This window comes from Pseudopodoces humilis, chromosome 18, assembly GCF_049639895.1.
Source record: "Pseudopodoces humilis isolate 2021_Gansu_Grassland_sample_001 chromosome 18, ASM4963989v1, whole genome shotgun sequence".
NCBI lineage: Eukaryota > Metazoa > Chordata > Aves > Passeriformes > Paridae > Pseudopodoces > Pseudopodoces humilis.
In genome coordinates, this window is record NC_142217.1 from 7828418 (window position 1) to 8115174 (window position 286757).

A 286757-nucleotide genomic window follows, 5' to 3' on the forward strand; every position below is an offset into this window, starting at 1 on the left:
ACTGAAAGAACTGTAAAGCACCTCAAGATAAAGAATCATGGGCTAAGGCCATGGTCTGCTGTTTGCTGTACAGAAGCAGGCAAGTGAGGTATCAGAGTGGACATAATAAGACACGTATGGGTTTGCAGTGAGCATGCTTAGCATATCTCTGTACCACAGAATGAGTTGCAGGTCTGGAATATTTCACTGTCAGTGCCTAAGACTGAAAAATCAGTATATTTATGCTGTAACTAATGCTGTTCACTGTCATTCTTTCACTTCATTACTGAGACAAGTTGAAAAGCAAAGGTCACAGTTTGCTTCAGCTGCCATTGCTGAGTTCATCAGGCAGGAAGGAAATGCCTTCTGCTAGTAAGTATTTGATGGTAACTATTGCATGACAAGGTTGGAACAGATGATCCTTGAGGTTCCCTTCCAACCTGGTGTTCTATGGTTCTCTACTTCTCTTACTTCTCGATAAAATGATGCCGATTCCTGTATCTCCTCTGAGCATCTTTCCCTGTCCCGGCATTGCCACTGTGCTTTTTCCCCCATCCCATACAACTTGCTCTGAATTACTCTTCCCACTTGGTAAGAATCCGTTTCTTTCCCACCACTTGTCCTTCAAAGGTAGCAGTGCACCCATTTCCTTTTCTCCTAAAAGCCTTCTCAACACTTCCTGTGCTCTGGAAGCAGTCACTGCTGGCTTTGGCAGGTCCATATGCCAGGCTACGGCAAAGTCAATGCATGGCTGCAGGTCAGTGATAGAGAAAAAGTGTTTTTATTGGGTGGTGAAACCGTTTGACCCATGACTCCAAATATATTATCCCACTGTTAAATGAGTAGGTCCCAGTAGTCTGTCCAAGCACCAGACATAAAGGGTGTTTGGAGGAAGATGCTGTGGAAAGCTGTGGATGGGCAGTTCAGAGTTTGAGTCCACTTTAATGCCAGTAAGAAAATTGCAGCTACTGAAACTAGGGGAGGCAGACTTGACCCTCTCTCAGGCTACTCCAGACTCCATGTTGCTCAGTGAAAAACATCCAGGTTTCTGTTCCTCTAAATCAAATAATGTTCCCTGATAAAAAGCAAAGCTGTAATGATAATATGTCCAGCAGTTTCAGGAAAGTTCCAGCATTTACTGGGGTGGGTGCTGGTGCTGTGAGGAAGAGGATAAAAGAAGGGAAGTTTCTTTTAAAGCCCTGCATATTGTACAGCTCAGAAAAGAGTCTGTCACCGTCTCATCAGTTGCTCTCCCTTCCCTTCACCGCACCTTGAATGTTCCCAGTGAGAGAATCCTGCCTCTGCTTTGCTCAAGATATCAAACATCCTTGACAGCAGGCTGGGTGCCTCGTGCCAGAGGACTCTGCACGGCTGCAACAGCTCCAAATACAAAGTGAGGGCCTTAAGCAGGCAAATCTGGCTGCATGAAGTCTCTTGTAAATGTTGTCATACTGAGAATCGTTCTTCTCCTGCTCTTGAAATATGGAAGATAAATGAACATTAACATGCTGAAGCTATCTACAAGTAATAAATCGCAGTGCCTAAATGTTTATGTATGGAACTTGTACTCACCAGTGCACCTCTCTGGTTTATCTACCTGCCCCTGGGGAGAACCAGGTAGCAGTTCTTTTGTCTAAGTATTTCCAGTTGGGGTACAAAAAAATATATCATTTAGGGCTGTCTGCTTAGCAAGGCTGTCAACTTTCCTGTACAAACTGTAGATGAGGAAAAAACTAATGTTTTTCCACCCATATCTGGATGACTTGTTTAGCAGCAAAGCTTTGTACTTCACTTGCAGGTTAACAAACAAGCCAAACCCACTCAGCAGTCTCCCCCAACACAACTTCTCTGCTAGGCCATGTTATTCCCAAGTTTTTCTTTCGTATAAAGTTGTGCCTTTAGTAAAGTGCCATTGTTTGCTTAGTCACTTCTTGTCTGTGTAGTGTTCAGAACACAGGAAACCTCAGCTATGCCAAAAATCTTTAATGAAGTATTCAGAGTACATTTTTAAAAGCCATTCCCCTACCTAGCTGTAAAACTGTAGTCTCTCTGCTCAGACTAACAGCCATGAAGACAGATATACATACTGATAATTTTATTAGGCAAATCAATTCATTTGTGCTTAGTCCAAGGCATAAAACTAATTTTGCAGTAAGTACTTGTACAGATGAACTCTTCCCTTTTTTTCCAAAAGACTCAAGGAATAAGCTCAGCTTTAAGGATTTGGAAAAGGGAGAAATTTGGTAATTTTGGTACAGGGCATCCAGTAGTAGTTACAAACTCCCTTGTTTTGAATGTGTGTTTTGGGTCAATGAATTTCTGCAGCATCCCTAAGCCCATGTAGCTTGGGGTGACACTTTCTAGTTAGAAATTTCATCTGGAAAAGCAAACACTTCTTTGGACTTGCCCTCTTCATAGGAGTAGATCTGTGCAAGCCTTGAGAGACTATGTTGTGCAGACAGCATTTGTGACACTGGCATGGGACAGCTTTGTCCCCAAGTCTGTTTGGTATGTGTTTTCCTACCTGAAACAGACGCATGGCCCTTTCTTTTCCGTCTGGGATGTCAGGAGGGAGGGGCTGGCAAGGGCTGTGCTCAGCCTTAAATGAGAAAGGTGAAGCGGGGGCGCAGAGCCTGAGCAAGCAGAAAGGAGGAACTGCGGGATGGGAAGCGCTCCCAAGGAGAGGCGGCAGGGCACGGTGTATGGAGAGTGGCACGGAGCAGAGCTTGCCAGAGGCGTGTTACAACAAGCAAATGCCATTTCAACAGCCAGTTCAGCAACTGGTGGAGGTAATGCAGCAACCACAGCAGCATCAGCTCCGGCTGTAAAACGTGTACAGAATCCTCGGTTAACACTTATGTGCAGCAGTTATGAGCAGCTCAGTCCAGGGGCTGGAGTCGCAGCAGCATCTGCAGTGCAGGAGCATCTCAGAGAGCCTGGCCAGGGGCTGGGCTCAGCTGGGAGCAGCACAGTCCTTCCCCGAGAGCCTCGTGGCCCAGCGTGTTTGGGTCCCTGCTCCTCTGCAGTGCACGCAAACGAGCCCAGCGGATGCAAATCGCCCTCCCGAGCCCGTTCTCATGTTTACCTTGCTTTCCTGCGTGGCGTGTTTGCAAATGCTTGCGAGTTAAGCAGGGCTAGGAGTGCGTAGGAGCAGAGGGGATCACGTACACAGCCCTGGCAGCGTGTCAGGCTCCGGGAGAGCCAGGGCTGAGACAGTTAGAGGTGGAGCTGTCTGAGATAGCTGCAAGTACAAGTTTCACAGACTCCTCTCAGAACATCGCCTGCAGGGCACAGATGTGATAGGAGGGGATGAATACACTCCTGTCTTTGTTGCATGTTTGTTTTTGAAGCTGAGCTTTTAAAATAATGTCACTCTTCCTCCTACGGAGTTTTAACTACACCGCACAACACCAGCGCCTGGATGTTGAGCCTGAGCCTTGCCACACACAGCTGCTGTTCAATCAGCCCTTTCCTTCTTGCCTACTAACGCAAGGGACCAAAGCAGGATGTCCAGGCCACGGGGAGCAGTGTGCAGGGGTTCTTGCAGGGTGCCTGTGTTCTCGGGGCCGTAGGTGTGGTTCTTGTGTCGGTCTGTGCTGCTCAGGGCCCCCAGCAGCACTGCAGCTCCCTGCTCCTGCTGTCCCAGCTCCTCTGGTTGTGAAAACTGTGATGTCTTAGACCCTGCAGAGTAGAGACCCAGTGACACTCATGGTCCCACCACACTTTGCCTGTTGCCTTCTTTGGAGACTGTTTTCACCACCATCTTTTGTTAGTGTAAAGCCCGGTTTTCTGGAGCTGAGTTATCTTATGAATATTTGTTTCACAACACTAAGAAATTTCTCACAAGAAGACAACCTCTGTCTTGTTTATTTAGATATATTTCCCTTCAATCTTTTCCACTTTTAAAATTCCATTTGATATTGCAGGGTTTGGTGATAGTCCTACAGTAGCAAATGCCTTTAAAAAAATAAAAAGTACCACAAAACAAAAACCCTACAAACAGCTGATGGGAAGTCTCTCTTGTACACTATAGATCTGCCTTATATTAAATACATCAGCATGAGTATTTTGTATAAGTTTGAATTTCTTTGCATTGGAAGCCAATGATGGATTGCCTTAGTGTTTATAAATGCTGAGAGAAAATCCAAACAAAGGTTCAGATCACTGTGTAATCTCCTTTACTTATTTGTCCAATATGGCTGCAGGAATGTTATCTGTGTTTTTAAAAATAAAAACCCCTAAGAGATCAAAGGACATCATAGGAAGACTGGATAAACATTTATGGATTCCAGCTGAAAAAAAACCTAGAACTGTAAAGTCTAAATATTTAGGAGGGTCTTTCCTTCATCAAATGATACTTGGACCAGTTTGACCTTTATCTCAATCTCCTGACTAAGTTTTAATAGAAGGTTTGGTTTACAGCATGGTTTTCAGGAGCCGTGAGGCCAGGGAACAGATCTGAACTGGTAGTGCCAGCAGTTATTTTATGACATGAGCAGGCATGTTCTTACATGATGTGGGGTCATAATGCAGTGATACTGAAATTTCTGCCATTCTTTAATACTTCAAGGCAATTTGCATTAGAAAAAAGATTTTCTGTTTCATATCCTCTATAAATTCAAATTCTTTATTGCACAGTAAAGCATTGCATTAACCATAGAATTATTTGCTATTGGTTAATTGTTTTTCATTGTCAGAGTTGGTTGTGCCTTTACTTTAATCCCTTCATTTGATAAAGAAGCCTGTAATCCACTTGGGATGGATCTCCTTCTTAAAAGAATCTGGGGCTGCAGAACTAAGCTGAAAATGTCATAGTACTTTGTAAACTTCTCCTGTGTTGTCAGAATCCATGTCCAGAGTCATCTGATTTGCTTGTGCTTGTCACTGCTGCATCCACCTTTACTGTGCTGCAGTTCTCCTTAGCCTGTTCTGCACAATGGGTTGCCTGTACACTTTCCCTTGCAATGATGAACAAAAATGTGCCAAAACCCTGGGGTGCAGCGATGAGCAGTTACCAGAGCTGCTCGTGGTTAAAAACTCAATCAGCAGACACACAGGTGTCCTTTCAAGGGTACAGGGATTTGAAATCTCATCTCTGCTGAGTGTAGTATAGATGCACTTTGCCATTGTTTCCAGGAGCTGCCAGGAGTTTTGTTGTGTAAGGATATGCATGATCACGATGCATTAAATTCATGCCTGTGATGTTCTGAGTAGGGGGGAAATCCCAGAAAGTCCTTTTTGGTCAGTGGCTGTGTTGTATTAACCATCCTATCCCTGGGTTCACCCTGCCTGCAGTCATTAACTGCTCCAGGGGCTCACTGATACTTGTCCATTTTTAAGAGGGAGAGTATCATTAGACCATGTTCTGATGAATGATAGTGACATTATGTCCATGTAGAGTGTTGATCTCATTGGGCTTCTTGTGTGTTTCTGCTGCACAGAAATAAGCTTTGCTCGTATTCTGAGACAAAGGTAGTGTCATAGATTGAGGATGTGTAAGAGTTCAGATTGTATCTAGATTCAAATTGAAATTTAAAAAGCCCAAGAACATGGGTTGGAAAGGTTGGACTCAATATAGTATCAGAAATGGGTCTTCTGAGAGATTATTATTTTTCCAAGTAGCTATTACTTGGGTTTTTATACTAGGGAATGAGCAATATATTCTGGTTAAAAACTTCCAAGCTGATACATGGGAGAAGGAAGGTCTTTGAAAAGTCCTGCCATACAAGCACCCTTTATATATTGATACAGGCACACCACCTGTACAAATTCTGCTGCTTTGCTGTTAAATTTTCCAAAAAAGTGCTACTAGCAGAGTGGGTAAAATAAACTACCTTCACTGCAATCAGTAATGTTATTGTACCCAACTGTTGTTATCACTAATGAAGATATTGAGAGCCATTGTTGTCTTACTCTATTTGGAATTTGAGTCCATAAACTTTTATGAGCTATAGTTTAGATAATGTTAGGAAATGGCTTGTCTGGAACTAAAATGATCTCATTGTTTCAAACAGGCAGGGACAGGTTTTGGTCTTTTCTGCATTACTTTATTTGCTATAAAACAGATCTTATCTTTCAAGTATTATGGAATTGCACATTAAATTTCTGGGTTTATACATGAAAATGTAGTAGATCTGGCTTCTTGATGTCTATTGCTCCATATGAGTACAATAATTAATGATCTAGTTCACAAGGAGAGATACCTATGGAAAAAAATGTTATATTCTCTTGGGGGGTTTTATAAGAGATTCTCAGGTTTATCTGTGTGAGTATCTTTATGATTGTTAGAAATGTTAGAATGTTTCCTTTGACATTTTCCCATCACAGCTGGGATTAACTGCATTCTGAAGGCTGAGTGTAAATTTGTTTACTCAGTAAATCAGTGGCAGAACAAGATTTTTCTGCATTATCCATCTATCTCAGCTTCTAAGGAGCAAATAGTGAATTATTTGTAGTCTTTTGAGATTTGTATAGCTTTAAAGACAAAGTCCATGAAAGTCTCCCCCTTTTTGATAGCCTAAAGAAAGCCATTTACTTTTTAAAAGAGGATGTATGCTGTCAACAAACTGAAATGTGCTGCATGTGTGGACTTTAAAAAGTGCATGCAGCATTTAAAAAAGACGAGCACTTTTTCCACTGAAGGTTTGTTTTCACTGGGATAATACACTTCATATCATCTGCTCAGTTATATTTAGGGAAGAAGATGAATTTTGTAGAGTGTTGTTTTTGCAGGGCTCAGTGAAGATTTGTTCTTGCTGCTGGTAGGTGAATCTCAGGGAATTCCTGGGCTCCTAGTGATGCTCCTCAAGAACAGCACAAGCTGTTGTGGCTCCCTGGGTTTAGGGCCAGCCACTCTGAGTAGGAATTCACACTGTGAGCAAACACTTCAGTGCTGTTTGCACTGACAATGTACCAAGTGAAGTCTCCACCCAAAAGCAGAGTCAAGATTTTGGAGAACATTGCTGAACAAAGGCACAGTCAGGAAGGAGCTGGAATTTGTAATGTTCAGAATTACTGTTCAGCCCTATGCTCTCCATCCCAAAGTCCCCAAATTTTCAAATTCAGGCTGGCTCTTCACTTATGTTGATTGTTTTCAGAGAAGGATATTTTTTTCCTTATTTTTCCTTCTGTTAAGAATGGAAAAAAAAAGTGAGGTCCCTTAGAAGTGCCTCCCTTCTGCTATATATTTCTTAATTGAGTTCTTGGCATAAGGAAGGGAGAAAATATGTCCAGCTATTAGAGTAGCTGTGTGAACTGGGAAAGCCTCCAACTTCCAGAAATATATTTAAAGGCTTCAAGAAGATCCAAATTTCCAAATAATTTTTATTCCTTTGCTTGGTCAGCTGTCACTATTTGATAAATAGGGTGGGACTACTGTCAATATTTAACAGCTCAACACAAATATTATTCTTCATACACTGTAAAAATAGTATATGAAATGCAAATAAAGTACTTTATTCCAGTTTGGTAGTAACAGAAGCAAGTGATAAAATCTCCCTTGCCTCCATACAAAGGCATAGAGAGGGAGAAAAATGTTACCAGTGGAAACAATCTTCCCTGCTGGGAAACAAAACAGTGAGATTCCTCACTCCTGCCTAAAGTCACGTCCCAAGGGGAGTTCTGTGATAGAAGTTTGTTGTGAAGTGTTTCTGAGCAAGAAACAGCAAGGTAGGACTGGTGATTCAAACCAAATCACTGTGAAGTCTGCAGAAACAGAGCTCCTCCCGTATCCAGCAACACATCACCAGGACCCCCTGAATTCCTCTGCAGTCAAATATTGCAATACAAAACTCAGTTACTTCTGGAACTTTGCGTATGTTCAGAAAACTTCATCCCAGAAAGCCACCACTTAGCATTAAATTGCTGGATGGAGCAGCCTGCCCTCGCCATAGCCACGTGCAACCTGACTGTGGCATCATCCTGGGAAAAATCAAGATGCAGCCTGGTCTGTGAGAGATGGGTTTAATGAGTACCAGAAGGAAGCCTGGATGTCACTTTCCAATTTTGTGTTCCAGAATGCTTTCCTATTATTTAAAATCTTTAGAAACTTGTTGCTGTGTGGATGGTTTAACCCAACAGCCAGGAGAAAACGCTTTTTTAGCTGAAGGGAGAATGCACATGTCAGCCACATTGTGACAAGCAGGGCTGGCCACAGGGACATGTCCACACCGTGCAAGCAAGCTGCCCCTGCAAGGGCACTTGTGTTGGTAGCCTGATTAGGTCACCACCTACACAAAACAAAGGCTAAGGAACAGAGCCAGTTTATTCAGGAGACTTTCAAATCTATCATTGTTTTGGATTTGGCTTCTGTCCAGTGCAAAATGCATTTCGTGTGTTCCTACAGCTGCCATGTAGAGTGGACCCTGAGGTAGTAGGAAACTGCTCAATTACTAGAATTGTAGTGTGCCACTTATTCTCTAAATGAGTGAGTAAATCCAGGAAGAAATACAAATAGTAAAACTTTATTATTCTATTTTGTCCAAAATAGCCAGGATGCTTTACCAACTAGCTCTTCCTCTAATCCTTTACTATGATTACCACACTGTTAATGTGTTTCAGCTGCCATCCAGAAAAGTCACATCTCAGAGCCCATTCTGTCCCACTCAGAAGGTAGAGCTCCACTGAAAACCAGAAATCTGAGCAGTTTTGACCAACCAACTGAAGGACAATTTCAGGGCACTTTAAGAACATCCATTCCTGTATTTTGTCATGGCCTTATTCTCTTAAAATAATTCTACAAATTCTTTTTGAATTAATAGCATCTACAGCTGAGAATACAGGGCTATTTAAAGGAAAGAAGCTTGATGCTAATTTTCAGTAGTTTATAGGATTTCATTATTTGAGAAAACAGAGTAATGAATTATCTCCATCAGGAAAAACTTGCAACCTTTGCAATTTTATAGCATGTACTGAGGTATCAAAGATTACTGTTCAAGTGTAGCTGAACATGGTGAGCCATGGGGTGCTGGGGAAGAGTTTACACACATTGACACTTCTTGTCCATGAAGAGGGAGTTTGCCCTCCCAGGAATCATCTTCCAGTGTTGATTTGGGGGGGATCAGCAGCTGCAGAGTATCAGACACCTCCTTGCAGACATCTCTTTAAAGCCTGTATGATGTTAATTATAGTCACTGAAATGTCAACTTCAGTGGCCTGAGAAAAGGGGACAGGTTACTCACATAACTTCAGCAGACCCTCACCACATTTCTGTTTTCAAAGCAGACAAGTCACACTTTCAGTCAGGGTTTGTACAGCTGGCTTGGACTGAGTTCCAAACCTCTGCCAAACTTTCAGAGCACCTGTGAGAAGTGAGGGTTTCTCATTTGTGCTGACTTCAAGGGTGGATTAAGCCACTCTGCTTTGACGGATCTCCTTGATGTCTTCACTTGCAGCCTCTCACTTGCGCAGCCTCTGCAGGAGCATCATGGCTGGTTTGAACAGCTGTAGAATACATTTGGTATGGATGGTACCAGCCAGTGTTGGTGTGGTTTGTGATAGTTTAAACTTGTGAGGCAGGATGTGCTGAAGAGTCTAGATTTGGCACAGCAGCATGGTAACCAGAATCACTTGTCAGAAAACTCCCTGCATATGGAACTCTGAAATCAAGAGCAGATATTGGCCACAGGGCTTCCAGCAGTTTATCAGTGGAGATGTGGCAAATCCTCTTTCATAGTCACTGAGCTGGCAAACTCTTCATATGGACAGAACTGTGCTTCTGTTAATTTCTCCACGCACTAGGGACTGTAAGAAAGATTGATTTTTCCAGAAACCACTTTTAACTAACTCTGGGACAGTCACAGTTGTTTAACTACAGAAAAACTGAACTTTACTGATTTGTTTTCTCTCTAATGCCTTCAACTATAAAGCTGGCAGCACACACAGGGAACAAGTGCCAACATCAGCACTTCCTTTAAAATAAACAGCAACTCAGATAACATTTACATGTCACAAAGAAGTGGTTCATTTTTCTTTCTCTGTTGCAGCCGAGCCATAAGGCTGAATGCTTCTTCCTTTAAACCATGAGAGAAATAAATTATTTAAAAGAAAAAAATCCCTAGAAAGTGAACTAACAAATGCTTTTACTTTCTCAGAATTTTATCTCTAAAAAAATACATTTTAAGCTGTGGGCTCAACCACATATTCTGATAGGAAAAAGGTGTCCAAATTTCAAATACCCTATCAGGATTACAATTTCTAATTGGAGATCTGATGAACATAGCATTCAAGGAACTGGATCAGCACAAGCATCCAGCAGAACCTGGTCTGGATTAGGGAGCTGTAGTAGAGTAAAATTCATATGCATTTCAGGAAGGACAGGATATGTTAATTATCTGTCAATATAACTACTTCTAGTAAACACTGTACTTATATAAACTTTTGGGTTAAAATATTAGAAATTGTATTAGACTGAAGGAAATCTTGTATATATGTTAAGCCTAAAATACTTCAGAGTATCTGGGGGACATTCCATGAAACTCTTGCATAACCTTGGAGCTGGCAGGAGTTAGACTGACTCAGAAACCCCTGGTACTTCTAGGTTTTAAGTATGTCATATTAATGTCCTTTCACTCCACCTGGAGAAAAATTCAGAGACATTCTAATGTTCCAGTGACTTCAGTGAAGTTTCCTTTTTGTTTAAGACAGGACCCTTTAGAACATCAACAACATGACTGGCAATTGTGGGAAGAAGAAGGGATATGTAACACTCTGCATTTTTGATCCCAATTAAAACATGATTGGTATTTTAGAAATATGAAATCCTGATGACCAGACTCATATCAATCCTAATGCTGCTAACAGTTTTGTGGAAGAGATCTTCAGGGAGGACATGGAAAACAAATCTCTGAGTGAGTATAAAATTGGAATTGTGTATTAATATTTAAGGCCATCTTGTTCTGTTCCATTTGTTGGAGATTTTTTAATAAAATGATTATACTAGCTAACTTGCCAACCTAATTAATTGTGTGGTGGTACTAGAAGTGACAAATGATCTGCTCCCACAGTAAATGTAGCTGCTGCTAAGTGAATGCTCCAGAAGAAGGGGAAAAATGTTTATATTTCCTTGCCTATTGATTATTATGTTACCCTCACTGATCAGGATACATTACAGCCAGTGTGGTGAACCCATGCAAGCTTTTCCTGTAAGTAGCTTTAGAGTGGAAGAGGTCAAATTGAACTAATGTAATTTCTTAGCCAGTCTACTAAAATCAATACAATTTCAACAACCACTAAAAATGGCATACTGGGATTTAAATTATGCTGCTATTTAGATCTTGTCTACACACTAAGTTGTACTGGATTTGCCAATGATGTGTGTGGTTTGAAAACTGAATTAGTTCCTGCTGCTGAAAGATTATTTATAGACAAAACCCAAAGAGTTAAGAATGCCAGGAGCCTGCATGCCAGTCGAAATCCTTACGGGCTTGTTGACACTGTATGAAGCAGCAGTGGGAAAGATCTCCTGGCTAGCATTGTCCAAACCCACTCAGCCCTTCCAGCAAAGCAGTTTTGCAGTAGATGAATCACCTTGCACCCTGGAGTGGCAGTCTGTGAATGACTGAACATTTGAAGCCACATTTCCACGTTGTACTGAGCCCCTTGTGTCCAGGGTAGGTTCTCACAGAGATACTTGAGAGTGCCTTCACCCAAAAAGAAGCCTTTACTGATTATAGACTGCGGGGAAAGAAATCTGATTTGGTATGGAGAGAACATGGAATGGAAAAAAAGTGAAGATAATGGCAGTAAATTTCTCCTTATAATTTAATTCTGCAATGGTTCCTTCTTAATCAGATAATCACAGTAAGCTAGCTGTGATTTAGAGGAAATGTTTATGTTGGTAATTTACTGCTGTCTGGTAGCTACTTGCTTTGCAGGGGAACTGCTTATGATGAAAGAGCATTGTTGGAAACACTGTTTTATATCTTTTCTACAATTTTACTAGTTACAGAAAGAGACAATGACATTAAATATTGATTATATACCAAGCCTACATATTTCCTTTTCCCTGAGAACACCAAGGATTTGGGTCTTCTGCTGCTCAGAAGCAGAGTTTGAGTAACCTGCGCTGTTGTCAGGACTTGATTATTTTATACTGTGTGTTCACCTGTCCATTGCACAGGTGAGGTCCAGCTCCCAGGCAGCACTGGTGAGTAGATGTGTGTCAGGGAGAGGTTGACAAGCCTGTCAGTCCTACCCATTGCTCCTGCCGTCCCCCTTCATTGCCAACCAAAGCCAGCAGCCTGTGGGGATGTAGCGAGGCTGTGAGGCAAAGAATCTCCAGTGCTTTCAGAGGTCCTCTTTTCCTGTGTTTATGTTACACCCCCTGTCAGCACAGCCGTGTTTCCCATGCTACGCCTTGATGTCTACAAAGGAGCCAAAGCCTGCTCTGGTGTGGATCTGTTGTGGAGATCTGCGAGGATGTTGGCCTCTTACATTCATGCTACTTAAAACTGGGAGCACATTGTAAACACATTCATTTCTTTTCAATAAAAAAGCGTAGTTCAAAGTAAAAACAATAAAATAAAGCAGCACATTTCTCAGCCAAGTAAGAACTGGGCACAGTCATGTCTCAGTTTCAGAAAGTATTGAATGGGTTATCTGTTTTCTACTTCTAGAGGAGCAGAAGACCTTGTGTTTCAGATTCTGGGTAGGACCTTTGTGGCTCAGCCTTTGGTCTGTATTTGTAGGAACACTGTGTCTCTTGGGCAATAGCTGGAAATGGTGATTCATCTTCATGAAGCAAATCTAACAATGAAACAGTGCAATTAAAGCAGTCCAGAGCACTTGGTTAGCAATGAACCAGGACACTGAAACCACCTCCCAGAGTGATGCCGCAGGTCACACATGTGCTTGTGTTATGGTAAGTGTGTAATGCAGTCAAGCATGCTGATACTGTGATCATGAGTCTATGAATTTCATTGATTTGGGGAATGGGGATAGGTTACAGGCTCTCTCACACTGAATTATTTCTAATGAAGTTAAGAGGATGAAATTCATGTTTTCTGCAAGAAAATGTCTGCAAGCACATTATACACAACCAAGGAAACTGGTTAGTGCTACAGAGCAAACTCCTCATTCATTTATTTACTAAAAAAAATATTGTTTAAGCCTGGCTGTGAACTCAAAATTGAAACATGTAAAGATACACCCTTCTTTAAGCCTTGCCTGGTGCATGTAAGTGGATGTGGGTTAGGTCCATTGTGTGTTATTGAATTTCATTTTTATTTTTATTTTTTTTATAAAGCACTGACATTTAAGACATACAAAGAAAAATGGCCTCAGGGGAACCACCTCCAATGCATCACAGAAGCTTTGTTCAAACAGTTTTCGATTACTCACTCTAACCACACATTGGCTGAAGTGGTTTAGATAATCTGCTGTACAGGAATGGATTGGTGGGGAGGATCACCAGACAGCTTTGCACCAGCCCACGTCATTCCTGGATGACCTCCAAGGGCAGGAAGCAAACACAACAACTGCTGAGCAGCGTGTTCCTACGAGAGCATGGGGAGGCACTGGCCCAGCAGCTGCCTCGCTGGAAACTTTCCCTTCCAGGACACGAGGAAAGTTTTGTGCCGCAGCGTTCTTGGGAGCATGGAGAAAACTGCTCCTGCTGCTCTCTCGTTCCACCAGGCTGTGATTTTTGATGGCTGGATCGTTAGGCTGAGAGCAGTCACTCAAGTTCCATCATGTACTCAGGGTAGGCTTATGTACAACATAAGCATTTCTACAGTGCTGCAGCCTGGCTGTGTTTCTTTGTTGGTTCTGAGGTCAGCTCACTGTTTATTATCTGAATGCAAAAACCAGCAGCCAGGTAATGTGCTAGGAGAAGCATACTTGTGCCTTCTCATTTTTAAATTCCTTTAATATTTTGCTTCTCAGTCAGTTTTGCTAAATATTTTCCACCCATGTTTCCATATTTTGCCTAAATTATTTTGTACCATTTAACATTTGTTGATATTATACTTGATGGAATAAATAGTGTATTCATGACTGATCTCACAATTAATTTTAGGATATATGCCACATTATTTCAAAGTACTATGATAACTCCATATTTAGATTTCAAGCATAATTCAGATCTGGAATCTGAAATTAATTTTAACCTGACCAGTTTTACTGCCATGTCATAGACACATTCTGAGGAGTAAGCTACTAAAACAAAATCTTGTATGCTCTTCTGGTAGAGAGTAAAAACATAGGCAAAATGAAAGGGAGAATCAAATTCACTCCTATATTGATATAATAAATTGCCTTTTCACACCCCAGGGATAAAAAATCCCCAACACAATAAAGCTGTTTCTAAAAGCATTCTCAGTGAGCTGAGTAGAAATACTCAGAATCCTGATGACTTGTTTATTGGAGTGGGTTGTTATTTTTTTCATGATTTTATTTAATATGTACATGTTTTTCCAGCATCTTTCTGATTCCTGTGCTCCCAGCCTTGGAATAGCAAGGCCTGCAGGAAGGGTGGTGCTGGGCATGGGAAAACCCCTGAGCACAAGACAGGTGTTGGAGGTGGGAGGGGTAATCCTCTGTTTAGACATGGTACCAATACTGGACTAGGTAAACATGTCACTTGCTGCCTGCTCTGACTGATTCCCAGAGCTCATGTCCATAAACATCATGGCCTATTGGTATTTCCAGGAGACTGAAGCCAAGGTAACTATTTAAGCTAATATTAACTTTGTGGAAAGCAGATTCAAACATATCGATGAGGGCTGGCACCACGATTAAAGGTTTTCCTTCTTTTTCTAAAGATTTGTGTACTTATACACCAAATCTAAAATACATTTACCACATCTTTTGGCATAAACTGAGTGTTTCTTGGGACACATTGATGGCAATGTACCATCACCCTCTTCTACACTGCCTTGTGCACACACTGTTTTCTGTTCACCAGTCTAAGGATGTGCTCCAAGAGCAGCTCTGAGTCTGAGCAGAGTCCCAGGCTGTGATTAAACTCCTCAGAATGTTTGCATCCCCAAATGACCACATGTTCTGAACCCAGTGATGATGAAATGCAGAGGAGCTGTAATTCCTTCTTGGGTTTGTGACTTAACCCTTACCAAATACCTCACTTGGCTTCTGCCTCCAGCACCTCAGTTTCCAGGGCTCCACTATCCAAACTCTGGATGAACCTCACATTGTTATGACCAAGATTAAGCCCAGAATCAAGTAAGATAAATTAATCACAGACTTTTATGTGCAAGGGATATAAACAGAAGAAAATGTGCCATTTCAACATGGCATCATTTTCAGATCAGCACCATATTCACACTGTTTACTCTTTTATGTAGTTTTTGTTTAGTTCCTTTTTCAGGAAATTGAAACTGATTTTAGAAACAAATAACCATTTGTTTCTAAATAAGGCAGGAGGGTGCCTGTATGTTGTTTCAGGATTGGGTTTTGGTTGGATTTTTTTTTCTGGAAAAAAAGATCAAGACATATAATTTCTTACTGTTTCACAAATCAGAAAAGTATTTTTCATTCCAAAATGCGCTCCAGACCTCAAAATAACAGGCTGTTTTGCTTCCCAGATAGCAAATCATTACTATGTTAATTTTCATTAGAAATAAGAATTTCTAATTCTTAGAAATTAAATTTCTAAGTAGGTTTCCATCTTAACTATCTGAAATACTTAGTACTTAATCTGTTCTTTAACATTGCTTTTTCAGACTGTAATTTATCGGTATGGGTCTGTTGAAGCAGCACTTGCTCTCTCCTGAGTGCTACAGGTATGTCTCAGGCTGCAAAATGGTTTCAGAAAAACTCTAATGAAAAATGTCAGTTCTTTGGATAATGGATGGTGAGAAAGGAAAATGTCTGCAAAATTTATCCACATTAATCTGCTTTTTACTAGAGCTGACAAGAATAATTTTATTCATTGCTAATTCTAAAAGTCGGTAGTTGTACTAGAGTCAGCAGAACGCTTGCCAAGTTTCCTTCGGATATGCCCTCGTTTCAGTAGTGAATGAGGTGATCTTTTAATGAAAAACAGAACATAAGTAAACAAATAATACCGATTTTTTTTTTTCTCCTTCCAACAAGACAGAGTCGTTATCATTTGAGATTGTGAAGTACATATTCACCATTGGAGTCCTGCTGTGTTAGTGATAAGGGAGCTGACAAGGCATTAGCACAGAGACACTGCCCTCTATTGCAAACTGCTCTGCTGCTGCTCCTGCTCGTGCATTGACGAGCCCAATGCTAATCATCAGTTTTAAAACTGCATATAGTTGGGGCATTTTAGTTCAGTAATTTTCTGTCTGTTACACTAAGGCCGTGCCAAATGCCCTAAGGTCCCAATAACCCAAGCATTTTACAGACAGTACATGAAGTCTGGTAGACATTGGTGTGCTGCTTGCTGCATTGCCCTTACCTGCACCTCAATTGGATTTTGATTTGATTTGATGTGGGTTTGTAACCTGAAAGGCTCAGAACAGTGTAAATCAAAAGCGAAGGGGAGGAGTCAGCACAGCACAACTGTCTCTGAGAAACCGGCTCAGTGCACAGCCCTGCTCAGGTGCCACTGCTGCCCTCCACCAGCGGCCACAGGGAGCAGGCAGGGAATAGCTGACAGGGGAGGCTCTCACACCAAAGCAAAGCAGGGCCCTGGGACAGAGAAGCCACTTCTTCCTACATCGCTCTCAGATGGAAGGGGAGGGCCAGTGCTCAGGCAGGCTCCTGCCCAGCACGGAGGATGCAAAGGGAAGGCTACAGCAGCCACTCATACTCAGTCTCTCATGTTTTTTCCACTCCATTGATGCTGTCCAATGTGTTCCTCAGATTAAAGCACTTCTCATTAATAAAATGGGCCTGAGTTTTGTCAGAAAGATCCTGCTCTAGGTCATCTGTGCATCTCTTTAGATTGCTGAGAAGGGGAAAGATTTACCTTAATCTAAACCACATTTAATTCTGTCATGCTAAATAATGAATTGTTTTCATTAGCTTCCTATAATGCTTTGTGTTAGAGTTTGCTGGCATTTCCAGTGGTTCAAGAAAGCTCAGTGCTGGAATTCTGGATAGAGGGAGCTTTGTCATCCATCTCCACTGGCCTGTGTGAGTTCACTGAATAGTATTTAACACACAGCTTTCATGCTTGTCATTTTAATGACAGACAACCACAAGGGTGAAAAACACCCGGTAGTTGTGTGGCATGAGGGAAAGCCTCAATGCAAAAAAGAGATGATATGGGGAAACCTTCATGCCAGCACTGCTCTAAGTGAGAAAGAAAAGAGCAGACAAGAGTTTGGTTTCCCATCTCTTCTGTTTTGGGGGATAGATTCACTTAGCATAATTCAAATTGTACATATCTGCAAAATATGTTTAAGCATTTCTGGTCAGCTTGATCACACAGAGGGAAATACCTTGCTCCATCTCTGCTTTCTTACTCTCAAGGAATTTTTGGTGTAACTTCATCTCCTTTGGCTCTTCCAAAAGCAAGGAAGACCTGGCAGGCCTTGGGCTAGAATCAGAGTAATAAGGATAAAGAAAGACAAAGCCTTGCTTTCCAAAGCCTCAGGAAGGCAGCAGACTTCTTGACATTTTTGGTAAATATTGCCATATGGACTTGTCAATTGTTATTACCATCAGTCTGACTAACATGGAGATATAAATGCATCAAAGGTGACCAGAAATGCCACCTGAAGCCTGTTGTTCACCCAGAGAGCCCTGCATGAGGACCCCTCGCTGGCTCCAAGGAAGAGGGGTGCTGAGGAAGGAATTCACTTTTCCTTTTTGGTGCTTTTTGTGGGGAACATTCTATATAACCTTGGGAACCGGGAATGATCTGTTGGACCCAAAAGAAAAATATTTGGACACGTACCTCAGTTTAAAATGTGGAAAGTCTTGCTGACATTAGTGAATCTAATCCATATGTTGGACAGGAAGCACAGACCTACAGTGCTGTCCTGGGCTGTGGTCTCACACCAAGCCACTTTTTTCAAGGGCAAGGTACAGTATAAACTTCTCAGATATGTCTTACTGGCCAGTTGCTCCTACCACAGACATCTGAATTTGCTTAAACATTTGACTCCACTTCCAAACAGCATTTTATTCATTAACTTCCCATGGAAGGTAATTACAGAGCAGTAAGTGCAGGAGCTATACAAATATCCAGTGGTCTTGAGCTTTTACCTGAGGTAAATATGCTTGAAAGCTCCCCAGAGGCCTTCATTAAACATATTTTCAGAATTTTCCTAGTTTGTTTTTGGTTTGGTAGGGTTTTTTTTTTTGCTTTGTTTTGGGATTTTGTTTTGTTTTGTTGTTTTGGTAGGTGGACAGCTACTGGTTTTGTGTTTGCCTTTTTTTTTTTAATTCCTAGAGTCTTCTTTCTAAAAACTTGCAGTTGTTGAAGTGCTGTGTCCCAAAAAAAGATAACTTTGCAGTATAATTCTCTCAAAAAGACAGATTTAACACCAAGATGTGCTGGTACCTTTCCAAATATTAGCAGATACTCTTTCCTATTTCCAAGGTGATAACACCTCAAATAATAACTTACACATTTGTATGTTAAAACAAACAAGTTTTTTAACTAATTGGTCAGAAATGGGAGTATTTGAGACTCCCAGCTGTGCTTGGATCTGCAAAATACCCTTTTTACAGCACCTAGGCTGTAATGTTAGGAGAGGAAGAGAGGACAAGGCTATGCTCAGGCAGGTATGGGAGAGAGAGGGAGGGAGCAGTGACTGGAATGAGGAATGGGGTCCAGATCGCATCACCAGCTGGTGCACACTTCCTCGGTTTAGAAAATTATTGTATTATTTTTTATGTACCAAGCACAGCAACTATCTAATTGCTCAGAAGTTGATTGGCCAAGTTAAGACATATAATCTTCCAAAGAAATGTACCGATTAAATTAATGGAAATTGTCTATCAGCAAGATAGAGAATTAATATACTCAGCATTGCCATGAAATACCGCAACAGCGCGATTTTACTGGAATGATACATAATCCGAGTATGAAACTTGTGAAGCACAATAGTGAAGCGTATTACTGTGTAATGCTTTCCTTGGCAGCGGGACAGCGCCGTGCCGGGAGCTGGCTCAGCGCTGGGGCGCATCTCCTTCCAGCGCCCGAACAGCCGGCCTGCGGTACCGGAACGGTTCCGTGCCCTTCCTCGTCAGTCGCTTCTGCCTAAAGCAGTTCTAGAAATTCCACCCTGGCTTTAAAATCACGCCGCTGGCACAGCTGGATCTGCCGCAGCTCACGGACCGGCCGGGCCCCGGGGCAGGTGACCCCGGGGCAGAGCCCGCCGGGGATCAGCGGAGCTCCCCGCGACAGAACTCCCGGAGGTGTCACGGGGACTCTCGCTGCTGTCACCGGGGCCCCGGGGCCGTCACTGGGTCCCTCGTTGGTGTCACCAGGGTTCTCGTAGTGTCACCGGGCTCCGGGGGTGTCACCGGCTCCTTCCTCCCGGGGCCACCGCGTCACCCGAACCCTCGGCGGCAGCGCCCCCTGGCGGCTGCAGCTGGGCACCGCGGGCTCGAGGCCCCGCCCCCGGCGGCGGCGGCGGAAGTGAGGCAGCGCTATGGCGGAGGCGCCGGGCGCACCGGAGGGTGAGCGGCGGGGCCGGACGGGGCGGGACGGGCCCCCCGCCCGCGGCACTCGCCGCCCAGCTCTCGCTGTCCCTTGCAGAGTGCCCCGGGACCGGCAGCGCCCAGGCGGGTAGGGCGGCCGCTTGCCAGGGATGCCCCAACCAGGGGCTGTGCGCGGCCGGCGCGGCCGGGCCGGACCCGGGTGAGTGCAGCGGCCGTGAGGGGGGCGGCTCGGGGGGCGCGGTGCCGGCTCGGGGGGCGGTGTGGGTGCACTGACTGCGCGGCGCCCGCTCGGGGCGCGCGGTGCCGGCTCGGGGGGCGGTGTGGGTGCACTGTCAGCGCGGTGTCCGCTCGGGGGGCGCGGTGCGGGCGCGGGAGGCGGTGTGGGTGCACTGACAGCGCGGTGTCTCCGCAGCGGAGGCGGCGGAGCTGCGGGCGCGGCTGCGGGCGGTGCGGCACACGGTGCTGGTGCTGTCCGGCAAGGGCGGCGTGGGCAAGAGCACCTTCAGCGCCCTCCTGGCGCACGGGCTGGCGGCGGACGAGACCAAGCAGGTGGGCACAGAGCGGGGACAGGAGGGGCAGGGCCGAGCACTGCGGGCAGGTACCTATCGTGTGCCCCTGCTCGTTAAAGTTTGACTTTCCTGGATGAGCCCTGCTGGAGTGATTTCATTGCGTGACATCACCTTTAGAGACAGCCCTGTGCTACCTTATTTCCAGTGGGGCAGGTTGGCTGGTTTGTTTTCCAGGTTGCCCTGCTGGACATAGATATCTGTGGGCCATCGATTCCTAAAATGATGGGTCTAGAAGGAGAACAGGTAAGTGAATGCTCAAACATCTCGTTTAAGGGAGTTTTTTTTCTCAGCTTTTCATTAGCAAATTCAGACTTTTTGGATGTAGAGCTTCTAAAAGGAGTGCATAATGGGAAATGCGGGGCAGTGTGTAGGGAAATGATGTGAGATGGAGAAGTTCAACACAAGATATTTTGCAAGAGTCATCTGCTTTCAGGATGAGCAGTTCTGCAAACCAGCTTTCATTGCATATCAGCCACGTAAGCTGACAACTTAAAACTTGAGTAGTATTAGTATGATGCACTTTATCAGCCCTTGAATATTTCTTACAAATACATAATGAATAAACTTGCAAAAGGTTTGAAGAGTTATTTTTCACTTATTAATGGAGATCTGGTGCTCCTGCGTTTTTACCTCAGCTGCCCTACTAAAGCAGGATTGTTCCTGCAGGCAGGAGAGCTCTTTGCCCAGGTTTAATTTATGTTCATGTTTTATGTAACATCTGTGTTAATTGTGATTGCAACTTTCACGTATCACTTCAATTTTCAGGTTCATCAGAGTGGATCTGGATGGTCTCCAGTGGTGAGTTGGTGCAGCTGTTTCAGAAAGTTCATTGGGTGTCTTTGGGTTGGATCTTCTGCAGTGAAAAATGAGGGAGGGAGGAGCAGGGGGTACTCTTGTTAACTCTTCTTCTAATGACTTAAATATACAGATTCTATAGAATCTACAGATATAGGACATAGAATCTACAGAGTCTATGTCCAGATTCTATATCTATATAACCTATATCCATGTTCTATAGACTGTCTAGAGAATGCTATAGAATATATAACCAGATTTTATAGAATAGATCTATAAAATCAAGACGCATATCATATAGAATCGGGATATAGACTATGTAGATCAGAATGTTAAATTTTTTAGTAATACTATATTTCTAGAATTGTTTTGTTTTCTTGTGTTTACTGACTTTGCAGTATGAGTAATAAATATAAGTTACTCAGGTTTGTTATTTTGGGGTATCATGCAGCTGTAGTGTCATCTTTTCTGTGACAGCCAAGAAGTATCTTGCACCCAAGAAAAACCTTACTAATCTTTAGAATATGCAGAGAAGGTTTTGCAGTAGTGTTGGTTGTCTAAAGATCCCCTGTAGTGTGCATACTGTTAGAAAGGCAGCTGGTGCTGAGAGGGAAAGCTGCTTTTATCCTTATGTTGTCTCCAGCGATTCCATAAACTGCTGTAACAATTTCATTTTTTCAGTCTTAGTGTTGTTGGTGAGTGTTGCACAAGCTGCAGTTTTTAATGCCCTGTGATAAAAGTTCTTTGCCTTCATTTCATTAATGTCTTCCCCCTCATCTGCTTTTTCTGTAAAATAGGGGTTCAGAGTTGTTTTTTCTACTCTTTCTTCACTGTTATGCTTCTCTGCTTCTCTTTCAGTATGTTGAAGAAAACTTAGGTGTCATGTCAGTGGGGTTCTTGCTTAGTAGTCCTGATGATGCTGTCATCTGGAGAGGACCAAAAAAGAATGGTATGATTTGAGTGTTTCTAACAGTAATTTACATACCTAAAGGTTTCAAGTGCAGAAATATCATGAACTTGTTTAGTAATGTAGATAAGATAGTTAGCTAAGACCTGAAATTTGAAATACAGGAAGATACCTTTTTCTCTTCCACATTCTTACCGTTTCCTCTAGGGCTGATCAAGCAGTTTCTGCGTGATGTGGACTGGGGTGAAGTGGATTACCTGATTGTGGACACGCCCCCAGGAACATCAGATGAGCACTTGTCCATCGTGCAGTACCTCAGTGCCACTCACATCGACGGTGCTGTCATCGTCACCACCCCCCAGGTATGAGCCAAAATTCCACCAGAGAAACATCATGGCAATTAAAGGCAGTCCTTGGGTTACAAGCTGTTGATTTCACAGAAATCTAAGGGTACAGAATCTCAGGGAAATGACTCTGAAGTGTTGCCCCTGCAGCTGGCTGGTCTGTGGGTTAGGTGGATGTCTCAATGGAGCTGGATGGAGATCCACATGGGTCACTAAACCACAGCAGTTCACAATCAAAAGCTGTTGTGACCTGTGTGGTAAAAGGAAATGTGTTTCACTTCTTCCTTCAGAATCAGAGTTCACATCATTGTGGATCTGTAATTTATTCACCAGTTGTGTTCAGAAGGATGCTTATAAGAAGCTTTTTTTTTAAGTAACAAGCTGTGCACTCTTTGACACGTGTGAAGCAGCCTGTCATTTCCAGGTGACAAAGTAGTCATGTGCATTTTTAAAAGAGAAATTGGCCCCTGGAAAGCTAAAACTAAAAGCACACCCAGTTCAAACAAAGGAATTCATGTTTGGTTTGGAACAGAACAGGAGATCAAACTAGCACATGACATGAAGTATTTCTACAACAGCTGAAAGGATAACACAAAAAGGAAGAAAAGTGTTGAGGACAATACCAGAGAGGTGGTGAAGGAGGAAGGGAACAGAAGAATGAATGAAGTCAGTCATATATATGAAAACACTGAGGAGAGAATATTTTAAATTTAATTTGAAAATAGGTATTAGTGTAAGCCTAGTGGTTCTTGTCCTCACTCTGTGGAGAATACCAAGGGTCTTTCTGTAAAATGAAAATGTGAAAAAGTTGCATTTAAAGAAGATATGAGATGAACATAAGAGATAAAACATGAATATGGATAAATCGTGATCAGAGTCAGATTTCAAAACAGAACCACATCCAGTAGGCTTGAAGTGTTGTACCTGCTCTGTTGATAGAGCTCATAACACAGATTTGCATTCCTAAAAATATTAGGACAGCAGTAATAATTCATTATAAAATAGCTCTAAGGAGGTAACTGAATGGATTCAGCATGTAATATTACCGTTGAAATACCAGTGTTTGCTAATATTTATAGGAAGTGTCACTTCAGGATGTTCGGAAGGAGATCAACTTCTGCCGCAAAGTGAAGCTGCCCATCATAGGTGTTGTGGAGAACATGAGTGGCTTTGTGTGTCCTAAGTGTAAGGTAAGGCTGGCTGTGTATTACAGTGTTCTTTCCTTGGCATTGCTTGGACATCAAACATTGCTCCAAAAATGCCTTATTCTCAGAATTGCAGTATTTTAACTCTGATTTTCATGTTGTCCCAGAATGAATCTCAGATCTTTCCCCCAACTACGGGTGGTGCGGAGAAGATGTGCCAAAACTTGAATGTTTCCTTCCTGGGTAAAGTGCCTCTGGATCCACAGATAGGTAAAGTCACTTATTGCACTGCACTTAAAGCAAATTGTTCCTCCTATACTGATGTTAATACTGGAAAACCCTGATGTGAGCACTGATGTCTCTTAGCACTTTTAGATAGAATGGGTTTTTTTAAATCAAAAGTAGTCACTGGAACTGTGACATAACTTGGTGTGGAATGAGGGTAGTGCTGAGGTAATTTCTTCAACTCTTCAATAATCAAGCAAGATTACATGCTGCATCTTTTCAGCTCTGTAATCATATTTGAAATACAGCATGTCTTTCTCTTCAGTGTAGTCACCTGGAAATGCAGACTGAATGAAATAATAACCACTTCAAAGAAGAATATTTTTAAGATGTTCAGCACTAAAACCAGCGTTTTAACCTGTTACTGGCACTGCCAAAATTCTCCTGTGGGTCATGAGGAGGCATGGTTCTTTGCCCGCTAGCTGTTACCAATTAATACCTGAATTAATGACATCAAGGAACAGCTCAGTACTCCCAAATGGAAGTTCCTGCTAGTACTATTCCTCTGTCAAACTGTACACTGTATTTCTAGTCCTGATACTGACTTCAGGGCTTCCTAAAAGGAATAGATGCAGGTGGCTGTTTGAAAAGGTGTAACTGTAACAGGGTAAATGCTAAAGAAAAGAAAAGCTCATCTTTTCCTGTTGCTTTGTTTCTGTGTTTTTCCTCTTCAAGGAAAAAGTTGTGACAGAGGCCAGTCTTTCTTGGCTGAAGCACCTGAGTCTCCAGCTACGTTATCTTACAGGAATATCATTCAAAGTGAGTCTGAGAATCACTGTGCAAATGAGTCCCCTCGGTTCCAAGCACTGCTGCAGTATGCAAAAGTGTTAAACAGGCTTGTGTTACTGTGCCACAAATAATAAAATCAAGAGAGGTGCACAGCAATTCTGAAAGTAACAGGTGCAAAGACCATGTTTGCTTCTGGGCATCACTTCTGACTGGCTGGTAAAGCAGTAACAGAAATGTATTTGATACCTGGTACCAGTGCTTGACTTCAGAGAAGTCAGACCATTTTCAGAGATGGGGTGACCTTGTGCTCAGAGAAACCTTCTGAGGCTCTCCAGCAGGTGTGTGGAGGGGTGGGAGGCAGCTGACTGACCAATGCCTCCACTTCCAACTGTAATTAGACAAAAACGCCTTGCAAAAATTCCCTGAACAGCTTGTGCTGTGCTGTTTGAAAATCATCCTAAAGCCACTTTCAGTGTAAGGAAGGCCCAGCTTCAGATATTTGTATCCTATGGGGACAGATGCAGCAACAGCAAACTCCTGATGTACAACTCAAATAGTACTTATATTACTTTTTCTCCATCTTTGCAGGAATTCAGGAATACTTTGAACAACACCATTTGCAAGAAGAAAAGATAATGTAATCTGTAAATGGAACAAAAATGTAGTTCATGTTTAATTATAGAAAAGTAACTTATGCCTTGATTTATTAAAGGAATGTATTCTTTTTGTATATTGCAAATAAATTCTTAATATAAAGGCTCTTGCCTTGTTTTTTCCAAAAGTTCAAGATTCTTATAGTTCTTCCCTCACTAAAAGGCTGTGAATCTGCTTCTGGATTATCAAGTGCATTCTGCTTCCAGTGTCATGGTACCAATAACCTGACTTTGAAGGCAGCCGTTGAAGAGGTGGGAATAAAACACACATTCTGTTTAGGAGGTTGAATTTAAAATATGCTGTGTTGACACTGGGGCATGTACAGCAGTCTTTGTCCTGCCTGCTGCACAAGGGTGAGCTGTAATGCCTCTTCTCTCTCCTGGAATAATATCAGTTAAATGTGTCCTTTTTTAGTGGAAAAGATCTATGTGTAGAGTGAAAGCCAGGGTAGTGTTACAGTAGAAGTGCACTGCTTTATTTATTTTTTTACAGATATCAAAATAAGATTAATTTCTTAACTATAGATAACTGCCAGCTTCCCACAAGTAGTGGGTGAACATGGTTCATGACTTTTGTTTTCTTCTATTTGACCCTATGCCTGAACATTAAACATTCAGTATTTTTAATACCCAAGAGGCCCTTTGGGACTGTAATTTGAAAGCTCTGAAAAATCAGTATTGTGTACAAGAGGGAAAGGCAATTGGATTTTGTTTATTGTTGTTCCAAAGTTAAACAAATTAGCACTGTCTTTTCATTACATGTAATTTCTGGTTAAGATTATCCAACCGTTTGTGGTTAATTGACAACTTTTCTGAAAGCAGCGTGCTCCTTGTAAACCACAAGCACTGTCTGTGCTCACACAAACAACTTTTTGGTGAAGCTTTTAAATAACAAAGGCTTTAAGCCTTCCAGGATCTAAAGACTCAAACACAAATGACTTTATTTCATGCAGGCATAATTCTAGATGAGCTTTATCTAAATATCTTCCCATGAAGATCAGCTTTCATTAATTACTTTTTTACTGCTCATCCTTTAGCTCTTCCTTGTTTGGTTACCTAGTGCCTGTCTTCCCATGTTCTCCAGTGCCATCTTCTGAAATTCTCCTGCTCTGTCCTGTTAAGGGAACAGAGCAAACACAGCTGTGACCATAACCTGGGCCATAGGGATCTCTTACAAAAGCAGGGAACTGCCAGCTGGAAGCCTGAGGGTTGAAGATGGCTCTTCCAGCTGTGCTTGAGCAGAGGCATTAGAATTATAGTAACTCCAAGGATTTAATTTAAGGACATTCTTCTGGAGCTTGGAAGCAGCTCAGTTGTGGAGCTCAGCAGACTTCCAAACATGGAGTAAAGTGACCTGGGATTATGGCTCTTCCATGTGACACTGCCAGAGAGGCTTGGTGGAGAATGAGGATCACCCTGGACTCACAGGAACTGAGACCTGGGAAGAGCCAGCACCAGCCCTGAGGGGCAGGTTGGCTGTGCTACCCCATGGGCTGAAGCTCAGTACTCACTCTTGACATCTGCCGTGCCAAACAACCTTGAGGTTACTCTGCTGATGGATTTTTGTCCCCCTAACTTGCAGTGGATGTAGCCATATAAATTAGCAGTCTGGAGGGAGATCCCAGCAATCACAAGAGCCTGTGGACAAACAAGAGTTCATCAGGAGCAAATCCATGGCTATGGATTGTAGGATATACACGTGTGTGTGTGTGTGTACACACACTATCTAGATAAACGTGCTGTAAGAGGGGCACATTCCTTCTGATAATAAATGGCCTTCAAAAACATCCAATCATGTCAAACACAAGAGTTTTTCTACAATCTACCTCTTTTTATCAAAACATCAATATCAGTTTTGTCATTCTGTATCCTGAAAGACTTCATTACTTTCCTAAAAGCACTTACTCAAAAAAGGACCCACTCAACAGATTCCAGAAACGTTTCACTTTTTTTAATCCCCATTTGTATCTAGAAGTTTTACATCCACGTACATGGCACACCTGCAGGCCTGTTTAGCTGACAAACACCTTATTATAACCAAATAAGATCAGTAATTCATGGATTTACAAAGAGCATCCATAGATAGATTCCCTATTGATATTGACATTGACAGGCATTGAAAATAATCAGCTCCTTTTGTAGTACTTTAGGTTTAGCAGCAGGTGGAGCCAACCTGACTAACGCAATAACATAAAAATGTTTCTCTTAACCTCCAGAACCAGTTTCCCAGAAGTGATTTTTTTTTGTGTAACTTGCCTTTTACAAGCACCTGGGCAACCTGCCTCCTGCACCAGTTAGAGTTCTGTCTCTAAGCAGCTTTTGGCTCAGCAAACAATCTCTGCTTTTCAGAAATAAAGGTGGAGCCATGAACAAAGAATGCTGGCTTAATTTTAACTATTGCTTGATTAGGGGCACCAGAAAGCAGTTAATGATTTGCAATTGATTCATGCCCATAGCAGAATTTCTTGTTTAATTAAATAATAATATACAATCTTGACTGTTACTTGTTACGTAACTGTACATGGAGGTGCTTTTTGTCTTTTCAAACTGAATTAAGAAATTATTCTGATCATGGCTGGGAACTTGACAGAATGAATAGTGTGGCAATTAGCCAAGCACTTAATTTTTACAGGGGAAAGCGTGAAGATTTCATAGACAAAAATATCTTAATGTAATGCAATCTATGGGACAAATTTCCTCTCATATTTAAAAAAAATGTGTTGGGGTATATTTAAGTAGACGGCTTACAAGTAGAGCAATGATAAAATACTTACTTATAGCTCAATTTATCAAGGTTTTATGAGCTAATGACACTGGTTCTTTCAAAAGGGAATGGTACCAGAGATCTAAAATCCTTACTTTTAAAAGTACATTTAAGTTCCCAGGAGATCTAAAAACCAACATCACTGGTTCATTTTTGTCCTCTCATGTTAGGTTCATTTCACTGAAATTTGTTGGGGCAGAGTAAGTTGCTACAGTTAAACAGAAGCCCATAGTTTTTCCCACCACTTGATGTTCCCTAGAGGAAGGAGTTGACATCTGATAACACAGTAAAAGTGCAGCTAAAAATTACCAATCCATTCCAGAGTGCAAACCTTGACTGCAGAAAACTCTGCAGGATTCTTTGAAGCTGCTGGAGGTGGGAATTTTGTACTGCTGGAAGATTTGGTACAAAACTAACAGATCTGGGTTTTCCCTCTACCAAGATTGTTTTCAGTACCCCCTGACTCACCAGCCATTTCAGCTTCAAGGAGAACAAGGTGCTAAAGAAAAACATTGTCCAAATCACTGGGCAGATGATGAGGCCGAGCCAAAAGATTCGGGCTTCAGCTTCAGTTGAGGCAGCTATTGTAGGCACCTGGCAAAAAAAATTGAGACTATTAGTCGCAAAGTCAAAACCCACAATAAATGACAAATGAACAGAGGAGGAAGATTACACTTATCATATGCATAGATTTCCTACTATATAAACTATTATGTTATCTCTTATATAAATACTTGGGGTTTGCTTCTGAACTCTGCTGACATTCCGTGAATTAAGAACTATGGCTTTGAAAGTGTCTCATGTGTCATGCTGGAGTTGAGCACACTGTAACTGCAGGAGGCAGCCTTATATGCTGTCTGTTCTTCAGGGAGAGCAGAAATGTCAGAGCAGGCTGCAAAGCCCTGCCTTACAGATTCCTTCAGGTCAGCACAACTCACATGTCTCTACATTGGAGGACTCATCACTCATCACACTTCAGAAAGAACAAAAAACCCCAAAAGAGAATTGTTCAGAAGGTTCTGATCTTTCCAAAACTCAAAATCTCACTCCAACTCTCAGACCACTCGATAGCTGCTAATGCAAACTTCTGAAACAGACGCATCACAACTGGAAAAGAAAGCCCTCTGGACTCTTCCACTCTGAAAAGCTTTTTAGTTAATTTTCAGTATATTGAGTTCTCCATGTGTTCTTTCCTGCAGGGTTTCCTCTATTCTGTCTTCAGGCCTTCCTCAGACTCACAGGAAGCACATTAATTTGCGTTCCTTGCTCGGGGCACCCCGGAGCCACAGCCAAGCTGCAGAGGGCACTGCGGCCCCGCACACCGGGACAGCACCGCGACAGCCCGGCCGCTGGGGACACAGCTGGAGGGCTCCAAAGAATGTCCTGGTGAGCACCTGGGTGCTGCTCTGCCAGGCTCAGTGGGCCTGTGGAGAGAATGTCAGCAAGTGAAAGCAAAGTCCTGAGTCTTGACTCTGGCAGTGACGCCAAATCTCTAGTGCTTTTTTAACCCCCCTCAGTGTGTTTGGGGGGCACGGGCAGTATCAAAACGCTCTGTGATCCAGGTTCTCTTTCCCACATTATCCGAGAACATGAATACAATATTAATGTCAAAATACTAAATCTGAGCTATTCAGCATTGCTTTCCACATAGATATTTCCTGAAGAGGATTCTGTGTTGGGATTACCTATGGAAAGATGTGTTTATTATAAGATATTCTCACTAGAAAATAAAATAGAACTACCAGAAACATTTCATACCTATAGCACCATGCTATGGTTATTTATTCTTCTGATCCATATGCTGACAATGTTGTGAGACCTGTTTTGCCCTGAATGCTTCCAGGATGTGACAAACCAGTGCTTGCACCTGAATACTGACATTGTTTTCTATGGAAGCTGGATAAAATGTAACTGTTACAAAGGTGCTCTATTTGTTACTTTGTTTGACTTGGTATGGGCTTTACACATTCCCTATGATTCTGTTTGCACTGTGCCTGTTTCTATTAATATATTTACCCTTTTTGCTTCAAACACCCAGTGACTTTTTCCATCTTCATCAATCTGGTTCCACCAACGCAAACCAACCAAGAGTCTTCCTGTCACATTCTAATGATGAAACCATTATTTGCATTAATCAGTAACACAAGTCACTTGTCAGTAAAACAGTTAAAAATAGAAAAAATTTAAAAGACAAGCATGTTCAAAAATCATCTTCTTTTATCTAATACTAAAATTACTTCTGAAAGCTGTTCTAGTTTGAGTACAACAGCCATTAATGATGGGTGAAGTTACAAATTTAGAGGCCTGTTCTCTTTCAATATGGTAATTAGCACAATAGCATTTATTTAAATTAGAAATTATAGGCTGTATATTTTTCAAGTCAGTTAGTTGGACAAGCATCTAAAAAACAAATTTCCTCAGTAAAAGAGGAATACCGAGAACAAAAACGCACTGAAAAATGGGACATTAATGGCAAGCAAGTTGTGTAGGATCAGGGAAACAAACCAAAAGAGTATTTCTGCACCTGGGTGAACACCAAAAGCTTTCAGAATGCTGGAGGTGCATCAATGCTTCACTTCTACAAAACAAAAGCCTTACTCCACATGTGGAGCCCCTGGATCCTGGGCTGGCCTGACCCACCTGCCTGCAGGGGATTAGGGCAGCAGAGCTATAGCTGGGCTTTCGGGAGTTCTGCAGCCCCTGCTGTGGGGTCTGGGCACAGGGCTGCAGATCTGGACATCCCTGGGCATCCATTACTGAAAGTCAGTATTACTTTAATCTTTTAATTTATTTTTTTAAGGAGAAAGCATACAAACAAATCTACCTATGGCAAAGCAATTTTTTCACCATATTAGTATTCAGTAGTAGTCAGCCATAGAAAACATGGTGCTAAATAACTAACACATGTTACATGTTACTAACAGCTACATTAAAATGTGCTAGACATTTAATAAATTAACAAAAAGCAATATTTTTGTCACTTCTGTCATTATACATATTTATTTTTTTTTAAATTAATGACAAACAAGATATGTTCCAAGGTAATTACTACTGGTGGTCATCTTACCTTGACAGACCAAAAGTCAAAGGATAGAAGGAGGAGAATAGTGACAAAACAGGCAACAAAGCTGTTGCTGAACCAGTCACAGAACAAGTAGGTAACAATAGCACTCACTCGGAAAAACAGATGGAAAAAGGTGGCCAGTGGGTGCCTAGAAAAGAGAAAACACAGAGCATATATGAGGTTATGGAACAGGAGGGAATGTTACAGCAGTTGCTAACAATGTAGCACAAGGTAGCTGTTTCAAGTTTAAAATGGTATTTTGGTTTGCAGCTGCTATTATTTCAATGTTGGCATATATCTTCATTATCAGAGCAATCTGATAATGGTACTTTCAGTAGCCAAGCTTCAGTCTAAAGCTAAAAGATGAATGTGGTGTTCCTGTCAAAACTTTCTCAAAGACAGAACAAAATATGGAGCTTTTCACCAGATTCTTTGGTACTATGTGAAGGAATTTAGAGGTTGTGTGCAATCCAGTACCATAAAATCCTCATAGTTTCATGAAATTAATCAGCATTGCAAAGCACAAAAGAATTGAGAGAGCTCTTATGCCTTTCAGAACAGTTTTGAAAACAAAATATGAGCTCTAAAACTAAAAAAAATAAATTGTAGCTGCTTGCTCTAAGACAAAATGAACTTTCATATTTAATGTCTAAATCCAAACACTTCCTTTTAGACAGGCCGAATGATTTGGGAATCTAACAGTTCTTCTGAATTATTGCTTATTAATTTCACTAGTATTTCTGCTTTGCTCATTGAACAAAATTTTGTCTGTAACAAAATAAAGAGAAAATTCAGTGAAAGAAGTAACTATGGGACATAGAATATTGGCCTGCACAGTAGGGTGGGGGTGAAGGCTGGAGAATGCCGTAATGAGCACAGTACAATGTTCAGGGTAATATACCAAGTAAAAATCTTACTCTGCAATTGTTTGTGTTAATTAATTGAAAGTAAGAATTAACTACAGGCTCTGCAGTTAAGTAACTTCTTCCTTGAAGCCTAGAGAATAAAATATCTGAATAAGATATTTAAGTCAACAATTGTCCCATTAAGCCCCTACATCTCTGTTAACAATTAACAGTAGTATGGCCAATTAACAAAAGTATGGCCTAGGGTGTAATCAACTATTTACTAAATGTTATTCTATTACTGTGTTTAATAAATGTGACATATGATACATACACAATTGCTTACTATAAATTTAAATTATAGCTATATAATAACTATTATAACTTAAATATCCTTGCTATATTATTACTCTATAGCTGTTTAACTGTTCTAGTGTTTATCTTTCTCTAATGGCAAAGCTGTGCTTGTAGTACACATGTGGCTGGAGAGGGAAGAATGATGCACAGGTGTAGTTTATATTTACTCCTGGTCATGCCCTTCTGAACTTCAAACTTTCCAAAAATTTCTGACTTAGAACTGAACATGTGACATTTTGAGCAAAGGGGCTTTTTCTGCCATAAGCAGCCAGGTGGGTGGAAGGGATATTGTGAACTGGCTAAAACTGGCAGTGCCTGGCTGCTTCAAGCCTTGATCTTGGTCAAAAGATGTAACAATCAGTTATGGAAGTGGTACCCTTGTGTCCAGAGCAGCTTTCATAGATCACAATCACAAAGCACACCAGGGCTGCCTGAGCTTTTCTAATGGATCAGCTTCAAATGTGGCAGCAGCTTTGGAGAAGCCATGTTTCCTTTTGGAAGGCAGATTCAGCAGTATTACTGGATTACAACAGGATTACTGTTTGGATGTTGAATTTGTTCCAGTATCAAACATTGAAGGGTATTTACTAAAAAAACCAAACATATGAGCAAGAAGTTCTCATTTATTACAATGCTGAGCACTTCCTGAGACTCTGGAAAGGATAAAGCACAGCAACCCACTTGTTTGGCTTTCTAGTTTTCCTATCGCATCTAAACATCCATGCGATGTAGCATTGGAGACTCAAGGCTCAGTGACTGTTATTTGCCTTGTTACAATGACCTCTCTTCTGTTTGTGAGCCTAATGCCTGTTAGGACAGGAATGACCTGTAATCAATTTAATTGCATCCTGTGTTAAAGACTCAAATTTGGATCAGGCCTGAGCTATGCCAGTGAACTACAGGAGAATCATTCCAGGTACCTGCTCAGAAGTGCCACAGCAGTAGTCTTACATGCTGCTTTTTTTGTTTTGGTTTTTTTTTTTCTGTCTGATACTTCAAAATGTATTGAGGCAAATTTTTAATAAATGGGCTCTCTCTTCTCCTTGATCATCATGTTTCCTGGCTGATTTGTAAAAGAAGCAATCATATGCTCCCAGCTTCCAGATCCATAGTTCTGCTACTGCAATGAACCTACTTCTTCAGAAAGTAGCCACTAACCTTTTGCTTTTAAGGAGCCCTTTTGTACATACCTCAGAGAATCACAAAAGCACAATTTGTCATAGCCAATGCAAATGCTAACCAAGTTCAAGATATATGAAACTGGGATAAAGACAAATGATTGAAACATCTTGTTATGCCCTTTAATAAGATAACACAATTTTGCAGCACCTAGGTGAGTTCCAGGCTCATTTGCACAAGATTCTTCAGAAATATAAAAACAAACATGTGACCAGTGTAAGCAGTTTCATTTCTGCATTCTATAGCAGATGAATTTTCAATATGACATCATCTTTTAATATTGTCTTGAAGGCCAGAAAGAAGAGCTGTTTCTAATGAAACCAGTGTCTACACAAAGTGATCACAGAATAGTACTGTTTGCTGATACTTTACCTGTGCTGTATTACTGAGTAGCACAAATCAGGAGGAACAAACATTCCAGGGTGTTTCACTTCATGCTACATCTACTCTGATCCCTCAGACAGAATCTGGGGCTCACGTGATCAAGGTACTTCTAAGCTGTATTTCCCAGTTTAGGCGAATCCTTTAGGCTATGTTCTCCAAGACTGCACCAAAATATAAACCTTTATTTCAAATGTGTGCTGCTGCTAAGGTGCAAAACTAAGGCAATTCTGAGAAGGTTAATCTTATGTCAGGGCTGACTCAAGTAGTGACAAAGTCCAAAGCAAAGCAAGGACAGAAATGCTTCACTAGACACTAGTAAAACAGAGTAATTGTATTGTAAAGCTACATGATTGCATTTTATCTCAGCTAATGTTGTGTCAAGTTTAACACCTATTATATTTCTTTGTTTACACCTTCAAGAAATATCATTGTAACAGACCAGACCAAATTGTGCAAGGCAGAAGAAAGCAATCTACATCAAAGCTGATTATATACATTATTGATCAGTGCATGCCAAATTCCTTTTACTTAAAACTCTTCCTTTCACAATCTTGACTGGAGATTCTTCAAAAGCCACTGATTGATCAGCTCTGTCACCTGGGACCTCAGTGTGACCAGAGCTGCAGAGTGCCACCTCTGGTGAGGAACCCAAGGGTAGACTGCTTAGTCTAACACATGAGATGGCTTAACGGGATGGGTTTTCTCAGGTAACGTCTAGAAGCATAAGATATTTTACATTCCACACAGCATCACATCCCGTGGTATGAAATCATGAGAGTTTTATTGCAGCTATCTGGCTGTTCAGCCAGGTGTACTCTGCAGTGCCTGCACAGCGGGCTTTACTGGAGCTTATGTCTCCAATGCCCCAGCTCTAACTAAAGCACTGTTTGCTTGGGATTTGGGATGTTGGGCGTGTCAGGTTTTCATTTCCAGCGACACGGTGATGCAGGGCACCGAGGCCCGGCCTCGCCTGCTCCAGCGCGAACATCTCCCGGACAGAGGCCCCCAGATTTCCCGGGCAGCCTGTTCTAGCGCTTGACCACCCTCCCTGTAAAAAATGGGAATGAAGTGTTCAAATGGAGTTTTCTGTACACCGGAATAGCCAGGGCCGCCCGGGCGCCGCGATGCTGCGGCCTCCGCGTCGTTACCTGATCCGCGCTTTCCGCAGCGCCAGCTCCTCCTCGCTCCCGAAATCCAGGGACACATCCTCAGTGTCGTCCACCAGCGCCTGCGGCGGGAGCCCGTCAGCGCGCAGGGCTCGGGGGAGCCGCGCCCCGCCCGCAGCGCCCGCCGCCCCTACCTGCTTCATCCCGGCCCGCGGCCCCAGGGCCCGCAGCCGGGCCGGGAAAAGGGGCCGGGCTCCGGCCCGTCCTGCGCGGCTGGAGCGGGGCTGCCTTTCGCCGCAGCCCGCGGCGGCTGCGCCTCACCGGGCACCGCCCGGGAGCCCCCGGGGACAGCCGCTCCTCCCTGCGGCCCTGCCGCGGGGGTGCTGTGGCCGCCTCCCGCCGCGGGCCGGGGCCAGAGCCGGAGCGGCCGGGCGGGCTTCGGCAGCGTGAGGGGCCCCGGGAGCCGGCAGCCCCGGCCCTCAGCGCGGTCAGCTGTCCGCCCGCTCGCCACACGCACCGGCCGGCCAGGGCCGCCGGGGTCTAATGCTGAACACAGACCCTGAAAGAAGGAGTGGAGGGCAAGGTGAACGTAGGTGTACAAATATGAGCACACAGCCACAGCCCGAGCAGTGCTGTCCGTGCTGGCAGCGGCCCTGTGCCTGTGCGGGGGGACAGCTCTGAGGGCAGCTGTACAGCCCTGTGCGAGTGCGGGGCACGTAACACGGCTCCGTGTTCAGCCTGGAGAAGCGGAGACTGAAGAAACACTTTAGTGTGGTCTTCAGTATCCTCACAAGGGGAAGTAGACGGGCAGACACCCATCTCTTCTCTGTGGTGATCAGTGACAGGACCTGAGAAAATGGCCTGAAGTTGAGTCAGGGGAGATTTAGGTTGGATATTAGAAAAAGGTTCTTTCTCCACAGGGTGGTTGGGCACTGAACAGGCTCCCCAGGGCGGTGGTCACAGCACCAAGCCTGACAGTTCAAGAAGTGTTTGGACAAAACTCTTAGGGTATGACTCTTGGGCTGCCCTGTGCAGGGCCAAGAGTTGGAGTCAAAGGTCCTTGTGGGTCCCTTCTAACTTAGGATATTTTATGATTCCACAATAAAAATTTTTTGGGCCTTAATTTAAAATGCAGTTGGATTATACAGCAGAGTTAAAGAAGTGAAACAAGACCACTAAACTTTAGGATAGGGGTAAGGATTTCACAATAATGGGGGAAAACAGCTTAGTATGAAGTGGAGGGTCAAGAAAGATCTGATTAATCACAGCCACATGTAGATCTGACTAGCTGCTAGCATTAAATAAGCCTGTAAAATAATAACTTCCTAGACTTTCCTAAAACATCTAACTAAACCAGATTGTTGAGTAAGTACAGAAGCTACTGAGGTGAACCTTTCAAAAATATCAACTGGAAAGAAGCTTTGTGTAGGACTTACTGGAACAAAGCAATACCTGATAGATAAGAAAAACTGATAAACTATTCTTAGTAGGATTATAATTGTAAGGGAGGAAAGGTGTACTTAATGATTAATGATGTTAATATTTTGATTGTCATATTTTGGCCTTGGTAATGTTAAAACAATTTGTACAGTGTGCTAGTAAGTACAGTAGACTGCCAGTAAAAAACTGAATAAATACCTGTAATTTGATTGGATGGCTCGTGATTGCCTACAATATTAAAATACTCAAGTGGGCTTCCAGTCTCCAAGAGATAGCTCTCTTTGAGTGCTATCATGAGGTACAATTATTAAATAATTATGTGCATACCTGATGCTGACCTCAACTTCATTTCCTGTATCAACATGCACTTCTGCTTACAAGCCATACATTAACAGTAACTCAAACAGAGCTGGCTGCTGACTTGGGAGCAGCTCCTGGAACTCACTGACAGAAGCCTTCAGCAGTGCATCCTCCTGGCTGCCAGATCACTCACCTCAGCTCCTGCAGCAGCTCCTCTTGCACATCTCAGGGCAGTTCTGCCAGCAAATCTGATTGTTTGAATTTAGTAATTCACCAGAAAATAACTGTTCTGTGTCCCTTATCACATAAAACAGCACCTCTGTGGGAGAGGGGACAATTAGCCTGTCGCAGCATTAGGTATCTGATTTACTACTCTGCAGCTGCTAACTGATTTCAGGAGTGATGAATAACTGGAAAAGAAGCAGAACCTGTGTTTTGTGTTTTGATTTTAAAACAGATAAATGTTTCCTTAGTTTTCCCTCCTTTCAGTGCTTATGCTCCACTGGCTCACTGTAGGGATTATCTATTTTCCTAACAAACTCTATTAGATAATCCCATAGGAGACTGTCACTGTACCATGCAAATGGTTTTGGTAAATTCTCTAAGAAGCTATGTGAAATTATGCTGTGTGATTATTCAAGGTATTGTATGGCTGATCATTTTCTTCTAGAGCAAACTGAGAGCTAGAAAGAATCCTTGGTCTCTAGAGGAATCACTGGTCAAATTCATTTATTTGTTTAGGGTTTGCTAGAAAAGAATTCTTTCTTGTTTTAAAATTAATGCATCCAAGTGAAGCCTCATTAAAAGCTTCCAGTGTTTTTTAGGATTTTACAGAACCAACTGTGTTATTTTCAACACTTTTTCTAAGTTGTAGCTTAACTACAAGTTATTTGAACATTGGAAAGATTAGCAACACCCTAAAGGCGATGTAAGTCCTCAAATACTGCTTCAAAAGCCCCAGATGATCCTTGTACTGAATTTATGAATTGTGGTTTGGTTTTCAGGTTTTTGGACAGGAAAACCTAGACTATGTATGAAATACATTAAGATTTCACTTAATTGCTGACTGAAGTATATAGCATAAAACAGTTGAAAAATACATCACATGCTGCTGTGTCCTTGCCATTACCTTATAGGGAATTCCCTCCCCACAGTAAATAGTGGCATTTCTATTGCAGAGCACTATGAGAGGCTTGATATGAATATCTGAAAAATATCTCCTATTCTCTGTTTCAACAATAAATAGAGCCTTCTCTAAGATTAATATGGTGTTTTATGCACGTGATTACCAAGAAGTCAACTGATTTCTCTTTCTCCTTGGAACACTCCCTAGAATCTTGCAGAGACTTACCAGAGACTTCCTCTGAAAACTGCCTAAGGATATTGTGAATAACTTGACTGGTTTTGTTCTCATTTAGGCATTTATGTGGGGTTTACAGTTGAGTATTCCTCTGAATATTGGAAAATATTGTTAATCTGGTAATAATTCTTACCTCACTTTCATTCATCAGAGGTACACTTAAAAGGTTTGTTGGTGCTTCAATAAAATGTTTATATTTGGGTGTGATAGGGCAAATCAGAGAAGGTACATAGAAGCTACACAGATACATTTCTAATAGCATTGCTTTATAATTCATTTGTCAAAGATGATATTCTGCTTTGGCTCAGAGCCAATTTCTATAGATTTTTTTTGGCCATACATACATGAGTTGTTGTAATTGACAGCTCAGTATTAATAGGGAAGCCACAGGATTTACTTGAGGGATTAGGACAGTTTATTTTAGCTGGATGACATATAACAATACACTTGCAGTAGAGATCAAGTTCTGCCATCAGTAAGAAATTAGTAGCAGAAAGATATGTCAAAGCTGAGGAAGTCTGGGCCCTAAATATAAATGGGGATTTAAAAAAAAGTAATGATCCTTCATTTAGTTATGCCCAAAAAGGTGGAAAATAATTTCTGAGTATGTGAAGAAAGATTCCCATTACAGGAATTACAGCACAGTAACTGGTTTTGATTCTAAGAAGTGCAGTAGCAGCTGTATTCCTTTCAGTTAAAGAAAAACCAAGGAGACACTACATATTTTATGAAACACCTTATTTTATCCTCTGTAATCCCTGTGTGACTTTAAGACCTTATTTAACACATGCTGTAGGAATCTCTAGTGCAGTCACCCAGGAAATGAAAGGCTTTGAAATTATTAATGAGTTTACTTCAGTATCATTTTCCTGCTTAGACTGTGCAGTGGTCACTTATAAATATCCAAAACAAGGGCACACCAAGGCAAAGTCATCGACTCTCTGGGGTGCATTCCCAGCACTTGGATGCAGATTTTTCAGTGTGTTTAGCTTTATATATCTCTTGATATGTTCAAAGCTTCAGTCCCTCTCAGCTGCAGTTCTTGGTATTTGTTAATTTTGCAAATCATCTTTCATTTCTCAGATTGGGAACTCTAAAAATAAGGAACTTGGGCTGCCCAAAGTTTGGTTTAAGCAACTTCATAGATCTACTGCAGTGATCAGAGCTTATCCATGAGCCCTGGGATCCATTTTCCAGAGTGGAAGTGATTTCATCAGAAGAAGTGCTTGTAGTCCTTTCCCTCCTTTTCTGCATGAACTTAAAATGCCTGTACACTCTCACACAAGTATCCAATAGATCTCCTGCCTAAGCCTCTATAATCTCACTGAGAAAAAAAAAAAATAATAATCTTACCATATTAAATAAAAGACCCTAATGGTTATCAAACAGTTGAGAAGCTTAGTACAATAGGAGGTTGATATGAAAAATTGAGCACTGTTTCTTCTACTGGTTTATCTGCAGAAATAAAACTTTAATTTGCTTATGAATTTAATTTAATTTGCTTATGAAAAATGTAACTTGCTTATTCATTAGATTTTTTACATGTTTCATTTTTCTTTTGTTCCCCCTGGCTGCTAGCAGTAGCTACACAACCTCACTCAGCTCCCTGAGAAGCTTGCTGGACAGTTCTTCTACCACTTTCACTGGCAATTTCCACTTCATCTTTTGTTATGGAGGCTGTGGCTAAGCAGCTCTTGCCATACTTGCTTACACTTGGTTTTCTTATTTATTCTAAATTGCTATCAGGGAAGTGGTAAAGGCAATTACTTTATAAGAAAAATTACAAAGAGAATATAGACAAAATACAAAGTAAGGGTTTCTAATCTGGTGATGCAATGAAATGAAAAACCTATACCTACCATTCTTAATTCTGTGAATTTTTCAGTGAACCTGTGAAGTTTTTTGAAGCAGCCTGTGGTCCATACCTCTATAGCATTATTGTTTATTATTTATAGTATCTTTCCTAATTTATTAATACTTCTTTTTCTACTTCACTAAATAGCTTCAGCTTCCTAATATTCCTTGTACTGAGGCATGGAGAACTTGAGTGGATATCTGAGGTATTAAAATTCACAAAATCCATAGTTTTTCTGTAGGTTTGAATGTTACAAAGAGGAGGAGGTGCTCTGGATTGGTCTGTAGGTCCCTCAATCTCCCATATAATCTGTAGGGACATTAAGTGCTTTGGATGGGGTCTAACACATTGATTATTCTTTATAAGATACTCCAGGTGCTGCTGGACATAACTCACTTTCTGTGGAGTGCACAGCTCTGAACCTCTGCTAGAGGCAGGGGCCCAATCTTTTGGCAAATCTGAAAGCAAGGTTCATGTCTGTGGCCTATGATCCCCTTTTACAACCAAGGCCATGATTTAAGAGACCACAATTTCCTCTATGGCCTGAAAGGTGACAAACCTCAACCTTCCAGCCTCAAACAGGAGGAAGTTCCAGGCTGTGCTGGACATCTCCACAGCTATTCCCGTGAAATCTGTTCTGTCTGACTTCCCAACTGGAGGGTGTTTCTCCTGTGACTGGGCCTGAATTCATGAGGCACACACCTTTAAAATATATAAATAATCTCCAATTAAAAATACTGAAATAAAGCTTGGATGAAGGGCAAGAAGCCAAACCTGTTGGTTTCTCACAGAATGCACTGGCTGTCTGATTTTCATCCTTCATGCAGGGCAGAGCAGCTTCAGCAGAAGGGTGTGAGAGCTCCCCTTCTCCAGGGCAGAGCAGTCCAGAGACCCCACTGCTGAACTGTGGCAACATGGACGTGAAGCTCCTGAAAAAGAAGTTGTTGTGACCTTTCTGTGATACCACAACCACTGTGTGCAGTTACAGGAACATCAGCTACTGGAATGGGGGTCATGGTAAGTGCTCCTTCATTCAACAGACTGATGGTGTGGATTCAGAAAGCTTTTGTGTCCGGTGTGTGTTTTAGTTGACAAAGATCAGAAATGGTCTAGGGAAGCCCCTAAAATATGTGGTTTATTTAACTGCCAGTTTATTATTTTTGCCCAGTTTTTTTGATTCAGTCTGAAACTTGATACAGGCTGTGGTTTTTTGCACGCATCCTTTTCCTTGTTAGCTGGAGTTTGCATTTGTGTGCTGTTTCCCATTCTTGCTCTATTTTATTTCACTATAAGGGAAATTACAGGGGGTTTATGTCACATGCTCCAGTGTACCAGTGTATTGGACTAATTATATGAATTCCAGTGGTAGTGAAAGATATTAATTTCTTTTTCCTTCTTTTTTTTTTTTCTTTTTTTCTAATTGCTATTAGCTACGGATAAATTAGAAGTCCTTCTGTTAACAAGATGAATACTGTTGTGCACTGCCTGTCCCAAAACTACTGCTAAGGGATCTGTACATTTGTAATTTTCACAGACTACTTGAAAACCAAGGGAAGATGTAAGAGCTTTTCTCAATGTCTTCTCCTCCATCTACAGGCCAGGTAGCTGCCAGCTGCTGTTGGAAATGCTTGCTCAGAGCTCCAGGATGTGACTGGTTGTGAGGGCATACATTAATGGGAGAAGGGTAGACTTCTTGTGGAGAAAGAGCTTCGCTCCACAGGACAGCTCCCTCCAGAAGTGGACAAGCAAGTGAACAAACAGCTTGTGGTACATCATCATGATTGCCACTTAAACGTGAGAAAAGCAGTTTTTCTGCAAGTGTTTCAACTGTTAAGCAATTTCCACCTGCAAATGTGCCCAGGCACTGTTCATCATGACCAGGAGATTATAGGTTTTCAAACCAAACACTGGATCGTTTGCTCTGTTATATCTAGATTGGAGACAGATCAAAAGCAAGGTGGACTTTGAATGGGTATTAAGATATAAAGATTTCAAGTTTTGTTTCACTCTTCAATGTGTTCTAAGTATTTCTGAAGAGTTTTCCAACAAGATTTGCAATATCATAACTTGGGAGGAAGCCTAGTTTCTATAGAGCTGTCCCTGGCTTTTGTTGGGCTAAAGGCAAACCAAGCAATAATGTGCCAAAACTGCTCTGCCTTCGAACCCAAAGCTGATTATCTTGTAACTGAGGCCAAAATAAGGGAAAGGGGACTAGAGAGGCTTTAGCATTGAAAACTTGGTTCAAGTTCTTCTGCTGCTACAGTCTTAATTTGTAACAATTAAATGTGATTTCTATTTCTGATTTTGTTTTTGCATTTGTAGAAACAAAAAAAAATTCTTACTGTCTTGACACCAGATAAAATCTACCAAGGTTCATGACATACCCAAATGCCATGTACTGAAGGCCTACGTTTGTACACTTTCATCTACTTCACTGCCCCTGAGAAAAACAGTGACATTAATTACTGTCATTTTACTAATATTATTTGGGTTCCAAAATTAGCTGTTGACATTGTGCAGCACCATATTTACTTAGAAGTGATACTTCCCTTCAATGCAGAGAAATCAAAAGCACAAGTTCTCCTTTTCAACTCACTTTCCTCTTTATAATGTGTCACAGCACAAACATTGTGTGTGAAAAGGAGAACTAAGTCAGGCCATGTATTTTTACTGTTTGATGCTCCTTATGTAGCTATTGCTTAGCAGTTTCCATAGCTAAGGCTTGTCTTTTCTTTTGGATCTTGAGAACACTACCATGACAATCCCTAAGAGAGATACAGCTGCTATGAAACATCTGTCTTGTCTACAAAAGCTGCATGTGAGTTAAAGAGAATCCATAGAACAGGAAGGGAAGTCATGCAGTAAAATAAAGTAGTGAACTGCTGATGTCTATATATTGTTCAGCTTGAATCATTATAATCAGAAAATAGGGAAATTTGTTAAATAGACTTTCCAGTCTATGAGAAATCGCTCAACCAGCAGTACCTCAAAGACCTTCACCCTGGATAGAAGGAATCCCAAACAAAAATTCTGCTATGGAAACCAATTTTTGGCCAGAAAGGCCAAAGACAGTAGATGACTGGAAAACCAGAGCTCAGATACAGAGCCAACATGAAATGATTTTTCAAGGAAGCACAGTTTCTTGTTCATAATACAGTATTGAAATCTGCAGGGACTTTGTAGCAATGTTCATGAGCATTAGAGAGCATGGCACTCAGTGAATAAACACCAGCTCCATTCCTGAGCTGTGCAAAGCAGAACTGCAGGAACATGATTTGGGTAAGTCTCAGGATCCTTTGGTTACCAATGTTGTGCCTTCCATCATGCATGCACACTCACACAGGATTTCCTCAGCAGCTCCACCAAGGCTTGCAGCTCTTAATGCAAATCTTTCTATGTCTATTATGAAGCTGACTTCCTGTAGGAAAGTAAAACTGTGATATTTTGGAAGATATTCTGAACATAAAAGCTCAGTTTTTTAGATTTCAGGGATGGGGGTTTCTCTCTAAATCTTGTTTTAAAAGCTGTCTGATCAAACCTTTTCATTACTTGCTCACTTCAGAAACTAGCTGTGCTTCAAAGTCCTCCAGCATCCTTCCACACCTACATTTCTAGTATCACCTACCATATTTCTTCCTAAATGCTATGACAAGCCTCAGTAATGCAGTATGAAACACTGCAGGTGAGACACACCAAAATAACACACTGAAATGCTGCTGGTCACACCTGCAGCTTACTCAGAAGGTCATTTTTTAAGTGAAGGTAGGAATTCAAAAGGTTCAGAATTTCCAATCTAATAGATTCAAAGACAGATTATGGCCTCAAATATTTGTGGTCATTCAGAATCTCACCAGTCTTTGCACAAGCATTCTCAGAGAGCTGATGGACCAAGACTCAAAAGGAGACAAAAACTGAACATACAGACTAATTTGCATGAGAAGTGAAGGAATCTTTTAACTAATAGAAGATAGAATACTAATCAATATGAAAGCTATGTAACTTGTAGCCAATGAACATTCATGCCTTTTTTTGCCAAAATGAATAATGAAAAGTTCTAATAGCTGTGGTGCTGGTTTTCTGAGTTTGCCACCCAGCCTCCCTTTCTGTGCAGAACTGTAAATAAATCAAATACCTTGACTCTGTGGGGATTGGCCTCTCTCAGACTGGATGAAAAAGAAACATTTTGGGACAGCAAAGGCATGGATGAAAATACAGGAGGAAATCCTCAGGATACAAATTAAGGTAGTTCATGTGAGGGCAAAATACTGACCTATATCATCACACACATTCAAATTAAGGCCAAGAATTCATATGTTGAATGTAGAAAACAATAGAAAGTGGCCTGGTATCATTTATTCTGGTGCTTCCAATACACTGAGCATGTTCTGTCTCCTCCTTTGGCAGTAGGATAATGTCCCAGTCAACATCAAAGCCAAGAAGCTGATGGTCACCTGAAAAGCTTAGGCAGTCCTCAGCTGTCTCACAGCCTCTTCTTTTCCAGTCTGCTTTTCCCTCAAAGACCACCTTTATAGACTGCTCCACTAGATAAACTATGATTTGTTCCTTTCTGCTCTTTCCAAGCAGCTATGAGTGTTGTACAAAAAGTGGACAACCAGTCTTTGCTGCAGTCATGAACTAGAATTACAGTAATAAGTTGAACCTTTGTTCCCCAAACTTTTGTTTTTGATGTGTCTAGGGATTGCCTCATGGATTTCAGCCTCAAAAGCTGGTAGAGATCTGCCTGCAGGGCTACTGAGTTGAAGGAGTTTATCCCTTGAGGGGTTGTGCTACACATTGGATTAGAGCTAACAAATAATCATGTAAAATTTTGTACCGATTTATTATGCAGTGATTGTTTTGTTGTCTCCTATCAAAACAGAGAACTAAAATACAGAATCTGTATTTGTGAAGCCTTTCATTATCTTCTGTTCTGAGTGGTTTTATTCTGAGATGTTGCTTTTTTTGAAAGTGCACAGAGGAGTTCCAGCACAGCCTGGTTGTGAGAGAGCCTGAAGAGGCTGATGTCCTGCAGCACAGATCAGGCCCTATGTCTGTGAGTACTGGGAAGAGATCAGCTGCTCCAGGAAGGAAAGATCTTTGTCTCTATTCAGTGAGCATGTTCCCATAAACGTGGTAGAAGTGGATCTCCTCTGCAAAGAGAAAATTCTTACACAGGTCAGCAGCTGCTTTGCTCATAGGAGCTGCTGCCTTGTGCAGAAGCCATTTCTTACTGGCAGCTGATTAAAATCTTGCCTTACTGAAGCAGGGAGTCTGGATGTCATTGTGTTCACCAAATGCTATTTCCTTTCCCCTTCAGACTATGGTGGAACTTTTCCTAGAAGCTATAGCAAATGGAATAATACTACAAAAATTATCTGTTCACTCTGGAGTACAGTCCTTTTATAATTTATTAATTTCTAATTTGTGTAGGTCTATGCATGATTAAAAAGAGAAAACTAAGCAAACAAGCTTGCAGATCACCACAAAAGCAGCTATAGGCATCATGAGAGGAAGCTCATGAATGAACTTGGTTTTCAAAAGGTTGTTTGTCTTAACACCAGGTAGGCATGGCAAGGTAAGTGATGATTAGATGAACAAACATTCTGTCGGATGCTGCTACAAGTAAACTGTGAACATCATGTGCAAGCCAGACAAGCTCCTGTTGCATAGAACATCCTGCTTGTCATTTTGGGCCAATGGCAAGAGACTTTGCATGAGATGCAAAACTAATTTTGTGTTGGTAGAGTCTGTGAACATGTGAAATACATACTTTCACTTCTGTTACACCAAGTGGAGCTGCAAGGTAAGTGCCCACATGCTGCTGGCTTTATTCTTACTGATGGACTGTTTAACAGCATGACTTTGGGACAGATTTGAGAAAAGGAGAGGAAAAATTTGGGGAGCAATGGAAATTTTTCTGTCAGCTCTCATCCAATTCTAGTTTCCAACCAAATAATTTGATCTTTTCCTAATTAATGACAAGATGAAACTCTTCCGAGCAGGGACAAATGACCATTAAAGGTAACACTGCTTGTTATACTGGTGCTGCTAGAAGGGAGGTTCTTCTTAATTTTCCTCTTTGGAATTCCCCCTCTGAGTGTTCTGGTGTTTGTTATTTCCTCCTTTCTGCTGTCACTTTCTGTTAGCCCTTGGCAGGGCTGGCAGTTATCATTTTTTGGTACTGAATCCAGAGTGAAACAGCAGGAACTTAAGGTCAGTTTTTCCTCAACCCTTGAATGCATGTTTTTTTCATGGTAAATTCATCTTTCTTGCTTTTTGTACATATTTGTAATTGCAGTGTTTTAGTATCTGGATTTGTGTTGGTTCAAATATTAGTAGGATGATATCTGAATGTGGGTGAAATTTTAGAGAATGTTTTGTGATTTTGTTTTGTGGCTAGCCCTGCTACTTGCTCAAAGGGTTTCCGTAGTTCGTTTCAGACTTCGTTAAGAATATTCTTTTTTGGTATAAGTGTTGTACCTATGGAAAATGAAACTGAGAATCACTGAAAGAAACTGGCTTATTTCCATTTTTTCACAACTCTGGCAAAACAGCCAGTTTTACCTTTCCATTGAGGTGGGCTGAAGTTCTGTCTTGAAGAAAGCCAAATGTCTGCTGTGATGCTTTATCTCACAACTGGGATGGGAGAGCTGGGCTCAGCTGTGACACAGGTGGTGATACTGGACATGAAAGGCAAATTCTTCTCTAAATCACAATTCTGACATCTGCAGGGCACTTGTTACAGCTCTGCCTGAACTTGTCCAGCACCAGTGACATTGTTGGTTCTACGCTAAGCTCATTGAAAGGCAAAAACTCCTTTTACCTGTTATTTATGTTTTTTAAACTCTTTAAACTCATCTCTAAGGGAGACAAAGAATAACATGGCAGGACATAGATCAGGTTCTTTTTCAGCTCTGTCTTTGTTTTTTTAATTTTAGACTAAAAAGTCTGTGGAAAGTAACACCATTCCATCAGAAAGATAAAGACTCTCAGCAAAACTAGTATCTCTTCTTGAGCTGGGTAATCCAATAGAAAAAGTTAAACTGGCTTTTCAGTGTATAGGTTTTTCACAGATCTGGAATAGAAACTAAACCTTCAAAGCTAAATATAAATTGAGCTCCATTACTTGCATTTTACAAATGATCAGGGAATTTCTGAAAGGAAAAATCTATGTGGTACATGTGGAGCAGAGGAATTGTTAGTCATTTATTTGGGAAGAGGAAAAGGACATAAATGATTGGAACATTGGAACATTGGAGGGAATTTTATCCTTCCCCACTGCTGGCTTGCCCACCTCCCAGAGAAGCTTGTCCCGAAACATTGCCTGCAGCAAAAGCCAGGAAACAGCTCTGCCTTTGGGGGAGTGCCTTGTGCACCTTGACATAACCCTCAGGGAGTACAGAAGATCTGAGAAAACTTTCTAAAGTTGGTGAAAGGAAACAAGGCTATAAAATTGTGGCCAACAATATTGACCTTTTCAATCAAAGTGCTTCTAAATCAAAGTACTGGTGTTTCACTGGACCCTTTATTTATACGATATAACCTGCTTTTTTGTCAGCTTGTATCACTCAGACTCATGTGTAGCACTTAATGGGTTTGGGGTGTTGCAGAAAAATAGCATTTGTTCAGAAATACTTGTACTTAATTTTTCAACTTTCTGTCTTCACAGCAGTACCACTCTTCAATTTTTCTGTATTCTAGGACTTGGAATGTTATGACAGACTTGGATGTTATGTCATCCTGTGGTTAAAAAGTGTGTGATTTGCATGGCACTATTACTCTTTTCTATGAATTATCCTCAGCTTCCTAAACTGGTAAAAACTTAAATTGGAGTGGGGATTTCCTCTGTTCCTAACATGACTTTACAAATTTTCATTTTCATAACCTCTGTACTCATGTGGTAGATTTATTGTCTGTTAGTTCATATGTCAACAGAGGTTTGGGAAGGAAAGCCCCTAACAGCTCCCCCTCAAATCTTCTCTCCTTTACATTATTATTGGTGTAAATGTTGCATTTTGGCCTTCATAATCCTTTGTTCTCTTAGATAATGTTTGATTTCAATTAGTAGCAGACCTCATTGCCTGGAATCTTTAACATGTTGACCCTTTAAAATATAAAACAAGATTAAATCAAATTATTTGGGAAAAAATGATTAATCAAAATTACCTCCATTACCTTTAGAAATCTAAAACGCCCCATCTAATTCTTATGATTAACATGTGATTTAAGTGAACACCTACCCTTTCTTTGTCTTTGTACAGTGATGGTCACTGTTTCTTTCACTTCTTTTCCAGCATTTTTAATTCATATATCACTTGAACTCTAAAAGAGCACTGAAAAAAAAGTGTTGTGAGTCTTGGAGGTGAACCATATTGTCATGCCATGTATGCAGGATGCAGAGCTGAACCAAATGCATCCTGAGGAGAGACCTGGCAGTGTCAGGTGTGCCCAGAGTCACTGCAGAGGTGGCACGAAGGGGACACAGGGTGCCGAGTGTGGCTGTGCAGCTGGAGCGTATTGGCTGCTGGGGAAAGGAGGTGTTATTTAAGGATTTAAAGAACAATATTTGTCTTAACCAGTGTCCAAACCACAAAGGCTTGAGCTCTCTGAATGGCATGGAAACACATGTGGAAGTATGTCCTGTCTCGCCCCTGCCCAGCACATGCCCTTTGTCTGTGGGATCCTCACAGGTGGCCCTGGGGACTCCTGTCCTGAATGTCCCTGCAGGCTCTGTCTTACTCCTGCTGTGAGCTGGCACTGGCTTTCACAGCCCTAACACAGAAATCCTTACAAAATTTGTTATTCTTCTGGCATGAAACTGTGCCAAATACGTGTTTTGGCAGCACTGGGTCCCACAAGACCCCAAAGGGAACGTAATATCAGTAAACAAAGTTAAAATCATGTATGAAACAACAGAGGAAATGCTGAGCATTACCCTTCACATCAGACAGGATGCTGGGATGCTGTGACAAAAAAAGAGGAAGCTCTGGAAAAGGAATTGCTGCTGTAAACAAGCTTGGTAAAGGTCTGGTTTCACTTTGTGTACTTCAGTTACAATATGCAGCAAAACACTTACATGTCTCTGACATGTAATTTTCCTTGCCTCTGCCTCCTCTCCATGTAGAAATTTCCCTCTTTCAAAAACTTGCTTCTTTATTCACAGTTTATTTTCCATGGTGGGACCATGCTTTTAATGCAGCAGAATACATCTGCTATTAAAAATTTTTTGGTTCAGATTAGAAAGAAGTACCAGGATCCTAAATCCAGTGTAGTCAATAGAGAGACAGCCATATAAGGATTTGTGTCAAAACCAAAACAATGAAGAAAAAGTACCAGAGTAAACTGAGGGCCATTCAGACTGGTGAAGCAAAAAAAGCAAGCAACTGAGTTCTTAATTTTTGAAAGAGTGGAAATCTTCATCTTGTTAAGGTAGAAGAGTATGTTTCTCTCACTCCTGTTTCTCTCACACCTGAGCTATACCATCTTTTACATTCTAGTTTTAAGCTCTGTAGCCAGACTTGGCACTGCCAAGACTTTCCCTTGGTTGCGTCCTGACTTCTTGACCATTGTAGCTTAAAACATTTTTGCATTACTTATGTAGTTATCCACAGAGAAATGCTATTGAAAGAAAAACTTTAAGATAGAAAAGCTCTTATGACTATAAATTTAATTAAAGCTTAGTATTTCCATGAAGATTAAGTCCTACTCAGTCTCTTTCCCTAGAAAGTGCCTTTTTCTTTGTGCTGTAATCAAGCAGTTTGCCAAACAATGAACTTGGGAGTGATAGATTTTTCTGTCTTGCATTCCCCTTGAGCCTTCTGCCCAATTTCTTCTCTGACTCTAACCCCAAAATTATATTGACTCAGAGTTGATTTTTCAAGAGCTTTATTCACACAGTCTGGCAAGTTTGCCTTCTGAAAGGCCCTATTTAGATTTTCTGTTAATTCAACAAACAGAAGGGGCAAAACAAAGTGTTGCAACAAACTGAAAATTTAATCTGGTATGTTTATAATCTCATTCTTGGTTCTCAGGCAGGTTTCTCAACTTCTGCTTTCCATTTATAGCTGCCAGGCAATAATACCAAATTTTTGTAATCTTGGTAATGTAGTGAAACCATAAAACATCCAAAAGGAGAACTATCTTAGTGCAGGCTATTCCTACTCATGGAACCACACCATGTTCACCTACTTTTCAAACTTCTGATTCTGGATTTTGGCATATTCTGCAGCAAATGCAGAAATATCCATTTCCAAGCTGTTCAGAGGGACAACCCCATGGAGGGGTAAGAGGAATGAAGATGAGTTTATAACAAGGCACATGGTAGTGTGAGACAAGGTCTGCTCTGCCTTCTTTCATCACAGCTGCAGTGTTAGCTATATTTCTCTTTTTCCATGTTGCAGGTCGGTTACATGGGACAGGAGTTGCTGCATGTTTGCACACCTCAGGAACAGAGATAGATGCAAACAGGGACATCGGTGGCCTTCTGCTAAGGGCAGAGTATTTGAGAGCCATTTAACAAATACTCTTCATTGCAAAATATGGTGCTTGAGGCCAAGCTGAAACTTTCCATGGTTGTGGGGTGTGGACACCTATTTTAACAGGATAGAGTCTGAAAATTTTGCTGGTTGTTCTTTTCATCTTGGTATCTCAGTATTATGCTGGTGTAAATCATTTTGGATCATCAGCTCAGGTGGCATTTACACAGTGATCGATAAACACTGAAGAGCCAATATTTGGGTTTGAAATAATTTGATAAAGATGATGAATAAGTAACACATAGTATTATTCTATACTTGTGGAATATGCGGGACGAATGTTTGAACTGATTCTAGTGTTTGCTGCAGTAACTGGGAGGAAGGGAATTTACAATGATGTGGAGGAATAGATTAACTTTATGAAGAAATGTAGCTTCTGATTTTTCCCATCATATTCACTTCAGTCTTCTATTTTCCTTGAAAGCTGCTGGATTTGTGCATCACTTATATCCTGATAAGATACCAGGATTGCCACTGATTCAATACTTGGCACTTTTGGTCCAGGTGGTCAGACTGCAGTACCACACTCCTCTCACTGGAGTAAAAAGATAGATGAGTGTCGCTGCAGATGTCTTTGGATCTCTAAGTAACTCAGGGTTAAAACTCAGTGCAAGTCTTGGTAAGAAATGCCAGCTCTGCAGCCTCAAAATCTGTACCTTGCCAACAGAAAGCCACAGTGCAGGACTTATGGATTTGACTGACAAAAGTTGTGGCTGTGTCATAGCTAACTGCTGTGCAATTTGATTTCAGACAAAGAGACAAACCATGGATTCAGTATTTGTGCCTGAAAATGGCTACCTTGATTTACTGCACAGTGATATTGATCCATTGCATCTGTGTACTTTCTTTGATCCTAAGTTACCTGGAGATGAAGAAGGTGACTTCTCTACAGGTTAGTAAAACACTAAAAAAAGTACTCAACTGGTTTATTCCTTATGGTATAAGTTATTGCCGTCTCCTCTCAGCTACAAAGCCACCTCATGGCAGTTTAGCATGGTGACTGAATTAAAGTTTACAAGCACTTGGTGTTAGGATGTAAGTTTTTCCAGAAACAGTCATGTTTTTAAATTGTACATACTTATAGCATCCTGGTCGGTGAGTCGTAATAAAACACACTGTACTGTCACTCAACAGGGCATGACAGTGTTTTTCATTTGGATATCATTCCTGTAAGTAGTTTATTTGCAAATGTTCCTGTCATAATCTGGCCAAGTGTAATTGTCAACAGCTCTGCGGATTGAAGCCAAAAGTTTTGTAAAATAGAGACTTTTAGATGAGTTTGTGATGAAGACAGCCCACAAGCAAACAGCGTTACGTTGCCTTCTGAGATCCTAAAGCACCAAAACAATGGAGTTGCATTACCAGATGCTGTTTTTCATCTTTTTGGGACACAGTGATTTTATAATTCCATTATTATAATTCCATTATTATAATTCCATTACAAATGAGAAAGCGGAAGGGCAATAGTATAAAGTTGATAATTTATTGCACTTCAGTTCCTACAGGTAATCAGATCAGGAGGTTTCCCCTAATCTCAAACTTTGTGCTCCTGACATTGTGTGGAAGTTGTGGACTGATCTGCCCTCCCTCCCCAGAGTGTTCTGTTATAAAAGTATTAAAGTGTGTCTGTGATATGGAGAGTTAGCTGAGCTTATTTTAAACAAATGAGCTGGACCATGGATTGAGAATGGCAATGAGAGGAGAAGAGCTGATGTATGCCAGATATAAAGTCTCACAGTTCTGTGCCAAATAGGTGGAAAATATTACCAAATTGGAGCATTGTGGCTTTCATGAGTGCCCATGCCAGTAGGCAAATCAGTGGAGAACTGAGCACCAGAATCTGGAATCATCTTTGTGATTGATCATTTCCCAGGTTGGGCTTTTCCCTCTCAGCTTCTGTCTGTTAAAAACAGCTGCAGGAGTGTTTCTTACCCCATGGCCTCATTTGCTCAGTGACGAAAAGTAGAATGAATTAGGGGTCAAGCACTGACTCATGCTATCGCAGATGTTTCACCGATTGGAATACTTTTGAGCCTTAGCAATGCCTGAGATGATGTAGGTAAATCAAACATCATCAGGACATGGTATCAGTTTCTGGAAGCTGGGCATCTCTGCTGTGAAGGTGTTAGCAAGGTTCCTGGCCAGCTGACAATTTGTAGTGCAGTTCAGGGATTAGCATGGACACAGCATTGTTCTGAACAGGGCACCTGGGTGATACCACCATATCCTGAAGGACAAGAAGGTTTAATAGGCTGTATGAGTCTGGGCTTGATTGTCATAGAATGGATTCAGGAAGTATTTTATTTACTAGGAGAGATGAGGTCTCAGAGTTTAGCAAAAGAAAAGTGCTGATTTCCAGGTGACTGTAAATTACTGAAAGTTCAGTTCTGTTCCTTCTCAGCCAACACACAATGAAAAACCAAAGCCTTCTGTTGAAGTAGCAAATCCGCCTGTTCTGCATGTCCTGCTGTCTGGCATTTTTACTGCTTGGTTATGCCATTCATTGAGCCAGTACATATTCCTTACTAACTCTAGATCTTGAAGTTGATGCCAGCAACTATGAACAGTTAAATAATGTGGATTTCCCATATGAAAATGGAGATGGCTTCTACCCCTGTTCCAACACCATGGATGCTTATGCTAAAATCGGTATGAAAGCAGTTTTTGTTTTTTAAATCATTATTTTACAATCATTTGCTATAGCTATTTCTTATAAATTTTATTCTCAATCTGAAGACATGGCATTTACTCAAGTAGCCTTTCCCTCATGTGTGGTAGATCTGATGTAGAGTACCTGAACCTGTGCACTGTGGGGAAACCAATTAACAGTAACTTGTGGTTGTTGGGAGAAAATCTCTCTATTAATGTCTCCTTCTGCTTAAAACTTCCTTTCACAACTTCTCTTTTTGTATGATCTTTATTTCCTGAACAACAAGTTACAAGAAAAACTTAATTTAACTCTTTTACTTACACTGAAGAGTTCTGTTAATGAGGATAAGTTTACAAGAGTTTTGCTGTGGCATTTACTGTGTCATTATTGTGTTCTTCTTTTTTTTTTTCCCTTTGTTGCTAGCTGAATTAGTAGAATATGTGCTCAAGGATCAGCAGGAGAAGCAGGTCGAAGACATTTTTGGTAAGATTGATATGGCAAAGACTAATTTTCTCCATGACAGTGTTCTGTCATGGAGACAGAAGACATGACAGATGTCATGTCTAAGATGACATCTAAGATGTCATCTAAGATGTGCTTCATTCTCCCAGTTTGAACACTAGTAAAGTTTTTATACCTCTGGTATCTACTTCTTTCCCTTGGTTACAGTGTTGCAGGATTTTCTTGGAAAACTTGAGGAATTTGTGCATTTTTGCAGGCCTTTCTCAAAGATCTCAGTTTTGTCTCTGACCAAGCTGCTAAACATGTCACCATGGCCATAGAATATGCACAGCTTCACTGTCCAGTGCATTAATAGCCTCAAGTAGCATCACATTTACTATGAGCACAGCAGGGATGATGCACATAAGTCCCCAGAGCACTCTGCATGTGTATAAATACAGTTCACACACACTGATTTCTGTCCAGGATGCACAGAGCTTCCTGAGGAAGCATGTCAAGTTTTACTTCTCACCCTGATTAATGCAGCAATGCACATATATATTATATATACAGTAAATCATTCCTTCATCCATCCTTGACTGGAGATTTTCTTGGCTTGTGGTACCAAATCACTGTTTTGGTAACAGCATAAATACTGCTATTTACTATTCCAGAACAGATATATCAATAGGTGACTGTTGAGAAATCCATAGAGCCAGAAGGTTCAGAGAATATCTGTATATCCTATTTTTTGTTTGAGCAAAATAATTTGGACTAATTTACCAAAGGTCAGTCTTTCCCTAGAATAATTCTGACTGTGGGAAGCTCACATGGCTTTTCAAATGATTTATGCTGATCCTTGGTGTGTTTAGCATTTGGGGGGTTTTGCATCTAATGGCAATATTTTTATTGGTTTTAGAAAAAAACTGGATACAATATTAGTACTTAAGTATTTTCCAGTAAAAGTATGATGTGGATAACTTCACAGTTCTTATAATGCAGAATATGAAATCTTTTTAGAACCCTTTATTCTGTCTTTTAAAGGATCTAAACACCTTAGAACATAAATTGAGAAGTACTGAGATCACACTGTGACACAGCTGTGATGTTTTATCCTTTGCTCATCATTAGAGCATTGAGAAGTACTTATGTTTTATTAGCCACCACCAATAGATTAATAGTTTGCAGTTCAGAAATTAACACAGGGTGACAAAGTCTGCGTTCAGAGCTTTGTGGGCTTTCTAAATCATATGGATCTGGATACATCTTGTATCGCATGATTTGGTTTTTATCTTTTATTTCGAGCATATTTCATCTTTGCTCTCTGTTGGTGTGTTTTTCTTGCTTTTACTCCTCTCTGTAATTTTTTTAGAAGAAAAAAGTTTGACATTAGACCATATTTCATGTTTTTAGCAGGGAACCTTATTTTGGATGACATTGCTGCTGAAAACACTGAGAAATTTCCTGACATAAAGATGCAGACATGTCTTAAACGAAGTAAGTGTAAAACAGTGAGAATATGGAAGGCTTTGTGCCTGAGTTCTAAACTTGCATTACAACCCCTTGGCTTTAGCACTGCCCCAATGCTCTTGTCATGCAGTTCTTCAGTGAAACCAGACGTGCTTCCTCTGCCTTTGTTCATGCTTGTGGGCCGGAACTGAAAGAAGCTCTTCCAAGCATAGAATTTACAGTTCGCAAAATTTGTTGTCTTATAACACAACATTCAACATGCTGCATTTCTTTGCATTTTTGTCATCCTCATGGCATTGTTGACTTTGTTTTCAATGTATCTGTAGCTTAGTAATGCTGGCTGAACAATTGCCTCTTTAATAGTGAGAACAACAGCAAAAATCTTTGGCACAGAAATCTGCAGACTAATTATAACTTCACAGTCAGAGCAAAATAACATGAGGCTTTTCATATTCATTTTTATACATTGGACTTGCACTGTTCTGAACTAGCTGAATTGAAACTGGTAACACCCCCTTCTACTTTAAAAAGTTAAAATAAGTTTCATGGGGTAAATTTAAAATAACCAAAATTTTGCCACTTATTATGACCTTGCTTTCTTTCAGCTTTCTTAGGCTCTGCAGCAGAGGGTTACTGTGATGTTTCAGAACCCAAATATAAGAAAATTGGTAAGTCATTGGCTGAATAAGAAAAGGTTATTGAATAATATTGAGTCATATTATCTGTCAGGTCATAGCTCTGCATGTCCTGGGTTTTATCCTCTTTGTTCCAAGTGTGACAACTTCCAAAAGTCCAGTGAAACATCCTAGTGAAAATAATAATTGTGACAAGATGATTTCTTGGCTCAGTCCATGCTATAAAGTCCTTTAAACCAAAGAAAGAAGAGGAGAAAGGGAAATTTCCAGGTTTTGCACATTGTTCGACCATCTACAAGACAACACCTGGGGCCAGCAGGCAGGCTGGAACTCATACCCTAGGTGGAAACTGGTGCTAATGTTCCTACCCAACTGTAGCCTAAAGAGGTATCTCAGGCAGAGCTAAATCAGCAAAATATTCTTCCAAAATTCAGGTGAGAGCAACCAGTTTTGACTATTTTATATTGCGTTTTAAATGGACATCTGACTCATTGTGTCAGCACACCTCAGAAGCCTCCTAAGGGGACTCTGACTGCACCAACCCCTAGGGACCATGTACATGTCAGGGGGCAGCCAAACCAGTGTGTGACCTAGAGATCCAGCCAGAGTGCTGGGATCTGGGACTGCACCTCAGCACAGTCCAGGCAAGGAGCTGGCACAGACTGCATGAAAGTCAGAGACAACACATGTGTGTACCATGACTGTCATCCAAGCTGGTTTTCCAGTGTTCTTGTGGAATTCTGAGGGAGTGGGGAGGGAGAACTGAGCAGAACTATCTGTTAAAAAACATTTGCTAGCTCTGGGAAGGTTATCAGAGTTTCTACTGAACTGGTACCTGCTGGTTATAGTTATTTCGACACAGGTGAAGCAGTTAATACCCATTAAAGGTGAATTACTTTCTTTTTGCTTAAGTTCCTTTATAGATTTGGCACTTTTAAAAGTCTGTGTTTATGCCACACTAACAGTAATAGTTTTCCATAGGAAATGGCACATCAGTTCCAAATGTCTCACCCTACAGAAACTGCATTCCAGATGAAAGGATCATCACAGAGCTAAGAGGTGCTTTGTGAAGCTGCACCTATCCTTTTACTGGAAGTCCTCAGAGTATTATCAGTTTCTCTACTGTTCTTGACGCAATGAAGGTTCTGAGAAAGGAACACATACATAAGGCAGTATAAGTATTGTGTAAAAAAATCTAATTGACGAAAAGATGAGCTATTTGACAAAATCAAGAGTTTATTTAACCTGTCACAGGTGTCACAGTATGATCCTGCAAAGGCAACTGCATCAGTTCTTCAGAAATGCAAGACTACCTACAGCAAAGAGAATAATGTGTGCTAAAGTTCAAAGCAGTAAGCCAAGAATGAGATTCTTTCAAAGGAATTGAATGAAATAGTGGCACAAACACCAGACAGTTTTGTAGCTCCTGATAAAAACATCAGACCACAGAAAGTGATGAAATACAGACTTACTTGTTGCAGCTACACAGAATAGGGAAGGAAAAAGCAAAACCAGCTCTGAGAATAGGGGTGTTGTAAAACCAGTGAAACTAACAGACTAATTCAAATAAGCAAGTGTGTCTTGATTTGTAGGAATCTTTTGATAAGCAGATGAAACTGTACAATGCACAAGCCCCTCTCCCCATCTGTTCTATTCTTGGAGGAAGAAAATGTGCTGCAGAGGAGATGCATTTTTAAAAGTTCTTGTGTTCGTGACTGTTCTGTGGGAGACACTTAACACACACTGTTTGTCCTTACAAGCACTATAGGGTCTGAGTAGGGAGTCAAGGTCCCCAGGTTATTGCTTGTGGGCCCCTCTGCTCTTCTGCAATATTGAGACAACAAACTATGCTTGGAAAATCGGTACAGCCGGTGTAAGACATTGTTATGTCTTATCTGCCAGTCATCTATGTGTAGGGTTATGTACATCTACATACATCTGGAAATAAGATAGGCCAGGAAAGATGAAGAAAAAGAAAATTTAAAGAGTGAACTGCTGAGAAGAAAAAGTGATCTACTACAGAATTTAATAAATACATTTAAGATTTTGAAAGCTAAATAGTTTTTAGAAAGCTATTGTGAATTGTTCTTGCTTATGGAAAATCCAAACACAGCTGATCAGAATCAAGTGGTTTATCGTATCCACTGAGACCTCTTCTTTGGTTCCTGTAACTTCTGCCAATGAGGTAACTTTCTCCTTTTGTTTTCCTATTTTATTTTAAAGCAGAAGCCCCTGCAGTGTCTGCAGGGAATGGCAGTTTCTTTGCTATGCCTCTCAACAGCCACCCAGTGAGCTGCACCTCCCTAACTAACCAGCACATGTCCTTTTCTGCTCCTGCTGCCCATGGGCTGGAAAGAAACCTCATAATTCCTGGTATGTAGCACAGCTGTAGGTGTGCACCTGTACACAGACTGATTTACACATGGGGAAAACTCTTATAAATCTTGTCATTGACTATGAGAAATGGCAATAAAATGGCAGGTATGGCAGCTGTCTCAGTCAAGCCTTTAAAAGTGTGTCACTCACTAAAAGAATGAAAAATATTAAATGGAAATTAAAAGGGCATTACTCCTAATTGAGTAGAATGAATCTTTTATTTAATTGGTGCAGGTTATAAGAGAACAGTTATTTACTATATACTAATCTAAGTAATTAATTACTTGTCTTAAGAATAGGAAGTCACAAAATTTTCATAATTAAACTTTAATTTAGTTCCAATTTCTTTTTCACCCAGAGGTTTGTAAAAGACCAAGGGATAATTACATTTGCAACACTAGAGCAAAATCTAGGCTGTGATTTGATCATGAAAACTGAGCAGTAATCCCACTGATGGGCTGTGTAGGCACCTAGCCTGGGCCATGCTGGGTAGCAGAGGTGCTCATGGTACACTGAGAAGACCTAATGACAGAGGCCCAGTTCAACACCTTTTGCTTTTAAGTCTGTGCTGGAAAGAAACCAAAACCAGTGTGTAAGCTGGAAGTCTTGAAGTACCTGATGCAAACTGAAGCATCATGCAATAGCAGAAGAAATTCTGTCCCACCTACAGAAACTCAGAGCTATGGCTGATTAAATTGCAAGCACTGAACCAACAAAAAACTTTCCCAGCGTGGGTTGAGAGGGAGGATGCTTATACAACCTGCATGATATGCAGTTATGTGGGAAGGATGTAATGCAAGGAAGGTAAATTTAATGTGGATACATACTATTTACAAATTTTCTCTTCTCTGGATCTCTGGCTGTACATTTACAGTTTTGCCTCAAGCGCTTTTCCTTATAATAATAGAATTTCTCTTTAAACTGTTGAAAACAGTGGCTGGTAGAAGCTGGGTAATCCCATGTATTTCATGCTCATCATATTTTGTAAGAGTTCTTTTTTTAATGGGTTCAATGGGCCTTGTGTGATCCTGTGAATTCTCCACAGAGAGGATTTGCCTAGAAGCTGCCAGAAAAGATGAGCTGATAGAAAGTTTCTTCTCTCTCATGAAGCTTTAGAAAGCAGAACTTTTTAAAAACACGAGTAATTATTCTGCACTCATTTCAGGATTGTCAGAACCTTTGACCTCAGAGTGTCTACCAGCCAGTGTGAAGGAGTACCAAGAGAATCAAAACTTGGCAAGTGCTCCTCAGCAGATATTTAACTTTGTTCTTGAAAATAGCACATCTGATGTTATAGTATATCCAGGTAAGAGCAATAACTTTTTATCCACATAAAGAGGCATAAAGTGCTAAAAAAAAAATGCTGCCAACAGCAGCATTGATTAAATTCAGTTACTGATAGTTAAGATATGCTAAAAACTATGCTTTGTTTCTTGCTAGTGCTGGCATCTTCTATGGAAACATTCATGTCTCCAAATTTTCCAGTTAATTTATGTGGTAAGTAGAAAAATGGGGTTTATGTATTTACAGCACTTTGAACTGGGAGAGAAACCATAGTGCTTCTACTCAAAGCCAATTCTCTCCTCCAGGCTTTACTCCCACTGACCTTAAAAAAACAAAAATGGATGTTATCTCCTTCTTTGTATTGATCACTGGCTGCTTAGTCTGAGCCAGAATGTAGAGATAAGAGTGGTAGAGCTTCAGGTTCATCAGCCAATCCCCTGTCTTTACTATGGCATCCAGTTTCTGGAATAAGGAAACAATGCAAAGCCAAGGGTGCTGGAGCACCTTCAGAAAGTGGGAGATGATCTGATGCTGACTTGGCCTGAGCATCTTAAATGTTCAGTGCTGGCACCCAGACTGCCGCCATCTCCAGTGGAAGCCCCAAAACCAACATGATGATGACTTAGTTGACTAAGCAATACTGAAACCTAATGCCACAGAAAGGCTTATAAAGAAATCAGAGCCTTGGTCAGGATTTAACAGACCCAATTCAGGTAACAAACTTTCCTGGGACACTTTTCTTCCAGCCGTCAGCTGCTGGAACCCAGAGTTTGGTATCTGTTGATGCTGGTCCCTGTGCCCAGTGCCGGAGTTTGTTGCCCTCTGGTGGCTTCCACTGCCCCGAAGCAAAAGTGTAACACGGAGATTAAAAGGCAAATATCCCTAGGTGTGGGGAGGTCTTTGTAAATTGTATTTACTGTTTGTGTGAATAAACAGTGCTAATAATTCCAACTGATTTAATTCAGCACAACAAACGTATGCCACAAGCCCCGGAATTCCAGATGCAGCAGCAGACGAATTAGCATGTAAGATGCCAAGCCAGTTTATTTTTCTTTTTTAAAAGTTCTTCACTCCTGCCTGCTTTGACCAGTTTCCCATCTAAATGTCTCATTACATATTTTTTTTTCTGTACTTCCATTCTGTTTTCTTAATTAATAAAACAAAAAGTAAATCAAAACCAGACACTTGCTTGCCCAACCCTTCTTTATTTAATACCTTTCTTACTGGAAACCTGTGGTGCTTCCCTTTTAGAAGCAAATCTGAACTCAAACCATTCTGAAGGTTGCTGGCATGTAGGGTAGGAATTAATTTCCAGATCTCTGAAACTCTTTTAGACCACATTCTACATCAAGATCATCAAGATGATATTATGGTATGAAACACATTTGAACATATTTAGGGAGATGAATCTGTTTTGGTTTGGGTAATTTTTTGTACATCTCTGCTGCATGTGGTTATGAGACTCTGAGGCTGAGTTTGCTACAGTCTCTGTCAATTTAAATTCAGTGTTGCATCTGCAAACCTCTTCCTATCAAAAATTTTGTCAAAACTGATACTCTGCAATTGCCAATCTGTAGAAAACATGTTCTGTCTGAAAAATTCACAATTTCTTTTTGTAAAGGAGACACTGTTCACCTGACCCAACTGCAGAAGTCTGCAGTAGTTTGAAAGCAAACAGGCGAAAAGAAAAAAATTTGGACAGCAGCAGGACTTTGTCAGGGAGAGTAATGGGTAAATACTGTTACCAAGAGTCACTTCTCTGTGACTTTCATCCTTAGTGCTTGGTTACAAGGTATAGAATAACAAAAGGAAGCTATTGCTTTTGAAGACATAAAGAAGCACTATGTGTGAACATGAATTTATGCAAAACACTGACATTTGAAAAGAACAGTGGATGTCACCTGGTAATGGTAGATCTGCTTCCTGCAGCTGTCAGAACAGCTGTGGTCTTGTTTGATGCCATTCTGCCTCCAGCAGTGCACATCAGCAGAATTCTACTTGTGGCAGAATTTCATTCACTTTCCTTGTAAAATTAGCAAAATATCTCTTACTCTGTATATATGCTACAATGAACATGGAAATTTGCATTAATCTTATTGTTAAAATTAGAAAAGCTGAATCAGTGATTATCTAGGTGTGCTTGTCAAGTATATTGTTTTGCTTCTCCAGATTTAGAGACATTTCAAGAAGATTCCATAATTCCTTCTGAAGAACCTTTCAAAAGACCAGGTGAGTTTAGAACTCTTGAACTTAAACCTTCTAGTATTTTTTGGAAAAAGATTTTGTGTTTCTTTCCATACAGAAAAGCTCCTTGTAGGAATCATTCAATAATTTGTGAAGCTGTTCTGAGGGTCTGAGCACAATTCCTTGTTTCAAGATATTAGACTTGGCTTCCTGTAGAAATGTAGCTGTAGTACCTACTTAGCAGCTCAGTGTGCTTCAGTGGTTTTATCATCTGTACAGACAGCTCCAAAATGATTCTGTTCATAGATCTGAAAGTGTCTGTTGTGCCTGCACTTCTCAGCTGCAGCTGCAGGGGGTAAATCCAGCCCTATCGGCTCTATGGGAATGCCTGTACTTTTACCATACTGCAGTTAGGCACTTAAGTCATCATGAAATGATTGTGTAGTTTGTGGACTGGTTCCTTCAGTCTGTGTATGCTCTTCATTTCTTTAGAGCAAGTGGAAACCTTCTGTTCGTCACTTAAAGATTATTTCCGAGACACGTGCAAATCTGTGACCATGGAGCGGGAAGTAAATCTGGATCACCTGTTCATTGATGGGACACTTGTTCAAACTCAAACTGAAACAAAGACTGGAAAGAATAGTGCAAAAGCAATGGAAAAGGAGCTGGTAACCTTCAGCCTGCAAGAGAAGGAAAAGACAGCCATTGATAGAAGCCAGATATTTCAAATCCCACAACGTAAAGACTTAGAGACTAAAGTGATTGTGGTTCTGGGTAAAGCAGGAATGGGCAAAAGCATTCTGGTTCAGAAGATCTGCCAGGACTGGTCCAGTGGAGAGTTTTCTCAGTTTGAATTTGTATTTTGGTTTGACTGCAAACAAATAAGCTTGCCTGAGAAACGATACAGCCTGAAGGAACTGCTGCTTGAATTTTTTGTAAAACCTCAAGAGGGAAGCAAAGAGATCTTTGAGTATATATTGCAAAATCCTGCTAAAGTCCTTCTGATTTTTGATGGGTTTAAAGGATTGCATGATCATGAGAATTTTCCTCGCTGCTCAGCCAGCCAGCCTGAAAAGGATTTGTGCAGTACAAAGGAGCTGCTTTCAGGACTCATCCAAAAGAAGTTACTCAATGGTTGTACTTTATTATTTACAGCAAGACCAAAAGACAAACTGTACCAGTATGCATCCAAAGTGGATAAGACTATTGAAATAGTAGGATTTTCCTCTCAGCAGAGAGAATTGTACATAACCAAATATTTTGAAGAATCACCCTACTGTGATAGTGCACTGAAATTAATCAAAGAGCATGAGTACTTGTTCAGCCATTGTTACAGCCCTGTTATGTGTAGATTTGTTTGTTTTCTCTGTGAGGCAGTGCTTGAAATGGGGGAGAAAAGTCTTCCTTCAACTCTTACTGAAGTCTTCCTAAAATTTTTTAAGCAGAAGATAATGCTTATGCAAACAGATGTTACAACCACACAAAATCAAGAGAGTCTTGCTACCCTAGCCCGTATAGCCTGGTGTCTTGGAGAAAAGCACCAAAGTGCCATGAAAAGTGATCTTCTTCCTTCTAAGGAAGTTAAAGAGTTTGCTCTGAAGTATGGGTTTGTCCTGCCATTTGCATTTCCCAGACATTCAGATAGTGAAGAAGAGGAATTTGGGAGCACATTCTCTGATTTTGTCATTCAGAATTTCTTGTGTGCACTCCACCTTTTGTTAGCAGAAGAACTCAAGGATAAAAATCTAACAAAGTACCTGTCTTTTCTATCCAAGAAGAAAAAACCTTATAACTGGTTAGATTTGATGCCTCGATTTTTGGTTGGTTTGATGTTTCTCCAGGATGACCTCTATTTGGGCTCTCTTTCAAATGTGGATGCAAAACAGTCAACCAAGAAACAGAAGACACTCTTGAAATACATTAGAAGGCTGCAGATTAATACTCTCTGTCCAGAGAGGCTGCTGGAGCTTTTTCATTGTGTTTATGAAACACAGAACAATTACCTTCTGCAGCATGTGGCCTTAAGACTCGAACCAGACTTGTCTTTTCTGGGCATAGTTCTTATACCACCTGATGTCCATGTACTGCTCTCTATTTTGAAAAGGTCAAGAAAAGAGTTTTCCTTGGATTTGCGAAACAGCAGCATTGACATGCAAGGGCTGCAAGCCTTGGTCAGCCTAAGGAACGTGACATCATTCAGGTTGGTCACTCTGTACCCCACAGCATCATCCATAGCACTGTGTGTAGGTGACGCTTTCATGCAACAACAGCAGTCACATCTGTTGGTTTTGTTTGTTCTGTCACTTCACAGGGCTTCCCTCAGTGACACAGTCAGGCTCTGGAAATCTTTAGAACAGACAAAAGAATATGAACTGCTGAAAGCATCCACAGAAAAATTTGTTCTTGATCCCTTTAAGGCAAAGACAATGAAGGACATCAGCGACCTCTCTGACCTTGTAGAGATGCAGAAGATGATGAATTGGTAGGATGATTTATGGTCAAAACTCTTCTTACACCAGCAATTAATGAAAACAGGGCTCCACCACCAGTGCTGGACAATGGGGTTGTCTGCTTGTCCGGAGGAGAAATAACTAAGACAGGGCAAGCTCCTGGGTCATCTCAGAGGGTTCTCCTGCCCCCCTGTGAGGTGGCTGTCACGGCAGGGAGGACCAATGACAGCACTATGCAGAGCAGTCATCAAAACTGCCAATGACAGAGCCAGCTGGCATGTCTCTTTAATCTCCGAGTATGCCATCTTCCAGTAATTTTGTTACATAACTTGGGCTGATTCTTTCCCCCTGTAGCACCTGGGCATAAATGAAAACCTGTTTTGCACTGGTCCCAAATGGCCTGAGTCAGTCCTTTAGCCCAGGAAGTAAAAGCTTGTGTTACATGCTCTAGAAGTCCTGTGCTCCATCCCTGCTGATGATGTAGCTAAGGGATTGGTTGCAATTAAAAACATGCAGAAATAAAGTGTTGTTGTTGTTGTGGTGGTGGTGGTGGTTTTAAAAAAAACCAATTTAACATGGGTGTAGTATTTTGATTAAAATATAGACAAAATGGTTTAATGTTTGACAGAAAATAGTTGATTCAGAAAAACATATTTTTAAGTTTTATTGGAAAAAGAGCAAACAACTGCACTATGAAAGGCAATTATTGGATTGAAATTACTCAATTGAAGAAAGGTTAGAGCAGAAGTTACTCTGAATTTTCCTGGTTCCTCAGTTAGTACACCAGTTTATTTTCTGTAAGAGTTTGCTAACAAATTATTTTTAAAGCACTGCTTTGGCTGCTAAAATATTTATCATATTCTGGTTCTACTGTGATTTATTTAGTGCTCAAGAAGCATCTGGTTGCACCAGCTATGAAATTCCTGCCATTAGAAACCTCAGAAAACTCGAATTTGCGTAAGTGCTAAAGTTCTACTGATTGAGATGGTCGTGTTTAAGGAGGAGTAGTTGTGGGTGTTGGCTACAGCCATTGCACTGATCTATAGTCAGCTTCAAGCATTAAGTAAACCCCATTTATTGCTTTTTCTTTGAACTAGATTTATTAATTTATGGCCAAGACTCAAAAAACCATCATTTCTGGCTCCTGTAGCAATACAGATCAACAGGGCTCTACCAATTTTGTTTGGTTTTAGTGCAAGTTATCTCCTGACCACCAGGTAGTGATCTTGTGCCACAGGGCATAAAATATTTTGACTGTGATCCAGCTACCTGGAAAATATTTTTTTCTCCAGAAATGCTGGACTTTTCTATCTGAGTCTTTTGATGTAATTTTCTACCCTGTCAGACCTAAAGCCATGAGAGGATTACATCAGAGAATGCCTCCCAAATAAATTACTTAGCATCCTTTTTTTCTGGAAAAAGGGAGGTTGACTTGGTATCACCACTTTAAAAGTGAGATTTTAGTAACACTTCATTTCTTTCCCCCAAACTGTAAGCAACCTCCAAGGCTATTTTATTGCTCAAAATATCCTGCCATAGAATGTGAATTAGTTTGGGCAGAAACTGCAGCAGTACCATGGAGAATTCTCATCAGGTCTTCACCTGTTTCCTGATCTGTAGATCTAACCCAACCTGGGACAGCTATGCTTGGCCTCCCTTCTGGTTTTATGCTGCTTTCTCTTCTAATTTCCTCTTACAATTTCCCTTTATTTAAATTTTTGTTTAAAATTCTTATTCTTTTAAATAACTGAACTTGTTCCAATACCAAAGATATTCCAAATAAGATATGAGAGACAATTGCTTGGAGCATGAATATCAAAGTGCCATTTATGCTTTAAGCTGCAGTAAAATGTTGTGATTTTAAGTTAGACTGAATTGTTATTAGTTGAGGGGAACAATAATGTTGTTTTAATTTCATTTGTACTGAGATAGATATATATTTCATCTCAAGGTTATACTTAAAGTGAAAAACCTGAAAAAGAGAACAGAAATACAAGAAACTAAAGCAAGTGAGATAAGTCTAAAAGTGGCAAATGTCCCACTGTTCTGTGCATGCTCTGTCCTGCCTGACCTCTGTCTTGTTTGTCCTCATTTGGAGGCTTCACAGCAGAATTCTGTGGCACAGGTGGTAGGGAATAGCTGCTTCTGAGGAGGGTAAACTAGCTTGCATTGGCAGCTGCAGGGAAAGAACTCAAAAATTCATTAATTTTGCTGCTTGTGAGCATGTGAAAAACCTGCTGCATGTCTGTTTTCTTCCAGGCTGGGTCCAGCATTTGGCCTCCAAGGATTGCTAAAACTCGTGAAAATTCTCGCAGCATTTCCATCACTTCAGCATTTAGAGTGAGTTCTGTTAAAGAGTAACTTTGCTAACATTTCTCCTCAGCACCCCTTAATGATAGGGGAGTTCTTGGACCCAAGAAACATTTCATTTGTCAACAAGACTCCTTATTTGATGACCACAGTGAACAGCAGAAATATTCCCAAACTATACCAGCAGCCTAAAAGCTCCCCATTCTCCCTTGAGACACCTGGTGGTGGTTTGTTCAGAGCCCCTCAGTCCATTCCTAGGGTGTCCCAGGGTGGGAAAAGGTTCAGTACAGAGCCCCTGAGTGTCCCCTCTTCTGCCCCAGCATTGACCAACTGCTTACAGTCACTTCTGTCTTCACTGGATCTCCAGAACAGCCATGACAAACCAACTCTCTCTTAGTTTTAAGCTTCTTTACACTAGAAACAAGTGTAGGAGCAGTAGTCAGTGTTGTTCCATGGCAGCTGTGGGAAGGTTACTGTGTTTTGAGAGGGCCTTTGGCCTTATGCAGCCCACTGACCATTTGCCTGTGTTGTAGCTGGCCTTTTCATGGTATTTCAGGAAAACAATAAAGATTTCAAATTGAAATTTGTCCAATATATTCCAGAATTATCTGTCAGATTAGAAGGGTATCCAGTATCTGAAATTGTGACTAGGTATGAGGAAAACTTCATCTTTAATTCTCCCTCTCTGGAGAAGAAGCTCTTTAGGCAAGGATTTACAGACTGTGCTGGATTTTGTCAGTTCTGTATTTTTGTGTGCACAGGAAATGTCATTTCAGCTTAGCTGGAACACAACTATTTCATAACCATTTTAATAAGCTTGCATATCAAAGGAAATGGGTCAAGACATTCAACTAGTAAAAAAAACCTCGTAGGCTGTAAATTTGGGCAGCAGAATGCTGCTTATTAGAGAGCTGTAATTTGTGTGATGCTTCATGCTGATTGAGGCTACTGCACAGAAGAAGCTTTTCAAGATAGATAGAGTGGTCTCTGAGGTGAATAAACCGCAAAAATATAGATTAAAAGGGAAGCTAATTCTCTCTTTGTTGTCACACAGCCTTGATGCTCTGAGTGAAAATGGCATAGGAGATGAAGGAGCAAAGAGTCTATCTGAAGTCTTTCCAACCCTGACATCACTGGAAACATTAAAGTAAGTGCAAGGTTAACAATTCAGGGAAATTTTGAGAAGAAATAGATTAAACCTAGAGGCATAAGGGACAGTATGTTAAAAAACATGAGCAGATTCCCATGGGCATGAAAGACCAATGAGCCTATGGAGATACTTAATCAGTACATTCATTATAGATTAATCCTTCCTTATTTCCCTTCAAGGGCTCTGTTTTGACTTTTTCTCTGCATTTGGTCTAAACAGACTGTCCAGATTACATTTTTTAAAAATTGAAAATTAATTTCCCCCACGTTGTAATATATTAGAATAAATGTGCTCAACTAACAAAGTGATCTCACTTACTGTAGTTTATCACAGAATAAAATAACAGATCTGGGTGCAGAGAACCTCGCTACCGCTCTCCCTTCCTTGTCTTCCTTAAAAACACTAAGGTGAGTAGTTGTATCTTGTTGAGTTGTTTTGAAAACATACCTTGCTGTCTCTGTTAGAAGCTACTGAACAGGGAACAAAGAGGCAAGACTGTGCAGTTTTTGACTTCATTCTTGCATAAAGTCTTCAGAAAGAAGAGGAGAAAAGGTATGACAGACATACAAAAGGATATCTTGGGAATATATCAAGGACTGGACTGATGTTTAAAGCCAGTCCATAATACCCACTTAGGAATCACACCCTGCACAGATGAGCACCCAGGACCACCATCAGCTGCAAACTCAAAGCACGTGTTTGCTGACATAGGGACAATGGTCCATCCCACTGCACTGGGATATCTGGCACAGGCCTGAGTAAAGCAGGGAATGCAAGAAACCCTGGTGTGAAATTCTGCAGTAGTTTGGTGATGTGGAATTCTTTCGAATGCTACACCCCAAATCTTTGAGCTTCATTTTTTAGCAGATTTTTAATTTGATCTAATGTAGACAGAAATGTTCTTGTTATCCATAGAATAACAGAATCTAGATTTATTTTTGCAGTACCTGTGCTAGGTGAAGAAGGATGTGCATTTGCCTTACTTGATACAGGAAATATGAATGTGTATTTTAAACTTTAACTGCAAATAAGGATAGATTGAAAGTTAATGTATATGTATAATGTATAATCTATATGTATAATGTATACTAACCATATTTGAAAACCCTTGATCTAATACCTGTTTACATTATCCATTATTCAATTGTGACTATTCTGGTTTGGTTTTCTGCAGCTTGTACAATAATAACATTTGTGATTTTGGAGCAGAAAATCTGGCAAAGGCTCTTCCTGCAATGACATCTTTAAGAGTGCTAGAGTGAGTATGCAACCTTTTGAGATGGCCCAGGAAAGTTTACTTTCTTGAAGACTGAAAATACAAATGTTCTATGATTGATTTTAGAGGAGACAGAAACTTAGGAAGAATATTTCGGGAAAATTTCACAGGGAAAATGTGCTTCTGCAGAGTGCAGATAGTCAGTGACTAGAAAGGATTAAGGAATAGTTCACCATAAACCCAAAAACATTGGTCTTAAAGAGGGAGAATAGGCTCAAGGGGATCTGGAGAATGACTTCAGGAACATAGAAAAAGGAATCCCTCAGATGAATTAATATAATGAAGTTCCCATTCAACCTTTTGAGTATGTTATTACAGGTTTTTTGAATCAACAATCTCTTTGGGGGTTTTTCCTTTTTAATTTTTTACCCCATCTATAGATTAACATATACATTAAACAGTATTTTTGATTTTGAATGAAAAGTTTGATTACACCATTTGATTTGGATTAACAAAGTTGTTTTTATTCCTCAGTGTTCAGTATAACAAAATAACTGGTGTTGGAGCCCAGCAGCTGACGGACAGCCTACGAAAATGTCCCCATATAAAGAACTTGGTGTGAGTCTCTTGACAGTCTGTTTGCTGTATCTTCATCCTGTAAAACTGGGTTAGAGATCATGCTGATGCTGCCTTCTGTATTTGTCAGATTTATAAGAGGCATAAAAGAAGGTAACACCAAAATACAAAAGCAGAGATGTTAAAAAATGTTGTCTCTGGTTTCAGCTGCATTAGTTCCCAGTGGTCCCAGGCAATCAAGTTTGTCTTGCCTTAAACAGTTTCCACTGAGCCTCCCTTTGTTAATTTTCTACCCTCCCAGAGAACCAGACCCACTCTGTGCTGCACCACTTGTGTTTGAGGGATAAACAATGAGCAGCCATCATTAGAGGTTAAATATCCTGAAGCTACCAGTACACATTCAGAGGAAGGGAGTTTGATGGAAACTTAGAGAACAGTTACAGAGACAGGAGTGCAGTTGTGTCCTGTAACCAGAGTTGACAAGGCTATGGAGTACTGAACTGCTTTTTCTAAATCAAAATGCATTTTCCTTTGCTCCATAGCTTATATATTTTCATAGCATGATAGTCAAAGGGAAGGACAACTTAAAAAACAAACAGGAACAACCAAAAAAAAGCCAAAAACAGATCAAACATGCTAAAAGAAAGTGAAGCAAATCACACTTCTTAAAATCTCTTTCCTTTCTGAATTTGCCCTTACAGGATGTGGAATCCCACCATTCCCTATGGAGTTCTTGAACACCTTCACCAGCTGGACTCCAGGATCAGTGTGTAGATTCAGAGGATTCCAAAGAGGTAACATAAACCTTGGCTCTTTCAGACAACTAGGTTTGTTTCTGTGGGAGCTGTTGATTCCAGGCTCACTGGCAGCAAGCACAGTAACAGCATGCACATGTTCATGGGCAAGTTTAGAGACGGTGCCCTAGAGTGGCACACATCAATGTCACATCAGGCCCCCTTTCCCTGCACTCACCTTGCATCCACCACCTCCCTGGCACCTGCACTAACAGACTGCAAGTGCTTTAATAAGAAAAATGGACTTCTAGAACTCCCAGTCCAGCCCAGTTCAGTGACTGGTAGCTGCCCTGCTTACCTTCTGTTTTCTGTTGTGGAAAATCTAAAGGTCTCTGTACTTCTCATGTTTAATAGATGAGTTCTGTACTCCCCAGAGGTCATTTTGTGTTGATTTTTACTAAGTCCTTTCACTTTTCCTTTGTTTAATACAAATCCTCAACAGCTGCTTGTCTCACTATGCAGCTGTACCTGTGCTGTACTCAGAGCAGAACACTCCCTCCTATATTCCTTGTTCTCAGTCTCATTGTGTGGTTTAGCCAGTGGATGCCCCTTTTACTTCATTGATCCTGCCTGAAGAGTTTCAAGAATCCTTTAAGTAATTGCATTGTGAAGAATTTAATAAGTTTGTCAATGATTATGAGGATCTGACTGCCTGGACTGAAGGAGCTGCATCCAGCATGGGAAGTTGAGGGGTTTATGTAGGATTTCTGTTCCCACTTTTCTGCCATGTGCTTCCTCTTGCTCTTAAAAGAAAAAAATATGCATGTTGCATCAGCTAAATGATTACAGTGAATGCCAGAGTCAAGCCAGATATCAGATGTGCTCCAGCTTTCTTTAGATGGCCAGAAAACAAATTGCAGTGTGATCACCAGCTGCATGAGCCATGCTTTGAATGGGCCTGGCCATGGGATGGCTGCAGCTGCCAGTGGCTCCCTGGACCACGCAGTGAGCCAAGCCTTTGCATGACTCCTGTTCTCAGAGCAGTAATCACCAGATGTAGACTGGGCTGTTTGTATGGCACTGACCTGGCTACAGGTTGTGGAAGGTTCAGATGTCATGGCAGCTTCACAGACCAGCTTTATACAACAGCAGTGAAAAATTGTGGTGCTCCTTGCTAGCCTACAGTCCATAAAATCTTTGTCCTGTTTAACAAACCTACCTTCTTGAGAAAGGAGACACTAGAGATACACTATCAGGAAACCTGCATTAGCCCTGAGGATAAATAGCAGCAGGAACTCTGGATCCTGTCTCCCAACCTTGAAACATTCAACATCCACCAGCCACTGTTGTCTGTTTACAGAGCTCATCAAATCTATGATTTTGGTAATCTTAATGGTGGTTAATCTGATGTACATCTAATGTTCTGTTTTCATCATTTTACAGGTGTCATAAAGAAGAGGGGAAGGTCTCCTCTGTGCTTTCCTGTCTTCTTGCTGCTTTATGAATCAGTGTTTTCATGTTTGTTGCAAAAATATCACATTTAAGTTTCTAAGCTATGCTAAAATGGGGTGAATGATAGAGTTTTAAAATGCTATTCAAAGACCCAACTGTATTTCTACTTAAGTGGTAGAAGAGTTAAGCAACATCAAGCTTCAAAGATGAAAAGAGCATCTGGATACTGTGACCACCAATAAAAAAGACCAGGAACCACCAGGATATTGTGAGTATAAAATTCCATCATCAAGTCATGGAAGTGTAAACTGAAAGCTGCTTAAATTGCAACATCTGAAGCACTGACAGATCAAATCTGTTTGTTTCATGGTGCCAGAGGTAACTGCCATCAGATTTGGTCTGATGATTTTGGACTTTCAAAGATCAAAGTTACAGATTTCACCTATCTGTATGGACTGATTGGAAGCACTAGGGTGAGGAGCATAAAAAAGAATCATCGAGCCCTAGAAAACGTTCTGATATTATAAGATTATCTACAAGAATCTAAAAGTTGCTCTTTTCTTCATAATAATCAGTGAATCTAGAAATTGCTCTTTTCTTCATAATAATCAGTGAATCTAGAAATTGCTCTTTTCTTCACTAGTAACCAGTGCTGCCTGAAGGGACAGAAACATATCTTCTATGACTTGTTACAGAATCTGTCAAAAAGATTGGTGGGTGGGAACAAAGAAGACAAGAATTGAAAGTGAAAACTATGAAAGATTTTTCTAACATTATTGTAGAAATCCAAATGGATAAAAATAGCCAGTTTATTGCACACAAATCCTCAAACAATCTTTGAAGGTTTTTACTTTGTCTCAAATGAGAACTTTAAATTCATATACCTGGATTGGTAATTTCTTAAATGCAGCTGGCAGCATAAATGTTTACAAGCACCAATTTTATACTTGACAGTGATATCACTACTATGTGTGGTTTATGTGACCTTCTGGTACAGAGTTATGAGTAACCAGGCAATCAGACAAAAGCACATCTCAAAGCACTATCATGTCTATGCTGCTGGTCTCAGTCATATGTGGGCCAAATATGCATCCTGCTGAGTGCAACAGCAAATCAATTGTCTCTTTTATTCTTTTATTTCTGCTCTGTGAACATGAAGAGAACTTAAAATTGTGCAAAGGCAATTGTCAGGTCAGGAGCACCATTCTGGTTTCCTGTCCAGATACAGTCTGAGACAGAACCACAAAAAGGGATGGAAAAACCTAGGAATGCTCAAAATGCTACAAATTGGGAAGTTTATACTTCACAGTTAGCTCAGGGTTAGTTCAACCACCTCTTTGAAATCTATTCTGCTAGGAAGCACTGATAATACTGACCCAAGGATCTGTGCAAACTAGAATGTCTCAACTAACCTCTCAAATACTCTGTTTCTTGGTCTTTAAAAACTCCCATATTTAAACAGTTCAGACCCACAACATTCATTTTCTTTCCAACAAATTTTACTCCTCTGCTTAAGTTTCAATGCCTGCAGATTCTTGACATCAGGTATGTGGACAAATTAAAGACAGTGGACAAATTAAAGAAAGAAGGGAGGAAGGAATACTTGTTCATTGTTTCTGACAGCAGGGAATCACAGAACATGTGAAGGAACAGAGAGCAAGGTGGGAAAACACTGTGGAGAATATAATTGTAATTAGAATGTGGCATTTCTGTTAACTATCTGCATGGTTCTGGTCTCTAACCAAACTCTAGCCAGAGCCATGGACAAAAAAATTTTATTTATTCTCTCCTCTTTGAGCTGCTTGAATGAGAGGGAGTTTGAGCCAAATCTGGTGTGATATTCCCATCAGCCTGCAGCACTCCAGCCATGCACATCCATGGTAAGCCCTTCTCTTGGCTTCTCTTAACAAAGCTTTGGATGACAAATGCCCCTTTAGGGATATATTCTGCAGCTGCACTTTACCGTGACTGAGTCTGAGAATGTGCTAAATATTCCAAAGGCAGCTGAATGTTACAGGATGCTGTCTAGACTGCTAAAATCATGTTTGGTGTACTGCAGTTCTCTGAGTTAGTGGGAGATGTACATTTGCCGATTGTAAATCTTGATATTTTGGTGTTGGTTTGTGTTTTGGTTGTCTTTACACATCTTTTTTAAAGTATTAATAAAAGTGTTTAACAGTACCTTTTAGTACCCGTTGAAAATGTTTCTCTTGGAAATACTATGAAACCACACAGCAACTGCTGGCTTCTGCCACAGTAACAGGCTTGGGGCTTTGTATTGCAGGTTCATGGGAAGCACTGTGTGTGAGGGAGACAGGATGGTCCTGCTGGCACTGAACAGTTCAATGGGCTGGAAATGGAGAAATAATTCTTTCTTAACAGGAACAAGTTCTTGCAATGCCAAATGACAGACTAAGTTCAGGATCAGGAGATACAAATGTGCTGACTGAGGCCACCCGCTAATAAAAGCAAAATGGGGTTTTCATCCTTTCTAAATCTTTGCAGTTAGAAGTTCTAAAATTAATCCACATTCAAAGTCTGGTGTTCTTATGCCATCAAGCTCCTCAAAATGCTTTTGTCAAATGAGTGCCTTGTGTATAGAAACTGAATTCACTAGCTACCCTCTAAGAAGCTGTTGTGATCAAATCTCTGTTATAAAACACCTTTTAGGATGAGAAAAATGCCACTCTCTTTATGTCCATCTTTTTGTTGTCAAAGAAGCCTTGCTAAAATGCCAAGGATTGTGTTATCATGTTAGTCAGAGCCTGTAACACTCTCCCCAACCTTTAAATGTATGATGCCGAGCTGTTCTGAGAAATCAGAAATCTTGATCTAAGATTCAGAACCTCCAAAGTGACTGACTCAAGGAAATTTGTATTGTTTTATTGACTGTGTGGCACAAACCCACTGCAGAGAATTTATTACAAACTCCTAGGTACTGCACCAAGTACCAATAGTGACAAACTGAACCAGGTTCTTAAAAAGGCATAAATGGGACCCTGCAAAACTAGTGAAGCCATCTCTGTGAACACTACAAATTAGTAATTATAAAGGCAGCAGGAATGCCCCCTGCAGTAGCAAAATTCAGCCTTAACTCTGTTAGTAGCAAATGGGCACATGAACACAAGCTTGACACATTTCTAAACTTGAGTATTCTCTCTATAGGTACCTAAATGGGGACTTGCCTTCCCTAAATGTATCTTTACATGTTAGAATAATGTGCCCTAAATGACTTCATTCCTGAATTGCTGTCCTGGGATTGTGTTGAACAAAACACTTGTCAGTGTTTAAAGGTCCTGAACTGCACCTGATGAAACCTATCTTGGAGAAATGCTAGTTGGTTTGTGTCAGTGCTTCCCCTCTTGCAAAAGCAGCTGAAAATTGTATTTGGACCACAGAATTTTGGGAACTGGGAGCTCATTTCTACTGCCTAGGACCTAAAATGTGCTATTTGAATGGAACATACTGGGAATATCAGGATACACGAGTTTGTCATTGTTTCATGGGGGATCTAAACCATCACCCTCCTGTTCCCTCATACTGGCTGAAAAGAGACTTCTGACACCATCTGTCTGCAGTGGGGAGCCCACGCTGGGAGCAGATGGCAGACACAGACTGCAGAGGACAGACATCATGCAGAAAGTGTCAGCAGAATTGTTTTCAATTATTTATCCAAAATGTTCTTGATACATCAATTCTGTTTAAAAATTGAACAGTTACAAAAGTCAGATTTTTCTAAAAAGCGTGACCATAAAACAAAACCAGTCCAATGCCTGCCCTAATAACATCCCCCCCTCCTCCCCTCAGTGCCTGATGGTTCAGTTCAGGTCTGATTTTTTAAGTAGCTGTTCATGAGGATTTCCTACCTGCTGGCCATCTCAGCAATCTGGAATTACTTGCAGGTACCTACAGGAAAACTGGAATTTCTTTGAAAGCATATTTCAGTTATTTTCTTTACTGAAGAACAACTCCAACACAAATGCTTGATTTTTCATGGAAAAGGTCAGTCTTTATTGTATTGCTTTCACATCTGTACATAGGAACGTGAGCTTAAACAATCTGCAAAGTATCCTATGTTAAATAATGAATCCACCTGACTTATATAAAATTCTCTCTCTGATCTATTTCAAAACTCTCATTTTAAATAAAATATGTTACTAGCACAGTTCTTGCCATAATACTCCCTGAAGAGAACCTCCTTCAGTCACTCCTGCATATTTTCCCCTGAGAAAGCACTGCCTTTGAACTACTGGCTGGTAGAATTTTCAACGTGTGATTGTAAAACTGGCTTAAGCTATATGTGGAGTGTGTCCATTTTGGTGACATGGTATTCATTCAAAAGTTTATCAAATCTGGGTAACATCCTGATTTTCTGTTATAATGGAACATAGTTTATCTTATTTTTTCATATAGTCCATCCCAGAATTACCTATGGAAGCCCAGTATGGTGCATGAACACTGCAGTAAGTGCACACACAAGAGGCAAAGACCATGAAGAGAAGTCACAACTGACAAGGTCTGATGACAATTCTTCTTGTTCTCTTCTCCTTATTTTCATCTCTACATTTCAGAGTATAGTTTCTTTCCAGGACTTGATCCATTAGCCTGGTCATAATCCATTTCAGGTGTTTAATGAATCTGTTTAAAAGAAAACACATAAATACAGAGTAACCCTTCATACCTAAAATGAACAGGAAAGTCACTGACTATGCAACATACAGCACCATGTTGTTGACTTACTAGAAAAAAAAAATTAAAATCAGATCCTTTTGTGACTCTGAGTAATAATTCTTCGAGAAGTAAAGAGCTGCACAACCATTCAGAGAAATCAATGTCACAGTTTCAGTTAATGCCAGAGCACATCAGTCCTCGGGAATTTTAACAGAGCCATAAAGATACCAGTGTGAGGGGTATGAGAGTTACATCAATTACCAGGGGGATGCTCTTAAGAGTAAAAACAGCTGTGACATACAGTGGGATAACCTATTTTATCCAGATTTGATATCGTTAGACCTACTAATTAAAACTGATGTTTGAACTGGCTACATTATCTTGACTAGATAGCATTCATTAGAGCATTTTTATTTTTTTGATCATTGTGTTAATTAAGCATTGACTACATTTGATGTAGTCCCTGCTTTTGGTCACTTTCTCTTCTACTTTAGAGTCACATTGTTCCAACTATTTTGGATCCACTGGTAAGTAGTTACAGAGCTAAATAACACTTTGGGGTAACTTCTTGGTCTTACTGCCAAGAATAAATTACTGTTATATTGCTTTATCCCAGTTTATCTAAAGTCAAAGTATCCCATGCTATTAGGAGGTGATTTTTTACAATCATCAAGGGCACATACAAGGCTGAGAAGATTTCTTTAAGTAGATCCAGAGCTATGGATTATGAAGGTGCTGGGCACTAGTTACAGTATTCATCTGGTCTTGTGATTTTACAGATGACTAATTAGCATAGTGTAGAATGGCGCAGCTCTGAGAGGGTGTGACTGGAGATGAGTCTGTGTTGAGGAGGAGTTGAGGTAGAGCAGACCACGAGCAGGTCCCCTGGCTGCCTGCAGCTCAGGACATTTCTGTGTTGTGTGCAGCAAGTCTCTGCATGGACAGCTCCTCCCTCCTTCCCCTTTACGGATCTGAATGAAGAATGAAGTCTGATGGTCACACGTTCTGCATGAACTTGGACAGACAGAGCAATAGTGTCATTAACAAAGGCATTACAGGAAGCCAAAAGCAAACAGGTTGACACAGGTCTGGGGGAAAGGCTCTTTCATGGATTGAAAGCAGATTAAAAGATTGGAAGCAAAGAATAAAGCTTGGTAGGAAAGAACTCAGTAGCAGAGTATACCAGGGAACAATTTTTATTCATCACCATTACTGACTCAAAGAAGAGGATGAATAGAGAAATTTTCAAGACTGCACAAAATAAGCTCTTTCAAGTATTCAGATCCTGTACTGACAGGAAGGAAATCCAGAGGGATTTCATAACACAGAGTGGGCAAAGGGTGGCGGGTTTGGAAAACATTTGCTAAAGGGCTGGGCAAAAATGTGCCTTCTAACATCCTGCAATTCTGCCTTGAGGATTTGGGAAAGCAGCGAGCAGCCTGCAGATTTTGGTCAGGGCCATGAGCTCTCCCAGAGGTGGAACACAGGGCTTTAAGATCGTGGTCTGACTCATCACAACACTTCCATGTTCCTGTGTGCCACTTACTGCAGATACTGGATCAGAAATAAGAAGCACTTTTGTGTCCAGTGAGGCATTTCTGTCAAATGTCTGTCAGCTACAGTACCTGCTAACAGAACACATCTGCTCAAAATCCTTCTCTTAAAATGAGGACATGAAAAGGGTGAACAGCAGCTCCACCAGGTTACTCACTTCATGTTTATCTGCTTGCTTTCCAAGTGGAACTGAAAACTGGTCTACAGCAGACAGTTCAGTGAGGTTAGTATTCTGCACTGCAGATCAAATTCTAGGCTGACTTAAAAATAGCACAGCAAAATGTATGGGGCCTCCAAAGCAAAGTGTAAAGCTGCCTAATGGCAGTTCCAAACTGTGCTGTAGGGCAAGACTGTAATTTGTTGTGGCAGATATTAAATGGGGTGTAAATTACACATTTGGCCAGGATATTCAATCCTGCCTTTCTAATTTTCAGATTAGAAATCTGTCCCTCAAATTTCATGAGAACCTATTTTTTAACAGAAAAATTCAAAAATTTCAGAAAACGAGAAAATAAAGAGGTAGAAAATATTTTTAAGTATTTTTTAAGTCTCAGAACTAGGACTTTCAATAGCTTAGAACATACCTGCAAGCACTGATCAGTATGGCTGTAGTATGACTCTGGATTAACAACTCAGTCACATCTTTGCTATTTCTGCCTTTGAAGTTACTGTTCCTCATAATGCATGCTGGAGTGAAGGATGCATGGTGTGACTCTGTTTCACATCCTGACACTGTCTGTTTTCCAATTCCTCACTTTCTGCAGCAATGTTTCAGTTCTTGTGGCCTATTTGGGCTCTACTGCCTGAGCAACCCTTGGGTCTTTCTTTCTGGCCCTGAAAAGAGTATTTAGCCTTAAGTCTGTGAACTGACCTGGGGTTTCCCCAGCAATCCATCACTCAGTGCACATCATCATTTTCCATTATAACATTATTTCCCCTATATGGCTCCTATTTTTCTTTTCCCTTTTTATCACATATATTAGACACACACTTGTGTCTTCAGAGAGCATCATTCAAACTATTCAGCTATTTTTTCTTTCCAAATCTGTAGCCAAAGTAATAAAATTCAACTGCAAAAAGAAAGACAGTCTGACAGTTTCCCTGAATGACTGGAAAGATTTAATCATATTTAATCCTTAGGGATAGTTGTACTCCTCATAAGCTAGGATCGTTATGAGGGGACAAATGCAAAGAGTTAGAGACTAAATGTCTCTAAACAAATTATTCTTTTCTTCTATTTTAGGATGGATAGTTATTAGCTGAACTATAGTGTCACTTTGTCCCTCCTTGAAGAAACAAACATGAAGAATTAAATCAGATTAATTTCTTAATTCCTTTGACAGCTTAAAAGTGGTAATTGGCTATTGCCTCCTATTGAAGCAAGTTTATTACAGAAAGCTTGATTTTTATAGAAAAGAACCACAGACTTTTAACACATGCACATACTTTTAAATGATTCTTTAAAGTTACTTGTGACTGAGACTTTTAACACATGCAATACTCAGGCCTAAACTATATCTATCAAAAATTGAACATCTCTCTAATTTCTGTGCCTCATTTTAATTCACATTATTAATATCACCACTTGGAAAAGTTTTTGATCTGCTTACTCTCTTGACATTATATAAATAAATGCATTTGGTAGAAAATTACTTAGAACTGTCCATGGCTGTGGTTAATGAGTCTGTATGGACAGCTGAATAGTTAACCATGATTTTGTCTTCCTTCCATCTAGAATGGAATTCCTGTTAAGTACATGTTTCTTTAAAGCAGAGCTGTCACGTGAGTTTGAACACTGGATTTCTATTAATTTTAGTAACAAAAATATCTAAATATTCAAAACACGGTTCTAAAATCCACAGCAATTGCACTTAATCCTGTTGCTACTGTAACTCATAAAACAGCCAACTGACCTATATCAAGGAGTCAACAAATCACCTTGGTGATCTCTACAAAAGGGGGAAAAATAGTAGAAAATGGCAAGGTAAATTAAGTAACAAACTACTCTGCTCATTATTTTTAGTATTTAAAGTCTGAAAAGAAAAAAGTCAGGAAGTGGATTCAGATACATTTAAATGTATCCTGACAGTGCTAGTGACATCATTCTTCTGTCCTTTGCAGGACATCTCTGCTTCAGAACACAGGCACAGGGGGTGGCTGCCCCATAGACACTGAGCCTGCAGTTCTAACTGGCACTATATTGATGAGCTGGGGAGTTAAGCTATTTTTTTTTTTTATTCAAAATTTAGATGCTGGCATTCATCTGAAGTGCTGAGTCACAGGTTTTTGAGTGCTGGATTTTGCTCACTGAAGATATTCATAATTCATCTTATTAAATACAGGTAAAGCATGGTACTGCAAGATTACATAAATTCAATCTTGCTTATTCAGTTTTCATTATTGATTACTTTTGCCCATTTTCTTTCTGATAGGACTACTTTCTGATGAGTGACATCTGATTTTATTAAAGTATGAGAACAGTCATATGACCTTGTTCCAAGGGGCTTCAAATATAGTAAAAATAACCTGGCACACTCACATGAAAACAGTAGATGACATGAACGAGTTCAATTCTGTTCAGTTTACACAGATGAATTTCTTCATTTGAATAGGCCAGGAAACATTTTCCAGCTGCTAACTTATCTGTCTGACTTCAATCTCTGCCACCAATTAATTATGCTCAGACACTTGGACATCATTTTGCTTCTATTGAGTTTATTCAAGTGAGGGGTTTGCTGCCAGAGAGCACAGAGCTGTTCTGATCCACATGTTCTTTTACTTTTACATCTAAATTAGCCTTTCCACATACTCCAGAAAGGCCTCCTGGGATTTGCCCCCTCTGTTTTCCTGTCACACGTCACTCACCCAGGGTGCGAGGCACCGCTCTCCCAGGCACGGAGGACACTGAAGGTTTTGGCTCAGGCTAATCATAGCTCTTTGGGTGTTCTCAGAAATCACTGGTGAGTCACACGAAAAATGTGCTGCTCTTTAATGCAAAGAGTAGGCCTATGTATTTTTCATCACTGCTGGCAAAACAGACCCATTCTTCCTGCAGTGTCTTGTGAATCTTCAGCACTTCTGGATGCAAGGGAACAGGGCAGGTGGGAAACCTTCCCAGGCCAGGAGAGCAGGGGTTAACACTCACACAAACTCGGGTCACTGCAGGCAAGGCACCACAAGAATTTAAATCCTCCCTTTCAGGGCCTTACTGCTGCTCCCAAAGCAGAAAACACAGCTCCAAATTAGGACCCTCTTCTCCCTGCTTTGCTACTACGGAACTGGTGAGGAACGGCACAGAACACTGAAGAAACCTGGAACCAGGATATTAACTCAAATTCCTTGTCATGGGGATAACACTGTGTCTTTGCCTGGTAGCTAAATAATTATGCAATTTGTGGCCTGGTTGCTAAGTCTGTAAGTATAATTAAATACAGAAATAGATGAAACACAGTAGATTTTTTGCTCCCTAAGAATTGATCTAACTTTTGGGATTTGTGATTTGATTCTCAGTGGAAAACACCATCTATCATGACAGCTTCCAAATGAAAGATCGAGACTGGAGCTGGTACCTGTGAAGAACTCCATTAGCTCTGGGTAGATATAGACTGAGCCTTACTTCTGAGCTTTGAGAAAACCTCTGCATTTTGATTTCTGCGTATCAAAGATATGGAGGGTTTTATAGTTAGAATATCAAGAAGTTTCCAGAGCTGCTTGTCTCATTAATATGAAGGTAAATTTTAAGAAGCCCATTAATCTACACTGAACAGTGCTCATATCAAATTATATATTCATATAGTAGGAAAAACCCACAGAGGAAAATTGTGTCTGGTACTCTCCTTAAGTCTTCCTGAAAACTAGACACAACTCATCAAGACAAATTCTAGACAGAAAAAAGCGATTTAAAAAACGTATTTTTAATCCCTCTACTCAATGGCATTGGAGCCATAAGATTGGGAATTTGAGGAAAGGTACTTTAGGGAAGAAAATGGATATGGTTTTTAGCACCAAAGATTTTGTTTAAATTACCATTAATTTTTAGGAATTTCTTTCCTGGAATACAGACCATGTGTATTATTTCTCCATCTGAAAAAGGAGACAACCACAAAAGCAGTCAATGGTGTTTTGTGGGGAGGATCGCTCCACACTTTCTATTCTAGAAGTGATTCTAATCCAGTTGCTTGGGATGGACCACCAAATGCTGGCATAGACACTTCCATCTGCAGTGACTATATGCATAGAGATTTCTTCAGTAGCAACAAAATCTGTTCACTCCCTCGTTAGGCTCCCATGTGCCTTTGGGCAAGCCTTGTTCAGCAGTTTGTGCAATCAGTGTTACTCCAATACCCAAAAATGTCCAATTTTTCATTCTAAACTATTGACCAAAATCAGCTAATACTACTTTACACAGAATCTGACTAGAAATATTCAGGAGATAATTTTAACCTATATGAAGGACAGAACTACAGGAAATGTTTGTTTGGGTTTGTTAAATTAGAAGACTGCTCAAAATAGTTTGATATTAACTGGTGTTTGTATAGCGTGGTCACCGAGTTTATACCTGTAACACTGTAAGTGAATTTCCTATGTCCATCATTTCAAACAGAAAAATAAAGATATCCTGAACTGGTCTTCAGATTTACAGGCAATATTTTGCTAAAAAATCTGCTGGCAGATTTGCTAACACATTTTAATTCAAACTGTGAATGTTTTCATTAACATACTTTTGGCACAGAAAGTCCTAGCTAAAAATAGTGATTTTTCTTCTCGAATGCATTTCAGTGTTTTAAAATGCTAAGTCCTTACATTTCCAGAGTTTTAGAGTCACTCAAAACTATAAAAAAAACAAACAAACAAACAAAAAAAACCACAAAAAATTATTAACCAAACCTTCGTCCTACAATTAAAATGGGAAGATGGTGAGCTGGTTAATTTGTCATTATCCAAGAGAGTGGTTTTAAAGGGCAGCAAACTAAGATGTATTTCTGACTCGAGGAAGGTCTCTGAATTGTAATAAATATTAACCTCGTTTCTCGTTTCGATTCAGGGCTGCTTTCAGGACCGGATCAGCAAAGTTGCTGCCCGGCTGTACAGGCAGCCCCCAGCAACATAGCTGCAGTGGCTCGGAGGATGAGTCCCGAGGGAGAGGGACGCTGTCCCCGCCGCGTAGGTGACACGGAGCGGGGCCCCGCCGCTCCCCGGGCGCTGCCGGGCGGGGTAAGCGCCGGAGGTGGCCCCGGCCCTCTGCCCGCAGCGCTCGCCCGTGCCGGGAGCTGCGGCGGAGCGTGTCCCCGGCGCTGTGCCCGCTGCCCCGGGAGCGCCGTGCCCGGCCGGACACTCAGAAATCACTTACTTCCCTTGCGAGCCCTCTGCGTCTCTGCGGGCCTGCCCGGTGGCAGCGGGTCCCGGCTGCCCCTGTGGCCCCTGCACCAGCGGGGAGTGTGTCATTTGGAAGGGAAGATGCGCAGGAGCCGCGACGCAGCGAGGGCACCCCGGGGCCGCGGCGCTCCCGGAGCTGCGGCCATGCGGGCACGGCGGGCCCCTGCCCCGGGCCAGGCGGCGGCAGAGCTCAGTCGTTTCGGAGCGCCCTGGGCCGTCACTCCAAGTACCCGTCAAAGACATCCAGCTCGCTGTCCGTCTCGTAGAGCACGGAGCCAGGGTCAGAGAGCATCCCCAGATCCACCAGAGCCTGGTCCATATCCTCGGGCAGGAAAACGATGCCCACATTGAGGACGATGTACTCCATCAGGAAAGCATAGTACAGGATCAGCACGTTGACAAAGAACAAGCCCACGTAAAACATATAGGGCAGCACCAGCAGCGCATGGAAGGCCCGGGACTCCACCGAATCCAGACGTGCGGAGACCGCGGCGGTCATGCAGCCGTGGGGGCTGCGGGGGCAGCGGGCACCGACCCGCCCGGCCGGCGCGGGGGGCGGACGGCAGCGGCGGAGCTGGGAGCGGGGCAGGACTACACGCCGCAGCCCCGGTGGCAGCAAAGGACAGAGTCCCTAAGGAGCCGAATCCGGACCCCGGGAAGAGGCGAGCCCCGCAGTAGAGCGGAGCGGCCTGCTCGGTCCCTTCAGTCCCCGGAGGAAGAGGCGCCCCGGCGGGCGGGCGGCCAGCGCGGGTTCAGCGGCGCTGCTGCAGCCCCGCCGCTGGCAGGAGGCTGATCAGCGGCATCTCCAGCCCAGCTACTGCAGTCCCACCGCGGCTCCCTCCTCCTCCTCCCGCCCGCAAACTTTGCGGAAGGAGCCCGCAGGCGCGTTGGGAGGTCGGCGCGGAGCACCTGCCAGCGAGCCCGGCCTGCGCGGCAGGACCGTGCTGCCCGCCCGCCCCTCGCTCCCCGCCCAGCGCTTGACCCGCCGCACGCCGCCGTTGTTTACCAGCGCCGCGCTGCTGCTGGCGCGGGGCGGCCGCGGTGCCGGCATTCGGGTCCCGCTGCGGCTGCTCGGGGGCTGCAGGGAACAGGGGGCGGCTTGCGCTACGCTACCCTCGCCTGCGCGCTCCTGCCTGCCCGAGCTCTGCCGCAGCCCGGAACCCGCGGAGCGGGGCAGCGCGGGAGGTTTGGGCTGTGCCTTCGCCCCTGGAAGTTGTTTCACGACCTCCGCTGTGACCGAAGCCCTCCTGTAGCAACACTGCGGGCCCTCTCGGGTGCGGTGCAGGTGTTTCTTTGCTGACCAAGGCTTTACCTAGACCAAAGTATAACCGAAGGCGGGATTTAAAACTCGGTGCATTTTTTATACTGGCTGACAAAACTTCAGCTTTTACACAGATAAACTCTATTTCTCTGGCTAAAGCAAAAATTAAAAATCCCAAACTAGGTCAAGACAGTCATGGGTCCCTTTCTCTCTGTTCTTAATTTTTAAGCCTATTCAAAATCCTTACTGGATAAACCTCAGCAAGGGGAATGTCAGCAGCTGAATTTCTGACACTGCGTCTTGCCGCACAGCTGACCCCATAGAACAGCTTCGTTTGGGTCATGGAAGCCGAACAAGCAATGTCAGGGACCAAATTTTACCTCAAATTACAACGTATTTAGGAGGTACACTCACATTTCATGGGTTTTTTTTTTTTTCTGATTCGGGCTACGTTTACTACCCTATGTTGTTCTAAGCGAGCCGCTCCTACAGCGTGCCCGGCACAGGCCCCGCCCCTCCCGTGTGAGGGCTTGGCCCCGTCCCCCGCGGTGTTTCCTGGGACTCGCAGGCCGGGGGCTGGGCCAGGGGCGGGGTCGGGCCGGCGCTTTCCGGCGTGCCCTGGCCGCGCATGCGCCTTGTGTCTCCGTGCCGCCACCGAGGCTCCGCGCCGGTCCCCGCCCGCCCCGCGGGGCTATGAGGCCGTAGGGCCCGCGGGCCGGAGCAGCCTTCTGCCGCCAGCATGTTCGGCCGCTCCCGCAGCTGGGTGGGCGGCGGGCACGGGAAGGCTGCCCGCAGCATCCACTCCTTGGACCACCTCAAGTGAGAGGGGGGCGGTGAGGGCGGAGGGTGGCGGGGCTGTGAGGGGGCTCGGAGGGGGCGGTTGCAGTCGGGTCCGTCCGCGGCGCTGCTTGGGGCAGGTTTCTCTCAGACGGCTGCGAGGTCGGGAGAGGAGGGGGCGGCTCGGCGGGCGACGCTTCCCAGGCGCTCGCTGCCCTCGCCGGGGCGTTTTGCCGCAGTTCTCCGGAGAGGAAAGCGCCCGGAGCAATCACTGGTGGCGGAGGCTCTGTGGTCTGCTGTCTACCTCACGGAAACCGGCCTCTCCGTCCCAGAAGGTCTTCAGGGCAGACGCAGTTCGTCACGTAATGTTACACTCCGGGCTACCATACGTGTTTGTTTTGTTTTTAGTAATGCCACAGAGTCTTAGGTGGAGTAGAGTACGAGGCGTGATACTTACAAGAAATACCACATTCCTCGTGAGGGAGAACTTTGTTTCCTGGTGGTGGCTGAGGCGAGGGGCTGGTGCCTGTGTGTGAGCAGTGCAGCTCCAGGGTGTGTGGGGATGTCGGTAGCCAGCGGTGAGTCACGGCGCTCGGGATGTGCCCTGGGCTGCAGGACGCAGCAGCTGCTGCAGAAGGGAAGCTTTGAGCTTGGGAACTATAACCAGTGCCTCCGGAGCCTCGCAGCCGTGTGTTACTGCTGGCTGCAGAGGGTGGAATAGTTTTTTCTTAGCTCTGCCACTGGAGAGTTGGAAGGGTGGCAAGGGATAAAAAAAATATTTTTTTTGTTCCATTTTAAGTGTTCTGCTTTTGCAGGAAAAGTGAGAGCCACCTTGATAGCTTCTCTTTGTACTGAACGAGGAAAGGAGGTCATTAAGAGACAAAGTACTTTCTAAATGAGATCAGTATGAATATGTAGCTCATTGAGAAAAAGTACCTGGTAGTTTTCAGTCATCTTACAAGGAGTACATGAATGGGTTCTGACAGTAACAGAATGCCCTATACAAGTTTTGCATCTTGCAGTTGTTGTATTAAGATCGTTTGTGGATTCTGGTCCTTGTCTCTAAACTGGAAAAATGTTCAAAATTAGCAAGGCTAACTGAAATGCAATGCTTTTTACCAAAGACACAGAAATCAAGTCCATGACTACAAAACTAACGAGACAGTAGCATTGCGGAAGTAGTTTTGAAAGTGTTGTAGGTCAGACTAGTAAGTCAGTGTAGTCTGGCTTTACAGGAAAAAGTCACTCTCAGATGTAAACATAGGAATGTTCTATTGAACATACAAGGAGTAGTTAGTGTGCACTACTCAGCATTTTCTGGAGCTAAACTAAGCGTTAGTGGAGCTTTGGCTCTGTCTGGCTTTGATATTTGACTTCAAGATAGAGCAAGAATGCTGATGCATAATGAAATTTGATGAAACTGAATTTAAGTTTAGGAGAAAAAAAAAGGGTGGTGAGAGGGAGACTTGAGACTTACTTTCAGGCAAGAAAAATGTGTCCATATGTTCTGTTGAGGCCACAGAGAATAGAAAAATTACACCCTGCCTCATTTGTAGCAGAAGGGAATTGGGCTGTAAATCTTGTGGCTTGAGCTAGAATTGTTATCTGAGAGTTGAAGTATATAATTATCTACTAAAGTATATGCTTTGGTCTGTTTGCTTTATTTACATGTCATTTCTGATTAATCTGAAGTGGTCGTATGTAAAGGACAGATGAGACCTTTGGTCTGTTTAGACTATATATGTTTTAAGTGTTTGTTTATCCAGACTGCGTGAATTTCAGCTTCTAGCTAGATGCCAACAGGAAAGGTGAAATTTAGGTATTTTCCAAGTGTTGAAGTGGGTAAAGTAACAGAAGGAAAAAGGGCAGATACCCTTTGTTTTGGGGTCATGAAAGAAAGTCTCAGTAAGCTCACTTGATAAGCTGTTTACTGTCTCATCCTCTCAACTCAAAGCCCCATTTTGTGTTCCATATGAAGGACCTGAGTACAACACACCTGCCTTGGTATTACAGGTTAGCTCAGCCTGTGAAAGGTATATTATACTATGTTACAAGGGTGAAATCAGTCTGGGCTAACCTTGTGGGAACATTTTTATTTTTAAACTTGAATAAGGCAGAGTTTAGTCTAAATTGTAAATGATACACATGCTTAGTGATAGCAGCAGTGTTATTGCTTTTTCTCAGTAAATGTTGGTCCTTTCCCATCAGCTTTACTGCACTTTATTTGAGGCTTGCTTTTGAAATTTTATTATTCAGTCTTTCTGCAAACACACCGGAGAATGGACTGGCTGAAGGAAAATTGTGAGGCTGTTTTTATGAAGTGTTTTTGTACAGTCTCTTGATCTAGTGAAAACAGTTAAATTTTAATCCAACTTCTGAAATGCAATCTAGAGAAGGATGAAACAGTGCTACTCGCTGCTCTCAGAGAACTTGGTATTTTTGTGTGTCTTTGTTTCTAAGCCTTTTAAAGTCTTTCTAAGACTTTTCCTCCTACTTTTCTATGGTATTTACATAGCCCTGTTACTGTCAAGCACATTTCCTATTGTTGCTTCTGCACTTGGTATTTTAATTGCATTGTGATTGCACAGAAGGTGCCAGTGCTATTAAAGCTGGGTGCTGAACATTTCCCATGCCTTGGTCAGATGCAGTGTCCATAAAGGTTGAAGGTTCTTGAAGTCTTTTTCATGCGTGACTCATTTCCTGAGGCACTGTCCTTGCTATGCATTGGGTTTCTTCTGTGAGAACAATATGCAATTACCTGATTACAGGCAGAGTGAAGGAGCAAGCCTGTTATGGTCAAGTCTGGACTTCCAAAATTTGAGTGCTTGACTTCTAAACTCTTACCTGTTTTAGCGTATTTTTGTAAGTAATAAATAGGAAAGTCATTAATATGCACTTCAAATACTATGTTACTCCTTTGAGCATGGGTTCTAACCAGAAAAATGTTCAGAATTTTGTTTGGTTTGTTAAATTGCTGGCAACATCTCCCACTGATTTTGATGGGATTGGGTGCTTTGACTCTTCCTGCATGATGTGTTTTTGTTTGAACCCAGTCTTCAGATACAGAGATGACAAAAGTCTCCTCTTTGATAGTTTTGTGTTTAGAGACACAAACCTGACCCCTCTGCATTTAGAGACACCCTTTAAGGATTTATCTAAGTACAAAAAATACTAAGTTTGTGAGATACTTCATGTTCTCATAATATGGTATTTCATGTGTCTGTAAAGAGAAAAAAGTATGTGTATGCTTTTTTGTTACTTTTCAAGCAAATAGGATAAATAAATAAAAAGGAATAGCTTGAAGGTGAACTCCAGGTTTCCTCTAACTGCATCAGCGCCTTAGCAAATTAAGGAATTTTGCAGTAATGCTGCTACTAAGTAAATAAATTTGGAGATCATGTATTCCTGACTGTTACGTGCTTTTTGTGTTTGTAATGCTCTATATTCCACAGGCACCCAAATGAGGTAAGAGCTCGTTATTCTTCCCACTGCATCCCATACCCAAAATTCTACTGTTGGAGTAAACTTTAATCCTGAGTTTGTATAATGTAACTTATTAATGAGAAATACATGTTCACAGATGCAATAATTTCTATGTGACTTCAAATAAATAGGCTAAAATATGTGAAGTAGTATAGTATTAATTACTAACTGTCTCAGGAAGTTGTTCAAATTATTGTGAAATGAAGTGATCTAATTGCCATCGCTTCAAATTATCTCTGCTCCGTTAATTCTCAGAGCAGGGACTGAGTTTGTGCTGTCTTTAGATTCACTGTCCTGATAATGCACATAGTGCCCTAATGACAAGTTTTTCCAGGGCTTGTGTGCCATGTGCTGTTTTAGAACTGCTGGGAATTCTCACAGGTGGTCAGCCTTAAGGTCTCACATCTTCCCTGTGAGCCGTCCCATTGTCAGTGTCCACAGAAGGAATCTTGAACTGTGATCCTCAGATTAGTGGAAGAGGATTTCCAGGTGCTCTCTGACTTGCTGTTTAATGATTGTTATGGTACAGCACATGACCAGGCAGTTGTGACTGTAGGACACAGCTGAGGATCAACTTTTTCTAGTGTGGTTTCAATGTGACCAGTGACTGTTTTGGATTTGAAAACAAGTGTTGATTTATGAAGGGGAAAAAACCACCATGAAGGGGGAGAGAATTTTTTTTTACTGAAGAGAAAGATTAAGAAAAGACTGTACCTCCTCTTCCTCCCCCCTGCCACCTATTCCCTTTTTCCTCCTTTTTGCTGTCTGGTGATACATATAATATTAAAATGGCTTTGGTAATGTGGTGCAGGCTTTGTCTCATTGCTGATTAGGGGGTGAGGGAAGGAAGCATTTATTTGGTATATCAAGTTTGTTAAAGCTGTGAACTTCTGAGGGCTGTTTATCTCTTGTGTCCTTGTGCAGTACTCAACATATGAAAATTGTTGTTTGATGGTTAAGTAATATCAAGACCAGCAAGCACACAGTGTTTTACCATGACAGCACAAAGCATTTTATCAGCTTCCCTGAAATAGCACCTGTTCTCTCATGGCTGGTGAGGGCAGACTGTGTCTTGCAGCAAGTCTTTTGGAACTCTGCCCAGCTCAGTGGTTTAAGAAGACTCCCAAAGCCAAATTTGACAGATTTTAAGTATACTGTAAATATGATCAAGGTTCTTGTTTGTTTGGGGGAGGTTTTTTCAGTTCAAGCAAAAGGTTCTGAAACTAGGTAGTGTCTTGTCTTTGCAAGTCTGATAAATAGTTGGAACAGCCTCACATGAGTGTTCCATTAAATGGCATTTTAGTCTCTGGCTGCATGCTTGCCCAGTGCAGTGATTCAATTTTTTAGTGTTGATAAAATTGATGGGAATCTTGATTTTTGATATGCAATTTCAAGTCTGTTTTTTGATGTAAACATCTTACTTTAAGCCATAAACCAGACACCCCAAAATTTTGTTTTAAAAATGCACTGTGTTTTTTGGAACCTTGCCAGAAGCTTGGCAAAATTCTAATAATGAGATTCCTAAAATTTCAATTTGAATCACTGAGCAAACTTTCACAGAATCCAAAACAATAGTGAAGGCTGCCCCAGGGTCAGGACACAAGCTATTTCACAGAATTAGATCCTGGAAGTTTGATTAGCTCCACTATTCATGGCGAGATTGATAATATGGAAAATCTGTCATCCTTTCCAAACACTTGTGCATGTAATCTAAAATTACATGAAATTTCCCTCATGTTTTTTATTTATTTTCAAAATTGGGCACCTTTCTTATATTTATCCTTTCTTTTTATTACTACATAAAAAAAAACCCCAAAAACAGAGGGAGAAAAGCAGTGGTGATTTTTGTGATTTTAATAGAATCTTCCCCTACCCCATCTCTTTCTTTTTTTGTGGGACATAAGAAAGTAATGAGACAGAAATATTTTTGTACTTTATGTGACAACTTATTTGGAAAAAAAAAGTGCTTCCCTGAAGAGTAAAATTCTGAGACTTAAAATCTGAAAGGCTTGTATTCTCTATAGCTTCCTGTCACCTGTGATACAGACTTTCTTAAGCTTCAGTAGGCAGTCTTAAACTCATGCCCTTTGAAATTATAAAGCTGGACTTTACCCCCTTTCCAGTCAGTATTTCTGTGCTCAAGGGACCAGAGACCTGAGATGAAGCTTTGCCAAGGTGAATGAATAGTCTTTGAGAATCCTGTGTTTGATATTAAACACCACAATTGATGTGAGTCTGTAAGGGGTCTCTGCAGTCAAGAGAAGGGATTGAACTTCCCTGGTTATACCTCATATGCCACTTCCCCGTATCAGCTACTGCATGCTTATCTGCTTCTTCTGTTTCTGTTTTCCTTGCTCATCGCTCCTTTGACTTCCATGAATTTCTCTGGAACATGTTGAAGAAGCACCTTGGGACCAGTACCACAGTTTCTAGTTCTACGCTAACATAGGCATAAGCCCTCGTAACTCACCTGGCTGGGGGGGATTTGTTTCCTTTGTCGCTCTGTTTAACAATTACTTTTCTCTCTGCATCAATATTAGAAGGAATTTTTAGTGTTTTAGAGTTGTACAGTGATTAGACTTAGTGTGCAAATAGGTGTGTGCATTGGTACAGTGATGAAAGGCAAACATGGTGTGTGTGGAAGTGGCAGGATAGCTCTTTACTTGTAATACTTTTTTCTTTTAGGTACATGTATCATATTTTGACTAAAAATACAACAGTAACAGATCACAACCGCAACCTGCTGGTGGAGACCATTCGTTCCATAACAGAGATCCTGATCTGGGGGGATCAGAATGACAGCTCAGTGTTTGAGTGAGTACTCCTGACCCAGTGCTCTCTGAGACTCTGCTTTTGTGTTTGAAGAATGCTTGGAGTTGTACAGAGGTCTGAACACTGATACTGTTAACTCCTCCAAGACTGTATTTCATGGCTATATGTAAAAAGCTATGCCCTGTAGTAGATGTGTGAGCAGGTTCATATTCATGTCATACAGGAATTTGCTGCTTCTAAAAAGTGTTTGGACTCCAGAGCCCCTTTCAAGTACTGCTTTTGTTTGACTCTCCATTTGTTTGATAAAAATACAAATGATAACTTAATTTATGGTCCAGATTTACTCAGTACGTCTCTTAATATCACATTGCTTCAATTTACCTAAGATACCACAAATAAATATCTTACTCCAGCTGTGGTATTTAGAGCTGCCTGAGAAACTGAATATGCTAAAAATACAGTAAGAAAGGCCCTAATTTCTTGATACCTTTTTTCTGCATAATTTGTATTTTTAAGCCCTCTTGTTTAGTTTTTAAGGTTTTTGAAATATATTCTTTTGTTCCACAGATACAGCTTTGCAAAGTAATTCTTCATAAAAGCAAAGCATGCTATTTGTGAGACTTGCCTTGAATCATCCCTGCTCCTAGCCAAATTATTTTCCTGTTACTTACAGCATATGACTTAATTTTTATTTTATTTCAGCTTTTTCTTGGAGAAGAATATGTTTGTGTTCTTCCTGAACATCCTGCGTCAGAAGTCTGGTCGTTATGTGTGTGTGCAGCTGCTGCAGACTCTGAACATCCTTTTTGAGAACATCAGCCATGAAACATCCCTGTGTAAGGACAGACTTCCAAACTGCTTAGGATGAAGTGATCAAGATTTGATTGGATTCCCTTTCATTCAATGAAATCTAGTCCTAGTATCCCTGCACAGAGCTATATTAATTACTAACAATCTTTTAAATTGAGCACTACCAAAAATATGGTATAAACTGACTCCACAACACGTTTCAATATAAATTTTCAGTGGTGCAAAAGTAGTTTTTTGGTACAACAAGCATTTAGCACATTTCAAGGGGTTCTTTAAGTCATATTAGTTGTGATCTGAAATACTCATTTGCTGACACAGGTCATGTGGTGGAACTCTGGTGTTTAGTTTGTACTGCCTTCATTGGTGCTAGCAGTCAGCCACGGGAGGTTCCTTCAAGGTTTTTGGCAAAATAAATAGAAGATGGAGAATTAATAATTTGAAGTATTCCACAGCTGTTACAAAAGCCATCATCAAGCCTTGACTAGTTGGGACTTTTGGAGGAGAGGAGTTAAGCGTTATTAGCTGCAGAGCTTACCTGAATTGAGGAAGATGAAGTATATTCTCAGTTGTCCTGTTCTTGGGAGCAAAGACCTTTGTAGGGAGCAGATCCTTTATATTAATGCTCAAAAGCATCACTTGAGCTGTTCTGACTCAAGGCTGTGATCTTCAGGCATCAGATTGTTGCTTTCTAGCCGGTACTTTAAATACAGCCTGTTGCCACAGTGATTTTTTTTTTTCGGTTAACCTGTGTAAATGCTTCTTTTTTTTTTTGCTTTCAGACTACCTGCTCTCTAATAACTATGTGAATTCTATTATTGTCCACAAATTCGACTTTTCTGATGAGGAGATCATGGCATATTACATATCATTTTTGAAAACTCTTTCCCTGAAACTCAATAATCATACTGTACATTTCTTTTATAATGAGGTAAGTAAAGAAAGTTGCAGTATAATAATAACAGGACTTGAATTAGAAGTTGATAGCAGTGTGGCACATACTCTGTTTAGTCTGTTGTCTCATAATGTCTTGCTTTTATTTTTATAATGGCCATACCAGTGGTTGTGAATTTGTTCGTGAGGATCTCTGCACAAGCATGGCTTTGTCCTCTTACATAAACTAAAAATCTGGAAATTAGTGTTATATTGGATCATTTCAGTAGTTCTTAAGTCTGCTTCCTTGAGAATTCAACTTGTTTATGCCATGTTTTCTTGTGCTTTCATAAACAGGATCTTTTCTGTTACATCACTTGGCTCTAAGGGGTTTAGTCAAAGTCCAAAAAGCTGAGTCAAAGGGCAAAGTTGTTATGGGGTTTTCCTCTCTGCACTCCACTTTCTGCCAGAAGAGGGCATGAAAGCACTGAGTATGAGCAAACTTATTCTGGGAAGCTCTGATGCTTAAAGCAGTTTATTTTAATGCAGAGCTACAAATGCAGCTGAATGTGCATTGTAAAATCAGTTTGATTACTTAAGTAGAAGGTAAAGATACCAAGTTACACAGAAAACATAATTCATACAGAATCCCAACCCATATTCTGTACTTGTTTAATGAATAAATATTTTCTTTCCTCTTGTTACAGCACACTAATGACTTTGCTTTGTACACTGAAGCTATTAAATTTTTTAACCACCCCGAAAGCATGGTCAGGATTGCTGTTAGGACTATAACTTTAAATGTCTACAAAGGTATGCTTTTTATATATTAAAAAAGGCATGTGTGCAAATTTGTTTCATTGTAGTTTAATTTTCAGTTATTTACTTGTGAGGGTTTTCTGTCCATTTTATGAAAAGCTGAGCATGTTGACAATACAGATACACATTTTGACTTTGTGACCACTATCCCAGACCTGCACTATATATTTGTAAATACTATTATTTTCTCACCAATGAAACTGGTTTTAAAAAAAAAAACCCAAAAGTGTCAGGCATACGCAAGGAACTTTAGCTTTCCTTCAAAGAGAGGTCAGAATGTGACTGTATTTAAAAAGTAAACAAGTAAAAACCCCAAAACCAGAGCATATTAAGAATATCAATTATCTTTTAAACTGATGAAATTGAGCTTTCTAGTGTATGGAGTTGTAACCAACATCACTCCCTTCTGGACTGGAAGTGCATTAAAATGACTGTAGAACTCTTAGGTGCTGCAGTCACTCCAGTCTCAAGAGGAGCTGGACCATTCCCAGAGGTGCTCAGTGAAGGCTGGGAGGCTGCAGTCTCAAACTCCCGTGCTGGGCATTCCAGTAGGACATACGTAAAAGAATTTAAAGCTTCACCATGAGAGTAGTTGAGCACTGCAATGTGTTTTCCAGAGAAACTGAAGCATCTGTATTCTTTAAGGCCTTCAAAACTCAGCAGGGACTTCAGCAACCTGGTTAATCTCTGAACTTAGCACTACTTCAGGAATGTGGGCTCCAAAGTCAGTGTCCAAAAGTCACTTCCCCCTAAAGTTTTCTTGGGGTATATAACATTTTTAGTAAACAGAAAATATCACAGTGTTCTCTGTTAAAAAAAAAAAAAAAAAAAAAAGTTGTTTATTCTGAACTTCTGCCTCTGAAATCAGCATGGCGTAAGGGAATACGTATTATGCAATATGTTCATGAAGGGCTTCTTGTTCTTTAGTCTATTTTAAGTTAAATTACATGTTGAATTTACACAACTTTCTGTCAAATAAGAGAAGTGGTTTTCACAGTCTATAGAGGAATATGAGGTCTTTTTAAAACAATGAGGAGTTTGCTTTGCAAATGACTGGATACCCTGCATAGCAAATAGGGTCTACAGTGTTGGCTGCAACACTTTTCTTCTTGTATGTTGAGAAATTGGCACTTGGTACTTGCCTTCTACTTCAAGGAACTGTAAATGCAAATATGAGCTCACAAAAGAGAGCAGACTGTAGGCTTCATATCCTATTTGTGATATATTTATGCAACTAAGTATTTTTATGAAAAAAATTTGCTCCTCTAGAATTTTCATTGAATGTTGTAGTGATTTAATGATTAGAGCTGAAAAGGCAGAGCTCAGATGTTCAGGTTTGATAATTTTCTGACCACCTGTCTGCATATATTCTGCTCTAACACCTACCCTGTATGTTTTAGTTTAGATGCTTTGTGCTTTAGCATTTTAAACCCTTTTAGAGGATGTCACTATCCCAGTTCCTAATCCTGTTAACTGTTGTCTGTTTCTTTTGCCCTTCCTTCACTGGTGATTCCTGTGTTCCTTAATGCAGTGTCATGTAAGTCTAACTAGCTTGACTCTCAGCATTACTGCTTTATTCTTGCACTTCTCTCTTCTTTTTAATAATGTGCTAAAATAACTTTTCTGAATTCCACTAGATTTGTTTATTTTCAGACATCTGTAAATATATCAACATTAGGCTCATTCAAGCCAGCTAAGAACTGATGTGACATTTTTATAGATTTCCATTTCATGCCTAAGATTGTGTCAGGTGTATATTTGTATGGAAAACTAGCATGAATTCATTCAGAAGATATTTTGTTGTATTTCTTAAAAAAACAATAAAAAATATTGGCAACTAATTTTTCTTTTTAATGATTTCTCTTCAGTGGACAACCAGCCTATGCTGCATTACATTCGAGATAAAACTGCAGTTCCTTATTTCTCCAACCTTGTCTGGTTTATTGGAAGCCACGTGATAGAACTGGATAACTGCGTGCAGACTGATGAAGAGTAAGCTTTTACAAGTGCTGCCTATTGAATGGAAATGCTTTTCCCAGATGTCAATGGTGTCCTTATTTTGTCGTTAGTAGTTCAGTTAAGTTAGTTTCTAGATATGTTATAGACAGTTCATAGACTGTCAGACTTACAGACGGGTCAGACTTTTCACTCTTTAAAGCTTTTTTTTGATTCTTCAAGGTAACAATGCTGTGTGCCTGATCTGTGCTGATCCTCTACAAGTAAATCAGTTTTTGCAGCAAGCCTTTTCTTTATCTTTGTTTTGTTCTGCTAAAAATAGCTGATATCCAGAAGGCACAACAAGAAATTGTGCTTCTCAGTCGTATAAACTTTGTCTTTCTAACATTCTTTTTCTGTGTCATCTCATTAGAAGAGCTTTCTAGAAAGATTCTAGGAAAAAGAGTTAAACTAGAAAGATGAACTTGAATTATGAACTGTCAGACCTGACATGGCAGTGTAATATTCCACTATCAAATACAGAAATACTTTGTTGATTCAGGTTGTTCTTGGTTTGTCTTGCCACCCCCACCTTAGAGTGGGCATATGTTTCTTGCTTTCCTAAAGTGAAGGGGTAGGTGTTAAATACAACACTGAATTCTTCTTTCAAATTTGGAAAAAAAATCTTCTCATTTTTGTAGTTGGCTTGTGAAAAGACTGGCAATTGAAAGCAAAGCTTTGTAAAAACAGGTCTTGTGAAAACTTTGAGGAAAATCTTGATATGTGCATCCTATAGAAAATACAGGCAACTGTTTAATAGTTGCATTAGTTGTCTTCACTGAAACATCTGCTTTGGGCAGTCTACTTGAGCTAGGTAATCTGTGGCAGGGATGCCCATAAATTTTTTCCCTAAGTTTTTAAGACTTCCCACAATTAATCGCGTATGTTTTTTTGTTTCTGCTCTCTTTTCAGGCACAGAAATAGGGGCAAACTGAGTGACCTGGTAGCAGAACATCTTGATCATTTGCATTACCTTAATGATATCCTTATCATTAATTGTGAATTTTTAAATGATGTGCTGACAGACCACCTACTTAATAGGCTCTTTCTTCCCCTCTACGTGTACTCATTAGTAAATCAAGACAAGGTAAGCTAATGCCTGCAAACAGTTAATTCTCAAAGGTGCTGCTTTGCTTTCAGTGTGCCAAGTAATTTGGGCAGTAGGTATATGATATTCACAATATCTATGTGTGGTTTACATAAAACAGCTTAAATAAGGTGGCTGTAGAGGAAGTACCCTGAGATGGAATTCAAGAGCACAGCAGATTAAGTTTTATTTTAAGAAATGCTGTTTTGGGTGGCATGGTGGTTAAAAGCTCACAATAGTGGATACCAAGAAGAACTGCAAATTTGGTACAGGGTTTAAATTTCTGTGACACTGGGAGATGTGTGATTTCCTTTTCTGTTAAGGTAGCTTGTCTTCTGGCAAAAGCAGAAAAAGCGAATTTGCCATGATCTAAAAATCTGTCCAGGTAGAAAATACAGATTTTTGGGTTTGATACTCATTTCTTGTATTTGTAGAGAAGCTGCGTTTTAATGTGATATAGCTGGATTTATTGTTAAAGTATAGCCTTTAAATTAAGTGTAAAACTGGTTTTGAGTGAAGTAGAAACTATTTTTTTAAACCTGCACAGGTTCTTGCTTTTGTAGGTAATAGTTCATGCTATCTGAATAGCTAATTTTAAGAGCAGTCTTTAATGAGTGTTAACTGAGAAGAATTTTTTTAACGAATAGCAGCATATTGAAAAGCAGTGTACTTCTCAGATGCTTACCTGTTTAAGTTACCAAAGGGATTAATTTCAGTTTTTTAGCCAAGGAAGAGTGAGGGGTATGCTTATTCAGAGAGTCTCCATTTCAAATCGTTTACAAGTAATGAATGTTAAAAAGCATGATGCTTTCTGAATATTTTGTAGCAGAATGTGAAACAACGCAACTTTTGTTTTAAATGAAACATTAAGCCATATAAATTCTTGGTATAAATAAATAAGCATTTTTCATAACTTTTTTTGTAGGGTGGAGAGCGTCCAAAAATAAGTCTCCAGGTTTCTCTCTATCTTCTTTCTCAAGTAAGTATGTTAAGTATTTGTCCTGTTTCAGAACAAATTTTGCAGTACTGTTGTGATTATAAAATAGTATTTTCATCATTTTGGCAAAGCCATAAAAGAAAATTTGTCAAAACACATTTTTAACCTTTCAGTTTCCATTAAGAAAAAGAAAGTGAAACATTTTTGGCAGACAAAGTATCTTCTGTTTCGAATTGTCATTTTTCTGAGGATCCCACTGCACAGGGTAACATTTAAAGCATTGCATGTTCATAAACGGCTTGCACACCCTGACAAATAAAGTATAATAGTCATGCAACATGCTGGGACACAACTTGGTACCATAGCAGATGAAATCTACCTAAATGCTGTATTGCATTTTGAATCTACTTAAGCTATGGAAAATTTCAGGTTTGAATTTTTCTCTTTGAAAACCCAAACCCCAAAAACCACCACTACCAAAATATCACTTTCTCACAATATGAATTTCCTTATGCCTATAGCTTGAATCTGTAATTAAGTACTTATTTCTTACTTGTATCAGTTCCACCTCCTTTTCTTTCTGGAACTTATTTTCAAATTAGGAGTTTTACAGTAGACTTTTTCTGTTTTGTAGAGAAAATGCATCTGTTCTCCTGATAATCTTCCCGACATTGCTATGAGACTGGTTTTCTTAAATTACATTGTCTGAAAATAGTTTTGACTTGTGTTCATAGAATTTATACTTCTTTTTCTTTGAACTTAGAGTTTTTCAACATTCATTTTATTATGATCTGGCCCATAATTTCATCTTTTTGCTGGAAATATGGGGTTGGAGTTTTTTTCCTAGGGAAATATAATTCGATGCTTTTTAATTTAAACCTAACAAATTGTTGTGGTGTGAGGATTATTTACCACAGATAAAACTGTGGGAGCAGCAGCTTCTTGTAACCAGAGGGATCTGCATCATACAGTTGTATAAGGTGACCTCTTTTAAAGTCTTTGCTTTCAGTGGAATTATCAACTAGGTATCACTTCAGGATTTGTATATATGTTCTTCATTCTCTTTAAAGAAGGAAATGGAAGTAGTCATAAAGAGCTGAGAACAAATTTTGTATCAGAATGGGATGTGATATAGAAAATGAAGGGACTGATTCTGTGACTGGCAGAGAAACATTTTTTCCCACCTCTTTTAACCTGGAGTTTGTCTGTGGCAGGGTGGGGTCTGCCAAACCTTGCTGACTGTTTCTGTTCCTGACAACAGACATATGCTCTAGGCACTACTCTTATATTAGAGACAAGTGCTTGAGAGACTTATGCTGGCACCTGAAAATGCACTGCTGGGATTTCTCAGCCACTGTTACAAAGGGAAGATGTGCTGTTCTTAGACAGGCCTGTGGACAGTCAAGCAACGCTTGCTGAACTGGCAGAAGCTCGAGTGATTTGGAGATTGTTCAAAGCACTTTTGAAGTGTTTTGTGACTTCAAAGTTTTATACAGATCACCACTACATGCTAATAATCACTTCCCTTTTGGAGGTCTGGAATGCTTCTGACTTTAATCTGAAAACCTGTGGAGAACATTTAGCTAAATATTGTCAAAGCAGTGATTAGATTTAATGACTCAGAAATTATTTGGTAATTTTACAGCTAGAGCCACTGATAAGGCACCCAGCCTTGATATTCCTGAGAAGAGAATGGATATAAGCTGACAGAAGGCTGTTGCAGCTGGGCCTGGGCTGGTTCTGTCCGGGAGCCACGTGTTTGCTGGCCCAGACTTGTAAGCCTTGGCTTAAAATGGAGTAGTAGTATAAGCAGAGAACTAATAAAGTACCATAGCACTTGTGCTCAAATGCTTCAGTGCTCCAGGCATTGTGGTACTTACTCCTGTGTTCTGTAGCCACTGTGTAGCTGACACTGATTTGCTGCAATTTCAGAGCCAGAAAAGCTGCTTCTGATCCAGCTCAGCTCAGCATGGCCTTTAGTCATGAATCACTGCACAGTGATTGTGTGCACAATACTTGCTAGAGTGTGGCCAGTTGCTGGCACACAGGACTGGGGATACTGTGCACTGTAATCAGTTGGTTGTTTCTAAAAAAATTAATTTTTGGAATGGTTTTAATGAGTTCCTTGCTATAATATCACACAACTTTCCTTTCAAAGGTATTGAAGAGAGAGAATATACACTTCTCAGAAGGAGGAAGGAACATGAAGAATTAGTAAAACTAGGTAGCTTCAAAGGTAGGGAAAGTCAGATACCAGTGTCTCCTGTGTTTTAAAGAAGATTTAATGAGTTCTCAGTGTTACCAGCTGTACTTACATGTAAACTAAAGATAGCACTTAACAAGGTCAAAAGTATGTTCAGCTAGTGAAATTGTGAAACTATGTATTCTGTAAATATGTCTGATCTTTTTTTCTGCTCTTCTTTTAATAGGTTTTTCTGATTATACATTATGCTCCATTGGTGAACTCCTTGGCTGAGGTTATTCTCAATGGGGACCTCTCAGTGTTTTCTTCTAAGGTTGAGCAAGATATACAGAAAAACTCAGTAAGTGGCCAACTGTCTCTAATTTCTTTTTAAGGCAAAGAAAATATTTGAAAAATAAAATGAGGTATCTAGAAACTGCTAAGCCAAGGTGTTTGTTTAGGAGAGGAGAGCAGCAGCAGACTTCAGCTTTTGTTGTTGGATCATCATTTTGATGGGACACTTCTATAATCCAGTCTTCTGTGTTCAGTTTTTATCTGCCCTTTGGTAGTGAAATGAAAGTGATTCAGCAAAACTTTCCTGTGAAATTTCCTTGTGCAACTTGTAGTTGAAATGAGAGACTTAAAAAAATACTTGGCTTAAGATTTTCATTTGAATATTCACAGTGTTTTAACAGTAGAACTGATCATCTCTGGTCACACTGACTTGTGCGTCAGTGAGCATGTGAGGAGGTACCACAGAGAGAGGGGAGCATGTCACTCTGTCATTGCCCTTTTACCTTCACGTTTAACCTTGGGTAGATGTTGCTAGATGCTGATGCTGTTGTTACTGGTTTCCTAGGTGTCATGTTTATAATATTTTCCCTTTTGTTGTGGCTTTCACAGTTTGTGTAATGCTTACTTGTTACCTTTTAAAAGCCTACTTTGGGGATGGTAGCAAGTAGAGGGGCATAACTTTATTGTAACAGGCCTCTGGCTGTAGTTCTGTGTAAAAATTGACCATATCCCCTCTTGACTGACTGGCTAGCAGTTGGTGACTGAATGTTAAATTTATAGCAAGCAATAGATTGGTTCTCATGTACTTTCTTTCCTAGTAGTGGCTATAGCTCTGGGAGTTTCAAGGGGGGAAATACATTTCAACTCCTCTGAGACACATCAACTTTTCCAGATTTATTTCCGCTGGGCATTGGAAGCTGTGTGGACTGATCTTAGCCAGTAGCTTTCGGGTTCTGGTGTTTTGTTCTGTTGACCTTGGTATTTAGAATCTAACCTTTTTTAGAAAAAACTATGGTAGAATAGTAAAGTTGACTAAATTCTTTAGCATAAAGCAATATTTTACCTATGTTAGGAAATGTTTGGTGTTCTGCTAGCTGCATACTGAATGTTGTGTGTTACCTGTGCAAAAGAAGCTTTGTTACTAGGAAATTTGTGGCAAGAGGGTGGAGTACCATTTGTTACAGAAGTGAGATTTTTCTTTTCCTGTCATGGTTACTATACAGAATTACAAAATACCTATAGCATGTGTTTGTGTGCTTGCACATGTTAGGAATATTATGGGTTTCCTATAAACTCTTAAGTTTGTAATACTTAATACTTGTAAACAAGTAATACTTGTTTAGGTTACAGCTCCTTACTGGCCTTAAATATGTGTTCTCTTAACATGTAAGCTTGGGGGTTCTGTTGTACCTGGACAGGTACTAAATAGGAGGGGTATTGGCCTTCTGCAGCAGACCCTTAGAGAAGCTGTCAGAGGTGGAGCTGTGTTCCAGGAGTGCAGAGCAGTGGGTCAAGGGAAAAACTTCCATGGGAGAAGCTTTAATTTTTAGTAGCTTCATCAATATTGTTGAATGAAACCATGGAGAGGAAAGCCTACACTGTCAGAAGCCCAGTGGTGGAGATTGCACTCCCCTCCTTCTGCCCATAACCAATGTTCAGAAGAGCTCTGTGCCCAGCTGCCTGAGAGGGGAGCCATGGAGGGAGCTGCTCTGCAGGGTTTGGTGGCAACAACTGCAGGCTTTACTTGGGCTTCCCTGCTAATACACAACTCGGTGCAGGCAGGCTCAAGTCAGCTGTACAAATGAAGGCACAGTCATGTAAAGTGAGGCAATTTCTTGTTGCTCTGTGGTGGGAATTCATAGAGTGGCAAGTTGATTTTTTTGAGCATTGTTAGCCATTCCCAGGGGCTGTTCCCTGGACTGTGAGGGGAATGAGGATCATTTCTGAGTTGTTGCTGTGGTGTTTTCTGTTGCAAAGAAATTGCAAACTTCTATTGAATACTAAAACCTACTTCAGAAGTTAGTTTAGAATTTTTAAAGAGAAACGGTGAGCAAATTTTTTAATTTACTTTCAGTCTGAACATAGAATTGGTTTTTTTTCTTACATCAGACCCAAATTTATCATTTACTACTTCCTTTCTGTTCTAATTTGTTATGATAACCATTCTGATACTGTACTAAGCTTGTTTTAGGGATATCTGTCTATTGTGGTTAACTGCAGCTATTTCTAAACCCTTGCTCTGTACATAACACTGCTCATCTGTTGTAACTGAGATGTCTTGTTATGTTTAAGTTGAAATGTAACTGCCAGTTTCTAATTAGCAGATAATTTCTAAACCCAGACGTAAGTAAGTAGAACCTCTTATCTATATTCATCTTTCTAATAAGATAGATTAAGATGAAATAAGGTATAGAGTAAGGACTGAGATTACTAGATGCGGTCTTGTGTCCTCTTGCTGGGACACTGAGTAAAGAACACTTAACAAAAACAAAAGCTGGGAAGGGTCTTAGTTGCTGTGTATAAATGCAAAATACCCCGAGTTATTTCGGGCAAAGAGCAGTGGTAGTTGTCACAACAGGAACAGGTGATACTGTTTACTGGAAATAAATTTTTGGAAAAAATGACCAGCAGTTGTAACTGCCAATATCTTATGAAATGGCAGTAACCTACCCATGGAGATCTGCTGAACATCACTGGGCAGTAGTAACTGCCTAAGCTCCATTGAACAAGTTCTCAACATCATTCTTTATTTTTTCCCTGTCTTTCTGGTTTTATGCATCATCAGAAGAAATACAAACCCTTATCTCACAATGAGAGTTGAATATGTGTAGGCAACAGAATGTATTTAAACTTGTCAGATATCACACTAAGGTTTACCTTACTTCCTGTGATATCTGTTTTCCCGCATCTTTCAGATGTGGGCCAGTTATGCCTAGTGCATGTTTTTTCTTTAACCTACTTTCTCCTTCCCGTAAAGGGTGTTACTGGTATTGCCTTATTTTACCATCACACATTGCACAAGATTAAACCATTATTGAAAATGTGGTTGAAAGGCATTTTAAAGGTATAAACTAGCAGTACCTCAAGCTGTATAATCATTTTGTAGAATAAACCAAATGCTATGTAAATGAATTTTAAGTCTGATTTTAGAATGTTTTAATTATGTAGCCTTGTTGCCTTTAGCAGAAGAGAATATTTGTGTAGGGTTTTTTCTACAGCATTCCTTCTTGGAGCAGACCATGGCTCAGTGTTTACAAGCACATCAGTGTTTACTGCTCTCTTTGCATATGAGATATAAAAGGATGTTAAGTACATGCCTTCTCCATAAAGAAGTAGCTACAAGGTTCTAGGAAGCAATGCAGAAGTAAGAAGTGAATGCAGAAAGGGGAAAATGCATTATGAAACTTGCATGCTACTTTTCTGTTTTCCCCCTAAATAATAAGACTTAAGGTGCTCTTCCCTTTTCTTATGACTTTTCTGACCAAAAGCCATCAATAAAGGTAAGCTGGTCATTTTCTAACCTTCCTGTGTTGCAGTTAGATCACACAAAAAAAATGCATCAGAGAGGTTAATGGGAGATATAAGTGTAGTAAATTTCACATTGTGGGGTTTTTTTGGTATTGTAAAATACTCTTCCCACTATGTGGCTTGTTTCAGTCCCAAGCAAAAAGTCACTTACACAATATTTCTATAAAATGTTTGAAAAATGTCAGAAGATTCAGAGAATCATTTTGGCCTTCTAACTTTGTAGACAGCTTCTTCCCTGATCTTTTCCTAATCTTGTTTTTATGTATAGATGTTGCTAACTCGGTGAAGGGAAGGATTTTTTCAGACTTTTGCCCTGAAGGTTCTTTGGTGCAGTCACCTTGAGTGCTTATTGTACTGAGTCACCTAAGGCAAAGAATGTAATCAATTTGGTATTTAATCTAGTCTTAGTTCTTTTCTCTTGCTTGCCCTTAAATTTTTAAACCTTTAGGCAGTGTCAGCCAAATGTGGTTGAAGTACTGAGCTCTGGAAGGTAATGGGGTTTCTGTATACGTCTTGTTTAGTGTAAACCTGGCAGAAAGCACCAAACCATGTGCTCAGTAACAGAGAGGTTTGGTTCATCAGTGTTTATGTTGTACTCCGGTGATCAGCTGCCAGGCCTAGCCAGGGAGAGAGGAGCTTAAACAACACAGCTCAGAAACAAGCTGCAACATTGTGAAAAACCAAGCTTGTTACTCCTTTTATTTGCAGAGCTTCTTGTTGTGTCTTGGTCACTTTCTATAAGAATCCATTGTTCTGTGTTGTTAGGATGACACATTCTTGAAAATACTTCATTTCTTCTGGGAGAAATTTGTCATCTAAATTTTTCTTGCTCAATAAATTAATATTCAGGAAAATGAGGTGTTGGTTTGCCATCTTATCCTGTGATAACTTTGGGTAAAACAGAAGTAAATTAAGTCTAACAAATGAAGTTGTGTTTTTCAGACATGCTAAGTCAATGTCTGGAGGCCCAAAATGACAATGGATTTGTTCCTAGTTGATGCACAAATTAGTTTGATGTTGAGGGAAGCATAAGACTCCAAAAAAAAAAGCAAATCAACCCAAAATCTCACAGCACAGAGCTTTGGATTTTGTCCTCGCTGCTTTAAAAAGGTCCTTGCACTTTTCAAAAGGGTGTGTTTCATATTAATACACTGCTGTCAACACACATGAAGGATTTTGCTGCCTTCCTCCTTTTTACAAAAGGTGTCTGAATTTTGTGTACTATCTCTCACCCCTTCAAAGAAAGGGAAGACAGTTGAAAACTTGTAGTGATGAAATAGAGTCTGCATCCTCTTGTGTCAACGAGGCCTAGTTTTTAATGATAGATCTTTGGGGTACATTGCTTTGGAGAAAATTGTACTGCTGATGATTTGGTACTAATTTTTTGTATTTTAAAATGGATTTGAGATTCATGAATAGTGTGCTAATTTACATTTTATGTGAACTGAAGTTTCTTTATCAATTACAGTTAAAAATGCCTTGCTGTAACTCAGCGTAAATTCTTCAAATTTGCAGGCAAAGTCAAGTATCAGATGTTTCATAAAACCCACAGAAACACTTGAGAGGTCTCTTGAAATTAACAAACAGAAAGGGAAGAAAAGGATGCAGAAAAGACCCAACTATAAAAATGTTGGTGAAGAAGAGGAAGAGGAGAGAGGATCTGAAGATAACCAAGATGACCTTGATAAAAGTAAAAGTACAGAAGCAAGTTCAAAGGGTGTAAGAACAAGCACTGAAAATGAAGGTGAGTATTCCAGCAAGAAATGGTCCTTGCAATTTAGGTCCTTTTGTTTACTAATGGTTCTAGTTGTGATTTGTTACCTGACTTGTTCTGTTGCTGCACTAAGTAAACATGGGACTATGACTTTTGTCTTATATTTTTAATACCAAACAGAAAATACAGAAACACTTGTGTTAACTTTATTTAAAATATCAAGTTTTGATGGTATGTTTTGGTTTTTTTAGAAATAGAGATGGTAATCATGGAGAGATGTAAGCTGTCAGAGCTGTCTATCTCTGCTGTGACAGAACAGAATACAACCGATGAAGAAAAGAGTGCAGCTGCTTCTGGAAGTGATATAACAAACTGGAACAGGTATAAAGGAACTGTAAAAGATTTTGCTGAATTGCTTCCTTACCTACCCTCCCCTTAAATCTTTTGCTTTTCTTAAAGGGATGCTTCAAATCTGCTTCAAGTTAAAATTACAGGTTTTTTTCTCTATCACAAGTGAGTGAATCAATACAAAAGTGATGTGTAGCCTCTCTGCTGCTCAGTTTTGGAAATGATCCTATTCCTTTGTAGTTTGTGCTTTTCTTTATAGCAGTTGTGATGCATCAACTTGGTAACATTAAATTACAGAATATTAACACAACAGAAATAGAATATAAATATTTCTGTCCTGAAATTTCTTAAACCCTTAAATTAAGATAGAAGTTTTATTAATTATATTTATGGTTGCATTTATCCATTTTGTATGCACCTATAAGGAAAAAAAAAAGGAAAATTTGTCAGTCCAGGGCTGAGTTTGGCAGAATTGAAGTAGCAATAGTTACAGGTAAACCCTTGTAACCTTTATACCATTTTCAGGGGCCATTAATATGTTTTAGGGTTATTGGAAACTTCTACTGGAAATACAGTTTATAAGTGTTTCTGGGAGCAGAAACTGCCCTGACTTCAAAGTTTAAGCTTGGATATATTTGCTATCCCTAAGACACCTTCTCACTAGGGATTTTGCATTACTGTTAATAGAATGTTAAGAAACCAAATGTGCCCGACACAAAAGTAATTGCAAATGTGTCTATTGGGAAAATGCACATGTTTGATAGGATTTAAAATTTATTTTTAAATTTGGGAAGTGCTGCCTGGTATTCCCAGAATCTCATTCTGTCTCCGTTATAGCTTTGTAGTTTAGAGTACATTCATTAATAAAGATAACATTTAATTTCATTGTAAAAGTGAAATTAAACCTTGACTTGAACTGGCTTTAAAACACATTGTTCTAGATTATTGATAATTTGACTAAAATATGTGCCAAATGGCTTTTAGAAAGAAATTGGCAGTGAGTGCATGGAATACTAAAGTGACTGGGATGCTTGGGTCTTGAACAGTGCAGAATGCTTAGAAGTGAGCTGCCAGTGCAGTTGGAAAATGTCTGCAGTTCAAGCCTCTCTTGATCTGCAGATGTGGTTTCACAGCATTCTGCATCTTTTCTAAAAAGCGACATCAAAGAATGTGCAGAGCTAAAAACAGTTTTAAAATAAGGATATGCCTTGGATAGGACAATTCTGGCCTTTGTTTTATATGGGATTTTTTTTTTTTTTAAGTATCAGTAGATTAGTTGCTGTAGCTTAAGATACTATGTTATATTATATGCCAGGTATAGTGTTTGAAACAGCAGCTAAATTTCTCAAGAGACTTCCTCCAGTATGTATAGTTTCTGTCCTGCACTGGTTGGAATCACTGAGCCTTGTGGATAAGGCACCTGAAAGTGGAAAATGCAGTGCTCTCTGCCATGCTGGAACTGAAGCTTCCACACTCAGAATAATCATTAATGCTTGTGGTGACAGTGGCTCCAAGTGTGTTGCAGTCTTCAGTTGTGGACAAGAATAAATGATTTGAGGAACACCTGTATCTCATTTGATCTGCTGCTTTTATCAAGCCCTTAGTAAAAGACTAATAGAGGAAGAAAATGCCTCCAGAGTTAAGAAATAGATTTGAAAATACTTACCGTATAGCCTTTACTATGAGAAGTGGGGATTTTTTTTTTAAAACAGTCCAGTAGTAGCTGAAAAATAAATGGTAAACAACACAGATGGCAGTTAAAAATCTGCAGCTGTAGTAGCTAAGTCAAGCTTTTAATTTCCCTTAGCCCTTTTCCTACTGTGAAAAACAAAATAAAAAGCTTAAGTATTTTAGGTGTAATTTTATTTTGATAGGCCTTGATACTGGAAAGTTTAAGCTTAAAGACATGTTTTAAATTAGCTTCATTTTATGAAATGCTGTGCAGCAAAGCTTTTTTCCAAAGTGTGGCAAATCTTCATGCTGTGTTGTGGCTTCTGTTGCTATTTTCTTAGGCTGAAGATTTCCTGGGTCTGTTGTGTATTTAGTCTAAATGAGGGACATTGGTGAGGGGGATTCTTGGAAGTTGTTTCAGCCTCAGGTTATTGTGGCCGAGACAGATAATGCCGATAGATGCTCTGAAGAAGCATCTGGAATGAAAATGGTACATCTTGCTGCTGTAATGATTTTTTTCAAGTTTTGTAATTTCATGAATCTAATTAGTATGTGGGGGAAAACGATGAAAAATGCATTAGACATCACAGAAGTCATTTAATACTACGTAATATTGGTGTTAATGGAACAACTACTGTGATACCTCAGCAGCTTTGACCTGGTAAAACATTGGCTTTAATGAGATTATATTAAATAGTGCTTTTATATTACAGGCTAAGGTTTAGGTTGTTTGCTGTCTGCTTTTGGTCTGAAAACCAAGATATTAAATATTTTAATATCTTGGTCCTCTTTGTTCTTTAGACCTTGGAGCTGAGCTCATTTTATGGAGTGAAAAGCCCCCATCTGAGGGTGACACTTGTAGGGCTTGTTTAATGCTTAGGAAACCTGAAGGCCTTCTTAACTTGTTTTCAACATTGCTAATTCTTTAGGTTGTTTTTCCTTGAGTAGTTACATTATTTTGTGTTCTACAATATGTAAATAATTGGACTTAAGCACTTGGAGCAGTGTTGGACTTAAGCAAAGAGGGATCGCTGTCAGTGGCATTTCTGGTAGAGGAGCCATGTAATCCAGGCTCAGAAATGCACAGACGTGCACTGTGGCATGAGCTGAGCCGGGAACAGCGTGGGCTGGGATTCTGGTCACTGCCCACTTTCAGTAAGAGCGAACACTCTGCTCAAATGTGCCTGGAGCTGCCAGGAAGTTCCAGTGCATTGTTATGCCTTGGGCACTGTGGCTTTCCTGGGACACGCTCGGTGTGACCATGAGGGCGCCACTGGTCTGGAGCGGGGATTGAAGTGTGGTGTGTTCTGAGCTCTGACAGCCCTTCTGACCCCCAGGAACCCCAGCAGTGAGTTTGTAGAGCCTGCTTCTCTACTGCTAGACCTGAATACAGTAAAAGGTGTTTGCTTCTGTGACTTTGATGTTACTTTTATGTATTTTCTTTTAATGTAATTTAGATGATAAAGAATATTTTTCCTTTCACTGTTAAAGCATAGTTTAAAATATGGGAATAAACCCTTTACACTGTTGTCCTCTGATGGCTGTGACACTTCCCCACCATACAATTTATCAGGGGCAGTTGTGAAAATATATTTGGTTTTTGCTTGTGCTCTGAACTTGAACAACTGACTGAATGCAAGCCAGCTTAAGACCAGAAGTTGAAGCTGCCTTGCCATCAGGTCTGTTCTAATACCAGCTGAATCTCAGCTATATCTGATCTGTCCAAATGCCTTCTGGATTACACTGACTTTTGTTGTCTTTCCAAGGTACAGGTAAAGAAAAGGTGAACTTAACACTGTTTGTAACCTCCTGTATGTGTCATAGGTCACACTGTTTAAACTCAGGAAAACAAAGCTTATCTGCAATCCATAGTTTTTTTTTTCTCTTCAGATATTCCCTCCTAATTAATTTTTCTTTTCTATAGCTGTTGGACAATAGAATTGGTGTTCTAGAACCTAACTTCCTCTAAAATTCTGGTAAAAATGCTTACTTGTAATAGTAAGAACTTTTCAACTCTACTTAGCGCATGAGTTTTAAAGGAGTCTGTTTTATACAACAGTGATAACAGCTCCTTAAATTTGCTTACATATGCACTTAAAACAAGCTCTGAAATGCTTCTGTATACTTATTAAACAGGCTACAAACAACCCAGTACAAACAATCAATTATTGTGAAAGTATTACATAATAAGTCCTGTTAAAACTCAGAATTATTGTCAGTATATGAATACAAAGCATGGCTGTAATTGAGTACTCTGCAAGAAACTCTATAAGAAACTCTCGTTATAGTGCCTGAAAATGTGCATTACTGTAAATAAAACTGCCTCTTCCATTAGCTATATGTACAATGAGATAGTTACCCATTTTTCTATAGATTTTTTTAAACACTTTCTAAATTACTCCTTTCTACAGGCCTTTTCTTGATATGGTCTATAATGCACTGGACTGTCCTGAAGATGATTACTATGCCCTCTTTGTGCTTTGTCTTTTATATGCCATGTCACACAACAAAGGTAAGAGCTGTTATGTAGAGTTAACTGCAAGGCCAGGGTTGGAGGAAACTGTAAACTCAGTAGTCATCTTCTGGTTTATGGGGTTTGTTTATTGCTGTCCTTTAGAATGGGAAGCAGATCCCCACAGTCCATAATTATGTATTGTTCGAAGAGGTCTCCCAGCAAACCAGTCTTTTCTGAGAAATAACTTTGATATTTTAGAGGACTATTATGAAGAAAGATGGGATTAGTTTCCTTATATAACAAGTCAGTGAACATTTTATTTGTGTTGGGGAGGATACTAAATGGGGCTACTACAAAATAAAATTCCCATTTCTTTTAATCATATATGAACAGATTAGTTAACCACCAAAGTAGAATTTAAAATCAGACTTTGATCTTCTCCCCTTTAGTCATTATGCTCTCCAGATGTACGGCTTGACTTTGATTTGATTTAGATGCAAACAGATAATCTGAGAATTTCAGAAGCTTCAAAATAATTTGCATTTCACCAACCACTTCGGGATGTGTCTTCACCCAGTAGGCCCCATTTAGGGCTGAGAATTTCCAGGGATTCATCAATATTGTTTGGTCTTTGTTGTTCCTTCTTTTCCTTGTAATACAAAGTCAAAGCTATCTTGCCTAGTTTCCTATTGCTAATTGTTCTCTTCTGAGAAAGCTGCTGTGGTCTATTAAATGTTTGCCTTGGAGCACACTCCTGTTTTCTAATTTGCCTTTTTTGTCCTTCACCCCCATGAAAGGACTTGACTCAGTCAAGCTGGAGAGAATTCAGCTTCCAGCTCAACATGCTGAAGAGAGAAATTCATATAATCATGTCCTTGCAGAAAGGCTCATCAGGATAATGAATTATGCTGCACAACCAGGTATTATTGCTTTTCCAGGGTTTAGTTTTCCTTCCAAGGTGAAATTTTTGAAGATGGAAAAAAGCTACATAACCCCTTGTCTCTGAGGGGAAGGTGACTGTTCATCTTGCTCTTTGATGAGCAGTCTGTAGATATGGTTTGTGAAAGACTGCGATTGGCTTTTTCTTGGTTGGTGAGGAACCAGAAACTTTGGATTTGTGCTGAGTAGTTGTTTTTATGCTCAGAACTATACAAAGATCTATTGTCTTAATTTCTACCTTCTGCACTTTGGAATAAACAAAAATTGAGATTTTGAGTGGTTTCACCTTAATGGATTTCATCCTGAAAATATGATCTGTGGCACCTTTGCTTGTAGAAATAATTCCAGTGGAGAAATAGTCTTGAAAACTATGGTGTCCTTTGCTCATAGCAGTCCTTTGTCTGTCACCTCTAGGTGGTAGCAAATTTTCTTATACTTTTGTTTAACTCAAATTGTATTTTTGGTTCTGAAGTGTTTTATAGAAAATGTGGGGTTTTCTCTTCCTTTTTTTTGTGTGTGTGTGTTAAATGAGGGTTACAATGTTCCATGACCTATTCCATGAAAATACTATTTTTGTTCAAGCCACACCTCTCTTCCTTGTACTGCTTGCCTTAGAATTTTAAATGGGTGGAACTGGCTTTCCCCAGAAACTGACACACTATCAAATTTTTGAATGTTTCTAGAATAAAAATCGAATGTTTGTTTGACTTGCAAAACTGATCTACAGCATATTAACTTGTGCTGATGTCGGTGAAAAACATGTTTATGTATGAAGAGTTTGTACCTACAGCAGGAGGAAGGAGTGCAAATGAGCATGTGCTTATTTTTAAGTAAAGGCATGTCTGGGGGGAGAAGTGCTGAGCAAGGGTGGAAACGGGGGTTTCTATTCAACTTCTGTATGCTGTGTAGAGCATCTCCTTTTCTGTTCTAAGAAAAGCTATGCCTTATTAATGTGCTATGTACAAAGCTTCCTTTCACCTTGTAACTTCATCCATCCCAAATGTCCGAGATCCTTTTGTCATTTCAGTGTAATTCCACCTGTGCTGCAGATTGGTAAAGGCAGCAAAACCCAATGTTTGTGCTTACTGTTCTATAGTATTAATCTTTGCCTTCTTATAGTATTAATCTTTACCTTCTTATGGAATGGTTCTGCTTTAAATTTTCTTCTACTTTAAATTACTCTTTCAATTCTTTTTCCTTATAGCCATCAACATTGTAAGGCAGCATCAACACTCATCCCTGTCCAGGTGGGGGATGTGACAGAGGAGCAAAGTTTGAGAGTTGCAGGAAGAGTAAAAACATTAAGAGCATGGGATCATGAGAAGAGCTATAACTAAACTGCTGCTATTTTGTATGTTGAAATTTTATTTTCACAGAGGGAAAAATTCGTTTAGCAACTTTAGAACTTGGCTGCCTGTTGCTGAAGCAGCTTGTGTTTTCTAAAAATGGCAGGATCATAAAAAGTGTTCACCTTGATTGTCTTGAGGTGAGTATTTTCTTTCAAACTGCCAATCACTGCATTACTGGTGTTTGAGTCTTGTAGTATAGTTGAATAAATTTTTTCCTTTCTGATTGCAATAAGCCTTAATGTGAAATTTGAGCTTCTAGAACATCTTTGCATTGGTAGCTCTGAGCTGTGATCATAACCTATGTTCTGTTCTCAGCTCTGCTATTTTAAATTGTAATTTCTCAAGCAGTTTCTTTGTTTCATTGTCTCTCTGAAACTTGGGTGTTAGCTGTCTTAATAATGTAAAGAAAAGTGCTTTTGAAATAGCAAATAATAAACTCACATAAGCTGCATTTTCTTGGATGTAAGAACTGTATTTTATCAAATTCTGGGATTAAGGCCATAGATCAGGATATTATTAGACAGTCTATTCTGCATGAGTTTTTGGGTGGGTTTTTAATGTGACCAATAAGTGGTGTATATATTCCCTGAAATGCATTACCTCTTTCCTAGGGTGCAAGGGAGGAAAGTGTTCATCTCCTTCGTCGTTTCTATAAGGTAAATATGCAAAATGCTGTAAGAAAAAGATTCTTTACAGATGGAGAATGTCTGCTGCCCAGTCTTTACATAGTGACCAAAGAAGCACCTTTTTTAAGATGGGAGCTCCAAGTCTGTGAGAGAGAAGGAAATGTTCTCTTGCAGAATTCCTCTCCTTTCCACCCTTCCCATATCACCCTGACATATGTCACAAAGGGCTGTTGGAAGGCTCACAGAGTTTGTACTGGACGTCAAGTTTATCATTGACACTAATATGTAATATGTTTGGTTTGACATTACTTTTTGTTTGTATCATATCAGAAATGATGATCTGAAGTTTTACGTATTTTTTTTTCCCTTATTGAACACCTTTGCAGCTTTTTACCTTTGTGTGCATGTTGTAAACAATGAAAGAAATTAAATTTTTTAGCCTTAGGCATTAACTTCTATATAAGGAGCAGTAAATCCATGACAAATTTCAAGTGTCTGAAATGTCTTCCTGTTTTTCTTAAAATTCTCTTGAAGGATGTTTGCTTAATGTGACTTACAGAAAATAAGCAACTTGTGGTGGATTGACCTTGGCTGGCTGCTAGAGGTCCACTCCGCTGTTCTCTCACTGCCCTTCCTCAACAGGATGGAGGGAGAATAGAATATCTTGTCAAGATAAAGAACAGGGAGGTCACTTGCCAGTTACAGTCATGGGCAAAACAGACTCAACTTCACAGAAATTATTTTATTGCCAAAAAAAGTAAATTTAGATAGTGAGAAACAAAGACAAATTAAAACACTGCTGTCCCTCACCTCTCTCTTTTCCCAGGCTCAGCTTCATTCCTTGTTCTTCAACCTTTTCCCCCTGTGGGTGATGCAGGGGCAATGGGAAGTAGGGATTCGGTGTCAGTCCACAACAGCTTCTCTCTGTTGCTCCCTCTTCACACTTTCCCCTGCCCCATGTGGGTCCCCTCCTCCATGGGCTGCAGTCCTTCAGGACAACAGTTGCTTCAGTGTGGGTCCTGCAGAGTGCAGCTCCTTTAGAGTACACCTGCCTGCTGTAGTGTTGGTACCTGCTTCACCATGGTCCTCCAGGGGCTGCAGGGGAACCTCTCCCTTTCTAAAATATGTTTTTCTAGAGGTGCCAGCAGTGCTGCTGAGGGGCTCAGCAGTGGCCTGCAGCCCCAGCCTCCCTTCACAGACACACTGTACAGAGCCAAACCTCACAGAGTCCTAAACAGCAAGGCTTCATGGGATGTCCATATTCTTTCCTTTGGAAGGGAGAAGAAATATTTCTGGATATGTTTGAAGATGAATACCGGAGTATGACAGTAAGTGAGACCCCTTTTGCCCTGGTAAATCCTCAAACCCAGATACAGCACAAGAACAAGTTCTGATAGCTGCTGATGACACTGGGGTCTTTATTGCTGGGAGTAGGATAACAAAATGTGGGTGGTGCTTTTGTCTCTGAGAAGTCATGTCTATACTTACATAAATTATTTATGTGAAACTTCACAGCTCTTTATTAAATAAACTTTCATTACTTTCCAAAATTGAGTATACAAAAATTGCATCAGCCTAATAAATGGGATACTGGACTTTTTTTTTTTTCCTTAAAGTCAAAATTTAAAATCAAACCTGGAAGAATTTGGGTTTTAGTATTTCATGGGAATTCCAAGCACAGAAAATCCTCAAAATCCTGTGCATGCAGACTTAGACATGAACAAAGGGTTTGACCTGAGACCTTGGAGAAGGCTTCTGCCTTTAAATCCAGAAGAATTTAGAAACCATGAGTAAAGAGTGTGGGGTTTGTAGTTTAGATAGAAAAGACATTAAGATAGGTAGTGGAAAGTTGTAAGGTTTTAAAAGTTAAGATATAGAAGTAGTTATAAAGTAATAATTTTGAGGTGTAGCAAATAGTTTCTTATGCCATTGTATGATTGGTTAAGAATGTCTGCACTACAGCAAAGACTGATGAGTTAGCTATTGGTGTAAAAGTAGAAACATTGTTTTGTGGGAGAAGCTTATTGGCTAATTAACCTTTAAAAGACCTTGTAACCTGTGGTCTTGTGTCCACTGACCACAAACATCTGGTGAATACAGTGAAGATGCTCTCACACTTTCATGAGATCATGCTTTAATATGTCTCCCAGTGGTCCCATCTCACTCCATATCCTGGTAGTATTTGGGAAATATCTTTTCTGTAATCTTGAATTTTTCCTGTGTTTTATTTGTATGAAAAGTTTGGCAGTGTGTCTGGGAGCAATGAGAGATTGCATGTACGGACCTTTAAATAAGACACGGTGTTAAAAATTCTCAAAATTTTAGAATACACAGCAATGAGTTGTATTTGAAACTAAAGAGGCAAATGCTTATTGTTCTGTATGGTAACCAGTGCTAAAATACTTTTGTAGATGAAACCTATGAATGTAGAATACTTGATGATGGATGCCTCAATCTTGCTACCCCCAACGGGGACACCACTGACTGGGATTGATTTTGTGAAAAGATTGCCTTGTGGAGATGTGGAAAGAACACGAAGAGTGAGTAAGACTTTTTCTTACATTTGTTCATGACAATGATGCCAAAATCATCGAGCAATTCTAGGAATACAAATACTTTTCTTTGTAAATTGCTTGATTGGAAGCTTCATCCATAGAATCCTAAAAGCTTGATGAAGACAGGTCTGTATAGAGCATATAATAATTACCTGCCCTAGGGGAGAAACTTCTGATTTCTTGTGTCTAGTCAATGCAACATATTCTTGCATTGGGGTTTAAATTTTTCAGACCATTCAGAAAGCTACATACAAAGGCATTTTGATGACAATGACTATATTGTCAGCTTCTTTTGTGATCTGCTATCTCAGTCCTATCTCTTAATTATATTCCTGTTGTAAGAATTTCCATGAAGACTGACTGGCTTTGTATTACTCATATTTCTAGACATAGCAAAAATTTAATTTGACTTGAGAGTTCATCTTGCCAAGGTAATTTGTGATAATTTGAGAATGAGGAGAGAACCAGTAAAGTATCTATTTTTGTGACTGACACAATATGTGGAGGTGATACCGACCTGAATGGCAACATCCTTATTTCCGTTCTTGGTCCTTATCTGGCTGTGTCCTGGAAGCCTTGCAGTGTCAGTAAGTCTAAGAGATATGTTACTGCACAAAATCATTATTTGGAAAGTGCTGTTCTCTGTGTTTCTTTGCATTTATATAAGTGTATTATGCAAGTATAGTCAAGTACTCTTGAAGAAAAAAAAACATATTTCCAGGAATCTTCTGAAAAGGTTTGTTTTCATTGCTTATAAGCCACACAGCTTTCATTATCACAGCAAGTTGTTTGATAGAATACAGTGAATTATTTTAAAAGGTATTATTCTTAGACAGCAGAAATGCTTCCTGGAATTCTCTCTTAGGCATTTAACAGAAGGATACTTAGAAATACACATTAGCGGAAAATGCCTGTTCCAGGATTTTCATGTTCTAATATAAGGAATAGCTTAACTTCTGTTGGTGGAAATAAAAAAAATCAATACAAATATTCCTGTAGATCCTTTGGGATGAAAAAGTCTCTATCATCAACAAGAATTCCCAGAATGATTCCTTATTGGTTCTCCTACCCCAGTCACATTGCACTCAGGTTTCAATATCTTCTCAGTTCCTGTGCTGCTTCCTTCCAGCCAGGCTGCCTCACTCGGCTGAATTGTCACAGCAAAATGCTGGACTCAGGTGTACCTTGTGACACTGCTGCTGCCACTCAACCTGCTAAGGTTCTAATGATGGTTTCAAATGCAAAAATATTTGATTCTGAGTATGCTCTGACATGATTTTAAGAAGTTCTCAAGTTTTATTTCACTAGCAAGGGAACTGATTATATTACGAGTTCTTAGCTGTTAGGACCTTACTTCCTTGCTATAGAAAGTCCGTCTGAGTGGCAGCTTTTCTGCTCTTTAAAAACTTTAGAAGCTCTCAAAAATCTCACTTTATGAGAAGTTCTCGAAGTACTAAGAACATTTTTTTGTGGGAATGTAATAAGATAGTAGTAGGTTTCTTTGCAAATTGCTGTTTCTTTGTGCATGGAACGTGTACATAAATGAAGAAATCAACATCAAAATGCCTAATTCTTTAATGTAAGTAGAAATCCATATTTGTTCCATGTTAACAAAAATAACCCAAAAAGTCAGTCAATAAAATTCTAGGCCACAGAACTTTTCTTATTCTTTTGTTGAGATCTGATAAAATGTGTTATAAACAATACATTGATATTGGTAACAAACTGAGGGCTGTCAGTGTTGTAGGAAGCACAGCATGATTCCCATTTCATCTGATGTTGTTAATTTTATTTTTTTTTTTTTTGCAAAGGCTAAAGTTCTAATTTTATTTTCTACTCCTGTACTTTGTTCCACACTAAATGCGATTACATGGAGATGAGTTCCATTAGTTTGATAGGAAATGAATGTGATAAAAATTAATGCAATCTAGAAGGAAGAGGTTTGAGGGGGGAGATAAGTGAAAGCTGAATAATGGTTGCCCTCCAAATTTAAAAAAAGACAAACAAAAAAAAATCTTGTTGGGTTTAACTTTTGGGTTACCAAAAATGCCAAGATTTTCCTGGTCTTGACTGAATTTGGCAAATTTTAAACCAAGTACTGTGAATTCTTCTTGAAGCACCTGGTAGGAAAATTGCTTTATAGTAAACCTGTATAATTTCAGTAAATACACAAAATATTAAAATGCAGTCTGCATAAGTGGGAGAGATCATGTCTCGTTCCAAAGTGACTCTATTCTCATTAATTAAACACTATTATTATCATATTTTGGTTCCATACCCTTGATGTCCTTTGCTCCACATAATCATATTGCCCTGCTAAATTTCAATGGTGTACCAAAGCCATTGCTTTGGGGTCATTTCATGGAAGAACATGATACATGGCTTCCCTCTCTTCATCCCTGTTCTGCCAGAAATTTCTGGAAGCACTGGCAGTAGAGAGCTGGCCAGGCACTCACAGTTCTGCTTCACAGGAGCCACCGTTCTGTTGATTTTAAAAAGGAGGAGTCAAGGGTTTTCCCTTCAAGCACTTCAGATTTGTTTTTCCTAATACTTCCTGCAGTCTGGGAGTTTGTGGGCACTGCAGCTGTTCATGAATTCAATGCTCTTACTGTAAGGCAGCAGTTAATTTACAGTATGCCACAGAATTACTGTGTAGGAAACTCGCAAAAAGCAGAACACCGGAAGTAATAAAAAATGATTTTTCATTTGCTATACTAAAAATGCTGTTCTTGTAGGGAAAGAGGATTATAAATGGTGCCTTTCAAAATGTGGCTAATAAAATGATTGTTCTTTGACACTTTGGGTCTTTGCATACCATATGTCATGAATTTGTAAACCAAAGATAGCATATTCATTTCACACAGGAGCTGTTGAAAGTTTCTTGGGACTGTTGCAGCTTTCAGAACGCTTTACCCTGATGAAGACTTTCTGAGAATATAAATTAAGTGCTCCAAGAATGTTACATTATATGTGGCCAGTTTTGGTGAGCACAGCAAATTAAAATGCAGAAATCCCCACTCTTTCTCTCTTAAATTGTAAACATCTTAGCTGGACTTGGCCAGAAAGGTTATTACTGTTTCAGTTCAAAGTTCAAAATGTGAGTTCTTGAAGGTTGGTTGTGTAGGTGTCTGTAGCATAGAAGTGATGCAAATACAATCAGTCTTAAAATAATGATTAAAGAAAAATATTCCAAGATCATTTTTTCTTAAACAGCTCCTTTAATTGCTTCCCTGTCAGTCACAATCTGTATAAGTGTGCCAGTGAGAAAAAAGCTCTGCTGCTTCTATTTTACTGAAAATAAGTAGCATGTTTCAGCTTTTCATGTCTTTTTTTAAACTAAGTTGTAAATAACGTTCTACTTTTCAATTTAAAATGTATTAAAATTTTAATTCTAAATGTAATAAAAAGTTACTGTAGGACAGCAAACTTGGGGGTTGTAAAAGCCAGTATATGTTTGTAAGATTCTGTTAAAATATGTAGTATTGGGTGTAAAAATATTCTAATATTCTTTTCTTTAATTTCTTCAGGCAATCAGAGTTTTCTTTATGCTCCGTTCACTGTCACTGCACTTGAAAGGTGAGCTGGAAACACAGTTACCGCTCACCAGGGAGGGAGATCTGATAAAGGCAGATGATGTTCTGGATTTGAGTAAGTAGCCCCTCAGTTTTCTAAATAGTCTAACATGGAAATATTACTGACATTTTTTTTCTCCTAAACTGCTTGTTACTTCTCTTCTTACTTAAACTACCTGAAGTAGTTGTGTTGAAGTTCTACTGTGTATTGTAGCATAAAAATGTATTTTTCAGTTTCAGTCTTCGCCCATTCAAGAGACTCAGGAGAGTATCAGTATTTTGTCATAAAGCACATAGGAGTCAAGTAATTCCACAGAAGGTTCATTCCATACTGCTGGATATGCTGTCACCAGAATCACAACTACTGTTACTTTGCAGTGGTTTTCTACTGTAAATAGTTTTGAAGCAATTACATATTATGTGATAATGGCCTTAGACTGTCTGTGAGGCTGGAGGCATTTTCAGGCTTATATAGCAGCTCACAGAGTGAAGTCACTGGCAGCTCAGATTAACAGCCTCAGTGATTGGTTTCATGTGGTAACAGGATTCTGTTAGTGGCAATGTTTTAAATGCCATGGCCAAGCGATAAATGAGGATACATTTAAAGCTGTTATTTCTTTGCTGAAACAGAAAAAAGTAATACTATAATTAAATTTCTTTGATCACTCTGCCAAATATACAGGCTTTAAAAGGCCATCACAGTCAACAGTTTTTAAAAAAGATTTGATAAAAGTTTATGATGGAGTACTTGAGGTTGGAAGGAACTTCAGTAGATCATTTAGTCTAACCCCCCTGCTCAAACTGGAGTCAGCTAGGAAGAGGTGCCCAGGACATCTTGTTACATTTGTGACAAAGAGAGTAACCCAAAGTGTGGTGCAGGTGTATGACCAGGGACAATCTTCTAACTTCAACTAAATGTACTTCATGGGAACAAGGTGGATTCATGACTGGTTGCTTTCTTAGTAAAGCAGAGTGTAGTCCCAGATGGGCTGCCTGCTGTTGGGAAGAGCTCTTCCTGTGAAGAGGGAGGTGCTGCATTCGCTATCTCCAGCCTAATGCTTATCTTGGGCTGCCAGCTGTGCATACAAAGGGCTGAAAGTTTTCTGTAAGAGCTTTTAAAGTCTGCAGATGATTTCTGGAATTGGGATGACTGTAAATTATAAAATCATTAGAGATCAAGCCCTAAAGCAGATCAGGTACATTTAGACCATCTCAAGTAGCTGTTATATTCATAAATATTTCTTACAATACAATCTTTTCAGGCAAATATTTTCATAAAGACAGGCAACTGTTTTCACTTAATTTACATCTTCAGCACTGCAAGCAGCTGAGGTCTATGAACTCTTCTTCCTTAGCTGTATTTCCTAAAACTTGGATTTTTCTTGGACAAAGTCCACAGACATCTTGGATCCATGCAATGGGTGTGTAGTGTCTGGTTACAAGCTTCATTTTGCATGAGGAGAAATTAGCCGTTGCTGTTAATCTTAGAAGGGACGCTCTAGTTCTTTGCAGCAGTGTCACACCAGGAAGCCATTCAGCCTGTGGTTCACTGTAATCCCAGGCCAAATTTGAATAGTACTGAAGTTTACTGGACCTGATATTTTCTTCTGAGTGTGGTTAGGTATCGCTAGCTGTTTCATACCATAGCTGTAAGTATTCTTTGATCAGTTCACTGAAAATGTGTTTAACCACACTTTCTCTTCTGTTTTTGTCATCAAGGATGACAGTTTATGACTCTCCAGCAGCTGTGAACTAGAAACAGTCATGTAAATGGAGTACATTCAGTTGTATAAGCTCAAAGGATTCCTGTAACAATTGCCTAGTAAATGAGTAACTTTCTGTTCTTTGAAAGACTTACAGTAATGATTTACTTCAAGGTGTTGTCAGATCTAAAATAAAAACTTTCTCTTCTGGAAAGCTTTCTGCCCTCTGAGTTCTTGAAGTAGCATTTTTGTAGCTGGACAGTTGAATTTTTACAGCAAGTATTTTAACCTGCTTGCTGTTGCAATGAAAACTTTGTAAATACTGATCCAAAACTATTATGTGAGAGCTCCACAACTCCATTTGATGTTGTGGCCTGTTTTTTGAGAATCTCCCAATAGACTCAGAATTTTTCAGCCTGACATACTGTGTTTGGAAGAGTCCTTAATCCAAGCACTTCATGTCTTGAGAAGAATAGGACTGCTCCAGGAATTCTAGTCAACTGAAATAAATATATTGATGGACTAATTTGGTTAAAGAATAAAAGAGGTAAGAAGTAAAACATAGTAAAATAAGAAATATCCAGTTCTGCCTGGTGTCTCCTTCTCTAAACAGAAATAAATCCTCCACAGGTTCTTACAGTAATATTTGCCTATCCTGTATGGATTTCTTGAGCCTTTGAGGGCTAGCAGAAGGCAATAGCAATCAATCCTCACGTTAACTGAATCATGTCCTGTATGTATTGTGTTTATTGATTAAACTTGTTTTCTCAGATTTCAAAAGCTCACAGTAGATTCACACTGGTTAGCAATAATTATCCTCTTAGTTGTATTAAGGCTTCTATATTTCATGCCTTTCTTTCCTGCCACCCAATCAATTTTGAATGGATCTTGCTGGTAGAAGGTAATTGTTAGATTCAGAGAAATGTTAGTTGGAAAGGACCTCTCACTTGTGTTTCTGGGGTTTTTTTTGGGAAGAGGAAGTTGGTTTGGTTTTTGAAGCTTGAAAACCCTTGTGATTGAAATTCCACAACATCTCTGGGTAACCTGCTGCACAAAAGAATTTCTTCCACCTGCTGACCATAATTTTTGGCTGTTGTCTACAGCTGTATGACCTGTCACCATGAAGAGCTGTACGCTTACACTTGTAGCTTAGCCTGCAAATGTTTCTAGTATGAAAATGGTGTTAAATGTTTGTTGAGATGATTGGATGAGTAAATAAGTGCTACTGTTTTGTATAGCTTTCAGAATATTTTACTTGCTGTAAATTGTACTAAATGAGAGGGAGGAAAAGACCTGTGTGCACCAAGTATACGAATGAAAGTATCAATATGAAGCAAAGGAAAAAGCAGCTCTTAGTAGAGTCAGCAGAGCTCTGCTAGGGATTGGCACTGCCAGTTTAAGGGCTGCTTGGTAGATTTCAGCTGGTGTAGAGAGGGTGATTTAGTCCCTTTTCTTGAATAATGGGATTGAACTGGAATGGGACAGTGAGGAAATGCTGGAGAATGTATTTTGAGGTTTGTTGGAGGGGTTTCTGGAGTAAGAGAGGGTATGTATGTTCAATATAAGTGAATTAAATATATGGATAAAGGAAAAAATGTCACCTCATTAGCTCATTTAACAAACACTGTCAAAACACTGCTACTGTTTACCTGGAGGGTCCAAATAATCTTGAAATTGAAGTGGGTCCAAGAGCCCAACATAGGTTTCAGACCTGTACAAAAGTAGCCTGTGTCAGGAGCTAAAGTTTATAACAAGTTAGAAGTGATGGCCTGCAGTGGTGTTGGGCCTGGCTGTGGTTGTTAACAAGACTTCTTGAGACTTCCACTTAGTGAGAGAAGTTGGGACTGTTGCAGTTTCACCCCTGAGATGAATGGAGATTTTTTCTGAAATGTAATGAAGATGGTAAGAGAAAGCAAGGTACATATAGTACCCATCTTATATTTAACTTGTAAGATGTCAAAACCATTGTTAAAATCTCCTTTGCCCTTTCTATGTATCTATGATAGGGAAGTTAAAATACCTGTGAAAAATATGAACAGAAGCTTTAACCATGTGTTGTCAAGGTTATTACATTTTTATATGTCAACATTTTATGTTATGTAAAATATTCACACAATCCAGAAAATATCCACATTCAACTTCAGTGTTACATAACCTTCTTTCCTTTATTCTTTCAGATAACAGTGATCTGATTGCTTGTACAGTCATAACAAAGGATGGGGGTCAAGTTCAAAGATTCCTGGCTGTGGATATTTACCAGATGAGTTTGGTTGAACCAGATATTGCCAGACTTGGATGGGGAGTAGTTAAATTTGCAGGCCTTCTGCAGGTAAGGGAAGTTGTAGTTTGGGTGGCCAGCTTTTCTGAGCCTAAAATCTTCATTTTATGTTGGATAAACAGTAATGCCAATATTAGCTTATATATTTAAGCTCTGTACCATGCTTGTTTGTTTCTTTAGTCACTAGTCTTTTTTTTGCTTCCTGCCTTTTAAAATATTTATGATTTTCTGAAGTTTAGGTAGGTAACCAGATACACAATTGCAGATGGGGTAACTTCTTAACATACGTTTGGCTGTGCTCATTTGAACACTGAAGTCACATCTGTTTAGGATTGTGTCCCAAGCACTTCACTCAAGTAGAACATTAATGAACTCAGAGTTCTGGTTTTCCTACACAGGTAGAGAAGGTGACAGGTTGTTATTTTGAAGTTATCTGTGCTTATCTAAGAAAGTTTTTCTCATTTGTCTCTTTCTTGCCTTAGCTATCACTGTTTGTATTTCCTGAAAATTTGCTATACTCAAATAATTTAAATCAATCTCTATGAATACTGATTTCTGAAGAAAATCCAACTTTTACAACTTGCAGAGTCTGGTTTGGTTCTCTTTTGTTGGGTTTTTTAACAACAGAAACTCTCTTTGTAAGAGCTTTAATGGAACATTCATAGGATTTTTTTTAAATGTTAGCATTTAACCTGTGGTTTAGAAAAGCTTACTTTTTCTTAAACTACTTGCCTTCTGCTTCTCTTTAGGATATGCAGGTGACCGGAGTAGAGGATGATAGCAGAGCCCTGAACATAATAATTCACAAGCCTGCCTCAAGCCCTCATTCAAAGCCCTTCCCGATCCTCCAGGCCACGTTTATTTTTGCGGATCACATTCGCTGCATCATCGCCAAGCAGCGCCTGGCCAAAGGCCGGATCCAGGCTCGGCGCACCAAAATGCAGAGAATAGCAGGTGAATGGCTGTCCTGAAATGATTCTGGGAGGCAGGACTTGGCTGTCATTGCATACATGTAAAGCTGAGGCACAATGAGGGGTGGTGGGCCACAGAAACCTATAAACCAGGGCTAAGTTTCTAAGGAACAGATTTGGTTTCACATTTAACTTTGAGTTTATGAAGTGGATATGTCATACTTTTATGGCTTGCTTCATATAAAAAAACGTAAAGCAAAGTTGAGGATATTACAGCTGATTTGATACTAAAAATTTTAGGTTAAATATAATGCAAAGGCATTTATTTTCCATTTTAAAGCAGATTGTCTCTTTAAAAGGCTTTCTCTAGTGCTCAGTAACTAATGAATTACTTCATTTGTGCAGGGAAAAGCAAAAGGGTTTTTTTATTGTTAATAACTCCTATGGCTTTTTAGTGCAAGGGACTTCTGTATCCTGAGGTTTAGCTCTTTTCCACTGTATTTTGAGGTTTCCCTAGTGTGAATGTGGTGTGGACAGCAATGTAGGAAAGGTTGCCAGAAAGATTGGCTCTTTAGTTTGTCAGTGCATTTGTAACCATAATTAAGAGGGAAATGAAGGCAAGTTCTATTAAAATCTGGTTTAGTCTTGAGATTCTGAGCAATCTATCAATTTTCTTGTCAACTCTTCTTCCTTTTATGTATTTGAGTAACAAAAACTATCAATTGTGATTAAACATAGCTCTCCTGGATCTTCCTGTTCAGCCTTCAACTGAAGTTATGGGTTTTGGACACAGCTCTGGAGCTGCAGCCCAGCACCTTCCATTTAGATTCTATGACCAGTCCCGGCGTGGGAGCAGTGACCCAACAGTGCAGCGCTCTGTCTTTGCATCTGTTGACAAAGTCCCAGGTAAGATTAGCATTCATTGACAAGCAGTTTCTGCTTTGTGATTTCTGTATGCAGAAACTGTACTGGAACTTGTACAAACAATGAAAAGCTTATTGTGATCTGTTCCTGAACACACAACTCCAGGATGAGGCTTATGGAGAAATTTACTCTGAGAGAAGCAATACCTGGGTGTGGATATGTGAGCAATACTTCCATGGCAGTTTCCCCAGATGGCTTAATACCTTGACTTCTTTATAAATCAAGTTAGTTTAAATCATGCTTTGCATTCTCAGTATTTATGAAACACATTGTGTCAGTTGTGCATATTTCCTCCTTTAATTTGGTTATGAACGTTTTCATGCTGGATTGTGAAAATAGCCAGGATGCTGTGTACTGCCTCATTTCCCTCAGCGTGGGCAAGACAAGAGAGAGGACCACAGCTAAAACAGGGCCACTCCTAAAACATTAACTTGGAACTGGGATTAAAGGAATGATTCTAAATCAATGAGCTCTTTGCTTCTTTTGTCTCTTTATTGTCTGTTTCACAAATTGACTTCTTTGCAGAAATTCTTTTCCAGATGGTGACATCTTTCCTTTTGAGTTGAGTAATTTTAAAGGGAAGTCTCATACTGCTTGAAAGCACTTAACTGTGCTGTATTGTACAAAAGATCTCATTACCACTTGCTGCCAGTCATTTCACAGAATTCAGCATTTCTCTTTAAATGTGATTCAGAATTCAAATGCACAGAATTCAGATTACTTAGAACACAGATGTTTTACTGCTTTAAGGCTAAATTGGAGCTCGGTTGCCCAAGTCCTTACTGGGGAACAGAAATTATAAAACCATAGATGTTGTCAGTCAGGTGTTGAAAAGTGTATGTTGTGTGAGGGGAGTGTTTTCCTTACTTGAGGTGGCTTCCATGGAAAAGGTGTGGTTAGAAAGGTGCCAGTGTTACTATTACAGTTTTCTCTAGGGAGTGTGGACTTGTGTTCCTAACAAATTACTTAATCTTCTAATTTGAAGGGGGCTATTGGGGATGATGCAGCATAGTAGTTTGTTCGAGCAACCACGTACTTTATTTGAATCCTGGAAATGTAGACTTCCATTTGCAGATCCAGAGGGAAAAAGTATTTTGAAGCTTTTATTTGATACAAAGTATGAGAAATGAGGCACATAACTTGAAGTATTTCAGGTGCAGCATCTTTGAAATGCATTTTATGACAGGTGGTAATATAATGAAAATGGATTAATATCCTGTTTTACTTCTGATTACAAAATAAGTATCAAATGTGAGTTTGTCCTCTTATCTTTGCTGAGGAATGAATAACATTTCCTCGTTCCTAGTGATTTACAGAGGGAGCTGTTTGTGCTTGTCCCTTAATCAGGCTTGCAGTGGTTTTTACTTCAAGAGGAGAATTTTGTGGCTTTGAAAAAATTATTGAACGAGCTGCAGTTAAATTACTGGCTTCATGTATTCATTTCTTACTGCACCAGTTCCAGCTGGTGTTTTAAGTTCTGCAAAGCTCACACAGTCAGTTAATTTGGTTGTACTTCTAATAAATAAATTTTGCTTTCCTTTGGTGATGTCCTTTGTAGATTTAAAAGAGAGCAATGTTTTTCTGGCAACATTTTTAGAAGACTAATTACTACTTTTGGTAGGACCATGTTGGCTGTCAGCACTGTACATCCAGCATTGTTTTTAAGAAACTAAAAATTATATAAGCATTTTCATTCCTCCTGCAAAATTCAGTCTGTGAAGAACTTTAATACAACTATTGACTCGGTTCCCTAATTCCTATTTAGAATTTTCAAGAGCACTCACTGCAGTTGTCTGGTTCAGTGTCTCTCATAGTGCCTACATAATGCTCTGCATATGTCTGCAGAGAGCCTACAGTTACCTTCTGTGTTCCTGTGTTGTTAAACTGGGCTTCATTTTCCTTCATTGTTCGACAGTCCAAAGTTAAAATCTTGGTGTCTGGGGGGAAGAGGGTGAGGATTGTTATAGCTAAAAACTGGATTTTGTGCAAGACAAGTGAAGAGGGATGGGCATGTCACAGACAATGCTTCAGAGCACGCCACTGAACACAGTGGACAGTGCAGGTTATCCAAGTGCAGGGACGTGCTGTAATCATCTCCTGATGGGCTGCACAGTTCTCAGCAGAGAACAACGCAAGCAAAATCCCTCACTGAGTCAATTTTATCATCATGAAGTCATGGCTATGAATATACTCCAAGGGCTATTTTAAGTTATTGGCCTTTGCTAGAATGTTAGAGCATTTTAGGAATAGTGTAGCTGGCTGGACTGTTCACCATCTCATGTATTAGCTATGTATGAATATATTGTACTTCTGAAGCACCTATGTAAATAAAGAAGTATGCTGTTTTCAAAGAAACCAGCAGATTTGGTAGGGGTCCTGTGAACAAAGGTCTTCCGTTGAAAGTAAATAATGACTTCCTCTTCAAGCAAACTCAAGAATTAGTTTCAAGTATCAGCTCTATTCTGAGATTTATATGCCCAGTGTGTCTTAAGGGAAATGTTAACGATTTCCAGCAAAAGGTACATCTAAATATTTTAACAAGTGTGGTTGCTTACCTACTAAGTAAATTTATTTTGAAGAGCAAAAGGAATCAATAGATTTCTCTTACTGTTTTATCCATTGTTAATACCTTAGTACATGATGATAAGGTTTTGAGGGGAAAAAATTAAGAAAAAGACTTCTTGTTAACATTGACATGGCAAGCAAGCTATAACCATCTTCATTTTAAAGTCTGAAGGAAAAAAATCATCCATAGCTTTGGAACACTGTGTAGTATGAGCTAATGTTCCTGTCATCATCAGATGAATCTTCTAACTGTTGTTTTGGTTCCTGTATCTGATTAATTCTGCTCACCTTTTCTTTGCAAGTATTTCCTGAAGGAGTTTCCAGAGTATTTTTTCATGGTCAGTAGTTTCTGAGTTACAGTATTTTGAATTATTTAGGCTTACCTTTCCCTCCTACCTAAATTAGCTTCTTTTGGCACACTTAAAATACTTCCTCTGCAGTTGTTTTGGGAGAGAAAATACATCTCAATGTATTTTTGTCATTTTGAAGCAAATGCTCCCATGTAAGGACATGAATCCACAAGTGCTGTTCTGCAGAAGCTTTGGGCTTGCAATCCTAAATCAGACTAGCTTTCCCTATGGCAGTCATGGGAGACCTTGTTAACTGTTTTCTGCTGTTCTGGTGAGGGTGGAAGATTTCTTCTCCCTTGAGGTGCAAATTGTTTATGGATATAGAATGCTTCGGATGGGTACAGCTTTTACCAGCAGTTTAAGGGAAGCTAAATACCTTGATGTAAGCTCTTCTATACCAGTGTCTTTAGGAATTGTTCTTTATTTCATTCACGTTAAGAGTTGGCTTTGCCTCACTTCTGTGGTCACAAGTCCACTGGTTATTCCTTGTTTCCCAAGCCTAACTGGTATTTCAAACTATGAAGTGTGTATGAAAAATCTAATGTACATTTTCTGTGATTAAAAACTATAGCACTCAGAGCCAGTGATACATGTGGAAGTCTTTCACATTTGAGGTGGTTCAGTTTGTGGTTAACTTTATGCAGACTATCAGGCGTCACTGTGTGTAACCTCAGTTTAACTTATCTAAATGATTGTAGAAGTTCAGTGGGTTTGGTTTCTGAAATAAAATAGATGGATTTATTTACATTTATGAGATAATTAGCTCCTCACAAACTATTTTGTTTTTCACTGAGAGATCTCTTCTGCCTTGGTGGTGATTTAATTCTTTCAAGTGGTGTTCTTGAACATAATGAATTGTAATTTAATTCGATAAAAGTGACATTTAGGTACCTATCTAAAACTATGCTGCAGTGTTACAGAAATTCAGATAGCATTGTGTTTCTGCAAGTAGTTCTTGGGTAAGCATGAGAAGTAGAAGGTAGAAGGACTGCAGATCAAGTCAGATTATTAACAGGACTGATGTTTGTTAGCTTTCTTCACTGTGTCGTTTTCACTTGTACGCAACCTCTCAGTGTGTTGCTGCTAACAGCATTTTCCTGACTTGTCATATCTGAGTTTTGGGTGACTGCTTCCTCTATGACAACAGCACATTCCTGATACAGGAGAGTTTCTGTGTGAATCATCTGTCCAGTGCTGTGGGAGATTCCTCTATAAAAGGATAAAGAACTGTGTGGTGCATTTTTAGCCTTGCCTGACTGGCAGATACTTTCCCTTTTAGTGTTGACTTTGCAGTGAAGGAAGCGAGTATTGTTAGGTGTTTTACAGGCCACATTGTGGCTACTCTCAATAATCCACAGGAGTGCCAGAAAGACTTCTGCATTAGTACTCTCCCATGGGAGAGGGAGGAGAGCTGCAGAAGCAGAAGAGCTGTGTACCTCACCTGACCTACAGCCCATGGTGAAGACACTTCTTTTGCTGTAAGAAGTACATCAACTTCTGAAAAGCTGCTTGCTATCTAAACCTGAAGAGGTGACTATAGGTATGTAGTTATAGAAGGAGAAATGAATGAATGCAAGGTGGTTAAGAAAAGGATGCTACACTGCAAAGAGTTTAAAGAGGTATTACACTAGAAGCCAGAAGATGACTCATCTAAGAAGTACTGTCAGACACTGTATAGACCTTTCCAGTCTTCAGACTGGAAAAAGTTTAGTTTGTGAGAGGCTGGATGAAATTCAATGCTAGATGTGATTGATTAAAATTTTCTGAAGTTATGTCTAGTAAAAAATGTAGGCCTTCTATCCAAGGGTTTTTTTTGTTCACTTTTCGCTTAATTATTTTCCTTATTAGATTAAGGTCTGTGACCTGTGAATATATTGACAATATCAAAAATGGAAGAGTTTGGACACTTTTGACTGTGCGACCTCTAAGTTATAAAATGCTTTGAATCCCTTAACTCTACTTCCTTATTCATTGATCAGCCTGTGTAGCCTGTTTTCAGTAAGGCACATTCAGATTTTCTGATTTTCGAGATGAAGGTGGGAGAGGACACATCCTCTGGGTTGATGAGGTTGGCATCACCGTGATACAGGATTTGCTTTTTACCTTTTCCCAGTTTGTTCAACAGCTTAACTCTTTCAAAATAATATTTAACTTGTAAACTTTACTGTCTTGTTTTGCAGGCTTTGCTGTAGCCCAGTGCATAAATCAGCACAATCCATCCCCACTCTCGTCACCATCCCCTTCCAGTGGCAGTGGCAGTACAGGACGCTGTGATTCAGTGACTGCAAGCTCGACATCCACTCCTTCTGCTGCTCAGAGCCCAGCAGGTATTCACTCACCACCTTCAGCCTAGGCGCTAAGGGATGCAGAGCAGTTCACTGTAAAATCAAGTTACTATGTTCCTGGATTAAAAGAGTAGGGCTTTATGGTTTTATGTCACTTAATCAACTAAGCCAGTTGAAAGTAAATTCTGGTGTAAATTGCAGTGATCTCTTCATCTTTCTGGAACTCTAAGTATTTGGCGTCTTTCAGTAGAGACTTCTAAGTACTGTTGAAATAATGTCCTGCTTATCTGACTTCTCTCCTAGCACAGCTTAGCATGTTGAGGGTTTTTTTGTCAGTGGTTTGTTTTAACTGAAGTATTGCTTTGAATAAATCTGTAATGTAAACTTAGCCTTTCACCATAGTGGATAAGTTGATTTCCACATGAAGCATCTTTTTTTGAACAGGGTGACATTTGCTTTTGTGTGTTTATCTGATCCTCGAGTTAATTTGTAACAATGGGCTAAATACAAAATATTTGAAAATAGTTATTTAGGATGTTAATGTTGTGAAGTTTTTGCAATAACACTCTTGTGGCTGAACACTTAGACGTTTCAGGAGGCTGTTTCATTGGTGCGGAAGAGGCTGCAATAGAAATAGACTGACAGTGTAACTTTCACAAATGTAGGTTGGTTGTGTTCGCATTGGTCAGTATATTTAGGATATTTATATTAAGTGGGTATGCTTAAACTGGAACTTCTTGTTGTATTATTCCTCCTTTTTATGTAGTAGTTATAGAGAATCTTGTAATGGTGTCTGTTCTGAGTACAAATCGTGTGAGGCAAAGCCTCAGGCTGGAGACTAAACCAGGAAATCCCAAAGGCTGCATCCTGAAATGTTTTCATGCTAGAAATGGCCTACTCCACCTCATTTTGGTTATAAAACATTAGAGGTAATTTGATTCTCAAGACTTTTTCAAGCAAGCCCTCATTTTAATGGTCACTTCTAAAGTTGCTCACTCCTTGAGAGTGTTGTTCACTACTCCTTCTAAGACATGGTATTTTGCCTTTATTTGGAAAGCCCATCTATATCTAAATTCATTGCAGTCCTACAGGAAATGATGCAACCTTTGTTAGGTATTGAGTGTTTTTAGGTTTCACTGAACAGTGTCAGCAGATCAATGTGCAGTATATGTTTCAAGTGAGTATCCCTGCCAAAAATACCGCTGAAAAGAGTGACAAAAGGCTGCTGATGAAGTTAAGGAACAATAAAAATGTAAAGCATTCTAGCACCCAGACTCTAGATTCAAAAGCAGCTATTAACTTGAGAGACTAACATATTGTCAAAATAGTCCTGCAATATGTGTAATTTCAGGATAAAATTTGGAATGTTTTTCTATATACTACCTATTCAAAATTTTATTTTCTCTGTTGTCAAGTGATTGCTATTGCAGTCATTTCATGGCCCAAGTAATGTGTAGTCATTGCACAGAGAAGTGCTGTCATTAGTCAAAACTCTCAGGCTGAATTGGCACTAAAAGAAAACATGAATCTGATGACATGTTTCTCCTTAGCGGTGTAAGAAGGCTCATGTACCAGTGTCTTTTGCTGTATTTGAATTCTCTGTGGTCAGCAGAGAAATGCAGCTACAGATCCTTGCCAATGGGGGCTAAGAGAAAACCACAGTAAAGCAAATGAAAATAAAGAATCTGTATTATTTTTGTAGGTATAAGCAATATACTAGTTCACACAAGTATCAGGCAAGACTATGCTTCATTTCAGGGGTCTTTCAAGCACACATAATCTGGTTTATATGAAAAAATGCATAGATGCAGAACACATAATTACTCATCAAGTATAGAAAGATAGTGAATTATTGAAGTATAATCACAGACTCTGGTTAACAAAATTGCAGTCTACTTACACGGCATGTTGGTCTTTGTGTAACATAAAATTCTGTTTGTTTTTCCTGCATTTTAAAGAAGTTTGATGACAGGAGGTGCTCACTGGCTTCCAAACAAAAAAAAGAAAACCAACAATAAATCCCAAACTCTTCCCTACCCTCCTCACCCCCAAAAATGAAAATAATGAAAAAAACAAAACCAGGGGAAAGTATTTTGAAATGCCTGGTTTCAGTATGCACTTTACCAGTTAGCAGCATGAACTGCCCACCTTGACCTTCATTGTGACTTAATCATAAAGTATGTGCAAAATGCCATGTGTTGTGCAGGAAAATTGTCTTTGGGTGTGCTTTAATTCTTATTTCTTTTGTGATGCTTTAGCAAATGTAGGTGTGAGGATCCACTTCTGTGCACAGTCACCTTCAGCCAAGTCAGAGGAAATGAACCTGACAATGGGCATTAGCTGCTTCAGTCCCAAATCAGCAGCCTCCACGAACTTGCTGCTGACTTTTGAGCTCAGCTTCTGGATTTTGTTCTGCTCAGAGGGCAGTTACAAAGAGGAGGACAGTGACTGTAGGTGCATGAGCAGGTGTTTCGTTGCGATAGGATAATGCACAGTTGGTACTGAGGTGCATGCATTAGCTTGGGGATTTTGCTGGACCATATTTGCTCTGACCTTCAGGACCAAGAATCCCTGCCATGTTCAAAGGACGAGTGATCAGTTCAGACTAATATGTTGCTACTGGTATTTGAAGTGTATTTGGTACATAGTTGCAACATATCTTATAGTTTTGTTTATTGAAAAAGACTCTTACTAATGCATGGAAACTATTCCTAAAATCAGACTAAAGCAGTAAGTGTGCTTAATTCTTCAAAGCTGCTACCCTGATCTGTACCAAACTGTTTAGTGCAGTTCCAGGCAGTAATGAGCAAGTAGTGGTTTAAAACCTGTGTCTGAGTGTCTGATGGTGTCTCAAGGTCCTTATTATAGACTAGTGAGAATTCTGAAATCCCTGGAGCTAGGTCTTTCAGGAGGTATGAATGTAGGAAGGGTTTTCCCCAGTCCCTGGAGCTCTGTGGACACTTTTTGCCAATACTCGGTGTCATTTATTCTTGGGATCAGTCTCTGCATTAGCTGATTGACCAGTTTACTGCAAGTTTGAATATTCTCTCTTTGGTAGTACTTACATGTAGTTGTGATCTGTAGTGGAAACTTGCCAGGAATGTGGCATGAAAGTGAGGGTCTGTTTGGCAAGTGCAGGTAGCTGTATTGTGGGCTTGTGCATGAACAGAAGTCTGCTGAAGTAGGTGACAGTGCCATGAGCACAGTCTGTGTTATATCAGGTCATAGTGCTCAGCTGAGACAGGGAAACAATTCACCCACTTCTGTGTAAAGCAGTGGTTTTCTCTTAGCTTAACCACTTGAGGACAGTTGAAACTAAACTGCTGTGAAGCAGAAGAGACTTGCATGATGTGAAGTGGCTCCTTTGAGGAGGAAGTAACCAGTTGCTGATGAGTGGTAGGCAATTACCAAGGTAGTTTTATGTCCCAGGGTAGCATCTGAGTGCTGCTGCAGTCTGTCACAGTGGTCTCATTTCCCATTCCATTTTGAACACACACACAAACTTGTAGGAGCACTCTGCCCCTCCTTCCCTGCTTCCCTGTTGATTCTGGCACCTGCTCAAGTTGTTGAGCATGAAGAGCACCGTTGGTTGCTCAGGAACTTCAGACAAGAAGGCCAGACTAGATAAAGGGGAGATGCCTATCTGGACTTCAAGGAAACTACCTCACCTATCTTCCTTAAGAACAACATCTTAAAACACACAGCTTTTTATATTGTGAACTTGTGATTATAGTGTCCTAAGCTACAGTGTGTTGACAGATTTAAACTGGTCAGAGTTTGATATATTTGAGATGATACTTGTAAATCTTCACAGAGTTGTTTCAGGAAATAAGATTTGGAACATAGACTCCAATTTTTACATAAAACAGTGATATAGAACAAAATAATGATAAATTGAATGCTAGTTAAGAGAAAATGTTACAACATAGAGGGTATATTGATGATTAAACAGCAAAAGAACTTTCAAAAATGTGTCACAGGAAGAAGTTACGTTAATTCAATGTTTGGTATAAATAATTCACTTGTTATCACTTGTACCTGCATCAAACAGTCACACAGTGTTGCATCAACTGCTTTGTCATGAGCAAGATTAACTCCTGTGATTCCCAAGTTTATTGGCTATCCTACCTAGTAGTTGTCACACTGCTTTATGGCACAGATATTTTAAAGGCTGGCAGCTCGCCCACTTGCGGTGTTGGGGGATTAGGTTTAGCTCTTTACAAGATTACTGTTCTTTAAAGTTCAAAAAGCAGAAATCATCCCTTAAGGAAAACAGAATGCTTAGCAAGACAGAAAAATCAGTGTCAGGTTCTGCAAGTGCTGCTATCAGGTTGGTTTTTTCTTTGTATTTATGTTTTTTTATTATTATTATTATGTGCTTTTGAAATGTTGCTATGCATAAGATGGAAATGTTCTCTTGTTAGGCAGCTTTTAGTCATCAAGTTTCAGAGCTTAGAATACAGTCATGTCTTGGCTGCCCTTGCTGGAACTGTGCACTTCTTCAAAGTGCTTATTTTCATACATGCCAAGGATTAGATATAGAAGCTCTCTTACAGTAAGTTAGCAATCTTCCAGAATTATGAATGTGTTCATGTCATCTGTGCTGTATTTTATTACTTTTTAAGCTGTCTTTACTTTTAAAAAGCAATTGGCTTCAGTACTTAAGAAAGTGTTTATATCGGAGCAATAGGTAATGAGGACTTTACAAGGCACTGGTCCATGCCACTTCAGTTGTATTTCATGTTTCTGGCAGGTATTGATGATAAAAGATCTAAAATAAGTACTAAGAGCAGTTGTCCCTTGTTGCAGAGAACATATTGGATTCCAGTCTGTAAAATTAAATTTCCATTCCAAGGAGAGGGTGATCAATCAAGCATGGAAAGTTTATAAGAGCAGTGCCTGCCTTCCTATTGAAACCATCTCTGTCTCTTACCTCTATAATCAGTAATGTAAATGTGGTTTGACCTCCTGTTCTATGATGCTCTAGTAATTTTCTGACTAGGTGAGGAAGTACTTTTGTTCTTAGAAAGTTTCTTTTCTAGGAACTTTCTATGCACCAAGCATCATCATCTGAACTGCTGTTATCTTTTCAGACCCTGTTTGGCTTTATCATAAACCAAATGTAAATGCTACTGTTGGGTATGAGAATAGTAGGGCTGAGCAGTCTGAAGTGTTGTCCACCTGCACAGTACTGTACTGCATATAATTCATGGCCAGGGGAAAGGAGAATAATTCTGTGTCACCAGAAATTGTGGTAAATAACTTCTTTCAAAGTTTCTAAAGCAGGTGAGTAGTTTGTGATGCAAATAAATTCCTGCCAGCCCTCCTTGGTGTAAGTGTTCTTGGTATTGCCAGATGTAGCCCAAACTTACAAACCTTTTCAGATAGGAAGCAAAAAATAAACTTCATATAAAATCATTTATTTCTGAAGAATGAATACTTCCAGCTTCAGAAGTATTTCCCAAATGTAGAAGGCTCTTGGAGTGGTGTCAAATTGTATGCAAGATACCAGCAGTTACGGGTGTGTCCTTGTCACTTATTCTTGTTACTGCTCTAACATTTATCCTTTGTCTCCATTCCAGTTTCCCTTCCCTGTGTCATTGTTCAAGCCTCTGTATGATTTCTGGCTGTGTTTCCCTCTAGTAAGGTCTGGCAGGAAAGGACGCCGGCGGGTGTTTAGTCTGTCGGAGGCTGACAGTCACGGTGGACACTGGGTTTAGGCCTTCCAGCAGCAGCTGCAGCAGAAACTCCCGCAATACCCACTCAGGCAGGTTCCTCCATAAGCCTTCACAAGCCCATAACAATCAATAGAACATATTTGCTTTCCATGCTGACAGCAATGACAGTGAGGTAGGAAACTGAAGAAAGCATCGTAATATGTCTCTACGTTTTGTTTTGGGAGAACTGTAAAGCAGCAATGAGCTGTTTCTGAAAGCCTTGTCTGCAGCTTCTCCCTTGTCTCTGGGCACTCTTGACAAAGGTGGAAATTGTGCTATCAAGCCTCCAGCTTCAAAGCAGCTATGTCTTCATTTGCACAGGGCAGCTCTGGCTGTAGTGAAATTTAGTAAGCACAGGCTCCTGAATGGACAGTAATGCAGGACCTTGGCCAGCAGCAAGGAATCTATTTATAGCACAGGTCAAATGGACAGGCATTCAGCATAAGACTGTCCCTGGACTCTGATGGCACAAGCTTAGTTTTTCTGTGATCATCAGATTCTGGCAGATGACTTCATGGACTGTTTTATTGTCCTCACCTGAGGAGGTGAGGAGGGAGAGCAGATGCAAAAAAAAAATGGAAATACACTCCAAATGATCTTTGTTATATAATGTTTTAACTTGTATCTAATTAATTTCTTTGCTTTTGTTACTGTCATGGCATGAAGATATTTCACTCTGTTAATATTATAAAAACACCCTTTTTCATATTTATAGATTTAATTTGCAACTTTTTGCGTCTTGTAATTTGTATTTTTTGTTATCCTTTCATAGTATGTTGCTGTATATTTTAAGCCACTTCTCTGCGGGTGGTATTCATTCTTTCCTTTTTCTGTTCTTTTGTAACTTCTTTCACAATCACCCTTAATATAAGTTAGCATATCAAGTTGAGTGTTTTAGTTGGGTTTTTTTGCTGTAATGATAATCTTGGTAGCATTAAAGAACTGCTGAAAAAGATGTAATGCTGTTGAAGGCTCTCCATCCAAAGAGAGCTAATAATACCCCCAAAACTTGCAAAATTACACTTTGTGTTGAACAAGTAAATAAGTTTGGAGGTATGGAAGGCTGTTGTTAGAACTTGGTGTTAAGATCAGGACCATTTTAAGAGACTGACTTCACTCTCCCTGGTTTTGTTGTGGATCTGGCATATATTTTGTGCCAAAACACTCTCACTTAAATATATAGAGGCTGGAGAGAGAGAAATAGAAATGCTGCTTTCCAGTATTAGGTGATAACCTTTTGATATTTAAGAGCAGAGCATATCTCGGTGACTGGTAGTTTTATCCAGGGAAAAATTACAATTTTTTTTTTCTTTCTATCCAAAAGTCAATGAAACAAAGTGTTGGGAGTTTGGGTTTTTTGAAAGCCAGTTAGTATTTTTATATGTTGCATAAAGGGAAGTTCCAGATAAAAAATAGAGAAATTAATCTGTAAACATGCTGGGTACATGAAACTTTTTAGAAGTAAGAGCTTGGTACCTATCTTGGCACCTGCTTAAAGACAGACATTCTTATGAGCTCTAGACAAATGTTCAGAGCTCCCCCTTCTCTACCCCTTTGTGTGCTGGGATTTGCTTTCTGGTCATTTTGGCAGTAGTGCCACCTTGGGTTATAGCAGTCAGCCACTGTTCCCAGAAATTCAGTGCCAGAGTGATGGAAGTGAGGCTGGCAGTGACCTAAGGACATCCTGAGAGGAGAGAGAGACTGGCTTCTAGCAATAGTAAATAAAAGCTGGAGGGAAGCAGAGGAGAGCTCTGGTCTTGTATTCTCTACAATTGCTGCCACTGAAATACTGCACAGTATATTCTGCTTACAGTTTTTGATATTTTTATCTTTCTTCTTAATGTTTTTTGAGACTTTCTTGTAGAAAGTTCGGAGTTGCTATCACCAGATACTTTTTTTTATGGTGACATTTTTCAAATACTTCTTGTTTGTGGCATTAAGAAGGGAGTCACTTTAGCATTAGAATCTACCTAGAAGCATCTGGGGACAGTCCAGCCATAACAAAAGAATGTGTCTTTCATTATGTTTTTCATTATTTCAGAAAATGCTACTATTAAGAAAATACATAGATATTCTATTGGGAGAGGGAAGGAATGATTTAAGAAATGATGTGTGGATTCAGAAGTTAAATAGAACTGCAATAGAAATGTGCTGTATACAGCATTCTGAACAGAGTGCATCGATTGGCAATACCGTACTTACCAGAATGCCTCAGGTTTCTGAATCCTGAATTTGGGTGACTATTCATGCTATAGTATAAGCAAGATTTAAAAATTATCTTGGCAAAGAACATTTGATATTCTTTTAAGATTTTATAGATTCAAAAAGCAGAAACTCACTGTCTGTGCATACTGAGATGTTAGTGTTTAGCTTGGAATTCAGAGAAATGAGTCTGTATTTCATTGTTTTAGCAGTTCATTTTCTGTGTGATTCTTGCATCATTTCTTCCATTGTCAGTTGCTACATTCTCTCTAAAGCTTCTTGGCAGATTAAAAGAATCTGTAGGGTGACTTTGAATTTGTCCTTATAGTTCAAAAATAACCACTGATGTCTTCTTTATTTAAAAGTAGACTTTTTTACCATCTGTAAATCTTATTTTTATCAAAGCAAGAAGCTTTAGCCACAAATTCAGCAAAAAGTACATGTGAGTGGTTTCTGAAGTGAGAATACACCATTATTTGGGTTATCTTGCCATAAAGGTAAAAAAAAATCAATAATATTAGTGTTATCCACTGATATCTTACTAATACCCATTTCATTCTCTACTTGTTTTTATTTTTTTTTCTTTTTTGCTATCTTTTTTTTTTTGTCTTATGTTCATGCTTTGTGTTCTTTTCTAGGACTAATTGGAATCATATTGAAACGGAAATATTTTTAAGGTCACTGTGTATTAAAACCATAACTTAATTCTTAACTTCTGTATTCACTACATTGCCTTTTAGGCTTTTCTGCAGATGCCTGTACACTTGAACACATGCTGTTTCTTACAAAAGCTTTAAAACTGGTCTGTCTTGAAGCTGGATACCTGTTACTTTAATGGTGTCTATTATTGTAGTAATAGTAATTGTATTATTATTGTCTGAAAAGAAAAAAAAACTTTTGCCTCTTTTGGCATACTTGATCATCTAAGGCCGTATCACCTCATCCCCTCCATTCGATCTCCATCCTGAGCCAAGTGAACACCTTGCTTGACAGTTCACTAGGATTTTTAGGAGGAAAGGACAGTACAAATAGCTATGAATGTTGGAGGTTTTTTCCATAATGTGGGAAGGTGCAGTAGCATATCTGTTTTCTATAGCATTTATGCTTATTCTCAATTTTATCAGTGTTAGATGCTCCATGCTTAGGAGGACAAAACCCCCGTGTCTCACAAGGCTGTGTAAAACAGGTCTCTTCTGCAGCACCTTTCACTTGCAGTAAGGACATTATCCTCCTTCCCCTTCTGCCATAATTCTGCTTTCTGTGGTTGAGGTGTCACTTATATGTGAATCTAGAGGATGAATTGAGAGAATGGCTTCCAAATTTTTGTAAGAAACAGGCCACCTTTTGGGAAAGCTGGCTGGTGGAGTGGTTCTTTAGTTTTTTCTTTTATTTCTAAAGATCTTCCTGATATGGGGTTGCAGTTCATTTTAGTTCATACTAAATACTGGAGAGGTTTTCTTTCCCTCTACTTCCTCTCTCTAAGAATATATCTAATATTGCTACGTATTCTAATACTAAATGTATGTCATAGTCTGGTTCCTAATTTGAACGGAATCCTGCTGCCATTTTAGGTTATTCCTTTATAATAATATGGATTATTTCTTGTTGCTAAAATGTGGATGTGTGAACGTAGTTCTTCACAGAACTGCATTTTCCACCCAGTTATTCTTGAACACTAATGAATAATGGTACATTGTTAGGCTTAATGTGCATACTGACTTGAATATTGATTGTTCTTGGTGTTTTCTTTTCGCAGATGATGCTTCAGCTCCAGAGCAGCCTCTGATGGCCAGTTCCAGTCAGACAATGTTGACTGATGAAACTCTTTCAGCTGTTTCAAAGTCCAGCAAAAACACTGTAAAAACCAGTGACATAGAAACAGCCAACCTGTCTCCCAGCCTGATTCCTGCACAGCAGCCCACAATATCCTTAATCACAGATGACAACACGGACACGCTGAGCGTGGAGTCGCTCACACTGGTGCCACCAGTTGATCCACACAGCATTCGAACATTCAGCTGCATCCCTCAGGCCTCTTTGCAGTCTGAAGTTGAAGCTGACAAGGTGAAAGAGGTAGAGGAAGAATGTTCTGACTAAAGCCACCATGCAGGCTCCAATAAATAGCAAAGGAAGCGCAACCAAATTGTGATTTGTTTTTTCTCTGGGAGCGCAGGTACTTCTGGGGGTTGAGAGGCCTCAGGTCCACACGAAGGGACCAACTGGTGACCAAGAATGTCAGCAGCTTTTAGACCCAACATCGGATACTCAGCATATCTGAACTGGAGAAGAGAGAAAAAACCCAACCTTTTGAACCTGAAGTGGTTCTTTCCTACCAGTTAATGTCATACAAGAACATGAACGTATTTCAGAGAACCTACTGTCTTTCTAATAGGAACTAATTAATTGAAAGGTCTACAGTATTATGGCAAAGTGAAGAGATTTTTGGATACCCAGCTTCATGGTACTGCATTATTGCATCTCTGAAACAAGAGATGTACCATTGACCAGAAAAAATTATATATTGTAGGACAGAGGTAAAACTTCCATTTGAGTCAGGGTATGTTTTTTCAGTTTGGTGTTTGGTTTGGGGTTTTTTTTTGTGGAGGAGGGGTTTGGGGGTTTTGTTTGGGTTTTTTTGGTTGGTTTTGGTTTTTAATCCTGATCTTGTTCATCTTTTGGAGGTCTGCACAATACCAGCAGGCTTGGCCACATTCAGTATTGACTTGGTAGGACTCCAGACTTAAATATTATGTTTTCCATATGAAATATTTATTTCAAGGTTTGATTCAAAGTTAAAATACAATGCTTGTTCAGATTAACATAAGGGATTTTTTGAGACTGCTTTAGTCTTTGCTTAGTCACCTAGACAAGAATGTAAAATATTTTAAAATATTACTATAGCTTGTTTGTTCACTTCTGACAGTCAAATTGCTACACATCTGAGGAATAGTGATATCCCTGCAACTGAGACAACTTCAAGAAGCAGACAGAAGCAGTTTTACTCTAAAGAGGTTTTTCAGATTTTTCATATTCATGTAGGAAGAAGGTCACCATATCCAACTGCTAATTCCTTTGCAAGTCTGATCTCGAAAGGTATTACATAATTTTTTCTCCCTTTCAGGGATAGTATTCCAGTTAAATGGCATTGCTGCATAAAAGTTCTGAGTTAACATTACTTCCTAGATACTGACACCAAATTGACAGAAAAGGAAAAGATGTTGATTAAAGTTTGGAATGTTCTCTGCTGATTTGATACATAATTAACATGAAAGGAATTTAAGATTTTTCATCAATTTCCAAGTAAGTTAATTTAAATGAATAGCAGAATGAGTAGATTGTTGTTGCTGGTCTGTTCATAACACTGTTGACAATTCCTCAAAGGAGGACTGCTGTTTACTTGGAATTGATTTCAGTCACCACTGCAATCTATTTCCTTATTCAGTCTCTACTGGCATTGAGTTCTTACCAAATAGTTGAATTTGCAAAGTTTTTACCCACTTCCCAGCTGTTTATTGTACCTCTTCCTGGCTGTCATAGGGAATACTTGAAGTGATTTTTCAGTGTTTTATATTTTTTATATATATATATATATATATATATATATATATGAAATTGACTAATTCACAGGTACCACTTTTCTCACTTTTTGTCTTCTTCACATAATAATTGGATCTTTTCCAACTGGGTATATGGGATGTCTGCTACTGAACGCCAGTAATTTTTTTCCCCCTTATTAACTTTCATGCAGCTTTGATTTCTAATTTTCTGTGACTTTTACTTTCTCTCAAATTGAATTAACTGATACTCTGACCATTCCAGACTGGCACAAATTCTAAATGAACTCCAAGTTAGGTGTCCTCAGCACTGCAGTAGATTTTGTGTGAAAATCTGGTATTACTGAAATAAAAGCCTATTTTTTTGGTCTTTTTCTCTCATGCTTAAGATGGATTTGCACTGGTGCAGTCACTGTTGCAGCTGATGTGCATGTACCTGAACAAGCCTAGATATCAGTAGCAATCTGGGCACAAAGACCACATGATTTTTTATTAGCTGAACTGATTGCAGTCTAGACTTTCTCTAAAATTTTGCAGCATTATACTGTAGTTTCAGTAATATTCTGAAGACCATTATAAAAAATACCTCACTTAATTTGAAAGCATTTTATGTTAGTTACTAACCTTAAATTCTTGACCTAGATGACACAAAATACCACTGTGCAGGCTGAGTTCCCTTAAATAAAACCCATTGTAGACTGGAAAACCTTGATCTTTATTTATCTCATTTCAAATTCAGTTCTAGCAAGATTAGACCCATGCACAAGGAGTCTCTTCAATGCATATGCATAATCTCACCCCTGAGCTGCACTGCACAAGAAATGGGGCAAAGGGAAAGAAGGGTGGCTTTGTGCTTTTCATTACTTTTGAGTGGCTTTTAAATTTCATGATCACTTGTCTGGTGAGTGCTTCACAGGAAATGACTGAGATAGGTACTGTTAGGGAAATAAAAGAATAGGTCTGCTGTTCATTTGCCTGAGCCTCCTCTGGGGGAAAAACCTCTTTCTGAGATCCAGTCTAAACCTGCCCTGACTCAGCTCCAGCCTTTTCCTAATTAAGCAGTAAGATGTGAGTGACTGTAATTTCCACACTTACTGCAAGTGTCTTGGGGTGATTGCTTCAAGCAGTCCAGAAATTCAGAAATTGCCCTGGAATTGTGTCATTTCACGTCAGTAAAATAAACTTTATGCTTGAAGACCTAGGTGAGCTATCACACAAACAGGTCAAACTGTGTAAGGATGAAGCCACTTCCTAAGAGTAAACACTTCACTCACGTGGTGCTGTCACTCTGGTGTAATCTGTCCCTTCACTGCAGGAGACAGGGAGCTCCAGAATAGCCTCAGGACCAGTGACACAGACCACCAGGGAGCAGTAGTCAGAAACGCCCCCCCAAGCTAAACATTCTCTTCTTGTCTCCACTTACCACCTAAAGTTAAACTTACTTTTAAAAGAGCATTGCCCAGGCAAGCAGCTGCTGTCTGGGAGAATAAATGGTTTTAGTCCTGTAGTTGAATCAGACGTCTGCAGAGACATTAGCTGGGGGCAGAGAGATCAAGGCCTTTTGCCTCCAAGGTAGTTAGTCTCCTTCTTTCTGACAGCCTAATGTAGCCATCTAAATACATGTTGAAAATTTTCTTCTGAACGGCTACTGTCCTTCTTGAAAGAGTTTCTTGGTGTGTTCCTGCTTCACCACCACTGCCCCTACCCTAGGATGTCACTCACCTGGGCACTGTTCTTCTATTATCTCAGAATCTTCGGAGAAATTCTCCTGTGCTTGCCTACTGTATTTCTCTTGACCTTTCCCAACATTTGCAGCATGAATTAGAAAAATAGAGTAACTCTTCCCATCTCCTATTGGATTCTGAAAAGCAGAGGGTGATCCAAGCAGGGCTTGCTAGGGTGGGATGTTTTTAGGGGTTGGGAGGGGAGTAGTGTTCGGGGGTTTTTCTGCTGCTCAGGACTTGAGCAGCAACAAAGACATAGGAGATGCAGTTCTTGACTGAGTCTCAAAAGAGGGTTCTTTCATATGGAAACATATTTTTATATTACATTTGTACAGAATTTTCCCTATTTTGATCTCCCAACATTTCTAGATTTGCACGTTGCTCAGATTTTATTTCTTTTGCAAGGTGTTAAAAATATATATTTTGTGTTTGTTAATGTATTATAAATGTAAAGCTAAATTTTGGTTGTCTAATAAATGTACACTATGGTGGTAGCTGGTTGTTTTGCTAACTTGAATTCATTGGTTTTTAATATGAAAAGGAAAAACTTGTCATTGTTGGGACTGTCTTGTTAGCATAAATAAATGTGTGGAGTGCATTTATTTTAAAAGTAACTAAAAATGGCTTAAGCAGGTAATGACTAAGAATACTAGTAACAAAAGTTAAGGTCCAGACTAGTTCACAGGATTCTTTCAAGATGATAATCTGAAGATTCATGAGATTATTTTTTTTATATTGTTTCCCATTACTTTTGGTTATGGATATTCATACTAAAGTGAGTTTAAGACACAGAGAAATGGCAATCTGATCACTTCAGTACATATGAGAAGATCTGAGGGTTAGTGTTTGGGTGTATTTAAGGACTAGTTGTGGCAGAAGTATTTACAATGTGCACGAAGATAATTTTTTAAGATTGAGAATAGATTCAAGTGTGCAAATTTATAGACTATTACAATGTCTAGGAGCTTTGTTTTGCCAGGAACAGCACTGAATATACATTGTCACAACTTCAGTAAACCCTCTGGAAGCATTATAAACTTTAGAAGATAACTTTAGGCATCTCCACTTGTGAATAGATGTGTTGGTATTTTTGTTGCAGACTTTTTCCTTCATTTTTAGCTGTTTTGTAAGTTTGATTGTTTTCAGTGCAAAGAGGGAGAAATGTATTTTTCTAGAAGAATGAATGTACCTGGGATTTAAGCACTACAAAAATCATTTAATGAACGTGGACTGTCCTCCTATGAAATATATTTCAGTAAAGGTGTCTGAAATGTAGTTCATTTGAGAAAAAAAAGTCCTGAACATGCACTTACGTTTACATGGAAAAAAGCCCAAACACGGTGTGAATAAAATTCTGAAATGTCTTTCTACAGGCAATAAGTATTAATTATTTAATGTAAGTTATGTTAGACATTTGGAGTAAATGTGATATCTTATGTTAATTTAAAGAACAAAGTAACGAAGGATCTGAGAAGGGAGTGGAATTAGAAAATATTGGTGTATGCTTCTGAAATCCAGGATTTTGAGTCTGTATTTGCTGGCATTGATAATTTGTCGTGGCTATTGAAAACCTGGACAAGAGCAAAGAATAGACCTTTCTTTGTAAATGGAATTTGGCAATAAAAATGGTGTTACTAAGAAAACTTCCTTCCTTTTCATGTTCTGTTGCTGCATTTGATGCAAAAGGATATCCAAAAGCAGTAAAAGGCAGAATTTGCAGAACCTTGCTTATATTTAGAAGAATGTTGTGCATATGCGACTGCTAGGCATTTTCATCTTTAAGCCAGGGTAATTTGCTCTCTGTATGCAGGAAAGACAGCAGGAGAGGAAGCAGAAACAAGCCTGTAAGGGCAATGGAAAGTACATGAGCCCAAGGTTTAAGAGGGGCTGGGCAACATCTAAAATATCTGTGAACCACTCTGAAAGTGCCTGTCATGTGTGATTTCTCTCCCAAATATATGCTTTCACCCTCTGCCTCTTTCTCTGGTGCATGTTGCCAGTTCAGTATATGGATTAAATCCAACCAAGTTATTAGTTAGCTTCTTGTTAATTAGCCTCTACATCTATAGGAATTCATCACAGTCAATATACATTCCTTGGGAAATGTTATTTCTCAAAATAGTCATTGCTCCAGAAGCTTTCTTGGGAAGAAATTCAATTACATTGTACCATCAAATAACCAAGCTAGGTATCAGACACATTTTATGATAAATTTTATGATTTACTTTAAGATGCAAATATTAAATCATGGTGTATTGTGGAAAATGAGCTTAAATCTGCTCCTGGCAGCAGAACTTTCTAAATTTTGCCAGTAATACTGCTTTAAGGATGCAAATTTGTGGCCAGGAAGGTCCCTTCCTTCACATTTGAAAATGCTTTATGGTTCTGTATCTTGATGCTTCAGAACTCTTGCAGCCTTTTGTCTTGTCATTTTTCCTGTGTCTCTGTACTAAATCTTTCTAGACTCAGACCCTGAGTCAGGTTAAGCCTCTTGCCCTGAGTTACTAGTGACCAGAGAGGGAATGAAAGCAAAGCCTTCAAACCTCTTCTCATGCTGACTGGGTTGGAAATGAACTGGACAAAAATGCAGTGCTGCATTAGTCCACTCTTAGTCCCCAGAAACATCTAAGTGCAGCAACTTGAACAGTCCTATAGTGGGTATCCACATCTTTATCAGCAAGATAATTCCAGCACAGTTATAAAAATAAGAAAGTGAAGCTCTGCCAATACATACATCTTTGTCAAAGTAACTCTTGTCTAAGTAAAGATACAGCATTTGCAGATTATCTTTGTTCTTTGACACTTAACCTTTGTTTCCACGTGAAGGAAGGAGTTCCTTGGGACTCTGTGGATGCAGCTGTTGGGGCAGAAGAAACTGCATTTCTATTCTGCCATGTTAGAGTTTGTGTGAAGGCAAAAGCTGTCTTGGTGCTTTCTGGGGATCTTGAATATATGCTGGATACAACTGGGAATGAGAGATGGCTGTTTATGAGTGTATTCCCTGAAAATTGTATTGCATTTTGAACTCATACTTTTCATCTCTCAAATAAAGAGAAGTAGAGGGAGCTGCAGCACCTGGAGTTGCAAGTGTCCAGTAGCAAAATTGGAAGAAAGGCTTCAGGCAAATGTTCACACACAGTTAAGGCAGTTGAGCTGATGGGGAGTAAGTCTGGTTGAATGGTGCTCAGTTGTGTTTCTGCTTTTAGCTAAAGGATTTTACCATCAGCTTATCTGCAACTATATCTAGGTCTTTAAATTATTACTGATTTTAGATGCCAGTTCTCTAAAATGGATTTTATGGGGTGAAGTTTTTGATTATAAAATGCCTTATTATTCAGATTTGAGATCTTTTGAAGTAAGTTGAAAGCTCTTGCCTGTCCTCAGACACTCAACTCTACAAAGCTGGGAAATGTTCTTGTTGAATGGAAAATACTGATCTCAGCATGCCATTCTCACTGTCTTCTCCCCAAATAAAGGTTTATATTTCACGTAGGCCACAGCTAAATTTTATTTTTTTTTTTGCCTGTTGGATGACTGGTAAGGACAGATGAATTCTTGGGCTCTGTTTCTTAGTTCCACAGCATTTTTCTCAGCTTTAGTATGGAATAAACATCACGACACCGGATGGGAAAACAAGCTGTTATTTTACTACAGAAACAAATTTTGTCTTTTGGTTAATTGAATGAAGACATCTTTGTGTAAATTTGTCCTCATTTAGGGGTCATTTATTTGAAGCAGATTTAAGCAGCTGCTTGAAACTGCACTGTTGATGGACCAGTGCATTGAGAAGGAAGATAGCCAGACTGGGTCACCACTACAGAGGGGCCCAGAGCTGGCTCAGCATCAGCAGCCATAGCTACCAGAGACAGAAAAAGGAGTTTCTGAAGGAGGAAAGAGACAGATAACCATAATGTCTTAGGAAAAAGCATTTCCAGTTGGCAGAGAGAGGTGGGGTCTGCAAAGGAGGAAAGTAGTTCCACTCTTCCTAATAGCTAATTTGAGGGACAAGAGAAAAAAAACATCGTTTTATAGTACCTTATATGAAATCATTACCTCAGTTCAGGAGGTACAAAAAGTACATCACCTGTAAGAATATCAGATACAACTGTCCACAGCCACATCTGTGTTTAAGTCTTTCTCCTTCACTGCCACCATTTTATCCTATGCAAGCCCAGTTCCTGATGTGAGAAAGGCGTAGCTTAATTCCAGAGTTCTTGGGAACAAGATGTGAGCAGCTTTGCTTTGCTGCTTCTCCACTGTGCAGTTCACTTTAATTTGCTTATCACAGTTATCAGCTTCAAGGCTTTCCTGCGAAAGTGGTGTTGGTAACCACTGTCTGTTAGATAACTTGTAATTCTTACATAGCTGCCAAAGTGCTTTGGAGGGAGATAGAGTCTCTCAGCTCACTAAATTTGGTTAAAACAAGTCATGCAAGCCTCTTTGAGAGTTTCTGAACAGATGAGACCTTTTGTGAGGGAGGGATACTTGTCAAATTTTGTCAAACCACAGATCTCTTTGAGCAACAGTCTTGTAGCTAAACTTCCTCTGTTTTGTCTGAATCTGCAAAGAAAACCAGACGTGTTATGGGAAATCGGAGGTGCCTTTTAACTTGCTGTGTTTAGATCAGCTCCCACTGCACGGTTTGTGTTATGCTGGTATCAGCAGGCTTCACCTGTGCTTTGGCTTAACAGGACGTTGGACAGGTCCTTCCTGTTCCTGAATTCACCCTTTTTAAACAGATAAGTGATGCAGGTAGGAAGCCTAGTTCATGTTTGTAAAGTGCTTTCATGTTGATGTTAAGCATTAATATTTTTACCACCTTGTCATAAAGAAATGTCATTAGAAGCGTCATTCCAGTCTTACAGCTTGCACCAGTTAACGTAGTTTCTGCTGAATGTGTAATGTTCAAAGCAAATACTTTTTGGATTTTTTGTTTGCACCATATCTGAGTCATCTGAACAACTTCAAAATTATAAGGAAACAAGTCTTTCTCCTAGCTTCTAGTAATGTTTAAGATTTGGTCGTAATTTGCAATTGTTTGCTATTGTCCGGAATGATTAGTTCACAGGAATGGATTTGTTTGAAAAGAAGCCTGGTTTCTTTTAAATTTAAGAAAATTTTAAAAAAAGAGGGAAAAATGAGTTTATTGAAAACCTTTCTAATCATTCCTGCTTCATAGTAATGATAATAAGGAAATGATTAATCCTCTTAGAAATCAAATTGAATGTGTGAGTCAGTCTTAGAATGCTGAAACAGTTTTAAGTGGCTGTTCATACATAGGCTAAAAGAAATGTGAGACTTAAGAAAGAGAAAGAAGTTGCTAAGAAAAGCAAGAAACTCTGAAAAGTTTGCCTTCAATGTAACTATAGCAGTATGATGTACAGACCACCTCTGTAAAAGTCTGTTGCACAATTATTTAAGAAAAAAAAAATTTGTAAGAATGGCATAATTTAAAACATGGCAGTAAAATGCTGAGTCACTAAAAAGGAACATGGGAACGTTTTTCATCTGCTTCAGTAACAGCCAGGTGTCTTATCTGAAACTGATAGGATGTGTAATCTGAAATAATGTGGAAGGGTTTGTGTAGGTGAGTAGACATTCCCTTTTGCCATCTCTGAGTTGGCACATGACAAACTTTCCTCCTTTGCTCTGTTAGAGGGAAGTGTTACATGTTGGTAGTCATGAAGAAATCCTTAACTGCTTGAGAGTTACCAGTTACAGCACTGAAAACAAGGTATCTGTGAGCCTAAAAGCCCCCAACAAAGCTTAAATACAATGTAGAACTGTTCATCAGAACAACTGAACAACTATACTTGGTCAGTCTCTTGCACAGAGTATATGTCAAAGACCATAGGAAGTTTGGTTTTGGTACAATTTTTCATGTGGATCCTGTTTGTTAGAAAAAGATTGATCAGGAACTAGCTGAGAAAAACTGGAGTGGGAATAGAAAGTCTGCATGCAGAAAGAAATAGAGAATTCCTTCTAAACCTTTTGTTTAGATATCCCAGAATGAAGAAGTGGCCAGCAGTGTGGGTCCTATAAGGTGCTTACAACAATGAGACCCAACCAAGACTCATTCATTCATTAAGTATTAAACACTACCTGAGTAAATGAAGGGAATGTATCTGAGGGAAACTAGTCTGTCGATTTCTCAGTATTTTCAAGAAAACAAACACAGAAGTCACTGCTATCTGGTGCTAGAACGTATCCTTCTCTGTTGGCAGGATTTCCTCAGCCCCCTGGCTGATCATGTGCCATTCATTCTGGAAACTGAAATTTCTGGGTAGTCCTGTGACTAACCTTGTTAATATGAAGCACTGAATGATGTATTCTTTTTTAATTGCTTGCTGACTCTGAGCTGAGTAACCAGAAGTTGGCTCAAGAACTTCTCATTCATGATATGTCACAGATGTCCCTGCTTGCACTGAAAATGCAACAAAAAAACAGATGTAAATTGAGTGAAACCCTGTTACAGTGAGTTTAGAGTGTGTGGGGATGACTTGTGTATAGGGCAGATGTGTGGCTTGTGCAAGGCAATGGCACTGCTTCTCTGTTAAGGAAAGCGCATCACAGGCTAATGGCTCAGAACTGTACATGGAGTCTGTGAATGACTCAAGAACTGAACACAAAGAAACTGCCTTTACTATGACTGGTTTGAATTTCCAGTGGCAAGAGAGATTATATGTAATATCTGATCTTAAAATACATCTTCTAGACCAGATCTTTTTCCTAGTATGTGTGAGAAGACTTTTCCATGTAATGCAAGTCCTCAGAATAATATGATGACTAAACAGATGTTTTAAGAAAAGTAATAGGACAAACCCAGAATGATTGTTCAGCCAGTCTGGATGAGAATCATCTGGACTATTGCCTCAGCTATATTCCTCCACATTCTTCATATATTCTTTTAACAATTCTTCAACAAGAATTGATAAAAGAGCAGTTTTGCACGGTCTGGTTACATGTGAACTACCTAAACCAACAAATTTTTGGGGACATTAAATGAAAAAACTCTTGATTTCAAGCTTTTTGATAAGAGAAAATGGAAATGAAAAAAATTATATTTCAGATTTTTTTATGGGAATATATAATTCATAAGTGCATTAAGAAATTTACGTGTGAGCCTTCCTTAGCCAGAATTACTGGAAATCTTCCAAGAAGTTATCTCTTCTGCCCAAGCAAGCACAGACACAAGGTATCTTTGAGAGTTCAGTAGGATGCACTTCTCCCCTGAAGAGTTATTTCAGGGGAAAAGGCCACAGACAGATTTAGTGCTGACTGCGGATTTGTCAGTGTTAGCTCTTGTTCTTCCACTTTGCTCTTGGAGCTGTGATGTTTCTGAATTGCTTCTAGATTAAGGAAACAATAGGAAAGAAAGCCACAGTATTTCCCAACTCTCAGAAATAAAGTTCCGCAAATCAGCAGTTTTCAGACGTTGCAATGCAAATACTCAGCCTTTGTCCGTGTTTGAGATGCGCCTCAGGCTCAAGTTCTGTGGTAGTTATTAGCTTGCTATTGCAATGTTTTGGCTTGTTTTGTCTCATTTTGAGAAAGAGAACTTAAAAACATAATCTGTCCCACCTGAAAGCAGAAAGCTGTGACATACTTGCACAAGTATGAGCTGGCCCTTGTAAAGACATTCCTGTGCACGGGTTTAGATCTGCAGCTGTATCCAGCTTCAGTCTGCCAGGAGAAGGAAACTTGCACCTCTTCATTTGGATGCTCCTTTGTGAGAGTGAGCCAGTGTTTGGCTCATGGTGTGGAGGGTTCATTTTGGAGCAGTTCCAAATCTGTGCACAGTAACATTTCCCTACAAGATGTTATATTTTTAGGTAGTAGATCCAGTACACTTCTGTATAGTGAACCCAGAGGATCTCTAGGAAGACTAACCTGACGGGCAAGCAGGAGCAGCTGCCCCTTGTTTTCTTAGCTTTCCTCCTCCATCCCAGGAGGCTGGGGAGGATGGGTCCTCAGCTGAGTGTGCAATGTGAAATCCTGTTTTTTATATTAAAACAGGCAGCGAAGAAAGAATAAAGTGAGAATCTGTAATTCACCCTGTTTGAGCCAAGACAGCAAACCAAAACATGGATGTGCAAGGCATAAAATAATTACGGGGCCCTCAATGAACTTTGCAGTCTTGGAGCAAAGCAGGCAACTTGTTGCTCCCTACTGCTTCCAGAATCGGTCTGGAACACGTGGCAGTGGGAGGGTGGCTGGGAGCTCTGCTCCTCTGAACAGTGTGCACTGGTTGGTTTGTAAAATGAGATGAAATCTCTCCCTGTGCAAGAGTTACCACAGTGCTGAGCAGCATTGCAGCAAGGAAGAGGCATCCTGAATTGTACTACCTACCATGCCAGGGAACTCCTGGGCTTTTCTGCTGCCTCTTAGGCTTTGATTCTGCAGCTTCCAAGCTCTGTGGCTGACAGATAATCTTTTTTGTAGCCCCACTGGTTGCAGGACCTAAGTATGTAGTTTGCACTTTCACTTACAGGGTCTAAGTATGTAGAAAAGTACTTTGTGGTCTCTTTTCCTTCACTGAGGATTTGTTTGCCACGGAGCAGCATATTTGAAGTGGTCCAGCCATACTAGAGCTGCAGAACCACATTCCTGCTTCTATGGTATGGTTGCTGGCCTCCAAAGTAACATCCAGGTGTAAGATTTTTGTGGGAACATTAATTTCAACAGTTTTATTAACAGAGACTATTTATTTGTGTTTATATTAGTGCACTAACTTGAATAGCACTTACATTTTTGCCTGGGGGTTATGTATCATTTGGTGCTTGCAGGAAAATCTGCACAGCTGCTTCCAGTAAAAATACTGTCTTTTTTTAAGAAGTAGATTAATTAGGATGAGCATCAGTACATGTGTGCATATGGACTCAGGAGTATTCACTTTGTCTATCTGACTCCATGTTAATTCAACAAGAGCTGAAGCAGAAAGCCAAGAGAGAAGTGGAGCATTACCTGGTGCAGGTGTTTGGTACAGAACACCACCGGGCTGGTTCTGGCTCTCACTGCAGAATGGAGACCTACAGGACTGATCTGGGAGCCTGTTCTGCCTGCACAGCCACTCTGGAGTCTCCTTGGTTTCCCTTTTGCTGTTGCAGCTCCTCTAGGATGTGGTTAATTCTCCAGTGTTGCACTGTGGCTACAGAGCAATTACTGTTTGTGTGAAACTGGAGAGAAATGGGTGGTTAAGTCTGCCTCAGATGTAATTAAGTCTGAAATGTCTCAGTGGTCACATTAGAAACACTAATTTTAAGCTCTCTTATTGGTGTAGACCATAGCCATTTGTTATATAAAGAGGCAAAGGATTTTTTTGTCCTTCAAATGATTTTCTGTGGGAACATGAAAAAAACAGAGTTCTTCAAAGCATCAAGACAGTAATACCCACTACAGACTCTTTGGCCTGCCAAAATAAATTAGTTAAGAAACCTCAAACCATTTTTTTGAATGGAATAAGTATCTAATCATCCTTTTTAGTCCACTGATGAAACAAGCCATGCCTGCAAGCTCATCCTATGGGTGACTATTTCACTATCTGTGGTCCAGAGATGGAATTTTAACGTCAAGTTAGTCATGCAAAATCTTAAATTGCTCGCTCTCAGGACTGTATCATTCAAAAATATTTTTCCATGCAGAAAATCGTCTAAGAAGTCATTTGCTCCTGCCTTTATCTTTTAAGTTTCTATGTCCTTGTTTAAATTGATGCAATTCGTTTTGGGTTACATGTGTTGCAACTAGTTTTGATTAAATGAGATGAATTTGAAAGTACAAAAATATAAAATATACTAGATGTGGAGGAGGAAAAGGTAGAAGTAACTAATGCAAAATTGTTGATAGGAGTATTTTTGCCATACTCAGTCCACTAGTGAGAACAAATTAAACAATAGCAACAAATTTAGGTTAAGTAGGTGAAACTGTGTCCAGAACTAAAATACCGTAATTTTTGTGTTTTGAAGGAGGACCAGAGCAGGGGGAAAGTATGATTTATGCATTCCTGGCCTTCGGACACAGTGCTGATGTGTCGGTAGTTTGCTGTTTCCTGGGAATGTCTGTGGAAGTGTTTAGGATTCTTCAGCTTGGAAGCACTCCTTGTTGGACTGCAGGAAGTTTACAGGTAAAGAGGCTGTTTCTGAGAAACAGTAAAAAACCAGAAACTGTAACTGAGCTCCTCCCTTCCAGACAGGCACAGCAGAATGAAAAGTGAAACTACCACAGAACAGCAGTTTGAGGTGTTAACCCGAGTTGGAACTCAGATCTGGCTCAACTTTGACAGCTGGTTACTTAATTCATCCACCTGTGTTTCCCTGCTAATGCACCAGGTGACAACCCTGAACACAGGAATCAACAGGTGGTGAAAAGCCTGTCTGTAGACTGGGCTCTTGCATGCCCACCACTGAAATAGGTGTGGCATTTCAAAGCTAGCTCAGTTCAAAGTTGGGGTTTTTCTTAAAACACCTAAGAAAATGTATTAAAACATACATTCCTTTTTAAAGTGGTGTTTGAATTCCCTACAAGTAGACAGAGACCTTTTATCTTAGCTAGCTTTGAACTCAGGTTAGGCTGATGCAAACTTTGTCTGATGCAATTAAGTAGTCTAATTTCCCCTGCCTTGCATCTTTTGCATAAGTTGCTTTCACTTTTATATGTATCTTGATGTGGTGATACCAAAATGTTCATTTAACACATGTTATGGAAGTAGGCCTAAGTATCATAAACAGGACTGAGTTAATAATAGTCCATCTAAAAGAAAGACAGCCCTACAAAGGTGTCTGTTAAGCCCAGGCGTGTAATGTTAAAAATACCTTAGAGAGATTAATCACTCAGGTGGTGGCAGCTTCTGTTTCCCCTCACTCCTCTGTCAAAACAAAATAAAGTACTGAATATACTTCTAAGAAGACAGCACTACCAAAAGAGTGAAATGGCAAGTAAAATGAATGATGAATAAGTGGAAAGGTTAAGGGCACAATCAATAACAGCAAAAGTCAGGAACTGTGTATAGAAAGCTGGCCCTGGAGTTACTAATTTCCAGAGTGTTCTACACACCTGTGCCACTGCTGTTCCTGTAGTTGCCCTGTGGATCCCTCACACAGTTCCTCAAACTTCTGACAACTTTGAGTGACAGGACAGGGTGTGGGGCTTCTTGCTTTGTTTTCCCCTCACCGTCTCTTCACAGGGTGCTTGGTCTTCTGTGGTCTTACTTCCACCCTCTATTTAGCTAATGCCCTTTGGCATGGTTTCACAGAAAGGATTTAATCCTAAAACAAAAAAGTACTTGGAGCAGGTGGGCACTGTCACATGGATACAGACTTGCTTGTCTTGTGCCCCTTCCCCAGCCCAAGGCTGTTCTGCCTGCTTGGGTGGGACACTGCTGGTACAGCACCTGCACTGGCCTCTGATGGTTTGGGGCTTTAGGCCTGCTCCAACAAACAGGCTCTGAAGGATCAGGTGGGAGGGGGTAGGATGGAATAGAGAAGAATGGAACTTTCATTTCTCTTTGGTTTTTTGCAGGTTTGTGGGTGTGACTTGACAATGGTCTGGAGCAGTAATGCAGGAAAGGGAGAGGACAGAGTGAGGGAACTGTGGACTTCAGGGCAAACAAGGGAGGAAGCAGAACAGCAGGATTAAAAAAGACAATGCCTTATTGATATCTGCCAGCCAGGATGTGCAGATTAGTCCTGGAAGCATCCTCCTGTATGATCAGTGTGCCCAAAAAAGAGAGGAACAGGTATTTATGCATGCCCAACACACTCTTTTGAATCAACTCTCTCAGATTGTTTTCTAGTAACTGAAGATAGGTCACAGCATTCTTGGGAGGGTAACATGCACAACATGTACAACTTTCATCACTGAAGGGAAAGGCTTAATAGCAGTGGGAATAGTTAAACATATTAAATTCCCTTCTAGGAGTAGAGTTCATTCACCTTCTTACCCAGGAAAAGTTCATTTATGCTGTTTGCTCAGGCAGGAACCCCCTGAGGGCACAGTTTCAGCTGACCCGTGTAACCAATCACATGCCATTCTCTGACTGCACTTCTTTATCAGCCCATTAAGTGTGGGCTTTCAGCCAGTGAGAACATTGGATATTTGGCAAAGCATTTATAATTAGTAAGTGTTGTGGCAGAATAATGGAATCTGAGGTCTCAAAAATGATCAAGTGTGTCTGTTTTCAGCCAATAATCCCATGGAGACAACAAAACGGAAAGTGATGAATACCAGATTGAAGGAAATAGTATGCAGTGTTTGGATTTACTGCAGGGTACCCAGGCTCTTTCCAGAGTTTGATAGTGTCTGAAGACCTTACAGAGAAGGATGCGCTCTTCCCCCTCCCCTGCCTGTGTTTAACAGGCATTCCTAAGCCATCTTGCCTGTACCAATTGTTCCCAGTGCAAAACTCTTCTTGTGTTTCGACAAGAGGTGCACTTGGGGAACACATTTTCATAATCTTGAAATGGTTTGATATTGAGGACACAGTCACATTGCTGGGAAGAGAGGCTGACTGAGCCTTGAAATACACTTTCTGTAGGTATGGATGTGCAGACTGCTACTCTGTCTCACCATTTATAAAGTGGGAACCTCTTTCACTTCTTTTGGCCAAAGATCTAGGATGTCTGTAGCCAGCCATCAGCCACTTTCTGCTCTCAGGCAGGAGCATCAAGACATGGCCGCTTTCTGTCAACCATGTTTTTGTTTTCCCTTCTCTTGGCATGCATTTGGCAAGCATCATTTGGTATCTTCCATGTCTTGCAGCCTGTTTCCTAAGAACTGGCTTCCAAGCTTTTTGACATTTTCTGGCTAGATGTCATTTTCCCATAGCAGAAATTCTTCTCCCCTCACATCAGTGTCCGTTTGGTGTTGAGAGCCAGCCTATACAATTCAGATGAAAAGCTTTTCTGCACTCAAACTGGAGAGTCTGAAAATAGTGTTCCAGTGGTTCAGTTTATTAATGCCAAGTGGGTTGGCAGTACTTGAGATTTTTTTTATACTTTTTCTAGAAGGTTGCAAAGAACTGAGGTGAGGACTTTGCGAACTTGTTTACTAGTAAATAGTGCTCCTGTGACTCCAGTGAGGGAAATAATCTGCCTGAACTCTAATTGGAAGGAATAAATTTCCAAAATACTTAATTTCTTCTTTCTTTGCCAGACATTTTTGTTACTGAGCCACGTGAGCTTTACTGCTGGCACAAGAGAGAGGTGGGGAGGGAGGGACAGGCACAGGACCACAGCATCCGGTCTGAAATTCACTGAAACTTCCATGAAATCTTACTCAAAGCTCTCAGCATGTCCCAGATCAAATGCCAGGCATGGTCTTTCTCTTAGCTACAGTCTTTGCTGCAACTGCTCTCTGCTGCCTTCTTATCTCTAAAATAAAGCCTGTCATTCACTTTGTGACTCTTTCATCTGGGTCCAGTTTAAAGGAAGCACTTCAGAAGTATGATTTAGTCCTTGTCAGGACTTGGTATGTGCAGCAGTACTGTAGGGCTGTAGCTTCCTTTTGGTTTTATCTATTTTGCAAATATTTGCATAGAAAGGAACAGGAGTAGTTCTGTTCTTAGTCTGAAGTGCTGAGTGAAAGGTGCTAAGCAGACCTGTGGGATTTGCACTGAGGCATTAAAACTGTACTTGCAAGCAGTGCTTAATGGCATGATGATGGTATCCTTTCCATTTAAAACGAGGGCTCAGAACATATGATTTCTTCAAATGCCTAGAAAGGGGGACTGTGAAAAGCAAAATATCTTATATTTGAATCACTGTATCCAGCATTGGAGCCAGCAGAGTCTGTATTCTTCTGCTCTTTCTGGTTTGTTTCCTTCTTTGGAGCATGAGATAGGGTCTGGGAAGGGAAGACACTGGCTCAGAAGATACAGGATTTTTGGTCCAGGGGCTCAGTTCCAAGTGCAAAAATCATCTGTTCTCAAATGCTCGTTTCTGCACTAACATAAGAGACATGACTGGGCTCTGCAGCTACATTCAGACTTATCCCACTGCAGTCTGAGCAGTGTCTCTGGGTGTGCTGGCCACAGAGTACAGGCCTCTTGAAGTGTGCTGAGTTACAGAGCAGCTCTATGCCGTGGACAAGAGCGAGGTGGCCAGTACATGAGCACTGGAGATGTCTGTCGGGTCATAACAAGTATTTTGCAAAACTAAATGCAGGAGTGCAATATGGGCACATCAGTAGTGCATCTGCTATTGATTAGAGCTTTTACCACTGTGCCTATAAATTGCATACAGTCTTCTTTTTGTTCCAAATGGGGTGAAGCTCTTCCCCCAGTAACTACTTGGCCCAATCCTAGGTGTTAGAGCAACTTCCTACAGAGCAAACTCCTACAGAGTTGTGACCTGTAGTGCTGTTTTGTTTCCAGGACTCGTGGCAGACTGGCATTGGCACACACAGTGGTAAGGCAGTATTGGACAAGAACGTATTGCAGGATTTTTTAGTAGAGTAGTTTCTGTACTGGCCCTTGGGCAGCCTCAGTACAAACCATACCCGTGGAAATTTGCCAGACTGACTTTGCTGCAGCTGAACTGGTCTCAGCGTTGGAGGCTTTTTTGTCCAACCCTTTTCTCCCTCAGCACTGAGCAAGGCTGCTTCTATGTTGAAGTTTTTTCCAAAACTGAATAGAGTGGTTTTCCAAGTGTTTTCTTCCTTACCCACTGATTAATTTAAGGTGTACCTTTGTGTCACCATTTAAGTGTCTTACAGCAGCTTTGGGATGGGAAACCGAGTGAGCTCTTTTGCAGCTGTTCAGAGGTGTGACAGTGTTCTAGTAAATGCCTCAGTTTGTTAGACCCTGAGATAAGGTAGCTCAGTGAAGTCAGTTAACTTTTTATGAGACTGTTTCACTTTCAGGTTCTTGGATGCAGTGAATGGATCGGGGAAATTGAAATATAACTTTTATTCTCCAGTTTTGAAACAGAAGTAGTAATGTTACATTTTTCAGTTTAGTTTAAATAAATAAAAGCTTGCTTTCATGAAATATAAAGATGGACCTCTTCTGAATTTAGCATGCACATTGTATTTCTTTTTTTTCTTTCAAAGTTTAGAAACATCTACTGCTGTGACATTTTCCAGCTGGCTCAGAATTTAAACGAAGTTTTGTAGCTTTTTATTTCCCAGTAGGAAGTTTCTGAATAAACCTTGCTTTGTCTGAGGCCCATCTCCCACTCTTCTCTGCTGAAAGGTATAGCCTCATTCAGTCTCCTGGAGGGAGTGGATGGAAATCCTGATGTCCTCATAGTCGTGTGAGAAGGCAGATGGAGAACACACAGACAGAAGCAGAGACAACTTCATTAAGAGGAAGCAGTAGATAACCTTTGACATAAACAATGACACACAAATTACCTGATAGGATATGGGGAAAAGGCTTGTTTGAATAGGGACAACATTGTGGAAAATGGTTGATGTAGAATGGATCACAGGAAAATAAAGAGAAATAAATCCACTGTGTCTAACTATAAACACTCTCCCCCTGCTACACTGGCAGCACTAGCAATAATTCAGAACTCATATAATCCCACCTTTAGAACCAGATCCAAAGCCAGCATGCTGTCTGGAGAGCATTTAGGTCTTTGGCAGTAAACCCAAAAGTGATTTCCCGAGTTAAGAGAAACTTCAGAGCCCAAAAATTGCTCAGCAGAATCACACACTTATGAGCACAGTTTTGAATTTAGGAACCAAAAAACTGTCATAATCTTGCTTCACAAACCTATATTTCTTATACAGCTTGCTGAGAGGAGGGTGTTTAAATGTCTTATGAAAATGGAAACCTCATCCTATGAAAGAAAAACATGTACATAAATTATGTAAGAATTCTGATTTATCAAATATAAGCTGGAAAGAGCAGTTATGTGAACTATATACTGAGACAAAGTAAGATAATATTACTAACAATCTCCATGCTTTTTTTCTTCTCAGTTTTAACATATTTTGGAACAAGATTAAATAAACATCAGTATAACATGTAACTGAAAGACAGCAGGGAAGTAGCTGGAGAACTTAACCTTATACTGTAATGGACTATCAACAGCAAGCAGGAAAGGTGAATTTCCTGTATATTAAGGTATTTTATTCTTCTCCATGGTTTTTTTGTTACCCCTGGTAAAGTGAAGAACTACAAAATGAGGCAGTCTTTTAAAACTGTACAATTATTCTGACAATGATGCATTGGTATTTATGTAGGAACTATTTTACCAGAAGTATGGATGATGGGGAGGGAAGGATGCATGCTATATTATTCCCTCACAGAAAAGAAAAATCAATCCATTCTCATAAATAATATACAAAATTCTCAGGAAGATCTAAATTGAATACACTTAAGATGTCACCAGGGTTCTAAGCCTCACTGGCCAAAGAGCTGGCTGGGAAAGAGCTTTATTCAGTTCAATAACTAGCAAAATCTGGGTGGACCTGATCACCCTCTCTTCCATCACAGCCTCTGGAGAGAGGACAGCTCTTTTCCCTGGATAACTGAACAATCAGTGCATTGCTACAGTAAAACATTTTCTGGGGGCAGGAGGGCTGCTCCTTCTTCCAGGAGATTACACAGCAAGCCAGGGGCATGGACTCTAGTGGTAGATTTTCAACCTTCAACTGAAACAATGTCAGACTTGTGTAAACGCAGGAATTGCCTGGTTCAATTGAAGAGCTGGCATTGTTATCATTTACTTAACCCTAAAAATAGTTTTATGTGCCAAGAGCTTCAGTGTTCAAAGTAAAAATTATATCAGATCTTGTTTACTAGGGTTTGGAGTTTTTGCCTTGCAAATCCAATGTTAATGCCCCTCTTATATCTGCCTTTCCACTTTTCCTCTCTATTTGTAGAGCAAGGTAACTTGAGCTACAGATTGTTATGAAAAGGCTGTATACAATGACTGTATTTAATTGTTTTCTGGACAACTGGCTAATTAAAGACTTGAGTACATTCACATGGCAAAATGTTGACATTTTGCTTCTCCTAGATTTCAGTGCCATTATCAGAAATTTCACCAATCGCTCCATAGCCTTGTTTCTGATGTTTGCTTTTAGCTTGCCTTCTGATATAAAAACCTAGGACTTTAAATTCAGCAGTACAGAGGAAGACAGTACATCATAGGCTTTCCATTGCTTGTAGTTAATGTTTCTACTGATTCTATGACTAATGCCCTGTGATGGCAAAGTAGGAGCACATGGGCTCCCTGTGAGTTCAGGTGTTCCTGAGGGAACCTCCTTTGTTTGATGGTTTTTTGTGATTGCTGAACTAAGTTTGTTGCTATTAATGCTGGTCCCTGAGTGGTTAATCTATTGTTTGTGGGCAGAAGTAACACAGCCAAAGTGACAGGTCATTAACTTTTAGGGCTAATTAAGAAAGAGACGGGGCCCCTCTGCTTTTTGGGTGATGAGTGCAATGGGAGAGCAGCTCGGCCATTTACAGCAGAACTTACACAACTGCATCTTCCTGTGACTTTGTCCTGCATTTCTGAGCTTCTCCTCACGTCTTGTATAAGTTCCTACACAGATGTACTTTTAACTCCCTTCCTGTCAGTACGTAGTGACCAAGCCTCCACCTTTTATTTTGCCTTCTCACAGGGCAGGGAGCAGCACATCCTGTAGCTGGTCAAGAGCTAAGTAACTGCTGGCTTTTGCCTCCCAAGTAGGAGATGGGTCATCCCAAACAAATCTAAATGGAGGTGTTCATACATTTTCCTCTGAGATTAGATGAGCAGAGAAAGCAAAAGTAGTTTCCCCTCTCTTCTCAACTGTGCATATTCAGAGGGCTGGGGACAGTGGGTAACTGGTGTTTTAAAGTTTGTAGCAAACTGGATTAGAATTAACCAATCCATTAAAGCCTTCATGGCAGGAATAGGAGGCAGAAGAGTCACATTAACATGAACTATATTTTCTCAAAAAATCAAGACAAAAAAAAAGTTTGCTTTGAGAAAATTCTGCTATGTGCATCAGCAGCTCCCAAATTTAAAGCAAGGGATCTGTTCCACTGAAATTTCCTGGCTGTCCCATAGAACCGCAATTCTGCCTCCACTGTATTTCTACTCCAGCTGTTTTTCTATCCTAGGCATTCTTTCTAAAGTAAACGAACACTTTCCTCCTCAGTCCCCTCCCAAAAAAAACAAAAGCAAACAAATCCTCCATAGTTTTCTAGAAGCAAGTATGCTGCCAGTGGCTTAAATACTGTAAGTGTCCTTTTATTTAGAAATTAAAGCCTTTTCCTTATCTCTGGGCTGACAGATCTTTGAACTAATGGACGTTTTTTCCTATAATAGAAAGTTTTTAAAAATATTCAAAAATATTTTGGCAAATATTTCTCCATCAGGCAGTAATTGAATAAAGTCTCAAGATGCTTGATGCTGCCCCTCCCTTTTCTTCTGAGGTTGTGTATGCATTGCTTTTTGCCTATAAATAACACAGGGATATCTGAAAAGGGAAACCTCTTTTGAGAGGAGATATTGTCATCTGGCTGCTACCCAGTAAGGCCTTATTGGCTGTAAGTCAGTGCTGAACTTTCCTAGGAAAAAATCTAATGTTAGTTTAGGCAAAAAACCAAACCAACAATAACAACAAAAAACCCACTCAAAACCTCACTGTAATGTGTTTGTTGTTTAAAGGGAAAGGAACAGAGAATTGTTTATCTTCCTGTATAAGCAGGCATGGACAGACTTTAATGCTGCAGCCAAGAAACCTTCTCAATTCCTTTTACCTACTGTAAAGCTGAGGATGGTCCTGTCTGGCAGGTACCTGAGAGCCAAGCACCAGCAGCCGGAGCACAAAGAGCACTGCCAGGTTTTTGTCTGTGCTGGGACTAAGAACTTCTCAGTACTCTGTGCATCTGCAGAGCCTAAGCCTGTGCCTTGGCTCAGTGCTTCAGCTGTACCACCACACTTAGAATGAGGAACCCAGTAGGCCAGAGAGTTTTGTGATGTTTACCTGTGGGATGTCTGTCATACCATTGAAACTGTGCTCAAAAATAATATGGCAGAAAACTTGTGTGCCTGTGTGCAAACCACAGAACGTAAATGAGTGTGTGTTGATGTCATGGTTGAAAACATAGCTGGTCAGCTCACTGCCACTAGTTATTTTTACTTGCCCATGCCTAGGAACTGAAATTGTGCAACAGTCTCTTCTGGCCAGCTAGGCATCAAAAAAACAATGCCTCACCACGTCTTGTCCTGTTGATTTCTTGCATTCATGCTATTTTTCTAAAACAGCTTGATCTGGTTAGTATTACTTCATCACATATTAGGATATCTTAGGGTCATAAAAATTGTGTTTTTAAAGACTCTTGAGTTCAGAAACTCCAAATTAGACTGCAGTGGTCACAATAACTTCATGTAAATGGCCTCCTTACACCTTAAAATGTTAAAAGATGAAGTACCAAAGTTAATTACATCTTTGTCAGATGGTTTTTTTCCCTCTTCTCTGTCTAGATATAATTCAATGGTACTAGCACTCAAACAGACATAGTTTATATGTAAGTTATTGAGTTGACACCTTCCCTGACCTCTCCTTATTTCATAGAAGCTTATCTTGGATTTTCAGTTATATATTACCATATGTACAATGGTACCATATGATACGCAAAGCTGATTTTTCTCTTGTTATTTTGAAATATGTGCAAGGAGTAAATAGCGCAAACCTACTCTCCATTTTAGACAGGATTCCAACCTGAAAATAACTTTGTAGTTTGGATAAAGCCAAAATTTCCTTGTAAACTTGTTGTAAATAAGATAAAATTATTGCAAATAATTGTTTCTGTGCTTCTGGAAACTAAATGAAGTGCTAAACATTAAGTTGATAGTTAGGCTTTAATCAGATTTGAGCATAGTCAAAGAGCAGTCCTTGTTAGAACTTTAGCCCCTTATTCTCTGCCCCATATTAAACTTCATAAATCTGAAGCACAAATAATATGAAGCATGCATATGCAAGTCAGGTTGGTATGTCCACATGATGATTTATGGCCCAGTACTTTCAAAACCTTCATGAGCTCGGTAAAGCTAATTGCCAGATGCCCCCTCCTATAGCTACCCAGAGCTGTATGACATGCTGCCACCTTTCTCCCAGCTTTATCAACTTTGATCACCTCTGGACTGTACCAAAGCCACTCATAGTTTGCCTATATCTTGAACACAGCAGGAAGATGTACCCCAATGTATTTTCCCAAGGCACTTCTGGTTTGCAGCAGGAGCAGGGGAAAAGGTTCAGAAATCAGGTGACCTGGAAGAAGAAAATAACAGACTGATGAGAAGTGTGTGGAGAAAGGCTCATCCTCGTACCCAGAAGGTAAACCCAAGACAGTTTGGACTGTCACTTGTGAGACTTCAGCATAAAAGTACAGAGGTTTTCATTATTTGAAATCGTTGAATTGAATCGTTGCTGCTGCTTCCTCTTTTCTTCTTAATATCACCAGAATTTCCTAGGAAAAGAAGGACTACCTGGTTTCTGTTTCTGCTCATTGTTTACCTTCAATGAAATAAGCAGTTAATTGTTCAACTGAGACATTTGCAACCACGGAAGTAATATTTGATTCATCAGAAGGTGCAATTTGCTTTTCTTAATTGCTGTTACGCAATAAAATGTGACAAAGTCTTGTAACTAAAAACCACTCCAAGATAAGTAAATATGGGAAGGCCAGGGAATTGTTGAAAGTTTAGACTGTCTTTTCCTGGAATGATAAGGAAATAGGTTTCTTGTTAAAACTGGTACAGCTCAGGGTTTTGTGATGGTTCATGACATTGTAAGGACAGTGCTGAGACAAAACCACAGACTGGGTCAGGTTGGAAGGGACCACAGGGCTCATCTGATGCTGCTTCCCTGCTCAGGCAGGGTCATTCCAGAGCGCACAGCACAGGACTGTGTCCAGACAGTTCTGGAATATCTCCAGCCAGGGAGACTCCACAGCCTCTCTGGACAATCTGTCCCAGTGCTCAGTCACTCACAGGGAAGAAGTTCTTCCTCGTGTTCAGGTGGAGCTTCCTGGGCATCAGTTCCTGCCCGTTCCTCCTGTCCCATTGCTGGGCCCCAGGGAGCAGAGCCCGGTCCCTGCTCTGAGCCCTCCCCGCTCACACTGACAGACATTGGTGGGGTTCCCTCTCAGCCATCTCCTCTTGAGGCTGAACAGCCCCAGCTCCCAAGAGAGATACTCCAGTCCCCTCATCCTTTGTCACCCTCTGCTCCAGGAGCTCCATGTCCTTTTTGTCCTGACGAGCCCAGAACTGGACCCTCAGTGCAAAGGATAAAGAAATCAGTGCAAACTGCAATTCACACTAAGCCAAGATATGTGGGAAGTCATCTGTTCTGGCCATGGGGCTTCCCCACCCAGCTGAGAGCCCATGCTTGTGCTCAACACCCTGTTCAGTAAATTAGTGCTGCTTCTCTACCACCCAGCAGCTTGATGATCCTCAGACTATCTCTTATGCTACAACTGATTTATTAACTTGCCCTAAAACCATTCAGTCCACAGCCATCCTCCACAGTTAGTCCTTTATCAAGTCATTGACTAAAAAACAGGAGAGTGTCCAGACAATTCCAAAGAGCCATTGTGCCATTATTAATAGTGTGCTGATCATGCAGCACTTCAGTCAGAAAGTGTTCTAAGGAGAAATGTGGATGCTACATCCTTAGCCAGCTGCTGCCTCACACTCCTGCTGCCACAGAGCAGCTGTAAGGGACCCTTGCATTCCCAATGACCTACTTTTATTGCAGAGGTGTTTCCCTGATAAATAAATTAGCAGATGGATGAAATTCCCCTGGAAACTAGTAAAGCATGTTATCCAAACATTCATGGATATCTATAAGATTCTCTATGTTCATATTTTTGGGTTCTCAGCCTTGACAGTACCCATAAGTACTTATGCTCATCCTAAACATAATTGCATTCTTTGGCTCGCTTTTGTTGAGAGTACAGCAGTTTTTCTGAGTTTTCTGAGAAGCTTGATAGAAACTTCAGCACCACCATACATAAAATCAAGATATAAAACACTGTGGTGTGATATGGGTGTATTTTAACACATACATGCATCTACTCTGCTGGAATTGTGTCTGTAATGTCAGAATTACCATCATCTTTAAATATTCCCCTGATCAGGAGGCTTACAGGTGCTTTCTTTTGGAATTAGCAGTATTATGTCATATTTACTCTGGTGAGTTGCAGAGCAGGATAGGCTCCCAGGCAACCTGCCATGAATGCTATGGAATAGAATGGAGAAACAGACTGGGCATGATGCACATCTCGGGATCCAAAGCTGAAATTCTGCACCAGGCCAAATCTGGGAGACAAAAAGGCTGTGGGACAGGTTAAAAAATAAAGCTGGGGGGAATCTTCATGAGACAGACAAACTGTTGCTTAAAATGACTGTGTGGAACCACCCCCAGATGCAGGGTGCCCAGAAATATCACATTGAAAATGGAAGATGTTACCATAGTTACCAAAACAAGTCAAAGACTTTATTGACAAACTGTATCATACAAAAATATTTGGAATCTGTCACTGCTGGAAACATTTGTTGTATGGCAATTATCTGGGAAATCAAAGCAGTCCATGATGAATTGGCTCCTTACATTACCTCTCCCCATCTCTGATAAGAGAGAACTACCTGGAGGTGTAGAACACCATCAGTACTTTCTATTAGATCCACTTTTACTGACTTTCTCAGAGTAACTTTTTCTCAGGCAAACTCTTTTCATTCTTGGCATCTTGCTTACTTCTTTAGCATTCATCATATCACTGAAAAGAGTCCTCATCCTCCAGGAAGAACTTTCACTGCAATTCAGACATTTCCATGACATAGTAGTGTATAGCAGATTGAGAGGTGTCATGTCCTACCACCCCAAGAGACTTCAGCCTATGTTCTGTGCTGCATATTGCACTAAAAGTGGTGTGAGACCTGAGTCACCAGGGTTTTTTATACCTTCTGAGTGCCTGCTGGGTGCTGCTTTCCTGTTAAATCCTGTTGCCTTCATCTGTTTAATTCTGCCTTCATCTGCTTCATGGTAGAAGTCACACACATAGTGCCAGAAAGGGTTGTGGTCTCTAAAGGAAACAAAAGGGATTTTTATGCCTTTATCTTCAAATCAAGGAAACTAATACTCAAATTGTTTAGAAACCTTTGGAAATCACAGAACTCTGGATTTCCTGCAGGAGGCTGCATTTTTCTCCTCCCAGTGCTGCAACAGGAGTCAGATTTAGTGTCCTTGGCTTTTCTGCATTAGCAGAGGAAGAAGCCAGCTATGTCAGTCGTGTTGAGACACTGCAGAGCACAGGTTGAAGAAAGATCGCACAGCAAGTCCTTTGATTCTTGTGCTGCTTCTCTCAAAATACAGCTGCAGAACAAAGTCAGAGTAAAAGACAACTTCATCTGAAGAAAGCAGCTGTGTGAGAGCTGCAGGCACCCTCCTGTTGTGTGACAACAGGAGCTGACTCAGCCCCTCCCCTGAGAGCTGGGTTTGCAAGGAGTCTGTGGAGCTAGTGCTTAGCCTAGCTGCTCCCATCTGGGAGCCTCATCCAAACACAAATGTTGGAGCTACATTGGTTTTCCAGGCCAGCAAGTTAGATTTATCCCTGCTCTGATCTGCTTCAGTTTACTGGAGTCATTAAAGGACAAGTCTGAGAGCAGCATACCAAGCAGAGCTGAACATCAGGTTTGAGGATGGGGAAATACGGAGGTGTGGGAAGAGAAGGTAAGGTTGGGATGGAGCCTTTTTCCCTCACGTTGTCTGCAAGGAATGGTTCCTTAGTGGCAGATGCAGAAAAGACCAAAAACTCCCTTCTCCTATTTCAAATTAAAAATCCAGCTATTTTATTTTTTTTAATGAATCCAAGCCCAACAAATTATTCTAACCAAGAGGCTGATTATACTCAGTGACCACAAATAACAGTAGGAACAATGCACTAATGGTCCTCTGTGATACTCAGTTCCAAAAGACTGTGGCCTCTTCCTTATTTTTAACAAGCATATTTATGTGCTCCAGACCTCACCCACAGGAATGAAAACAGCATCAGCTTAAATTCAGGTGGTGTGAGCATGAATGACTTCATCTAAAGAAAAATTGTTTAGATTTCAAAGCATGTTTTACCAGCTGGCTAAAGAAATCTCTCTTTCAGGGAAGAGAGGAGGCTTCATCATTCCCCACCCCCCAACACAGGCACAGACCTCCTGTCACGTGAATGAAACAGGCTTGATACCCTGATGATAGAGATCCCAGCTTTTTCAGGATTTTCTCTTGTGTGAGAAGGGATTTTCAAAGCAACTGTATTTTTGCAGTGATAAGTTATGTCATGAGCAGGGAGAAGAATTCAGTGTTTGTCCAGGCATAACAATGACTTGGCATGGGCTCAGTTCTGCTCAGCAGCTTCTTGTCTGGGGCCAGCCTATAAACTTAGGAGCAAAATATCTAATCAGCTGGTCCAACTGCTGTAGGGTGGTTTCTTTTTTAAAACTGCCATCATGTTAGAACATGTGATTTATCTAACAAAATAACATCCCCACCCTTAATTTGTGATTTAAGGACATCACAGAGACTGTGATGAGCCTTTTATAAATAACATTCATAAAATCATTTACATGTGTCATAACTGGGTTGGAGGTTGCCAAGGCTTTGCCCTCCTCTGGAGAGAAAAGGCATGAGATAGGGTTTAGAGCATGCATGTGTTGTCACACCATGAAAGTGTTGATTTGTGGTACATTTTTTGCATCCCAGTCACTGGAACAGCTACAAAGCTCCATCGGATGAGTTCATGTGCAGCAGTTACAGGGGCTGTGTGTGCAGCACTCTTCTTTTATCACTTCTTTCCTTTCTCAAATAAATAAATAAAGTAGGAATTAAGAGCTAACTGACAATGTAAACACTAAATGAGCAATATTGTGAAAGCAGGAGCGCCCAGGATGCAGAGAGCAGGATATACACAGGAAACAAGCTTGGAAAAGAACAGGTTTACAACATCCTCTGTCTTGCTCAAGCCTGCCTGTGCACACGATCAGTGAAGGTAATGTGTGATGAGCAGACACCCACAGCAGTGTGTTACAGGCCAGGGTAAACTGCTTCCAGCTAATTACTGGAGTGGCATCCTTTGGCAGTGCCGGCAGCAGGAGGCCCCTCAGTCGCTCATGCCGTGTTCTGCTGGCTGTGTTCCAGCAGCATGGGGGGCATATTTCCTTGCGGAGTTCTAAGAGCTGTGCTGGTGTCTCTCTCCGGCATCTTGGCACTCAGGGTGGCCTATTCCTAGCCCTGCTCCTGGTACCCAGTGCCCTCGTAACTGATGCACCACGGAGACCTCGAGTTTCAGGAAAAGAGAAATTAATTTGGCATTCCAGGCGTCAGTTTTAGTCCCTGCAGAAACAAAATACTCTTCCCGCTTTCCCCAAATACAAAGATTAGTGGCTGAGGATCAGTCGGGTTATCATTAAACCAGGAGCTGATCAGGTCGCCTGAAGGGCTGTTTGTGTGTGCCAGGTGTACCTGTTAATGGTTTTCCAAGGAAAACAAGGGATCATCAGTGTCTGCAGGGGCCACCTGAGGAGTGGGCCATTAACACATCTTTGCCATGAGCTGAGAAAACTTTTCAGAAGTGAGAGCAATAGCAGTTTCCCTGGAAAGGAAATTAAAATTCCTGTTAATCACGTGTTCTAACACAAAAACTGAAATACACCACATGCCTCTCCTATCCATGTTTTGCTCCATCTCAGTCCATTGTTTTTCAGAGGCCAAGTTTTCCTGAGGCTACTTTTTCTCTGTTTTTTCAATTGGACTGATTCTTTGTTTTTCTTCTTGGAAAGGGCCTCACTTGTCCTAGTCCCATATTTTTTTTTTTACCCTCTTTCTCCTTCTCAAAAAGTGCAGCTAAAAGAGCTAGCATCACCACACAGTGCCTGCCTCTGGGATGCAGGAGAACAGAGATGGTATCTCCTCCCTAGCACACAGCATAGATGTGTACCCAAGCTTTCTTTGGAGTCAGCAGAGAGAAGTGAGCATTTTGAAGGCAGAAATGCCCTGAAGTGTGTTAGATTATGCTTTAGGTTGAGATGAAACACAGCTAGATTCTTTAGTGTCCAAATCACTCAGGGGCATTACTATATTTAATTAAATTTATGTCTAACCCCACTCTTTGAGTCAGCTAGTGACATAGTGAATGACTTGTGCCAGTCACCATCCCATAAATGGAATACTGTTGTGATTTTAATGAAGGCTATAACTTGGTTAAGTCTTATTTTGGTTACAGAAGGACTTGGCTGTTGCAGTGCTGTTATCTTATATTACTTTTGCCTTTTTTTTAACCTTTGGACTCTTTTGCAATAGGAAGTTGTGTCATTTCTTTAATTGGCAAGGGCTAGTCCGACATCTGCAGGCTCAGGGATCAGAGCTGAAGTTTTAAGACCCCTCTCATACAGGCCAGGGTTCCTTTGTCCAGAGAGCAGCTGGCTCCTCTCTTTACAGAGGGATGCTGCTGTTTTGGGGAAGAGAACAGCTGAGGATGTTGAACACTGTCCTCTTTTTTAAGGAGCAGTTTCTTTTCCTGGCTACATGATGGCACTAGAAAGGTTCACTGCATCAAAACAGCTCTCCAGCCTGTGACAGGTGGAGGCAGCAAAAGGCCAGGGTCTTCCTCTCTGTTCGTCTCCTTGTGGGAAGGTGGGAACAGGACAGCTGGAAGCATCAGCAGTCACAGAGCACCTGAACTCAAAGCACAAGGCATGGTGAAGGGCTGAGCAGAAGGCTCAGCAGAAAATGTGCCTGATGCAGTGGCTTTGGCAGCATTACCAGCTCTCTCAGTTTCACTATGGATTCATAATATTTAGTGATATAAAATTCTCAGTCTGTTTTCGAAAGCAAGCAAACAGATTCCCCAAACAAAACCAAGAGTTTGTCAAGGAGAAAAAACTAGCAAGGATAAACCATAAAAATTAAAACCTCCAGACAAAAACAAATTGTTGACCAGCAGGATCCAAAGTTAATTGTGAAGTTGCACAAGTTTGTGCAATCCTATCAATTTTAGAGTCCAATTCACAGATGTTGAGCACCCCCAAGCCTCCTCTATTTTCTGTAGTATTGAGACACATTGAGGTTGCTCATAGTACTTTCTGTCTCACTCACTGCTTTATTCCATTTTTAATTGCATCTCAAATCTGAGGTCACCAGATGCAACTGTACTTGCTTTTCCACAATTATTGAACTGTACATCAGCACAATTTAAACCCTTCTGCTATTTTAATCTATTTTTCACGCAACATTAATATTCTTCATTTTTATATCCCACAGCTTTACCAAATACTTTTGCCGTGCAGTTCTCTGCTAGGTTTGCTTCTACCATACATTGTTTCCTTACAGGAACATTTTGATTTATAAAAGGGAGGACAATTCATCCTTCATCCTTTGCATATTGGGTTCACAGGCTCTGTAAATTGAGGTGCTGGTCGTGTCCTTGAAAAAAAACCCTGCATGTTCAGTTCCATGCATGACAGATGAAAGAACAGGATATCCGGTTATTAGTTTTCTTAAACACTTCTGGCTTTTGGTACAGGATGTACCCAAGGGAACGACCTTGCTCAGTCATCGTTATGCTGACAGCTTCATCCATCTGCCCTCTGTGGAGGCATCTGCAGGGACTCACTATTCTTTCACTTCTCCCCAAAAGGGAAGAGAGATGCTCAGTTTGGTGCCCACAGTCAGTAGGGGCTGTGCTGTTTTAGCAAGGTGCTATCTAGCTCTTGTATGTTGGACCACAAGCATGAAAGTGGCCTTCACCTGTCAGAGCATCAGCATTTAAATAAGCCAAGATGGTTCTGGTGTTGTGCAGTGCTGTGGGATAGCACTTCTCAACTTATCATTTAGATGTGCAGTACCTTTGACCTTTGTTACCCTCAAGATTTACGACTTTCAAAATGTGCTGCCAGAAAAATCTCATGCTGTGATGGTATGAAAATAAATTGCATGAGAAAGAACAGCTTCTCAATGCAAACACCTTTGCTTACATCTTTTCTCCTTTCACTTCCTCCTCACCAGCTGAGCAAAAGCAAGCAAGAACAGCAAGGACTACAAAAGCAGTTGTAGCACAGAGAAGCTGCCCATCGTTCTGCTCAGCCCCACACAGCCCTTCTGCTCAGTCCCTCACAGTGGGAGGGATTTAGAAGAATAAAAGTGAGAAAACCATTGGGTTGAGATAAAGACAGTTTAATAGGAAATGCAAAAGCCACATGCAGAAACAAAGCAAAACAAAAGATTAATTCACCACTTTCCATGGGCAGATGGGTGTTTTGCCATCCCAGGAAAGCAGGGCTCTGTCATGCCAGTCACTTGGGAAGAAAATGCTGTCATTCTGAACATCCCCCCTTTCTTCTTCTCCAGATTTATATGCTGAGCATAACACCCATATGGTCTGGGATATCCCACGGGTCAGTGCGGTCAGCTGCCCTGGCTGTGGCCCCCTCCAGGTTCCTGCACACCCCCAGCCTCCTGGCTGGTTGGGTGGGGTGAGGAGCAGAAAAGGCCTTGGCTCTGTGTAAGCACTGCTTGGCAATAACAAAAACATCCCTGAGTTATGAATGCTATTTTCAGCACAAATTGAAAATACAGCCCCATACCAGCTAACTAGTCTAAACCAGCACAAGTTCTTGCTCAGCTGACTACCAGTTCTTCCTGTCAGAGCTAAAGGAGAAGCCATTTCAGAAGATGTTTTCTATATCCTCGGGTTTTTGGCAGTTTCAAGCACTAAAAATATGTATGAAAGAAGAGGACATAGTCTGAAACCAGTAAGGACTGCCTAAATTTGAGGTAGCAAAGTGCCTGAGTTTCCCATGTATCATTTGGGAGTGGACATCAGGACAGACTGTGTCTGTTAGTGCTTTCTTAACTTATATTTGAGCTTGTGGGTCCAATTTTAAACCTCAGTAGTTAGTCGTGCTTGTGTAATTTACTCTGCTCATACTCATAGATGCCTTTCCTCTTTCCCATTTAATTATGTGGAAACATACCCTAACTATGAATGTAAGTTAACTTGTATAACTCTGCTACTTGAAAAGCTGAAGCTGGCATATGAAGGCAGCTTTGAAATCTTCTGTCCTGAATCAACAGCTGTTTTTCCCAGGAAACGTTCCTGGAATAGAATACATCAACATTTTCCTGCAAGACATTTGGCTAAATCATTTAGCACACAGTGCATATCTTTTACTTTATCTGTTAAGAGTACTCTACTATCTACTGAGCTTCTGTTGCCTGCACAGAATGTACTCATTTGGTTGAAATTCTGGTTAACATCAGCTGAGCTCTGTGTAACTTGGGAACAATCTGTGTTTCCTGTAGTCAGACCCTGCTTCATGTGCCTCAAAGTCACTTATGCCCTGCAAGGTCTATCCCACTAGGACAGCTGGTGGCAACCCAGTGCTTTCATTGTTACTTGATCTCCTTGAAAGAGAATGTATGGAATGCTGCTGTAAACAAATGTGAAATTAGCTTTGAATTGATACCATAAATCATTAAGAGAAAGATCCATTCTACACGGATGCAGATATACAGCCCTGCAGGCAGTGAAGAAAATATTTTTTGAATGACTGCCACAGTTAGGAGTGGAACACAAGAAGTAAGAAGCATTGAGAAAAATGTGGGGTTTAGGTAACCAGTTAAAACAAAGTAGTCTCCCAGAGTAGTTGAGTCTGAAGTACATAGAAAGGTCATTAATAACATGCAAAGGATCTTGCAGCTGCCCAGGATGTGGGAAAATAAATGTGGGTTTTTTTCTAAAGATTGTATCTATCTTTAATTCTGCAAGCATAAAGCCCTTGCTTTGTAGTTTAAACAAGTTGGTAGCAAAAGTTAAAAAGAAAATGCTGCTCTCAGGCAGAAGCATGCTTGCATAAGAGGAGGTATTTACAAGAAGTATGAAGCTATAACTCCTTTTGGTTTCTACCTCTTGTACTAGCATAGAGACCATTATCTCTCTAAATGCAGAAGTCCTTTTTCATGATTCTAGGGTTACAATGGAGTCCAGCAGCATCAGATGATTAGAAATGCACTGAATTGGAGATGCCTTAAGGTAATTCCTACTGGAGTGGATAGAAATTCATATTGGGGCATATTCTGGTATAACTATTTTGGCCAAGTAATGTTAGCAGTGTAAAACTAGGCTTCATTAAACCAGAAGTTAGTGTGGAAATTCATTAGTAGTGGCAGACCTTTTAGCACAGTTTGTGCTTCAACTCTCAGTTCCTGCACAATTATCATTCTGAATTGTCACCTCACAAGGTTTGTAAGGCTCAAATTCAAAGACTTAGAAGACAAGAACTTAATGTATTTTTAATGTAGACAGACTTTTGATATACTTTTATCTTTGAGGCAATTAAGATGGCTTCATGTTTCCTTGCTATTTTTCCCCCAAGGCACAGCAGGGATTGTGGTCTATTGCTGTGTTGGGCCTGGATTAAAGCCTAACACAGGCAAGAGATCCAAAGCTGTTAGGAGACAAAGCTGAGAGCAGGAAGATGAAGAGAAAAGAGTGTTCCACATGAATACAAGTTTGTGCTAAAGTCTTTCTCTCTTCACCCACAACCAAATCTCTGATTTGCCCTTTGCTAGCTGACAGTCTTGTTATTAAAGGAGCAGTTTGGCTTGAGGGTAAGACATAAAGATCCTGGGATATGTGAATGCTTTAAAAACAACTTTGATCTTCACTGTGGGAGGTCTAAAGCCTGCTTTCCATATCTAATATCAACAAAGGAATATAAGCTTTATAAACAGTGGATTGTTTGCTGGTGTCATTAGTTTTAGCCTCAGACATTGATCCTTAGCACGTTGCCTCTGAAGACCTGGCGCTGCTGTCACACACAGCATTCCCCTCAGCACACAAGCTGTGTGTCCTGCACCGAGCTGCTGCCTGTGTTTGTGGGTACTGGTCCTGGTGGCAGCTGAAGGGCTGCAGGCAGTGCTGCAGTCCCTGCAGCCCGAGCAGGTGACTCCTTGAAGCAGTGGGCACTGAGTGAGGCCAAGAGCTGAGCCAGCCACAGCTGCTGAGGGAGCCATTCATGGTTTGCTCTTGCTCACAAGCTCTGCTGTGTTCTGCTCTCCCTAGCAGCAATTTAGGAACTGGATTTGGAGCCACATATCACCTCTAGCATGTGATCAAACTTGTGTCAAACCGTTTTTTATGCTTAGAGCTGGAGCTCAGAACCCCCTCTCCACACACAATTTTGAAAGGTTGGTTCTTGAAAAGATAAATGTCAAAAAGGAGAAGAAAATGTTTTGGCAGCTCTATGACTCTTGGCAGTGTCTTGCTTAATTGGAGCACATGTTCAGCAGATGGCACTGAGTTTACCTCAGCAGGCTGCTGGGTGAAATTGTGCTTTAAAATCCTGCTAACAGGTATACACATTTCTTCAGATAGAGTTCACAGAAACCCAATATAGCATTCCAGAAATCCATTTAACTACACTCTGATATATTTTCTCCACCAAAATCTTTTATATGTCACTTAATATCCAGCTGAAGTTTAAGGCAGTTCAAGTGCCTGTGCCCTTTTAAGTTTGGGCCCCAGTGACAGAATTGTTCTGTTAATCTTCTTCCAGGACTCTGCGGTATACATTTTTCTTTTGTACTAAAGCAAACAAAGCATATTCTTAGATTAATAAAATAAGAAAATGTTTATCATAGATGGGACATTTTACTGAGTGTTTTTAAATCATGATAGGACTTCGTCCCATCTCAGACCAAACCATATCTAGTAAAGGTGCCAAAGTAAACTAGGGAATAATAGCTTTACAATACTTCTTCCTTATCCATGGACTTTAATTTTTTTTTGCACCTTCTTTCTTATTTCCTGCTTGCCCCTCTTTTGACCATACAGGGTTGACATTCTTTTTCAGCCTCCTTTAGCCTTTTGCTTTGGGGTTCACTGCAGACACTCCAATCTCACATGTTCCCCTTTTTTGTTCAAATGTTTCTTTTTTGCTTCTCTGGACCTATGTGTATTTCTCCTGCTCTGAAAATATTCAAGTGGTGGTGTCCTTTTAGATATAAGTTCACTAAAAGTACTGTACATTAGTTTCATTGACTCTGCTTTATAAAAAGCTATTATAAATATGTCTTTTTCCAAAGGAAGTATAAACAATCTAAGAAGTTGAGATCTGTCAGATAGAAGTAGAAATATACACCTATATTAAATACACTCAGCAACTGTGAATTGGAGTATTTACAATGTGAGTGTTTTCATTTTCTGATTTACCAAAAGCTAGACTTTGTGCAGGTTTTCAACTCAATGTGATCTTGATACTAACTGAAGGTGTGTGGTTTTTGTCAGTAGGACTGAGTGGCACAGTGCATCCTAGAGTGAAAATAGGAATTATGTTCAACTTCTCATGGCATAGGAGCAGGATTTCCCCTTCTCTCCAGCATGCTTCCTGCTGCTTTTCCCCACTAATTTAAACTACCAAATAAGGGCTTTTCTGGGATATTTTCCTGAGTTAGTTAAGCTCAGTGATATTAAACTATGTTTTCCCTTGCTGATGTTGAATTCTTTGCCTATTCTTCTATTGCTCTTTAATATCTCCTCTATACCATTCATCCTGATTGCTGGTTCATGTTTGCTAGAGGAGAAGAATTTGTTCAGGAGAGGAAGGGCTCTGCAGTCAAGGGGATTTTCAAGCCCCAGCTGGGGGATGCACATCTGAATGAGCAGCCAGCTACAACTGCCATCATCACCAGACATCTGACCAAAGTGGTGTGGCTGAATGGCTGCTGGGTGCTGTGAGTACCCACCTGGCTGAAGAACTTGCATGAGGGACAGGACGTGTGTGCATGAGGTAAAATCTGAGGTCATTTATTTCCTGTTCCAGAAATGGTGACTGGCATGAGTTCTGAAGGGGGCATTGCAGCAATACATTTCTGAATATTCCTGGTAACATAAAATGCTCCATCCTCTAACAATGAATCAATTTCCTTCTTCCCATAATCAACATACATGTAATCTACCTCTGAACTTTGTTATTGCTGCTAAGACGTGGACTGTGTGTCTGACTGTGGCCAATTCCTGTAATTTGTACTGCAGCACTGAAGGAGCCTGTCAGGGGATGACCTGAGAAGAACAATACTATCAATAGTATCATCTGCCACTTTTCATCACACTGAGTCAGTTCCACAGAGGATACATTCTTTCCAGTCTAGCTATTTTTGGTCACAAAGCCTTTTTTCATTACTGAGTAATTCTGGTGCTTAAGTCCAGTGTTTCCTCTCTCCTACTAGTGAATGTATAGATCTCCAGAAATGGATAAGTGTTAACTGGAAATGGTGATTAGAACAGGGAATTTGAATATAGGAAGAAATTAAAATGTGAGTCAAAAATAAACTACTTTTTAACATTGGTACTTACTCAAAATGCTTATCTTTGAAACACTGTACGGCATTTGGTGAGGCATGAATTTTGGATGTGGGCTGCAAATAGCTGGACTTAAGTCCTCGTTAAAGACTTCATTTTACACTCTCTATTTTAAAAACCTTCAGCAAGAAGCATTTCAGCTCTGCCCCAGTCAGACTGGGCTGAATTTTGTTACTTTCTATGTTGCATTTACCTCCAGAAGTAGTGGGGAATTCCCAGCATATAAATACATTGCAATGAGATTATTGCTTGAAGAAAAATTTAATGTGCCTGGTTATGCTTCAAAATCCCCCTGTATTTTGAGGAAGAACAGTGTAAATATGAATGATTGCTCTCAGTGAACATCAGTTCTGGCAGGCTGCCAGATGAGGTGGCTTTGGAGTCCTGCATTTGGCAGAAATCAACAGAGAGATGCTTGCTTAGTTTGCTGAGCTTTAATGGAGCTATTTTGGGACCTGGAACTCCTGTTCATCATCCACACACATCTGGGCTAAATAATTCTCTCACCAGATTATTTTCAATTAAGGCACTCTGTCTCAAATGGATTGTGGGCACTGTAGAGTAATTCTGGTTTGAATGAACAGACACCCAACTGCTACATCTGTCTCTAGCTTTATGTGTATTTCTGATATCAGCCTGATATAGCTTAATCATAAATTATGTTGTGGCACTGTTGAATTCAGTTATTCTTACTAAAAGAGATGAGTCCCTTAAAGGAAAGCTTTGGATCTTTTTTAAGAATAAAACATCTGTCTTTAGCTGCTATGTCTGCTCTCAACAGTTCACTCTGTGATTACAACAGACAAGGCAAATGAAACTTAAGGAGACAGACCACACTAGTTGATGGTAGGGGAAAAGAGAAATATTTAGCTGGGTGACTTCTGTTCCATGGACAGGCCAGAGGGACAGTTATGTCCATGTATATCTTAAAAGGACAAAGCAGAAGGGCAACTAGTTGCATTTATATTATGGTACCACAATTCACCACAAAGTCATCTCCATTTGTAGTATATATATATATATATAATATTCCAAAGACAGAAGAGCTAAATTTTCTTTAAAAAAAAAAAACAAGCTAAAACAAATGAAAAAATTTTGCCCACAACCCTTTCACCATGTTTCTCAGAATATGCCACTTTCAGCTTTTCCATGTGTCACTTATACTGTGAACTCCTTAGAAGTTTGTAGAAGTCAGCCTCTCCACAGTACTGACAGAGACTTGGCTTGTCTCTGAAGTGATCTGGTATTTTAGATAATTTGGATTATGAGAACTGTCAACTGCAGCACATTCACTTTCAGTGCTCAGGTCTTTCAGTTTGTGCTGTTTCCTTCCAGGGAGGGACCCGGCCACCCATCTGCACAGCTCCAGCAGCACTGGGGATACTGCCCTGGATCCCCAGTGTGTGAGGCTCTGAGCCTTTCTGCTGGGAAAATTTGTTAAATTATGTCCAGGATTTTGCAATGCCAGCTCTTCCTCACAAACCTGACACTTCTAGAGGAAAGGGAAGGGGGTTTCCTGAGGCCATTCATATATCTGTCACTAGGACAAGTTTCTTAAAAAGGAGTAGGATTACTATAACCCATTTACAAGCCTGTTAAAAGCAAAACAGAAACTGAAATTACACAGGCAGTTCTGTTAATGAGAGGCTTGAGGTAATTTTGTTTTAATTCAATGACCATTTGACAGGAATGAAATCCACTGACTCAAATCTGTTTTAGTGTCTCTTAGATGAAATACTTTTTAAAAGCTTTCTGAGTTTTCTTAGCCATGTCGCTAAGATGTCACTTGAATCCCTTGATAAAAACACAGTGTTGATCTAAACCAATGTTACAAGTTGAGAGTGAAATGCTAGCAAAAGGCAGCTTCTTTACTGGAAACCCTTCATCCAGGGGCTATTTCTGCCACACAGGCTCCAAGCAGCTGCTGCACGATATGACGTGATTATCTGAAAGGCTGTACTTTGGAGTAAAAGGAGCACTATTGATTTTCGTTTTGAAGAGTTACTGAAACCGAGGAGGAAAGGGAGTGAGGGGTTGTTAAGTTCAGGTAAAGTAAAACAGAGATAATGACAGCTGCAAGGAAAGCAAGTGGATGGGCAGCCAAAATGTCTGGCTGCCTTTAAAGCTGCATAATTCTGTACCAGCAAACTTCGGGGAAACAGACAGGTTTGTTTTCCAGGAAGAGATAATGTAGAAACCTCTTTCTTGTGGCTTTCTTTAATCACATGGAGGGATGGTGTTAAAAGCCAAACATGTAGAGAGACGCTCCCTTTGAACTACAAAAGCACAATGTATCCCAGACTTGGTTCACTAAACGGGCACTTTACTGAAAGTTACAGTCACTTCTCGCGTTGAGCTGACCTCCTGTACTTCTTTTAAAAACAACTATTTTAGCAGCCTTTGCTGCTACAGAACTGCCAGGACAATTCAAGTGTGCAGAGAGCATGTCGCTGGAACTGACATCAACATGCATGTGCTACATTGAATGTTTCTCTGCAAAGATGTTTGAGCATAATTGACAAGAGCTGTGCAAATCTTGTTAAAATACTTTTACTAGCTGAGTAGTCATTTCTCCAGAACTGTGCCTGGGAACATTTTGTTGATGTACACAATATCCTCTTTAGTTTCAGATTTGTAGGTCACCTCTTGCTTCTAGTGCAGATTGAGCTGTCGTTTTTTGTCAATGTGTAGGAACAAATAAATCCCTGTTGTGTATTCCCTCAGTGTTTCCTAGGACAGCTGAGTTCTTTGGCACTGTGCATTCTGCATCTGAAGCACCTTCAGAAAGCACAGGTGTGCCAAGTTCTGCTACAGGCAGAAAGACAGAGAGACACATGATCCCAGCAGGGATCTCTGTGGCACAGAAGCACTTTGCTAGTCGGTGAAGAGTGAAAAAGTTAATTTGCCTGCCACAGCCCTGCCAAGGGTTGATCCTGTTGCACTGAGTTGAAGTGAGAACGTATTGTAACAGAGCAGTTGGTTTATGGTCCCTTTTGTTCTCCCTCTAGCCCTCATTAAATCCATGCCATGTTCTTCAGCCAGAAGAAACCAAGGCACAGCAGGCTCAGTACCTGGCCTTAGCCCACAGTCCCTGCTGCTTCCCTGAGTGGGAAGAACATCCTCTAGGGAGAAACTAACTACTGCCCTGAGGGGTTCCTCTCACAGAGCTACTCTCTTACCTCATGTATGATTTCTGAGAAAGCTTTCAAAAAGTATTCTGCAGCAAGATGAAAGAACTTAACAGCTCCTGTGCAAGAAAATAAGCCTACTGGCCTAAAGCCTGCTCTTTCTTTTCAAGGAATTACCAACAGGCAGATTGCAACAATCATTTTCCAAATTATAGTAACCAACCACATTTTCTGGGAAAATAATTTTGGATTCCAGTAAGTTAAAAATTAAGGTTTTTTCCCCCTCCTTTTTTCCTTCCTCTTCCCATTTTTCCAAGAACTCAGTATTGTCTTGTATGCCTTCTTTGAAGCAGTGACAGTGTGTATATACCAGTCGTCCAAGGAAGCCTTGTGGTAGTCCCTGCATGTGCCTGCTGTTGGCCAAGAGGTTTTGGCTTTTTGACCACTCAGAAAAGACTCTGCTATTTCTTCCTCTTCCGAGGTCTAGACCTCCACATATCACTGAAACATTCTTCTCCATTGCCAATGGCTTTTGGATCAGACACTGGAGCTCTTAGTCAGCTGCAGCTCTCCCCTGAGGAGAGCATGGTTTGTGCAAAGCTAACATCTGGTGGCCCTACTCATGAAATCACAAATTAAATCCAACCTGATGCAGAAGGTGTAATTACCCAAATAAAACTGTCTGCTTTTCCTCCAGCCCCTTAATTGCTTTTTGCATAAAAGAAATTTATCTTTTAGGAAGAACCCAATTTTTTTGAGATTTCTTTGAAAATCAGTTTTGTCACTGTCAACTTTCTGCAGCAAATTCAATGAGAATTTTGCCTAATTTGAATGTTCTCTGATTAGTCAGTGACATGTTTTATGTCTTGGACAGTCTTTCATTTTACTCCATAAGTATTCAGCCTCAATTACAGCTATTTTGTTTTAGTTTGGGATTGTTGTTTGGGGTTTGGGTTGTTTATTTTTTTAAAATCTAAATTTAGTATTTAAAGTTTTAACTTACCCCTCCTGGAGAATTAAGAGATAGGGCATTTGTACTCAACTTTTTCTTCAGGATTTTCATATCAGAAAGGCACTTTCTGTGACAGAATTAGCAAAGTCAATCACTTTCCATGTTTTTGGATCCTGTGTGTCACATTACTAATAGACTCTGAATGATTTCTCTCAGCTATGGGATATGTGCTTTCAGTTCAGCATTTTATTTCCAGTCTGATTCTGCCAAACTCAACAGCAGGTTCCTGCAATAGCTGTCCGGTGACTCTGGTCTGGAACGAGAAGTTTGTCTTGTATTGATGTTCTGCATGATGGGTTTGCCAGTTTTCTAAACAAACAGGAGCAGGCCCATCCCAGCTACAGGTTCCTGCTCTGCTTTGCACCAATTCCCACATTTCTTGGACACTTTTTTTTAGTCATTTTTTCTCCTTAGTGTGACATGACTGGTTTTTTTTTTCCTCTAGAAGAACAAGTTGTCTTGGCTCTAGAAGAGTCCAAGAGCCACCATAAAGGATCCAGCATAAGATTCCATGGCCCTGGAGCAGGGATGGAGAAAGGCCATCTTGGGGGGGAGGCTGCTGGATTGTTGCAGCTGTCTGTGACAGCACATTCTTCAGTTGTTTTAAAAATGCGCTGTCTACATTGTTTCTACCATGCAAAACACACAGCCAGCAGCCCTCTAGTTTCTGGCTCACAAAAAAAGAAAAGAAAAAAAAAAAATTAAAAAAAATGCACTTTTAGGAGTGCAAAATGTGGATTGGGACTGGTTTTACTTACCTGACTTCAGGAGTTTTGATTTAGAGCAACTCTAAGAAAGGTTATATTGCCTATTGAGGGTCCCAGCTACTTGGATTAAGTCCTTCAGGTTACCTTTAACATTTTCACAGTAAAAGTAACGTAAAGGGTGGAGACAACATAAACAGTATGGATCAGTATGGATGAGTTTTCAGAGCTTTTTTTAACCTGCTTACCAGTTTCAGCTTGGAGGATCAACCATGCAGTTACAGGAACAGACTGAGGGCACTGCAGTGTTTATGTGGAAGTGGAAAGAATTTCCACTTGGAAATTCCACTCTGGAAGTGACCAGAAAGAGAAGTAGGATCTGCCATGTGTGAATGGTTAAAGGAATTACCTTACAACTCCTTGGATGAAATGACATCCTTTTTCACTTTCCATGAGTAAATGCATTTGCCCTACCAAGTAAGGACTTCATAGTGTAACAAATCACTATTTTAGGGAAAATCATGGAAATTTCACATAGCAACATCATAACAAGTGAACAAGCACCACTTTCCCAATGATAGCTGTTTCCATCATTACTTTCAAACAGTCCAGCAGTCTCTGCTTTGGTTCTCACTTACCTGAGTATACTCATTAGCCCAACACATGTCTTTGTGTGCTCACACCACACCCACCTCCTCTGTTTTGCTCTCCCCCAGCCACTGCAGCATATCTTCAGTGTGGGCATGGCACAGAGATTCAGCTGCTTGCCAAGCAGTAACTGGGTGGCTGTATTTAGTCCATTATCAAAATGACTAATGCCTGCTGAAAGTAGGTTGGCTCAGAACCAGCTCCTCCTGTACTACAGAACCTCTTACTCGTGCCAGTATAGACACAGGGTGAGAAAGTCTACCTACCTCTGTCCTTTGCTGTCATCCAGCTCCAGCAAGTCTGTGCTTGCCCCTTCCCACTCAGAAGGGACAGGGCAGATTCCACAACTTGTGTAACGGCAGTTTTGGAAATCACACAGGACGAGACACACAGGGAAATGCCACAGTAGTTTTCTTATAGATTCTTCCTTGGGAAGAGGAGAGAAATCCTCCACTTACAGGTGAGGGCATGATCCCCTTCTGCTACCACTGTATTTTCCAGCTTTTTGAGAGTGAAGGAGTCAGGATAGCCACACTTGTCACTTTTTCCTATCTCTTCCTTGCTTAGTTGCAGCCTGGTTGCCATGTCGGAGTTTTACAGGGCTTCTGAATCCAGCAGAGGTTTCCCTAAGAGGGCTTGCATCCCCCAGATTGTCTGTGAGTGCAAATACTCTTTAAGTGCCATCAGTTTGAAGAGAAGACAAATGGTAGAGAAGAGAGAATGAGGTTGTGACATGATTTCCCTGTGTTGCCTCCGTAGAAAGTTCTCTGCAAAACCCTGTTTGTTCATGTAGAGCAACTAAGCCCCTTTCCACAAGAACTGTAGCTAGGTATTGGTCAAAAATCCAACTATTAAAATTATATTATATTAATGGAAATTAATACTTTGATTTCTCTCTGATTCCCAGGCAACTAATTTTTCCAAGAAATTCAATAATCAGATGTGAAAATCTTGACCCAGATATGACTGGCTTTGGGCTATGTCCTTTGGGATTGTCAAAATAAAACAAAGGAAAGAGCAAAATCCTGAAAAGAAATCCCAGTGTTACTCATATCAAGCACTGAAAATCAGAACAGAGCCTCTAAGCATCTGAGCAGTGGCATGCTCCTGAAATGTAAGAGCCACCACATTCAAGTTTATAACTGGTGAGATGGCAAATGGAAAACTAATGTTCTGATCTGCAAACTGATTCTCCTGAATTAGGTCATGCACTTTCTGTCTGTACAAGAAGAATTGGTGAGGAAGCAGTTCTGACTTTCTTGTACTCCTGTATTTTCTGTCTGTACTGACACCCTGTTTCTGTTACTGTCAGAGCTACACAGGCACTTCACAGTGGTGCAGGCCAGGTGATGTTATGTGAAAGGTCACACAGTGAGTAAATCTTTGTACTGAAATCAAGACTCTTGACTAGTCCTAGGAGGGAGAACCTGCTGTGTCAGCCTGATACGTGTGTGATCCAGTTCTACTTTTGCTACCTCTACGATCCATAGCAAAACTTCCCCTACTTCAGCAGAGATTTATGGAAGGATGTAGTTCTTGAGAAGTTCTCCTTTTCATAATTTTGGTCTTGGGAAATGGTTGTCTTAGGTGTATGGATGGGCTTGGCCTTTCACAGCGTTTCACAATCCAACATGAGAGTTCTGATGTAGCAGTTTTATTTGCCAAGACGTTTCCTTCCCTCAGCAGCCAAACAGATCCAGTGCCAGGAGTGGATTTGGTTTCAGACCTTGTCGCCTCCCTCAGAGGTGAAGGTCCTGCACTGCACAAGTTTGTGTGGCAGAGGGAAAGGCACTGTGGCCTGTGAAGGCTGTGCAACAGTGGGGCATCCCTAGGGCAACTCTGGCTGAGCAGAAGAGAGCAGGGGAGGTCTGCAAGCTGCTGCTTCAGTTGCTCCCTGAGCCTGAGAAATCTTGTGATTTAGTCATTGCTCCAGAAATATTTCTGGATTTTATTTGCTCACTGTTAAATCCTTATTCCATCTCCTTAGCACACTCCTATGCAGTTTCCAGATCCTTAATTTATTTTCCTGGACGTACTCCTGAGTTATCAGTTCCATTTCCTAAAGTGGCTGAGACAAAGGTCATAGACTGGAATATTTCCAAAGCAGGACTAGTGTTTGCTAGTCTGAGCTCCAGGTTGATCATATGAGTATATTTCTTTCATTTAGACTTACTGCAAAATTAGTAAAACTAGACCAGATTTTGAATATTGACTAGTTCATCCTCCTCAGACCTCTTGGTATTGAGCTATGTACATCAGAAAACATGAATTGATTCATAAAACAGAAACTGTGTTCAGTGGAAAGATGGTTGCTTCCCTCCCATCCAATAACATTAGAAAGAATTGTTTGATGATGCTCTTTTTCTCCTCAGCCCTTAATTTCCTAGAGAATCATATCTGACCAGCAAATTTAGATGGCTGTGACTGAGATTTGTTCTTTAACTGTGGTAGTGCTGGTGTAGTTGTTTTACAGTAAATGTGTCATTTATTGTACATCCTGCGTGGAACAGGGCATGCCACTGTTTGTTCTGTTTAGATTTTTAAACATTATGTGTGTTTAAAATGACATTAATAGTAAAAAGGATTACCACATGCAATTTAGCTGCTAGTAGTTACCAGGAGGAGATAATATTTATGCTGGCTTTTTTATGACAGGTCAATTATTTTGTTAGCACAGACAACAATATATTTCTATTGTGCAACTCTTACTAGGAACTGAACTGCACTGGAGAACAGGAAATCATGGGAAGCCGGATGGACTTGAATTAAAAGGAAGGGATTTGTTTTCCTTGTTTGAATGCCAGTGCCTGTTGCACTAGTGATTTACTGAATAATCTTTACTTCTCATTATGCAACTAACTAAAAGAAAAACCTACAGAAAATTTAAGTGAGTGGACTGTACCTATTCTTACTTTGAAGTTAGTTTCTTTTCTCTTAATCAGTTTTGATGTGGTGCCACATGGTTTCCGCAGGTCAAGGCTCTAGATTCTCAACAAAATTTCAAGGTGCTATTTTGAAGAACTTTCTGAGCTACACTTGGCCAGAGCCATCCTAGTACAAATGTACAAATGATCACTTAACCCAACAGAGAGTAGTTAAAATTCAGCCACTTCTGTATGTTTTAGAACTACTGAGACCAAGTTACTTTCATAATCTGTCTGCTACATAAACACTTTATGACTCAGACTGGGGGAGTTTCATAAATACTTTGTTAATGGTTATTTTAAAAGATGCTGCCTTATAAAGGTGCTTAAAAGGTGTCTCTTTTAATTTTTTTCCTCTTCAATCAGCACATTATCTTAATTGTACTCTTAATGTAGATTAAGTTTCAGTAAAAGGGACTGCATTCATTTAAGCGCAAGCACTAGAGGCTGTTAAAACTGACTTGCAGTCAGTTCAAGTTTTAAAAATTTGGACTAACATTGGCATAAATTGTACGGAAAATAATTTACTTCTTCAAGTCCTCAATAAAGGTTCAGGCCATCACTGTTGTCAGTGGGAGCTGAGCAGTTTTGGACTCTGCTGGATTACATAACGGGCCTGAATCTTAGAGTTAGAAGCTCTAAATTAGGTGTAGAATTGTTCTGCATTTTTGTAATGGAGATTAGAGCTGGCAAGAGAACTTGTGAGAACCACCTGTATCCCCTTGCAATTGTTATTCCCTGTGCAATTCTTTCAAAACACAGCTCATAGTTTATCTGGCTCTCTCAAAGACACGACCTCCTTCCAAAATTTCACAGCCTTCCAGAATGATTTTCTCTGGCATGCTTCAGTCTTCCCATATTTCACACAAAATTTTTCTTTGGAAAGAAAATATTTTCTTCCAAAGTTACTTTTCAGCTCAGTTCTGTTGATTTCACTGGAGATGGAATTAAGCCCCTTTAATTGGGCCCTGAAGTCAGCTGGCCATAAGTTAAACCTGGCACTTGCTTCAAGCTGGTCCTACAGTTATTTTTTTTTCTTTGTTCCACCAATGGCCAACACTCAAGCTACAACATTCATGGAATTACACATGCACTCATAAAATCACTCAAAGCCTATTTATACCAGCTTGGAATGTGTCTGTGGGTTGTGTTTAACATTTATATGTAATTGCTCTTGGGCTTCAGCTGGGCTTATATTCATTATTATATTCATTAATGTTATACATTAACAGATAATAGTTGGTGTGCAGCAGTCAGCTCTTCCTCACCATGCATCAGAAGTTCATGTCTGGCAGATAAACTGTAGTATTTTAAACTACAGGGGGTCAGAAGAGATTGTTCTTCCCCACTAGAAATGTCACTGCCAAAACCTATCTATCTGAGCTTCCAGATCCAAAGGGTATTTTGGGATGATGTGAAATGTGCTGTATTTTAAAATCACCGTCGTCTTAAACCTTTATTGAAATTACAAAGGAAATGAGATATGTAGGAGAGCAAGGAGAAAATAAGATGGCTGAGAAAGGCAGCCCTGGACTGTGTAGTCTTCCCTTGATACTTAGTGTACAGAAATAGCCTTACCTGTACTCTTCACTTGTGTCTTTTAATGCAGATTTGGAAGTCCTAAGCTAGTTCAGTATCAGAGACTGAAATTGTCATTGTGTTCACCTTGGCAATGAGTTTGAGTATGGTCTTGCATACAGTGCATAAATTACACTTACAGGGAAGAAAAATTACCTAGGTTTAATTAGTTCCAAAGCATCATAAAAAGATACACAGTGCAGACTGTGCAGTTCACAAGGATAATGTCTTCCTTGTCAGACATATTTGCTTTAAAGGCAGATATAAAATAATACTTAAGATATATGAGAGAATAATCAGCAAATATTTCTTGATACCTAGCTAAGCCTTTGTACTTCTAGTCCCTAGAGATAAAGACTCTTCCTAAATACATTTGTGTATTAGAGAAAGACTTCCAGGACTACAGCATGTACTGATAAGGAAATGAGTGCATGGGGAGGTTTATAGTCTCAGAGTTTGTATTAAGAGACTTTTATTCTACTGTAAAGAAGATGTGAAGTTTGCTGTTGTTTCAGCAGGGCACCTGTAAAAGGACTACAAAGAGAATAGGCCTTAATGAACTAAAAAAAAAAAAGCCAAACCTCTCTTTACTGAGTATGCTATTACTGAGACACTTGTAGTGCTAAGGGCCCAAAAAAAAGATGGTTCACATCCTGTTATGTGCTGCGAAAATCTGTCTAAATTATCCATATAAAAGCTGGAGGGAGATTGCAAGTAAAGTAGTATCATGTATAGAATAATTTGCTGCCAGAGTCCAAAATGAATCTCAAACTATATAATGCAAGACTCCAGATTCACAGGGGAAGAGAAAATTTTCCTGTTTGGAGTTCAGAGTCTTAAACCTAATTTCAGTGGCACTTCAGCCAAGGGCTGGATTTCTGCTCTTTCCTATTTTCTTTTCCTATCCCAAGTACTTGTGTGCCTAACTGGATCATCCTTTGTGCATTACAGCTTCAGGAGGCCCTGCTGATTCACAATCCTTCTCACTCTCTGCTCCTAAAAGAAAGGCTGACCTCCTTTATTTGCATTTAGACTCCACAGAAAATCCCTCTGACCAGTATGTACATGGCTTCTAATCCTAAAGTTCAAAGCTAGAGTAGGCTATTTTTTCAATTTTGCATATTAGAACTTACCAAGTGTTCCAGGTATGTTCTGTAGTAAGCTGGAAGTCCTCAGAACTGTGTTGTCCCTGGCACAAAGTTGAAGACATTTTGTCTCACCAGTGCTTGAGACCTTTACAACTGCAACACACAAATTAGGTGAGATGTTCTTATTTAATTCCCAAGGACAAATGACACTGCAGCCTGTTGAGAAATCCCTTAACAACATCCCTAAATGACAATGGCCATTTACACATCCCTAAATGGCAAATGGCAATGACCTGGACAGCCATGGCCCTAAAGACAAACAGGGTACCTGAGAGGGTCACCCAGACCACCCTGTGAGGTGCTTACTGTGTCTGGCTTCTCAGGCTTTAGAGGGAGATGGAGGAATCACTGTCCCTGTGTACAAACACTCATCTCTGAGCATCCCTCTAGATTCTTGCTGCCTCAGTTATCTACTCCAGAAAGGAGGGAAGTGCTTTGTTCAGCGAGGTGAGGAGTTACAGCAGCATGTGCACATCACAGCTGTTGGGATTGCACCACAGCACTGAGTGCTCCAACATGCTCTATGAGCCTTGGGGTGCTTTAGTAGCTCTGCCTCCTGGGCCAGTAGTGACTTCCCTGTCAGCTCAAACACTTCTCTCACTGCAGCCTTTTCTCCTTTTCTTTACAGATAGGAAACTCAGAGGAATCATTGTCAGCATAGCTGACAAATTAGAACAACGATATTGGTTGTAAATACTATTGTACACCTACACCTTTGTAATCAGCTTCCATTGAGAGGAAAACTGTAGCAAACTCACGTTTGAGTCTGAACAGCAGGTTGATGGTATATTCTGTTATCACAGCTCAGCCTGACACAGCCTCAGCTTGTTCTCTGCGGCAACAGTAATAAGAAAATTTACAGTGGCCAGAAACTTTTATGAAAATTAAAATTACATTGCCAAATGTACTGGCCTGAGAATACTGCAACTGAAATTTTTTATTTAAGAAAGGCACCATCTACTTTGCATGTAATTATACATATATGGTGCATGCTGAACACAAACAAGAGGTAACAGGTACATGATACATTGCAGAGCTTGGGCTATAAGAGTGTACTTGTGCTCAGGACTACTGTGCTGCTGTAATAACTTGTCTGTGAAAAACTTCTGTTGGCTGCCAGTTTTACAGACAAGAATGTTCTCCTTTTCCTACAAAAACACAATATTTTCTGCTTCTTCAAAACAAAAAGACCTGCATTTGCATAAGAGAGTGAATTATACATAATACATTTAGTCTTAGGCCAGTGATGGATTTACCTTTAATCATATAATGGCTGACTGACTGTGAGAGATTAGATAAAGATTCTGTATTTGTAAAGGGAAGATCCTATCTCAAGCTGAAAAAGGCTTGAGGTGCTGAAATGTAGTTTCAGTTTATTTTAAACAGAAAGCAGTTGTATATAACACTCATAAAGCTTTCATGGCTCACTTCACTTTACTTTGTATAGCTGGCCTTGCAGGGAACTAGGGAGAAATGTGGGGAAGGGTTCACACAATGTCTTTTAGGCACCTAGTTGGCAGGTCCTGACAGTTATGCAACTTCCTGAAAACTTCTGATTTTCATCTAATTCAGCTGTTTAAATTAGCTGGTGTGAACAAATTACCTGGTGAGAGCAAATGAGAATGTGTGACAGAAAACAAAATAATTTCTGAAACATTTGTCAAAGCTATTTCTGAACAGATTGTGTATGTAGAATAGATGCCAGAAAAGTCTAGCAAAAAGAATTATTGTTTTTTATCTGGGCAGAGCTAAGAAAATAGCTACTAACCTTACTTGTTCTGTAGAAGATATATCTCCCAAATTCATCCTAACGATAATAGAAATAATACCTATCCTCCTGCAGTTTCATGAGTCTCTAGGATGTAGTAGCTCCACCTCCAGATCTGTCTAGACTGTCTGAACAGGCAGGTCAAGAAATAACCAAATGAGACTGTTACACTAAGAATTACAAAATCTGTAAGCCTCAGTTGAGTCTGTGTTGTAACATGTTTGGGACAATATTTTACATTCGCTTCTGTTTTCAGTGCTCAGTCTGGGAACCAGAACTTGTTCAAATCCCAGAGAGAATACCTAAAATCTCAGCCTGAAAGTTCAGTCTGACTCAAATTCCAGTAATAATTAGTTTCTGCTGTAGGGAAGTTAATTTGGGGAAAGTTTGGTTTGAAGGGCAGTTTCAGTTTGAAGGGCACAGAGTTGATTTGCAAATACTCTGCAGAGCTGCAAGGAATGGGGGTAAGAAATAGCACACAACCTTGTGTACACACTTACAGCATCAAAACAGAGCACTCTCAGCCTGTGAGTTTGTTGAGGCTTCATCCAATAAGAAATCTTTGTGATGCAATCACAGCTCTTGCATTTAATTAGGAAAATATACTTACTGTTATTTAATAAAACTATCTGCAGAAAAGTCAGTCATTCCCTGGAAACTGATTTCAGTGGACCTAAAATTTTACTACAGATGTTTGGACAGTATCCTCTCTAAGAGTGGTGACCAGATTTGCCATTCTTTTACATGGTTTGGAGCAAAGAATAACTGTAATTAAGAGTAACTGAGATTAAAATGACAACAGAAAGGTGATCCTACTTTGCCTTGCTAAAATTATGAAGAACAGAATGAAATAAACTGGGCAAATGGGGCTTATTTGCTTAATTCTATTTGGCTGATGTTCCATCTTCACAATGTATCTGCTCCTCTCATAGCTGAAGACTGTAGAGAAATTGTTTTGCTATCATCTGATTTGCACAATCATCTATCATTCTTGTCTTCATTAGCTATATCCAAAGCATGTCACTGAGCTGCAGACAGAGGGGAAATACTTCTGGCATGTGGGTAACTCAGCTGCCTGTCAGTCATGAGTTTATATTCTGACTCTTGGGCCTTTGCTGCTTTGCCCTATTTGAGCAGTGGTTTGTGCTGTTCTTTACAGTGGTTCAGTGCTTCTCTTTACACTTCCTGGTGGCCTGTGTTTCTATCATTCCATGGTGACACAAGGAGCAAATTGGACTAGGGTATTGTAAATTTGGCTGCTGTACTGGGAAACAGCTGTGGATGAAAATGACAGATAGACCGACAGGATCTGAGTTATGTAGCAGTATGACAAGTCAGAGGCAATGAAAAGTCTTGAATGGCACTTTGTGGCAATTTGGAAAAACTTCCTGGAAACTTATGGCATGGACAGTTGTTAGATTACACTTTGCACAGAAGGTCATGTAGAACCCAAATTAAGTCCCTGTTACACTGCCTTTGTCTCAAATCAGTGGAATCAATGAAGAAATGCATTGCTCACACAGCTGTTGGCACAGTGAATGGAGGGTGGCAGAAGAGTCAGGGCCCGAATGCCAGCCCAGCACAACAGAAAGGGCTGACCCTGGATCTGAGGAGAAGGTTCAGGAGGTGGATGTGCTGTTCCACAGAGGATTCAGTACGAGCGGGGTGAAGAGTATTGATGGCTAGATACGGGCAGCGTGTTGCCCTAGGGGACACTTTTTTTCTTGTCTGTTGAAAATAGCATCAGTGCTGACTGCAGCTGAAGCCTCACTTCTTGTAAATGACTTCAATCATAACAGAATTAGTGTGACCACAGCCTCGGCGTTCAACAAGCTCCTCCTCCTGAGCACTCAGTAGCTCTCCACGGCTTAAATAACAGCTTTCTGAACTTCCACAGGTCTATTAATTGGCTCTGCTCGTTAGCAAGTTTTACAGATGTTGCATTGTATGTAATTTAACCTACTCGGGAAGTAAATGTGTTTCAGACTAAAGGGTGAGGAGGCCTCAGTCCTGTGGAGTCCTAGGAGCAGGGCTGGGTTCAGCAGGGCCCTGCTCAGAGCTGCTCTGGGGGACACAGGCTCCTGCAAATGGCTTTATTTTACAGCTGTCCCTTCCCCACCAACTGTAAATATTGCAGCCTCTTCAAAAGTATGGCTTTGCTGTGTTCCTGAGCATGGCTCAAATTCTCCCACACTCCTTTAACAGATTTGCTTCACTTTTCAGCCACAGTCAAAAAATGGTCAAAGGAAAGAGCTGCGTGAGGGGAAGGGACTGGAATCACCGCTCTTCATGTACTATTTTAGTAGTAGGGAGTAAAATCTCTTGCGTGTTTCTATTGCTTTAGCTGCAGAGTACTGCAAATTCCATATTTGACCTTGCTGGTGCTTTAGTAAAACTGAGGATGAGAGATTTGACAGCTGAAATTACTACAGAAGTCTTCAGGAGATTCCTGCTGTGCCCTTTAGATGTGACACTACCCTTAAACCAGTGTACACAGGTAAACAGACATTTTAGAGAGGCCTTCATTCGCTCTTAGAGAGAGAAAGTCAGAGTGATATTGTGAACACACATCCTGTGGTTAGGATTTCCTTATTGCATTGGAGCAACCCACATATACCTACTAGGAGGATGTACCTGGCCACTACATTGTATGCTGGGGAGAGAAAGAGAGAAGGAAAAGAAGGGGAAGAAAAATTAAGGCATATAAAGATGATATAATTCAAAAATACAAGTCAGCTTTGTCCCCTCTTAAGATACATTTTATACAATTCTGACCTTCTTTCCTTATTTCTAGTTTTGGTTATACTTTTTTTTTCTGAGCTATCCCATATTTGCATTTCATAATAAAGACAAAATGAAGACACTTAGGCACCTCATGTGGGAGGATATGGCTTATTTCTGCTAAACTTACTCTAAAGCAATAGAAGAGAGAAAGAAAACAGGTTTGTTTCTGTCAGGAAGAAAAAGAAATTGACTCAATCCTTATGCTTTTCATTCCACACCTCTCAGTGGGAAGCCCCGTATTCTATATCTAGGTCTAGTTTTGGTTGGTTTTCTCAGAGGTGGCAGAGAACCTTCAACATTGTGCTTGTTCTACCAGTAATGCTGTCATGTGGGCACTCTTCTGTATAGCAGGGCAAGAGCCATGAGTTTGGAGCCTGAAGGGTTAAAAGATACTAGTGTGGAGCTGGGAAAATGAGTATGGGAAAGGGATAACAATCTCTGCTACCAGCAAACCAGTCTGGCAGCCTTCACTCTACAAAGACTTTTTTTCCGATTTAACAATGCCATTCACATTCAGGCAGTAACTTTGCTCCAGTCTCCTATCTGCTGCATAGCACAACATTCACTACTTCCCAAATTTATATCCTTGCAGCTGCTGTGGGAAAATGCATCATTTGACAACTAATTCCAGCTTTAAAATTAAGCAGAAATGCTTAATTTTTTGGGGAAGCAACACACCAGGAACTCACATGAGTTCCTGTGTGTTCTTCTTCCCTTTTTTCATAATGTCCAGTCCACCGAGTGATCCTTAGTCATGTCTGAGGAGAAAACCTATTCATTCCAAAGAAATGTCAATTAAGTAAGACCTGATTTGGTAAATATGAAACAAATTATTCAGTAAGGATCACTACAGAACACACACACTCAGTGTCTCCTAAAAGTGGCTTTATCTTTAAAAGGAATGTGAATTACAGTAGGGGGAAGAGACCTTTTATCTCCCAAACTCTGAAGATGACTTCATTTACTGCTTGCAGTTCCTGTAAGCACTGTCGATCTGGGCTGATAGAGCACATTTCTGCGAAAGACTCTGTGCTTTCTTTGAAGTGATTTGGTTCAGCTGGTTTTCTAAGTCAGCTTTCATGGATTTCAGGAAATGCTTGGGGGAGAGGGGAATCACTTTCTCATAATGCAGGTGACACTTAGCCAAATCAGGCATCTCAAGTCATTCACATCTGCAGTTTCTGGGGGCAGTGTTTTTGTGTTTCATGAGCAGATGGAAACAGAACAGTCTAATGTAGTTAAACTTCCTCTGAATGCTGTTTAGCCACTAGAGATTACAGCTGCAAATGTAGAGGCTTATGCTCTCTGGATCCTGTCATGGAGCTAAGTCATAGGCTCTTTTAACATGTCAAATCTCTGCTCTGTAGATCAGGAGGAATTTAAGATGAGAAACATCTTTTTTAAGTCTTAAGGATGTCTGCACCTTTGCTGTTTATTTGTGTATGCAAATTTTCAAAGGGAACTAAACTATCCTTTCCCCAATGCACCACAATGATACAGCATTCAGACTTTTAAAGTGTGTGAAGAGCATTTCTGGACAGTTTTGTATTTCCCCACCAAGGTTCATGAGGTTTGGTCATGTCAGACAGCAACCTCTTCTAGCTTAGGGCTTTGCACCTTTTACAGAAATAAGACAAACCAATGTCGGTGCAGTTTGCTCAGCCAAGGGTTTGATTTACTCTGTCAAAAACTGTGCATCACTGCAGTCCTAACACATTGTCCCCGCTCTCATGGATTTAGAAGAGAGATGCATTCCTGGGCAGATTCACCCTGAGTATATTTTCTACTTGCTTGCCCTTTTTTGTTATAGGCTTTTGGAGGCAGGAATCCTCTGCCTGCTGGACTAGCACTTAGACAGACTAATTTGGTAGGGCAAAGAAGCAGGACCACATGGAGACCTGTCTGCGCTTACACACTCAGTTAAGCAGTTAGTCTGCCAGCAGGATAGGTGCCAGAGCCTTTAAAAATAAAAACAGAGATGCTATTTTTTTAAAAACTGTGACAATAAAGTTTATTATGTTAATATAATTAAAAATATTATAAAATAGTAAAATATTCTGCTTGGCAGAAAAATTATGCCAGGGTTTTAAAACCCCAGGTCTGTGCAAACAGTTTTTGTAAACATAAGAAGTCAAGTGTTCAGGTTCTATCTCAAAATACAGTAAATTGCTACAAAAATAAGTTTGCTCACTGTCAAACATATTTAAAAACCCAGGAAGCTGGATTTCGTTACACATATCTAATGTGTCCCTATACAGTTAATGCTGCACTTATATCTGAAATGGGAAGGATTTCAGATAGTCCTTTAAAACAGGATTGAGTGGGATCTGATTTAAGTTCTCTCTTCCAAAAGTCTTCACGATGCTTTTCCGGCAGAGCTCCTGCAGTGGTTGCACCCGGACCTTGCGAAGCGGGGTAACCAGTACCTTCCTCGGGGAGCTTAGGTAATGTTCCAGCAGTTTAAAAAGACAGTCAAAAGTCTCTTTGCTGCCATCCAGGCTGAAACGCCCGGTCTGAAAGTTAATCCGGATACTGGTGGGCCCAGTCGCAGTCTTAACACTGATGGCAAAGAAGCAATTCTTTTGTGTGCTGTCCCTGATGAGGAAGGTGCCCTCGGGCTCAGACTTAAGCTTCTCGTGGGCAGCACTGACAGTCAGAGGCCCCCAATAGAAGCCACAGGCATCCAGCAGGCTGCTGGCTCGAGTGATGCTACTGAAATCCGCTTGGGAGCGAAAGGTTCGGAAGTGTGTGTTGCCCTGTGCCTGCACAGTGCCGGGCCGGCCGGGGCCCTGGAAGCCTCGTGCCTGCGAGCGATCCCGTGCCGGAGGGTCAAGAAGCCGTCTAGGGTCTGCTCCAAGTGCGTTATCTGCTGACACCTTGCTGTGCGCTACCATCCTACAGCCGAGAGCAGCGGATGCGGTCTTCCATAGCGTCAGCGGCTACGGCAGGGCGGCCTTCCAGCAGCTACTCTGAAATGCCAAGAGAGACACCAGGTGAGACCGATCCCCAGGGACAGGCGGCTGCAATAGCTGAATGACCAAATCTTCCATTGATACACCTCCCACCCATTAGAAAATAATGAAATATTCATTTTCAATTTACACCAGGCAAACAACTCTCTTCTGGACAAGATTAGCAGCCTATCACTAGGCAACTCCAAAGCTCCAGAAATATTTAATAAGGATCATTAACAGCTACAGAAGTTAATACATTTTCCCTGCTATAAGCCCTTTCAGGGCCTAGCAATTCAAATGACTTCTCAGTGAAAAGTCATCTCATGGACACCCTCTCCCATTCTCAAGTTTTTAAAGAACTATTCAACAAGATTTTACAACTGAATTACCAATTTTTCTGCCTTCCCAACTACAATGTCAGAACTCAGCACACAATGTCGTTATTTGGTGCATGCATTGTGTGCAAAAGAGAAAGTGGATGAAGGCCGTGTTCCCAGGTAACTGGGGAAGAGAGTCAGGTGACGTGCCATTGTATAGCTGAAACGTAACTTGGAGGGGCAGCCTGTAACACGGGTAGATTTACAAGGTAATCCTAAAACTTCTTTCCTCTCTCCTGTTAACCTGAAGCTCAGCCATAAAAGGCAATTTCCATTCCCCCAAGTTTCCCTTGGGACAGCAATGCTACAACCTACTAGCTTATACAGATCAACCTCTGAACCCTTAAAGCATTACTCCGCAGTCTCTCTCTCTTTTTTGTATCACATGCACTTTAAGTGGCCCAATCTAAATTGCTTCCTATTGATATATCTTTCAACATGAAGGACTAAATTCATCCCTCGTGTTACTTCAAAGGAATTAGCAGTGCTGCACCAGGAATGAGTTTGGCCTGAAATGTCTGCCTCTGACAGTGTGGTTCAATATATCTCCGCTGGCTGCCTTGACCTTACTGGCAAGCATAGATTTTAGGATTTATCCCTATAGTCAGATATAGATCTGTAGCAGCAGCTTGTTGAGAAACCTTGAAGGATTCTCAGAAATGAATCCCTCAGCCGTCTCATAGTTCAGGGTAACATGCTAATGAGTCTTTCAAAGAAAGCATGCCGCTGGATTCCTGTCTGTGCTAGTTTAACAACTTGATGTTTGGTCTCATTTAGGTCACATTACCACCTCAAGCACCTACGAGGGTTATAAACTCCTTAAGCTGGCAAGTAACAGGCTGAAAGTAGCATTGGGCTTGCTTTGCACAGCAGAAGGAAACCGATGCCAGTTTTTCCAATTACTGGGCCAGGATTATCGCTCAGTATTTAAAGTTAAAAATTCAGTTTCAGGACACCCTGGGGAGAAATGAGTACTAAGCCCAAGATCTAAAAATCAAAGGGCTCCGTAGCAGAAGCCGTAGGGAGCCAAGCGAGAGTTTGCAGTGCCTTTCCAAAGCGCACAGAGCAAACAGGGGACACGCCAGTCTTGGGAGCCCGAAAACCAGGGCAGGGATCTGGGACAAGGGTGCCACGACTGCGGCGGAGCGGAGCCTTCTGCGGGGTCCGGCTGGTCCCGTGCGGGCACTGTGGGCTCGGGGCTGCCCCGGCTCCCACCGCCGGCGCGGAGCTTGCGAACCCCGCTGCGCGTTCCCTTTAGCGCTTGTCCCACTGTTTCACACCAGTCACGACAGGTCTGTCTGGGCACGGGCACTAAAGCCAAAAAGGGAGGGGAAAAATGTATTTTAAAAAAATAATAAATTAAAGGGCAAAGACTCCAGAAGTCACCACGCTCTTTCACATCTGGCAGGGCTCCTCCGAAATCTGAGCTCATCTGGCTGCGGCGCCCGAGCCCTCGGTGCACGTCAAGGTTGGCGCGGACCCCCCGGGGCACAGACCCTCCCTTACCTCGGGGTGCCGCGGGTGGGGGCTGTCCCCGGAGCGCAACACACGCTGCCAGTCCCAGTCCTGCTGCTAGTCCTGGTCCTGGCCCCGGCGGCCGGCCGAGCATCCTCCGGCGGGTGCCCTGCCTGGCGCCGCGGCGAGCCGGGGCTGCCGCGGGGCGGGCGGGCGAGCGGCACCTCCAGCGCTCTCTGTCCGCGCATCGCCCCGGCTTTTATTTAACGCGGCCGAGCTCAGCTTGGCTCCTCCCCTTCTCGGAAAACATGTGGCTACGTTCACTTTCGCTTTACCAGCGGCATGGTGGCCCTGAGCCAGCCGTAGCTCTGGCTCCAGAGAACGCCCCGCGGGCTCCCCGCCCCGCCGCTGGGGATGCTCTTCAACCTCTCTTCTTCTATCCGACTACGTCTGGGTTTATTCTTTTATTGCCTTTTTTTTTTTTTCTTCCCCACAGCCCCGGCGGAGCAGGCGGTGGCCGCGGGTAGGGTCGAGAGGTGCTGCGGGGCAAATCCGAGCACGGGAGCTCTCTGAGGCCCCAGGGAGGCCAGGGGACACTAGAGGTAGGTGATGGATGAGGCTCTGACTGACAGCTACCTCAAAATATGATGGAGAAATAGCAAGAAAAGCAAGCGAGCAACCACTGCGGGGAGGTTTAACTGAAAATAGCTGCTGTCCTCAGAGCTAACGGGCCAGCATGGACAGAAGAGGTGAGAGTACTTAATGTATAATTTAAATGTTCAAGAAAGGACAAAATATTAGATAATCTCAGAGTGCAAAAAGCATTCATAGAAGCTTATGATCCTTCCACCGAGAAGACTGTAAAGATCCTACACTGTGGTTTGAGTTCTCAAAGCAGAATTTCCCTAGGGTTTTCTCCAGAGTAATCAGAATTAAAAGTAACTGTTCCAATCCCAGCTGTATTTATACCCTTGCCAGCAGTCAATGCAGGAGACTTGGAATGCTCTCCTGCTCACCCAGAAGGCGATCTGAAACCTCAAATACCCCACCATTTCTTAAAGTAATAACCACTAATTTTTAAAGGCCAAGAGGTTTCCCTGTCGTTAACATGACAGGTTTGTGACAATGCAAAGGAAATGCCTCTGTCAAATGGTTAAAGGGAGAGGGGCTGGCAGTGCCTTGTGAGTTGTCCTTTGGGATGAAGTTGAGGGAATGTATTTCTTGCTTTGAGACTCAATATTCTTTTCAAAATCCAGTGTGATTGCAGACTGACTTAACCTGGTGGCAATACAGCACTTTACAGTGATGTGCAGCCAGTGTACAATAGGTGAATATGGAAATTTCTGATGATTTTTTTAGCCACCAAAATTTACTGCTTATGTTCTGTCATGCAAAAGCATAGTTGTCATGAGTTTGGAGAAGCAGTGTGCTATTAATTTTAAGACCTGGCACAGAGATTCACTTTATGTTCTCAATCCTCTCTCAAGTTTTGAGCAACAGAGCTTGAGTCAGTTTGGCATAAACTACTGCAGAAAGCTCACGTGCTTTACTGTGTAAAACAAAAGCATGAAGGAGTGGTGGAACTGAAACTTCCCTTAGAATGTGAACATGCAATATTGCCACTCTTTGCTTTGGCAGAGTGTGCTCCATGCAGTAGATTCCATGGTTTGGACACAGCACTGTTGGTGTTCACACAGGTAGTACAGCCAGGCCTTGCCCTTAACAGCTTAAAGTCTACTTAGCCAAGACAAAGTCTCCTGCCTCCCCCCTGCCCTTCAAAGAAAAGGGTTTTGAAGTGCTTAACTCTGTCAAGATAAGGTAAATCAGAACCAAAAGTACAGCTCAGATCCTCTTAACTCCTCTCCCAGTCCCTGGGGCGCCCAGTGAATGAGGTCCCTGCGGCTGCAGCCTTGTCCTGCCGTCACTGTGGCTGTAAGGGGCAGAGTACTTCATGGCACAGTGGGGTGCGTGTTTCTCACATGAGACAGAGTTGGCTGAAAGTTGCTGTAGATGTACCAAGAAAGCTGTTTCACTCTCATGTAATTTTTAGTTTTGTAAGATCATAGGGGAAAGAAAGATCTTGCAGGTGCATATGCAGTCTGTCTGCCATGGACTGAGTAGTGCAGCTGACAAAGTATCCATCCAAAAAGTCGTGTTCTTTGAGCAGGAATGTGGTAATAATATTCTGTTGCAAAGCTTCAGAGCTTGGCAAGGCTCAAAGACTCCCAGTCACAGAGGAGAGTGATGGAGTGAACCTGCCAGCTTGGACACCAGAAGCCAAGTGTGTCAGGCTGCTGCTTATGGAGTTTGACATCCTACGTGAGGCCTGTACGTGAATCATAGTGAGAGTGGTCCGAAGTGCTTCATGAAGTGCCTTAGAAAGGCTTGCCCAGGAGCAGTGGGCTTCAGATGTAGTGTGTGGAGGAGATCGGCCCAGTGAGTGAAGTTTTTGTGAAAGGAGTTGAGGGTTTAGATGTGAGGGTCCCACAAGTTGAGCTTTCTTGGGAAATCTTCAGATTTACCCGCTCATGTTTCATTTTTGCAACCCTCCATTCCCGTCCTTCCGTATCCTTTCCTGTATCCTCTCCCTCACCTTAAACCCCGGCAGTGTGTGCCTCGGGGAGAGTTCTGTGCCAGCAGGATCCCCCAGGCTGCGGTCACTGGACCCAGCAGAGGGCAGTGCAGAAATGGGAACCGGGCAGAGCTGCTGGACAGAGCGCACAGCAAAACATCTTCACATAAAGGACTGAAGGGGAAAGAACTGCTGCCAGTCCAGGTGATTCTGATCTGTGCTCTGGCAGCTTAAGGAGCACTTGCTGCTTTTTGCAAGGTGAATTAGACTTAGAGTCTGTTTGGTAAGTAAAGCCTTCCATGTGAACACAAACAGCAATTCCCTTCCTTGTTGATGGTCCCAGAAGGGAAGAGCAAAATCTGGAGAGATTACTTGGAGACATTATCTCATCTTCCTTTCTCCCTTGTTTCTAGAGCAGGAAAGTAAATGCTTTTGCTCTGAAGGTATCCATAAACCTCCAAAAGCTAGGACAAAGAACAAACTCAACTTTTGTTAAAAATAAAAGTTCTTAGCCCTACTTTGCAAACATTGTTTTGAAAAGTGACAGAAAATTCAGAGGAATTGCTGGGCATTTGTGCAGCAGGAATATGGCTTTATGGCTAGAAACAGAACAAAGGTGACAGGGAATCTGTTTTGAAAGCACTGGGAATAGGGCTGTCAGGTAAGGTCTGCCAGGAGGCAGCAAGAGAATAAACATGGTTGTGAAGATAGTTTTGAAGGTAGGAGAGTGCTGTATCTGTTGGGGATACATAAGACATTTGCCTGTTGGTTAATTTTCCAAACCCCACACTCTTAGCCCAACTAAGCAGAATAATGCAGGCAGAGCTTCCTCTACTTGTGCTCCAAGCCTTTCTTCACCCTCTAAAATCACCGGGAGGGAGGAGGTTGTGATACCATGTGTGGTATTTCCCAGTATAAATTCCATTATGGGGCATTCCACACCCTGCTGAATTCATCCCCCCTGCAGGGACAGTCCTCCAGGAAAAAAAAAAATCAACAAACCTGAAAAGCTTAGGAAATCGGCAAGCACTCCACATTTTAGCTTTTTCCTAGCTTTTGAGAATAGAAGCAGACACTGATTCTGTTACAAATCTGGATTAATGGGTAGGCAGTGTATCTGTGGGATAGCATGTTTAGAGTTTGGTATAGTAAGTGGGTGATCAGTGTGGGAATTCATATGGAATTGATGCTTTCTTGCAAAAATAGTTCAGTAAATAGGGTCACCTATTTGACTGTTAGTCTTTTGAGGTTAGTCTCTTGTGGCAATGCTGTACATGGTGGCTCTTACATGAATGTGCTCATTATCTAAACTGATCAAGTCACCAACACCATCTTTAGAAAAGGGGAACTGAAGCACCAAGAGATTCAGTGATTTGCTTGAAGTCAGAGAGTGAGATAGTATGCAGATTGGCTAGGAATGGAACATAATTCAGGTCTTCACGGCCCTATACTAGAAACTTAACCACAATACCATCCTTCCTGTTTTAGTGGGTTTTGTTTTCTTCTCCAGAATCTGAATTTTCATTTAAACGAAACCCTTGAAATCGGAATTCTTTGATTTTGCAAGTAAATCAGACACCACACTGTCTCTGAGTCTGCTTTCAGATGCAGTGAAACCAGCAGCACTGAGCCAAGCATGAACCTCTGTCACCCACTTTGATGAAGAATTTGGGTTAGAGTTTGATATATTTAAACAGGATGTGTCCAAGAGACGAACCTATTGTGACATTTCCTCACACACATCTCCATTCCCATGCTATCCAGTCAATCATTTTCTAAGAGATAATAAGTGGGCCTGATGAATACAGCTCATCTTCTTATCCTTTTAGTCAACTCTTCCAGGTAAAACAGCTACAGATGTTACTCACTGGTATTAGTTATCATGCTAGGTATCACTGAAGAACAATGTGTGTCTGGCCAGGCTGTCAGTCACAGCATATTCATCATTATGCCAAGAACAAACTACATTTTGAAGATGTCACCAATTTGTTATCAAGCCTTGATAAGCATCTACCTAGACAAGGGCAAGCCAATTGGTACAGCAATAATTAATTCTGTCTGAACTGGAATTTGTGCTGTTCTGTGGAGAATGTACAGGTCAGATCCCATCCAGATGGGATGGATGAGAGGAATTAGTGGTTTTGTCTTCTAAAAAGGATGTGTACGTGTGTGCTGGCTAGGATGGAGAATAGTAGGGTTTGGAAGTTAAGCAAATTAAACTTAATTGTAGACTGAGTTACAGCTGAGCTTCTCTATCCCTTAAGTTCCTTTGAATAGATCATGTTGTCTGAAACATTTCACTGTAACAGATATAAACTGCTATTTTTCAAATAAGCAATAAATTTACTGTCTGAGGCTATGAGGAAAATTTCTTGCTCAGCTGGCTATTCCGGAATTGCTTATCTTAAATGATGTTAATTATTTTCCAGGGTAGTTAATGCTGGTTTCCTTGAGCCCAGATTAAATGGATCCTGTCTGATGTTCAGTGGAAGTTCCTTGTTGACATTAACTAAGTCAAATCAAGATTCACATTAGTCTCATGAATTCAAATGCTGAGCACTTAACCACATGAAAATGTGGTTTGGGCTTTCTGCATTTCAGTAGTTTAGACATCCTTCTTTGTAATTACTTGAATGGGGGAAAAAAAAGGGAAAGTCTCAAATTTTTGGTAAAAATATTGTGAAAGGGCAGCCTGCTTTCTGGTGTTTTCTTCATCCAAATGACAAATTTATCTTGCTGGACTGTGTGAGTGTCTGTATGTGCATACTCCACAACTGATGAAGGAACTTTGGATCCCTAGAAATAACATTGGTGCTAATTGCAGAGGTAGCAAGGTGCTGTTCAGGGGAACTGCAGCAATAAATCCAGGGCTGGACATGCTAGGGCAGCAGCATATGAAGCTAGTGTGGCTTCCAGATACACCTACTGGACTACAGAGCTTTCAGGTGCTCTCTGGAGGAACACAGCCCTTGAATTTCAAAGCCAGTTGCTAATTTTATTCCAGTCTGGCTGAAATAAACCACTGGAGTGATCCTTTCCAGACTGAGCCAGTACAGAGCTCTCCTCCCTTTCCATTGCTTCCCTTGCTCCCCAGCACTCTCTCCCTTGTTTGAAGCCACACTGTTTCTCCAGCTCCCTGTTCTCATGTCTTTTCAGATCTCAAGCCCCTGAAAGGAGAGTGGTTAACTTGGCACAGAAAAATTAGCTGAGGTGCTGAACAGTGCTGTGGGTTTTGGAGCCAGGGTTATTGTTTGTACATGCAGTTGGAGTCCTCAGGCAAATACAGGTCCATGAAATACGGGAAGGGGATTCTGACTATAAAGAGTGCATGGAAGAGGTTGTGAGCTTTGGGAAAAAAAATATTTTTGAGTGGGAACTGTGAGGATACCAAGATCAATTAATAATCCAAAAAGGTATCCAGTATATCTTTCTTACTGTTTCAATGCTATCTTCACTCTCTGCTTTTATAGTTTCCCATTCTTTCAGGCATTTTCCGCCACTTCTCTTTCCTTTCAGTTTAGATTGTACTGAATGGTTTACATGATTATAAATTTTCATTTGCTGCTGAAGGTGGATAGTGTTGATGATATTCCTGGTGCTCTCACAATTCCAGAGGCAAATGCTGAGCTTCTATTGAAGTAAGTCGAGGATTGTGGAATCAGTTCCTGATGCATTTTATTTTTGTGCATAATCAACACATGGGGAGATTTTTATGTTTGGGGTGAGGTAAAGGAAATTATTCAAGTGTTCTCTCATCTTTGGTTTTCAGTCCATAGAAACTGAATAAAATTCATTCTTAATATGGTTAAATGCATCAAAATCTCAGGTCCATTTATTTGAATGTAGAGAGATTCTATAGTCCAAATTAAAAGGAAAAAAAGTAGTCTTGTTCTTGAACAAAGACTGATGTGGTGCTGTTACAGGAGACAGAATTAGGACAATGGAAGTTGAGAAATGAGAAGTTGATGGCAAAACAGTGCTTTGCATCTTCTCAGCCAGATTCAGGTGGACAATCTTATTTCTTTCACACTTGACTGAGACACTTTCACATTATTTGGTTGGATTTTTAAAACTTGAAGCCATCAAGTCTGGATGGTTAAATCTGAATAAATCACTATTAATTAATACTCAAAGAAAATACCTTCCATGGGCATGATATGCTGACCTCTATATTCTTGCTGGGATTGTAATCTACTTTCATTGACAGATCTTTTTTACAATTGCAGTCAAATCCCAAATCATAAACCATCAAACTCTTCTGATGATGGAATACATTAGGTTCTGCAGTATGTAGTAACTCCCATACCCAACAAACAGAAACTACTGAATGTGCACCTTTTTTTCTACTTTATAGATTTTATTGGCTTATGCTCTGCAAAGTATTGAGAAATTATCCAGATTTCTGTTCCTCCTCTGTCCCTGGAGAAAGGATAGTTCCTGATAGGTGGGTCAATAGTTTTCTTCAGAGTACAAATATTAATTCCTCATTTGCCAAGAAAAGAAAGGAAAAAAACCCTACCATAATTGCTCTTGTGGAAAAGGAATTGGATTTTTTTCTTCAGACGTTTTCCCTCTCCAGATTTATTGCAAACCTCAGCCAATTTTACATGTGAACTCAACAAGCTGAGTGCAAAATGGATTAGCTTCACCATGTTCCAGCTCCAGGAAATTTTCTAGGAATCGGAAGAATAAGCTGACAGTTTCTGACGAAAGATAAAAAAGTCCTTTAAATGTAGACTTTTTGGCATCTGATGTTAAAGAAACATCATACAACAATATTAGTAAAGCATTTTCTAATTTTAGAAATATCTTTATTAGTTATATACAGACCTCACCACACACACATTTGGATTAATTAAGAAGAAATATTATGTTATGTAAAATTAGTGTAGCTTAGCATAGGGGCCTTGATGTCCTCTATCAGTAAATTAGATAATTAGGAATATGAAAGTGGGAAGAGTGCCCAGCCTGGAGGATTTCCTGCAGGAGTTCTGAAGACATCTCAGGGATGTAGGGAGGGTTTCTGTCTGTGGTGACTCACATTTCCAGGGCCACTTTGTCCTCTGAGAATGCAAGAAGTCCTATTGTCACTTGTGTTAAACTGGAAATGAGTGCTGTGCTGTATTTCAACTGCAGATCTATTTCAGTTCACAATAATGTCACAAGAAAATACTGGCAAAATTTCTGATAATGAGTCTAGAGGAAGCCTTACCCTTAATCACATAAATTGAATTGAGCTTGCCAAGATGACCTTCAAAAACTTACTGGACATGTGAGTAGTGACCTGTGATGCCTGAAACCACAGGTAATTCTAATACTCCTTTACTGACAGAAAAGCCTTTTGGAAAGGTAACTGGAGCTATTCTTACAACAATTTAAATTTGTACTTCTCCATAGTTCTTTGCTCCAGCTGCTCTGTACTGGCTCTGTCTTATATCACTGGAGAGTGGACTGAGTTACCTCTCAGTTTCCGCAGCAGTACCAAAACTGTGTCCATGACCTTCAGGATTTACTTGTTAACAAAGTGATCTGTATATTCCTGATACTGCAGCCTCATCCAACATAAACTAATGCAGCTTTCAGGTAGTTGCTGATTTAGTCCATATCTAAGCTGAAGTTCCATAATTACATTTCTCTAATCACCATCTTAAAAATTCAGATTTGCTGTGTGCTAACTTGTAAAGAAAAAACAGATATAATTCTTCCCATGCCAAGTGTTGGGGATTTTTCCCTCAAGAGCTTTTATAGGCAAATAGATACAATGATTACTACAATACTAGCAAGAAATACCAATAAATGTATGAATGTAAATTTAATGTAAGTTTAAATACTGTGCTCTCTACCATGACTTCCCATATAAATAGGTTTATATACTCTCTTCCTGGGTCTGTAAGAAAGGTTTAGTTACTATTAGGGAGTACTTTTTGCAGTTAGACCCTTTGTAATCCTCATACAGTGTTGTCCTTATCCTTGGCAAAGGCAGAGCAGCTACAGACAAGGTCCTGCACATCCTGAGAGGTTTGGCCTCTGAGCTTCAGTCAGAAACCCAGAATTTCTGACTACATTAAAAATGCCCCAGTAGCTTCCCAAGTCCATGCTCAGAGTCTGTGCTCTGGTCAGGAGGAAATTTCTGTGAGTTTAGACTTCTTCGCTGAAGAGTTGGCTGGAGTTTCATCAGAGCCCTTCAGAAGATTTCCCGTTCCAGTGGTGTATAAACACAGCAACAATAGTACAGTGGCTGTGTTCTTAGGAAGTGTCTCAGAAGTTTTTTTCTTAGTTGTGCAAGGTGAACATTTCATTCTGTAGTTGTTGCTGTTGCTTTATTAGGAATGTGGATGGATGTGCTGTGGCTGTAGGAGGATGCAAATGTGACTTCACGTGCAGACTTGACTTCTGCATCCAAAATGCTGCCAGTAGCAATTGGGCAGAGATCTCCAAGTAGATCTTTTTAGCAAAATGGAAAAGTAGGACTGCACCCAGAATAGAGAAGTCCTGACCTTAGATCTCCTGCTAAAAATAGCCTATTTTTGAAGAGATTAAGGACAAAGATATTCAAAGCTCTCTTCTAGATACAGTTGCATTACAAATTCTGAATTAGTTGAAAGGACACTGCCTAACTCCTCCAGTTTAATTCTGGCTTTTTATTCCTTGTATATTTTATCCTTCCTTTCTTAGAGTCCCATTTTCCCCAGGACAGTCATTGATTGACCATTGGGCCAGAGATCAGGGGAGCCCCAGGCAGGGGCTGCCAAGAGATCCCTGCACTGGAGGATTCCCAGTGTCAGGGCTGGAAAAAGCAGCTTGCCTGGATCAAAAAAGTCCTCACTTCTTGCTTGCTCATGAACCATACTGAAAATAGCTCACCATTGATAAGGGTATATTTTGGTATTCCAGCAGTAAGTCATAGCATTGCACAGTTTTATTCCTCTGTTCTAGGAAATTCAGTAAAAAACTTGGTCCAATACACAGACACACACAGACACACAGACACACACACACACTAAAGAATGCATTTACTCTCAGTGGCTGCATTTACCATCGAAGTTGGTAATGTTTCCTGAAATTGGTTTCTGATCCCCTGAAAGGCTGTGGGGTTTTCTTCGGGTTTTTTTTTTTTCTTTTTTTTTCTTTTTTTTTTCATTTTTTTTTTTTCCTTCAAAGGGTAATTTCAGGGAAACTGAACTACATACATGAAACTCTAAAATATCAACTGTGCAGATAAATTGTGGCATCAGGGGCATAACGTGTGTGTGACCTGCCGCCAGTTGCATGAATTGCAGTGAATTCCCAGTTTCTGCTAGCAGATGGCAGGCATAGCTGAGTGTGGCTGTTCATTTTGAACCAATGTGTGGTTGTGATGGTGACGGAAGAGCAGGAGAGCTGTGATCTCTGGGGAGAGGGAAACACAGGACTGGAGCCTGGAGAGGTAAAACCCAGTTTTAGGGTTGTTGTTAACAGTTTTTAACAATAGTTTACAGTTTTCAGGCTGTTAGGGAGTTACACTCATTGAGTTTTTTAAGGTCATGTATGAATCCTCTTCATGTGACGGACCTGCTGCACAAAATGCCAAGAATGGTACAGCCTACAGGGCTTTGGCAAACAGATCATCTCTCATGATTCATGCAGCTTCCTTTCTCTGCTCTGCCTGTGATGATCTCTCAAATGTGACCTTCAAACATAGGGCTAAAGCTGAATCTGGCTTTAAGAAATGACCCACAAGCAGTTTTGTGCAGCATAAAAAAGAGAAAGTGATCCCAAGTATCTGAAGCTGCCAATGTAGATTGCCAAAGCAATTCTTGGTGAATGAACTGCATGTTTGTACTGGTCATTTAGAAACAGCTTTAAGAGAATTTCCTCTCTTTATTTCACTCATACCTTAACTTCAAGACACTGACAGTGTCACTGTCAGCTTCCCAGAAGTCCCATAGCTGATTCTGATTTACATAAACTATTCTGCATACTGCTGTATGCAGACAGAAATGGGTATCTTCTTGGGTTTTGTTTCTTCCCTTACCGCCTCCCAGCCCCCTTCTCAGGGCTGGGGAAATACAACAGATGCCTGTGTAGGCAGAAGCAGATTTTGGAGGGTGTGTGCATTTTTCTCCACTGAGTTTACCACACTGAGGAGCACTCCATGACTCGAGACAAGTCCTCATCACCAGGGATTTAGTAGCTATACCCCAATGAAAATGGGATTTCAGTGCAATCATGAGGCTGTGCAGAGAGCCCATCACTCTTCCAGAGAATCATTACCACATTTCCTCTTCTGTTCTCCTAATTAGGGGTTTGCACTTCAGTAGAGCACATACCACAGCCTTCCTGCCGTCCTGTACCATGGTACACACACTGCACCAAGGGCTCGTGGTTACAAAGCCAAGAACTGAAAAACTGGGCAATATCAGATTTATATTTGCATATGCAACCTGAAATCTGCCCACTCACACATGTGTGCACTGACTGATACAGGGGTGCTGGGGAAATGCGTGATCTCAGCTCTCACAAAACTAGGACAGAGTTGGCAGAAAACACAAGAAAGGCCCTGTCTCAGTTTTAAGGCCTGGAATTTGCAAACAATTAGATTTTTTTGTAACATGATTTCCTGTAGATAGTTCTATGTTCTACAGAGAAACTTTGCTACCATTCCAGAATAGTTTTTTTTTTAATACAAACCTACTGTTGTTTTAATTATGTTAATTTCCAAAAAGTAATGTGCTGGAGGTGAGAGAGCAGGACTCTCCCAGGTGCTGAATGTGTAAATCACTGAGTTGAGGCAAGACAGGCTGGTAGAACTGAGGATCCCCCTGCTTTTCTGGATCTTGGAACTCCTTAAAATTACTTAAAACTACTTATCAATTACTTACTTAAAATTAATCACAAGACACCAGAAGTCTTCAAAATTTTGAAGATAAGTGCTTTTGTGCTACTGCATCTGCCTGTGCTCACAAAGCACACACTGCCCCTAGTTTCTAAACAGACAAGCTGAGCAATACAAAGCATCTATGCAGGTCAGGGATGACTCAAACAAATCTGAGTCGATGGAGAGGAGGCAGGAGGGGCAGTATTTCTTTCATCTGAAGTGAATGTATTGAAACCTCATGAAAAACCAACGCTAAACATATGTGGCCTTTTGGAAAGTGTCTCTGTGCAACTGCATCCACAACATGGAGAATGATAAAATCATCTCGCGAGCTGAGTCGAATGGCAGAGCTGAAGGAGAGCTGTAAATAAAGTGGTAGGCGGTTTCCTGCTAAAACTCCCCTGCATGTCCAAGAACCCACTGTGACTCAGCCGTTGCAGTCACTGGGAACTCGGCACAGACACCCTTTCCTAGTTGGGTGGTTTTACTTCTCTTTTTGCACCATACCAAGAGGGGCTCCATTCATCCCTGGAGGAATCAAATTGACAAATATGACCCATTACTTTTTATTGTCTTAAGGTAATGATCTCACAGTAAGCCCAACAAGACTGTTCAGACTTCTTGTCCGGTTAGCAGTGACCCCACCCACGCCTGCAAAATGATGTGTCTGCTTGGATCTTTCATGTGAAAGTTCTTGGGACTTACATTCACATATTTTTACTGGGCTCTTATATGCATCTCTTGATGTCCTAAGAAATAAAATTTTTGTTGCTTTCATTTCATGTGCAAGAATACTCAGAAATTACCTTTTTTTTTCTTTTTTTTCTTTTTTTGAAGAGGATGTGTGTAAATATACTGAATAGGAGACAGTTACATATTTGTTTATAATACATTTTCCAGTGTACCCACTGTTCCTTCAGAGAATTAACACCTATGGAAAGATGAACTGAGCTGGAAAATTCCCATATTAAAGTAACAGCAATAGCAATGTCTAGTAGCTTTTAGATCAGCAGCATCCAGTCTCACTTGCACTTGCACAGAATATTTTATGTCTGAAGCAGTCAGGTGTCATTTTACTCTTCTGGGTTCATGGTTTTGGAACATCCTTTGCCATTGAGGTAATACTTTCCCTGGTCCATTTTGAATTTGTACAGACAGTTGCCTTTCCATGTGAAAAGTTCTCTGCACACACCGCTTTAAACTTGGCACTGGGAATTAATAAAACAGGTTTGGGAGATCTGCAAGCTTCCATGAAATAACCTAGAACAAGCTGTTCTTAACCTCTTTATCCATACAATATTTACTATGCTGCCACTTTCTTTACACTTCTATTTCTACCTTGTCTCTTTTCTTCCACAGTCCTTTTTCTTATTTTTTTTTTAATTTATTGTACTAGCTCTGTGCTAGTCCCATCTAACTCCTTATTGGTTTCCTCCATAATAGTGCTGGAATGTTGTCCCATCTGACCTTTCTCTGTGTGAAAAATACCTATGGCCCAGGTCTAAAATTTACTCCACTCTGTTTTTTTCTGCTTTCCAGCCCGATGTTATCTAACTGACCCTTTAATTTCTGTTTTATATCTCTTTTAGTTTCAATATTCTGTCTGCCTTTTGCTTTCTTTCTGTTATATTAAGTATACTTTGTACAGGCTTTTTTTTCTCTTCTGAGAATTGTCTACTTTCTCCAGAGTTTTCAGTTTGGCATCTGAAGGTTGTCTGTGGTTCCTTGTTAGTGAACTTCCTTTCTGGGAAGTTCAGCCTCCTTGTATTCTGACTCAAGTCATTAACATCAAAGTACATTCTTCTTTTTCTTGACAATTCCTATAACTGCCCAATTTTCTCTTCCCCAGTCCCCTGCAGTGCCCCCCACAGCAGTGCTTTGCAGGGCATGGCCTTACCAAAGCTGCCACTAGGTTGCTTTCCCTCAGCCAAGTCCTGCTGCCCTCACAACAGTGAATGATGGAGGACTCGGTGGTTTTTTGCAACCCTCCCAGCTGAAAAGCAGGAGTCAGGGCTTTCCCAAGTGCACCTGAGGAGGGGATACCCAGGAAGGAACCCAGTTTATTGCAGAGGCCAGAGGGAGCTGAGGGGTGGCTGGCACTGGGGACCTGGCCCTGGAGAAGTGGAGTGAGTGATGTAGGGGACACCAGGTCCAAAGACAGGGGAGCTGACATCAGTGGCTGGAAGTGCTGGAGATGTGGATAAGGGGACTCAAAGGCAGGAGGGGCTGGGGCTCACCATCTGTCAGATCTGGTGCCATCAGCTGGGATTCTGGCTTGGGGACCAAGGACACAAAGTGACCTGTCCCATCCCCCTTGCTCACAATAAACTGCCCTAAACTCCTTTTTCTTCTACCAGAAATAGTGTCAATACATAGTACATCCACTTCTAAATAAGGAGGTTTAATATTTAATCTGATATCCATACTAAATGATAATTTCATTTCACCAGGTGACCAGAACTCCTCCTCCTCTTCCTCCCCCACATACTCTTATTTTAAGTATATTAGTACTTAGGGAAAATTATGGGGCTACGTGGGTGGCGGCCCACAAACATAAAGTGGGTGCTGAGATCCTGCCTTCTGAGAAGAACTCACCAGAATGACCAGTGAGGGCAGTGAGTGGGCAGAGCCCAATGCTGGGAGTGGTGCACCTGCCAGCATCCTGCAAGGTGACTACTGCCTGTGGCTGTGACAGGACAGCCCATGCCCACGTCAGGAAGGGAAAGTGCTGCACCCTTACTGGTCATGGTGAGTCATTTGTACCTTCTGCTACATCTGGCATGAATTTCATTTTGAGTTACTCCTGTGCATCATTATTTTCAATATTTCCTTCACCAGAAGCTGGAGTCACAGAGGTGAAATTACATTTACCAGAATCTGTCATTAAAATTGACAGCTAGTTCTTAGTAGAAGTAAAAGAATCAGGTTTTTGAACAGCACTGAACAGTGCCATTTTCAAGTAGTCACATGTGGAGTAAGACCATTCATCAGAAATAATAATGAGAATATAATCCCAAGTATTCAAATGCACCTGCCTGTACTTTTCCCCTATTAGAGTTGAAATCAAGCAAGGAAACAGTACTTGGGGGACAAGTCCAATTAACCATGAAAAAGTGGAATTTACCAGATGACTAGCAAGCCTGTTTTAATTTAATGGAAAATTTGTGTTACTCTTTTGTCTTTACATAACACTGTGTGCAACTTAACACTAAGCATTAACATCAGATGGGTTTTTGTACCACCTTGGATTACATCCATAGTTTTGGTCTCACCCATCCTGTGAGGCTGCCAGTGTCTCTTTTGGCCATCCAGATTTATGTCAATTTTTTATGGCCTCAAATAACTCTGTTGTAAACTCCTGGACTACACAGAGGACATTCTGCCTTCAAATACACACCTTTGTTGTGGCTTGGAAAACTTTCCACCAGGACTTTACCTTGGTGCCTTCTCTGGTTTTATCTTATACGTATATTAAAGTATTTTACAGGAATAGATTATCAGGAACTTGGACTCGGTTTTTCAAAGGAATTAGGACCAAAACCTTTATTTGCACACTGCCTGTCAGGTGTAACTGCAAGGACTTTCTGCTGAAATAGAAAAGCCACACTGAGAAATAAGGCAAACCAAGATAGCCAGAACAGCATTCATTGGAATCGTGTCTGTTTATATTTGAATCTCTTGTTTGGAGGAAGTTCTGTTTTTACCTATAATACTATGCAAGTTCCTATAAAAATCAGTTTGATGTTAGTATTACTCAATTTCTGAAGAAATAATTTGGTTTTGTGTTGAGAAAACTTACTGCCATGCCCCCTCTGCTGGAGGGAAAAACCATCCCTGCATGCTGAAAACATCTAGTAAAAGCATTACAGCTTATTATTGTGCAAGTATTTACAGGCTCAGAGTTTACAAGCTCTTTACTACCTTTCTATTATTATCTATCATTATCTGTCATAAGTTGTGCTTTAGAGAAGAGTCTGGATGATCACTGCAATTTTGTTCAAATTACTCCATCTGAATGAGTCAGTGTGTTGAAAATTCATCTTCCCAATTGATTCTTTTATCATCCAAGTTATTTTCAGCAGTGTCCATCCTCTTCATCCCCCTGCTATATCTTGTATGTATTACTTACACACGTTCACACTGACTATCACTACACACTCTTAGAGTGAATGCACATAATACAGCAAACTGGAGAAATCTGACTGCAAGAAGTCCACATGCTTTTCCAAGGCAATTCAAACTGCAGAGGTGTGCTTGTCTTTCTGACTGCTCTGGTTGTCTCTCAAGTGTGACAAGAGCAGGTCACTGGGTGAAAGACAAGACAAGAAGCACAGGCACAGCAAGGAAAGGCAATCCAATAGCTTCAGCATTGAATAAGATCATGGATTTCAGCCCTGCTCTGAAATACACTGCCTGGTGAACTTGTTCTAGTTACTTAGGCTAATAGCCAGAAAAGAAGTGTGTCACAACATTGAGCACTGCCCAAAGAAAGTTGGAGGTTTCTGAGATGAAGTGTTGGACCTGTTTATGGTACTCTGTGGTGTACATTGAGAGCACTGAATTTCTTTGAAAGGACATCCAAAGCAGCCAGTGTGCCATGCAAGCAGCCAGTAAGGAACTATTGCCTGCAGAACTAAAGATTTTCCCCTCTTGAGATTGTTCAAAAATCAGTCTCTGAAGAAAGGCAGTCTTAAAAACAGAGCAAGCCAAGAGGGCAGCTGATTAGTACTTAGACTTCCCCCAGAATATGGAAAAGTAAGATTATATCCCTGCTTGGTGGAGAGCAGTCAAACTTCAGTTTCTCCCTTTTCTTGCAGTTGTCCTAACAACTAAGTAGCAGTCTCCTCTCACTGAGAGGGAATGAGGAGTATTTGTTAAGTATTTGGGAACTTAACATCTAGAGCAGTCACTTGTGGCTGGGAAACACTGAATTCTGGTGACCCCTCTGAGTGCTGTTAACTTACTGCAGATTAATCAGTTATTAGATAAGCTACTTAAGTGGTATTTGAAGCTGAGACAGAAGTCAGTGACTCACCTATGTTAAATCAAAGCCGCAATCTGCAGGCCTAAAGGCAAGGCCCATTCTTTCTGTAGGTCAATGGCTCTTGAAAGCCTTTCTGTGAACTAAAGCAAGTTCACAGGAAGACCAGAGAATATTTCCTTCTATGGATTTGTGGTGTGAAGTCCTAATTTCAAAATAAGCTTGAGAAGCATGTCCTTGAGTCCATGCCAGGGAGAGGTTTGATTCCCCAAACTGAAGCCTGAAGCACCCACATTCCCACAAAAGACCTCAGTAGTAAACTGCTGGATAAAACTGAGGAGGTTGAAAAGATAATGATACCCCTTTAAGAAAGTGTCTCTAATGAAGTCTCTGAAGGGATGAGAAGTACTTCAAGCCTCTATTATTTAATTCAATTTGAAAAAATAGTGTCAGTTGTTCCATAAACATTAAACTAGAAACCCTGAGGGAAGGAAAACCATACTGAATTGGTGTTTCATTTTAAAAATATTTTTTTTTAAAATGTAGTTGTATTTCAGATGAAAATATGAATTAATTAGTTTCCTAAAATATACTCTTAAGTACAGCATGTGAGATTAAATGAGTATTCAGTCTTAGCTGCAGCAGCCAAATAAATGTTAGAGTTAACAGGTTTGGACCACGAAGAACTAGCCCTGAGTTCTAGGGAAGTTAGAGAACCCAGCCCGTCTTTGGAAACTGATGCCCAACAGGGCAGAGGGTGAAAAACAAGTAGTCTCAGTTCTCCTGTATGCAACATTTTGTGACTATGCAACATTTCCTGGCTGATGAAATGCAGCTGCAGTACCTCCAGGTGTAAGTCATCTCTTGCTTTCCAATTTCAATGCAATAAAGAGTTCCTTTTCCTTCTGACTGAGAAGGTTTTATTGCAGGATCTGTGTACACTAAAGGAGGAAGAGGGTGGGAAACATATAAGGAAGTGCTTCATTCCAAAGCAGTGGGTAACCAGAGTCAGCTCTGCAACCGGAGGAGCACCATCCTGCTGAGGCATTTGGACATGCTTAGGTACACCTCAGAGTTTCTAAGTCTGCAATCTAAGGGTCTCATCCCACCTCCACAGGACTCTTGTGCTTGTATGATCAGAGTTAACCTGCTTCCAGAGGCCAAATTGTGCCCAGCCAAGTTGTAGCACTTAGTAAAAGTGCTGGAAAAACAAGTTCCCTCCTGCCACTCTGTGGGATGTAGGACAGGCACTGACCCAGGACACAACATGTCTCTTTCCAGAGGCCTGTTCTTTTTTACCTGTGCATTCTGAAATGATAATTTCTTACCTGTGCATTCTGAAATGCAGTCTGCCCATTTAGGCAGAGCTGCAACATGAACATACAACTTGAGAGCTATTGAGTCAAGGCACTACATATCCAGACATTCATAGACAATATAAACACATGAATGAAAAGCAGCAAATGAAAACCATGATGGAAACTTGTTCTTCAGTATGAGCCTGCAAGAGACAACTACCAGGAAAGATGAAAGCATTGCTCCAAGGGACGTATCTGTAACTTTTCTGATGAAATAATAAACCAATACACTTTTTCCTACTCATGTACCAGGAATTTAAACAAGCTTAGTGTAAGATTACAAACCATAAACTATAACTTGAGGACATTGTAAAACATGAAAAATGCTTGGAATTCAAGGACAGAAACTTTTTCCACAGTTTATGAGTAAGAATTTCATGGCACTGTTGCTTTTATGACTTTACAAGTACTCTTTACAAATGTTATCAGTTTGCAACACTCCACAGCTGTGTGACAGAAATTGCAGAAGTACTGGTGGAGGGAGCTTTACTCCTTTACGTCTGGGAAATGCAGCCGTTACAAGGAAATGCATCTATCTATTGCCCAGAACAAAAGATGAATGAGAAAGATTCTCCAGTTATTTTCAGTTCTTTTTCCTTTGGCTGGAATTTTTGTTTTCCCCAGACAATCATGTGTCCAGCCAGAACCCAGGGTAGTACAATGACATTTCTAAGAAACAGAAGGGAAAGTTGCCACAAGCAAAAGGGACATTCACCAAATGCTGCCAGTTTTGATTAAAATTTGGCACTATTTAAATGAACACTCCTGTGAATGTAGACTTCAGAGATCTTCTTAATAAGGACTGTTCCTCACAGCCTTGTTTGTAGAAGTTGCTAGTGACCATTACTCAGGCTGATACCACAGGAGGCCTGAAGTGTGTAGCATTTTTCAGAAGGCAGTGTGTACTTTCTAAACAGGGTTTAGAAGGAACACCATTCTGTCAGAAGAATCAGTGATTGATACTCAGCAGCACTGGTTTTATGAGCAGTATATGCTGTTATTTAACTGGGCCAGCCAAAGTGTTTTGTGAATTGTCCACATTATGTATTCTGAATCGAACCTACATACCTGAATGCTTAATTTTTCCGGGCAGGGATGAACAATGAAACTGGAGAGTGATTTGAGCCAGCCCAGTTGCACTTGAAAAACGTCTGCCCAAAGGTATTAATTCCTTCATCAATATGCTTAGCTGCTGTTCACAAACCTGGATGGAGGTAAAAAAAGGGGCCTGGAGAATATTTTCACTCCAGACACTCACTCAAGTATTTCATTTGCCAGAAATGAATGTAAAACTGATTGCATTAAATGGCAGCATGAAAGCAGTAGTGAGTGTGCTTCAGCCTCCTTAGCTCCACTGGTGAGTGCTGGAAGCTCTTGTGGTCTGGAGTGGACTGAAACACCACTGAGTTCCCAGCAAAGGAAGAGCCAGAGGTACCAGAATGCAAATAAACCAATGGTCTGTGTCAAACAGTAGGGTCAACTGTTCAAGTCTCCCTCTGCCTTAAAAATCTATGAAAACAACAAAAATGTAAATACCTAACCCATATCTGTTATGGTTATTAGTTATCACAGTGTTATTTTTGTAGGAGTCTAGATAACGTATTCACAAACCAGAGATATCTGTAGGTGAGAAAAAGAAACTTGTATGTGCCTTTCACTTTCACCCGACACGATTTCTCATAAATTAAGCTGTACCCAGCAATGGAGCCCAAGATCTGACAAGCTTTGCCTTGCAAATCCAAGGTTGTATGCTGCCCTTTTCCGTTCTCAGGTGTCTATTGTCTGATGTTTGTAGTTGTTCAAATTGTAACAGAGCAACAGCTCTTCAAATGCTCCTGTGTAAAATCTGAAATTACTTCAATATAAATGCTTGATGTTTGGAATGTCAAAAGTCCAAAGGTGCAACCAAAAACGTGCACACAATGTCCTGCCAGCTCTGCAGAGCCACTCTGTGATATTTGCATGAGTCTGAGGCACCATCTGCACTAAATTGATGTCTCCTAGTTGGCTCTTAAAGTATTGACTGTTTCTATTTTGAACAAACAAGCACTGATGGCTTTTACAATAGAGTGCACTACTGCAAGTCTGGTTTTGTGGGCTTGTCAGGTTTTGAAAATAAGGCATACTGGGTCTGCATCTATCATTTATTGCTGCTTTTCATGACAAGTTGAAAGCTTGCTAAGTTTTTGTCTTCAGTATATTTAGATCCCTAATGAGTCTTTTTTTTTTGGTTGTATTTGAATTTCAAGTCCAAGTTTTGTTGTTTAGTTTGGAAGGTGGCTCTATATAGAGCTACATTCAGAAACAACCATTGTGTTGCAAACTATGTGCAAACTTCTAGCCTTCTATAAAAATCAAATACTTTCATATGAGTCATTAGTAACTGTTTAAATATATTTAGGTAGATAAATGTTCTTACAGTTGTCTCACTACAGACTTCACACAACCATTAGTTCAGTAGAAACATCAGCTTATGTGTACATAAAAAGTGATTTTAATATTTTTTCCTTGAAGCAGGTCCTTTTCAGTTTCTTTCTATGGTTTGTGTTGTTTTTCTGTTTAGTTCATACCATGAGGTTCTAAAGTCTCACTGGAAGGAGCTGATGAAAATCTTGGAGCACCAGTAGGTATATTTACCTTCACCAAAACCAAGTACTGAGATGCTCATGGATAAGTTGTCAGTGATGGCTGTTCAAGACAGCGAATGCCAGCAATAAAATTCTGACCTTCTTTCCATTAAATTCATATTTGACCTTGTATATTCTGGGCTTAGTGGAAAGAGCTGGGTCTAGATTAGAGAGTTTCAGCATAGTGCTTTAACATAAGGTGCTGTACAAACTAAAACCTGTGATTAAAATTACTTAAATCAAGAGGTGGAGGCAGTTTGTGACATTTTAATGTCAAATTGTATTTTAAAACGTGACATTTCCATATGGCTTGTAGAGGTCTTTCTAAAATGAACTGATGAGATGTCTTCCCATTGGTTCATGCAGTCTTGTGTCTTGATTTTTTAAATAATTTAAAGAAACCTTAGAATGTGAAAATATACTTCATCAATTATACATTGAGTATTCTGATTTAAGAAGAACTCTGTGATTTAACGTGACATTTTATATCTTAGACCTATTAAGAGATAAGTAGGTCTTGTATATCCATATACTAGTGCGACTTCATCCAAAATTACTGCTATTAACATGGCAACATTCATTCATTCACTCATGCCAGTACTCTGGGAGCAGGCTGCTATTTGTAGGGGCTATGGCAATAAATGCATTCTACATCCAGGCTTGTAAGTACTTCTGGGTTTGAATCTTGCCTTAAGAATACACACCATAATAAGAAACTGGAAACTCAAGCTTCTTTAGGTCCCAATCCAGCTATGTACACAAAACCATGTAAGTGCTATTGTTGAGCAGCTTCAAACAAAGTTTCACTGCTGCTGATTTCCTCTTTATATTGTTTTTGTTTTTTCAGCTGTTTGTTGTGAATCCATGCCTGGTGTCCCCCTGCAGAGCAGCACAAGGCCAGCTCTTCCTCCAGCTGTGATTTTTGCTTTTTCTTTCTAAAGTACCAGTTCCTGCTGAGCCCTTGGCAGCATCCTCCCCTCCAAGGGCATTCCTCTCCCCCTCAGGGTGTTACTGCCAGCACCAGGTGAGTTAGGACACCATTGCTCACAAGCACTTTCTGAAGAAGATGCCAGTGCTGCTTGGTGCCCTGTGTCCAGTCCAGGATCCTTTTTGTCTGCATCCCTGGGCAATCACATGGACAAAGCTTTAGTTATAGCTTCATGGAGAAATGCAGTCCTTTTACAAACAGATTCTCTGATCTCAGAGCAAAATTTGGTTAGTTAAGGACAGTCATGATGTGTGTCTGAGGTGATACTCCATGGGAATACAGATAAACACTGACCAACGCACAAAGGGAGTAGTGAGGACAATTCACTTTTCAGATTAATTATCAATGATTAGAAACAGCAGTCTGGTCTGCTTGGCTGTGCAACCTGCAGCTGCCACCAAAGCTGCTATTAAATGTGTGCCCCTGAAGACTCTGCAGAGTAACACCACACAGCAACAGCAGTGTGGGCTTTCTCCTCTCTAGCTCCCTGTAGCTTTTAGATGCTCACTTCAAACTTTACTCCTCAAGTAGCTTGATGCTAACTTCCAAAAGCTTTTTCCTAAATTAATGCCTGTGTGTGCTAAATGTGAGATTGGTGTAAAATTCTTGAGTTACTTTATTAAAATTCTGAATTCCTTTCATCTGTGCTCTAACATTTTATTAATTTGAAATTATCTTGATTGGTGGTGCTGTAGCAGTGATGTTTTTAGTTTAAACAAGATGAAGTTCATAGAGAAAGGTGGTATTTTTGATTGGACCTGAAAAAGATCTTGCCTGCGTGAAAATTTGACTATTAGTAAAAGTCTCTTCCTACTAAGCACCAGAAATTTATTTCATGAATCTTCCAAGAGGCCTTGAATATTGCACAGTCCAGACAATGTATGCTCTGGAATGGCTGTAGCCTCTCAGCCTTACTGGCTTCTATGTAAATTTCTATTTGACAACTCAGATTTTAAATTTTTGGAAGTAAAATGTTACTCTTCTGCTTACTTTACTTTAGGAAAATTATTCTTCTGTCACATTGCTGAATGAACTGCATGCTGACCATGCTAATCAGAGAATATTAATGCAAAGGCAGCAGCTGTCAAGAGAAAGCATTGTAATCTGTATTCCCCAACACTGGTTATAGGGACTCTCCAGTCTTGTTAAGCTTTTGCTAAATTTTTTGCTAAGTTAATTTTGCTAAGTTTCTTTTATAAAATGAAACTTGGTCACAAAGGTGAGTGACTGAAGTCTCTTAGCTACTGACCCAGCTTCAGTCAGGATGAAGATCTAATGCTTTGGATGCCGTTAATATTTCCTGTTTAAAGAGTTCTTTTTTTCTTGTGCAGGAGTTAGAATAAGCCCATCTGGAAGCCAGCTCTACAGACTGTTTCCAGAGCAGCAAGCAATACTAGTGAACTAAAGACCAAGCAATACCAGTAAAGATAAGACTGGTTAATTATTTTTTTTCTTTGATCGTGTCATAGTCCTATTCCATAGAACACTGATTTTATTTAATTTACATGCCAGCATATTTATACCCTGGAAAGAAACCAACAGGTGACACCCACTTCTGCAGAACACAACTGGACTTCTCTAAGTATTTCCTCTAAGTATTCTTTGTAAATGAAATGAGTCAGCTAAGCTGAACAGCATCACCCTTTTCACAGCCTGCAGGCTCTGTGGCAGGGATGTGTGGTGAGTGACAGGAACTGAGTAAGTTTGCATGCTGGTGGGAGCAATGAAATAATTTCTCATGCTAAGGCTGGCTGTACAAGCTGAGGTTTTCCCACTCGCTGAGATGCTGTTTTTCATCTCCACACGCTGGGTGCAGCTGGCAGCTCCTGGCAGCTGCAGGAAGGCTTTTGCCATAATCCTCTACTGACTCCACTAAGCATAAGCTCACATGCTATGTAGAGTATCTATTCTCAAGCAAAAAGAGCACAGGGAGGTGCCTTGCTAATGCTTTAGTTGATGGTATTTGCCACAAAAGTTAGGTCACTGTATCTTAGAGTGACTCCTCTGTCACTCAAAATCAAAGTTCAGATTTTGGCTCCATGACACCATGGGAGAGGCCAGACTCTTCTTGTTATAAATAGTGGGATTTTGATGTGTGTTGCTCACATTTACCTGCCCTGTCCAAGTCACATCTAAAATACTACAGCCATCTCCTAACTAAAACCTTGGCAGGTTGTACCTAGAGTTTTCCTGTTTCATATGACTTTGCTGGCTCCAGGTCTTTAGAAATTCCTGGTCAAACACAATTTAGTCCATCTGCCAGACTGCTCTGTCCCAAAGCATAAATTACAAGCAGCTGAATCTCATGTTAGGGATGTAAATACAACTGACTTCCAACCCATTAATTCTAACTCATTGATCCATTAATTTCAAATCATTAATTAAATTCAGTGATGAGGAGATAGTCTGAAAAAAAAACCTTGAAGGATAAAGATGTTTTTCCAGACTTCAGTCAGTATGTCCACATTGCATCTTTTATGCAATATAAAACAAACACCAGGAACAACTGCATTTTATATTCTTGTGTTCGTGTCATATTGTTCTGTGTGAAATGTAGGAAACTAAGTCTAAATTAGGACAGATCTCTTGGAGGTCAAACCTGATACTGACTGTATGTGCTAAAAGCTGGCCTTCAGTGAAGTTTCATCTGAATACCAGGGAAAGGAAGAGTTTCAGACCCCTCACTTGCAGAGTAATGTATTATTGCAAAGAATTGTTTTCCCAGCTTTCTTCTGTGATGCTGAGCTCCCATGTGCTGGTTCCTTGTGCTGAACCAGGATATGAAAGGCTCAATCCTACCCCTTTGCAGTTTACTCTGTCACTGTGGGCAGGCATTGTTGCCAGAATAGAGCAGGTGTTGGCCTGTCCCCATCTCATCCTCTGAGTTTCTGGGCTGCTAGGGACAAGGCTTTTTACAGATCTGTTTTATGGACATTTGTGAGCCATTCAGACATAACCATTATGATCCATGTATTTTTCAGCTCCACACTTGTGACTTGTCTTGCAGTCAGCTGTGGAGCTCCCAGCTAGCTCAATTTCTAAAGTAAGTACTTACAAAAAAAACCAAAAAAAAAACCCCAAAAAACAAAGGCCTCATGATTATTTGGATTCCTAATCCTAGAAAAAAAAATTAAAAATTTGTTTGAAATCCAGTTCGCAACTTCTCAGTACTACAAAAGAGAAACAAATAAAATTGAAGAACCTGTTCTGTACACATTGGCCAATGGACTGGAAAGAAGGATTTTTTAAAATTCTTTCAGGGTAGGATGAAAAGCTGTAAAAGATCAGACTTCCTGATCAAGGGAAAGGATTTTTCTGCTTCTGTAATATCAGTCTTTTACCAAAATTAGGGAGAGAAGCAGGGAATTGCTACAATTTTAAGTAATACTGTCAGTACAGTACTTGGAGCACAAAAAGTCTAAGCTGAACAGAAGATTTCAAGTTGCTGCTTCTTTAGAAATCTCTTTTCACAGAGATCTGGGGTCAAATTCTTTTCTAAACTGTCTTGGCACCATACCAACAAAACGCTGCCAGTGTAATTGAGGGAGCCATTGTAGCTGAGGGAGCCCTGACTCCTGCTTTCATCTGGACTGTGTTGTCTAGGTGTAGTTTGACCTTTCTTTTACCCATGCTGTGACCATCTCGAATAATGTCCTTGAATATTGCTTTGAAATGAGGTGCATATTGTAGTGGCAGCCAGAAGATTGATTCCTTCTTTTTTAATCTGTGCAAACCAAAACTCTCTCATCAAGCATACTCTTAAAAAATCTGCTCATGTTTAATCTAGTGTAATTTAGAGCCTGGCAGCCACCAACTCAGTGCCTGTTCCAACTTTGTGCTGACTTCCTCTGCGACCCTTAAATCAGAGGATGATTGCTGTGGGGTCACCTCCAGAACAGTCTGTTGAGGACTCAGACGTTTTCCCTGTGGCTGCAGAATGTGTCTGTGCTGAGCTGCACCAGGTCTTGGGGAAGAGCTTTGCAGATGATACAGCATAACTTTGCATTTTACTGAAAGACAAGGATTTTCTAGTTTAGGAAAACAAATCCATTTCTTCATGCAGGTTGCCAGTGCTTTTGCCCTTCTTGTAACACGGTTTCTTGAAGGCAGATCTTTTAAAAGGGACCTTTTAGTCTCTCCTGAAGATTACACTCTTGTAGGGGTCTTGCCTTGATCTGTAGATTTAATGGCTTAATAAGCATTAGACCCTCCTATTATGCAGTAACAAATAGGAATACAATACTTTTATCAATATTTGGCACAATTAATTTTTTTTTTATGTGAAACTAAATATTGATGCTGTCAAGTGACTGCAGCTTAAGGGCATAAATTACAAATGTTCTCCTGCGAGCCTCGCTCAAATCATGCATTCATATACAGTAACCAACTAATGTCTTTCTATTCCTGTAAGCCATATGATTTGATTGCCAGATTACATGATTCTGTATTGTGCTTAGATGTCAGTGTTTTTATTGTTATTACCAATATTATGTTTTATTCTTACTGTAAGTAGTAACAAAAAATGAACTGCTTCCTTACACTATAAAAAGAATACAGTCCCATTTGCAGAATGTCTCTAAACAGAAAATATCTTTGGGAAGAAAAAAAAAAATTGAATAAATAATTCACAATATGATGAATGAGTAGAAAAAAAGGTCTTTTGATGTATTTTGCTACTCAGGACAAAACCAGATTTTTAAAATAAAGTAACCACCTATTTTAATGGAGAACAAAAGCTCTTCTAAAGAAGGATTGCAGTTGGTGTGTTTTTACCCATTCTGCACTTTTGCAGGTAACAAGACTTGTGAAAGTAATGATCCCTTTGATTTTCCTGATTCTTGTCTTTTTTCCATCCTCCTGTTTCTTCCTTAGCTTATTTCTTGGCTTATTTTCTAAATGAAATGTCAACCCACCCACCCAAAAGAAACCGTAGTATTTCAAGAATACCAGACTGCAGCAAAACGAACCAGCCTGTCTGTAATATAAACAGGCAACAAATAAATTCGTAAAAACCTTGGAATTAAAGTCTGCCAACTTAAAACTGCCCATGCTTTCCGCACAAGAGCATCCCTGGGAAAACCAGCATGTGCATTTTCCTGTTTTCTCACGAAACCGGAGGAGCTTCATCAGCTCGCAAGTGAACAGCGTGGTCCCTTCCCGCTGGGCAGGGGGAGCCCGGGCTGGCTGCAGCAGCGGGGCAGGGGCAGAGCACAGCGGCGTCGCTGCAGGGCGCAGTGCCAGCAGCACCCTCAGCTCCAGCCAGACCCCCGTCACAGCTCGCACTGCCCTTTGCACGTGAAGGGGCCGCTCCTCAACTGAGAGCCCATAAACGAGGGCCTGTCAGGCTCTGGGCTCATCCAGGTGAGGGGCGGTGGCTCGGGGGGCCGGCACACGGTGCAGACGCTCGGCAGCTGGGGGCGCGGCCTGAGGCCCTCACCCAGCGGCCCTCACCCAGCCAGCAGCGCGGCAGCTCCGTTCCGCCAGGCCGCGGTTCCGCGGCTGCAGCGCTGAGCGCTGCCACCGCTCAGGGGCGGGTGGGGCCGGGCGCTCCCCGCCTCAGCGGCTGCGCGCCCTCAAGCGCCCCTCAGCATGGCCGCGCCGGCGCCGGGCCCGCCGGTGAAGGTGCTGGCGGCGCAGCTGCGGCGGGCGGAGCGGGGCGCGGGCGGGACCTGGCAGCTGCGGCGGGCGGCGGCGGGCCGGACGCCGCTGTCCCTGCGGGCCGTGTGGATGCAGGGCACCGTGCTGGAGGTGCAGCGCGGCGCCGAAGGCGGCTCGGCCCGGCTGCAGGACGGCAGCGGCGCCTTCACCGTGCTGGGCGTGGAGCAGGTGCCGCAGGGCCGGTCGTGCCTCAGCGCAGGTACCGCGGGGCGGGGGCACCCCCGTGGACGGCGGGCCCCGTTCCTGCCCGGGCCCGGCCTAACGTGGTTCAGCACATCCCCTCTGCCCGGCCAGGCCCGGCGGTCGTGCCGGGGCCCGCGCGGTAGGCCCTGAACAAGGAGAGAGATTCTTCTGCTGTTTCTCTTTCCTGTTTTTTTCTTCTTTCTTTCCTTCTCTTCCCTTCATCAGAACTGCCAGTTCAAATGGACAAGTGTTGGTCTGCGGAATTGCAGAAATGGTGGTACGAAATAGATGCATTGCATAAAAATTTTGCCTTCTGACCTATCCTTAATCCACTTACACAGCAGACAAATGTGTTTGTTTGGCTCTTACTGTATGTGTAAATGTAGTTAAATATGCTGTAAAGGTGGCTGCACAGACAATGAAGCCTTTTAAGCAATCTTCATTCCTTGAATTTTCTTAGAAGCATTGGCATTTTCAGTTTACACTGTCTACTTGGCTTTAACTTGGCTTATGAATTAAAATGATAATACAAAGGTTAATTAAATTTAATGCTTACTTGTTTTTTAGGAAAGTATGTAATGGTGATGGGTGTGGTGCGGTCCTGCAGTCCTGAGCCCATTCTTCGAGCAATAAAGATGACAGATCTCTCTGAAAACCCTGTCCATAAGGATATGTGGAACCTTGAAGTGGAAGATTTGCAAAGAGTCATCCCCTAATACTTTTACTTTCTGCCTAAAATAACTGGAAATTTGGTTTCTTTTGCTTTTTGGTTCAGAACATTGGACTGTTCTCTGTAACCACTCCTGGAGTAAAGCAAAGTGAGAAGTTGGGCTCAGTTAAGTATTGGGACCAGTGCTTACCTGATAATAATCACACTGTTCATGTCTTCAGTCTCTTTTTATGCCAACATATTTGAGAAATGCCTATTTGATGTTTTGAGTAAGATGTCCACACTATTAAAGGGCTGTATGTTTCTGTGTGCGTTAGCTGCTGTTTGGGGAAGCAGGGCTTGAGGCAGGTGTTTTACAGCAGGGTGTTCACGGCAGCAAGGGCTGCACAGGACTTCTGTTACCAGGGTGAACTCAGTACCTAGCATGAAGGCAAATTTTGTTTCAAATCAACCAAGCTCTGGAAATAATGGTTTTCACCTCTATTTTCTATTTCAGCAATCACCATGTCATTAAACTACTTGTAAGACGGGTGTCTCTTGGTAACCATTAGCAGTGTCACCTACTTGAAATACCTCTCTAGTTACTGAAATACGTAAAGTGGTTATGACCCCTCTGTTCCAGTGAAGTGGAGTTAATGAAAAGATGTGATGTAGGATTCATTGGAATAGGGTTCTGCAGGTGCAAGATGTAAATACTTTTTACCTCCAGAACCAAGCATTCTATGCCTAAGTTCATTTTTCTTTTTGAAGTTTTTTTCTTCCAGTGTATGCTATTTTTAGCTGTTTAAAGAATTCTAAATTATATTCTAGTCTTCTTTCCTTCTCCTTTGAAAAAAACAAACCATTAAATCGTATCAAGCAGCCTATAAAAAGTAGAAATGCTACTGCTCTTTATTTTCCATCCTGTCTAAAGAGAATTTGAGTTTTGATGAATGCATTGCATTGTCTGTGTGGAATGGCTTTGTGATTGGGGACTGTATTGCCCAGCAATATCTCTGATTGAATACTCTACAATTTAGGATGAGAATCAAGTGGTGGCAATTAAATCTTTAAATTGTGGGATTAGGTTTTCAAAGCATGTGGAAACCAACTAGTGTCCTTTAAAGTTTTGAGATCTTTGCAGACTAAGGGCTGGAATTCAGAGTACAATTCCAGTCTTGAATTTGGTATTCCAAACCATACCACATCACAGGATAGTGGAAGTCCTGTGCTCTGAGATCCTGCAGATGAAATGCCAAAACATACAGAGATAAAGAATTTTGGCAGTCTGAGTTTATTGTTTGTAATGCTGGAAAAAAATTGACTTGTGGAGTGGTGTAGCCTTCCAGAAATAATCCATGTGACCAGCATATTGGCTGGTAACTGGTTCATATTAAAAATTACTTTCTTAGGAGTTCAAAGCAAGAGACACTTGTAGCCAGTCAGTACAACTGACTGTTGTACTTCTAAACAAAAGACTGCTGGAGATTGCTTTGACTCCCACCCAGCTCAGCTGTACTTCACCTAATGAGAAGCTCATGCTGCTTGTGGCTGTTTAAGGCTGGGCTGAAGGTCCTTGTTTCTGAATTTTCACAATTTAGATTTGTGAAGCTCTACTGCGTACTGGGAATTTTCCATTTTCCTCACCTTGTATCTCAAATTCTGCAGTTAGAACATGAGTTCGTGATTTTTGTTGGTGTTGTACAGCAGAGTATGTAACTGAGGAGTTACAGGATAAGGGGCTTCTTTAGCCCTGTGTTGAGGGAGGAGGTCATAGCTGAGCTCTTGTTACATCTGTTTTGGGGTTAACTTGGTGTAATATGCAGAAATTCTGTGAATTTTATAGCTCATGGGGGTTCTTTATAAAGAACATGTTGGAGGTGAGTTGTAAGCCCTAAAAAGACGCTGGGAAGCACGACTGCACCTGTCTGTGCTCTGCAAGAACAGCTGGTGTGTTCAAAGTGCTCTCACAGCAGGAGTTAGAGGCAGAAATTCCTGTGTTGTGGGGAGATCCATGAGATATGCAATGGGTATTATGTATTTGCCATATGGCAGTATAGTTGGTATACTGCATTTAGCATCTGAGGCATAAACACTTTGGATTTCTTCAGTCAAGGTGTACAGTAATGTGCAGCGTTGCTAGTAGTTATCTACTAAATTTTAGTCCTGCTAAAGCCAGGGCTAGTGCAGAGAAAAAAGCCAGTTTTGAAGTACTGAAGCTGAGGGATTGATCTGATAAATGCTTCAGTCAAACCCTCCCAAGATGCTTCTTTTCCAGAGGTTCACATCCACGAGGAATTGCAAAGGACTCTCAGTTGGCCTGAGGGCTGTTTTGTGTGGAGCTGGCACACTTACAATGGGCTTCCCCACATCCCCTGTCACTCTGGTGTTGTGTTTGCTGATAGGAGCTGCCATCTCTCCTCTGTTAGGCGGGAGGGTGACGTGTTGGCTCCATTTTTTAATTCCCCAGATGAGACGTTACCATGTAGTACATAAGGCGTACTTAAAGACAGTTTGGCTGAATGGTTTTATTGGTTTGTTAAAGGGTTTACATAGTACAGTCAAAGAACCCTGTGGCCTGTGTGGCAGGTGGTGTTAGTGTGGGCAGGTATTTGGTGACAGGTGTGACAGCACTGGCCTTTGAGTTAACAGCAGAGTCTGGCAGGGAGCAAAGCACAGCTGCCAGTGCAGAAACATGGAGACAAGACTAGCACTAATTCATAGCTGTCATGTATAAACTCCAGTTTATGACGTGGAACATTTCCTTTAAGTGTGGAGTCATGTGGAGGTTTTTTCTTTTGGGGTATTTTTTTACCCTCACCCCTGATGTTAACCTCTGTTAGCCCTGCTCAGTGTAAGTGATGTCTCGTACATGCCCCTGTGTGCAGGAAGGTGCTCTGGGTCAGTGGGTGTCCAGCCCAGCCCAGGGGGTCAGCGAGGTTTCCAGCTGGCCTGTGCCTCTAGGGTCAGAGTGGGGTTCCTGCTGAGCTTCAGGGCTTGGAGCATGTCCCAGGGCTCTGGGAATTCCTGACTCTAAGGAGTATTTAGGCAGGAGCTCTGTGCACAGAGAACCTGGGAAGGAGCCCAGAGATACCAAACAACTGGGCTGAGTGAAAGGGCTGCAGTTAAAAATGTTTATTGGTAGTTAAATGGCTTCTTTATTACAAGTGACATTATATGCAGCTTTTAGGGGAGACCTGGTGTGTGGATCCATCGCAGTGTTGCTGTCTGCAGTAAGCATTTAGTTAAATTCCTGTATTTCTGACTAAGCTCTTAATCTTTTCCTCTACTTGCTGATGTTTTTCTTTGTTCCTGAAACTCACCACAGGACATTTTTCAGAGGTGCTTGGTGTGCTTAGCTGGGATATGACATGATATTCAGTGACTGGGGAGAAAATTCTGTGTTTTTTTAATCAGTAACTGGTATAAATATTCTTTAACTTCCAGAAATATTTCATACAATTTTGGCTTTTTACAAGGGTGCAGGTATAAAATTATTACAGAGGAAGACTTGATTTTTAGCATCTGATGTGTGTGGGAATCCTAAAAATTGCGGGATTTTTACCTGACTAGTATAGGAATCATGTTTTAATTGGTATCAAGCTAGAGAGTAAGTGTTCAGAAAGTGAGTGCAGCTGCAAGCATCGTAAAGGAGATAAGAGGCAGCTGCGTGCTTTGTCTGTGAGCCAGTCAAACCCTTCCAGTTCAAACTCTCCAGGTCAGTACAACTTTTGTTGTTACGAATAATCAATAAAAATGTAGTCCAGCATAAAAATAAGGCAGTCAAATGTTTATTAGCATGATATCTTAGTACAGAATACCATTATTTCAAAGTTTGCATATTATGCAAAGACATTGGATGGATTTTGCAGTGTTACCTTTACCAATAGCTGCATTCCAGGCACTGTGTGGAGAAAGGTAATGCAATTTTTAAATCAAGTGACCTATAATACAGAAAGGGATTTAACAGGTGGGACACTCACACAAGAGTAGCTATAACACCCTAACGTTACTTCATGGGTAGGGTAGACATTGGTCACCTTTTCCCAACACATCAACTGACTGCTGCCAAGGGGGTTCTAATGGTACAAAGGGAAAATGTGAAACTGCTGCACAGAAACCAAGAAGCCTGTTTCTCATTTAGCAGTGTGTACATTAATAAGGGAAAAATCAACCAGCATAAAAATGAGAACAATGATTAACTGCTTTCCATTATTTACCCATCTTATTTCTATCTTAGCCTTCTTGTGTGTTGGAGCACTTCCCTGGAAAAAAGATAGATGATTTTCTCCAGAACCACTGAACAGTGGAATTTCATTTCTGGAGAAAAAAGAAGTCAGCATCTCTGCTGACTCCAAGCTGATGATGCTGCTTTCAGTAGTCCACTTATACTAATCTGAGCTGGAAGAGAGCTTTTCTCAGCTTCTCAGTGTATTTTTGCTATGGGTCCAGGCTTGTGGAAAGGCAATTTTGCCACCAAATTAAAGAATTTTTTTAGAGTAACTGATACTTTCATGTCCAATTTCTTTTGGTTGATTATAGTTTCTTGTCAATATACTGAAATAATTCCCCTTGCCCTCAGGGGTTCTGAGTGGAAAGCTTTCCTTTTATACTATATATACTTCATTATATTCACAGTTAACACTTCTATTGTTCTCTCTTTGTTCTTGCCTCCCTAAAATAAATGTTCTGTTTTGGGTGCTGAAAGGGTTCTTCCATCTTCAGGGCTGCTATCTGCCCTTCAGAACTGGCTCGAGCTGAAATGAAGAGATGAAGTCCAGGTAAGTGGTAAGTACAAGTCACATGTATTGCAGCCTCTTATTACAGTGAAATACAAAAAATATCTGAAGGGAAGATAGCATCAGATACATTTATGACCTCAAAAGATTTTGGGGAAGGTACTCCAGTGTTTTAGATACAGTTTTATCTTAAATCACTAAAATGATATAAAAATGTAAGGTTCTCTCATATTTGATAAAACTCACATTTAGGAGGAAAAGGGCAGCATTATTTCTAAAGTTTATGAGGTCTGTGAGTTCATCTATTCAATGGAAGATCCTTGCCAAGCATGAATTTCTAAGAAATAGTGCAGAGGTAGTTTCTGCTGACAGCCACTTTCTGTTTTGCTCTCATGACTGTCACTGGTTATCAGTTACTGTGCATGAGAAACCTAACCATTACAGACTCTTTCACTGTGTCAAACCTAATTCTCCCTTAGTTTGGTCTGTTCAATTTCCTTCTATTTAGAGTGTTTACATATTTAGAGACTTAACTCATGTCTGTCCTCAAGCCTTCCATTTTTTCCCCAGAACTGTTCTCAACTTGTTCACAATTTAAGCAAAACATACTGTCCAAAACTGGATACTTAACCTAAATAGAGAAGTATTTCTTGTCTTAAATATGTTGATTCATATGTACATCCCCAATGTTACTTTACTTCTTTAATGGCATTTTCTCATTAACTGAGTTTGTGATCCACCTTCATTCCAATCCTTTTCCTCAGAAATGAGATAATGTAAACTAGCAGCACTAGCTGACTTCAATCATTCAGCTACCAAGCTATTCTAAAACTTTATTTTCAACTGAATAGTCTGTGTTCTAGATTTAACAAAATTTGTCTCTGCATTTCATATTTATATGTTCAAGTGTTGATATAACTACTGGAGCTAAAACCACTCACTACCTAAAAGATGCTACCCAGAAATGTCCTGATCATTCACTGCGTAAGAGCTGAGTGAACTGAACAGCTCAGGCACATACTGACACACAACAGTGCTTCAGCCTGTGGGAGTGTGATGTGATCACTTCTAGGTTTTTATTTCATGGCCAATAAACCCATCTACAAACACTACTCCCTTCCTTAATGGGTAAGAAATCAGCTAATAATTATAAATTTTTTAAGGCACACCACAAACGGGTTTGTAGTCACCAAATCACTCCTTTGAGATAGTAGTGAGTTTACAAATGCAAATAAATAATATTTCATTACATATATTAAAAACCCCACCCTTTTTTCATTACTAAGCCTCAGTTATGCATGGAGCATAAAAGGAATAAACCCATGTGCTTCATTTCAAGCAAAAGCATAATTGGGTCTTCTGCGTGATTCTGCCACTTATTTGGTGTAAATGTTTCCATTGCAGTCTTTTTAAAAATACAGTGAGTTACTACTTGGGCAAGAGTATCAATAATGGAACTCCAGTCACTTTTGGAATGCACAAATTGGCCCAATAACTACAGAAGTGGGAAAAGATTGTAATTCAGGCAAGTGCTACTGCTCTATTCAGGCTTTACATCTTCCTTAGCTATATTCCAGGAATCCACTTAACAGTGCAATCTGGATGACAGCTGCAAGTATTGATAATCTGGATATTTTAGGTTGAAAAGATAGATAAATTTCATTATTAGAGACTGAAAAGTACAAAAATAAGTCTCTGAGTATTTTGTGTCTGTATATGTTTTGTTGTAATATGAATCCAAATGCATTATTCAGACCAAAAAAAGATGGGACCAGAAATAGTATCCAAGAGGAGAAGCTCCTGGGAACATCACACAGTATTCTGCAGGTGTCCTTCTGCCTCTGTTACACAGCATATTAGGACAAAATAAGAAAGGCAGTAGAGGGTGTGCAGTGGATGGGCTCTGGTGTGCTGGTGAGTGAACAGCAGGAAGGGGAGGTTGCCAAGAGGCAAGAACGTTTCTGGGAATAGGATCTGTTTTGCTCATGGCCACAGTCATATTCATTAGTTTTATTTTCTCATGTCTCCTTGAATTACAGACATGTAAGTACTGGAGTAATGCAGTCAGAATATTCGAGGTGGTAAAAGAAATGAAACTTACCACTGTGGAGGGACTTCCACAGGGACAAAATTCCGGTTGCACAAATGAACAAAAGCTGCTGCTAAAGTGCAGGCAGCCCCCAAGGCCGGGGAGTCACAGGTGTCCTGTGTACACATGGTGTAGAATGGCTCGGGCTCCACCTGGGCACAAAGGGGTGGGTTAGGGGAGCAGGGGGACCTGCAGGTAAACCCAGGGGTTTGGGTTGTGTCCCCTCCCCTCTGCCTGGTTAGGACCATTCATAAACTTTTATTCTCTTCATAACAGCAAGGAGGTTATTTCTGTTTCCAAATTCTAGACCTATATCCTAAAGAGCAGTGCAGTCATGCCACTACTCCATGGAGGTCAAAAACCTCCATTTATATTTATATATTTTATACACCTTTTTTCTGTCTGGATTGCTGTTTTGATTACTTCTAAAGTTCTCTGCAGCTAAACTTCTGTATGACACATAATTAAGACAGTGGTTCTGGCTGAAGTTCTACTTACAACTTTGAAGCAGTTCCCAAGAAGTGAATGTGGTTCTTCAAAGAACACTTTACAGATGTTCTGCTTAGCTGTAATTGGACATGGCTTCTCTTTCTTTGGTACGAGACTGCACTTACTCACCTGGGAAAACATAATTACTGAAGTTGGTGTATTTTGGGGGTTTCTTGCATATGTCAGGGCAGAATGAGTTCTTCAGATTTCCAGTGTGAGCTGGTTTGAAGGATGATATGGGCAGTTCAGTACCCCACTCTAATGTTTATTCTTCATTAATATTGAGAGGCACCTTGCAGATTAGACCTTGCTTCCTTTTGCTATTGATTCTGTTATTCACTGAAGGATTTTAGTGTGTAGTTGCTGGCGTAGCAGGTAGTTGGCTAGTTCTCTTTTATATAGGTCTGACAGGTCAAAGTTGTTTTACTAGATCTTTCTGATGGAGAAAAAAAATCTTCATGCCCTTGCTGGATTATTTATAGGTAAAGGTGGCTTTAAAAAAAAAAACAGCTAAACCACACCACCAAGTTCTTTAAGCAAGTGTAAGTTGCAGTTATTTTAGTTGCTAAGAAAAATGAACTGGCAGTTTACTCTATGCTAAGCCTCACCCTGCAGGAGTCAGACACTCAGTCCCCTCCTGTTGTGCAGCCCTTCATTGTGGTGGTGGAGCTCTGCTAACGTCCTTTGCAATGTCAGTGCATGACAAAGGCTGAGACAAAGTTCCTGGGAGCAAGCTGCAGTCAGAGTTCACAGTCAGTGTGAGCCCTTCCAATCAATAGTGCAAGTGCAGCCGTTCTGCCCCTAAAGAAGGGCACTTGGAACTGCCCTGCTTCTGCATGGCACTAAGTTTCTTATGTACTGCTTTTAATTGACTCTTTCATTCAATGTCCCTGGGGAGTTTTGCATTTTTATGAATATATCAGAAGTTAATATTTGTAGCAATTAAGAAAATTGTGCCTATGATCAGTCACATTGTGATCCTGCCCCATTATTAACGTAAACATAGGCTGCAAGCTCATTAACTGTCTCTGCAACAGCAAGTACAAGACACTTGAAACAATTCTCTTTTACAGTAAAGTACTGACATAAAGCTGAAAATGAGATTTCTGTTCCCAGAACTCAGACATGTTCAGTGAGATGGGATAAATGGAAGAGTCACAAAATCTTTGTGGTAATAAGATGCTGGTTCCTTTTCTTTTTGTTAATAGGTTCTTAAAATTGGACTTGGAAGGGATTTAGAGGATCTTGTCAACATGGCTTGAGAGCATGTTAAGGCTGCTTTTCTTGGTTGATTGCATTCACAAATGGTTCTGTCCAACTGCATGTTTGTGTATTTAGATTATTTTCAGCTGATGATAGAGTATGTGAATTAAGCAGAGCTATAATTTTACTGGTATAAAATTGTTACATTTATTTATTATACTTACAGGAGTCTTTTTATACACATCAGTGACTGAGGGCAGCAGCTAACCTTCCAAAAAGGTCTGAATACTTAGTGGTGAGGGGATGGAGAACAAATTTAGTAGTTACTTGTTTCTAAAGTTTTATTGATAAGATGTAAAATATGAAGAACAAACAGGCTCAACTGACCCAGCTAGAACTACCAGCTGTAAAGAGAACTTCAAACTGTGGCCTGAGTGATGAATGTACAGATTTGGCCCAGACCTATCCTGTAGCACCTGTCCCTGCATTCCAGGAAGAGGTGCTCTAAGGAGGAAGATATCAAAGATACTTGGCTCCAATATCAATTTCTTCTAAAACCAGCAGCAGCCACCTCTATGGTTTTACCTTGCTACCTAGGCCAAAAATATTCAAAGCCTATTTATAGGGAATTCTTGAACAGTTTTTAGCAAATATGTGCAACCTTTTCCTTGGTTAGACACAGAAAAACAGTGTAGTGTGCTGCTGTTTTCACTATTGAGCTTTAGTTATCTAAGCCAACCCAGTGTGTCTTACAGTGCACTCTGTGCTCAGCAGCCCTGCCCACTGGAGCCCCTCAGCCCATTACCTGCCAGCTCTGTGTGAACTCTTGCACGTTGTCAGTGAAGGAACCATTAGGCACCATCCATTCGTTTCCAGCTTCATTATCATTGGTACCAAAAAGCCCAGCTGAAATACCTGGGAGGAAATTGAAATGGAGTAAAATAGGAGTTGTCAGTAGGTGCAGGAAAATTACAGCAGCTGTCTCTGGGTTCTCATTATTCTGTCCAGCAGAGCTCAGCTCTATTGTGGAAGAGGGGAAGCTGCCCAGCCTGCTTTGCCATCTCGTGTCTCAGCTGGTCATGGGCTTCTGAGCATATCAAGGCATCAGATCCATTCTCTGCTAATCTTTGGGGGGTGACTTTGAGAATAGTGTGGGGTACAGGGATGGATGGTACATTGACTGCATTCCAAGTATGCCAAAAAACCCTGTGAGGTTTTTGGCCTCCCTCTGTAGTTGTCTTGCACGTCTGACAAGGTAAGCCTGCTCTAGAGCAGATTCTCAACCAGGGTTTGGAGCTGGGCTGACTGTAGTACCTCTGATTTCTGCCTGCTTTATTGCATTGAATTAACAGTAACTAAAACTTGCTCCTCTCCCTGGAATGGTGCATTCTGTGCTCTATTTGGCAATTACTGGGAATGCCTAGTGCCATTTCCAGGGTGTCTATAAATGAAGAGGGGAAAAGCAAGTGAAAGCACAGATGCTGGTGCTAGCAGTAATACAGATAATTGAGAGACAGCAAAAATGAGTAACAGCTGACAACAGCTGTATGATTGATACTCACCGTGATGCCACCCAGCCAGAGTGATAGTACAGAGATCGTACTGAAAGTCACAAGAGACAGAAACTCCTTTCTGATCAGATACTTCGATTTTGTTGGTTCCTCGCCTTGAATTCATGGTACTGTTTTCAAGGGATTGATCCAGGACTTGGCAGTTCTCTTCCGCAGAGGAGAAGTTATACATCTTGGATATCTGTTTTAAAATGAGAATGCAGTTTCAAATCTGTTGTAGTGAAAGTTCAGTCACAGGCAAGCACAGTGGATTTGCAGGTGCGATGAGGCCAACTTTGCCCAGAGTTAAGGGAATAAGAACAGGGTTGTGTTAAACTTCTGAAAGAGCAGACAGCACAAAGCAACCTCTCAATGCTGTTTTCTTAGACCATATCAGAGGAAAGTTGAAAATTCGTCATACACAGAGAGCAAAGAGGCAGCCCCTGAGTTAAACTGGTTGTGTTTTGGAGAGGTATTTTCTTTTTAAGAAGTGGTTACTTTAAAGCCATTGCCTGAGGGTGCTTCTGATCTATGTTTTGAGTGTTAATATTTTAAAAACTAATTTTTTTATCAGTTGAAGAAATTTTTTTCCAAAAGTAAAATATGTTTGACTTCATCTTCCTACCTTTAGATGTGGGTAGATAGTGATCACAGTCTGGTTCATCTCCACATACAGTGATCTTGAGTTCCTAGTTTCTTCATTTAGTATTACAGTGAAAGCATTGTGAACAAAATCCTTGGCAAGAAGTACACTGCACTTCGATTCCAAATCATACATTTTTCCATCAAAAGTCACAAGATGCTTGGTCCCCACTAACATAGCGTGATCTGGAGAATGGTATTTCAGAAGAACTATCAGTGACTTTTCCACAGAGCAGTAAATGCTACACATACGGCAACACACACAGCTTCTTGCTGGCATACTCTTAAAGTAATTTCTCAGAAATATATTCTTCCTAAATAACATGATTTAAAGTGTAACAATTATTATTACACTGACATTACTACACTTACATTTTAATTAGTTACATTGTAGTTGCTCTGCAACAAATCTCAGAAACAAAACTATTTAATGATTTATTTTTTGTTACAGATTTACCTCAGTGCCATAAAACTTTGATAAATTTTAACTGGGATTCAAAGCTCATTGATTTGTCATTGTACTATTTGACAGTCATATTTATAAACACAGATACACATTATACATTCTTATGCAGAAAACACAAGAATATTAATTCTCCAAAATTGTCTCCAAAAACATCCCTTCCAAACCAGTGCATCAAACAGCTGCAGTCCAGGAACCCGTGCTGATACATGACTCAGATTACTGGGTCACCAGGACCTATTTCACAGCCCTCTGTCGTGTCTCTCCGTACTGGGAGGAAACCATTAAAAGGGTTTTCTGGAAAAGCAGTTATCTCTAAGGGACAGTTGGGACTGTTAGTGCATTCCTTCAGTATTTAGCAATTCTTTTACGGGCAGTACTGTCGCTGAAGTTTTGGTAGGGCTGAGCTTGCTCATCTTGGAGGCAGCAGAGGTGAAGTCACCAGTTTCCAAGCCTCTGTACCAGGACACAGCCAACAGGTGTGACTGGCAGCAAACCATAGTATCAGCTCACAGGAGCATATGGGTAAGGCAGATAAATACCACCTGCTGTTTCTAGTCTCAAGAGTAGGAAGTGTAAAGAGTTGCAAAATCTGCATGAATATTAAATAGAGCAGTGTTACTGCATGTCAGCTTTGCCCAGAGTGTTGATCTTACACATACCATCACTATATTACAAGAAGGACTATATGTATGTTGATAGGAAAATTATTAATTAGCAACCATCTCTATGTAAACTCCTATTCCAAATACAATTTTAAAAATAAAGAACTAAGTGGAAATAGACCCAGATACAAAACAAAGCAGCACTTTGAAAGGACTCACATTCAAAGGGGCTCTCCATCATCCTCCGTTTGAACCTATAGTATTCTGCAAGTATGTTGAGATTGTAGAGGTCTTGCAGAGGCCTCATCAGTTTTTCTCCAATGAGGTAAGTGGTAACATTTGCCAGCTGCAGGGACAGGTCTGCTGTAGGCAGTACTGGCAGCTTTCCTGCCACTGAACAGTTCCTGTGGAATACAAACAGAACACCCCTTATCTGCTGAACTGATGAAATGCTGTTGCTTTATTATTAGAAATGTTGAAGTGAAATAAGAACTGTAGTCTGGTTAGAACAGCAAAACACAACCCGACTCTGGCCAAGAGCTGCACTGCTCCAGGCCATCTCAGGCCAGTTACCAGTTACTGATGCCTTGTTTGATGCCCAGTAGCTCCTTTCAAATACAGTGGGCCTAGCAGCCAACAGAAATAAACATTAGGATGTGATGTGACCAAAGCAAAGAGTTGCTGGGTGGCTGTCCAGCACTCTCAGCTGCACACTGACAGGAAGAGTAACTATGCACATATCCTTTTAGAACACTGCCCAGAGCAGGGATCCTGCAAAAACACCAGTTACCTGGGTGAAAAACTGTACAGGTTCAGCAAGGGCTTCCGGATCTTACTCACAGCTCTGGAAAACGTGGCATCTGCCCATCTGAGCACCTGCTGTGTAGCCTGTTGGAGAGTCACAGATTATAAAAGCAGTTTCAGTATGGCTTCAGGGCAGGGTCAGTAATTGCAAATGAGTTCTGAATCAAGTGCAAAATACCACTTTAGTGTCTCTTGCATTTGTCTCATGCCTGACAGCGTCTTGTCACATAGAGGGTTAATATTCAGAGGACAGATTCTAGTCACAACACCAAGAAATAATGGACAGAAATATATTCTTCCTAAATAACATGATTTAAAGTGTAACAATACTTCACTAAGTTAATGTGCTTCTGTAGCTTGGAAGGGACTGGTATCTTTAATAATATAAATTAGCCTCCTGATATATCTTTTATGCTTTACAACTAGAACAACCCTGATTTATTTGTACACTGTTTATTGGAATCACAATTTCTCCTCTCTATGAAAGAAAAGTAAAAGTTACATGAATGACAGATTACTGCTGCTGTGATTTCAACCAGAACTAGTAAAACAACCTCTCCTCTAGCTGGAAAAATACTCTTTCAAAGCAGGACAAATATTGCAAGAATAGTAAGTTGGCTGTGCACAAGCTTATTATGTGGAAAGATAACTGCACTATTTCCATGAACAAAACTAGTTAACTATTCTGGTGTATCCATAGGTCAAAGCTAAGACTTAAATTTGTATGCCCTGTCTTTCAAACCATTAGAAATGGAGAAGTGAGTTATACCAACCATATCCAAGCCTGCTTTCACAACCTTTAATGCCACCTGGATTGGTTCCATTAACCACACATCTTTTACAATCTTGGGTAAGAAAGCCTGGATTTTCTTCATGAGCTCTTCTGTCTTCTCTTTCCAGACTTCATCCAGTGGCTTCAAGGTTACATCGTAGTAGGCGTCCTTCAAAGTTGCTAATGGCTCTGAAGCAAACACATTAACGAGACAAACCTTAGCTGGTTTGGTACAAAGTGACTATTCACTTGTTTGTTTCCACCCAATTTCCAGCATAAGTGAAGGAGGAGCACAGAAAAGTGGAAGAGGCATGGCAGTCAGACACATTGTACAGCTATGAACTGAGAGCCATTTAGCTCAGACCCTGACCCCCTTATAAATAAATATATCGTTGCTGTCCAAAAGGAGTGTACAGGATGCTCTGCAATGTGTCCCCATCAGTACTGCACAGCCTGCTCCTGCTGAGCAACAGGATAGTTTGGTCACAACTGGTTTCAAGCACTAATATCAACCAAATTCAGCTTTTGAGTGGGAAGAGCCTAGAGCTAAGTAGCCCTAAGTGAGTTTTTATCCTTGTGAGAACTGAGGGTTCTTGCAGCTAATTCCAGCTGACCACATTTCTCAAAGGTTTCAGTATGGGCCACAGTCCAGCTGAGCAGTGAATTAGTGGCTACTGGATAGGCTTGGAAAATACCAGATCAAGTGAAATCCAATTAGTACAAGCATTAAAACCTCAAGGATGGATATGAACAGCCCTTTGGGAGGAAAGGTCTGCCAGGGAACTGTTAGTAGAAATACTTCAGTTTAGGAATTAAGGACTCTGTTCTCATCCAATGGAACCCAGCCTCCTGCAACCGAGAAAAAGCCTCACCACTGATTTCATTAGAAAGGTGCTCACACAGAGCCCTCTTAGAGTTTATTGCATCAAGGCTCCCCACTCTGTACACAAAGAGCCAAGGTCAGCACTTCTTGCTCAATAAAAATAGAAACCTTTGTGTTGTTCAGTATGTTTTATAGTTTACAATGAAGTTTGGTTTGCCCTGCACTGACACTGTCCCTATTCTTACTTTGCACAGTTTTGCTTACTTTGTAATTCATTCTGCATTTGCCAGACAACATCTTGAATTTTCTCCAGGTAAAGTGGGATCCTGTTTCTCAGAATGTGTCTGATTCCACTTTGCTTCCACACCTGGGTGACAGCTGTACCCCCACTGTGCAGGAATCCTGCTGCCTTTTGCAAGGCCATTGAAGGCCAGCCAGCTGCTTCAGACAGGAAACCAACATGCTGCACCTACAGTGGTTCCAAAAAAGAAGCAATTTCAAAACACAGTGATCTCAAGCAAAGCTTTGACTTCATCACGAGGTAATTCTGACTCTGCAGTGTTGGTGCAGAGATACAGGAACTCCACCATTAAACATGTTTTTTGTCTCTATGAGTTACAGGTCAGCACAGGAGTAATCACTGAAATGTTTGAGCAAAACAAAACAGCTGTAGGCAATATAATGATGTTTAATTAACATTGCATGAACACTTCATGGTATTTTCATAGATCATGTACAGATACTTACTGATCTCCTGAATCTCCACAGGTATCCATCAAACTTCTTTATCTTCTCTATCAGTGTGGCTTTCAAAAGGCTCCCAATTTCATTAAGCTTGTTCTGTAAGAAGATTATTAAAACCTTGAATTCATTACTTAAAATTGCTTGTGCTGGATTCAAAAGTTTGTACTAATTTAAATGCTGGCAAACACCCACAGTGGCCTCACATTTCTTAGGGGAAGCTACTTCTGCATTATTCAATGGATAGACATGGGAACAGAAAAGTCAGATGATAAAAAGTGTTCCCCAAGTAGAGAGTATGTGAAACCCAACTAAAAGTGAATGCACGTTCAGGATTCTAATCATTAGTTTTGTAACCAACACGCTGAGCAGTTACTGGTGCTGTCACTTTATTTACTTGCCCTCCTCAGAGGATCCTCCCTTTAGAAGAGGGTCCTGTATTTTCTATCTCTAGGCATGGCTGAACTTCTTAATTCTCACCGTGGTAACTTTTTATATCAACGTGAAAATAATGAAAACATTTCATAATTTTGCCTGGTTACTCACCAAAATTCACACCTGGAGCCTACACGGAAGGTGCTCCATCAAAATTACAAAATCAAATATTGTGAGAAAATCACGCTGCAGTTAACAGCCATTCAAGGGTCTCACCTCAACCTTAAGAACTGGATCCCCACATCCATGCGCCAGAAAACTCAAGCTTCCATTAGCAGCTGCTAGAGTCACTTGTCCCACGTTTTCCTGCCTTTTACCATTGATGCTGAGATACGTGTTAATGGCAGCCATCTGTTGCCCATCAGAACAAGCACTGAGTTCCACTCCTTCTTCCAAATCCCCTTAAGGAATGAAAAGGGAGCACTTCATTTACAGGAACAACACTGACAGACATTGTTTCAAAGCCAGCCTTTAACTACTTAGGTGATCAGAGTCTGAGCGTGTTAGGTGTGGAGGAAAAAAAACCCAAACAAAACAGAAGATATAAACAGGAGACAATGAGATCAATGTCACAATTTGATTTCTGTGTGGCTTGTCAATGAATTACAAATACAGATTTGCTACTGCAAAGGAAGCAGTGGATTAATGTAAATCTAAATCTCTCACAGGTCACACTGATTTACAGGCCTTTTTTTCTGCTTAAGTACTCAATGTCCCTTGTTGACGATGTTTGAAAACTGCTCAGCCCTTAAATGAAAGCCTCTCAATTCTACTCATCACACACAAACACACACGAGTCGTTTCTACTCTGATGAAACTGATGAGCATAAACAAAATGCAAAGTTGGCAAAGTTCATGTACAATCTGGGTTGAGGGGGCTAAGCAATTTCTACAAATTTCTGACTTCAGTGATTCACAAACTAATGGTCCCAATCTCAAAAACATTATAGGACTTAGAAGTGAGGACTTGAACCTGAGAGAAACTCCCCTGCAGAAGTGTGGAATGGCAAAGCCATAAGTGAAACAAGGGCTGGGACTGTCAGCAACATGAGTTTGAGACAACTGAGATATCACCGAATTTATTTGGTTTGCACACAGCTCTAATGTAGCTGAAATGTGGATGAGCCCCACCTCTTCCAGCTCATTTCACCTCACTTATCTAGAATTCAGGCACAACTTGAACCTTTTTTTAGCCTTTTTTCCCTCTCCATTGTCAGTCAGAGCTGACTGCTGTGAGACAATCACCTGCAGCCAGTGATTGCACACATCCTACTTCACACATCCCAGTTCATACAGCTGTTCCAGCATGTGGACAGTCAGTCTCTGGAGGTGCCTCTCTCATTTCCTTTATTGAATTTGGAATGTAATGATTATCTTAAACAAGGCACAAAACTTTAAGATGGTTAAGTCAAGAGGAAATTAATCCTAGATTTTCTTACCATCTATTGTAATCATACAAAAATGTCTCCCAAACTCACCTTTATAACAAATTTTATGCTTCAGCTTTTCTTTATCTGAAAGACCATAGCTTGAATGAACTGAGCTAGCTCAGTGCTAGAGACACAGCCTTTCTTCCTGTCTCTTCTTAGCGATGATACTGGGAGCCACAGAATAGCTCCAGCTGGAAAGGACCCATAAGGATCATCCAGTCCAGCTCCCTGCTCTTTGCAGGATGTCCTAAAACTAAGTCCTGTGGCTGAGAGCATGGTCAGTGAGGTACATACCTTGCAGATGCCCCATGTAGTAGTGAAAACACTCCTTTCCTTTTGAAGCAGTGACTTTTACTTTCTCTTTCTGATCAATAATCCCCTCCACCAGGATTTGGCTCTGGACAGATGAGGAAGCAGCAGTTCCTGTCAGGCCTAGCCAAATATCTTCAAAGGCTCTTAACTGCAGCCATAAAGGACAAACATTTATTCAAAGCCACCACACAGAATTAATGATCATTCAGAGATGGTGCTCAAATATCAGTGCTTCCCACAAAAGGGTAAGTGGTGAGGGAAATGTTTCCCAGTGTTTGTGTACTGTGCAGGAGTTACACTGACAGAGGTACAAGCATCAGAGTGATTGGACCAGGAGCTGAACAATTGGATAGCACGAGGCTTGTGGACAAAATTTTAATGGAAGCAATGAAAGAAACATAATGTCCCAGCCAGTTCTGTCTGAGGCTGCTATTTTGTACCATTTATTCCAAAACACAAAATGAAGCAAGCTCATGCAGAGCAGCTTTTCATCTCCCTCCTCTCTAAAGAGAGAGGAACGGAAAAATAAGTTAGTATTTGTTACTGATTAAATCATCATCATAATTTTGTTAAAGGATGATCTATTATCTCAGTTAGTGCCTGACTACCCACATTCCTGCTAATTGAGAGTTTGAATGGTGCCAACCCCGTTAGTTTTTTGCCCCACTCTGTTGTCTCCATCTGCCTCTCCACCATATTAATTTCACAGGAAATTAAAAGCAAATGCAAAATAGTGGGGAAGGGGAGAGAAAAAGGGAGAGATTTGTCTCAGAATAAGCAACATATGAGCTATTCTGTGCCTTTTTTAGGTGTTTTTTTGCCAGGTTTTTTTCTGGCAAATGATGCTTTGTGTAAACGTTTTATTTTGTTTCCCTCTTTCTTCTGATGCGGTGAAAACTCCATACCTCACTCAACAGAGCAGTCGTGCTGAAGGGGAGTTATAACAGCTCTTAAAATTGATACCCTCCACTAGAAACACGTTTCATTTGTGTCAGATCTACAGAGAACTAATGTTGGTGCCTTGCTTTGTTGGTCACAGTGCATGGACACTGCCTAACTGTTCCTTTAGAGACGGCACTAAAGAAACCAGGAGTGTTTTGTGTTGCCTGCTGCTTTATAGTCACTGCCTGTGCCTGATCTGTTTGGGAGATGGATAGCAGCAGGCCTTTGAAAACCAAACCCCAGTGTCAGTAAAATAAAATAAAAACTCACTTCAATTTCCAGAGAGTAGTTCTTCACATCAGCAGTGCTCTGATTCTTTATGGATATTCCAATCAACCCCTCATCTTTTCCATGATCAGCAAGGTGGAGTCTGCCCTCTGACTGCAAAATGATGTCATCTTTGTTGAGCCGGTGCTTTCCAGATAAAACAAGTACCTGAGTATTCACAGAAAAGGTGTTAAAGCTTCCAAATTATTCCAAACAAATGGGCTCTGCTTTGAGTAGTAAGAAGTTGTACAGTGGCAGCATTCTCATGAAATTACACCAGGAACAAAAACTTGTAGTTTCAGAAACCAGTGCATCCTCCTGCTCCTCACAGCACTGTCTTCATTACATCTTCAGTTTCTGTGCTCTAACAAAGCACGTTCAGTGATTACATCCTAAGAGCAGAGGAGCAGCTGCAGAGAACTATATTTTGTTAAAATGTCCAATGTTTTCTGCTCCTACATTTCTCAGCTACTCTAACCAGACGTTTTGATAAAGTTGGGGGATACATGGGAGGTGAGGTGAATGTTGTCCTGATTTCAACTGGGATAGAGTTAATTTCTTCTCAATAGCTGGTACAGTTTGGGATTCAGAATGGGAATGGGGTTGGTTACACACTGATGTTTTGGTTTTGCTCAGTTGTTATCCTAAGTCAAGGACTTTTCTTTGTATGTCTCTCCTGCTGTGCCAGTGAGAAAGTGCACAAAAGCCCACCTGGGACAGGTGCCCCAGCCTGGCCAAAGGGATATTCTACACCACAGAATATCATGTCCAGTAATAAACTGGGGGGGAGTTACCCAGAAGGGGCAAATCTGGGTTTGGGAAGCGGGGTATGGCATTGGGCAGGAGGTGATGAGCAATTGTATTGTGCATCACTTCATTTAGTTTTTTCCTTTTCATTATTATTAATAGTAGTATTAACTGTTTTTATTGTATTTTACTTTGTTTTCAATTATTAAACTGTTCTTACCTCAACATACAAGCTTTACTTTTGATTGTCCTTCCCATTCCACAGGGAGAGGGGAGGGAGAGAGGGGGTTGAGTGGCTGTGGTGCTTAATTTCCAGCTGGGCTTAAACCATGATGCCTTTGAAAAGAATGATCCAAAAGTACAGAGGCACCTGTTTTTGGAGTGACATGCATATACATCCTTTGCATTATAAACAGGTTCTATCACACCTTGGTCTGGGAAAAAGTTTTCCTGTTGCTAACAGAGTGTGATCTGTTCTGACAGTAAATAAGGAAACGAAGATATGTTTCAGCCACTGGGAACTGGGGGGAGACATTTATTGCAGGTTCCAAGTTCTGTGTTTGTGAGTGTCTACAAGCAACCCTGAGGACCAGCATGCACCTAAGAAAAGTCATGGGTGGGCCTTCAGTTTATGTGTGCAATAGAAAAATAAGGTTACATTACGGTTCAAAAATCTATCACTACCAGCAGAGCAATCATAAAAACCAGCAGGCTTAACCACAGGGGAAGGAAAGCACTTTTACTCCTCTCTAGTTTTCTTTTTGATCACTTATAAGCCAGTTTTGGTATTCTCCAGAAACATGAAATTAAGATACTTCTGAAAGAGGAATAGGAAAGAAAGAACATGGAGAAAGTGAGAATGTTTACAGCCATAAAAAGACCTACAGAATACACTATAGTGATAAACAGAACCTTTCTGCTTCAGTCCATCAAATGACAATGTCTATTTTTAAGTTATGGATGTATGTAAGTCTTCTGAAGAGTTGCAGCTGAGGAGAACTAAGTCTCCAAATGAGTAATTACATTTCAACTGAAGTAGGTTCAATGTGTTTATGTCAGACTTACATTTGGAAGGTCACAGAACTCAAAGCTTGTGTAGTAATCCAGACAAGAGCCGTAGTTGGTTTCTATTTTACCCAGAATCTTCTGTTTGGTACATGGGGTCAGGAAAATATTTTCCAGAACCACTTCTAACTGAAATTTGTCAGGATACAAGAGTTGATTTCTCTGCGATGAACCAAGACAATAAAGTTTAAAAATGACAGCAGAATTATAAACACTCGTTGGAGCCCACTCATCCCATCCCTGGAGTGGCTTTTGGATTAGGTGGCTTCAGGATTTTAATGTAACATTTCCAAAACACAGCATTTCCACTTGACAATGTTTTAGCTTACCGGCCTTGTTACTGGTAACAGCCTTACCAGCCTACAAGTTTTGCAAATTTAGGGCACAGGTGAGGCCTTTAGTTTATAAGAACCCTTTCTTCCTTAACTAAGCTCCATTTAGCTTTCTTTCCATATAGAAAAAAACGTAAAGTGAAATAATAATACTTAAAACAAATGGTGCTCTATAGAAGCTTTCTTAAAATCCACTAAGCATTACATCTAAAACCAAAATAATTTCTCATCTACTGAGAACAGCTTCCATAAAAATGGTGAGTCAACAGATACAACTGCCTTCTCTTACCTCATACGTGAAATTGTGTTTGAATTTTTTGTCATCCCAGTTCAAATCTAGATATTCATTAAACAGTGTTGGTCTTTGCTCTAGAGACCCACATGCATGCAGGTTTTCCATGCTTAATATTCTCTGAAGCTGGAAAAGTGGAAAAAATTGACATGTGTAAGTAATTTTTTTAAAAAGTATATCCTTGGGGAGTAGGTTTGCTGGGCAAAACCGCAACCTGTAAGAACCCCTGGATGGTCTACACCCATAAAACACTGCTTCAGTCTCTCCCAAAAAAACAGAGGGGCTGACAGCTCTGTCCTGAGGGAAAGCTGCAGCCCAAGTACAACCATGTCTGGCAACATGAAACAGAATTTTTCACAGGGTTTATTTTTCTTCCTCTGAGGCACAAAAAGGTTGACTTCAAGGCTTTCATATTAAAAAAAAAAAATTATTCTGTGAGGATCAAACACAGGAATTCGGCTACACTCACTACACTCATCCCTTCCAAGGGACGTAAGACTCATACCTGGCCTGCAGAGAGTGTCACACAGCCACCCCAGGCAGTGATGTCCATTTTGGATTTATCCTCCAGGCCCAGCCAGAGGTGAGCAGGCTGCCCAGCATTCCCTGAGACCTGCAGCTGAAAGCAGAGAAGGATTTGTCCTGCAGCAAGACTAGAACCAGCAGAATGATTCCCAACCAGTAGAGGAAAACAGATTCACAGTGAAAGCTCTCACAGATCCATGTCCAAACTCCATGGAATTCTGTGGTCTGGAAGCTCCAAGGCCTGAGACAAACACAGGGAAGCTGCACTTCTATAACCAAGGCCATGGAAGGCTTTTGTTACCCTCTCTGGAAGCTGCCTGGGTCTGTCATGCAAAGTAATTATTGGCACCACTGCAATAATGACCCCACAAGAGAACTTATTCCTCTGAATACAATTCTGGAACCATACTGAGGAGTATTGTGCAAACCCCCCTGAGCACCAAAGAGCTTCAGATGAACAAACACTGCACAACTGCCAGCTTATTGCTGAAAGTCTTCAGCCTCAGCAGCTGCAGTGTCCTGACCAACATTATGCATTGTCAGAGAGAAATTATACTGTAGTTGATCTTGAAAGATGATTTGTGGAGTTCCTCCTCCTCTTATCCCCTATATATGCTTTGCAAGTGCACTTCACAACGGTAGTTTAAAGTGTTTCTAGCCTTGCACATTTTCACATTTGTGTTGCAATTTCCTATACAATCCATAAATTTACATTTTCTTCACAGGGGTATCAAAGGGTTTCTGGTTTGGTTTTACTGTGGGGAGTTTTTTGTTTGTTTTTCTTCTGTGTTCAGACTAGGAGTTTGTTCATTACTTTATGGACAAAATTTTCCTCATTTTCATTGCTTGGCTGGTTCCTGGGCATTTCTAGGTTCTTCCCATCTAAAATGGGTCAATGCTAAAAGTACAAGGCTGCTGGCGAGGAAACAATGCTGGTGATTTGGACACCAGGGGATAAGAGCACTCAGTGCTCTTTACATTTTTCAGGATGATTTCTGGTTCTGTGGTTCTCAGGGAGGAAAGGCACACTCACAGTAAATGCAGCATTACAGCTCATGTTTTTCAGCCCAGTCTCATGATCTCACCTGCTGGTTGTACTTTCTGCCCTTTCTTTCTGACAGGGAATGCACCTCCAGTTGCTTCAGAGTGTAATTAAATGGGTGGGCAACAGTGGCTCTGTAGCTTGTCCGGTGTCTTCCAAACTTCAGAGAAGATGACACTGATATCTGATCCATATCAACAGATGGAAAAGGAACTTGTGAAATGAAACACCTCTCACATACTGACCTCAAACATGCACCCAGCAAGATTTCCCTATACCTTGTCCTCACGTGAATTATGCGCACAATAAAGTCCTTTCTGAAGAAGTGAGGCAAATTAATGTTCAAATTAGGACAATTTTTGCTGCTTGAATTCCCTGTATAGCACAGCTCAAAGCAGAACTACTCTCTGGATTTCCATCAAATCATGAACAATGCTTAAGTTTGTTGAGGCTTAATTTTGGTCTTATTTTTAGGCACTGCAGGCTGCACTGCCACGGTTATTAGACACAGCTTTCAAAGTTAAAGCACAAGAAAAAGTCTTTGCTTTATCAGAAACTAAATTCTGTTATGTTGTTGAGAGCAAAATATTTTTGTGGTAATTTAGAATGTGGTAGTATTTAGATAGTTGTGGTAATTTAAGCAGAAGTAAAAAATACATTCTATACAACTGCTAAAATAAATGTTGTAATTTTAACACTTTTTAAAGAAATAAAATAATTGCATGCTCTTTGCAGCCACATTTATGTTTATGTGTGGTAGCATATTTTATACATCGTCTTCTATCTTTCCATTATTCAGAAAATAATGTAATACTTATCCAAGGTGCTGCATTTCGGATGTACATGTAAGGATAGCACAGTTAACAGCAAGTCAGAAAAGTGTCCCCAATTAACCACATCAGGAAATCAATCTACCCTATGTTCTCCTAGTTCTGTCTTTTTCACTCTTGATATTTCTAAAAAATAGACCTGACTTATTTTATGAAAACAGAGATTGGATTCAACAGTTCCACATCTATCAGTCTTGCTAATAAAGAGAGCAAAAGAATAAAATACGAAAGAGCCGCGGCTTTGGCTGAATGCTAAGCAAGGTATGTGTCCACTTCTGTGTGTGTAAATCCAGGATTATACCCATGCAACGAGTTCTTCATCCTTTTCAATCTCAGCTAATGCTCACACTCGCTCATTTGTCTTAGATTTTATTTCCTTGTCCATAAGGTGCTTCATGACCTTTGTGCTATTCTTCCCACCTACTCTCAGAGGCCTTTACCCAGTGCTTTGAAGCTTATGCATTTCATTACCTTTGGTTAAGCAGCAAGGTGTGGGATTACTGAAACAAAAAGATATTATGGCCTGAAAATACTTCCTACAAGAATATCAACGGCTCATCTTTCACAGTCAGAACTTTTTATACATCCAAGAAGGGGGATAGTTTGCCTTATAGTCAAGTTCCCTGGCTTGCTAAGTGTCTTAATTAAAAAAAGACCTCTTCTTGACATTCTTGTTATTCTCCTGACATTTATTTGCTCTGGGCTACTGTACCTTGTCCTTCTCATTCCAAACTACAGTAAGATCATCCCAGTGACTGCGTGCTGAATGTTTCACATACAAGTTGACCCAGACATGTCGTGGAAAAGGGATGGAGAGAGGATGGAGAAGCTCCACTACAAAGAAAACAAACAAGTCAGATTTCCCACCAGGAATCATGACAGTTCCCAGGACATTTTCCCACAGGCATCAGGACATCCCTTGGTTCCCAGGGAAACATGGTCTCTGCTCACACGCACACCCCCCTACCCAGCAGCCACAAGGACTTCACTGTGCTGATGTCTGCTCCACATGAGGAAATGTAAGTGAAAACAGGAACCCTCTCTCTATGTACTGGCAGAACAGTAATTACCTGCAATAACCAGAAGATTGACAGCTACACCCAGAGCAAGTGCAGCAAAAACAGCCAGGGAAGTAACCTGTGTGAAACTGAGACAGCCTTACACTGGAAGAGGAACAGCTTACAACACTCAAACAGGTAAGTGCAGTTATCTTCTCTATTTTCAGATCATAAAGCCTAAACATAAGGGTTTAACACCTCGAGGTAGCAGCCAGTGTGACCAGTGTTCCCTTCAGCACCCAGTACTTAAGTTTTATGTTCCATATCCACAAAGCAGAAAGAGTATTCTGAAGTGGACACTTCTAACAGCCAGACCTATAATGAATTTGAAGCAAATAAGACCTTAGAAGCCCTAAATTTGAAACAGTATTGAAATGCTTTGGACATGCATTTTGAAATCAGATTTATGTAGCTTATTTTATTGTCTGCTTTGAACACTTGTAAAAGACTTGAGAAACCTACCCTGCATGCCATGACCTCCAGGCAGCTTTGGGAAGAGTCCAGTGTAAGTGCCTGTTAGCTTTATCTCTTTGCCATCCCACAGGGCAATGTGCCTTAGCAGACGAGTTCTGTTACCTTTTTGGTAAATTGTCATAAACACAAGCTGCCTTGGAAGAATTTTTAACTAAAAATAAAAGAGGGCAAACATTAAACTCCAAGTTCTCTGAGAAGGTAAAACCTAAGTATAATTTTGGTACCACAAAGTCCTTTCTGTAGGAAAGTGTTTTTAAAGGTCTAGCACAATGGTGCTCTAAGCCCACTGCTCTCGTACAAGCTACTATTCATTTCTAATTGTCTTCATTTCTACAGAAAGTCATCTTTGCAAATAATTGAACATACATAAACAATTGAGTATTCCCTTTACAACAGTCTTTGATTATTATAGTTTGATTTTCTTTTATCTCACAGAATAATCCTTACAACATAAAGAGTCCCACAGAATAAATCCAGCAGATAGCACAAACAACAATAGGTATTTGTGACATCTTTTTGTATTTAGAGAAAAAAATGTGTGGTACCTACATTATAAAAACTGGTTCAGTTTGTAACACATTATTTTTCTTATTTACTATAAATCCTATGTGAGTGCTCCATCTATAGGAGCAAACAAATATAAGCTCAAACTAATCCACAGTCAAATGTTTGCTCGTACTACTGGAGAAATGAAGGGCAAAACACTTCACACAGCAGGAGCTGCATTTGGCCCTCACTGCTTGGCAGCCACCCCCTGAGTGCCCTCCCACCACAGCCTGCCTTTGCCATCAGTGGATGGTACCAACCTGGGCCATGGTCTGTGCCACTTCAATGGCATTAGTGAAGCTGCTTCCCATCAAAGTTAGCTTTGCTGAAACATTGAAATCCCTTTTCTCCATCCTGAGGTAGAGTTTGCCTTTTGCTTCACTCATATCATAATTAACCTTTTTAAGTACCCATTAATTTAAAATAAAAAAGAAAAAAAAAAGGGGAAAAAGAAAAGACTGGGATTGTTAACATCTTTAAAAACAGGAACATCCTCCACAATAACAAAAATGTTAGAGATACTAGTACTAGAATTAAAGCAGCTTGACTCCTAACACATTAGACAAGGCTACTTTGCAGTGATGTTTGCAATGGATTACTTGCAGATAGTTACCTTAGAAGACAGCTCTGCTGCACAGGGGAAATATTGTAGAAAGAAGGGATGATTCTGGAGTGCTTTTATACTCAACTCTTCACTAAAGGGAAGAAATGTATTGTTCAACAATATTTCAGAAACTCTTGCTGGCAGCACAAGTTCATCTGAGTTAGCTCCAAGTCTGCCCCAGCTTTCAGAGTTAAAATGGCAGTACCTGCCACTGAACACTTACCCAGCTCCCAGGTTTTGATGCAGTCACACAAAATGACAACTTCTGAGCTCAGTAAAAAATCTGTGTATGTATCCCAGGGACAGAATGTAACCCACAGGACCAGAAATCACTTTGCCACAGCAAATGCATCAGCTTTTTAAAAATGAGAAAGGTATTTTGGAATCTGACTTCTCAAGCACTGTCATGGTTTATAAATTTAGAATTTACAATTATTAGAGATTTTAACAGAACTTACAAGACTTTTCAGTGCAAGGGTCTTTTGCTAGAAACTTAAGAAATATCTGAAATACCCCAAGGCTGAAAATATCATACCTCTAAACACCCTTAAAAGCCTACAATTTTGTTCAGATACAGCCATACTGATACCAGCTTGGAAAACCAAGTTGCCATAATTTTACAAGTTTCAACTGTGCCAAAACAATTTAAGATTTCAAGTTATGTCAAGTTACATTATATTTTTAAGTACTTGTCTGGTTCAGGCCTAGAGTTTCATGGACTCTTTCACTGTCTGCTACTTGGTTTCTGTGTGGGCAGGCAGAGAGACAGGTCCCAAGCTATGAGGGGAGGAATCTGTCTGCAGCCCTTCAGAAACTCCCTGAGGTTTACAGAGCATTTGGTGACTACTCACTTCATCCAAGTTTTGTTATCCATTTCACCACTGATTTGGTGATTAATACAGTAACTGTTTTCCATGGACTCACAGTGGCCTAGTGACATTTTTTATAGTGCTCAGAATGACCCTTTTACCCTTGCTGGTCTTTTTTTCTGCTGATGGAAAAGGAGAAGTTTTTGTTTTGTTCATAGGTCAGCCTCAGAGCACCTTCAGTTTCATTTTCAGTCATGACTTCTTGAATTGTCATCTGTGGAGGGGAAAAATAAACAAATCACATGCATAAATTCTACCCATCATTTCACTTCAACTGAGCACAATCTCTTGACTCACTCAAAACCACCATCTTGACTGAAGCTTATCTTCCAGACAGGCCTTCTGGATGCTTCCTACATGTAAACCAAGAGCCTCAAGAGAGGTCTTTCTTTTTTTGTGTATGTTTCCATAGCTACTCGTTTCCATTATTGACAAATATTAGTGTCACTTTCAATGTAGCCTTATCTAGTTTAAGTCTAAAGCTACTGGCTCTTGTTATTGTCTCCCATACTCTCATTTTTATATACTAGAAAGAAATCGTGTGCTCTTTTATTTTTGGATTTTTTTTGTTTTTCTGTTTTGTGTTTTGTTTTAGGTTTTTTTTGGTGTGTTTTGTTTTGTTTTTTTTAAGAAACAGATGAGGCTCCACAAGTTTTTTACTCCAGGGCATTTTCTTCATTTTCATCCTCCCACAGCTGCTGCATCATCTACCACCTTATCCTGAAAATGCTAAAGAATCTCTCTGGGAAAGAGGAGGGCCATTTCCCACACTTCAATATCAACAAATGGTATTTGCCAAAGTCTGTGGGAACAGTAATTTCTGAAGTCCCCTGGTTGTACTCATACCTTATACATGAATAAAGCACCTCAAGAATTGCCATCTCCTTTTTTTTTTCCATTCAAACATTTAGAGGATAAAAGACATTAATGGGGAAGAAGCAGTGAAAATATACCTTTCAATAAAAGGTTGGCAATATTCCCTTGAAACACTGATACTTAATATGCAGGTTTAATATTGATCTAATGTTTATGTTCAGGAAAGTGGACCTTTACTCTTGCATCCTAGCTACATGTCCTGTTATTTGAAGAGAAGGTGGTGGATTGCTTGGAAGTGTTTTTCTGTGTACTACCCTTCAAAAGGGAAGGGGACATTTCAACTAATGCTTCTTTCTCCCAAGGGATAAACAGGTACAGCCTTTGTTGATCCTATCAAGTAGTTTTGAATATAAATCTACTTCTGTTTATTCAACACTGATGCATTTTAGGTATTTGTGCTAGAATTGGTTTAACCAAGCCAAGGAGTTCTCTAGGAATGAAGGACAGCTGTTTTCTACAAAAAGCTCTTTCTACTTTTGTGAGCCCTATCAGCTGCAAAATGACAGTAAGTACGTGCCTTCCTGAAATTATTAACCCTGAAACTGGGGATTTCAGGTACCTGACCACATTCCTTGGAAACAGACCACCAGCTCTGTATGTAAGTTAAAGAGGATTCAGATAAACTGGGCCAAGTCAGCTCTCAGCTGCACTTGTATATAAACCTGGATTCATTTCACTGAGGCTACTGGAAGTGCTCTGGATTAATGCAAATGCAGCTCAAGTGACAGCTTTCATCAAAAAACAGCAGAAGTTCTGTGGTGCATTACCTTAAGAAAGAAGGGAAGTCCCAGGCGATGGAGAAGTGATATTGAATGCTTCACCTCTGCCATGAACACAAATACACCAAAGAGTTCAAAGTCTGTGTCAACATCCACAGTCACAGTTACATCTTTCTCATCATACTGGATTTCACAGGCAGTCTTGGCTTTGTTTTCTATACAGAAGGGACAAAACAGTGCCAATTTGAGCAGCTAATTTTTGAGAAATTTCAGTACTGCCTGCATAAAATCAGTCCAGACAGCTTTTAGGTTAATATATTCATCAAGACAAAGTCATCATTCAGGATTACAAGAACTCTGGCCTGTGGTTGGAGGAGGGCAGAGTTTTTCTGGATGTCCTTGAACTTTGTCCTTACAAAGTCTTGTGGTAACAGAGCTTGTGTATCCACATCCAGTATTAAGTGACAAGTTAGTTCCTGTATGGAATGTGTTTGTGCAGCTAGAGCTGACTAATCCATACAGCAAACTGCATCCCTGGCCTGCAGCAGCCTCTTCCAGGGAAGAGCTCTGAGCTCTTTTGACCTCCAGCAACTCCTTTGGTTCCAGCTACAGCAGCTCAACAATGCCCAAAGAACATGATGTGAAGACCTTTCCCCACTTTCCTTCCTACCAGCTTTTCATTTTTGAAAAGGAAAATACGAGACTGCTAAAAGATAAAAATAAGAGATGTGAATCCCCCCAAATTATTTATTTATCTTATGATAAGACAAAACCCACAGAAATGTGGGTTTTGTGGTGGAAAGCACATGGTGACTATGGCTGTCCTGAGAGCAACCTCTCATCCTGCTATTTTTTTCTGAATGGGTGAAAGGAGATGATGCCACATTAGTATTGATTCAGTGCCTGCTAACTTCAGTAATTCCTGCCCTTTGGTGCAGGAATTGCAGTTGTTGAGTTTCCTTCAACATGAATATATTCCTCTGGGGGCACTTAAGGTACCTGATCACAGTGTAAAAGAGATATGCAGATAGAATTTATGCCAGGGCAAGATTTGAGGGTAGGCTGGCTTCATCAGCTAATCACAGATGTAGTTTTAGAATGACAATTTTACTTACAAACAAGATAAAGTCTCTTTCTAGGTACTACCAGCAAATCTTAGTCAGTTTGTAGCTGTTGAAGGAACAGCTGAAACATACTCAAAGAACTATTATAGAATAAAAAATCCTGCCAGGAATGGCAGGTACCCACCTGATTTCTGGAAACTGAAAATCAAGTTGATTGCCTTAGGATAGCCAGATGCCTGGAGTACCTCACTGCTGTGCACACTCTGGCAGAAGAGATCCACTTGGTGGCCAACATAATAGGAGTTAATTATGTATGTGATTGATGTTTCTCCAGCTGCAACGTGCACATACCTCTCTTGAGTAGTGTTTCTCCCTTGAAAAACCACGTCTATCTAAAAAATGATACGGTATAAGTTCTCAAAACAATATTTAAATACTATTTAAGACAGGAGAAAATGAAAGTTCTTTCTAGTCTATACTCATGTCAAAATCTATCCATTAACAAATTGTCTCCTGGCCTTTCATTAATTATCTTTGACTTTCAAGTATGAAGCTCATTCAACTGAATGAATGTCAAGCCATGCCAGCCTCACTGATCCATGTTATATTCTCATTAGGTTCTTTTTTATCCCACAGACGCAACTCCCTTCTTATAAAGGATACTCAGGCTACACCTACTGACAATATTTACCAGATAGTAGGTACTTCAATACTTCCCATGAAAATAGCACCCAAAGAAATACTTCTTCCAGTATAAAATTCCCATTAAAGAGCTTAGGAGCAACTCCAGTCCCTGGAGCAATGTGCTCAAGCCCTCCTGTAGAGCTACAATATCAACAGTACCCACTCAACTAACACTGATCACAATGGAAGAATCTCATTCAGATAGCAGTCAAGGAGAAGCTTTCTCCTTCAGTAGTTCAAATTTTAGGCATCCAGTTTTTAAATATCAGAAAATCTCAGCTTCCATCCTGTTCCTTACAAAATGGAGTTTTCATTCAAGTAATGAGCTTGAATTACATAGTTATATAGAACAATAATTATAATCAAAAACAAACAAAACAAAAACCCACAAAACAACAAAAACCCAAAGCTACCTGTAAAGATGATGGGACTCTGGCTTGTAGCAGCCATGGCAAAGAGTGATGGAAATTCCCTGTTATGTTGGTACTTGTTCCAAACTCCTGGATTTGTCCTTCAAGAACTATTAGGTGAGCACCATAAAGCACTTTAAAACTAAAGCTTCTAGTGACTTTGACATTCAAGACAGCCTGTGTGCAACAAAAGTAAATTGTGAAAAGACAGAATTGTAAAAGTTAAAGCTCCTGCTGGTCAGAGTTCTTTCTTTGATTGAGACAGTATAATCTCAAAGATGTCTCAAAGATGCATCTTTGTATCATTTTATAACACAACATAGTTACAAATGTCCCTTTTATTTAAGACTTCAACCATTTAACATGTATTCTCAAATATGGCCATGCTTTAATGCTATTGAGTTACATGGTTAATAAGTCTTGTGTTTCTCAGATAAAAAAAAAATATGCCAAGTAGTCAGAGTTTGGAAGGAAAAAAAACATTTGGAAAGGATCCAGTGAAATCCCAGCAATGTTCCCCTCTGTTCTGTGTGTCCAGGAGACACTGCAGCTCTGTCAGATACATAAATGCAGTGCTTTCCTTTCACTCCACACTGGGAGCCAACCTCCAATCCCAGGCCCGTGCAAAGTCCAGATCTAAGCTCTTCTCCCGTGAGAACAAATGGAGCTTCTGGACTCCCCTCAAGAACAAAGGGAGCACCTGGACTCCCCTTCACCAAAACAGCAAATGTGCCATCTCTTCCCCAGCTGCTGTTGCCCTTGTGGCCTGGCTCCATGTTGATAACCTACCTGCAACTCAATCCTGTCTTTTATTTGCAAAGTCTTCAATGTCTCTATGTTATGAGTAAGCTTGTAGTTAAGAGACACAACATCCAACTTCTGGACAAAGTCCAGTTCTTCTGTAATCTGCTCAGTTCAAGTAAATATGACAAAAGTTAACTGTGGCACATCTCTGATATGGACTAATTTACATGTCAGAATAAAATTATGAAAACTATTAAAACTTTATGGTGAAGAATTGTCTAATTTTTTTAGAAGTCACAACTTCGTACTATAAAAGGGGATATGCTGCACCAAGTGAAGATTTTTGATAAGGAAGGTTTTATATAATTTACAAATGTGAGTCATGGATCATTGCTGATGTTAAATTTGTTTCAAGGAGCAATTGCACAGAAGGAGTGGCTGAAAGATACTACCTTCATTTAATGAAGGCCTTTAGAACTAACCCACTAAGTCACTGCGAAGTATTGTATTTGGATTATTTGCAGAAACACTATTTACCAAATCAGTTAGCTTATTTCAACCTCTATCTCACACACTACCGGTATGGAAGAAAAACTTACTTGCTTGTTGTTCACACAGAAATTAATAAATCCTTTGTAGAAGTCACTGTTTTTTTCTGATATCACATCAAGTAACATCCTCATGGGAATGCCAATGTCAGCAGCTTCTTGGATGTTATGGGTTAGCACAGCATCCAACTCTTGCCTTTCCTGTTAATATTTCACAGCATAGAGAGCAAAGCATGTGTAGAACCCAAAGATCAATGCAATAGAGCTCAAACCAGAAATCTGTCTGTCCTACATTTAATACGAATTAAACTCCCACTAGCTATGTTGTTTCTCTGTGGCACAGAAACATGCAGAAATTACCAGTTATGGCAGCAAAGTGAGACACCAGGAGGAAACAGATCCTTGTGCATGTTCTCTGCTCTCCTGCTCTGATGACAAGAGAATCCAGACTTATAATTTTGTCAACAGAAAAACAAGAGATTCACAGCCTTCCCTGTGTTGCTGTCTCACTGAATAAACAAACAGCAGTGTCTCAATTAATCATTGCCTATTACTTTGCAGGGTAAACCACAGTGATGTAAGGAACATCCGATAGAAGTAACAAAATTTTACACATAAAGAGCATAATAAGGAAATGATTCAGGAAGTGCCAGAGCCTATATCCTATTATCCTATACATCAGTTGCTGATCATTGAAGGTGCCAGATTTTCAAAGATTTTATTATTTCATTTCTATTCTGGCATTCATTACTAAAGTCTGACTATTTGTTCCAAATAACATATGTTAGAGCACATTACTCTGTACCTTGTTTACACATTCCAACAGCCTGCAGGGTACTCACATCATTGACTTTTAGTATAAGGAGTCCTCGGAATTTACTTTCATCAACAGTGATCAGTGTCTGTGAATCTAGGTTCATTTTATCCATCAAAAGGTAGCCTGAGCCATCAATTTTCATTGGTACTCCAAGATCCTGTAAAAGAAAGAAAAACTATAAAAAATCACCACTTTTGCACTTAACCACAAATACATTATACCCCTGAAACTTAATTCCTAATAGTAACTTTAATCACCTAGCTGTAAAATCAGGTGTATCAGGCAGCAAAAGCACAGAATGTTTCAGAAATCTTGAGAGCTTTTTAATACATTTTATAAATGTTGTCTTTTTCATTTTGAATATGTCTGATTATTTTTGATACATGAGTCAACACAAAGAGAACACTGGACAATGTGGCAGCTCTTCCTGCCTAAATGAAAAGTTAATTAATATTCTATACTTGGCATTGTCCCAGTGACCCAAAGTATCCATAAATTCAGTGAAACCAGACAGTATACAGAAGTTTATTATGGCAGCTCTGTTTTTGGAAAAGGACAAGTAAATCTCATCTTTGTATCTTCAGATTTACTCTGACTTGAATATTGAATCCACAGATCATAATGTGACATATCGCTCAAACTTTCCATACACTGAATTTTCTGACCTGAAGATTACCTATTTACTTCATATATTTTTAAACTATTTCAGAGTTTGTTTCTCAAACTGCTGAGAAATTGTAACTGCTGATAAAGCCAAAGAAAACTTTGAATAATCATTATTTCTGAATAGAAAAACCTTGCAGAATTCTCAGCCATGTTTTAGAAAACACATCAGAGCTAGTACAAGCAAGTCCATTATCTGCAGTTACTGATAAACAGAAAATTTGGCATATGCCAAATACAGTGAATGACTGGCTCCAGAAGTAAGATGCAACATTAAAAGAGAATGTTCTTCTTATTTCTCTGCTATCTCTCTGAAATACTTGGATTATTGTCTTTTGACTTTCGCAAGTACAAAGGTCCTAGCTTAGATGTATAAATTCAACATTAAATGAGAAAATTCCGTACCTGAATTGTTTGGCATTTGTTTTCTATAAGCATTTTCCACTGAAGGCTCTTTTCAGGGTCAAAGTCCCCATTCATTTGAAGCTCACAGGCACCCAATTTCATTCCAACTCCAATAAGATATTTTAAGTGTTTCCGTACAGTGACGGACAGCTCATTTTCCCTTGGGATTTCCTTCAGCTGGGGGAGGTCATGCCTGAATTGAATTTCCAGAGTCATCTTTGGCTTGCACTCTGCTCTCACTTCAAGATGGGCAGTTTTGCCTTCTGTTTCCAGAACAGAGAACAGCTCTGCCTGGCACTTGTCTTTCTGAATGGATCCTGTGAGCCGTGACTGAGCTGGGAAATTGAGATCCTATCAAGATTTAAACAAAAAAATCCTCTGGAATATACAAACAGTTTAAGACAAGTGTGTATTATATGATACAATATCAGAGACAAAAACTACAATCTCCATGCTGCCATTTTTCTCCCTCTCAACAAGAAATACAGTGATTTTTCCAGAATAGGACCTGATGGAAGATTTAGGGACTGTGCTACAGAATTAACAACTTCTGCATCTTTATGAAGTTTTACATTTATAAAAATTACAAAATACCTGTTTCTTCAGACTGGCAAAGTTAACTAAACATTCTATGCTTCACACCAATCTCAGTTTTCAAACAAATAAATGTACAAATATCATAGGCTTAGCAGACATCCTTGCATCTGGTTGTAGAAGGTTTGTTATTTTTAATGATTAAACTTCCAGCTTGACTTATGCAACATCCCAAATGAAAGATTTCTTCCCATTCTGTCAAAGGATTTCAAAAACCACTGAAAAATCTACTATTTTTAATACTTTAAGGGGTTTTCATTCTCTCTTCACTACAACTTTCCTGTCATTTTTATGTTGACACTTTGTAGTTGAGGAAGTTACTCAATTTGAGGATTTGAAAGCAAAATATAAATGCCTATGAATATCTAGGAAAAAAACCCCTAGATTTTGCAGTACTCATTCTTTCTAGTATAGTCAGTGAGGCTAGCTGGAAAAACCAAGGAAATTCTGTTTTGATATAATCCTCACAGACCAGGGAATGTATTTTTGACAGAGGTCAGGCTAATATTGCTGTTCAGCCTTAGAGGGCAGTGTCGGCCTGCGAAGGCAGCAGCCAGCAAAGGCTGAACTGATCTCCGTCTCCAGAGAGCACCTGGGAAGAGGATGTGTGAGACACTGCCTAATGTGACAGGGGTGCCTTCCCAACACTCCAGCACTGGCATTTTAACTAAAACCCGCAAGGCCTTCATTTGATCCCAAATTTTTTTTAAAAAGCTTCCCACAGCTACCTGCAGAAGTTGACATTCTGTTTCTGTTTCCAGTGTCCAGTCAGCTTTATTCTGAACACAGAGATCCCCTCTAGCCCTCAGTCTGCATCTGCCAGCCTGCAGCAGGAAAATGCCCTCTGTGGTGGAGTCTGTGGCTGCAGAGATCAGGACAGAGTTTTCAAAAGGCAGCCCAAGCTGGCTGAGCCAGGGATGTGAGTGCCTGAGCATCCCTTGGAGTGTATATTCATGCTGGCAGGAGGTGTCTATCTGCATATCCACTGCTCTGCCATCACACTGCAGGTTCATTAACAAGCCTACATTGCAGACGTTCTGTCGAAATGAACCCCCCAAGACTGCAACACGAGGCAATCCCATCCTCTGCAACAGAAAAGATTACACGGTTTAAAATACACAAAGTAAAGCAACTGTCTTTCCTCATTTGTACCTAATTCATGAGAAAGTATTCCTTCCTTCTGAAACCATCTGCTTTTGGAAAGGACCACACAAAACAACTTGTTTCATAGAGAAATCTGAAATTTCTCTGTGAAAAACCTGAAAAAAAATTAATAGGGGGGAGGGGGGAAAGAAGAATAAATCCTGCAATAAACTTTTCGTAACTATTGTAGAAGAAAAAAGTCTTAACCTCCACAATTCCAAACTGAAAAGACATGCTTTTCACTAGATTTTAGGACAAAAGTTTCTTTTAATTAATAAACTATTACTAAGTAATGTTTTTATGACAGCAGCAGTAACATCTACCATTGTATTACTCCAAATTATCATCTTCAAATACACTTCCCTGTGCAAGTGCTCTGACTGACTCACTGCTTTGCCAGAACAACTTCAAGGACTAAATTCGGCCTATCCATGAATGTGTCAGAAGACAGTTTTCTGTAACTCAGTCATCTGAAATACACAGACTGGGAGGACATGAAGAAAACAATCTGGGCTTACCTCTAGACTGATGCACTTGTTTCTAAAAGCAAGTACCCATCCTGTCTCATTGCTTGCCAGGGTCACTTCCCCATCAGCTTCCAAAGTGCAAGGCCCAAGTACAATACTAAGGATGCCCTTGTATTTGTCACTTCTGATGGCTGACACCTTCAGTTGGTTTTCTCTGGCAATTCCCAGAGAATGAAGTGAAAGCAAAGAATGCTGGAAGTCGATTTCTAAATGAGGATGAGTGTTAGTGGTGGCATAGAGCTGCAGGCAGGCAAATACATCATGAAAAGAAACATGTCCAAAGAGGATGACAGTAAAGTTGCTGGTAAATACTGACCCATTCAGTGAAAGTCTTGCTGGAGTCTGAAAAATTACAGAAAACTGTTGTCATGTTTGCTTTCCTGTTAGGTCACATACTGTTTTTAAAAGCTCCTATTACTAGAAGGTTCCCTACACCTTTTTGTATTCATCCTACATAATTATAAATGTTGAAACAAATGGGGAGATGGACTCAAATCTTTATTTGGGACTTCCAAAATAGAAATAACATAAAGAAAACCCAAACCAGTAATTAATGGAGTGAAAATATTTGAAAGTGCACACAAAACTTCCAGGAAGCTCAAATCCATTTCCATGTGCCTCACACTTTCAGTACTTAGATTCTCTTCATGGTAGTTTAAGACACTATTTTGTTGACAGCAAAGTTTATAAATGAAGCCAGTACCTCAAAATGATGAAATGCAATTGCACCATTGCAAAGGCCAAAAAGTTTTTTGTTAGCAGATTCTCCGCTGCAAGCAACCTGTTGGTGTTGTCAAAAAAGTACATTCAGAATATGAAGAAAAGCAGGGAGAACTAAAATTCAAAGGAGCAAGTTCCAGGGCTGCTTTAAGGATCAAATGGATCAAGGCTCCAAAACAGATTTAAGAACAGTTTAGTGTTTGGTGCACTAAATACATTACAATATATGGCAGGATTTTTGCAAACCTCTAGTACACATGGAACGATGTCTGTCAGTCCTCTCACATCATGGTGAAGTGAAAGAGAAACTTCCATGGCAGTGTCAGTGGTTTTCTTCTCTATTGCAATCTTGAGCTGCTCTGTCTCCACTGTGGCTGTTATCCCTGCAGCAATCTTTCTGGAGAAATTCTATGCACAAAAGAAACCAAATTATGGAAAGAAACAAACAACAACAACCCAGCAATGACTGGTAAAGGCAGAGTGTGTTTCACGGTGCTTAAACATCACAGCCTGTGTCAGGGCAGCAGCACTGGTAAAATAGAAGCACAAATTCATCAAAGTAGATTCATTTCAAATAGAGATTGTAGTGTTATGCCAGACCTTCTAAATGCAGTGTATCAATAATTCCTTCTGGCTCCAAAACATACTGAGAGCATTCAGTTCCCTGAAGGATTTGAGCCCTCAGGCACAAACAATTAAAGCACTGGAACTACTAAAAAGCAAGGCAAAGGAACTGTTTAGAATTCTTTCTCTGCACACCTCTGTGTCTCACCCTACTGCAGTGGTTGAAGCCACCCAAGTATAAATAAACACGCGCGTGACTTGAGCCTTTCAGTGGATGTCTGAGATAGCAAAGTATTTGGACCCTTCTTTTATGGAAAGATAATGTGCAATTGCAAAAGAGCTTAACATTCACAGATCTGTAGCAGAAACACAGATAGAGAGAACAGTGGCTAAGCAACACCACACCAGGAATCATGGTCCATAATGCTGCTGTGGATAGGAATTTCCAAAGGGAAAGCCATGCTAAACACTCTTCTGCTCTTTAAAAGCCATCCAAAAGATGACACCAGGACCAGTTAAATCCAGTACCAGATGCAAGCCTTAGGCCTGCTGGTCCACTTTCCATTTATAGGGGAAAGATAAAATTGGACAAGACATCTGTTCATATGCAGCAAAGCACTTCACTTAAATGAGAACTGAACATAGCATCTCATGTAGTCTAGATTCATCTCCAAGAGCTCAGATGAAAGGTCCACAGTATAAGGAGCCAGACACCACCTTTCTTTCACTCAGTAATTTAGTAAATCTCAAACACAGAGCAGCTTCTAAAATAAATATGTACAGTGCATAGGAAAAGCCTGGAGTTATTATATATATACAAATTGTCCTGCCAGAAATTAAACTTGCACGGGCAGAACTCTTCTTACCTCATAATAGCCAGCAGCTTCTAAAACAAAAGGGATCCCATGTTTCTTTATCTTTGAGATGTTGTGCTTTATGCTGACAGATAGCTGGGGTATTGGGAGCTCTGTGGCCAGTCTGTGTCCCTCAAACACAGCAGCAATCCTTTCACTGCCACTCTCCAGGGCTATGGCAATGGTGTGATTTCCTGCGCCACGCTCACACGTGGCAGTAAGAATGCCATCCAAAGGCAACCCTATTGCAGGGAAGGAAGTAAAATCAACACAGCACTTCTGGATTATTATTACATACTACAAAGAAGTACTACAGATCAAAAGAAGCCTTCCATAGTTTTTCATAAGGAACCAAAGGAACCCATGCAAAATTACTGATAACTCCAGTTCATGAAAACACACAGCTTTGCTTAGGAAACAACACTTGGCATAAAACTATATTTAGAGGAACTGGTCAGCTTTGATGCTGTGCAAAAACACAGATGTACAAGTGAGAAATAATTTACTCTGAAGTATTTCAAAACTCTTTGAACTATTTCTGTGTCCATTTTACTGTATTTTCTCAACAATATTAAAAAGAATGCTGCTAAGACTGGATTACATTTTGTTCTGGTGTGAGCAAACACAACTAATCTGTTTCCACTGGTCAGTAGTCATTTAGATAAATTCACCTTGTTAGACCACACCATGAAGTCCAATTTCCTTCCTACCTGCATTTTTTAAGAAGTCGACATTATGCGTGAAAGTCCCACTGACTCTGCCATGCCCATGATCCACGATATTGAAAAACTCTACAGAAAGAGCCTTCTCATCCACCTGGAAGCTAGCTAGCCCCCTTTTCTTCTCTTGACTCAGCTCCAGGTGTCCTTTCAGTCGTGCCTCCACTGGGACTGCCTGACTGCCATTCTGTATGATGGCAACAGTGATATTGTGCACAGTGGTATTCCCAAACACATTCCTGTTCCTGACATGCAGTCCATACAGTCTTTTGTTGACCATCACATTGATGTTACCTGTAACAGGCAGAAATTATTACTGCGGAGAGAGATTCTTGGGACAGAAATAACCACAGTTTTAGAAGTAATGTATAAATTAACCATTACTTTAATACCAGGAGGAAGTAGCAAAATTTCCATTTATTATACAAGATAATTTTGCCTAATCTAGAGAGCAAATCAGTTCAATGTTGAGGGTTTCTCTACTAGTGAGTGTATGTGTTTAAAACAAATTACATACTAGTATTTCTGGCATCTGATTATTCACCAAGCTGGTTGTGCTCTTAGGCCATATACTATACTATAGTCACTGCAAAAGAAAATTTACAGATGGATTGTGATCTACTACTTGTGTAATTACAGGCTAAACAATCCCTCCAGAGCGACCTACTCCACCCATGGAGCCATTCAAAGGAGTAGGAGTCTCAAGTGAGCCCCCCATTTCAAAAGAGGAAAGAGGCCACCCACTATTTCCTTTAATCCATGAAAACACGAAAAATCCCACACTATGTTATTTCACTGAAAAGTACTCTCAACCCGATGACCCATGGTTCATTTTGTATGCAAAATACTCTGCCCTGCATTATACAGAATCACAGAATGGTTCAGGCTGGAAGAGACTTAAAGCCCATCTTGTTCCAACCCCTCTGTCATAGGCAGAGACACCTTCCACTGTCCCAGGTTGTTCAAAGCTCTGTCTAGTCTGCCCTTGAACACTTCCAGGGATGGAAGCAGCCACAGCTCCTCAGGGCAACCTTGTTCCATTATCTGATCACCCCCATAAGGAAGAATTTCTTCCTAATATCCAATCTAAACCTGCCTTCTCTCAGTTTGAAGCCATTCCCCCTTGTCCCAGTGTCACTCCAGGCCTTTGTCCAAAGTGCCTCTCCAGCTCTCTTGGAGGCCCCTTTAGTTACTGGAAGGGGCTATAAGGTCTCCCTGGAGCCTTTTCTTCTCCAGACTGACAATCCCAGCTCTCCCAGCCTGCAGGGGAGAGGAGCTTCAGCCCTCTGATCTCTGTGGTCTACTCTGGACTTGCTCCAACAGGCACACATTGCTCTTCTGTTGAGGGCCCCAGAGCTGAATGCATTGTGCAGCTCAGGAAGGATTACATTAAAATTAAGAAGCTTTCTTAAAGATAGCTGCAGGTTAGAACAAAACACAAAGGAACAGAGTACCATTGTGAACGTTGTTTTTGCACTTCAGTAATCCATCCAGAGAAAGGAGATGAGGTATGGCCTTTAATCCAGTAAAAGTGTGTTGGACTCTTCCATTTAGAGACAAAACAAAACCAACTTTCTGCTCCCTGGCTCCCATGAAATCCACGTGAAGCCTATTTTCATTAAGCTTCAAGTCAGAAGACAACAGAAGTCTAAAAAGACAGACATAAAAATTGCTAGTAAGATATCATTATGGTTAATTCAGAATTGTCAAGATACCCCTCCTCACTCAAAGCAGGATCAATGAGAGCAGGGTGCTCAGGAGTGCGTGTGGTCAGGTTTGGAGTATCTCCAAGGATGGAGACTCCCCAGACTTCCTGGGCACTCATTCCAGTGTTGTGAATCAGGCAATCAGATGCCTTGCAGTCAGCACACGCCATTCACCAGATGTTTATAAATTCCTTAGTAAAGCTTCACAGATTGGCAGACTAATTTTTCTTTCAATTTCTTGAATGCTTTTGGTATGGTTCCTAATAAAAGAAAGAGTTGGAGAGACTTTGAGTTGGAAATGAAGCCTTCTCTGTCACGATATGAAGCATCTCTTTGGTGCTGATTTAAAAGCAGCATTTGAGAATTCAGCTTAAAAAATAATTCTAAGCACCGCCATCATTTGAGTTTGGTAAATGAACCAACAATATTTCTTTACATCTTGGTCCTGAATTGAACAGTGTTGGAGAAACACAGCACAGCTTTATAGGGAAACCTGCTGGAACAACAAAAAGCTCCATTTTCAGTGTTGTAAGTGTAAGACTGAGACACAATTTTCACATTGCCTTCAACAAACTATCCACTGACTTTCTAGACTCAAGTATACTACACAAAATACCTAAAAGTGAGGCAATGATCCCAGTTTTCATAGTGTTAGACATCCCTCCTAGAAACTGGAACCCTGTTGAAAGACTGATGACAAGTAAAACCTCAGTGAAAATCCACTCCATGGGAAGAAAAAAACAATACAGTTCAGGGAAGTAAGTTTCATTCCATCAGTCAGCAACCGAAGTCTGTACAGATTGCATCATTTTAGCTTTTGTCCAGAAACATTAAACAGTTTATTTTTGTTTGTATTCTCACTGCAAAACAAATCCTAAAGAAATCGTTATTCCAAAAATTTTAAGTGTTCTGTTTTCTTTCCTGTGAACTGCAATAAATTGCTCTCTTATGGCTTACTCTGGTATTTAAACAAATTAATACACTATTGGAAGCCCAGAACTGCAAGCAAACTGCAGAGGCACATGAAATACCCTTCTTGGAATATTTTATCTTATTTTTAGTGTTACTAGTAAATCAAATGTGCTTCATCTAAATTGTAATATCTTCAGATTCCTTTAACTCTTATTTCCTCATTCTCCTTATCCTATCCAATTGGTGAACACTGGGCCCTCTGCAGGAACACTAAATTCTTCACTGCATAGCTTTGTGTTTGTGAAATTTGAAAAATCATCTGAAACTTGGGAGGGTCAAATTTCTATTTCCCACCTCTGCCACCTCAGAGCTTTCTCCAATAGTTTAAAAGCCTTATAATAAACATTGGGAAGTGCCCTTTTCCACTGGCATAGCTTGTACTATCTCTTCACTCAAAGTTCTCTATACAAAGTCCTTGGAAAGCAAGTAAAACACATTAACACAATTTATACCAACTAATGAAATATAAGGACAGAAGTATTTCAATTATAGGGACAACATACGAACCAGCATTCACTCAGTGACCTTGCTGCAGCCATAGGGAAGTTGTTACATTTAAACTTGTGTCCCAAAACACTCTTCAGTACCTCAGTTAACCAACACTGATTTCTCTACCTTGATGGAAATATTTTGACCATGAGCTGGAACTGTACTGATTCTGGATTTGTCAGGATTGTCTGATGGAGAAAAGCCCTCAGTTCAACAGTTCTGGCATTCCTCCTGTTTTCATTGTTCACATCAACCTCCAGCATCAGCATTTCCCTTCCATTGGAATGAAGGTGAAGGGAGCCATTGACATTGTTTTCACCATAACTCTTCAGGGCTGCCTGAGCCTGCACCTAGAGAAAGGAGAGCACGATATGAAAGACCTCAAATTATAATACACAATACTGACACATCAGTTTGGGCAATGATACTGCAGACAGCAAGATGGGACTGGACAAAAGCAGAGAGGGGAGCAAAGGAGGAAAGGAGTTTTTAGTTCTCATCTTTGTTTCCTATCATCTAACTCTAATTTTATTTAGCAATAAATTAAGTTAATATTGCCCAAGCTGAGTCTGTTTTGTCTGTGAAGGTAATGGCTAAGTGATCTCCCTGTCTTTATCCCAACCCTGTCACAACAAAATGTGAGCTACACTGAATTTTAAGTACAGTTTAACTCGACTTTAAGAGTTTTCTGAATTTCAGCCAAAACTCAAGCCAGCTATTCCAACCCCATTTAGCTATCTAGCCAGAATAAACTCTAAGCATCAAAAGTTAACTGTTTCCTTAACAATTTACACCTCTCAATTGTAGTCATTGAGTGCATGAACTGCAAATCTTCAAGTTCAAGCAACAAGACGGTAATTACCAGGGGACTGACCTGTGAAGACACGTTCTTGTTGATGATGACTTTTACACTCACACCACTGTCAAAGTGTTCCAGTTTAGTCTTCCTGGAAAACAGCTCCCCACTTAGGCCCATTGCTTGTGGAAACACCAGCTATTTGACGAAGTAAAGCATCAGAACAGAACATTGCATTCTCCCCAACTGCCTCATGTGATTTAATGTCTGAACTTTTAGCATGAAGTGGGTGATACATATAAGAAGTGTTTGTATCAAATTTTACCAGTTTTATCCCAAGATACTGAAAAATATATTGAAAGCAGTAAAAAAAGCATGAACAAAAAGGCCAATGTATGCCTTACAAGGGATTATTGACACAAATTATTGATACATAACTGAACCTGCTGAGATACCTACAGTTATTTGTCAGGGCCAGGACTCGCTTGGATTAGGACATTTACCAGCATCAAACAATTATAATTCTAAAGACAATATAGTGAAACAGTTACCAAGACATAAAAAATAAAATACCAAAAATTAAAACCATCCATACCTGGAATGAGTGTGTCACATCCATGTGTAAAAGATATCTAAAATCTGCCTCACTGGATTTGTCCTGATACCTCCCTAGAAAACTGAGAACATCTTCCTTATTCACTTTTAAGACAGTCTCAAGCTCATACTTCACCTGTGTGTTAAGAATGGGAGTAAGTAAAGGGCACTGAGCACTAACCATGTGTATAATGAAACAACAGGGAAGTCTTCCCTACACATCATGAAAAATGAAAGAGTTGCAAACTATTATGTTTTGGTTCAGAATGAAAAACAAGAAAATGAGGGAAAAATAGCTACATTTGGCAAGAAAAATTAATAGATACAGCTAGATAAGGGTGAGAATCCTGAATCCATTCTATCCCAGTACTTGTTTTATTAATAACACTCATGCATAATAATACTCAAAAAAATTATATATGAAGTATTCTTATCGTAGATTACTACACAACATATTATCATACACAATTAAGGAGGTACCAAGGACATAATCATCCTCTGAATATTTTGGTTGCCCTAGCTGCATGGCAAGGAACTAAAGACCTATAGCAAGTGAAGTCTGAAAAGACGAAGTGTAAATAAGCAGGTAATGAACATCTCCTAACTGAATCTAACGGGAAATTTACTCACACTTTGATGACTTAGAGTTAAAATGCACATTTCAACATCTTTGGGAAACATCCTGTAGTTATAAGGATGAGTTAAGCCAGCACAAATCTAAAAAGAAGTTTGAGATAAAATGCAAGGAATATAAGTAATATTCAGTAAACCACTCATTTGCAGGTTGTTTTGGTATATCATACTAAAGGAAGTTCTTGGATAACTCACATAGGGGTTTTCAGGTTGGTAGCCAAGTATAAGAGTCTGAACTGTTTCCTCCACCCCATTTATCAAAACTTTTGTTTCCATGAAATAATGCTTTTGCTTTTTGTCAACAGTAAATGTCTCCTGCAGAAGGAAGCTCTGCAGAAAGGGCACTTTAAAAGGATGCCTGGAAAAAAAAAAATAAGCATAGTGTAAAAGATCTTAATAGACAACTACAAAAAGAAATCACGAAGAGTTCAACTTGAACCCAAAATTATCAGTTACCATCAGGGTGTCAAGTACAGAAATGAAACACATAGGACTGGACACTTAAGAAACTACAGAGCATAATTACAACTGCATACAAACTCCACACGCTAACCTGAATTTTTGAAAGAGTTTCTATCCTGAATTTGGTAAATGCCTGGAAAAGCATTGGGGGAAGGTGCTGCTCCAAAATTCTGACATGCATAACCAGCACATACATCTTCTATACCTGCATGGCCAATACTTCATTTCAAATAGAGAAAGTATCCCAAAGCTCCTGGCAGGTTTGAAAATCTTACCTATCCACATCTTATGTTTTCTGTAGACCCAGTATCTACATGCCAAGAATCCTGCAACAGATGTTCAGCACTACACAGCTCTAGGAGCAGTTTATTTCTTCAGTGTCATGTTTTATGGACTTTATTAAATATTTCTACACTTTTACTTAGTCAAACCTCTTGGAAGCATGCACAACCTTTATAAGCAGACACTGGACTGCCTTTACACATGTTAGAATACCTGCTACAGCTCTTCATTTACATATTTTTTTACTGAAAAGACACCTCCCAGTGTTTTAATTATCTCTGAGCTACACAGTGGTTCCTAAGGCAGCCTGTGCACTCCTGTTGATGCTGCTGTGCCTTAAGAAAGCTGAGATTTCCCCAGAGGTGATCCAGATGTCTCTAATCTGAGCATAAACTTTTACCAAGGCCTTCAGGCTGTGCTTCAGTAATGGATAATGAAGAGAGAAATTTCAGGGACAGCCAATATGTAGAAGAAGCACACTCATTCTCATCAGAAAATGGAAGAATATTCCAAAATCTAAACAAGAACATTTGTTACATCTTTTAAGAGGATACCTCTGGCTTTAGAATGGCTATATAATACCTAAAGGACTAGGAAAAAGGCACAGAGAATCAGATCTGCATTTTGGAACTTCTCACCACATCCCAGTTTGGACACACCATAAATCCTACTGTTTTCAGGAAATGAGGCTATATGCCTGGCTGAGTTGCCAGCAATCATGTCACAGTACATGTGATCTGTTGCCTTTGACAGCTTTGTTCACTGTCATTTAAGTAAAGAGGCCAAAAGCTAATGGAGGCAAATAACCAGCCCATAAATCTGCTGTGCTTGAGTAAGTTCAGGGAGCCAGATGGGACAAAGAACAGACTTTGTGCATGTTGTACTTTGTAAAGTCCAGAACATTTCCTAAGAGCATCAAGATACACATTAAATTTAGGCCAAAAACATTGTTAAAAGATAGAAATAAGAATACTAAACCTGAAATGGAGGGTTGCACGTTTTTGATAGAGCATCTTCTCCTTCCTCAGCTCTTTTATCTGACCTTCACACTGCAGTATGACAGGCAGACTTTTATAATCACTCCATATAATCTTCACAGAAATGTTTGTCTTCTTAGGCTGCACTCAGATCATGAGACCAGAACAGGAAAGGATAATTGCATCAGATTTACTGCATTCATATTCAGGAACCTCAGTATGGAAACCATGTTGTTCAACAGGCTGTCACTTTACAGACCAAACCATTTCTGCTGCAGTTTAAGTCCAGATTTCCATTAATGTCTCAGAGGATTAAAAGTGCCATCAGTAGAAAATTGACTCCAGCAGAAGACAAATACCCCTTAATGTATCGCTTGAGTGCCCCCTATTTGCAACATAAGCAAGCTCTGGTACATAAATAACCAAACTGGATTTTCAAAGCATGGAAAAAACATTTTCAAAGTTATGTTTAAAAAAACACTTTTTAAGCCTTCCTGCAAGGTGTGAATGGACCAAAGTAACTGATCAAAGTACCTCTTCCGAGGAGAAACTGCTGATTACCCTTCCTGTGCCACAGACATCAAGCAAAGCAAAAATTATTTTAAGACTGGAAGGGATGTAGAGATTAAAATAGCATATAAACCTGGGCTGTTACCATGCTCACTAGCAGGCAAGAGATTCTGATTCTCCAAGACAGTAGAATCTTCCACACCTCTCATACATCTGCATGAAGTTGTGAGTAATCACATCTTCAGCTCTATTTCTAGTCAAGCTGTCTGTCTTCACCCTCTCCTCCCTGGCTGACTGTCTGGGCTCCCTAATAGGAGAGAAGTACTCCAAACTATTCCACACAAGTTTTTGTTTTCTTTTTGAATCTAGATTTACACTGCAACCTGTCAAAACAGACAGAAATAGATGCAGTACTGGAAGGGTTTAAGTTTCAACACTAGCAATAACATCTTTCAAGGAAGAGAGTGCCGAGTCAAAAAAATTGCTTTTGTTTTTCTTTCTCACCATTGGCAGATTCTGATAGTTGGCTGTGAAGTTAAATTCCTGTTTTGTACTCTTTATCTTAAAGCAGAGAAGTTTGGCTCGTTCATTATTCTCCAAATGAATCTCATTCTTCACAAGCTGATTCCACAGAGAGATCATTTCACTATAGCTGTGCAGAACATTCCTCCCAATACGATTAACTGTGGATGCCTAAAAAACAAAGACATTAGTCTGGCTGAGCCAGGACAGACAGCATTCCATTGTGCAGCAGCACAGTACAGAGGTGACAGAATGATCATTTACAAGAACTATTAGAAATGTGTGTCAGCTTCTCCATTATCAAAATACTCCAAATTACCATACAGAGTTCAAAGTTTATTTTATCTCCTCCAAGCAAGGAAGAGACAAAAAGCTAAATAGCTGATGAACACTTTTTTCTCATTGAAGAACGTTTCTTACATTCCTCCATGGCTATGCCTGAAGCAGTAGTGACCTAAGGAGGAAAAGCTGGTAAAGGAACATCTTAATCATAAGCTTAAGTCAAATTCCATAGTGATACAAGTCCAACACATTGCTTAATGCAAAGCAACTATGATGTAATCAGTTTTAAACCTCTACTGCATAGCACTGCCTAAAATAAATGAGGAAGCTTAGAAACCAGAGTCAGGGCATAGTGACAGCACAGAGCCCTGTCCCCAAAGCCATACATTCTGTGAAGCACCATGTCACCAACCTGCAGGTATGTGGTAGCTGGTGTGTAAATGTGAACTTTTCCTTCCTTCTCATTGTCTTGATCTTTATAGAATAGTTCCAGTACAAGGTTTTTAATGGAGAGAGCTTTTCCAGCTGTCAGCTCAGATGTCAGTAAATAAGCAGAATGCTGAGGCTGGTGCAGTTTGTGAGCTGTGTACAGATAGAGCCATGGGGTGTCTATATTGAGCCCACCTGCAAGGGACATATATTAAAGCTGACAGAAACATGAGATTTCAAACTACCTGGATTCTAACTCCACATCAAGGCTTATAAGATCCAGGGGTTCCAGATTTTAGAAGCTAAAATGCTACTATCAACATTTTCTCTTCCAATTGCTAAAATCTCTGGGTTGTATATCATGAAATTACTGTCCTTCACTAGTGTAAATAGAACTGCTGGAAGACGCCAGCCAGCCAGGCTGTGATAGGTTGGAGATTTCAAAAACTCAGCTAGACAAAGCCACAACAGATGTGATCTACTGCTAGAAACAGTCCTGATTGGAGCAGGAAGCTGGGCTGGACAACCTCCAGGGTCTCTCTCATCCAACAAACATCTTTATCATTCTGTTGCATTCATGCAAAACTACTCAGAAAATCCTGGCAGTAGCTTACAATGCCTGCTTTTCTAATTAAAGACTGAAATGGCTTGTGGTACTTCACCTTCCCACTTCTTCAGGCCATTTCTGGATGCATCCTTCCAGTGCAGCCCAGCCACAAATGGTACATGGTCATTATACTGCACCTCAAAGTTGGTGCTGCTCTGCAAATACACCTGAGAGGTGTGCAAGTGCTGCAGCTGGGTTCTATAATTCACCTGTTTTTCCAGGACTTGCATGGTAAACTGGAAAAGAAGTGAAGCAAATTTAAATAAAAACAAGACCCCATTTTCAAGGCTGTATAAGTTACACACACACACACAGAAGCAGGAAGGTCACAGCTTCTGCCTTTGCACACTTGCTATTCACTATGGATTTTCATGCATGGTCTCCAGTTATAGACTGAGGTTTTTTTAATACACATTTGTTACAACTACAGGAGATTAAAAAAGAAAAATGCTATAATAGTCTGAGTTATTATAATCTGCACCCTCCTTCCACATTGTGTCAGCAAAGCAGCATTTATAAATCTCTACAATCATTTTATAGGAGTCAACAATGCAGAAACCTCAGACCAAATTATACTCCAACTTTTCCAGTATCTGCAAAATTTATCTTCCAGCAAATGTCAGAGATCTCAGTGTCTCTGGGCTAAGACCTCACCTACCTCAAAATTATAAGGTCTAGGTACTTGCATTATATTATTAGTACATACCATATTTACAAAAAAAAAAGTTGCAATAAAAAAAAATTCAAAATTTATTCTTAGTCTGTCTGTTAAATATTTGGATTGAAGGTCTTACTTTTCTATTAATTTTCTATTAATTATTCTATCATCACTATTACCTCCATGAAATAGCTGACTACAGATGAACTGGAACTGTTCTTTAAGGCTTGGCTGATCAGCAGTTTCTTCTTGTTGTTTATTTCATCCCAGTGTTTCCCATAGTTCAGTTCCATCTGGGAGGAAATCCAAGATGCACACACTTCATGTTTCAAATGAACCTAAAGAAGAGAGCATTGCCTTTCTGCTGTGAATTCTTTCTCATTCGTGCCCAGCACAGAGAGTGCCTGGCTCAGCACCCACCTGGTGGCTGTAGGTAGGAGCCTGCACACAGTGAAACTGATGGTCCAGCTCCAGTCTGTACAAGCCCTGTGCACCCAGCTCCACTTGAACTTTCTGCTGTGTACTGCACTCGTGGCAAGGGGTTTTTGCCTCTCCTGCTCAAGTTAAATCACAGAATTACCTACTCAAGTAAATCAGAATTAATCTTTCAAAATGTTAGTAGTATAAATCTGGCACTGACTTCAAAGACTTCTGTTTTTCAGAACACCAAAGTGAGATTTGTCTATTTTTATACCTATATACTTGTTAATTTATCCTACAAATCCAAAGGAAAGTACAAACTTCATTACTTAAACAGAATTTTACCTGGCTGAAGTAAAAGTACTACAAACTAATCGTGATCAAGCTTTGCAGCTTTCTTGGTATCACACAATATTTAGTGATTTTCTGTTACCACCAAGCTCCCGACATCATGACACTGCATGTCATTTCATCTTAAAAAAATAATGAACTTCCAGCCCTTCTGGACACTGATAAGAAATTAAAATAATGAATTTGAAGTTCCACTTAATAAGTAGGATTACTTTTTAAAATGAAAAATCCAGTACTTCTCCAAGGAAGTATTTGCTGACCACTTCAGGTAGAACAGTTGTCAAACTGGGTTTAAACTGAAATGTAACTATACTCCAAGTATCTAACTTCACAATTACATAGCTACAGCCAGGTATCTTAAGGTACTGTTTAAGCGTTCAGGGATGTTTTGATTGTTGTTTATAAAATACTGTGATCAGCATGCCATTGTTAGCAAAATTATGAGGTCATGTCTGTGTAAGTTCAATAAAACTTTATTATTCATATTGCTACATACTCTCTGAAGGTGCAACAGAGTTAGCATAAACAATCCCCCTATAATATTTATCATGATTAGCTACTACAAGGATTCAGCACTTTGATATAACTGTACTGATGTTCACCTGCTTTGTCCCACAAAATTAACACAATTCCTATATTGCAGCCAGGCAAGCACAGCCAGCTGCTTCCTAGAAACCACTCCTCATGTTATTCAGTGCGTGTATACAAACATCTGAAAACACAAATTAATTAGGAGCAATTCTCACTAAAAAAGTGTTTTTTAATCAAATGATGGATATGCTTGTGAAAAGCCCATTTAAAAAAAAATTGGTTTTATATGCAGACTCAAATAATAAAATTTATCCAACTGAAAAGAGAAACTTGTTCCAAGTTTCAGATCACAGTTTAAAAATTAGCTGAAATATTTCTATTGTGTTCTAAACACAGAGGCAAATCTTGTAGGAAAAATTAGTATTACAGAATACTTTCACTTTCCCTCTTTTTCAGTGTACCTAGGAGTCCATATTTTATCCGCAGACCATGAGACCACAATCCCTCACGCTGCTGGAGAAGAGCGACAGCTTTAACTCCAAGAACACCTGGAAGGTGAGCCTCCCCTTCCAATGAGTACTGTCTCAGCTTATCATCGACCTTTTTCTCCAGAAGTGCTACAGAAAGAATTTAAATGATTATGCAGTGGTAGAACTTGAAGTTACTTCAGCTAGTTAAAGAAATACTACAGTGGGAAAAGCCAAAAGGGCATTCAGTCCCTCCACCATGATGAACTCCCTGTGTAGTAAACAGATAAAAAGATACAGAGCTGGGTGTTCAGTGTCGTTCTCCATCTCCACAGACAGCCTGCAGACCACGCTTCTCACAACCTGCTTCAAGCTTATTGAAATGCATCCAGTCAAAGCTGCTGTTCAAAGGAAATAAATTCAGACAGACAGATCTTTTAATTAATTAAGCCCTAACATGTGAACATGTGGATGTCCACCTCTACATAAAGTCAGAGCTGGGCTGTGGCTTTGCAGCAGCACAACTGGTGCAGCCAAGTTCTCAGGTGCTAGGAGTTTAAAATCACACCAGAAACTAGCTTGGATGAAGTCACTGGCAATCCATGTGAATGCTAAGGATGAAAACTTCACCAAAAGATCATTTCCCAAGAAACAAACTGGCCTTCTGCATTCCTTAAAAGTTAGTTCTGTTTGAAAGTACTATGTAACCCTATGACATTTCAGTCAAAATGAGAGCCTTAGACATAAATTTATTTCACTGTATTATTTTAATTTTAATGTATTGATGTTATACAAATATTAAGGCTCTCTTTCTGACACTTTCTCTTGTATTTTTCTCTTAGCTTATTTGTGAGAAAAAAAGATTTTAAGATTTTTAGAACAGCAGATCTTAAGAGACATTTAGCTACAAATATACGTTTCTGCATTGTTTTGTACTAACAAAAGTGAAAAATAGCTGTTATTTTTTGGCATGTTTTTGTTAAGTAATTCCTTATATCTTATTTCCTCCACCCTTTCCAACAGTAATTCAAAACAGACTTCTATTTAAAAATTTCTTTTATTCTAAAATATATATATATTTGTATTAATTTATGCAGGATAGTAATTTTAAAAAGCAGTCTTTATGGATTTGAAAACAATTTTAGGAGTAAATGTCCAAAATCAAGCAACCCTAACAAATAACGGCTCCAGAACTTGCATTTATATGCCAAATACTTACTGTCCTCTAACCTGAAAGAAATGCAGCATCCTTCAACAAATTATTCAAAGATACTGAAAAAGCTATCTTCTTGCCAAGCTGTTTAGTGATGTTTCCTGACAAAATGATAGGACTGCTTTGCTTTATCAGCTTTACCTCCAGCTGGGTCATGTATCTCTGCTCTCCACTCAGCATCTGCAAATCTGCCATTCCCTAGAACAAACAAACAAATCAAAAAGCAAACCCCAAGCCCCTCAACAACATAAGTTTTAAGAAAGCAATAGTGTAGACTTGGGTGTTTCAGAAAAGAGATGAGAGGAGGAAGAAAATACACATTTTTCTATACATCTAACAACAAGCCTTCCACACTCCACAAAGCCTAAAACTTGCCATTGATCAATAATGGGGAGGAAGGATGGATTTGTTTTTCCAGTTACACAGAGGTCACAGTGGTGCAGGAGGCTACTTCCTTCAGCTTCTGCTGGTTTTAGGACTGAAATCACTACAAATGTTGCAATACCAGGCCAGAAATTAATAGGCTGTTACTGAAAATATTGGCAGTCTCACTGAGATTTAGGTTGAAATTTAGCACTGAGTCTAGCTCAAAAATACGTAATAAGGACAACTGCTAATTTCTCTGATGGATTGCTCACAAAACTGTTTTTCAATATGTGTATTTTCACTACCTTTCTTTTCTGTGCTTTTATGTAAGTATTCATCCTATCATGACAGCTCATGACATGCAAACATACCTTAATGTAATACACATCTTGGTCATCCACTATCAGTTCCAGGTGTCCAACTTGGGAACTTTTAGAAAACTCAATCCTCCCTTGGAGAAAAAGAAAACTTCAGTGATACTTTATCAGACTGTATTTGAAATGACAGATGTTCTTGTTATGAACAATAGATATAGAGTGATTAAAAACATAATAAATATCAGCTCAAAGAAAAAAAGGATCAGAATTTGCAAAGGCATTTTGCAAAGTGTCTTCAGAATAAACTAGTAATTTTGGAAGGATATTCTGAGGAGAATAACTGGGAAGAGGCAATGAAGCTGTCTCCAACAAACACAGCTTAGTCCTGGAACTGATTTATGCACTTTCTTTAGGCCTGTGCTAAAACTTGTAGGTTGTGTTGTGCTGTGGAGACATTTCAGGAGCTCAGAATGCTGTGCACACAAAGCCTTGCACAGTGGTAAAGCCCCCTTGCAATCCATTTGGAAATAACCAGGATCAAAAAAAAAGAAAAAAAAAGATCTAAAAAAAAAGTGGAAAAATCTAAATATGTGATATGGTAGAATACATCAACATAAAGCATCACTTGACCAGTATGCCAAAGAAGCTGAAATATGTTGTCTATACTATTACCATTAATTTGTCAGTTTATAGTTCCTCAATGGGTTTGTAGATTCTGTGTTCTATGTTACACTGTGATTGTTATTTTTTATTACAATGCACGGCACTACCATAGTCAGTACTTCATTGATTTAGCAACACATAACTTCATCTCATAACTAACAGAACACAGCAAATTGGACCAATACAGCAAGTTCAGCATATGTAAAAGATGTCAGAACAATCCACCATGTTCTTTAGCCTTCATTTCGTCAATCCTGGTAATAGTTTTCTTCTCTAATACAACTTTATGAACCAGGTACTGAACCTCTGACTGTGCAAAATATAGTGTTAACCAAGATGGAAACTCCATTGGGAATGAGTACTACCTAAAGCAGTAAACTGAACAGTTATCACATATTAATGCAGTTTCAGTATTAGATTAGTGAGTGAAATATACTGATATTTCTCAGTTAATTGTAATGAAGTTCTCCTTACTGATATCAGCTGGTGATCAGACTCTTAGTTGAAAAACCTACCATCCATCTCAATTTTTTTCTTAGGTTGTATAAATTGGATTCTGAATTTCTTCTGTGGGACACTAAAACTTATGTCAACACCAATATCTCTTTCCAAGTCTGACTTTGGAGTCCCAACAAAGAAGTGAAAGACAGCTTCACTTGGGATCCATGAATTCTCCTAAAAGAAAGAAAGAAAGAAAGGATGACCACATTATTCACTGGCACACCATTTACAAAACAATCTCTAATACAGAGACAACACATTGTTTATGTGCACTGTTTTGTAGATAAAAGGAGTATGGACCTTCTATCAGCATCAGTAATTTGTGTTCAACATATCTTCCCACTATACTGGGAATGAAATTAATAACATAGAGCCTGGAATCCAGAGGGTTGAACACACAGTACTGAGATACACCACTCTGCCACCAGAATGGCAAACTGAAAACTAAAGCCAGAGTCCAGTGTGCCAGTGGTACCTGAGCTATACAGTCATAGGCAGCTTCCACCACATACTGCTGCAGGCCTCTGTCTTGCTTAGTTAATGTCACAGCCACTCTCAAAGGTCCAGTGAGGGGGAAAACCAAATCACTGGCTGGGTCAGGATAGGACATTTCAGAACACAGCTGCCAGCCAATAATCTCAGACACTGATGGAAGACAACAGTTGGACATTCAGTTAGAACAGCAAACAAAGAAAACACAAAAATTAACTTTGCACTGTAGACCTTTTAGAAATAATATGTGAAAAAAAGAAACTCTACTGAATAAAATTATCTGTTACAGATATTTCAGAATTCCGTTCCAAGACAAACATAATAGCTGGACTCACCTTCCTCCCTAGTGCAAGATCTGGTTTCTGTGTGATCTTGGAAGACATCTATATCTTCTGTCTCATCCACCATTCTGAAGTAGAGTTTAGAGCTGCAACCAAGAATTTTGAACAATAACTTAAAACCAATTATGCTAAAGTTACAGCAATATTTAAACAAAAATCTCAGTTATATTCAAGAAAGTTAACAGCTACTGTTTTTGAAGGTGCCCTTGCTTAATCTTACCTGAAATTAATTATCTCCATAGATTCTTCTGGAGTGTTCAAGAAAACTTTGAGCTCTTTCCCTTTCTTCACCTGGATTCCCCCATCAAGACTAGTAGATGTTCTCACTCCTGTTAACCACTTTAGGCCAGCTTGTCCCAGAGTCCCCACAATTCCCATTTGGACAGAAAGCTGGACAAATGCACTGTTGAAAGATTCATGTACATATCCTTATATGAAATGCAGTTTCTTTTAAAAGCACTTAATTTAAACCTCTTCGATAAATACACAGAATTTGATGCTGCAGCACAGTATATTCCATGGTTAAAATCATGAACTATTTTGTTTCAGGAAATAACTGAAAAGATTGCATGTACACCAACACACACTTTCTAACATGAATTATAATTTTACTGTATCTCCTAAGGAGGGGATTTAAATGCAGATTTCAGCATGAAATATTAAGAAAGGGAAAACAATTAGAACTGAGTATCACAGGGCAAATTTCTTACTGTCTGTACAGCACTAAGAGAAGTTTAGTAACGTATTCAGTATGTACAAAAGCTAAAATAGCCAAGTAAGGAAACACAGGGTTAAATCCTCCATTGGTTTGTACATCCATAACCTGTAACATGTTTGATCCTGAGAAAAATCCACTTGTCACAGGTAAAGCACTCAAAAAATCAACTGCATGCAAGAATTCCAGAGTTTGATTTAGAGGTAGAGAGGAATAGTCAGCTTAAACCAGTACTGGATTAACACAGCAAGAGTTCAAAATCAGACAGGCAGGATAGGAAAACACTGCTGCCCCTACACCATGGCAACCATTCAGCAACAGAAGGCTGATGACTGTTTTTGTTTTTCAGCAATCTCCTAATTAATTAATAGGCATTCACACAAAACTTTCACATCAAGAATTGCTACTTTACATCAGGGACATGTGAAAGGGACACATTTGCAGCAGTTAATACCTTGGCTTGATATATCCATTTAGAAAGAAATTGGACTGCTGTTTGAAATCTGCATTCCCTTTGATTTTTATGTTGATTGCTGCTGAGGCATTGATTGCCAGTTGAATAGGAAAGCCTGAAATTGCTGGAAACTGCAGTTCTTCAGTGGCCAAACTCGTCCTTTTATTAAACTGAATCTCCTGCCCCTGTGATGAGTAAAACACAAACAAAACCCAGAATTTTATTTTGCATAATAGAGTTAGCATTCAAGAATTTTTCCAGATATAATTTTTGACTGCATCTGTATATTGTAAAAGTGTTTTTACCTGAGCTGATCTGGGACATAAAGAAAGCAGCCCAAAGCCTGCCTATGGCCATGGCACGAGTCAGACACCATTCCTACTCCAGTTAAAAAAAGAATTTGCATTTAGGCATGGATGGATTTGAATGAGAGAAGCAAGAGGTAAGAACCATTAGACAGCAGAACAAGTCTGCCTTATGTACCAAATGCTGTTTAAACCAAATATACACTGGTGTCTTTAAGAGTTCAGTTTAGAGAAACAAGAAATAATATTTTGTATCTTTTATTTATCTGTCAGAAAGCAGTTTCTCAATATGTTTACTTTCAAATACAAAAAAGGTTCCTTTTACCTTCAGAAGTTTGACAGCCAACTCAGCCAGATTTAAGGAATAACGTTTCATATGTTTTCTTAAATCTTCACAGTCTAAGAAGCTAAGTTCATTTCCAAAGATTTTCATGCTTAGCTCACATTTCAGCGCCTTCTTTCTTACTGTTCTCTCAGTGAACTGACATGATAAAAAAAGAAATCAAAGGGAATGGAGTTATAATTTCCTTTCAAACTCCCAAGAAACAATTCCTCAATGCAGGCTATGCTATAGGCTCCCTTTTACAAGTACTTTGGAGACCACTTAAGACCCTGGATTAGTAGCTGTTCTTTCCAGCTACACTTGAGCTTCATAGCACACAAGCTGGCTGTCACTATGAACACTGGTCATATCCAGTCCTAAGATGATAGGCAAAGAAGAAGTACTGCAATGCATACCCACAAACAGATGAAGCTTTGAAAAATACAATCTCAAAACAACATTATGGATTCCTTGATTGCTAAATAAACTGCTAGGAAGTAAAAAATTTACATTTTCTCTCCTTACAGTTCTATGATACCACAGCAACACAACATAATCATAAGCTTATTCTCTAAGAAGAAACCCTAGAAGATGAGTCCAAGGAAAGAGATGATCTAATACAAACTAAATGAATCACAGTCCCTGAGTTTTCCAGCTAATACAGCTAAACAACAGTTGAAGTCAATTCTTAGAGCTTTCCTGTGGTGTACATAAAACATAGCTCTCTCCAAAAAAGAGTAAATTCACAAAGCATCAATGTAACATCTGACATCAAACTGGGAAGTCAGACTGCAAACCACAGGACTCAGGAACTCACCATCAAGCAGCTGTTTACACTGGCACAGCAGTCGATAGACAAAAGGACATCAGCATAAAAGGGACCAGAGCTCAAAATAATGAAAGGAAGCCCAAAATACAGGCAACATAATTCCATGGCTGAATGTCACTGTTTTGAGACAATAAAACAATCTGAAAAAACTAAAGATCTGGCTCTTTGCTGCTCTGTGTTTTCTGCAGCTGAGTAGAACAAGTTACACGTGCTTTATGCAAAGGAGTCACAGTAATCCAGAGCACCTGTCCAATGTGAGATGGGGCCCTGTTTAACTGGGAAATGTCATTGATTTTTCTAAGATCTACAGATTCAGTTACCTTTTTGACTAACTCATTCATCTTACTGTATTTTCTACCAAGACAATTTTGGTTAGTTTTTCTCAGCTTTGGCTTGCCAGACTTGCTCACAAGATGATCAGTGGGGCTGTATCGCTTCAATGTTGGGTTCCTCTGCTTGACTTTCTCTGCTGTTTCCACTGGGGTTTCTGCTTTGTGGTTTCCTTCATTAGTGTTTCCAAAAAAATAGTCACTGAAAGTAGAAGATTTCGGCCCAAAATGCCTCTCTATAAGAGTTTCAGCATTCTCCAATCGTACACCAACCTAGTGAAAAACATGCAGCAGTGAAAAGCCTGACAGTGACATGTATAGGCCATGGCCAGTTCTAAAGCAGAATATCAAATATACAGCCAGATGTAACCAACATAAAAGGTTTGCCAAGCAAGACCACAGTAGTCTACGAAGTTAAGCATTCTACTTCCTTCAGTATTCAATACTGGATATTTCAGTATTAAATCTTCCCATAAAAATTAGATATGTAAAGCCCAGTCCAAAACAAAAATTCTTTTTCATTCAGGTACTACAGTTCACTTACACCATGATGGGCAAGAAGGGGATACTGTTATTCTGGCATGTTAAAAACAGTATTTTGGCTGGAAAACACACACCTTTTTCATACTCTGAAATAAGATTCTGTTTGGAAGTTTGCTTAAAACAGAATTACTAACACACATAAATCCAGGGTATGTGGCACTGAAAAAAAAAATTCTGTTTCCTTGCAAGCTTAAACTTGAGATCTGAGGGCTACATTAAATACTTTTTTTTTTTCATGTGCACATTGTTACCTGGCACAGCAGATAATGATGAGGTCACAGGCAGGTCATTGAAATGTCCCCAGCACTGGATGCCCAATGGCACTAAAACAGTGACTTCAGCTAAGAACAAATGAGCCTATCTCTGTATTAAAGGAATGGTGCACCCAAGCCAATCCATTTTCCACTGTACATCAAGAAAAGGGATCTTACTATCCTAGACAGGAGCTAGAGCAGTGTTACAGGAAGCACTGATTTTAAGGTTTCATTTGAATCAACAAGAGCTAAGTCACTTTCCTAGTGGATGGCACTAGCAGACTGACAGTGCTTTTATTTTGACTAAGCCCGTTACAGAGAGGACTCACCAGTCTGAGGCAACTGTGCTACAACAGTGAAAAGCACATTTTGCTAAAGGAACTGCAACAGGAAAACAGAAAATTCTTTGTACTTTAATATACCAAGTGTCACTTAAGAAGTGGGATAAAAAAAACCCACAATTAAAAAAATCCATAAACTTGCCTCCAGGAGATTTATAGCCTGTCCCATAAAGTGAACAGTCAAATTTGTCATGACTGATCGTGGTAGAAAAGATGTAGGAGAAAAGACCACTGATGCTTCCATATTTGCACCTGCACCAGCTGCAATGAAAAATAGATGTCTGTCAGCTGGAGATCAGCTCTCATATTCTTTGCAAAATTCATAATTCTTTGGAAAACTATTACTCCACTCACTAAGAAGATGGTGAATGAAACATTGTCAATAGGTGAAACTATTTAACTTCTCAATACAGCAAACACATTACTGTAAGTAACTTCCATTTACTGGAATTCCATATTTACTGGACATTACTGGGTATTATCTCACTAGAATCAAAAGGAAAGCATTTATAATATGCAAGATACATGAATGCACTGGCGGAAGTGGACAGAAAATCAAAATGTAACTCTGAAAAACATCACTTAGAATTTTCACTGAAAACAAATGAACAAATAGTAAAACAGGAAAGAACTAGTTTGACTCTTTTCTTATACCAAGGACAGCACATGAATCAGGAGAAGAAAAAACATCCCAGTCCCCTGTTGCTGCAAAGGAAGTTAACTAAGGAAGGAATTAAAAGATGATGTTCACAAAAATAATCTTAAATGTTCATTGGTTCTTAGTCTCCTCTCTCACAAGAGGCAAAGGTGCATGGTATCTGGTTTGCTGGAAATACATTTTATATGCTCCAATTAAGAATCAAAGTAGAATCAATCTTACATTTGCATATTTGGATAGTATTAAATAATAAAAATCAAAGTTCTCTGGAGAAATATATAAAGGGTCAAAAAAGCCATGTAGGATGTTAATAAGCCATATGCTACAAAGTATTACGTTCTAAAACTCCACATACCTGAGTGAAATGTGACATCAGAGTATGAGGAATATTTCCATGTCTCCCAGTCAAAATCTTTGCTAAGAATTTCATCAGGAATAGAATCTCGAAGGTGCTCCTTCAACGGATCATCCGTCTCCAGGAGCTGAGAGAGATGACTCCAAACAAAGGAGCCCACTAAAATTCAACAAAGAAAAGCATGTGGAAATCAGAAAAAAATTACAAGAGTGTTAAACAGATACAGGAAATATTTTTATTTTTTATACCACTATTAATTCTAAGCCATTCCCCTGACCACAACAGAATCCATTCATTTTCAGCATGATTAAAATCAGTCTGATGCACCTACTGCAACATCACTTTAAATAAAACAAAAAGGCACATACAATTAAACAACTGTGTTTCAGAACTAGCATTCCTACATGACACTGTGGAGTTGCAATTTGGCCATGTATGTGCTGTGTAGTAGGGGGCAAATATTTTCCATATGTTCTGGAGTCTGGTTCCTAAATAGAGGCTTTTTTGTCTCCTGAAGATAAAAAAATATTAGGCTCCAGTGCTAGTTCAATGCACAGACACTGAATACTGATGCAACTGCTTTTTTCACAACACAACTTTTTTTTCAAATTTTGTTTTCTGAATGTAGAACTAAAAACTAACATGTGCCCTATGCCTTCAAATGCGCTTGTTATTCCTAAGTTTATTATATAAATTATTTAGCTGTCACATCAACAAAAGACAAAGGAAAGAAATTAAGATTCTTCATGAGTACTGCATTAAATTGTTTGAAACACACAAATTTTGGATGGACTTGTAGAGCTCCTTCATGAATCAGACAAATTAAAGTTTCTGCATGGAGTCACCAGAAGCAGCCACTGAGGGTACACCTTAACAGGATTTTGGAGGTGGATGCAATTTCTCTCTGTCTTAACTCTGATCAGAGAGGAATGAGTGCCCTCCAAACCACAAGCCACATCAGCAGGTGAGCACAATGCTGAGCCTGAACTCACAATCACTGCAGGATACACTGGTCCGGACATAACATCCTGGGAAAATGGAACCAGCTCCAAGGCAGGGCTGGCCAGGATCCAGACACAGTGCAGACAGAGCCTGCTTTCATCTGCCTGCAAACAGTCTTACAGATACCCTTCTCATGTTTGCTTCTTCTTGACAGATGTAAATGCAAGGGATTAGTCCAGAGGTATCCTTCACTGAACCTGGTGAAACCATTTTAGAATACTGCAACTTTTTTTTCTGCCATTTGCTTCTTTCTCAGCTTAACAAAATGCAATTTTCTGTCATCCATTTGTATTTGTAATGCAGTGAGTATCAAAGCTCTTCCATACAGCTTTCTCAGGAGCCTGCAGTGAATGAAATGCTGCCAGTAGAAGGAACTAATTCTATGAAAAGTCAATCCTTACTGACTATTGCTAAACTAACAGTATCACAATTGCAATATAAAATGTCACAATCATACAAACAATCACTTAGAAACAATCTACAAAGCATTGAGATTAAATAAACATTTACATGGATTAGTACCATTACACCTGCAAAGTAAATGTCACATTGAAGAATTGAATTAGGGACATGTAAGACTTCAGAAGATGCTTGGCTGACCTTGGCTGGATGTTTCTTTCAGCAAAGTGTTTTGTACTTGTTTAAATAACTCTTCCTGCGGACATTTCATTACTATATAATAAGCAGCAATTCTTATTTCCACATCTTCACTGGTTGCTTGATAAAACTGAAGTAATATAGCATTCTAAGAAAAAGACAAAAAAATAAAGAAAATTACTATTCACTTCCCTGGAACACCCCATGTGCACTTTCAGGTCCTGTGGGTTTTTTGTTCTCAAGGAGCTATTGCTATATTTGTAGATATTGCCTTATACCTGACAAAGACATTTTGTGTAATATGGATACAAGTGTATGTACATATTGTCTATACTACCTTATCCACAAATTTCCTGAACAAACTGTCACTATGACCTTGAATCCTATACAGACAAAACTATACAGGACTCTACAACACAGAGCCTCCCTTGCCAGCACAACTGTTAAGGCGCTGTCACCACAGGGGAGACCTGTCTGTTGTATCTCTCATGTGCCACCACCAATACACAAATGATGGCCATGGTTTTGTTCACAGGCTGTTAAGATCATTACTTTTGGTCTCAATCAAAGAGCAGGCCAGCAACAAGTTTATTCTGTTCAATATTTCCCCAGTATCAACCAAGACAATTTCTTTGTGAACTGCCAGGAATTAAGAAATAACATTTTTATTAGCATTCAACAGCCCCAGTCCATCCAGTTCAGCAGTTCATTTGTGAGACAACAATGGGATATATGACAATATACAGACTTGATACTTTGAACATGTCTAACGAGCAACACCAAGTTTCACAACTGCAGAACAAGTGAATCACACCAATCCATGATAAATTAAATTTTAAAAAGACATAGAAAGGTGCAAGACCATGTGGAGCTTTTTGTTTTTATGGACCAGGACTGTCAGCTTTGCCCAGGCCAGTGCACCGGGCTTTGCCACTCTTCTAAGTATCAAGGTATTAGAGATAAACAGGTTTTGAACTTTCTTTTATTAAGAAACAAAATGTATTCTTAACAAAATGTTCTAACTATGGCAGTGTATTGCAAATCACTACAAGCTTCTTACATGATTATTCTTACTTTATGTTTCAGAGAATGAAACAGTGAAACAGACT

General features: G+C 40.2%; 9 protein-coding genes and 1 long non-coding RNA gene across 14 annotated transcripts in view; 5 read left to right on the plus strand and 5 right to left on the minus strand.

Annotated features, from left to right (window-relative positions):
* The first annotated feature begins 19511 nt into the window (after nt 1-19511).
* NUBP1 (NUBP iron-sulfur cluster assembly factor 1, cytosolic) lies at nt 19512-25051 on the plus strand. The gene is made up of 11 exons (XM_088064186.1): nt 19512-19539; nt 19619-19720; nt 19934-20070; nt 20265-20333; nt 20856-20888; nt 21744-21834; nt 22000-22154; nt 23216-23326; nt 23449-23551; nt 24242-24325; nt 24884-25051. Exons 1-11 carry the CDS (start codon nt 19512-19514, stop codon nt 24934-24936), a joined length of 966 nt encoding a protein of 321 aa, XP_087920312.1. The 3' UTR covers nt 24937-25051.
* Nucleotides 25052-25640: 589 nt separating this feature from the next.
* On the minus strand, nt 25641-34958 carry TVP23A (trans-golgi network vesicle protein 23 homolog A). The gene is made up of 7 exons (XM_014252501.2): nt 34842-34958; nt 34690-34769; nt 30780-30924; nt 29729-29818; nt 28181-28306; nt 26460-26586; nt 25641-26062 (listed from the first exon to the last, which is right to left on the minus strand). Exons 1-7 carry the CDS (start codon nt 34848-34850, stop codon nt 26001-26003), a joined length of 639 nt encoding a protein of 212 aa, XP_014107976.1. The 5' UTR covers nt 34851-34958; the 3' UTR covers nt 25641-26000.
* A 10781-nt stretch (nt 34959-45739) lies between these two features.
* Nucleotides 45740-73164, plus strand: CIITA (class II major histocompatibility complex transactivator). 2 transcript variants are annotated; one of them, XM_014252401.2, is made up of 21 exons: nt 45740-45815; nt 50888-51029; nt 52673-52786; nt 53211-53270; nt 54642-54725; nt 55304-55366; nt 57557-57706; nt 58875-59015; nt 59150-59206; nt 59959-60018; nt 61163-61222; nt 61670-63377; nt 63489-63659; nt 64513-64584; nt 65887-65967; nt 66992-67084; nt 67411-67494; nt 68262-68345; nt 68838-68921; nt 69581-69673; nt 71057-73164. In XM_014252401.2, the coding sequence occupies exons 2-20, from the start codon at nt 50903-50905 to the stop codon at nt 69651-69653; spliced, it is 3366 nt and encodes a 1121-aa protein (XP_014107876.2). In that variant the 5' UTR covers nt 45740-45815; nt 50888-50902; the 3' UTR covers nt 69654-69673; nt 71057-73164. The 2 variants fall into 2 exon arrangements, with proteins under 2 accessions (XP_014107876.2, XP_087920480.1); XM_088064354.1 differs by having other exon boundaries at nt 57560-57706.
* A 1884-nt stretch (nt 73165-75048) lies between these two features.
* Nucleotides 75049-82812, minus strand: LOC102114482 (uncharacterized). The gene is made up of 2 exons (XM_088064312.1): nt 82735-82812; nt 75049-75771 (listed from the first exon to the last, which is right to left on the minus strand). Exons 1-2 carry the CDS (start codon nt 82810-82812, stop codon nt 75568-75570), a joined length of 282 nt encoding a protein of 93 aa, XP_087920438.1. The 3' UTR covers nt 75049-75567.
* Nucleotides 82813-82883: 71 nt separating this feature from the next.
* On the minus strand, nt 82884-83780 carry DEXI (Dexi homolog). The gene has a single exon (XM_088064306.1). The coding sequence runs from the start codon at nt 83163-83165 to the stop codon at nt 82884-82886; it is 282 nt and encodes a 93-aa protein (XP_087920432.1). The 5' UTR covers nt 83166-83780.
* Nucleotides 83781-84577: 797 nt separating this feature from the next.
* CLEC16A (C-type lectin domain containing 16A) lies at nt 84578-144566 on the plus strand. Of its 4 annotated transcripts, none has more exons than XM_088063878.1 (24): nt 84578-84746; nt 90873-91001; nt 91662-91795; nt 92549-92697; nt 93347-93452; nt 95327-95450; nt 96366-96540; nt 97466-97519; nt 99907-100020; nt 104997-105225; nt 105447-105576; nt 109626-109726; nt 110467-110589; nt 111985-112094; nt 112569-112613; nt 113861-113911; nt 114995-115123; nt 118666-118786; nt 122591-122742; nt 123441-123645; nt 124341-124508; nt 129622-129768; nt 135374-135493; nt 139402-144566. In XM_088063878.1, the coding sequence occupies exons 1-24, from the start codon at nt 84667-84669 to the stop codon at nt 139740-139742; spliced, it is 3237 nt and encodes a 1078-aa protein (XP_087920004.1). In that variant the 5' UTR covers nt 84578-84666; the 3' UTR covers nt 139743-144566. The 4 variants fall into 4 exon arrangements, with proteins under 4 accessions (XP_087920004.1, XP_014108158.1, XP_087920003.1 ...); XM_014252683.2 differs by lacking the exon at nt 135374-135493 and having other exon boundaries at nt 139402-139718; nt 139819-144566; XM_088063877.1 differs by lacking the exon at nt 135374-135493.
* A 49411-nt stretch (nt 144567-193977) lies between these two features.
* SOCS1 (suppressor of cytokine signaling 1) lies at nt 193978-196966 on the minus strand. Its single transcript, XM_005522887.3, has 2 exons — nt 196801-196966; nt 193978-194932 (listed from the first exon to the last, which is right to left on the minus strand). The coding sequence occupies exon 2, from the start codon at nt 194855-194857 to the stop codon at nt 194234-194236; it is 624 nt and encodes a 207-aa protein (XP_005522944.1). The 5' UTR covers nt 194858-194932; nt 196801-196966; the 3' UTR covers nt 193978-194233.
* A 268-nt stretch (nt 196967-197234) lies between these two features.
* Nucleotides 197235-222675, plus strand: LOC148182922 (uncharacterized). The gene is made up of 3 exons (XR_015774071.1): nt 197235-197351; nt 217992-218168; nt 219464-222675. It is a non-coding gene; the product is annotated as an uncharacterized LOC148182922 (long non-coding RNA).
* A 1046-nt stretch (nt 222676-223721) lies between these two features.
* Nucleotides 223722-225172, plus strand: RMI2 (RecQ mediated genome instability 2). Its single transcript, XM_005522888.2, has 2 exons — nt 223722-223989; nt 224541-225172. The coding sequence occupies exons 1-2, from the start codon at nt 223722-223724 to the stop codon at nt 224687-224689; spliced, it is 417 nt and encodes a 138-aa protein (XP_005522945.1). The 3' UTR covers nt 224690-225172.
* Nucleotides 225173-229240: 4068 nt separating this feature from the next.
* The window catches only part of APOLTP (apolipoprotein lipid transfer particle homolog), a 74263-nt gene continuing 16746 nt past the window's right edge, over nt 229241-286757 (minus strand). Inside the window, exons 13-73 of the mRNA XM_088064313.1 lie at nt 285652-285796; nt 284050-284208; nt 283179-283297; nt 281890-282171; nt 280744-280899; nt 280114-280298; nt 279165-279347; nt 278939-279030; nt 278587-278756; nt 278126-278285; nt 277002-277081; nt 276282-276462; nt 275046-275201; nt 273703-273836; nt 273462-273620; nt 272680-272860; nt 272001-272212; nt 271289-271477; nt 270276-270415; nt 268749-268911; nt 268551-268637; nt 267922-268056; nt 267405-267524; nt 266657-266880; nt 264818-265011; nt 263355-263657; nt 262657-262886; nt 261473-261634; nt 261210-261287; nt 260498-260848; nt 259565-259921; nt 258243-258593; nt 257200-257331; nt 256409-256558; nt 255855-255971; nt 255069-255242; nt 254156-254363; nt 252956-253122; nt 251414-251526; nt 250453-250534; nt 250100-250237; nt 249282-249444; nt 248474-248595; nt 246975-247115; nt 245870-245983; nt 245362-245490; nt 244741-244902; nt 242932-243096; nt 241702-241867; nt 240194-240378; nt 239549-239641; nt 239066-239270; nt 237980-238167; nt 237193-237290; nt 236622-236806; nt 235318-235520; nt 234705-234894; nt 233948-234057; nt 231949-232068; nt 231463-231602; nt 229241-229379 (exon numbers count right to left, since the gene is read on the minus strand). Coding sequence (XP_087920439.1) covers nt 229364-229379; nt 231463-231602; nt 231949-232068; nt 233948-234057; nt 234705-234894; nt 235318-235520; nt 236622-236806; nt 237193-237290; nt 237980-238167; nt 239066-239270; nt 239549-239641; nt 240194-240378; nt 241702-241867; nt 242932-243096; nt 244741-244902; nt 245362-245490; nt 245870-245983; nt 246975-247115; nt 248474-248595; nt 249282-249444; nt 250100-250237; nt 250453-250534; nt 251414-251526; nt 252956-253122; nt 254156-254363; nt 255069-255242; nt 255855-255971; nt 256409-256558; nt 257200-257331; nt 258243-258593; nt 259565-259921; nt 260498-260848; nt 261210-261287; nt 261473-261634; nt 262657-262886; nt 263355-263657; nt 264818-265011; nt 266657-266880; nt 267405-267524; nt 267922-268056; nt 268551-268637; nt 268749-268911; nt 270276-270415; nt 271289-271477; nt 272001-272212; nt 272680-272860; nt 273462-273620; nt 273703-273836; nt 275046-275201; nt 276282-276462; nt 277002-277081; nt 278126-278285; nt 278587-278756; nt 278939-279030; nt 279165-279347; nt 280114-280298; nt 280744-280899; nt 281890-282171; nt 283179-283297; nt 284050-284208; nt 285652-285796 — 10014 coding nt within the window. The 3' untranslated portion in view covers nt 229241-229363. The remainder of the gene's footprint in view (nt 229380-231462; nt 231603-231948; nt 232069-233947; nt 234058-234704; nt 234895-235317; nt 235521-236621; nt 236807-237192; nt 237291-237979; nt 238168-239065; nt 239271-239548; nt 239642-240193; nt 240379-241701; nt 241868-242931; nt 243097-244740; nt 244903-245361; nt 245491-245869; nt 245984-246974; nt 247116-248473; nt 248596-249281; nt 249445-250099; nt 250238-250452; nt 250535-251413; nt 251527-252955; nt 253123-254155; nt 254364-255068; nt 255243-255854; nt 255972-256408; nt 256559-257199; nt 257332-258242; nt 258594-259564; nt 259922-260497; nt 260849-261209; nt 261288-261472; nt 261635-262656; nt 262887-263354; nt 263658-264817; nt 265012-266656; nt 266881-267404; nt 267525-267921; nt 268057-268550; nt 268638-268748; nt 268912-270275; nt 270416-271288; nt 271478-272000; nt 272213-272679; nt 272861-273461; nt 273621-273702; nt 273837-275045; nt 275202-276281; nt 276463-277001; nt 277082-278125; nt 278286-278586; nt 278757-278938; nt 279031-279164; nt 279348-280113; nt 280299-280743; nt 280900-281889; nt 282172-283178; nt 283298-284049; nt 284209-285651; nt 285797-286757) is intronic.

Bases quoted from the DNA above. Each gene is read 5' to 3' on its own strand.
- DEXI (XM_088064306.1), bottom strand. From the start codon at position 83,165: ATGACCGCCGCGGTCTCCGCACGTCTGGATTCGGTGGAGTCCCGGGCC.
- RMI2 (XM_005522888.2), top strand. From the start codon at position 223,722: ATGGCCGCGCCGGCGCCGGGCCCGCCGGTGAAGGTGCTGGCGGCGCAG. The intron at 223,990-224,540 runs GTACCGCGGGGC...CTTGTTTTTTAG, and splicing joins CCGGTCGTGCCTCAGCGCAG to GAAAGTATGTAATGGTGATG.
- CIITA (XM_014252401.2), top strand. From the start codon at position 50,903: ATGGATTCAGTATTTGTGCCTGAAAATGGCTACCTTGATTTACTGCAC. The intron at 53,271-54,641 runs GTAAGATTGATA...TCATGTTTTTAG, and splicing joins GCAGGTCGAAGACATTTTTG to CAGGGAACCTTATTTTGGAT. The intron at 67,495-68,261 runs GTGAGTAGTTGT...GGTTTTCTGCAG, and splicing joins TCTTCCTTAAAAACACTAAG to CTTGTACAATAATAACATTT.
- TVP23A (XM_014252501.2), bottom strand. The intron at 30,925-34,689 runs GTAACGACGCGG...TCTCTTTTCTAG, and splicing joins CTGCGGAAAGCGCGGATCAG to GCACCCACTGGCCACCTTTT. The intron at 29,819-30,779 runs GTAAGATGACCA...TTTCATCATTAG, and splicing joins TTGACTTTTGGTCTGTCAAG to AATGTGACAGGAAGACTCTT.
- CLEC16A (XM_088063878.1), top strand. From the start codon at position 84,667: ATGTTCGGCCGCTCCCGCAGCTGGGTGGGCGGCGGGCACGGGAAGGCT. The intron at 95,451-96,365 runs GTAAGCTTTTAC...CTCTCTTTTCAG, and splicing joins TGCGTGCAGACTGATGAAGA to GCACAGAAATAGGGGCAAAC. The intron at 123,646-124,340 runs GTGAATGGCTGT...GATTAAACATAG, and splicing joins CAAAATGCAGAGAATAGCAG to CTCTCCTGGATCTTCCTGTT.
- SOCS1 (XM_005522887.3), bottom strand. From the start codon at position 194,857: ATGGTAGCGCACAGCAAGGTGTCAGCAGATAACGCACTTGGAGCAGAC.
- NUBP1 (XM_088064186.1), top strand. From the start codon at position 19,512: ATGGCGGAGGCGCCGGGCGCACCGGAGG. The intron at 19,721-19,933 runs GTGAGTGCAGCG...GTGTCTCCGCAG, and splicing joins CGCGGCCGGGCCGGACCCGG to CGGAGGCGGCGGAGCTGCGG. The intron at 22,155-23,215 runs GTATGAGCCAAA...TAATATTTATAG, and splicing joins TCATCGTCACCACCCCCCAG to GAAGTGTCACTTCAGGATGT.
- LOC102114482 (XM_088064312.1), bottom strand. From the start codon at position 82,812: ATGGCCGCAGCTCCGGGAGCGCCGCGGCCCCGGGGTGCCCTCGCTGCG. The intron at 75,772-82,734 runs TGACACACTCCC...TATGTTGCATAG, and splicing joins TGCGCATCTTCCCTTCCAAA to TCAGTGACTTTCCTGTTCAT.